The sequence below is a fragment of the Rhinolophus sinicus genome, chromosome 4 (assembly GCF_057876585.1).
Source record: "Rhinolophus sinicus isolate RSI-liver-muscle chromosome 4, RSI-T2T, whole genome shotgun sequence".
Taxonomy (NCBI): Eukaryota; Metazoa; Chordata; class Mammalia; order Chiroptera; family Rhinolophidae; genus Rhinolophus; species Rhinolophus sinicus.
In genome coordinates, this window is record NC_142504.1 from 99,469,610 (window position 1) to 99,688,012 (window position 218,403).

General features: G+C 44.8%; 2 protein-coding genes across 8 annotated transcripts; one reads left to right on the forward strand and one right to left on the reverse strand.

The window, feature by feature from the left end:
- Positions 1 to 778: 778 nt before the first annotated feature.
- Positions 779 to 137,414, forward strand: MAPK4 (mitogen-activated protein kinase 4). 3 transcript variants are annotated; one of them, XM_019721748.3, is made up of 6 exons: positions 779 to 1,191; positions 92,325 to 93,954; positions 127,792 to 127,936; positions 129,398 to 129,559; positions 131,973 to 132,174; positions 134,559 to 137,414. In XM_019721748.3, exons 2-6 carry the CDS (start codon positions 93,409 to 93,411, stop codon positions 135,259 to 135,261), a joined length of 1,758 nt encoding a protein of 585 aa, XP_019577307.2. In that variant the 5' UTR covers positions 779 to 1,191; positions 92,325 to 93,408; the 3' UTR covers positions 135,262 to 137,414. The 3 variants fall into 3 exon arrangements, with proteins under 3 accessions (XP_019577307.2, XP_019577301.2, XP_074196073.2); XM_019721742.3 differs by lacking the exon at positions 779 to 1,191 and adding an exon at positions 1,369 to 1,619; XM_074339972.2 differs by lacking the exon at positions 779 to 1,191 and adding an exon at positions 1,369 to 1,619 and having other exon boundaries at positions 92,507 to 93,954.
- A 25,273-nt stretch (positions 137,415 to 162,687) lies between these two features.
- On the reverse strand, positions 162,688 to 182,368 carry MRO (maestro). 5 transcript variants are annotated; one of them, XM_074339968.2, is made up of 9 exons: positions 182,197 to 182,365; positions 181,787 to 181,924; positions 177,838 to 178,067; positions 172,831 to 172,933; positions 171,568 to 171,714; positions 170,309 to 170,491; positions 165,026 to 165,181; positions 164,017 to 164,124; positions 162,688 to 163,655 (listed from the first exon to the last, which is right to left on the reverse strand). In XM_074339968.2, exons 4-9 carry the CDS (start codon positions 172,927 to 172,929, stop codon positions 163,602 to 163,604), a joined length of 747 nt encoding a protein of 248 aa, XP_074196069.2. In that variant the 5' UTR covers positions 172,930 to 172,933; positions 177,838 to 178,067; positions 181,787 to 181,924; positions 182,197 to 182,365; the 3' UTR covers positions 162,688 to 163,601. The 5 variants fall into 5 exon arrangements, with proteins under 5 accessions (XP_074196069.2, XP_019576630.2, XP_074196068.2 ...); XM_019721071.3 differs by lacking the exon at positions 177,838 to 178,067 and having other exon boundaries at positions 182,197 to 182,364; XM_074339967.2 differs by lacking the exon at positions 177,838 to 178,067 and having other exon boundaries at positions 182,193 to 182,364.
- Positions 182,369 to 218,403: the final 36,035 nt, after the last annotated feature.

Genomic DNA, 218,403 nt, shown 5'->3' on the forward strand with positions numbered 1-218,403 from the left:
ATAATACTTATTTGTAATGAAAATAAGAGAAGCAAAATGTTAAAATGTTCTCTTTGGGGAAGATACATCAGGACGCCTTAACCACAGATGTACAGACATTTGCTGTCTCTAATTTAGCATGTAATCCTTAACCCACTACCTACATACATATGATTAATAGCAATTGTATCTATATCATAATTACAGCTAACATTTAATCACCATCACTGTCCTACCCACTTGATGCATTTTCCAATATGATCCCCCAGTTTAAAATGTTTATGTTTTTCCCACACCACATTTGGCACAGTAACAGGATTCACACGGTAATTTTTTTCAACAGTTATTGAGCACCTATTATGTACCTGGAACTGTACTAGGCCCTGGAGTTGGAGATGGGGGATGAAGCACAAATAACCATCGTATACAGCAGACCCTGTGAAGTGTCAAAGTGAGGTTCTCTCTCTGAATGTTTTGGGAATTGGGAGAAGGGAGTGCTAATGGGCAGCTAAACCCACCAGTGACCTCATTATACAATATTGAGGTTATCATGGTTTTCTCTGCCTAGAGAAGCGTCTCCTCAACCATTGCACTGAGGTGCACACACCTAATCAGTGTGGGCCACTTTGGATTTGCTAGAAGGCACCACCTAAACAGCAGGTATCGCCAGTGTTTCGGGGCTGGTGGCTTCTGTTCCCTTTTCTCTGGCTTCCAAAGTGTTGATCCCCTTCCGTCAGTTTTATCCCGGCAGCGGTGCAAACGAGCACAGATTCACAGCCCGGGTGGCGGTGTCTGAATCCAGGGCGCGCTCTGGCCCCGTGCACGTGCACTCTGCGTCCGCTCACCCCTCGGGTTGGTTCCTGCCTCCCGCCCAGCCGGGTCTCCCCCGGCCCGGCGCCGGCCCGCGACCACTAGGCTCCAAATCAGCGACCCGATCCCCGCCAGCTCCTTCTTCTCCCTGCGCCCCGGCGCTGCAGCAGCGTGGGGCTGACCTGGCAGGGAGGCCGGATTTCGGCCGGGGCTGAGGAGGACCCCGCTTCCCGCCACCCCCTCCCTCTCGGGCAGAGCCGGAGGGGTCCCCTCCCCGGGGGAGGAGAGAGGACGGGTTTCTAAGGTGACGGAGGGCTCTGGAGAGTGTGCGCCCAGGTGGGAAGACCAGGCTACCCCGAGCCTGGGGCTCGAATCAGAAAATGCGGGCGCGCGGCCCCTCAGGTGAGACCGATTCTGAGGGTCTAGGTCTGGGGAAGGCTGGTCTACACTGTGCGCGCCCCGCCCCGGAACCGCGCGGTCCCGCGGCCGGGAGGCTGTGGGAGGAGGGAGAGGGGCGCACGGGGAAAGCGGCAGCCCTGGGTCGGGCTCCCCTTCGCTGGCCGCCGCAGCAGGTGGGGGCCCAGCGGGCCGGAGGCGGGGCCCGGCTCGAGGCGGAGCCGCGGCCGCAGCAGCGAGCGCTGGGCGGTGCGGGCGGGGGTCACAGCCGCTGCCGCAGCCGGAGCGGGAGCCGCGAGCGGTGTTGCCCGGGTGCCCGCGGGAGCTCGCGGAGCTCCGGGGCTGGGACCCGCCTGGCGGAGCGGGCCGGTGCCGCGACCGCAGACAAAGGCGCTGCTCGCGCCTGGCCGCCGCACTCTCGGGCTCTGCCGTAGGTAAGTGGCTCCCCCTTCGCTTTCTTTCTTCTCCCGGCTGCCTGCTCCCCTCGGACTTCAACCGGCTCCGGAGAAGCCGAGGAGAAGGGAAGAAATGGTACTTTCCCTCCTTCTGCACCCTCCACCTCTGCTTAAAAAAATAAACCCCCAAACAAGAAACCAAGTGAATACCAAACTAGCGAGTTTCCGAGCAGTGGGATGTCTCCCGCGGGACCGCCCGGGACGCCCTCGGTGACCCCTTACTCCTCGGACCGCGCACGGGTGCTGTCCCCGGGTGGGTGGTTGGATGGGAAGGTTGCCGCTGGACTCCCCGGGGAAGTGTTTCATGGAGATGATAGGAACCTGGTGCGCGAGGGGACCCCCACCTCCGGGGACTGCTCAGCGCGTTTTGGGGAACCGAGGGGCGCTTCGCACTGCGAGTTCAGATTTGTTTCCCGGTTGTGGGGTCTATGCCGTCCTCCCCTCCAGCCTTCTTCCCGTCTCCTTCAAGGGTTAATGCGGCGTCCTCCACGCCCCACGCGACGGAGGCGCCCACTCTGCTCCTCGGAGGACCCGGGCGGGGGCCGAGAGAGTGGGGAGGAGGGAAGCCCCGCCGCTTTCCCCAGCTGGGTAATCCCTAGCCCGAATCTGCTGGGGAGGGCGGGCGACCACCGGCCACGAATAGGGAGGGTTTGACATCACTGCTCGGTCCGCGCTGCCTTGCCCAGCCTGTGCCAGGGCTGCTCTCCACCAGAAAAGCCTTCGGAAGCCCGCTGGCGTTTGCTTTTGTTCTGCCCGCAACTCTCCGGAATCTGAGGAGAAGCCAGGGTGGGCGGTTGCCCCGGGAAGGGACCGTGGCGGGAGCTCCAGGTGCGGCCCCGAACTGACAATTGGAGGCGGCGGCCGTTTCCCGCCCCCGTGTGTGGAAGGGATCCCAATAGCTGATCAATGCCCGGGAGCAGGCAGTGGGTCCGCGGCTCAGGAAGGAGCGCGGTGTCCCCCGGGGCCGCGCACAGTCACGCGCCTCCCCAGCACTCTAGAAAGCGCTAGCTACCTCGAGTCGCGCATTTCCATTCATGGATCTGTGCCTGGGATTTGATTAATGTCACCTCTGCCCGGGTTCTCTAAGGAATGTCTGCTACTATTCGGTTTAATAGTCATTTACAGGGGGGTTTCTATGTGCAAGGCAGCAGTCCTACGGTCGTCTTCATTTAAAAGATATTTATCGAGCACCTACTATGTGCAAAGTAGATGTGTTACACTTTTCAACTTAGAAACTATTTATTGAGTACTTACTATGTTCAAGGTAGCTTTGCTATTCCTTTATTTTTAATTTTTTAAAACTTTCATTGATTTAAGTGTGTCTACCCCATCAGCTCCAAGTCAAGTGGTTGTTTCAATCTAGTTGTGGAGGGCGCAGCTCACAGAGGCCCATGTGGGGATCTAACCAGCGACCTTGGTGTTAAGAGCACTGCGCTCTAACCACCTGAGCTAACCAGCTATTACCTTATTTTCATAGATATTTACTGAGGACCTACAGAGTACAAGTTTTTTGGGGGTTTTTGGGAGGGGGACATAGGGAGACAACGGTGAGAGAATGTCTTTGAACCCTCGAGTCTTCAATTCCTTTAGTAACCTGCATTTTAACCTTTCTAGACTGCTTATGGGGTGTAGGAAGAGCTTCTACACTATAGCTGGAGGGTTTGTCTGAGGGGAGCAGGGTAGAACAATGGAAAGGCCTGCTCTGGGACCTCTTTCCAATTCAGCTTCCTTACACTGGGGGGGGGGGGGGAAGGCAGTTCCTGTGTGCAAAGCACTGTGCTAGTTATTGCAGGAAATCAAAGATTAATAAGGCAAAGCCCTGCCACTCAAAGGGATGGAGAATCTGTGGTGGGGACAGAAAGAGAGGCAAAGGATAATCAACTAAATCAGGAGGGGGCAGGGGAAGCATGAGGGTAAGGTCAACATGGACCCTTCAGCCCCTAGCTCCAAAGTGGTGACAGCAGTTGGGGTGAGAGTATTTTTCAAATCTCATCATTGAGGTGACAAAGGACCTAGAGGCAGAATCAAACGGTCTGAGGGTCCTTCTTGCCGAGAGAGTTGATGGTTATATTACTCTGATAATCTTGAGGTCCTGAGACACCTTGAAATACGCAGACTGGCAAGAAAACTGTGGGTCCTTGGTCTATTGGCAAATATTTGAATGCTTACAATGATATATATTTATCAGGGATATATAGTCTAAGACATGGTCTTTGTCCTAAAGGACCTAACAGAGTTCTTGAGATAAACACATAAAATGACTGCAGCACACATGAAAAGCCCGGAGCAAATTCCTCCTAGAATTTAATGTCAGAAAAAATATTCTGTCTTCATGGAATTGTGGCTTTTCTTTTATCAGAGTTCAAGAACTCGCTATATGTCGAGTTGTGTTTATCTTTTTACCTTGGCCTCCAGCAATTCCTGTAACTGCTTTTTCTAGCTTCTTGGTACAATGATCTTTTTCTTCTGAAATTATTTCTGATCTCCCTTTTACATTCTTGTAAAACTACATATTATTTTTTTGTGATGAACTTGAAAGCCCCCCTGAAATCTTTTCTGGAAATAGGTCTTTCTGAAAGGTACATAGGAAATATGGTAGGCACTAGATGAATGACTTGGGGACCCTTTACTTATAAGAAGAGGGAGGAAAAGCCAGGGGAGGCCAAAATCAGGAATGTGCAGAGAAAAACTGGATTTGTAAGATGCAATAGGATTCAGATAGGCAAAGAGGATGAAAAAAGACTTCTCTCCCTAAGCTAAGGAAATGGCATAAGCAAGGGAGTGAAGGAAGAAACAAAACATCTTCAGAGCACTTCATTTGGAATAGTTGCCATTCAGTCAACAAAGCGGCCCTGCCTGAACGTTTCACTGTGTGTCCATGACTTTGCGAGGTGTGTGTGCGTGTCTGTCGGGGTCACCGGCAGTTTGGGGTACACTGTGATCCCACTGCTGGTGAGTCTCCAGTTCCAACTGCAATGATAGCGCTGCATCCCCACCATTCTTGCAAGCATTCTTGGAGTGTTTTCACCTGAGCTGAACTTGATTGTAATCTTCTTGAAGGACAAGAATGTGACTTTTTTTTTTTCCCTCTGCATCTTTCCTTCCCTGCAGGCTCAGCGTCGTCTGTGCTATAGGTGATATTTATTTCCAAACCCTGTATTGCCCATTTCTTCACCCTTCCCCTACCTCACTGGGACCTTGAAACTCTTTTCCTCTTTACCACTTTCAGCTGCTCAGAGCCTTTTACTGTATGAAAACTCAGGGGAAAAACAATCTGTCGTCAGCCACTTCCCCTTGAATACAAATGTAGGTCACTGTTCTCTTTTGCGTGTGTGTGGGGAGGGCGGGGGGTGGGGGGGAGATCTTTGCACTTTAGGCTTCATTATGGAAGGAAAGGGTCTGTGCACCATGCGAGGATTTCAAGCACAGAGAAGTGCGTGTTGGAGGTATTTGGGGAGGCAAAGTGCCTTCCTGGGGCTCTTGAAATTGTGCTACCATCTCCTCATGTAGCCACGGTTGGCAAGGGTCCTTGCAGTTCCATGAGCCATGAAAGTCTGCAGACTTCACTGCTTTTTACCATGGTGTGGTAGTTGAAGTGAGGGAGCAGCTCTGTATGAGCTACCTGTTAGTCGTTTTCCAGACGGAATCCTAGCTTCTTTACCTACATGTGCCCATTATTTTAAGGCAAGGATTCTCAGCATGGGCACTATTTTGATGTTGTGGGCTAGATAATTCTTTGTCATGGGGGACTGTCCTGTGCACTGTAGCATGTCCCTCCGTGAGTTGTGACAGCCAAAACTGTCTCCAGTCATTGCCAAATGTTCCCCAAAGGAGCAAAATCACCACTGATTGAGAACCACCATTCTCAGGGACATGGGTTATTATGTATTACGCAATATAACTATTCCTACTTTCCTGGGAGAGGTCTTATTTAATATATCTGACTTCTTTTTTAATATAGGTGACTTAGTAAATGTGTAATTAACATTGAAGAACTTTCCATATGATTAATTTCATAAATCAGAATAAACATCCTTTTTTTTAGGCCGCATATTCTAAATCTGGTCATATTAAGTCAAACTTTTGCAGCCAAGAAATAAATAAAATCTCCGATTCTTCCCCTAGCATGTAGCTGCTACCAGAAGTGTGGGTAGCAGAACTACTGTTGGCAGTCACCATTGCCCACAGGTTCATGCCAGTCCGCTGGTTGGGCTGTGGCTGGTGGGCAGCAGTGGGTGAGGGAAGTGGCAGGGGAGGATCCAGTTCTGGTGGGACAGGATGCTATGTCACTAAGGGGTCCTCTTTTAGAAGAAAACAAAACGACCCAATGAACACATTGCTGGGGCCCCTCCCAGGCCTGTAGGGGTCCTGTGCCAAAGAAGGGCTCTGAGGTGTCCCTTGCATTAGCTTCAAGTAAAGCTGGCTCTCGAAAAGGCTTTGAGGAGTGAGGGGACAGCTGTGGCGGCAGGAAAAGGAAAGCAGGGACTTTCTTCTACCCAGACTGGCAAATGCTTAGAGCAGTTCCTCAACGACTTGACTTAAATAGAGAGCATGGATCAAAATAGAATCGTTAAATTCAGGGGTAACCGGTACTCCTGTGACTGTCCGCTATCAAAAGTAAGAACGTCCAAATCTTCAGCGACTCCAGGTCAACGTCACAGCATCAGCAGCCTCTTTGTAGGAGGGAACAAGGGGCCAGGTTAGTTCAAGTTTTACAGGGGGACCTGTGAGTTCTACCAGTGGATAGAAGGAACTTAATGCGTGCTGTCGGTGAGGTTGGTCCTGAGCCCAAGTATTGCTTCAGAAAGTGAATGAAAACTCTTTTTTTCAGGTCACTATAAAGGTATTTGAAAAATTCCCAATAAGATTTCATTGGTTCACACTTCTGTTTTGGAAAACCCACGCCTGGGATGAGATTTTTCCTTGCGTTGAAATAGGCCAGATAGGAAATACCTTTTGTGGGTAGGGATGAGCAAGTAATTAAAATAATAAAACTTCCTTTTTTTTTTTTTTTAAACCTCTATTTGTCAGGCATTTTATTCATTCGGTTTTTTTCCTTAATCTAAATTGGCCTATCTTCAATGAAGAAGAGAAAGTGCTATGAGTATTGCTTTAGTATCTAAATGTTCCTGACTATAGGTGAAACTGACCTGTCAGTATGTCCGTCTGTAGACTTAACAAAAATAAAAAAGACTCTCTACAGAAAGATTTGTGTAGGCAGGGTTTTTTTTTTTTTTTTTTTAAAGCTAGTTTTCCATTTATGTTTAAACCGATTTGATTTTTATAAAAGAGTCAAGATCTGTTTGGAGATTTTGGGTCAAATCTATACAGTCACAGAAATTAGACCTGCAGGGATCTCGGGGATCAGTGAGCAGCTCTCCTTGTCCCATAGTATAAATGGGGAAACTGAAGCTGAGAGAAGTTAGCTGGCTTGCCGAGGTTACACAAAGGTCAGTGCCAAGGCTGGGTTTTAGGAGTCAGGAGGTTGTCCCAATCCCTGTAACACTCTGTGCGACTAGGGTACCTTTCCATCTTCCTAGTTGTCAGAGCATTTTGGTGGAGGGCAGTCCAGGAAGGAAAAGGGTTTGATAAAGTGTCTCATTTCCAGGTCATCTAGACCTGATAGAACTAACCAATTCAAACTGATTACATCTATGCCAGAAGTGTGTGTGCATACGGGTAGCACTGGAAAGAACCATGGGAAAACTGAAAAAGTTGCATCAGTGGAATGAGAGTATTCACATAAAACTTCCTATGTACGGCATGGTGACTGTAATTAATAATACTGTATTGTACATTTGAAAGTTGCTAAGAAAGCAGATCTTAAAACTTCTCAAGAAAAAAAATTTGTAACTATGTATAGTGATGGATATTAAATAGGCTTATTGTGGGGATCATTTTGCAATATATACAAATATTGACTCATGTTGTACACCTGAAACTAATATAATGTTAAATGTCAATTATATCTCAATGAAAAAATTGAAAAATTAAAGAAACCCTTTCTTTAATGTTCTTTTATATTATCTTTATAGTAAATAATTAGAATGAAAACATTTGTTTCCCTATCTGGGAAAGTAATACATATTCATTATGGAAAATACAAAGAAAAATTTAAAAATCCTATCTGTGATTGATTGACCCAATCATATTTTGCTATATTTACTTTTAGTGTTTTTTTCTCAGCTCATTTTAAAACACAACTTAGATCATGCCATATTAATTTTTATCTTGCCTTTTCCAGTTAATATTATAACAAGCAATTTCCATGTTATTGCAAACTCTTTATATGCATTTTTAATGACTACATAATTCAATACCTTGGAAGTCTGTTAACTTATGCCAATATTCTGGTATTAGGGGACATTGTTTCCTCCCAGTTTCTCATTGCTGTGTGTCATTGCAATGAGAAACTTTGTGTCCATAATTTTTCTATAATTTTAATTGTTTTCTTAATATACATTCCCAGATAGTGAAATTACTCACCTAAGGGTGGAATGCACCATGTTAACAAATTGCTTCCCAAGCCGGAAATGATTTCACCACATCCTTCATAGCACAGGGCATTATTTTTTAAAAATTATTTATTTGATAAGGTGAAAAATGTATTATTGTTGCGTTCATTTGCATTTTCGTTATAAGTATGGCTAAACATTTTTCTATAGGATTGTTACCTGCTTATATTTTTAGTTAATTACCTATTTTTCTATTTGGGTTTAGTGTTTTCAGAAAATTGATCTCCATGTAGAAAACCCTTTTTTTTTTTTAAAGAAAAAGCAATAAACCTCTGATCTCATGGAGATTTTATGAAGAGTTCTATCTAATCCTAATGTTCCAGAATTCCAACACTTTAAGTGCTATGTTTCCGGCTAAATTTTTTCATTCATAGTAGTGAAACTGCCTGTTCAGTTGCTGAGGCAAGTTTAGATGGATAGTGAGCACTTATTCAGTGCTTTACAGCTTATAAAGTGGGTACTGTTTTGCTATATCCATTTATATTTGAGGAGAGTGATGCACAGAAACATAAAATAACCATAGTCACATAAACATTTTAAAGGATTCTGATCACCAATTCCAATGTGTGGGTTTTTTACCCCCATACAGCCAAGTAATTCTCGGACACCAGCGGGGAGTTCTACAATTCTGATACTGGTATTTACCCAGAGATAGCATCAAATTCCACAGGTAAAAGGCTCAGTCCCACAAGACTGGCCTCTATTTCAGATACCCGTCCCAAGCCCAGGTTGTTACCTGTGATTCTGACCAACTGGCTGTAAATCAGAGGTTCCTACAACCCCCGCTGTGGGTTTGATTAATTTGCTAGAATTGCTCACAGAACTCGGGAAACACATTTACTCACTAGATTACCTTTTCATTGCAAACAGTAGTAAAGGATACAAATCAACAACCAGATGAAGGGATTCTTAGTCCTGAGCAAAGTAGCTTCTGTCCCCATGGAGTTTGGGGCTCGACATGTGGAAGTGTTCTTGTCCCCCAACCTGGAAGCTCTCTGAACCCCATCCTTTTGGGTTTTTAGGTAGGCTTCATCACATAGGCATGATTAATTAATTCATTGGCCATCAGACGATTGATTGTAACATCAGTCCCTCTTCCCTCCCCAGAAATCAGGATGGGGTTGAATGTTCTATCACCTTTCATATTTGGTTGAGCTTTCCAAAAGTCACCTTCATTAACATAAACCCAGTTGTGATGGCGTGGAGCCTGTTTTGAATAATAAGACACCCATTTTACCTTCTTGGCTGTGAAGCGATTTCAGGAACTAAGGACAAGAGACTAAATATGTTGACAAAAGATGTCCCCATTGCCTTTACCACTCAGGAAATTCCAAGGATTTCAGGAGCTGCAAACCAGGAACCAAACCGACAACATGGATAAAGACCAAATGCATATGAAAAATATATTTTGTTCATCTGAATGGCCAAATGCATATTTCTGATAAATCACACATTTTACAACTTTTAACCACTGTAATACTACCTCTGGATGTTCACTAAAGTGACCTACCTCAGTTGTGTCGTTGGACTTTGAGGGAGCTCGGCTTAGAAATATTAGTAACTTCCTCCTAACTCTGCTGCCTATTTGTGGGAGAACTTTGTGCTGAAAGGTAATTTTACTATCTTAAACTTCCTTACTGTAACCTTCTGTTTCTCTTACCCTCTCCTCTGGATTTTCCATCCTTCTTCCCTCACCTCGCTACATTCTGATAGTTTCTTCTGACCTGTCTTCTAAGTCATACTGTGTCTCTTTAGCTGTATCTAATCTGCAGTTAAATTCGTCTGTTATATTTTTAATTTCCATTGTAGAATTTCTGGTTCTTTTTTAAATCTTTAATGTTGCTTTATGTGGTTCCTGGGTCCTTGTTTTGAAATTTTAAGCCCAACTTTTATCTTCTGGAGTATAATAAGTATAGTTTTACATTTTGTGTCTGGTAATTTTTCCATCTGGAATAATTATGTGTCTGTTTCTTCTGTTGTTTGTTCTTATTCTCATGCTGGGTCATGTTTATGGTGTCATAGCTCCTTGTATGCCTAGTTATCTTTGAATGTATGCTAGATATTGTTTTGAAAAATATTTGCATAACTATCACGACTGATCAATTTTAAGATGTACATTTTTTCACATTTTAATCTCTGAAATTCAGATATGGTTTACAATTGCTGGAGACTTACATTTATAGTACCTAAAATAATAATGCATCATATAATTAGTGATTTTTAAGATTGATAAAGTGCAATAATTTGAGGCTTTGAATGATGATAAAAATGACAAGATTTAAGACACAAAGAAATGGAAAGACATTCTGTGCTCATGAATTGGAAGAATCAACATAGTTAAAATGGCCATATTACCCAAAGCAATATACAGATTTAATGCAATCCCTATCAAAATCCCAATGGCATTTTTTAAAGAAATAGAACAAAAAATCAAATTTGTTTGGAACCACAAAAGACCCCGAATAGCCAAAGCAATCTTAAGAAAAAAGAACAATGCTGGATGTATCACACTCCCTGACTTTAGCTTGTACTACAGGGCTACAATAATCAAAACAGCATGGTATTGGCAGAAAAACAGACACATAGACCAATAGAATAGAATTGAGAACCCAGAAATAAAACCACATAAATATGGACAGATAATTTTTTTAATTAGATTTATTGGGGTGACAATTGTTAGTAAAATTACATAGATTTCAGGTGTACAATTCTGTATTACATCATCTATAAATTCCATTGTGTGTTCATCACCCAGAGTCAATTCTCCTTCCATCACCATATATTTGATCCCCCTTACCCTCATCTCCCACCCCCACCCCCCTTACCCTCTGGTAACCACTAAACTATTTGGACAGATAATTTTTTACAAAGAAGCTAAAAACATACAATGGAGGAAAGACAGCCTCTTCAATAAATGGTGCTGGGAGAATTGGATAGCCACGTGCAAAAGAATGAAACTGGACTGCTATCTGTCACCATGTACCAAAGTTAATTCAAAATGGATCAAAGACTTAAGCATAAGACCTGACACAATAAACTGCATAGAAGAAAACATAGGTACTAAACTTATGGACCTTGGGTTCAAAGAGCATTTTATGAATTTGACTCCAAAGGCAATGGAAGTAAAAGCTAAAATAAACGAATGGGACTATATGAAACTTAAAAGCTTCTGCACAGCAAAAGAAACCATCAACAAAATAAAGAGGCAACCAACTGAATGGGAGATTTTTGCAAACAGTGCCTCTGATAAGGGGCTAATATCCAAAATATACAAGGAACTCATGAAACTCAACAACAAAAAAACAAACAACCCAATTGAAAAATGGGCAGAGGACCTGAAGAGACATTTCTCCAAAGAGGACATACAAATGGCAAATAGACATATGAAAAAATGCTCAACATCACTAATCATCAGAGAAATGCAAATAGAAACCACAATGAGATATCACCTCACCCCAGTCAGAATGGCTATCATTAACAAGACAAATAACAACAAGTGTTGGAGAGGCTGTGGTGAAAAAGGAACCCTCATACACTATTGGTGGGAATGCAGACTGGTGCAGCCGTTATGGAAGGCAGTGTGGAGGTTCCTCAAAAAATTACGAATAGAATTACCATATGACCCAGCAATCCCTCTCCTGGGTATCTACCCAAAAAATCTGAAAACATTTATACATAAAGACACGTGTCCTCCAATGTTCATTGCAGCTTTGTTTACGGTGGCCAAGACATGGAAACAACCAAAATGTCCTTCGATAGATGAATGGATAAAGAAGTTGTGGTATATATACACCATGGAATACTATTCGGCGGTAAGAAATGATATAGGAACATTTGTGACAACATGGATGGATCTTGAGAGTATAATGCTAAGCGAAATAAGTCAGACAGAAAAAGCAGAGAACCATATGATTTCACTGATATGTGGTATATAAACCCAAAACAACAAAAGAACAAGACAGATAAATAAGAAACAAAAACTCATAGACACAGACAATAGTTTAGTGGTTACCAGAGGGTAAGGGGGGTGGGGTGGGGTGGGAGATGAGGGTAAGGGGATCAAATATATGGTGATGGAAGGAGAACTGACTCTGGGTGGTGAACACACAATGGGATTTACAGATGATGTAATACAGAATTGTACACCTGAAATTATGTAATTTTACTAACAATTGTTACCCAATAAATTTTTTAAAAAATGACAAGATTTCTAGAGAGGATTTTAAATAGCCATTGTAGGCTGTTTGGGGGTTTGGGATTTTCTAGGCTACCTAGATGACATGAAGCCAGGCTAGTTTACTTTTTTGTTTTCTCTTACTCCTAGGGTCTAAGTTTTTGGGGTCCCAACCATAAGTGTGAAGTGGTTGCCCTGGCTCCCTGGCCTTGGGAGGTTGCCAAGAGTGTAGCTCAACTTCCCCTTTTGGATTGACAGTCCCCACGAGTGGGTAAAAGTGGCCCCTAATACCCAGGCCCACTTCTGTGGATCTCCTGTGTTGCAAAAACATCCAGCCTAAGAGAAAGCTTGTAAGAGCTTATTTGAGCGAAACTGACAACAATGGCCAGGAAGCAAAGTCTCAACAGACTGGGAAAGTGGCAGTTTTGCAACTTATTTTATACATTAGAATCAAAGGAGGAAGGTTACATGAAATCTATTGGTGGTTGTTTAAGGGGGTGGGAGAAAGCAAGTGAGGAAATCTCTGGGATTGGATAAAACTAAATTGGAGAGACAGGTACTTCTTTCACATAGGTGGGTACAGAATAGTTAACAGTTCACTTTTTGCAGCACATAGAGATGGTAATCGGGACAAGAATAATAATGAGGGATTCTGTAGTTTCCTGCTGTGGCCTGGAAAAAGGGATTACTGACATTCCAAGGATGTGATCTTAGATGTAAAAAGACAATAGACAGGCTCACTTAAGGTAAAGATTGACCTTTGTCAAGGAAGCTACAGGCCAAGGATGTGACCACCCTCCATGACCGCTTTTAGTTAGAAATTTTTATGTTCACACCATTCTATGTGATTATTTTCAGTCTCCTGAGCTTGTCAGATTTAACCTGTGGCCCCTTTTCCATGCACACCTGCCCTCAGATCTTAAGCCTGAAGTCTCTCCCTATCTTGTTAGTTCTTTGGTGCTTTCAGGAAGAATTTTTTAAAAATATTTCATCTGGTTATCTTTGTTGTATTCATTGGGAAGGCTGGTTTGAATTACCCAGTTCACTGGAAGGAGGCAGAAGTAAGTCTGATTTATCTTAGAGACTGACAGGAGAGGAGCATGAAACACCAGCTGCTCTGTCTGTCCAGGACTAGAGAATTTTCTCCCTCCATTCGCAATATAGCATCCTGGTCACAGCTGGAAAGTGGAGGTTGGGATGAACAAGTTCTCATAAGCTGGGCACAGCTAAATGTAGATAGCTTTCCTTACATAGACGGGAGTAATTCCTTAGGCTTTTCCTAATAAGGCAGGTGCTCTTACAGGATTGGCATGTGGAGCCCCGTCAGTCATCAGTATCCAGTTGGTTTCTTCTCATCCATACTGTCCTGCAGAAAGGCAGGACTTGAGGACCCAGGGACAGGATGAGGTTAGGAAGATGCTTTTCATTCCAGCAAATGTTAAAAAGTAAAACAAGCAGGCTGTACTTTAGCGAGGTAAGGTTTCTTCCATTCAGTGTGGTCCCCACCATATCCATATGGAGAGCAACATTTCTCATCCATGGCCAAGGCTGGGCCTGTGGAGACAGAACTATCGTGTCCAGGCTCAGGAGGCAGGGTGGCCTTTCGAGGGGACTCTTCTTGAATCTAATGTTTCAAAGGAAGCTTTCTCATCCTTTTCTTTAGAAGGCACATGCTTATCCATGTATTTTCAGAATCAGTAGCCAAATGTATTTTCCTCTACTTTGCTCCAACTCTCGTAGATGCTTTTCCCCAGTTTTCATGAAGCCAGAGACATTTACAATGAGAAAAATGTATTTGCTGAGTTTGTAGAGGTTGGGCAGGGGTATAGAGTGGTGGGAAGTGCTCCCCCACCTTACCAGAGCTCCCACTGGCTTTTCTGAGGGGAGCTCTTATTTTTATTTTGGGGTATCTTCCCCCCTGGAAACCTCAGAACTGTTCTCTCAGAAAATTGCTACCATGTTTCCCCCAAAATAAGACCTAGCCGGACAATCAGCTCTAATGTGTCATTTGGAGCAAAAATTAATATAAGACCCAGTCTTATTTTACTATAAGACTGGGTCTATAATAATTATAATATAATATATATAATATAATATAATATATATAATATAATACCAGGTCACATTAATTTTTGCTTCAAAATAAGCATTAGAGCTGATTGTCTGGCTAGATCTCATTTTCCGGGAAACACGGTATCTACACAGGGAACCATAGGTTTTCTCTCACCTTTCAGGTGTGTGGCCACTGGGTAAGGTGAAGGAAGGCATGGGCAGCAGGAATTTGCTGGCATGGCCCCACTGGAAAAGGTTTGTTTGGGGAGTGGGCCTCCCCACCAACTTTTTAGAGACCAGCTCATACCATGTAGCCTTTTGTGTATTCCACGATGATTTATCCCGCTTATTCTTATTTTAATTTTACAATATTTCACACATAGGAAAGACTATATATACCTTAGTCCACCTATTGCTAGAAGTAGAAATCCTCCAGTTAGGTTTTAATAACTGTCCTGAAAGGAACAAATCTGTCCTTCCACTCCCAGGTAGTTCTAGATTGTGACTGATTCCTTTGGAAGAAATGATAAATAATTAATTCTGAAGAAGCAAATTTTCTATTCTCCAAGAAAATGTAACCTTCCATGAGTATTTTTGGAGGCAGAATTACTAGAAAGCCCCACTAACCACAAGAATTTATGGACCATGATGTCTGAAAATTCTTCAGCCTGAAACAAATTAATTCCTCCAGCATGATTCACTTTAGGTACAAGCCAAATTTCTTTATCAGTGACTTAGGCTCTTAAGCTGATTTTTCTAAAAAGGTATAGTTATTTTGAAATCAAGGCCATTTTTATATTTCTACTGTGAAATTTTCCATTCATTTGAAGTTTTTCTTCCAGCCCTTTTGAGACCCTCCCTTTTCTCTGCTAATAAGTGATAAATCACTGCAACTTCAGTAACATATGAGGTCTGACAATTAAGTCCTGTGAACTCATTGCAACAATGTTGCTAACCTTTTTTCAATAACGGAGGGATTATTCATTATGAATTTGTACCAACTGGACAAACAGTTAACCAAGTTTATGATTTGGAAGTACGGAAAAGGCTACGTGAAAAAGTTAGACGACCTGAACTTTTCACCAACCATTCATGGCTCTTGCATCACGACAATGCACCAGCTCACACGGCACTGTCTGTGAGGGAGTTTTTAGCCAGGAAACAAATCACTGTATTGGAACACCCTCCCTACTCACCTGATCTGGCCCCCAATGACTTCTTCGTTTACCTGAAGATGAAGGAAATATTGAAAGGAAGACATTTTGATGACATTCAGAACATCAAGGGTAATACGATGACAACTCTGATGGCCATTCCAGAAAAAGAGTTCCAAAGTTGCTTTGATGGGTGGATTAGGCGCTGGAATCAGTGCATAGCTTCCCAAGGGGAGTTCTTTGAAGGTGACTATAGTAACATTTAGCAATGAGGTATGTAGCACTTTTTCTAGGATGAGTTCATGAACTTAATTGTTAGACCTTGTATGTGAGAGCCACAGGGAGTTCAAAGTTAGCCAAGCAAATTCCTGTACTTGTCATAGAGACCAGGGTATTGCCTTCAGGATGTGGTGGTAATGGTACTTTTTACCAAGTATGCAGAACTTTTTAGAGGACTGAGTAAAGTATTGTAGCTCTTTCAACAGAAAGAAAAGGGATGGAGAAGTTCAGAAATCTGAATTGATTGTATTTGTAAGAGGAAAATAGGAAGGTAACTGCAGAAAAGCACTTAAGAGGAGGTTAGAAGTATATCACAATGGAGTAACTACAATGAACTACTTTGAGCTTTCCAGATGCGAGGATGGAATGTGAAAAAATTTTGACCCATTATAGAGTTCCAATACCTGCTGTATAGGACTCAAAGAGGGCTTTAACCACTCACCCCTCTGCTATGTAATAAAGCCAGTGAAATCTGTACCATCAAAATGACAGAGAGAACTTTAGGACATGCGGAGTAATGAGAAAGTAATTCTCACTGTGAGTGAGAATATGGCGGGCAAATCGTTCTGGGCATGCCTGACCTAAATAACTGTTCATTTTTCTGTACCATTTTCTTCAGCTAAATGGAGACTAAAGACAAATAAAAGACTTAGGTCCTTATTAATTTTGTAGGGTCTCTGGATGAAGGATGATGTGGAGCTTGAGTTCAACATGAAAATGGTCTTAGTTTATTAAAGTCTTTGAGTTAAAAGGTTAAATCTTTCCAAATTTTTGTGCATGCTTTCATTCTTCAGAAGTTATTCAGTGAATTTGTTAATCCTGAAAACCACCTTTTTTATGAGCCGTCTTTGAAAGTGAACCAGAAATGCATTTATGGAACAAGAGGCAGTAAAAAAATCCTTTGGTTTCTCCCTTCAATTTATTCAGAAGCAGATCCCCAGAACCAAACATCTATGAGTCCTTTAACAGCTGACTTTTCTCTTATTTAACCAACAAACAATACAGTGTTTTGCTCTACACTTCTGAATTCAGGATTTGGCGTCCATAATATATTAAATAACCTTCCTGTCTTCTGTTCCACCTTTCCCATTGGTAAGAAATAGAGCATTATTATTTAATTATCACCACTAAAAGCAAAGTCATATTTCAGTAATCTAAAACTATATTGCCTTAAACTGAGATTATTTTAAATAAGACCTTTCCAGTAATGGATACCTCAAAAAGAAGGTGTATAGCTGTAGATACAGGAGCATATACATATACAGTTATGACTATGGGACAATCATAAGCTGTTTTCTGGAAGGACGCCTAAGACATTTTTAGTAATGGTAAAGTAAGAGGTAGCTGGTTATTGAGGTGAGGGAAAGGGTTTTTTATTTTATACCGTTCTACACTATTTCATTTAAAAAATAAACATGTTTTTATTTAGTAAGTAAATAAGGGGGGAAATTAAGAAGATGGAAAAAAAAGAAGCCACCGCGTCTGAGATCCTGCAGCTCTGAATTTAACCTCTGGATGCCTTTCTCAGTGGAAATTATGGTTTTTATGTCATCGGATCAAAATCTATAGAGACACATGTTTAGCATACGTTATGTATATCCTCCGTGGTTTTATGTAACTTACATTATCCAGCATTTCATAATGTCCTCTCTTGTCAGTGTCTTCTTTTTTTTTTAATTAAAGTTTATTGGGGTGAAAAACTCATAGACACAGGCTAGTGTCTTCTTTGAGCTTCCCAGTGGCACTGTCCAGTACGTTGGGTCAGTATTAGATGATTCCTATTTTATGGGGGGCAGGAAGGGGAAACTTAAGCTTGGGGAAGGTGGGTGGCTTATCTGAGATGACATAGCCACTAACTAACTACCTGGGAAATCCAGAACTATAACCCAAGTTTGATTCCAAGTTCAGTGTTCCTTTAACCCTGATAGAAAGAACTTTACTGTTCATTCTGGACCTTCCTTTTTAAACACTCCAAGATGCCTCCTCTCTGGTCTCATGGCATATCTATTTCATTTGGTCTTAAATCATGGTTAGCTATATATAATTATTTTCCTCATTAATCTTATCAGCATAGGCTGCCTCTCTTTTTGTAGCCTATGTCTAATATATCATGGTGCATATAGTAGTTATTTAATCTTTGTCTTATGAAATTGGATTCTCAAGTGACTTTCTCCCAAGTAATTATCCATTTTTAGGAAAACAAGCTAATAAACTTGGCTATTTCCACAAGACTAATGTCATTGTCCACAGAAGAATTAGAACCACATGATGTTTGAGCTGGAAGAAAACCATCTTTGCAAGTGTTTATTTTCCTATTTTATAAATGAGGAACGTGAAGATCAAATAACTTGCTCAAGATCACACAGGGAATTCGAGTTGACGTGATGCAAAAAGCCCAGTTCTCTTCCAGCCCAGCCCTCCTCCTGCAGTAATAATCATTACAGAAGATAATTCTCTTGGTTGTCAGGCATTTAGATGAATGGTCAATGCTGGCAAAAAAAAAAATAGGTCAGAGTGAATTAAAACGCCCACTGTGAAGAGGTAATCTCAAAAAGAAGAAGAGGTATTGAACTTATTTTTCCAAGTTTTGATGAATAGATTTTGCAGGTGTCCCTCTTTTAAAAGCAAACTTGCTATATAAACATCAGCATTTCCACAAAAGGATTCACAGTAGAAATCCTTTAGATGAGAAATAGCCCATCCACGTGCTTTTGTTATGGAATAAAATCATCCTCACTTGTAGGGCAAATCAAGGTGCACAGCATCAAACTTGTCAAATGAGGAATTAATAGCATTTCTCTCTTACCTGCTGGCCTTAAAACGTGAGCCATGTCTGGCTTAGTGAAGGAGCCCGCTGTCCCCCTCTTCAGCAGGGAGTGGCAAGCCCTCCAATTCCTAAATTCACCTCTGGGCACCTAAGTGCCCAAGAGTCATTTCCAGTTTTCAGATGTGCTGAGAAGGGAGCTGGACAGATATTTTTGTCTGAAGCCACCCAAAGGAGCAACAGAGAAATTTCAAAGAGGGAGATAGTTTCCAAATTGTGGGGATTGGGGGAGTCTGGATAGCTTCCACTAGCGACGAGGCAGAACGCAGTTTCATGAAATATGTACCTTTTAAGCCAACCCCTGTTGAATCATAGAGTCCTAGAAGGCGCTAGCTACACTGCGCATGGTTTGTAAAGGACATTGTGATAACGAATGTCTAAAAATTTAATTTGGTTTAATAAATATGTAAGGTAGGTGCTATAGGACAGTTGCAGTAAAAGAGCAGAAGACAGCCCCTGCTCTCCTGGAGCTTGGTGTCTGTGCTATACTTTGCAAACTTGTCTGCACGTCAGAATCATCTAGAGAGCCTCAAAAAACACTGATGTCTGTGCCCAGCCGACCAGCCCGGAGCTTATGATCTGATTGGTCTGGTGTATGGCCGGAGCTTTGGAAGTTTTAGAGGTGGTTCTAAAGTGCAGACGAGTTTGGAAACCAGTAGACTGTGCAATGGTTCTCAACTTTGGCTGTATTAGAGTCACCTGGAGACTATGTATATATGTCTGTGTATACGCACATGTATATGTAGGCACGTGCAGAGGTAAATGTGTGTATATGCATGTATGCATGTGTGTGCATATGCAGTGCACACATGGATCCATATACATACGCATACACACATGTATACATATGCAGACATGCATTATGCATACAGTCCCAGGCTACAGCCCTAGAAGTTGATTTATGTCATTTGGGGTGGAGTCCAGACATCAATATTATTTAAAGCCATGGTGCCCCAAATTGGCTGCACATTGGAATCATCTGGAAAGTTTAAAAATACTGAGGCCTGCGTCCCACTCCAGAGATTCTGGTTTAATTAGCCTGGAGTCTGGTCTGGGCATCAGAATTTTTTTCAATTTTTTTTCAAAGCTCATGTGGTTCTAGTATGCAGCCAAGGTTGCAATCCATCGGGTTAGTGAGCGAAACGTGCTTCTCTTGTGCATAATAGGAGCTCAATAAAAATGATTAACTATGAAATGAGAGATATACAGAAGAGTTTATAGGAAATGTCAGTGCTAAAAAGTTTTATGCTTCCGGTTCTTTGGTCATTTCCGTGATCTGAATATATTGTGCTGTGATTTGGGGTGGGGTGGGCTGCAAAACCTCAGGAATTCAGCTCATGGCCATTGCCCTGTTCTGTTGTCTCTACCTGTGGTAAGAGTGGCAGGTCTGCCTGCTACACTTCTGATATGTCCAACATTGTTCTTTGGGGAAAAATAACGAGCAACTGGCTTCTATAAGATGGAGTTTGGCCCGAGGTGAACTCTATCCAGTGCAGCAAGGCTCTGCGAGAGCCCGCCCACTACCCCGGGTTAGTGAGAACTCTTTAGAGCACGGAGCACACGTGTTGCCTAGTTTCCTTTGTTCCCTAGGTGATTCTTGTTTATTCCAGGGGTACCGGGAGGGGAAGTATTTCCGCCTCTGGTCCCAGTGAACGCAGCTGCTTTCAGCTATGGCAGAGGCTCTACCAGCCTGGAGAAGGGGAAATTGCCAGGCAGAGAGTTCACTGCAGCTGCTTGCAGAGCAGAATCCAAACTGCTTCTAATGGTCTTCGAAGGCTCTAGGGCACTGGTTCTCAGAATTGAGAGTGCATCATAACCCCCTGCAAACATGTTAAACGACAGCTTGCTGGGACAGTCCCCAGAGTTTCTCCTTCAGTAGGACTTGGTGGGGCCCAAGAATTTGCATGTCTAACATCTTCCTGGGTGACGATAATGGAGATGGCCCGGGACTGTCCTTTGAGAACCACTGCTCAAGGAGGAAGGACACAGATGGCAAATGTGCTGTTGAGGGAAAGGACAGTACTGATTGCTGCAGATCTACCTGCTCACAGCACCAGGAATTGAAATAACATCCCAGTCAACTGTAGGACTGATTGATTAATTGATCTTTTTAAAAAAAATTATGCACCACCAAGTACATGCTAGGTGTTGTGCAAACTTTGTAGCTGGAAGGAAGAAGACACAGTTCCTGAGCAGCTCGTCTGGGGGTGGGTGGTGGACGGACCAGTAAAGGGGCAGCCACAGGGCCTGTCCCTTAGGGCTCTGTAGAGGGAGTGTGGGGGGCTTCCAGGGGACACACGAGAGGGAGTGAGGCTCAGAGGTGTCCAGGAGCAAGGGCCAGGGAAGAATCTTGGAGTATGACTCGGGGTTTGCCAGGTGAAAAAGGTGGGCAGGTCCACCCAGGAGCAGCATAGGCAAAGGTGATAGACAACATGAGCCAGACTGGCATGGGGAGCCACACGTGGTTTAGGGTGACGGGTAAAGAGTGTGATGGGACAAAGAGCTTAGTCCCGGGGGCCTGTCATCCACGAACGGAAAGGAAAGTCGTTGAGGGGTTGTCAGCAGGTGAGTAATATGATCAGATTTGCCTGCAAATTAACAAATGGACTGGAGGGAGTGTGCCCGGCAGGACACACAGGAGACTGTCACTAGAATCCCCCTGGGAAGTGATGAGGCCACGGGGGGACATGACCTTTACATCATCTTGTCCTTGCAGCACCCTCTGTCTCTGCTCAGTGTTTCAGACTCTTCAAAACCATTTCTAGTGGGTGCATTAACGGGCTTTTGGAGCATTTACTGTGTGTGCTTTTCGAGTGCAACCGGCAATCATTCTTACGCTCCCCCTGCACAGACACTGTTCTTCAAGGAAAATCAAGCTAAAGTGAACCTCAAGGGCAACTGTGGAGCAGGTAAGACTCAAAAATGAAACCACAAGAGGGGCCTGGTGTGGCAGGCTCAGCATGGATGAGGTCGGTGAGGGCTGTTCTCTCTCTGCCTGTGGTGTAGCTCTGAATTTTTTTTCAGTTTTTTGTTGTTGATGTTGTTCTAACTGGAAGTCATGTTGCCCTCTCCTGCTCCTACCTTGAGAACAGATTACAGACCCTGAGTTGTAGTCCAGACACACTTCCCCACCTCCCAGCCCTTCAATTTGGGGGGTAGTCTTACCCAGGGCAGTCTCCTACATTCATAGCACCCTCAAGATGGCTCTGGTGCTGGGCATTAAGGAGGGACAGGATGTCCAAGGCAGATAAGACCCTCTCCATGTCCACTGGTGCTGGGGGTGAGTTGTGCATGAAGAAAATTGTGAAGAGGGCTGCAGTGAGCTCACTGTGCAATAGGGACAAGTGCAAAAGGAGTTGGGGGGAATGAGTTCTCCTCTGTCCCTGGCCCATCTTAAAAAGAAAAAACGTCCACAGTGATGGATATCATGTGTGATACCTGTCACTTCAGCTGATAATGAAACTTTGATTTGGGGCTTCCCTTCCTAGAGCGCTTGCTCACACCGTACTTGATACATCCCAAAAGGGGCTCGTGAGGAAATTGATTCCAACGGTCTCATCAGCACGCAGTGAGCCTCCCAGGGATTTCTGCTGGTTCCGTCTCCTCTTCGGGCTGTGGGGTTTCAGCACTGACTGAGGTAGGGGCCCCTCGGAAGCCTGAGGGGTGCTGTTTGGGAGGCAGGGATCACACTGAAGAGACTGAGACCAGCGTCAGCGAGCAGTCTGTGCTCTGAGGTAATGGCAGCAAGACTCCTAGGTCACCTACGTCAAGGTGGCTTTGCTGCTTCACACCAGCACAGAAGATGTGAGAGGAAGGTGCAGGATGGGGAGCTGGCCGCCTGCTTTAGATCGGAAGCGTGAGTAAGAGCAGAAAGCAATGGGCATGATCCATGGTCAGTGTTTGTCCTTGTCATTGCTCAGGGAAAGAGAGATGCTGTCCAAAAAGATACAACCTGAAAACCTGGACGCCTCCCTGAGGGCCATCCAGGCATATTGCTAATGACATGGCCCGACTGGGATTCTCTTGCTAGAGGGTTGCTGACAATGTTTGGCCAAATGTCCAAGGGGATTTTTATTAACTTCTGGCTGGCCATGGCAGAGCTGCTTTTCTCCTGATTTCATTTGCTGTTTGTGTTTGTCTCTGAATGAAGTGTGCCATGTAGTGGGTACCAAATTGGAAGTCTGTTCTTGGGTCATTTGAGGAGACCTTTACCTTGTCTCTCCCTCTCTCTTTCTCCCTCCCCTCCCCCTCCCCCCCCTACTGTCGACCCTGCTCAATGGACCAGCACTAGAAGATAAACTATCTTATTCTCTAATGACGTTGATTGTGCTACTTTCATCTCCTCAGATACACAGTAAACCTTAAGGGCAGAAATGCACACTGATTACAGGACTTATACCACCCTCCTTCTTTCCGTTTTGCTTACTGTCATGCAGTAGCTGTCGTGTAACTGGATGCTTGATTGAGGTGCCTGAATTTCCCTTGGCTCTGAATCAACTCATCATCCGCACCCATCCACCTTTCCAGTATTCATCAAATATTGCTCGTGAGTCCCTTCACCTCAACTTCCCCCAATATTGCTGGATCCATCCTCCATTTCATGAGCAATAAGTGTTACAGTTTGCATATTCATTCAGGGTCTTCTCAGTGTTCCAAAAATGCACTGGTGTTTTTACTTAAAAAATGAGGAAACAAGAGGTATGAATTAGCTATTGCTGTGTAACAAACTATTCCACAATTTCAAAGCTTAAAATAGCAAATATTTGTTGTCTTGCAGTTTCTATGGTCAGGAATTTGGAAGCAGCTTGGCTGGGCAGTTCTAGCTTAAGGTCTCTCATGAATTTGCAGTTAAGATGCTGGCGAAGACTGCAGACCTCTGAAGGCTGACCTTGGGTGGGAGGGTCTGTTTCCAAGTTCATTCATGTGGCTGTTGGCTAGAGGCCTTAGTTCTTCTATTTGTGGCCCCCTCCAGAGGGCTACACAACATGGCAGCTGGCTTCCGCCGGAGCAAGAAATCCAAGAGACAGCAGCCAGGAAGTCGCAGTGCCTTTTATGACCTAGACTCGGAAATTGCATGTTGTCAGTCCCATTTTCTTTCTGTTCATTAGGAGTGAGTCATGAGGGCCAGCCTACACTCAAAGGGAAGGGGAATTATGCTCTACCTTTTGAAGGGAGTGTCAGATAAATTTTGAACATGTTTTAAACCATCACATGAATTATAACTCCTGGGTCTGACCAAATGGATGAGCAGAGATGGCTGAGGCCATTCTCTGCTGAAGACCTCCTTCCATGTGGGTGGCTTGGGGCCTGCTCTGGGGAACTCCCGGAGCCTGTGGGCTGAGGGTGGAAAAGGGTTGGGATCCCCCGGTAACAGAATTTAGTCTGACAACTGTTATTGACTAGGATATTATAAAGTCTTCGAAATGTTCAGTACAGGTACTCCAGGAACGTTACTTCTACATATTCTTGGGAATATGAAACTCATCCTTCATTTAAAAAAAAATTTTTTTTTTTTTCAGTTACAGTTGACAGTATTATTTTGTATTAGTTTCAGATGTACAGCATAGTGGTTAGATATTTATATAACTTATGCAGACATTTATATAATTTATCCCCCTCTTCTTCATTTTTGATTTAATCTTTAGTGGGATTTTCAGTGGGCTCTGTTTATATACCATTGCCATCTGGAGGTGATACCCTCAAATTGCAGTTTTTTGTTTTTGTTTTTTGCGAGATAAATCTTTTTTAAAAATTCAACATGAAAAAATAAAGTTATGAAATGACAACTTGATAGAATAAATGCATCATACCTTTCCAAGCTCATGAGCATAATCTACCTCATTTGGTTACTTCAAGGAGTCTCTAGAGTAATAGGGCAGGTGTTATTATCTCCATATTATAGATGGGAAACAGCCAGAAGAGATTGAATGCCTTCCCCAAAGTTTGGAGTAAGCCAAAAGGGCAAGAATGAGAGCTGGAGCTTAGACTTCCAAGCCTACACCACCAGAGCTTTCCTGGCATCCCGTTAGGTACAGCCCCTGCGCAAAGGTGTGGTGGAGGCTTCCAAAGAATGTTTGTCAAGTGCAGTAGGAAGTAGGAGCACATTAAAGACTATTGACCTTCTCAAGACAATTGCTGAATGCAAGATTTTGACTATTTGCTTCACAGAAGGGTTTGGAATTCTTTGTCTAAATGGCTGATGATGTCGTTTATATCAGTATTTCTGAGTGCTCTTTTTGTGATAGAATTGAAGAGACATTGCTGTTTTAGTCACTTAGTGCTACATAGCAAACCACCCCAAAATTTGGTATCTTAACACAACAATTACTTCTTATTTCTCATAATTGTGTACTTTTATGAGTGCTTGGCTGAGTGAGTCTTCTGCTGCATGTGGCATCAGATGAGATTACTCATTTCACTGCTCTCAGCTAATGACTGGATTGGGCTGGGTCGGAAGTTTCAAGAAAGCTTTGCTCCCATGTCTCACACCTCCATGCTTCTCTGCGTCTTGCTTGGGCTTGGTGGTCACAGCATGGTAGTCGCAGGGTAGCTGGACTACTTATGTAGACACTGGCTTCTGAGGAAGTAAGCAGAGTTGCCAGTTCTTTTAAGACCGAGGCTCAAAAGTCCCAGAGTGACATCATTTCCACCACCTTCTATTGGTCAAAGTAAGTCGCAAGTCCCAGACTCACAGGGAGGAGGTATAGACTCCCCACCTCTTGCTATGTTGGGTGGCATGTACATACAGTGATGGGAGGAGTTGTTGGTGGCCAAATTCAGAGTCTATCTACCATATTAACATTCATGTGTGCACTTGCTAAGAGAAACTCAGACTTTTTCACAATTATGTATCATCCATAGATACAAAGAAGACTGTCTGTTAAATCCACCAAGTGTGCATGAGGCATTTGTGAAAATTCAGAACAGCAAGTTGAGCCCAATGTGAAAATAAAGTGGAGGAACAGCCCTGGGACATGGGTTCTCTGCCTGTTGGCAGTCCAGGTCCCCATCTGGGCTCCTCTCTGGGACATGCCCACAGCTCCAGGAATCATGGCCTTGCTCCTAAATATTCCTTTATGCATTGAACCCAAACTCTATTCAGACAGACATTTATGGCTAGAGAAATGGCCAAGACGTTAGCCCATGAGATAGTAGACGAATAGGAACCCTAAATGTCATGATAATGGTGTGTCCAGAGCCTGTTGGAGCTGAATGATGGTTCAGATACAAATAATATGGTCAATTATGCAATCCTTCAATTTCTTGTGGCTAGCAAATGGTCATCTCATTTAGTTTCAGTCCATCCATCCAACCACATTCTTACTTCCCAAGCAAGCTTTTGTTAGCTCCTAATTGCATTGAGAGATTTGGGTACAGGAATTCAGATTGCAATTAACAGAGAACTCACAGCTGGAGCTTTTATTCTGTAAATCGGCATTGCCAATATATTTGTAGAGCTCTTTGTTTTTTCAGAGCTTTCAGATGCATTATTACATTTCATTTTCATGGCAACTCCATAAGATAACACTGAGTAAGACTGCTCCCTGTAGGAAGAAGAAAAAGGAGATCCAGGAATGTTAAGAATTTGGTCCAGGAGTGGCAAAGCCAGACTCCATCCATCCTCTGTTTCAGTGTTTTCCACTGTATTGCAGACTTCCAGCTTGTATGCCTATCCTGATGCCCAGGGAAGGGTGGCCAGCCGTGATGAGGAAGGAGCAATTCTTGGTACTAGAGTACCTGTTAATAGCTAAATACTGGCTGTGGTCATGAAATTAAGATGAAAAGATGAATTTTTAGCGTAAATTTCAGCTAGTGGTGTAAAAACTTGCTATTTGTAGCCAGTAGAGGGACCACCAGGAAACATGTGTTTGCCCAGCCCTGATAGTGGCTTTCTCTTTGGAGAGGATCTGAGCTCATTCACTCTTGGACCTGAGCATCATGTAGGAGAGGATAAGGGCAGCACCTGCCTCAGCTGCTGAAGCTCTTCCGTGATGCCCACTCGGATGGGAGCTGATCAGGAGGGGGACAGTTTAGGGCCACATTAGCAGTCCTGTGGACCCGTCTGTCCAGCTCAGAGCACCTCACACAAGTTAATGAGGAAACATTCTCAATAGCACCTAATAGACTTTCTTGCTGTGCTGAAATTAGATCTGAAAGGTAAACGCAGGTATATATCATTGGAGTGGAATAATGTAATACCACATGGGAAATTTCTAGTGCGGATTAGCGATTCTGTTATTCCTGGAGTTCTTCAAAGCTTTGCTATGAGCTGTGCAGAGATAGGAAGACGATGCATTGTTTGCCAGGGACAGTCTCAGTACCGTCTGTGGCCCTTGCAGAATGATTACTGTGCTCCTTTTACTCTGATAAGTGATCAGTTTTGGATGGTAAGTTTGGTCCTCCAAAGTCGGGGGCTCGGTACGGAGTAGGCAGTCAGGAAAGGTTGTTCCCTTCCTGTAGCATCTGCAGGGGACTAACTACACAAACTTGTTTTTTTGTGCTGTTTTCTTTTTTTGGTTCAAACAGATTTTATTATAGTTTAAATCAGAATTTCTCACTCATTTCCTATACATTCCAGGTAATTAAAATATCATGAAAGATTTCCCAATAGCCTTCCAATTTTGTCAATGAAAAAACATCCAGACTAAGAGAAAACTTATAAGAGTTTATTTGAGTCAAACTGACGACAATTGCCAGGAAGCAAAGTCTCAATGGATTGAGAAAGTGCTTTAGAAAAGGGTTGTTTTGCAACTTATTTTTATACATTAGAATAAAAGGAGGAAGGTTACATGAAATCCATTGATTGTACATTAAGGGGGTGGGAGAAAGCAAAGTGGGGAAATCTCTGGGATGGATAAAAAGCAAAATGGAGAGACACACTTCTTTTACATTGGTCGGTACCGGATAGTTAATAACATTTGACAGCACATAGAGATGGTATTTGGGGAACAAGATAACAATGAGAGATTTTGTAGTTTCCTGCTCTGGTGTGGTGGGTTGTGCCCCCTGGGGGCGAGTTCTGGAAAAAAGGATTATCTGACATTCCAATGATATGTTGTCTTAGATGCAAAAAGATGACAGATAGGCTCGCTTAAGGTAAAGATTAACCTTTGTCAAGGAAGCTACAGGCCAAGGATGTGACTACCCACCACGACCCACTCTTAGTTAGGAATTTTTATGTTCACACCATCCTATGTGGTTATTTTCAGTCTGCTGAGCTTGTCAGGTGTAACATGTGGACCCTTTTCCGTTTACAATTTTCATTACTACCATGTTTCCCCGAAAATAAGACCTAACTGGAAAATAAGCTCTACCATGATTTTTTCAGGATGATATCCCCTAAACATAAGCCCTAATGCATCTTTTGGAGCAAAAATTAATACAAGAGCCAGTCTTATTTTCAGGGAAACACAGTATTTAAAGTCAAGATGCCAATTTTATCTTTGAAAATTTGAAAAGCAGATTCTGTAATCTCTAATATGATCTCTAAATAACAGTCTTCTGTCATTATAATAAAATGTAGTTTATTGAAGGTACAATTATTATTTATAATAGTACATTTTTTAAAGGAGGTATTCTGATATTGTTCAACAATTGGTTTTATAAATATGTATTTTATTGTGATTTACTTTGTATAATGTAGTTTTGTTTAATTTCATTAAATTTTAAAAAAATTTTCGGTTACAGTTGACATACAATATTATATTAGTTTCAGGTGGGCAACATAGTGACTGATATTTTTTGTGCTTTTAACAAACGTGGTCTTCTTGACACTAGAGGTCAAAATCAGGGCTTTCTCCTTGATTACTCTCTTCTTTTTAAAAGTGATAATGCTTATTTGAATTTATATTGGTACAATGATGGGCCTGAATTCTGCTGCTATGGATTTGGTTGAGCACATAGGGAAAGGAGTATGTGGTTCTTCCTGGATCAATCAGTGAAATTATCACAATAATATTGTCCACTGTATTTATCACTTAGTAAATCATTTCTCATATAGGACTTTATCTCACAGCAACCCTGTTCCCTGGGAGAGTCTGGGGAACTAGCGATTCAGAGAAGATCCCACCACTAGTTAATAATGCCACAAACACGGGAATCTGGGCTTCCTATCTTTTGATTCTATCCACTTCCTTTGATCCTGCTCCCTGTAGACGGATGTTCCCAACAGTGATAGTGATACCTGGCCATAGCCATGTTGATTGAAGATGTCTTTTTTAACACCCAGTAAAATTTAGGACCCAGTGAGACTGATGAAGGTGTAGCATGCTGACCTAGGTGACAATGTAGAATTTGGTTACGCTGGAACATGCACTGTTAATTACTAGTTTACTCATCCAGTGCGGCCAAGGGGCACCCTCGTTAAATGAGCCTTATATTTGTTTAGTGCTTTGATGGTTTACAAAGCATTTTTATCTGCCTTGTCAGTTTGCAGCATCTGTTTGACCCATCAGAAGCGTGAGTATAAGGCACAGGTAACTGGCAGAGGTCTTGCTGTTACCATGTTTCCCTAACAGAGGAGGAAAGAAGCTCAGAAAGATTCAGTGGACTGCTCAAGGTGACACATCTAGTAAATGGCAGCGTGTGACTCAGAGCTCAAGTATTTCTGATATTTGGCCTTCTATTGGCGCCCTCTTTCCTGATCTCAAAGAGCTTCCCCAGGATATTCTCAGACTTGGGAGATGGTCTGATTCTATGGCACGGAGTTCATAAGTAGAACCTCATGAAATGCTGAGTCCCCTCTATGAGGAGGGAAAAGTACAGTCTCTGAGCACCACAGTGGTGAGAAATGCAGCCTCTTACAGGGCATGGATGATTGTAATCGACCCAAAAGTCCTGGGAAGTTAATTAAGCAGCTCATTTTCAAATGGAGCCTAGTGGACAGAGGCGGTCAGAGAAGGGCAAATGATTTAAGAGTGAAAGTGTGTTTAAGGCTTGCAGACCCTGCCTGTCATGAGTAAGAAATGCTGTTGGGAAAACTCTGGAGACCCATAAGATTAGAAAGGCCCAGAAAAGGGTTCAAACAGACATGCCACGTGACTCTCCTTCTCTAGGGAAACTGTGTTTCATTCTTTATTGGAAGCAGGGAGTATTTGAAGGGCAAGAAGTTTTAGACAAATACAAATCTATGAAGACCAGCATTGGAGAAGAAACAGCCCCCAGTGTGGAACTGAGGACAAAAATACCCATTTTCTCTGAGTTAGAATCATGCCGTTCCCCCTCACCATGGATTTTGATAGGTCTCCAGGGAGTCAGACACTGGTTCACATAGACAGGAGAAGCAACCAACTCATGTGAACAAATTAATTCTAACTCCTCCTCCTCTGGGTGTCTTTTCTTCCTTCCCTTCCCTTCCCTTCCCTTCCCTTCCCTTCCCTTCCCTTCCCTTCCCTTCCCTTCCCTTCCCTTCCCTTCCCTGTCCTGTCCTGTCCTGTCCTGTCCTGTCCTGTCCTGTTTATTTTCAATCACCCTTGTGTGCCTGAGGGCACAGACTGACTTAGATTTCCTTATACCAGTTCAAGGCTTTTGTTTCCAAGCAAGTTGGGAATTTATTGATTGAATGAAGTGAGAGTATATATTGATTGACTGAGGCGAGAAGGCCGTCATGCCTGTTTTTTGTTTTGTTTTGTTTTTCCGTAACTTCTGAAGGACTTAGAATCATTGGAACTTGGAATTGAAAAAAGGAACTTAGAGACTGTGCAGTCCCACTTTTCATCTGATGCAGGAGTCTTTTCTGTAGCTACATGAATAGATGGCAATTCAGACATTTTTGAACACTTTTAGAGAATTAGAATTTACTGTCTCAAGATTGCTCATTCCATTTCTAAATTTTTAACCTATTAACCCTTACAGAGCACCTACCATGTACCAGACATACATTGTGTGAGTCATTTACAGTTCCTAAATCATGGGTCCAACACGACTTTTATCCCTATTCTACAGATGAAGATGTCGAGACACAGAGAGGTTAAGTGACTTGCCTAAAGCCACACAGCTAGTAAGTGACAGAGATGGGATTGCCCAGGCAGCCTGACTCCATAGTCTGTGCACTTAACCACCAGAGTTGCTGCCTCTCTGATAACACATCTCTAGTAATTATTGTTTTTTTCTTATTTTGCATCAAAATTGGCCACTTGTAATTTCTACCCCAGGGTCTTCCATGTGATGATTCATGAAGTATTTTCAGACAAACCATCATGTCTTCCTATCACCTTTTCTTCTCCAGGGTGGCAATCTTTTCAGTTCTCCCCCAAATTTCTCACACGGCATGATTTCCATGTCCCTGATGCTGCCTCTGGTTACATGGCAATTTCAGATAGACCGGTGAAAAGCACCTGAGATTTAAGGTAGTCCCACCTGGGCTGGAATCTCAGCCTCCCTACTTACGAGCTGTATATACTTGAGCAGATAGGACCCTTTTGTTAAATGGGACTAATTCTAAGCTCCCAGGATCATTGCAAAGATGAGCCATGGGCAGGATTCATAGTGTGAGCTTTATGAAGGTTAACTATTGTTCTTGTTGTCACTAGGTAGCTAGCTACAACGACAACTATATTCATTCCCCTCAAATTGATCTGTAGATTCATAAATCCCAATCAAAACCTTAGCAGGTTAATTTGAAGAAACTGATAAAGTGATCTAAAATTTATATGATAATGTAGAAGATGTGAAATAGCAAAACAGTACTGAAAATGAAAAACTAAGTTGCAGGACTCACACTACGCAATTTCAAGATTTACGGTAAAGCTATGGGAACAAAGATAGTATGATACTGGCGTAAAATAGACACACAGATCAATGAAACAGAATAGTCTAGAAGTAGACCCACACATGTACAATTCATTGATTTGTTTTTTACAAAATGCAAAGTCAATTCAACAAGAAAGGCTTTTTAACAGATGGTGCTGGAAAAAGAATGGATATCTATTTGCAAATAAGATAAACTTGACCTCAACTCCACTGTACACATCAAAACAAATTTGAGTTAGATCATAGACTTAATGTGAAAGCTAAACATAAAGCTTCAAAAAGAAAACAGGAGATTCGGGATTAGTCATAGATCAGGACACAAAAAAGCACTAACCAAAGAAGAAAAAAAGGATAGACTTGACGTTATTAAAATTAGATCTTTCTATTTATGAAGAGAGGCTGTTCATGAAGAAAATAAATAGGCAATCACAGATTGGGAGAAAATGTTTATAACACATAAGTAAGATATCAAATGAAGTAGTTAAGTCCTAAAAATCAATAATAAAAAGACAACCCAATGGAAAACATGGGCAGAAGACTTAAACAAGTATTTGATAAAAGAAGATATGCAAATGGTCAGTAAGGGGTTTGCATTATTTGTCATAAGGGAAATGCAAATTAAAGCCACAATGAGATACTCTTCACAATGGCTAGAATAACTAAAATCAGAAAGACTGGCAATACCAGATGTTGGCGAGAGTATGGAGTAACTGGGATGCATGTATAATACTGGTGCAAGTGTAACACGATACGACCATTATGGAGAACTGTTTGGCAGTCGTTAGAAAACTAAACATGCGTCTGCTGTATGACCCAGCTCTTCCACTCTTAGATCCTTACACAAGAGAAGTGAAAACACATGCCCATATAAAGACTCATATGAGAATATTCGTAACAGTTTTATTCACAATAGTCCCAAATGGAAATCAACGGAATGGATAAGGAAATGGTGGTATGGTCGTGGAAGACAGAATAATACTCAGCAATAAAAAGGAATGAAATACTGATCCATGCAACCCAATCTCAAAAACATAATAGTAAAACAGCCAGAAAAAAAGAGGACTTCCTAAGAGACTCTATTTACATGAAGTTCAAAAATAGACAAAACTAACATATGGTGATAGAAATCGGAACAGTGGTTGCCTTTGTCGGGAGTGGATGGGAAATGACGGGAAGGGGCCATGAGCAAACTTTCTGGGGTAAGAGAAACACCCTGTATCTTGATTGGAGTGAGGTTATATGGGTGGACATAGTCTTCAAAACTTGTGACACTAAATACGTAAGATCTGGGTAAATTCTACCTGTTAAAAAATAACAAAGATGAGATCTGAACTTGAGCATGCTATGATTTACTCTAAACAGTAACAAGTGCAGTCGGTGTTTTTCCCACAATTGAACATTCTGCTATTAGTGTGGCTTGAGATTGAGTTAGTAGGGTTTTGTTTGTTTTTAGCAACTTCATCGCATTTTTGCCATTTATAGCATTTGTGGCTAATGAAACCTGCCAAGTCTTTCTTCCTTTTAGCCATGAAATGCTATTAAGCAGTACTCCTTTCTAAAATACCTCCTTGTTTCTCTAAGTGGGTCTATATGATGCCCTTAGAGCAGGGGTGTCCAAACTTTTTTCAATGGTTTTCACCAAGGGCCATATGCGGTAAAATACACAAACAGCCGGGCCACTCACTCGTGGTGAAGTACGTATTGCCTCACCTGGTTTATTTAAGTAAACTAAATATATTTTTGGAATTTGCTGCGGGCCAATTAACAATGGATGCGGGCTGGCCGCAGTTTGGACACCCCTGCCCTGGAGGCATGAATGAAAGTTAGATAAACGAAGGAGGTGTTTCAGAAAAGAGTAATGCTGTAAATAATGTTAGCTTAATTAAATAGAACTTAGTGCCAGGCACTCTTCTGCGGCTTTACACACACTCACCAATTAATTCTCAGAAAAACCTCATGGGATAGGTGCGAGTCACATCCCCATTTTATAGATGGGCTGATTTGAGGCACAGTAAGGTTAAATGACTTGTCCAAGTTCCTTTGGCCAGAATGCGAATCCTGGGAAGTCTGATGCCAAAGGCTAAGCCCTAAGCCTGGTCCCTGGTTGGCTTCTTCTGCTTGATGCTTTGATTGGCATTGACTTCATCTGTCTCCTGTTAATCCTCTTACAGTCGTTCAACCCCAGCTGCCTTAAACAACATCATACCCAGAGCACTTTGTGAATTCCTGATGGGGACTCTTGTGGGAGAACCTGTTTATGAAAGAGCCGCTGGGCACAGTAAGGGAATGGCTCTCTTGATCTCCAGACCTCATTCCAAGTCCAGCCTTCGTGATCTCTCTCTACACAGAGAAGTTCAAAGAGTTTCTCAGATAGCATCCTTTATCCATGAGGTGCTTGCGGCTATTCTGTGTATCCACCAAAAGGGACATCGATGGTATAAAGTTAGTCAGAGGAAGCACTGCTTGGTAGCAATTCACGCCTAAAAGGAAGAGAGACTTGGCAGTTCTCATTAGCCACAGATTCAGTAAATGGCAAGAGTGTGATGCTGCTGTTAAACAAACAAACAAACAAACAAAATCTGACTCAGTCTCACGCCACACTAATAGAAGTGGAATGTTCAGATGGTGGGAAGAACAGCCCCACTGCAGGTGGTACTTGTAGAGTAAATCATAGCATGTTCAATTTCAGCTATCATCTTTATTATTTTTAACATTTAGGTAGAACTTGGACAGATCTTAATTATTTAATTTAATGCGTATTGATGACTGGGTCCACCCATATAACCATTACCCCAGCCAAGGTACAGGATGTTTCCCTTACCCTAGAAATTTTCCTCATGCCCCTTCCAGTCAATTCCCATCCATTCCTGACAAAGGTGTGTTCTGGTCCAGAGAGACGAGGTCTTCTGTACCAGGTTGAGATTTTTCTTTACTAATCTTTACCAAGCACTTTGTATATGTCACAAGCCTAGAGGAAGAGTCCCTTGGAAGTGGGTCGGCTGAAGACAGCTTGTTGCAGAGGGATATCTGTAGATCTTACCAACTGGAAACACTAAAAGCCCATGTCAACACCTAACAGCCGGTCCTGACACTATGCATCTGCCACTAAAATCAAGACTCATCCTGCTGCTTTCCTTTCTAGACCAGTGGCCCCAGGGAGACTTTCTAGACCAATGCATAGGTTTCTGGTTTTGCATCCCCAAGGAAGCCATCATGGAGCACTTAAGTCACTAGAAAGTCCTAGGTGATGTGTTGTGTCATTTAGACTTTTAATGATCTACTTTCTTAAGAGTTGATGCCAAATTGGCCTTAAAGTCGGACAGAAAGAGGACATGAGAACACGTTGGACCGTGAGGCCCCCACAGGAAATAGGGTGTGGTATGAGACAGGGGAGAAGAAGCCCAATACATGTGCTTGTTTGAGAAGCCATACCTAGGTTTTCCCTGGGCCTCCATCATAGTTCAGCTCTGTACAGACACTTCTTTGGGCTGCAAAGTCCTCATCTGAAAATGTAGATTAATGCTGTTTCTATACCTCAAGATTATTTATAAGCTTAAATGAGATATTAAGTAGTCAGAGCTCTGAAAATGCATAAAAGTGGCATTGACATTAGACAGCATCGCTAGTTAAAGCCATCACTATGGCTTCTTGAAGAAGCTGAGCTGGTGAGAACAAAACCGCAGTGGGGATTGGGACCATAAAACAACTACTGCAGTCCCTCTCTGTTTGAAAATTTACCTTTAGTCATTCATCCTTCAAGGTCCCCTCCCCTCCTGGCTGAAGCTTCCTGAGAAATGTTAGACCTTGAAGTTGGGTCTTCTAAATCAAGTCAATGACTTTAATATTAAACATCTCCTGTGTGCCAAGCACTGTGAAGGTTATAAAAATGAGTAAGAAATAGCTACTGTCCTCCAGGAATTTACAACTTGGTCACCTCGTTTTCATTAGAAGAACCCCAAATTGTGCCCTTCTGTTTCATCCACGAACCAACACTGCTGGTCTTCTTACTAGTTTATCTGTTCTTTTTCACACATTAAATAATTCATTCCTGAGTTTCCTCTCTACCGTGAGAATTGGCCTAACCAAGAAAGAATCCTTTCCTGAACTCCTGACACACACACACACAAAATCAATTAATTACTGTACCTTTTGAGAGATCCTAAGTAAACGTGATGTTGTGTTCTCAATATGTGGATGTCTTTTGCTTAAAAAACTTCCACACACCCTTATCTTCCTAATTCATGTTTGAAGCTAACTTTTTTGTTGTTCTTAAATAATTGCCACACTTTATTTGGATTTTACTTACTGTCCTTTTTCTGTTCCAGGATTCAGTCCTGGGTATGGCATTGTACTTAGTTGTCACGTCTCCCCAGTCTCCCCTTGCCTGTGACAGTTTCTTGGTCTTTCCTTGTTTTTTTTCATGACCTTAGTAGTCAAGAGGAGTGCCGCCGGCCTTGTATCCTGTAGCATGTGCCCTAGTCTGGGTTTATCGGATGTTTTTCTAACGATCAGACTGGGGTTACGGGTTGTGGAAAGAACATCACAGAGGGGAAGGCCCTTGTCATCACGTCATCTCAGGGGGTACATGACGTCCATAGACGTCCTTGATCACTTGGTTAAGGAGGTGTTTCCTAGATTTTTCCACTATATAGCTCCCATTTTTCTCTTTTCCATTCTCCTTTGGAAGTGGGCCACTAAGGCTAGCACACCCTAAGCTTCAGCTCCTGGAGTAGAGATTATCTACCTGTTTTATTTGGATGGAAGATTTTTGAATAGAATTAATGTTCAGTCTTTCTACTACAGTACAATTCAACTGCATTTCATCCTCGCTCTGTGCTTTGCAATCATTACCTAATTAATCCTAATGAGATACTACAGCAGAATCTTACTAATTCTCACTTCACTGATCTGTAAATAGAACAGTTTTTATAAAAATCCATCAGTCTTCACGTCACCCCTAAGGCGAGGCTTACATAGCTAAAAGTGGAGGTATCAATGGAATCCATTATCTATGCATGTGTTTCTCAAGAGCTTATCTACAGAGCCTCAGCTTGAGTAACTTTCCACAGATATTTTACTTGGTATTTTCTGCTTTCCCGTGGGGCATTATCCTGTCATTTCAAAAGAATATGTTTGATGAAAATAGCTTTGGATTTTAATCTATTTATTATATCACAACCTCTAAATGGAACAAGTTTCTCTAAGGGGAGTGCAAAGCCGATTACAATATATAATTAGGTAATATCTACATTCTCTAAAACTTTCAGTGTCCTTATGGCTTCGTTTCCAACAGAACAGAGTATGGTTTAAGATGAATCTGTCTTGGATTCTGTCCAGTGGAATGCATTGCATTTGGGACTTAACGTATATTGACTTGTGTATTATAATTATTTTCCATTCATATGCACCTATGCTTTTCCCCCAACCACACTCTAAATTCTTTGAGAGAATAGTCTGTGACTTAACAGTTTTGTCTCTAACTTGTGGCATTTGTAGTGGATGTGAGTTGTGGATCCCACATCCATTTGCATCTTTCTTTCTATTCAACAGAATCCCAGTTTATTTCAGGCACCTTATTTTCCCCTCTGCAACTGGTATCTCAGGAGAAATTGACCCATCTTTAGCGGCAAGGGTGGATCTGATTGGTTTAAAGGCATTCGTCCTCCTCGTTCAAAGAGCCCACCTGAGAGGGGCTTGCGAGAAAAGTTTCCTTCATCTTAAGAAACAATTAATGTACTTAACGGTTTAAGTCGGTTTGAGATAAGTGTCTCGTTACTTGCAGCCAAAAACATCCCAAATGATACAGAATTGTCAATAAATAGTTTTATTTGAGTGATTTTAGTGCCAAAGGACCTCTTTGGAAGAAGAGATTAAAATTGAGTTAAAAGTACTAGTTCACTTTGATTCAGAAAGTAATTTCATACCAGTTAGAAAACTTTAAAGAATATGTAGTTTTTTATTCCTTTTTGTTCCTTATTCAGAAACTTAATGATTAAATGTTATTTTAAACTTTGGTATTGTTCATGGTTCGAGGATAGAAAATAAAAAAGTTGGGGTGTGGTCTAGTGTGCAATAGCATGGATTCTGGGGTCACGAAATGGTCTAGATTGTAGCCTCTGAAACACATGCAACTCTTTCCTCCAAAAGTTTTGTTTCAGTCTCTTCCACCCTTCCACTGCTGCGTCCCTTCTCTTTCACTTTCTTCTGGGTATCCTCGTGCCCAGAAGAGGTGTCCACTGAGCTTTCTTCCCAGATGCGGGGTTAGCCTCCTCTTCAGCCATCCTGGGTCTTCAGAACAGGACGAAGCCCTTCACTGCTAGAGTCTGTCCTTGAGCTCCCCCCACTACTGTGTTTCCCCGAAAATAAGGCTGGGTCTTATATTAAGGTTTGCTCCAAAAGATGCATTAGGGCTTATGTTCAGGAGGTGTCATCCTGAAAAATCATGCTAGGGCTTATTTTCCATTAGGTCTTATTTGTAGGGAAACACCGTACTTCTCGGAGATCCTATTTGCTGCTTTATGATATTCGCATATGAAGATTTTATTTCTTATCGAGACTCTACCTGCCGACACCTGTAGGAACTCAAGCCCAGGAATACTGCTTCGCACCTTTTCCCATCATTTGCTCGATCAGTGGTCACGTTCTACACTCTAACATCTCCTTGCTGCCCCTGAAGTATCTCATTGTGAGGGGTTTATGAGGAATGTTCTCTCTATCTCCAGGAACACCTTGGTGGGTTTTCCCTTCCTCTTAACGAAGATACCATTAATGGGGTATCTTCCACCTTAGCCTAGTAAGAAAAAGTTTTTTGTCTCCAGCCAACAGCCCAAAGTTTCCTAGCTAGTACGACCCAGCTTTATCCCCTGTATTTTTAAATACTGTTTCTTCAATTGTTTTTCTTGGAATAGAATCCCTTAAGGTGCTCGGTAGAAACATGATTCCACAAACGGAGTAATTTGAGACATGCCACAGACCTTCCCATTGAGTCCTCATGCATATTAGCACATAATATGTCCCGATCACCGTGTATAAAGACAAAAGTCAACTGCTTACCTTATTTGATCGTAACTCCCCACGCGTCTGCTCCCCACCCCCGCCCCCCAAGGTCTATTCCATAGCCTATGGAACCCACTGAGTAGAACTTACAATTCTCTGAACCCATGTCTGGACCTTGCCACCTCTAAGCCTCCACTTTCGGTGGGGGGGTCCTCACCTGGAACCTCACTCGCTGTCTTTGTATCTGGATGGCCAGCCCTGCCCCTGAGACTAGCACACAGGAGTGTCTGTATCCTAATTTCCATGCCAAAGTTGTGGCAGGTGTGTGGGCACAACTTAACTCCAATTCACAGCCTGGCTAAGTGCTTAGCATTTGTTACAGCCTAATTCAGGACTCAACATTCCAGAGATAGTTACTCAGCCTTCCAGGTAGCCTTGAAATCTACACCTGAAGGTTAATTAGCAAAAGGTATGTGAGAAATGAATTTTCGTGGCTTAATGAGTGGCAATGAGCGATTAGTTAGGAAGATTATCCAGGCCATACTTCCTGCATGAAGGAGATAGAAGCATCTGCAAGCGCAGGGGTTGGGTGCCCTGGGGGTCCTGAGGACCTCTGCTGCTGTGTCCCAAACAGGCCTGGAAAGAATTTTATCGATGCTTCCTTAGAAGGTCCTGGCTGAGATGTCAAAGGGCCAAGGTGGGATCTTTCCTGAGCTATAGGAACTACTCGTGTGACTGTGTTTGCAGGTTTGCTGGTGAACATTAAACGATTGGCTGAATCATTTCACATCACCTGTCAGGGAGGTGGTGGGGAGGGGCTTAGCCCTTAACTGAACCAGACGCTGCTGGTAGTTTCCAGAACCTGGCAGACAATTTGGCCAATCAGCAGAGGGCTCAGGCCCCCCCAGGCAGGGACAGCAGGCTCAATCCCCACCGCAATCCTCCAGTTCTCAAGGTGATGCTGACCAGGGCAGGGGGTCATCAGCCAGCCCAGAACTCTGCCAGCTCGATGGGCTTTCCAAATTTCTGCTGCATTAGGGAACTCCGAGCCAGTAACTCCGCAGGTTAAGGGACACCCACACCTCCTCTCCCCCTGCAGCCACTGCAAAGAGGGGACCTTTCCACTAGGCAACCACATGCCCGTTTTCTGCTAGAGTCCTGCCTCCTCATCCTCCTACCCCCTCCACCCTTTAACCCCCCCACCCCCCAGTCTAGGGGTTCTCGCAGGAGCCATGCCTTTACCAGCAAATGCCACAGTCACTCCTCCAGAACCCAGTCTTCCATTCCAGCCCCTTGTGGTCAGTCTTAACCTCTCTGTACCTCAGAGCCAGACCTGCCAAGTGGGTATAATAACAGTATCCTCTTCATGGGCCTGTTGCGGGGGGAACTATTCTATACATGCAAAGGCCCTAGAACACTGCTCGGCATCGTATAAGCACTAATAAGTGTTCGATATGCCTCTCTCTGTCTCTCTTTCTGACCTTTTCTCAGGATCAAAGCTTTGTCTTAACAGGCAGGTTCACTACACTGGTGCTTTACTCAATTTTTTACTCATAAAAGAATCCCTTCGTCCCTTAGAGTTTATTTGCTGTTGGTTTACATGGAGTTCTAATAAGCTTGATTTGCTTTCCTACTTCACAGAAGATTAGAAACAGCAAATTAAAAAGAATTTGTGGCAGGCATACTCAGAGCAGTAAGAAGTGACTGCTGACAGTGAAGGAAGTCATAAAAGTATAAAAATCAGGCAAGAGAACTTCTAAATTCTGGGGTCATTCGGGTAGAATAAAAGGCAAACTAGTCCCATACCTCGGTAGTTTTTGAATAGTGTCATTGTTCTAAAACCCAGCGTGATGGTTGATATTTACAATAATGGCCCTGAGTTGTTGAGAGATGATGAAATGATTTTTAGCATGCTTTGTTTAATGAGACAGGAAAGTATGTGATAAGCTTTAGAATTTCCAACAAAGTGGTAAATGTTAACACTGTGATGCTGAGAGTGATAAATCATCCTTCTGTTACTTGTTAAGGCAATTTATCTAATACATACCCAGTACCCTGAGATCGTACTGAATAAAAGAGGCATCACTCCACACAATTACAGCAGTTAATGTTTATAAAATACCCCCAACCCGTGAGATGCAAGCTTGCTTACACTGTCAGAAACAGCTCCCAAATCTGACCCCTGTTGGAGCCGAAGGAGTTTTACAGACACACGTGAGCCCACGCGGAGCGTGGAGGATAATGAAGCTGGAAGAGACTGGTGCCTGTAAATAAAGCAGCCTTTTCTAACTTCTGTTTTTAACTTCTGCTTCTGGTCTCACCCTAGACGGCCTTATTCACTGTTTTGTTTTGCTCAGTTGGGAGCAGATGTATTTTAGAGGTACCAGGGAAAGGCTGGTGGAATATTTCACTTTCGGCTACAAAGACTCACCAGATGTCTGCGCTTAAGTTTGCCTTTTCAGCAGCTGCTGGTTTGAGGGTAGAGTCTTCTGGAGCAGGGTTTTGCCTTATGGGTGATGCGGGCGTGACCCAGTCTGGATTTGGGTTTGTGTTTTCCACAGAGATATATAGTTGGTAAATAGATAACGGATTTCATGGTCTGTGACAAATAATACAGCAAGAGACAGAGCCTTAAATCCTGCACATGTTTCCCTGTTAAGGACGAGGATGGTAATTACAACCAGGCATGACTGCCATAGCTACTGCCATTTATTAAGCTCTTACTGTATACCAGGTGCTATGCCCACATTAACACTTAAGCTCAGATGCTATCAATCCTACCAGGTAGATATTTAATATAATGAGAAGATCGAGGCTCAGAAAGGTTAAGTGACTTATCCAGAGCCACACAGATAACTAGAGAAGGAGCTGAAGTTGAAACCCAGATCTGTCTGCCTCCAAGGTCCATGCTTTTAACCACCTGAGCACTGGGTGACATCTCCTTCCCCCCGGGACCAGCCTAACCTCCGTCTTTGTGTGGAGAAAGGAACCAAGAGAGGGCTCCCAGGAGGATGCAGGTACTGCTTGGAGAGAAAAACGCCAGAGACAAAAATATGGATCTGTTTGGATGGGCCCCCTGCTCTGGCAGCCAGAACAAAACACGGCAGCAGCAGGGACACCCCGCCACTGTGGGGACACAGAGGAAACGCTGTGTGCCCCCCGCTCTCAGTGGCTGATGTGTCCTTACTCGGGGGCTTCTTTGAGGTCACGTCTACCTGGGTAGTTGATTGCTGATCTCCTTAGATACTCAGTTGAGGCTTGAGGTTGTGTTTGTTTGGGATGTCTGTTGGGGGCAGCTGAGCTGCCACTCCACCCAGGAGGTGGAGAAGAGGAGGCCCCGCCGCCCAAGCTTCCTTCCGGAGGCCAGGCCATCCATAGCAGGGAGCCCGCTCTCCTGGGAGGACCTTGGCCTCTGTTCATCTTCTTTCAGCTGACTTGGCTACCACCCTGCTTACCCCGGGAACGTGGCAGCCTCTGTCCATTGCCTCAGCCTGGTCCTAGGTCTTCCAGATCTTCCTGAACCTCAGGTCAGCGGCAGTCAGAGGGAAAGATCAGAAGTGGCTTGGGTCATTATCTCAAAGGGGAATTGAGATGTGGGCAGATTATTGCTTAGTCCCAATGCTGTGTAAGGCATCCTGAGACGTGGAATTCTGGGCTTATGTTCCTCACAGGGTCCAAGATTTAAAAAAAAAAAAAAAAAAAAAAGAGAGAAGGAGAAGAAGAAGGAAAAGGAAGAAGAGTCCACTATGTGGCCATGAACAATTTCTTAGTTTTTGATGGAGTTTAGACAGATAGAAGCAAAGGGATCCTGGCAAGATATAGTGGGCAAATAATATAGGATGGGTAAAAGAGGGCAGCTTTTTTGAAGATCTTGAGTGTCAAGCCGAGGGGTTGGAATTTTTTATCTTTCACACACCAGGGACCCATTCAAGCTTCCCAAGCAGCGATGTCACCCAATGAAATGGTGCTCGAGTGAGATTCGCCTGGCAATGTCACGTTCCGCTCAAACCCACGCTTGCTCTTGGGAAAAGAGCGTGTAAAAATGCTGCCCTCTTCCGAGCCTGCTCTGCCTCACTGTGGAGGTCTTTAGAGCTGTCCACACGTATTTCTAGTTCTCTGTCTTCCAAGAGCACAGGGTTGCATTTTCCTGTCTGTGTCCAAGTTAGGTGTGACTGTATGACTTGTTTAGACCAAGGAAGGGCCCAGTAGCGTTTTTTTTGTTTTTTTTTTGAAAGGAATAGATAGTAAATAGTGTCATCTCAGGGTCCTACAGTCTCTCCTGCAATCACTCGGCTCTGCTGTGGTAGAGTGGAAGCAGCCACAGACCATACGCAAAGGAGTACGTGCAGCCGTGTTCCAATAAAAGTTTATTTAGAAAAACAGGCAGCTGGCCTGCATTGTGAGGAAGTGACACTTTCGGACAGAAGCTCTGATCGTGGTGAGTGGTGATCATGGTGAGCGATGATTGTGGAGTAGCCTATGGAAGTGAAGCCTCTGCCAGCCTGAGACCCAAGTGAGCACATAGCGTGAAGAAGTAAACTTGGCAGTGTTAAGCCACTGGCATGTTGATGCCGCTTCTTGGTGCAGCACAGCCTACCTCTGCTGAATGATGCTGTATCATCTTTGATACAAAGTATCACCATCCGCATTCTGCGTCTTATCACAGCTAACATTTGCTGAGCACTTACTATGTGCGGAGCCCTACATGGTAAGGCTCTTTACCAACTTTGTTTCACTAATTCCTTCCCACAACCATGGGCCATGAGTAGTGTTATTATACCCATTTTTACAGACACAGGAAAGGGAAATTTACAGAGGTGAGAGAATTTGCCCACGATCTCACAAATGGTTAAGTTGAGCCCAAGTCTTCTAATTCTGAATCCTAAGTTCTTAACCTTTGTGTACCTTGCCTTAAATTCAGGTCTTTGGATTATTATTATTATTTTTGTATCCCTTTGCCTCTTTGATCGCTGTTCTTGGCTGTGTGTGCTGTTTTGACAACGCGCCCCAATGGCCCTGTCAGCGGGGTGAGAATGAAGCACTTCGCTTCCAGGAAAAGTGCTGATCTGCCCAGTGGAGGGGGTAGATGGAAAGAGCCAGAAGGATGAACCGGGTTGGCAGTTCAGACACACACAGGAAGATGAGCGCCTTGGAGACTGGCAGATTTTAGGAATTGCGCTTAGTCATGTGTTTGTATGTTTCCATCAATCATCTCCAAGGCTTGTTGTCGTCTTTCCATCCTCAGCTATGTTCTTGTCTTCCTTTGAAGGGAAGAAAATTATTTATATTCTGGAACTGTCTTGAGAAATTTTGTTACTCCCCGGTCTGGCAAAGCACTGAGAAAGCTATGACTGTCATCTTTGATGGTTTTGCAGATAATTCTCCAGTCTTGTGTTGCAATGACCTAACTCTATTTGATCAAATCGGAGGAAGCCACACAATGAGTTCTTGTGACTTGTGAAGAACTACCACTGAAGATACTATCCATTGTGTTATTCGGAATTGCCTATTTTAAATCCCACTTAGTTAAATTTCTCTATTTAGTCTCATGGAAAATTTCCTCTCATTGAAACGATACCTTTCTCTACTCAAAAATGAGAATTACGTAAGTGATCATGTTTCCCGTTTCACCTAAGCTTTCCAGTCGGAGTTCAGGGAAGGGAGAGAGATCCACATGGCTTAGAGGAGGAGGTTTTCAAGAGGAAGTGCTTTCTTACCAATCTCCCGTGTACCAAGTTGGAGACATAATTTCTTCAACAATGTGTGCTTGGGAGAAGCTATTTATTCTGCCGTCTGTGGCCCCTGGAATCTCTAATATTCTGCTTTTCCCAACATCATTTTCCCACAGTGAGTGCAATAATGTGCAACTTCCTACACTTTTAAAATGACTGTGCAGATGTCAAGAGAACATCCAGCAGTGAGCTGTTCGCAGTTGCAGCAAATCTGGGCTTACGCTCCTTATAGGGTCCCCCGTGGGAGCAGCACTGGGCACCTCCTCACCTACCTCCCCCAGGTGAGTGCGCAGAGCAGACCTTTTGCTGGATGGTGTCACGAGCTCCTTGTCTGGGCCTGGGCTAGAGTGTAACCTTGCAGATGTCACCCCAGGAAGAGCTGCACATCTCTCTGGTGCTGGGACATTGTTCCCTGCCCTCAAGGAAGGCTCTAGGGTACCATTTAATGAAGCAGCACTTGATCTACAGGGTCTACAGAGAAGGATAAAGAGGCCCAGAGAAAAGGGTACTGTTCCTCCAATGGAACCTGGCCACATCAGCAAGATGTTGGAACACTGGACTAAACAAGGGAGGAGGACGCTGATGCTGGGTCCCTTCAAGGTGATCACACTGTGAACACTTCCCCCCCCCGCCCCATAAGAATACCGACTCCTTATGCAGGAATGGGGCTGTGCGCTTTACACAAGAGCCCTGGGGTACTCTCCCCTCCTTCTCGCTTTTTAATTTAGATTTTTAAACATTGAAGTATGTTACAGAAAGTAAAGCTCATGAATCTTAAATGTACCTCTTGGTGAATTTTTGACATGTGTGTACACTGTATGACCAGATAAGACTACCAACTGTTTCTAGTGCCCTACCAGGCTTCTTCATGTCCCCGCCCAGGCAGTTCTCTCCACCCTCCCATTCTGATTAAAGACGAATTTTGTCTCATTTTGAACTTCATATAAATGGAATGATAGAAATAAATATTCACTTATGTCCGGTTCTTTTGCTGAATAGTGTACAGTTCCAATTTTTCGCAGTGGGAGGACTGGAAACAAGTTCAGAGAAGTGGCACGGCTTGACTGAGAGCTCACCCCTGCCGTCCTGTTGACCATTACACAGCTCCTTCGTCACCTGTCCACCCATCCAATCCCACACGGAGAGATGGCTCTATGTCAGGGATGGTTTCAGCTGCTGGACATGTAGATATGAATAAGTTACCCTGCCCACAAAGATCTCCCAGTATAACGGGAGAGGAAGATTTTAGGAGGATAATCAAGGCATCGAGGGTATAGAACTCTGTACAAGAAGCTGTGTATTTATGTGGGTACCCAGACGGGGAGGAGGAGAAGGGAGAGGCTATTACTGGAGGGCTCAGAGAGAAGGAGATGACCTTAGAACAGAATTTCATTCTCGGACGTTCTTCTTGTCTTCTCTTATTAACAAGGCTGTAAACTCTAAGAAGACAGATAGAGTTGGGGTCATCTTCTGTGTGTATCCTATAGGACCTTGCAGTCATGCAGCCAGGCAGGAACTTGTTGCTGAATTCATGACCCACAGTCTCCAAACATAAAATGTCTTCTCTAAGAGCATGAGTAGCCCACCTAGAACTTTTTAACTAGGAGAGAGTAGGAAGTGGCAGGTTATCATCTTGAATTGATTAGATGCCTAGAAAAATCTATGGGAAACAACCATGACAGTTTCAGCAGAGTTCCCAGTCTGGAACCTTCAAGCTAGGGTAAACGGTGGGCTGTGTATGAATTTCTGAAAATTGTGTCCATCAACTTGCTTCTCTAGGTAGGTGGGGATTTTTTCAGGAGCTCTCCATTCTGCCAGCGCATAAGAATACACAGCGTGGCAGATATATCCAAAGGCGAACCCGCAGTGAGTATAACTCCTTTATAAAATCCTGTATAACCCCCTCCTCTTGAGCATGGCAGGACCTGTGACTTGCTCCTAACCAATAGAATATGGCAAAGATGATAGGATGTCACTCTCATAATTATGTTTATATGACTCTGCCTTAGCAGACTGGAGACAGAGAGTCTCCTGTTGGCCTTGAAAAAGCTTACAGCCATGTTGTGAGATGGCCTGCAAGGAGGGCCACATGGCAAGAGAGTATGGGTGGCCAACAGCCAGCCAGCAAGACGCTGGGGCCAGAAGTCCTAACATACAAATTATAAATAAGTATCAAAATTTAAATAAGGCTGAATTTTCATTTAATTTCTCGAACATTTAGTTTAAGATCTTATGTAGTAAACACTTTTATAAAAAGTAAAAACTACTTGTAATTGTAGTTTTGAAGTCCATGTAGTTGCCAGGGTAACAAATGAGGATTAGATTTCACATGTGTTACCTGTAGACCTCCATAGAGATGTGTAAATGTAAGAGTTCTATGAACTGTTTCATATTGCAAACTGTTGCTGCACTCCCATACGCAACTCTCGTGAGTACCACACTAATCCAGCGGTACGGCTGGAACCAAGAATTGGAAGATGAAGAGAAGCGGAAAAAACAGATATTCTGCCCTCTGGGAAACAATCCTTCTTCATTATGCAGAAATCTGTTGCATTGATGCATTCTGAGATGAAGGATTTGATGAGTTAATACCCAAGTGCTGGCACTGCTCTAATCCTCCCTACACTCTGAAGCTGCATCTGTCCCTGATCCTGGCAATGGCAAAGTCCCCAATCTTTCACAACACTTGGGCACAGTGGCCTTTTGTTTTGAGAACAAAGGGGAGAGATGTGGAGAAGTGTTGCCCTAGGGCTTGAATGATGTTACCCCTGCAAAGGGGATGTTCAAGGTGGCGCTGTGGTGGTGCTCAGCAGACCCAGGTGTTCTTTATAGTGTGTGTGTGTGTGTGTGTGTGTGTGTGAGAGAGAGAGAGAGAGAGAGAGAGAGAGAGAGAGAACCCAGGGCTTTCTGAAGTGGAGCTCCACACACACGCCCTTCTTGCCTAAGTCCAAAGGGGTGGTCACTGCCCCAAATATTAATGGTTGAAACAATATAGAACTTTATTTCCTTCTCACATAACCTTGCAAGCAGAAGAAGTCCATGAAAGATGGCAGCTCCCCGTCTCAAGGACCCAGGCTCCCTCTATCTTGTTGCTCCCATTTCCCTAAGAAGTTGCCCTCATCTGAATGGCGCAAGATGGCTCCCACCCCGTCTGCAATTCAGCCCGAAAGAAGGAAAAAAGATGCAAAGCAGGGCGTGCCTCTCTTCCTAAGAGTCTGACCCTGAAGTCACATCAATTCTGCGCACTTGCCACTGTCCACACACGGCTGAGAAATGTAGTCTTCCACGGGGCATCCTCGTGTCCAACTGAAAACTGTTTCTGTGAGAAAAGGGGAGAAGAGAACTTGGGTGATAACCAGTACTCTCTGCCACAAGTGTATATTTTTTTAATCTAAGTTTGGAAAGAAGGATGATAATTTAGATTCAAGGATACAAGTTTGCCCAAGTTCAGTTGTAATTTGTCAAAAAACAAAAACAACAACAACAAAAAACCAGAAATATAGGAAAGAGCTTTGGATGGTTTTAAGTACATTGCAGAGCAGATGTGTGTGAAATGTTATGCTGAGGTTCTTAACTCTTTCAAGACACCTGGTGGTGGGGGGTGGGGAACTGAATTGAGTTCAGATCCACAACCAGCCACAAACTAGTAAAGTGACCTTGAGCCAGTTATATTGTGCCTCTTGGCCTTGCTTTTCAGTAAAATGAGGGCTTTGGACTAGACTGCTGATTTACAAACTGAAGTCCAAGGAAACTGAGGGTTCCTCAGGGTCACGTGAGGGACAAGGGCTTGGCTCTGAACTCTTCCCTATGTGTTAGCCACAGCAACTCCACTTTTATTGGTTGTGGGGGGGGGGGGGGGCGGGAGGGGAGGGAGGAGGGCTTCTATAGCAGAAAGTTTGAATGTGGTGCCTAATGGAGGTCGCATGGTATGGAGTCAGATCGCCTGGATTTAAATCCCAGCTCTGCCGCTTACCCTCTTGGTGACACCTCAGACTAAGGTGCTTACCTTTCCCGAGCCTCGTCCCTAAAATATTGTTTCCTCGTCCATAAAACCTTGTTACTATCATTTACCTCGTGGGATTGTCTTGATGCTTCAATGAGATAATATAGTTGAGAGGGCTTATATTGGAGAGTCTGGCATGAAGCGTATGTTTAATAAATGGGAACGATTATTATCATTGTCACCACCATCAGTCTTATCGCTAAGGTTTCCACTTTGCTCTCTAAGGCTGTGTGTTTCTGTGAATTGTTGTGCCAAATGAAGGACCCTTTTATAAAGTGAATAATTATCCGTGGATTTTCTCTTTTCTCTTGGATTTTTGCAGGTGTCCTCAAAATGAGGCACACTAGATTTAGCCCATTCTGGGTAAAACAATTTACACCTAAGTAATATGTTGGTTTCTGTAATGTCAGAGGCAATATTGAAAGAATTTAAAAAAAAACAAACAACAACAACAGAAAACGACGTCAATCTTTTAAATCAAAGAGAAAAAGGATTCAATTTTTTTAATGCTGTGCATGGCAGTAAATAACATGCAGATTTGAAAGCACTTTAAACAGTTAAAGAGAAGGATAAGCCCATGGAAAACCCCATGATATTACTTTTTGTCAAACTTGACTTTCCGGGGATTAAACTGCCTTTGATTTTAGACCCCTGCTTATTCCAGTTTGTTAAACCCTTGACAAACTCCAGTCTGTTCTACTCACTAGTTCCACATAAGGGGGTCATATTACAGATGTTGTTGCTGAGCCCGTGAAGCTATTTTGCCAAACTGTGTGCTCCTGGAAATGAGAGGCTTGGGGATCACTGATTATAACTATTCTTGTCAGTCATTTAGGTGTTATACCAAGAATCAAATGGAAGAAATGTGACAGGACTTCTGATCTGCTCATCTTATGATTTAAAAATCCTCTCTAGAACATTCTCATTAAATCTTTACTCCAACTGGTGGCCATCAGGTCTTGGACCTCTCCTCATCCGTCTTGTTTACTAGCTCGGTAACTATTCTTATTTATGGAATCCTCCAATCTTAGCACTTAGCACAAGGGATGCTCAGAGTTTAGCCAGTGGAAGTCTTCATATCATCCTGGACAGATTGTCCCTGTTCCTTCTCAAACACGTCCCATGCTGGGGAGCTCACTGCTTTATTAGGAGTTAGCCATTCCTTTGGAGGAGAGTGCCAGCATACCTGAAGACGTTCTTTAGCCCTGAATCTTGCTTTTCTGATATATTGTGTCATATATGTATGTTTATACCTGACAGCCCTTTTTCCTCCTTCAGATCAACCCCATGTAAATTTGATCCCTCTTCCATGAGCAGTCATTCCGATATTGAAAGCCAACCCACCTCCGTCTCCAGCCTTAACATGCTCAGTTCTCTCGTCATCTCTCATGTCATGATGCTCCTGACTGCGTGGCCGTCACTCTCTAGGCCTCCTTGGTTTTGATGACAGTGCACTGATTAAAGTGAGTTAAGCAAACTGGTGGCACCCGGCACCTACTCTCAGTGTTCTTTTTCTTTCATTTCTCCCCATGTTACTTTTAAAGCTGTGCAAGTTACCCCAAATAATGGCTTGATTCATGTTGGGAAAGATGAGAGGAGGAATATATATAGGTTCCTAAGTTCCTTTTCTCTTCCTTCTCGTATCAAGATGGCTTTTTAAAAGAGTCGTAACAATTCAGATATTCATCTGGGATCCTCTAAGACCCTCAGGACTTTGCCAGTGGTCATTGTTGGTATTTTAGCTATTTATAATAAAACTGGGGGTAAATGCTGCATCTTCTATTTGTCCCTACTAAATTTCCCTGAGTTTTGAGGATGCTTGTGTTTTTAGTTTTTTTGAATTATCTCTAAAAAATGTATTGGAGTACTTTTAAGCTCTATTGCTTTCTTAAGAAGCAATTAGGCACCATCTACAAGCCAGAGGAGAAGGCGTTTGCTCCATTGGTAAGAAAGTCATTATCATAATGTAGCTAGCCTGCGTGGGACAGGTGTTTGAATGGATGCATCAGGACAAATAAGACCATCCCAAACCTCAAGAGAAAATGCCAAGACTGTGCCCTACAGAGTACCGTCTGAAAGTCCGTGTCCTGGGCTTTGGACCCTCCGCAAGACTCAGGCACCTGACTCGGCTAACAGCCTTTCTATAGCTTGTCTTTCTGTGAGACCCAAATGGGTTAAAGTCTCATTACATTACATGTTACTTATGCAAGAAGGTGAATGTAATGCTAGAAGCTCAAACCATATCATTTTAATTAGGACATCTCCCTGCAAAAAGAAGGAACTATTTGAAGGGTCTGTTGTAAAAACTCAAATTTCTATAAAGCTGGATGAACATGATCCAGCCAGAGATTCCTAGCTGAAGGGGTTTGAAAACTTACGTATATGCCAGTTACTGTGCATTTATGATATCTGTCACTCCTGCATCAGAAAAAAATGACCAGCCATGATTGTTTTTCTGTGACTCATTATATTTACCCAGCACATGAACTGCCTCATCAAAATTTAGGAGTTTACATTAAACTGGACCGAGAATCCTTGGCTCACCCAATGAGACACGCAAATCTCAATTATCATTGAAGACAGCCCTTCTCCTGGGTCTTTTTGATAATCCTTCCTCTCCCAAGGCAGTGAACCTACTCATACCCATGGAAACCTCCTTTGGGCATTATTTTTAACCACTTCATCTTGTACCAAAGCTGAGAACCATACGCTAGATTGATGTTTCTCTTCCTTTCCCCTCTGCAGCCCTTTCTCCCTGCATTGTTGGTGAGAGAGGGATCACAGCCTCCAGTCGGACCACAGGGAGCTTGGCGTGAGTAGGGAGGCTGGACCGTGCTGCCAAGTTGCCAGGCACAAAACAGAACTAGGGTATTGACTCTCCCAAGGAAATGCAGGCCGTGCAACTTCTTTATTTGGGTTGGCAACAGTAGTCATGCCCTTCACTTTTGCTGAGGCCTGATCACTTGCTGAATATTTATTTGTCCCAAAGATTATTTAGTTATCCTTAGGAATCCAGGCTCTCCGGCCAACTTTTCTCCTTTGGCATGGGTTCCCAGTGGGGAATGTGACTGACCCCTTCTCCTTTTAGAAGGGGCCTTAACGATCATCCAGTTGGAAGTGTTATAGTAGAAAAGCAAAAGGGGACCCATGGACACATGACTTGCTAAAAGACAGCAGCAGAGCTAAGACTAGAACTTGGGTTTTCTGGTTCCAAATCCAGAGTTCTTTCTAGAGTCTCTCAAACTTTGGGGAGCATATAATTACCTGAGGAACTTATTAATAAAATGCAGATTCTTAGGTCCCCTCTCCAGAAAGTCTGACATGAAATCTGCATGTCGAACTTGCACCTGTTAAACCTACACCTCCCGATGTCTCAGGATCTGCGATACCCTGTGTGTGCTAGAACACTCTGGCTTATCAACGTCCGATCCACTTGCATTCACCTAGGGAAGGAGGTGAGGCTACACAGTTAAATATGCAGATCATTGTATATCCTTATTAAAATTATTGCACAAAGAACATAATAATAACATACAATAACAAACGGAAAGAAAAAATTCCACCCATAGCCCAGTCCCCTATCAAACCATTTATCTAGCTTCTCTTTCATCTTTGGAGAGGTTACCCACTGTATTTAGGTAACTATCAATCTCATAGTTATTTGACCTTATTTTTACTTCTTTTGAGCCAAGTAGCCTCTTTATCATTTGACTTTCTAGGAAACAGGGCCCTCAAAAACTATGAAAGAGGAAAAGTAGTGTTTAATAGTATTTTCTCAAGCATTTTCTCAAGCATTTGTTATATTACTGGGTACTGTGCTCAGTGTTTTACACACATTCACTCACTGAGTCACATCAACCTTGTGAAGAAGGTCCTATTATCCCCCATTTTCCAGATGAGGAAACTGAGGCTTGGAAAGGCTACGTGGCTTGAACCAAGTTTCCTGGTTAGTAAGCAACAAAGCTGAGAGTCAAACCCTCCAACTTTAAAGCTTACATTCTTCCTCACCACACTGCCTTTCAGACATGGAGACAAAAGACAGAAGAGGCCTGATCTTTGGGTTCTCAGCCCCATGAAGAAAGGAGACCTAAACAGGAAACCTCTAGGGCCCAAAAATACCAAGAGTCCTTAAGTTTTAAAATGTGTGTTAGCGCTACCTGGTGCTATAGGGAATAAAAATAGGGAAATGTTAATGTGAGCTAGAAACCTTTAACGCAAGGGAGAAAAATGGGACTTTATCCCAATATCCTAATGGCAGAGGCTGCTATTACAGGTTTAGGGGCAAGCGAGGAACTCTGAAATGAAAAGTCACAGAGAACCCAGGTCTGCCATGAAGCCATCAATTTTGGCAAACTCCTCAGGTCTCCTTTCTTCATGGAGGCGAGGACCTGAAAACCCCAAACAGACCTTTGGCCAGAGCCACTCAGTCTTGAAATTTGACTCTCTCTCCCGAGCTGTTCATCAGTGTAGACAGGAGCCCAAATGGTAAGACAGAGGGTGATGAGCTGGAGAGTTAAGCTCTTAATAATGCAGAGTAGAGGTGCTACCAGGAGCAGAATTTTTCCCAGAAATGAAATCTCTGGGAAAAATTGTTGTCCTTGGTGAGTTAGTCGTTATAATAGTTTTTCTTATGATTTCCCTGGGGTTTCTTCAATCTCTCCCTGCTCCAGATATTCACGGTACTTTCTGTCTGTACCATTCATTTGGCACTTAGCATGAACACATGCCATCGTTTCGTGTGCTACTCGTCACCACCAACGATGTCAACTGACATTTATGATCTTGTGCCCTGTGCTGTCTAGGCATGGAAGATACTTAAGTTCCTGCCATTGGAGTCTTTACAGCCTGTCTGAGTGGTGGGGCAGGCCGAGTCCGTAATATTAATTAACAGCCCTTATAGTTCACTGTGATCTCAGCAGACTTCATTATAAGGGGAAGCAGGATGTAGGCCACAGATTAAGTGGACATATCAAAAGTGAGCCCAAAAGTAGGAGGAGAGAGAGGCCATGAGGCCTGAGCGTGGCCTGGGGTGTGAAGGACTTGTCTTCTAGAGAAGGAGGATTTTTGAGGACTGGACTTATGTAAGAAGCGGTAGCATGGGTGCTGCAAGCGGGTCTCTTCCTGCCTACACCATGTTCTCTGGGAGGGGCCCAGGGTCCAACTACGCCTCCCCTGGAGACCTGCCCCTTGCATTACACAGCGGAGGCAGTGGCCAGTGGGGATCCCTGGGAAGCAGGCTCTGTGACGAGATAGTGCAAAGGGCATATGGTAGGGAGAGGTGTTGGGAAAGAAGAAAGTGGGAAGCAGGACTGATGGTAAGTTTGGGCTGTGAGCGGTCCCAGTGATAGCCTCGGCTGACCCTCTGAGGACTTCTGCAATTGAAATGGTCCTGCAGAGTTGCCCCAAGTTGCAGGCTCATGTACACTCATGCCAATTTGTCCTTGGATGTGGGCCGCCCTGCGAAAGCAAACATGACCTCGGCTCTACTCGGCCAAGGCAGTTCAGCCAAGGCAGTTCTTAGTGGGGGCAGCACCCCCTGCGGCCATGGCAATGAGTCCTTCATTCCTGAAGGGGTACCTGGGTGGCACACACACAGTTGACACGTTACTGAGAACAGCTCACTCTAGGATGATACGGGGTCTCTGACTTGCGGCTGCGACATAGGCAGAGTAGGTTTGGAATGACGGCATTTGTTTAAAAGACAATAATTTACCATGCCAAGAAAGACCATTTTGTGAATGGTTGAGTAGCAGCCACCACAAACTGCCAAGTATATGGATTTCAGGCTTTACAATACGATCATTGTTCGTAAGGAGCATGTATGCCTGTGTTCCCAAACCCATTAATGATCATTATGGAGGAATCGGTGACTTTGTACAGTCAGATAAATGGAACCATTTCAGATACTGTCCACCAAAGTTTTCTGTGTCCGAAACAGAGCCTTTGGAGTAAGATAAATATCTCCAGTGTACACAACTGTTAGTTCATTCAGGAGACAGCTTAGGAATCAAAATAATTTATAGTGTGTCTCCTTTTTAGGAGCTGAAATAGCTCTGTGGGCATTTTTTCTCAGCCCTTAGGAGAGTGATAGGAATTAAGAAGGGGACATTTATCCTATTTTTTTTTTTTTGCTGAGAGATAAATGACATCTCTTTGGAGTGAGGTCACTTCCCCGAAGTCTCAGGTCAGGAAGTGGCTAATCCCAAGGCAGAACCTGGACCAGCAGGTCTCAGTGCCTGAAGCACCAAGATCCGTGGAGCCAGGGGGAAAATGGACCTCAAAAGAATTACAGGCAGAGGGCAGCTGGTTAGCTCAGTTGGTTAGAGCGTGGTGGCGGTGCTCTTAATAACAAGGTTGCTGGTTCGATCCCCACATGGGCCACTGTGAGCTGCACCCTCCACAACTAGATTGAAACAACTATTTGACTTGGAGCTGATGGGTCCTGGAAAAAACACACTTAAAATAAACAAAAGTTAAACAAAAAAAAGAATTATAGACCTTGTGCAACATTGTAGTAGTCTACAAACTCGTTTAGACTCCTCCCAAATCTGCTTATCTGCCAGATTTTCCCATCTGTGTACATGGGACCGTAAACACCCAGTCAGTCAAGCTAAATAATTAGGAGCCTTTCTTTAGTTGTTCCTGTCCTTGTTCCTTACAGCTGATCTGTCAGCAAATCTTATCAGTTCTACGTCCAGAAGGCACCACACGCCTCTCTCCACCCCTCGACCCTGACGTCCAAGTTCACGTCACCCACCTGGATCACGTCAGTGGCTCCTTATTGATCTCCCCGTTTTCACTCTTGCTTCCCCCCAGTACATCCTTCACGTTTCAGGAATCAGCCAGGGAGAACTTGTAACATGCACATTAGATCCCATCAGTCCTCTACTACTTGGAACACGTCGTGGCTCCTTAGGACACCGGAATAAAGCTGAAACTCCTTCCTGGGACACACTGGGCTCAGTGATCTGCTCTTCCACCATGTTCCTCACTGCTCTTCTGGCTTCAGCCCCATTAGTCTCTTTCCTGAACACGCCAAGCTCTTTCCTGCCCCAGGGCCTTAGCACTTACTATTTTCTCTGCCTGGATTACTCCTAACTCCAACTGTTTACATGAATGGCTTCTTCTTACCTTTCAGGTCCCAGCCCAAATGACACCTTTTTGAAGAGGGTTTCTAGCTAAAATAATCCTCTTCCCTGAGAGATGCTGTTACATCACTTGTTTATTTCCTTCCTGGCCCTTACCGAAATCTGATTTTATTTCGTTTATCTCTGTTTTCTTATGTATTTTTCTGTCTTCTCTCACTGCAGCGTTCCACCAGCTCAGGGACCTGTCTGTTCACTGGTTTACTCTTGTCTCTCAGTGCTAACACAATGATGGGAACACAGTAGGCATGTTGTCAGCATGTGGTGAATAAAACGAACGACTGTATGAGTATATGGGATTTTTAGGGCCTGTTGTACAAATGGAAGCAGAATACAAGAGGACCAGCCAAGTTGTGATTTCCTAATTGCTCATTCTTAGAGACTTGTACATTGTTTTAATTTGCAAATATTTTATTTAAGGTTCTAAAAGAGTACACTGTTTAAAGGACATCAACACATGAGAAAATTGTGATGACACTGGAACTACTAAATGAGGTAGCAGTCTCCTCATTCCCAGAATTTTTTTATAGTATAGTGCTTATCCTACAGTACTGTATGATCGTATTTTTCCTATTTAAAAATGTTATATATATACAGCAAAAGCTAGAAAGATGTTACTGAACAGTTAGCCAGGATGATCTGGGGTGTTAGGGGTATTCTTTCTGTTTCGTTTTTCTTATCTTTACCATCTGATTTGTATATGGTGAATTTGTAATTTTTTTGAAAAGCAGCAATTGTTCTCGTTTTTCTTTTCAAACATACCAATGGTGAATCCTTTTGTGGAGTAAAGAATGGGTACCATATTTGTCTTTTGCCTTGATCCAACTTTTCATACCTTGGTTTGCTTGCTTTTTATAAATAAGCTCTGAGTTGGGAGTTTTGTGGAAGTGGTGGTGGTGTTATTGGTGATAATATTGTTTTAAGACAAATCTCTGCTAAGATAGGCAGGTGTCCTTCCCCGAGGGCCCTGCCTGGTACGCCCTCCTGGTGCCACCTCCTGGGAAAGCTTGTCTGCCTCTAGGTCTTCAGAGAACTTGATGAGTTCAGAAAAAATGACACCTAAGAGCAGCAATGGCCTACTTAAAGAGTATTGAGTCGGCTCTAAGTTTTGTCAAGGCATGTGGCCGGGCCAGAGAGTCCCATCTTCTCTCTCGGCCTGTGGCACTGAATTCCATTCGCATTCACTCCTGGGGGTACCTGGAAGATGAAGAATATCTGGAAACAAAACTCACATCCTGGACGACTTGCACTTGCCCGGCACCACCAGGCTTGGATGCTGAAGCTCAGGCTGCCCGGAAAACTCAGCCAGCTTGTGCTGCCCTGAGCCGAGTTGGGGCACAGGGGAAGGGGCTGAAGAGGGAGCATGTTCTCTGCGTCGGGGGGCTGGCCTTCACGACCTTAGGAGACCGAGCCTCAGGTGTCCAGAATCCTGGGATAAGGGAGAGCAAAGGTGCTGGGCATGAAGGATAGCTAGATGTTTCTCCTTCCTCCCTTCAACCTCACCTTGGATCTCCCCCCTTTCCTGGGCCCCAGCATTGTTCTTTAGGAGCCCCTATCTAGCCTCAGTGATGTTTAGAAGGAGGCTTTGTCTCCTTCTAATCCCTTCCTGTATTCCCCTACCGGTGCCCAAGTGTCTCTTTGCTAGTATTAATCGGTGTATGATGTCATTCATCATGTAGGTATAATTTATAATTTAAGAGAGCGTCTCTGCTCTCCCTGAACAGGGAAAGCAGCTTCCTGGCTCTTCCCAGCCCCCCATCAATCTGTAAGACAAATAGGTGTTTTCATTGGACCCCATAACTAAGGGAGGGCGGGAAAGCATTACCAACCCAGCTCAGCACTTATGCATTTTCCCTACTAGTCTTGGCCAAGTGGCCTCCATTATAACTCCTGTTCTGTTTCCTTGGCTAGAGCCTCCCTGGAACTTCTTCTGAGGGGAGGTTCTGAAAGCAAGCTGACAAAAATTATCTGAAGGGGGTACAATAGATAGCAATGGCCCAGTCAGGTCACAGGCACTCCCTTCTGGAACATTCCTTCCTGCTCCCCATCACTAGCTTTAGAGTCGGCCTGGGCCCCAGAGGAAGGAGAAGTTTCAGCCATGTTTTCTACTTCATACCAAAACCCAGCCATGAGATCCTTTTGATTTGAAAATGGAGCCAAAACACACCACTAGGGTGTATTCACACCAAAGTTGTCTGCTTGTCATGGTCCCTTGAACCAAAGTCCTCTGCTTATCACGGTTCCTTGCTTGCATTGAGCACTTGGAGCATTCAGTACTCTTCCTCACAGTAACCTGACGAGAAGGACAACATGTCATCATCCCCATCCTAGAGAGGTAACGCAAGGCCTGTGAGTGCGAGGATTGAACCAGATCCCTTTCCCGGTACTGCTTGCCCAGAAATGACACAAAGGGCGGAAGCTCACTTGGCCATGAGTTTGCATGGTTTACAGGCCACACCAGAGACCTGGCTGCCCAGGGTGCTCTCTCCCAAGTTCTTGGGGCCCAATGGAAGAATCTTCATGAGGTTAGTGAACCAAGTCTGGTGACAGCAGCCTTCTCTCTGAGGTGTTAGATTCTGAGTGTGAGTGGCAGGGGTGGGAGTATGTGTGGTGTCCGCATCAGACGGTGGAAGAAATGATCCAGGGTATTCTCCCAAAGCAGAGCAAATAGATATTTAGTCACTGGGGAATAAGCTCCCACCAGGCCACCCCCACCCATCTGTCCCCCCGCCCCGTGGTGATTTCTGAGTCTCACTCTGAGGTAAGGTCCCAAATGGGAGGGGTTGGGGAGGAGGGAGGGCTGGCTCTCATTGTAGCTCTCGCCCCAGATGCCAGGTTGCAGCTAGCTCAGCTAATTGGCAAGAAAAGGAGAAGCAGAAAAAAGTGAAAATGTGTGAATTAATAAAACAGCCTTGAAGCAACCGCCAAAATGTGTACAAATCATGAAGTAATTAGAAGTGTGAAGAATTCGATCGGGTTGGCTGTTTCCAAATCCAGCGTCTGATCGCTTTAGGAGGCCAAGGGGTTGGCAGGCCACAGAGAGTAGACATTCTTTCCATTGCATTCTGATCTTGCCTCCCTAGCGCCTGGGTTCCTTGAAATCCTTTCAAGGTCCTGGCAGTTTCCCTGGGAGCTGGTAGAATCCAGTGTGGACCTTCTGAAGGCCCATTAAGTATGTGCAACATCTTGTCCCAATAGCATCTTAGATTTTTAGAAGAAAACTTTAAGGTTTCACAGAGTAGTTTTTGGATCCACGGTCTTATTTAATCTCGCTGTCACCAAATATTTTTGTAACTGTTTTTCAGAGGAGGAAACCAAGACCCAGAGACTGAAGTGATATAAACCCAACTCCAAGAGTTAATCCGTAACAGAACTAGGGCCAGATTCAGGGTCTCCTGACCCACCCCTCCAACCTCTCTCCTGTCCACATTGTCCTTTGGGCTGTATTTCTCAGCAGTGCTAGACATTTGTTATCTCACAATTCACATGGCTAACTGCCAACTGCTGTTCTGTTTGGTCATGGTATTCAATTTAGATAAGTCTTTCAACCCATTTGTTTGATGAACAAACTAAGGCTCGGGGACAGTTGGCTATTTGTTTATTTTAATTTCATTTTATATCCAGATTAGACTGGGGAGGAGAAAAGGATCCATTTTCCTTGTCTTTTTGGAAACACTTTATGGAAAGAGATTTTAGGAGTTAAGTCTTGTCATATACCTAGGGTGGAAGGATAGAAACAATTTGCGATTAGAGTTTCATTTTTGGTTTTGTTCTTTCTAATCTGTGGGGATTTTTTTTTTAAGAGTGGGTGCTTACATTCAGTAATTCTAGGGAGGGCGTTGCTCAGGGCTTGAAATGCAGCAAGCTCAGGGTTAGAAATTCTGAGAGCAGAAATTGGAGCAGAGAACCCTGAGAGAGTCATGAAACGAGCTTGACGTGTGTTGTTAATTCCCCTACCGGCAGCTAAAGCTCCTGGGAGGATGGAGTTGACACAGTTTACAGCCAGATTGAGCAAACAACGGTGTGATTAAGTTACACGCGTTAGTTGGCTCCATAACCAGAATAGAAATGTATGTGTTCATTTGGGATGGAAAGTTTTCAACGCAGCAGTGGCTGCTTGCACAGACCTGCCTCTGCTCCTCAGGTTTGGCCAACAGCACGGCACTCTGTGGGAGACAAGATTGGGGAGTGGGGAGCAGGACTGGCTAACGATGTTAAGCGGCCCAATGCAAAATAAAGATTCGGGCCCCTTGATTGAAAAGTATTCAGGATGGCCACAGCACAGCGTTAAACCAAGTGCAGGGTCCTTAGTGTGGATGGGGAGAGGTGGGACTGCATAGGTCATACGCCCTTGAAGTTGGCCCTGGTTGAAGCCACTAGAGAAAGGAAGATATGAACCCAGGTCTGCAGAGTTCTGTGTGCACCAAATGCCACTCCCCTGGAATATCAGAGGTACAATTCATTCAGCTTTTATTTCTGGAGTCACTCAGATGCCCCCACTCTGTTCCAAGCTGCGGGGATCCAGCAGTGAGCAAGCGAGAGCTGCCAGGTCCATGGTTGTGGCTGAGGGCTGAGTGTTATGGCTGAGAGATTTAAGAGCTCCCCCTAATCTTGTCTGTTTCCTATCTGTCAATGGGCTGAATAATAATAACACCCCCTTCATCGTGAGGACTAAGCACGCTATTGGGCCTGTGCAAGTGTCTAGTGAATGTTAGCAAAGGAGACAGGCAGGTAAACGGCCGTGATGTGTGATGGGGAGCGGTGGTGCACAGGGAGAGCTGGAGCACAGCTGGGGAAGTCCTCCCCTTGGGGCCTTGGTTCTGCCTGGTCCCTCGCTCCATCATTTTGATGGATAGTGCTACTTGGGGGTCTTACACAACAAAGCCGTTTCCTTCTCTCTCTCCCGTTACACCAGCCTCTCATTTCCATCTGGGGAACACAGGTGCCCTAGATGTAGGGGCCGCTGTGTTCACAGAGCCCTCTCCTGACCCATCCTTCAAGGTCCTGAAATTCTGCTCTCCTCGGGTTCTGCACTTGCCAGGTTCTCAGTGAGCTGGGGGTAAAGCTCATACTTCTTATCCTGATATTCACAGCCCCCCCACAGCCCCCCCCATCCGACCACACTTGCTTTGCTGGCCGTACCTCCCATCACTCCATTACACTGAACCGGCTTCTCACCTTTCGCTCATCAGCCTCCACATTCATTTTCTCCACCAATCTTTGAGTTCCAAATCAATGCCCCAGACAGGACTGAGTGCCTCTCCTTATACCCCTTCTAGAACAAAGTACAGTCAATCCTCATTATTCATAGATTCTATGTTTGTTGATTTGCCCACCCACTGATATTTGTTTTTAACCCCACAGTCAGTACTGACATGTGCAGAGCAGAATGGCCAATATTTTGCATCGCCCCACGTGCACGTTCCCATCTGAGGTCCAAGCCACGCTCTGCCTTCTTGTTTCAGCTCTCATGCTGTAAATTAGCATCCTTTCTGTGGTCTATTTAATGCCACTTTTGTGCATTTGTGTGTGTGTGTGTGTGTGTGTGTGTGTTTTATTGATGATTTTGCTGTTGAAAGTGCCACTAAGCATATTGCCGAAGTGCTGTGGAGTGTTCCTGAGCGCAGGGAGACTGTGATATGCCTTGTGGGGGAAACACGTGTGTTAGATAAGCTTCACTGAGGCATGAATCAACAATATGGTACATTCAGAAAAAGGAAGAGGAAAGTCACCACAGTGGATGTGAAGCTGCTCCATTGTTTTCACCAGCGGCTCAAAGGAACCTAACCCTCTATTTCCCCTGGGAGCCATTGGTTTGGTAGTCACTAATTCAGTGTGCATGGAGAGTTTATAGAACAAAACTACCACAAATAAGAAGGATCAACTGTACCAAAATTTTGTTTTGCATTTCTACTAAGTGTCAGACATCATTCAAACCCTCTGGGACCTTGTGGCTCCCTGCTCGGTCCTGGCCAGTATTTTATCCTGTGAGCTCATTTTGCATCAGTGTCTTGTCCATTTTATTTGACACTCACTCAAATGCTGCTTACTGATGCCCCTTAATTGTTATTTTAACTCTCCCAGGTGTGGCCCCCAGATGGACCATGCGTCCTTTTAGGGCAAAAACACACAAACAAAACAATAGCCCCCACTGGTCCTCACAGTGTCCTCCCTGGGGAGGTGGGCAATGAAGATGTGCAGAAGCCAAAGGTGGAGAAATTGTTGTTTGAGTGGAATGTGCTCGTGGATAGACACAGACACAGTAGGAAATGATACAACAGAGCCTTCATCAGCAAGAAAAATTTCAGAGCGCCTACCCCTCAGGGATGTTGTGAGAATCAGAGATGTTTGTAAAAGCATCAAGAGCCACGTTGAGTGTTAGCTGTTCTCTGCTGTTGACATCTGTGGGTGGCCCTGAGGAAGGGAGCACCAGGGAGGCTGCCAGGGCTTTCCAGGCCGATGGGGCCCCAGTGTGGCTTGGAGAGGCTTACTCGGCACTTTTCCAGCCAGGACCCCACAGCATCCAACCTGCCAAGTATTTCATGCTGCTGAGGGGAGAATGTGCTATCTCAGGTGGCTCTGAGTTAGACGTCCTCTGGCAGCTGCCTGCTGGGACTGCCTCCTCCTCTCTGACAGAGGCCATGTATTTTCCTGGCAACCTTCATGTGGCCCAGAGTGGTGAGGGGTGGGGGCTCCGCTGCCCAGTTCCTGCAAAGATTCTTGAGACCCAGTGGGTGGCCGTGGTCGGCTGCACAGCACGTGTGCCTGTTTCTTCTCTATTCCTTTGGGAGAAGTCCATTTTTCTTGTTGTCGTTTCATTTCTGAGTGATTCGCTTTGCAAGGTTTTTCTTTGTGTTTTGTCGGAATCTACTGTCCCTCATCTTTCCCTTTGGAATGAGTCGCTTCGGCATCCCTTCAGCCTACGGCATTTCCCGCAGCCGTTTCTCTTAGAGTCTTTCACGTTCTGTCATATTCTGTCTCTCATTATGGAGAGACATGTTATTACTCTTGCGAATGATATTAGCGTCTTCTGAACTGTAATCCTTCCTTGAGGACAGAAACTGTGTCTGGTTTGTTTTTTCTATGTACTTCTGTGCCTAGTACAATGCCTAGAATGTCATAGATTTATTATTATTTATTGAACTGATGGAATAATTTAATGAAGGCCTTCACAAAGGTGAAGACCCCACGTCGGGGTCCCAGGGGCAATAGGAGATGAGCATGTCTTACTCACACCCCTCATCTGTCCCAGATGTCCGTGTGGCAGGGAACAATCGCTCAGCCCTTCTCCACTCTATGGTGAGGGAAGAAGCTGGTTGTGGCATTGGATGGGTGGAGAGAACACAAGAACGACCTTCTCGCGTCTAGAATTTCCTCGAGGGCACTGGGGAATCCCTTTCACTGGAATCTTTAGGAAAAATGTCATCCATCTGTCTGAAATGATTGCCTGGAAACAGGGGCCTGCCTGGGAAGGGACAGCCGTTCTCATGCAGCCATGACTGGGCTTGGTCAGAGGAGGCTGGGCCCGAGCTGTGGTGACAGAAGGGTCCGAGGAGGGCCTGCTTCCTGCAGCAGTGAGCAGGTACCCTCGTACTGTCTCAGAGAATGTTCTGGTGCGTCTCCAGTATATTTGACAATACGGTGGGCTTCTGAGGGTTTCATTCTTGTCAGCGGCCTCCTTTGGTTTCGTGGCTTTCCAATACTGCCAGATTAATCTCACTAAAACATTTTGATCCTATCACTCTGAAATCCTAAGCAGCTTCACACTGACTAAGGGACAAAATCTAAACTCCTGACATCTTATTCTGAAGTCCTTGAGACCAGGAGCTCCGTCTGATACTCCTTACCTGTCTTCTCAGGACAGTTGGTATGGCCGGTGATGAAATGCTAAGTGTTGGTTTGATTGTATCTATGGTCACTTCTGGAGAATTGGGAGACGACAGCAGTCACTTCTGGAGAATTGGGAGACGACAGCATTGTCTCAGCCAGTCCTCCATTGTAAGGTAGAAAGCACAGGCCACCACATTCAGGGGGCTGCTTTGCTTAAAATCAGTTGTGGGTGTTCGGAAAAATTCAGGGAGTATTGGACAGGAAACATACAGTTTGCATTTGGGGCTGGCGGTGGGAGAACAGCAGTTTTGTTGGAGGTTGAAGTTCAGGGTTTGCTTTTTCCAGGTCCCTACCATTCCCAGACAGGTACACCTTTTCATATCTCCCAGGCGCATCATTTCTCTCCTTTCCAAATAGGCTGAGTGAAAACCAGCGCCTCCCTTCCCATCAGCCTGCAGCGAAGCTGAGCTGGAAGGTTCTGAGCAGCACTGACCGCTGCTCCTTGAAGAGGGCGTGATGGGAGCATCTGGCACAGTAGTGGAAGTGTTGTTCACCTGGCACATGCAGCTGTTTTTCAGCCTGGCTGTCAGGTTTTTTTCTTTCCAGGAAAATTGAGGAATGTGTTTTCTGAGAGTGAGTTCAAGGGTGAGGTGAGTTCAGTTCCAGGAGTGAGAAACCTGAGTGGTCTGTTGTAGAGACTTGGAAAGAAAAGTAGATACGAGTAGAACACAAGAAGTCTCTTGCTCCTCTGACACTCCTGGGCATTGATTTTGTTCCTTGATCGTTGGCATGGATCACATCCTGCTTGTGTCATATTTGACTTACACCTTGTATTAGAGCATCAACTCTTTTGCAGAAGGGATCAGCTGTCATCCATTCCCCCATAGGCCTAAGAGATGCTTCTGTGTGTCACGGGAGAAACTCTACCATCCAAGACAGCTAGGCTCTACTTTTCATATGCGAGCCAGCGACAACTAGGAACTAGGAATTACTAAGGATGAAAATATATTGGTTTAATATCCAAATAATATTATTCCCATTACACCCATGTGCTGTAGTATTTCTGTTCTAAATCCTTAAGGCCTGAGCTCATGGGTCGTTTTTCTCCTTCCCTTTTCTGTGTGATTAGATGCAGGCCACGCTGGGTCTTGCATGCTCCAGAGCTGTGGTTCTCCACCCTGACTGCACTTAGAATCTCCAGGGGAGCTCTTAAACACCCTGACACCCAATTAACTGAGACTCCCTGCGGGCGGGATTCAGGCATCAGTAGTTGTCAGACTTCCCAGGTGATTTCAGTGTGCAGCCACAGCTGAGCATGAGCTATTTGAGGGCAGGGGATCTGTTTTATGAATCATTTTATCTCCAGGGCCTCGTAGAGTACTTGGCACAGAGTGAACATTCAGCAAACATCAGTGCCTCCAATATCCTTGTGGATGTCACATAACTTCACACACCATGTTTCTAAGACCAAGCCCAGAGCCTGTCTCTTCCAGGGCTCCTGGTCTCAGTATTTGCATCCGAGGATTCATCTTTCATTCGCTCTCTCCCCCACATTCCAGGCCTTCACTATGCTTAGTGGTTTTACATATAAATATCTCTCCTATCTGTTTGCGTACGTTTGCGTACTCCACCAGCACCATCCTTACGCAAGCTACTCTCGTCAATCCCCTGGACTTCCTCAGATGCCCTAGACAGGCTGTCTACGTACAGCCCAACCCCACCATTCCATTCTCCACACCATAGTCAGAATCATCTTTATAAAATACAAACGTGATCTTGCGATTTTATTGATGAAGATCCTTCAGTGACTCCCCATTTCTGTTAGGAGACCAATTCCTTAATCTGGTCTACAAGGCCAGACCATGGTCTGACCTACTTTCTCGGTCTTAATTCACTCCACTCTCTGCCACATTCTTTGCACTCTGGCTCCCCTAGTTTGCTTTCATTTCCTTGAATTCCATGCTCCCTCCAGCCTCAGGGCCTTTGCACCTGCATTTCCTCCATCAGGACCACTCCCCCTGTCTCCCTCTCCCTCTTTGCCCAGCTCATTGCTGCTGCTGTTTCATTTCTCAGCTTAAGAGCTCTTATCTTGGTGAAGGCTTCTCATGCCGCAGCTAAAACCTTTGTCCTGTGATCTTGTAGCACCAGGCTTGCTTCTCTGTAAGTGGTTACCTCAGTTTGTAGACCCCCTTCCATCTGGGTGATTAGTTGCCCCATGTCTCTCTGCCTGTCTGACTAAAGCCCAGGACGGCAGCGGCTCTGTCTGATTTGCTCTTTGTATCCCCAGTGCTGAGCAAAGGGCAGAACACCCAAAAAGTACTCAGTAAATACTTGCTGACTGAATGCCTGGCTGTTTTTGCCTAGCAGCTGCAGACCCCTTTGGTCCTGGAGCTCTGTGACCTAGTGTAGCTTCTCTCTGGTCCCCTCTTCTCTTAGGCAGGGACTGTCTCTCTTGCCTGAGGCCCCTGCGGTGGTTCTAACAGCACAGTTACAGGAAACATTTCACATGGCGTGTCTGCTTTGTCCTATTTTCATCAACCTCCTAAAGATCTATTAATATCCACGTCCATCAATTGTTTTCCTATGGGACTCTTTTGATGTTTCTTAATCTCTTTAGAACTTTCTCAAATCTTCATTTTTAGGGTCTTGACCTGAGATGTATCCTCTGTTCTGCCCTTTGGCCCATGAGGATTTTTCAGGAGTTGCTCTTTTTTGTTCTGAATCCCATGCCACTGTGTCCCGTGTCATCGAGATGCTTTCACTATTAGTGCCTGTGGCCTTACAGTGATGCTTGGGGGTGGCTGGGTGGAGTGTGTGCGAGTGTCTCTGTTTATAGATGAGAACACGAGGCCCAGAATCATTGTCCCAACTCCCAACTCCCTCCTGGTGCTTTTGCTCCACTGCACACCTTCTGCTCATCTTAAAAGCCACTGGAAACAACACCCCGCATGCAAACCTTTGTTTCTTTGAGCCTCCCCTTTGGACCAGACCTCAATTACCTGGTGTTCTGACCTTCTAAGACGTTTCCCTTCTCTGGGTCTCAATTTATTGATTTTGTAAAATGAGATGTTTGGACCAGAGTCTTAAGGATCCTCAGTCATGATAATGATAATAACACTAGATACCATTTATTGGGCACCTACTGTGTGTCAAGCACGTAGTAGTTTACATTGTCCAGGGAAAATACAGTGTTTCCCTTTACTCTCATTCTCAATACTTCAGACATCAGATACGTAGGGGCTTTTTCTCCCACACCAACCCATTCTCTGACCCCAGCTGGGTGTCCTGCAATTCAGCTCTGACACTATCTACCTGGAGTTAGCATCAGAGCCCACAGGCTAAGGGCTCAGTCTCACAAAACTGCCACTCATCTCCACTTCAGGTGCCAAGCACAAATCCAGGTTGTCACTTGTGCTTCTGACTGGCTATAAATCCGAGGTTTGCACAACCCCTACTTGGGTTCAATTAATTTGCTGGAGCGGCTCACAGAACTCAGGGAAACCGTTTTCTCACCAGATTACCGGTCGATTACAAAGGATAGTAAAGGATATGAATGAACAGCCAGATGAAGAGTACATATGGTGAGGTCCAGAAGGGTCCTGAGCACAGGAACTTCTGTCCCTATAGACTCTTTCGGGGTGTGACACCCTCCCAGCACATGAATGCGTTCTTGTTCACCACCGTGGAAGCTCTCTGAACCCCATCCGTACTTTTGGGATTTTTTATGGAGGCCTCATCATATAGCCATGATCAATCATTAACTCCACTTCTAGCCCCTCTCCCTTCTTTGGAGAATGAGAGGTGGAGCTGAAAGTTCCAAGCTTCCAACCACGTCTTGGTCTTGCTGGTGACAGCCCCCATCCAGGATCCCACCGAGAGTCCCCTTATTAGAACAAAAGCTACTCCTATCACCCAGGTCGTCCCAAAGGATTTAGGAGCTCTGTGTCAGACACACTTATCATTCAGGAAATCACAAGGGTTCTAGGAACTTTGAACCTGGATCACAGACCAAATGTTAGCAGGAACTGGGGTGCAGATAGATAGCTAGATAGATAATTATTTCGTATAGTATTTTCAATTCCTGGTTGGGAATCTGCCTGTACAGAGGGCCATCTTAAGTTGTACCTGGATTTTCGACTGTGTGGGGGTCGGTTCCCCTAACCCCCACATTGTTCAAGGGTCAACTGTACATTTCATATACATGATTAGCTAATTTTTAAATTCATTAATCCCCTTTAGAAGCGTACAAAGTGGGAATTTCGGTGGCTCTATTTTGCAGATGTTGAAGCTTGGGCACTGTGAAACTAAGCAACTTGCTCAAAACTACAGAGCTAGGAAGTGGCAGAGCTAGGATTCAAACCCAGGAACACTGGCTCCAAAGCCCCCACTCTGCCCCAGCTAGTGTAGAGGACAGAGACTGGATTTCAGGACTGACTCTGCCACTTACCAGCTACATGACCCCAGCCAGGCTACTTCTGTGCCCTGGATTTCCCAGATGTAAAATGGGAATAACACCAGTATCAGGGTGTATCAAATTCCTAGGACTGCCGTAACAAAATGCCACAGCCTGGGGCCTTAAACAACAGATACTTATTTTCTCACAGTTCTGGAGGCTAGAAGTCCGAGATCAAAAAATGTCAGCAGATTTGGTTTGTCCCCTTGGCTTGCCGATGGCCACTTCTCGCTGTGTCCTCACAGGTCTTTCCCCTGTGTTCGTACATGTCTGTGTCCTGATCTCTTCTTTTAAGGACGCCAGTCATATTGGATTAGGGCCCACCCAGAGGACCTCACTTCACCTTAATCAACTCTTTAAAGACTTACCAATCTTTAACTCTATCTCCACATGTAGCCAGTCTGAGGTACTGGGGGTTAGGATTTCAACGTATCAACTAGAGGGGAGGCGGGATACGATTCAGCCCATAACGAGAGTTTTGTGCGCTTTCAAGGACATCGTGTTGTGTGAAATGCCTGACACAGTGTAGACACTCAGTTAATGCCAGGTGCTCCCCCATCCCCCCCACCCCCCCGGCGGTTCTGACCTCATATCCATCCCTTTATTCCTGGGCAATGATGAGGTCTGAATGCTCTGCTGGCACCATGAGAGTGAGCATTGGGTGGGATCTGTCTGTTTGGCAGCTATTTCTGGAGTGGAAAAAAAATCTCTCCTTCATTTTACATCCCTTATGGCATGGTTTACAGTCCTAGAGTTAACGTGGCAGGCCTTGAAGTCTTAGAAAAATATTATGATAAATCACAGTCCTCCCAACTTGCATGACATATTTTATCCAAGGACGTTAGCTTGCCTTTCAAATATGAATTTCTCCTCCTGCCCCAAGTAAGGCAGCATCTCCTTCCCCTGGCAGCCAAATAGCTGAGGCGTTAGCACTTTTCATACCAACAACAACAGGCATCTTGGAGCTGCCAAATGCGGCTGTGCCCTGAAGCTTCCTGTGTTTACTTCTGGCCTCACTTTCCCTCCTGGGAGCCCACCTTTCCAAAGTCACAGCAGGTTAGAGGTGAACTTCCCTAGACAAGCCAGGAAAGTGGAAACGTAAATTAGCATTGTGGAGTTAATGAGGATGCCCCAGCATGCTGAAATGAACATGAAAAAAAAAAGTGGCAGCCTTGTTAGAGAAAGACTGAGTTCTGGAAGGGAGACCCTGAGAATCAGCTGCGGGAGCATAACGCCAAGGGCAGCCACTGTTGACTGACTGTGTGCCTGTTACATGCCAGACACCAAGCAGAGCTCCTTAGGTATACTCTCTCCAATTTTTATATCGCCCTGAGGGTAGGTTTAATGATCCCCATTTTTCAGAGAGGAACTGAGGCTCAGTGATGCCACACAACTGGGTTGAGGTGCCACAGCTTGTCACCAGCAGAGCCACAGCCCAGCCGCTTCCCTGCAGACCTCTGCAGAGGGGGAAGTCCACTCAGGAGCTCCCTTGAGCACGACCCGGGAATGTCATGTAGGTGACCAGATGGATGGGGGAGAAGAGCTGCTGCCTAAGTCAGAAGGGAGCGCCTTGGTGCCCGGACCTGACATGCCCCTGCCCTTCAGATATCCAGGAAATGGAGAAAAACACACCCCAACCGCCGCCTGCGGGTAGAAGTAAGCAGCCTTGAAGAAACTAAAGTGATTCCCTCAGGGCTGGTGCCAAACTTGATGACTGGAAAGGGGAGCGACTCTGGGAAGCAGAAATCTTACACCTGAGCCAAATTAGCCAAGTTCTAAGACAGAAATGTGTCATCTGCCTTTTCTGTGTGTGGTTTGCACCCTGAAAGGACTCTCTTCCACAGCTGCTCATCCGAGTGGGCTCTGCGAGTTGTGTTCTATTAAGGGAGGTTGGGAGGGAATGGGAAAAAGCTGGTAACTTAAAAGTCAAGTCACGTTTCCTTTATTCAATTGTTTTTCTTGTTGCAAAATTATGGTCATTGCATAAAATTAAGGAGATTGCAAAGGAAAAATTAGAAAGGAAAAAAATTTTTGTAATCTACTACTTGCAGATACCCATCAAAATTTTAAAAGACTATCCTTCCCGTCTCTTTTCTATATAATTTTAAAACAAGAAAAAAGGATCATACTTTGCATCATTTCATAACCTTTCATCACTTAGTGCTATATCATGAACATTTTCCAGTATCTTTAAATGTCCTTTTTGAATAGAACGCTCTCCCCAATTGAGTAATGTACCATAATCAAATTAGTCCTTCCTTGATGGGCATTGGGATAGTTAAGTGTTCCCTCCGTTGATTAGTCTACCCCATGGGAGGTTCCTACCAGGAGAACAGCATGTCTATTTTGGGAAATCTATGCTATTTATACATAATTCTCTGTTAATAATTATCTCTAATATCAACTAACAGAGGTCTGGACTAGTGTTCATATCTGGTATTTAGAGCCACTTCACATTCTTTCTTCCTCCTAACAGAAACAGATTAAATTGACACAGACCTCTTATTCTGTGTATTAGAGAAAAATAATTCACCTCAGGAAATGTGGGCACAGCCCAATGTTATTTATATACATCCATGCACATCCATGATCTTCACATACGCACATACGTAAGAACAAAAGGGCAAGTGACAAAACCACCACACTGAGAATGGAAAAGTTCCTGTAGCAAGAAACTGTTTTGAAGGAAATTGACAATTAGAGACTTACTACAGAATGGGTTTTTACCCCTTTGGGGTCCACATCAGCAGTGCTGCCATTCAGGGGTCATGCTCTGCTACCTGGGGTGTTGCACCAAGAAAAGTTGGGTTTATACCCCAATCTCAATTGGTTCTGGTTCCCAGGACATTTTTCTTTTTTGTTTTTAAACAGTCCTATCAATGACCTTGTCATAGGAGCAGGAATTGTGACTGCTTTCATGCCTTCCCTTGTCCTGAACACTCCCATGTAGAGAAAGAGAGACAGAGAGAGAGACAGAGAGAGACAGAGAGAGAGACAGAGAGGAAGTGTTAGTGGTTGAGCAGCCAGGGGAGAAGAGGGGAGAAGTTACAGACTGATGATGGAACAGCCTTCTAGGAATGCATCTAAAAAACACACAAAAAAGCTCATGTCCTGTAGCAAACAAAATTTTTTTGCAAATTCACAAATCAATGTTGTTTTTTAACTTCGCAATTGCCCAAGGCCATTATTTGTCAATTTCAAGACAATCACAGGAGATGCCACCTGAAAAATAATGTTGATTGAGTGAGAAGTCTAGTTTGTGACACACAAAATCTGTCTCCATTCTCTCACTCTGTCTTTTCACTAGCTCACTGAAGACCTGGAAGAGCCACTTTTCATTTAAAAAATCCCCTTAAAGTGTAAAAAGTGGCCTGGACGTATTATCAGAAGTTGGTTCTAATCTCACCCTGTCACTAAATTCCCACTAAATGTGGGATTTAGACAAGCCTCCCAACCTTTCTTGGTCCTCGATTTCCTCATCTATTATATTAAAAAAAAAATTGTATAGATTTGTAGTAGTTTTTAACTTGTGTTTCAAAGGTGTTCCATAGATGTTTGATTTGATCTTTTTCAAAGTATATATTTTAAATTTCTTTTAAGAATTATAACCAAAAAAAAACCCCACTCAAATATATTTATCAAATTTTAACATACTGAAACCCTCAATGTGTTAATTTTAGTTTTAACCCACGTCAGAGTTGATTCTGCCATCTCTTTTTAACTTAAAAATAATGAGATTGTCAGTGTGAACTACTGACCAAAAAAAAGCTGTTACACATTTGCCATAACTTATCTCTGAATCAGGACTTGCTCAATAATAAGCAATTAAACAAAATTTAAAAATAAACTGGGTAAGTATTACATAAGAATAGGTTTAATGTTCTCATTGTCTATAATTAAATGGTTACAATTTATGCTAAAATTAAATAGCATAGTTCAGTGTGTATCCTGTAATAAGTGCTCAATCGCTGTCAGCAGTTCTCCATTGTACGTATATTTGGTTACCTGTAGTAAAATTTTTTTTTCCCGGCCCTTTCTTCTACCTCCCCTGATTCAAGCCCTTGTTTCTCAGTCTAGTTGTGTAGGACACAGCTCCCAGGCCCATGCTGGTGTTATGAGCCTGGCACTCCCCCTGGCTGAGGCAGTCGGTTGCTGGTCATTGGTAGGCCGCTCAAAGCAGCTCTCGCCGGGTGCCGGCCACTCACGGCAGCACACTAGCCACTCACGGCAGCACACTGGCCACTCACGGCAGCACACTGGCCACTCACGCAGCACGCACCAAACTCTGGCTGCTCATGGCAGCCCAGCTCCAGGGAGAGCTGCTGTAGAGGACGCAGCTCACTGGCCCCTATGGGAATTGAACCAGTGACCTCGGCGTTAGGCTCATGGCTGCTCCAACCACCTGAGCCACCAGGCTGGCCCAAGATTTTGTTTTTCAAGAAAGATGTTTCGCAACATTACCTCTGAGAACACTTCAGACCTGATATTCTATATCAATTACATTTTTACATGTAAAACAAAATATGTTTGTGCCTCCCCCAAACATAATCATATATACTAATGACCATTAGTGGTTTTAAAAGAAGGTAGGGGATTAAAATAATTAAAATGAGTAAATGACAATCATTATAAAAGAAGTGTAAGCAGTATCCTAATTAATGAAGTTGCTAATTATTTTTCCCACTGTTTGGCTGCTGTTTGGCTGTCAGCTGAAACACAGTATTACATATTTGGGAAGAGGAAATTTACTTGGAGACTGCAATGCTAGCCTACGCACCAGAGCTCAAGAATTCCACTCAGGGGATTTTTAGGGAATAGGTTTGGGGCGATTGCTCAATTGATCATTTAAAATTAAATTACTAAATACTGACTCCAAATTTGGTTTAGATCGAGTTTGCTGGTATATGCATTTTGCCTTCTGTCCTTTATCTTAAAACAACACCCAACATGTTTAGTTAAGAAAAACTTCAAGAAATTGCCTAAACCCAAGCAGTCAAGACTATCAGGAAATTATTTTCAAGAGCAGCTTTGTCCTATAAATATAAATACAGCGAAGCATTACGTAGAATTCCTTTTGAAGGCTTGTGTCCCAGGACAGAACACATGCCACTCATTTGGTTACCTTTATTTTCTTTTAGGAGTCAAATGATACCGAGCTTGTGTTCTAATGTCGCATATCTGAACAGAGAACATTATAACTGGGTTCAACTACTGTGTTCAAAGCCCAGTGGCCCCTCTGTGATTAACACCCTGCCGGGGGGTGTTGGGAATCACCCTCAGTGAAGCTAGAAGGGCTGTTGTGCCATCATCCTCTTGATGGCTGCCCTTCGGCCTTGGGCAAATGGCTGTCTGCACCCACCCCGCCCCCTCCAAGTCTCTCCAGGTCAGTGGTTCTCAGAGTCCGGTGTCAGAACCAGTAGCTGCAGCAGCGCCTGGGGAATTATCAGAAATCAGATTTCAAGTCTCCCCCCAGGCCACCTGAATCAGGCCCTCCAGGTGGGGCCCATCATCTGTGTTTGAAGAGCCTTTCAGGTAATTCTGATGCTCACTCAAGTTTGAGCACCGAGGCTCTGGGTAATGACTCACATGGGCAGAGTGACCATCCAGGGCCCTGTCTGGGGACTTGTGTTGATGCCATGCTAACTGACTGAGGACACTTGGGCTTGAAGCCTGACTTCATTTGGCTCTGGTTCCAGACGATCCTCTTCTTGATTACGAAAGCCGGTATAGATGTTGCCAAAGGAGGCTGAATACACACACGTGCATGCTCTCTCATACACACACACACACAGGTGCACCAACCAGGGCATTCTGTGATTGTCTGTAACAGTGGAAGACTAGCTCCCCTCGGCTGTGTGCTGTTTGGGAGAGCAATCATGTTGCAAGTCCGTCTTCACCTTCTGCTGTGGTCCTCAAACATGGCTGCACATTGGAATTACTTGGACCTACCCCCTTCCTGAAATTCTGATTTCATGGTCAGGGGGCAATCTGAGCATTGGGATTTATTTTTTCCTATTAAGATTTTATCTTTTTAGAACAGTTTTAGGTACAGAGCAAAGTTGAGAGGAAGGTACAGAGATTTCCTATCTACCTCCAGCGTCCCCACATGCACAGCGTCCTTCATTACCAAATCCCCCATCAGAGTGGAACATCTGTTACAACTGAGGAACCTCCACTGACATAATCACCCAAAGCCCATAGTTAACATTATAGTAATGTGTGTATTTCCCTGATGACATGATGTGGGGCATCTCGTCATGTGCTTATTTGCCATCTGTATACCTTCTTTGGGGAGATGTCTGTTAAGGTCTTTGGCCCATTTTTTAATCAGGTTGTTTGTTTTCTTACTGGGTTTTAAGAGTTCGAGTATTTTGGATAACAGTCCTTTTTCAGATAAGTCTTTTGCAAATATTTTCTCCCTGTCTGTGGCTATACATGCAAACCGCATTCCCTTGAAGCATCGGATTTTAAAAGTTTTGGTTCTAATATGCCTCTGAGCTTGAGAATCAGTGGGTTAAAATATCAAGGGCACCTGAAGGAGATAAGGATGGGTTAGGCCGTGAGGGAAAAGCCCAGTTGCTGACAGAGGCACAGGCTCTCCAAAGCTCGTCCCCAGGCTGCTGTCATCAAGTGCCCCCTCTCCTCCTCAACAGCAAGACTTGAACTGGGTCCTTCCAGACATCTTGTCCCATGGGACACAGACAGCGTCCCGTCCCTGGGATGTTCTTCCCCCTTTGCCGTGGTAACCATGAGATTGACAGTAAGTGGATGACTTGCAGGGCTTTCTAATTTTAATCAATGCAAGCCATGATTTTTTTTTTTTAGTTTCAAAAGCCTTGTAATGAAAAGCTGTCGTCCCCTGTCCTATCCCTGACCCCAAACTTCCAAGCATTTCTTTTAGTTGTTTTGTTGGTTAGTTCCATTATCTCTAAGTAATATTCTTCACCTGCTGTTTTAGTGTTTTCTTGTGGCTTGTTTTTGTTGTCTTTTAAGAAAAGAATGAGAGAGAGTGGAGTCATTTAGAGGAGGCAAATAGAAAACACAAATCTGCCTGCCTGCCTGTAGGGGCGGAGCCCCAGAGAGTAGTTTCCAGGCTCTCGGCCTCACATAGACAGGTGCTGGCTCAGGTAGTAAATGGCCAACTGTGATTGCATGGCCATCAGCTGTGGCTAGTTGGCCGTCAGCTGTAACCAGTGAGCCATTGGCCACAATATAACTGCTGTGGCTACACTAGGAGAAGGAGAAGAGAGAAAGAATGGGGGCTAGCAAGAAGATGGCGGCTAGGCTGGCAAGTGTGGATGGCGGTTTGCGGACAGTGTGGATCCAGCCTCCAGTGAGAGTATAGTGCCGCCAGAGAGAATATAGTGGTATGACTCCCCTACCTATGGCTCCGTGGGTGTTCCTTTTTGGCCTCACCATATCCTGCGTTCTTGTATGGGGAGCGGGAGCAGAGACCCCGCCGGGAGCCCTGCACGACACTGCCCATTAAATAATCTGATATTATGTCGTGTCTTTTTTTTTTTTTATGACTATTTAATACTTCACTTCCGTCACTAGAATGTAAGCATCGTGGTCAGCGTCTTCATTTAATTTTGACAATAATTATCACTTTTTAAAGAGCTGGTAGCTACTGTTCTTAACATCAAGTGCTTACATTCATTCTTTAACGTCCTTTCTCTTTCCTTCAGTTTTCAGCAGTAGCTCTCAATTCAGTATGAGCTTTCTGTCTTTTCTTTCTTTCTTTCTTCCCGTCCACCTCCCCAACAGTTTTTCTACTGAATCTTTTCTTCTACATGTCAAAGTGGATGACATTTACTTTCTGTTTGTGACATATTTATCTAGAGATTGATTCTAAAAGTTGAAAACTAACAAAGTGTTTGCTTTATGAATTTGTAAGAGAAAACAGAAAAACACCCCCCTCTTCACTAACTTTCATCCTGTGACTTATTCTTCATTGCAACTCTCAACAACGTCCCTTCAGAACTTGGCGTTTAAGAAGAGATTTGACGGTTTAAGGACTGAGGGTTAAAAGAAGAGGATAGGAAGGGGAGGGAGGCAGGAACTGCCTGCTTTTATATGCGCAGGAGTTGGGGTAGGAGGGAAAGGCTCTCCGGTGGGTCCACGTGCAAACCTTCCAGTAATTCCAGCTTCAGGCCCAGCTTGTTGACCTCATCCTGGGGCTTCTCCAGGTGTCAATGAAGGCATGAGCATCGTCAGCTGCTCCCCACCCGACCCCCACTTTCACCGTGGGTTCTGGGCTGAGACTCCAAATTCTCAAACTTCCAGAATTTGTCGAAATCCCCTCCTGTTCTCTTCATTGTTATGGGTTTATATTGATGTAAACCTCCCCCACCCCCACTATCATTTTAATGCCATCTAAGTGGAAGGGGAGAGGAATGACTGCTTGGTCCATACCTTAGTAGAGCATGTGAGTTGCCTTCCCGTCTCCCGGCAGCTGCCTCCCAGTAGGACTTGAGTTCAGGAAGATTGAGGATTTCTACATTGGAGAGGAGACCTTGAAGTTTAGCTAACTTCCTTTGGGTAAGGGGGAAGTGGGAAGGGAAGACCAGAATATGATAGTGTAAAATAATGTCCACGTTTGGTTGCTCTGGTTACAGCCTCCCTATGTAAATAACACCTGGGGAGGTTGAGGGAGCTGAGGAGATCTGTTGGCAGGGGGTTGATGGGAGACGGGAAGGTAATCACCAGATTGGAACCACTCGGTGGCTAGGATCAGCTAGATGGCTGGGAACAAAGTCACACCTGTCGTTGGTATCCGGAGGGCCCCAAGCCTGTTCAGTCATGCAAGCAAAAGACTCAAGCAGGAAAAACAGACAGCAAGCAGTGCTTTGGGGGGCGGGGCACTGCTTTAGTTACATGATCCTTTACCTCCATGCTCAGATGGGGCTCCTTGGCACTCTTCTCATTCTCACAGCATCCCAGGAAATAACCTCCATGATGTCAATTTACAATTCCCTCAAATAGCCAAGGTGATGCCTAATCTTTTCTAACCAGGACATAGGTTTTCGTTCCGCGGTTAGAGACAAAGCTTAAATCCAGATCCCCTGGGAGAGGGAGCCTGGTGTCTTAGTCACACAGAAGTATAGACAGCTGGGCTCAAGTCCTTATATAGGCCAGGAAGAATGGAGTTCTCGAGAAGGCAGTAGAGAGAAAGGAAAGGAACAGAAAATGACCTTGGAACCATCCAGATAGATGTTTCTTCTCCAATGTCTATGATTGGCTGTTCCCCCATCCTCCCACCCACTCTCACCTGACCCCGTTCTCTAAACTCCCAAGTGGCTGTTCTGAGGGGAAACTACTATTCAGGGTCACAGTGGAGAAGAAGGGATGTTTTGAAAGTGATCAGGGAGAACCGTCTGGAAAGGGAAGATGGGGGCAGCAGGAGAGAAGGGTGCTGAATCAGGTGTCTGGGAAAGTGGGAGAGAGAGATGATGAAAGGTGGGATATGGAAAAAAAAAAAGCTGGAAGGTGAGGGGGCTTTCTGCAGAACATTTAAAGCTATGGGATTAATGATGAGGGATGAGGTGTGGCCAGGTGGCTCAGTTGGTTAGAGCGCAAGCCCTCAAGAACAAGGTTGTCAGTTCAATTCCCACATGGGATGGTGGGCTGCGCCCCCTGTAACTAAAGATTGAAAAACGGCGACTGGTCTTGGAGCTGAGCTGCGCCCTCTACAACTAGATTGAAGGATGACTTGGAGCTGATGGGCCCTGGAAAAAACTGTTCCCCAATATTCCCCAATTTAAAAAAAAAAAAAAAGGAGTCAGAGAGCTGGGTTACATGTTAAAAAAAAAAAGTGTACCAGGATTCTACTGGAAAAATCCCATCTCTGATCCTAGTTTCTTTCCGTTCTACTGGACTCTCTCCAACACTCGTACTAAATTGATTGTTTCCACACCTCCGCTCAGCTCCCACCTGGCCTCACCATCACCCACACTTTGCCACAATTCCTGGGTGCTGTCCCACTTCCGTCTGTAAGCCCAGCCTGGTCTTCAGTGCTCACCCATGCAGCTGCCCCCTTGTGTCGTTCCACCTAAACATTCTGTTCTTGTCCTAGAGAGCTGACCATGCTGCCACTGGCAGGTCACCCCTCGAGGGGAAGGCATCTTTATGAATCACTTCCCCTGAGCACTTCTTCCAAATATTTTCCCCAAGCCCCATTTCTACTCGTCTCTTTATTCGTTCATCAGCTTTTTATTGAGCACCTACTGTATGCCAGAAACTATACGAGCCTGAGGATATAGGATGAACCAGCCACTGTGCTTTTCCTCTCAGGTTTCCCAGGGAAGGTCCAGCTCCATGAGATTACTGCCGTAGGCACATGCACTGTGCTCCATGAGCTTGGAGAAGAGTTTGCTCTGAAGATGGCAGGGTGACATTTGGGCACAGCATGCGTGGGGTTGCTCCAGGAACACAAAGAGGACAGTATCACTAGCAGATGGGCCGCGTCGACTGGGGACGTGGTGAATCAGGGGCGATCACCCCAATCTGGCAGGGTGCGGTCTGGGGCGTGGTTGGACAGGAGGCAGGAATACAGATGCAGGTCTGAGGTGGGGGCTGTGTGAGGAGCTTGAACTTTAATTTCTGGGCAGTGGAGAGCTATTCAAAATGTTTTTAAGACAGGAGAATGAAATGATCAGATGTGCTTTAGATATACTGGAAGAAGAAAGGAGGATAGATTGGAGGGGATGCAGGAAGGTGGCAGAGAGAGCGTTTGGGGGCTGATGGACTTCGTTCATTCATTCTAAATATTTTTATTGAGGGTTGCCACAGCTGCCACGGCACTCTCAGCTGCAGGAAAGCAAAAGCGGACGGTTCCCTTCCCCTGCAGTGGGGCAAAAGTGAGACGCAGCAGGATGCAGACTCTGGTCACGAAGGGATATCCAGGACCTACACGAAGCCAGTGTGCATGAAGAAAAGGGGACAGATGGCAGTATTTCTAGGGCCGAGTCTTACCTCCCTCCTGTGTCACCACCTTAACCCTGTTCACTGTGGTCCCAGCCCTCACCACACTTTCCCTGGGACCTGACCTCATGGTGAGGCCTTGGAAGGGAGTGGAAGAGAAGGAGCAAGTCCAGCCTAAGAAAACAGCCTGAGCACAGGCACAGGAGGTAAAAGAGCCCCCAATTTTTCCAGTCACCTTTTTTGGCAATACAAAAGAAATCAGAGCAAAACTTTGATCTTCGGAGCCTGGGTGAACATGTGTTGAAACTGGCACTCCACCCATTTCTGCAGTTGTGTCAAAGCAAGACAGAACAAATTGATCCACAGGGTCAGAAGAGATCCCTCTCAAAGCCAGTGTATTATTGTTTTGCTTTTTGTTTTATTTCAAAGAAATACTTGCCTTATAAAACTAAACGGAAGGTTTGGAGTGGGGAGGTAGGTTCTGGGTCCCAGACCCTCCACTCAGTTCTGGTTGATTGGAACTCTTGGCTCAGTCCCAATGAGACGCCCATTGTCTTTCCAAGGCCAGGCCCCTTACGTTGTGCCAAGGCTCTATAGCTGCCTGCACTTGGGATTCTCATTTGCAACTTAGGTGGTTGAAACAGATACAGAACGAAAAACAATTTACATGGCTACTTGGAAAAAGAAAATGGTTTTGTCATTGGCAATATAAAGCCTTACTCTAAAAGCAAACTTCTTAAAAAAAAAATAAGTAAGTAAAAATAAAAAAATAAAAGCAACCTTCTTTTTACCAAGATGGTTCTCACTGGAGGGGTTCTATCCTGTCCCACCGCCTAGGTGAGCAGTAATCACTCAGTTTACTCTCCAAGTGAGACGTGACCAGAGCAGAAGGAGGCAGCTCCTTCCAGCCACCCCTTCTTACTATCCAGCTTTTATCTCATGCCCTCTTCCCACATGTTCTAGGAGGCAGCTTTGTCCCTGATGCATAGCCAGTCAACTACCTTAGCTGCCCCTGTGAGCCCCCGTTTGCCCTGGCCCCATGGCATTGATAGATATGGAGGGCAATATCTATACTATCAAATAGCCTTCCTCCCAAAGGGTGGCTTGGAGGCTGGGTCTGCATAGAAGCCTGGGGGCGGCCGAGACCTTCCCCAGGCAGCCCTCTGCCCAGATGCATGGACATCCTTCATGTTCCAGTCACGTGAGAACTCTAGGTCACAACAAGGAGACAGAGACTGGTTTGGGCTGGTTTTTCAGAACTCATTAAACCCTGAGGTTCATTTATCTGGAGTGTGTAAAGAAAGGGAGAGGCAAAGGAATGCTTTACTATGTCACTGTCCAGCCCAAACACTCTCACTGCCTTGGCTGGGGTGCCAGCCCCGGTGCGGGTTCCAGCTAACTGCACTGTGCAGGTAAAATCCAGTTCCTGGCCCGGATCTCCCTGTGCCTCGGAAAACTGTGGAATTCTTGGCTGCCAGCACGATTACATTTGTCAAGCTAATGCACTGTATTGTGTTGGTCATGCTGCTGCTGCTGCAGTTGTCAAGGTTCCGGCATTTTCTGCAATGAGGACTTTATCGGTGTGTGTGGCTCAGGCTTCTAGGCATTGAGGATGGTCTGTGTGTGCCAAGTGCTAACAGCAGGTGAGCAGCTCAAGAAGAAGGCAGGCAGCCACCTGGGAATGAAGGTGGGGTCCCTCTTTCTTCCCATTACTCCCCCTTTCTCTTCATCCTTCCTCTCGGATCCCCTTCTTTCTCTCTCTCCCTACTTCCTCCTTTCTAACCCTGCTCTCCCAACGTGGACCCAGACCTTATCTTGTATCATCAGAATTCTGAGTGTTAGATGTCTCACTGATGCAGAAGCATAAGCGTGTCTGCATCCCTGTGAGTCATTTCCTGTCTTAGTTACACCTGAATAGCCAGCGGTGTCTCTTGCTCCTGGCCTTATGGGGTCCAGCTCTCCTTAAACAAAATGAAACTGGAGCTTTTCTTAGGCCGCAAACACTGGCTCGGCCCCTAAGAGGCTGGACACTGCACTTGGCACCAGACCTGCACGTTCTCATTGGGGACAGGGACCCAGTCATGGTCCCCTCCTTCCTCCACCCCCAGAGGCAGCCTGGCTCCCAGCTCTGCTCTCAGTGAAGGGACAGGATTCCACTTGGGAAGGCTGGTAGCTGCTGCCTCATGGTCCGTGTGTCACTTTTATTATTATTTTTTCCTGATACAGAATAATTAATTATTGGAGGAGGAAGAGCTGCTCCTTTGCAGCTAGCCAGTCTTGGCCATGCCCAGCTCTCTGCCAGCTGGGCCAGGATCCCCTTGCTCATTTGATGGAAGGAGGCTGAGTGATCAATCCACAAGGTCATCCCGAGGCCCAAGAAACGCCTGGAAGGGCCTGTTCCAAAACAAACAAACAAACAAAAACAGCAGCCTGGGCACTCTGCAAAGCCTGGTTTCTGACTCTCTGAATGACCTTGGAAGAGTCATTTTTCTTGGCTTCCGTTTCCTCATCGGGCAGTAGAAGGAGGGTTGCTTCCTACTGCAGTTAATATGGACTGACCTGAAGGCCAGGATGGTCATCTTTCTCCAAATGGACTCAAAACTAGCTAAGAATGCACATGCCAGCTGGCAGGAAACCAGCATCACCATGTAGGTTTCGGTTCTTTGCGTCATCTAAGAACCCCCAGGTTGGGGATGGGCAGGTTTATCCGTCCATTGCCCACCTCCCTGGTTCCTCTTCCTCGATTGCTTACTTTTCCAACCTTCTCCCACTCCCCTCGTAGGCAGTGGGGCCATCTGTCTTCTTCAAGGAGCTCATAGTCTGAAGGCTGATCACTTCCTTCCTCCCGCTTCCGTGTCCAGTGAGATTTGATGCCTCCCACGGAGCCCTGACCATCAAGACGTAAGAGGCTTACTTGTATGTGGAATCCCTCACAGGCTTGCCTGGGATTCATTATTTCTAAGAGCCATTCCCTGGATCTCTCCGGCTAGCGCGAGGAGGAAAGTGAAAAAGCAAGAACCGAACAGTACACGTTGCCTCTCCAATGGGTCATGTTCCTATGATGCAATCTCTGTAGCATTTGGTTCCGGCTCTCAGGGTCTAAAAACCTTTCAGTGAAGAAGGCGCTCACACGGAGAGAGGCGAGAGGGCTTTGCCTCATGGTGGCAGAGTTCAGTAAGTGAGAGGAGCAATGGCCTCGCCGTAATGCATTTGGTTGGCGTCTTAGTCAGTTTGGGCTGCTGTAGAAAAGTGCCATCGACTGGGTGGCATATAAATAACAGAAATGTATTTTGTACGGTTCTGGAAGTTGGGAAGTCCGAGATCAGAGCGCCAGCATGGTCAGGTTCTGGTGAGCGCCCTCCTCTGGTTTGCTGATGGCTGACTTCTCATGTATCCTCACAGCAGAGAGAGGAAAGAGCTCTCAAGGCCCCCTAGGATCAGGGCACTAATCCCACTCAGGAGGGCTCCATCCTCATTACCTAATTAGATAGGAATCATTTAGCCTAAGTTCCCCCAATCCTACCCCCCACCAAGAAAGAAAAGGGGGCCTCCGTGGATGTGTGTAATGGCTGGTGGAGCCAATACTCACCTCTTCGCATGTGGAGGAGTGTGAAGGTCCGAGCCTGAGGGATGAGACAGGGCAGCGCTCCCAACCCCTTAGAAGGCCAGCTACCATTGCCATGGAAATTGTGAATTTAGTATAATTGGATAGTGGTCATGACTTAGCTCTAATTTGTACTTTCTACTTTGGAAAGTACTTCCATATTGTCAGCCTCTGTTCTTAACCCCATGGGTAAGTTGGGGCAGTGTGGTTATTCCCACTTCACAGATTTGAAACTCCTTGTCTGAGAGCTCCCAGTGGCAGAACTAGAACCCAGGCCTCCTGGCTCCTAGCCCATAGCTTCCTTCTTCAGCTGTGACAGCCCTATGGGGTCCAGGGATTGTTGCTGTCACCTGAGCTGTTGAAATACCACTTCTGTCATTGGCGAACGGGGAGGTGCAGTGGCCGGGACGGGGACATTTTTTCGGCCCTACGAATGATTTCTTTATACCTCTGAGCACAACCCCTGTCAATGATTAGCCCCCATGGGAATAATAGGAGGTAGCCGTGCGCACACTTGCTGGATAATGCGCCAGGCAACTGGCTGAGAAGCGGGGATGGTGAACGGAAGTCAAGGACTCGATGAAATTTAAGGGGACTGAATGCAGAATTAAACTCAGACAAGACCTGTGAAATTCTCACATCTTGTTGGCATCTCTCACAGGGAGGAAAGAAGCAAGTACAATGTATTACAAATTGGAGTTTTTGCACAATGCTCTGGAGCGTGGTGCTTCCCAGAATGGGTTTGTTCTGCCAACATTCTCCCCATTCAGGGAATTTATTATTGAGTAGGTTAGGAATTAGACACTGGGGCGGTAGTGACGCAGACGATGGAGTCCCTCCCCTCACGGGGGTCCTTTCCAGCCAAACACTGAAGACAAGCCATTAAAACTGAAACAAAGAGGGAGAAAAGTGACATGAGATGGCGAGGACAGGGGGACACAGCCTGACAGGTAAGCTAGTTTGGGGCAAGAAAGGAGCATCCAGGGGGGCTTCTTGGATGAAAGGACATTTAAACGTAGACCTAAAGGATGAGTGAGAATTAGCAGGGGAAGAGGAGGGCGAACAACGTATGTGGAGGCTCAGAGGCAGGGGAGAACAGGACATTTTCAGTGACAGAAAGACATTTTGTATGGGTGGTGCAGAGAGTCGAGGAAACCATGAGATCTGAGGCTGGAGAAGTTCAGAAGGGCAGTCAGTTCCCAAAATGAACTCAGGGAGCAAAGTACATCCTTTTCCAAGGAACTGGGAAAATCAGAAAAACAAAAGCAGGTACTCAAGTGTGAGGGGGATGGGGTGGTGGGGGGCCTCCGAAACAGGAAGCTCCTGCAGGAGATGACAGATGCCCTCTTCCTGGAACCAAGGCGGGATTGGGAGCTGTGCGCATATTTGCTGGATAATGTCTAGTGTGTCATCTTGAGGAAGTCACTCCAAGTCGGCAAAATGGAAGGGCGAGGAGGAGACAGGTTTCTCCTGTGCACGAGGCATGTGCTGTGTTTATTCACTTAGGGGAACAGCTAAACCCACCTGTCAGTGCTGTGAAACTTAATCATTGCTGTGTGCGTGACCATGCCCAGCACACAGCAGGCCCTCAGTAAATGCCAGCTGAGTTAGACTGTGCCTGGGGGACAAGGCAAGAGCCCTGTTGTAGCAATGGGAGTGAGAGGTCAGAGAGAGCCATGCCGTGGATACCAGTAGGCTCCACCCTGAGTGTCAGCGCCAGGCGATGGGCAGAGGCTCTGGGGGTGCTGTTTGAGATGAGTTCTGGTTTCCCTGTTCATCAGGAAAGAGGGTGCAAAACAGGTCCCTAGTCATACATCCCTAGTGATACAAATTTGCCACTTCTGGTCTAAAAGCAAGATAACTCAATACTGTATCCTTCAGCTCTAAACCTGGGATCTTTCCGTGTCCCTGCCATGGGCTGACCCTGCAAGGAGGAAGTAAGTGGTTCCATGGACGGGCCCCAAAGTTCGGCAGCGAAGCTCAGGTCTGAACACTGATCACTTTGTGCTTTCCCATGACCGGCTCACCGAAAGGAACCTCCCCATTCAGGGAAGGCACAGGGGCCTGTGGGCACCGGGGAGTGGGTACTAAAGCAAGTGAAGGAGAAATTAAAGATGCGGGCTCTGCCTGAGACACTGAGCCCCTGGCTGGGATTCTGCCTTTTAGAGCACAACACAAACAAAGCAGGCCCCAAAGGGGGCTTCACCTTACTTAGCCACTGAAGTCATAACTGTCCTGATCTACCTTTTGAAAGTGGCCAACAGCTTCTGCAATCAATCCCAGGCTTCCTTCCTTAAAAAGGGGAGAATGAGAAGTTTCTCCTTGAATCCACAAAGGTCAAATATACAAGTCTTCTAAAATCCAAAAGATTTAACTACTGGTATGCACACATCCCCTCACACACTTGTGATCCGGAAGTCGGACACCCAGGCCCCAACCTCGGCAGGTGCAGCCTGTGCAGCCCTGTCTGTTCCCATGGCGACCAGCATCCACTCTTCACACGCAGGGACCCACACTGCTCTGTCTCCCCAGTTTTGCTGCGACGCGGGCATGGAGCTCCAGTGAGGCCGCCGGAATTTCTCTCTGTGCTATTTCGGTGTTGATGGGAGGCCTGGAAGTCTTTGTTCTCCCTGGCTGGTTATGTAATTTTCAAGAGAAAAGGCAGAGCAAAGACTCAACTGAACTCTCCCAGAGTTTGCTTTTCGGGGAGGAGGTAACACCCCGTCCCCACCCCAGGGCCGGACGTTCCTTCTGCTCACTTTTTCTTTCAGCCCTCAGTATCTCTCCTCTCACCCCCTCACGGTGAGATCAAAACAACTGGGTTCCCTTCCTGTTTCTTACTGGGCAGCGTCCCCACCAGCATGTTCTGGAGGAAACCGTATAAGGAAAACAAGCCAGAGCGGGTGGCATCACTGCCTCGGAGGGACGTTTCGACCTTTGCACATCCCCGGGGAGGATGCTTGCTGGGGCCTGGGGATCTGTGGCTCCCTGCTGGAGACATATTTATTTTAGACTAAGCAGTCTTTTGGCTTGGCTCAGTTGCTGTCCTGCCAGCTGGTGTGTGAAGGGTTACCAGGACCTCGGCTGGGAGCGGTACTGGGCAGGAGAGGCACGGGGCATAGGAAGTGCAGCCTGAGCACATTAGGTGCAGCCATCTGCCCACGCACCTGGGCTTCCGCAAAGAGAAAGGGCTTCCTGGCACGGGCAGGTTGCTTCACATGAACTCCTTCCTTCAGCTCACTTCCTGGGTGGAGGGAGCTGTACTTCATTTCAAAATCTGAAAGACCAGAGTTGTTTCTTCTAATCCCTGGGAGCACTGCTGCTGCCTCCGAGGGTAAACACAGCTGAGTCTCAAGGCTGACAGTCAAAGGTAACACAATGATAACGGCCTCGGGACCAACACTTCCTTCCTTGGCGAGGAAATGCCTTCCAGTCAGTGCGTTCTTTTTGAGCCTGCCTGTGTGGCATCTTCGCGGGGACCCTCTCCCTCACCCCCCACCCACTCTGGGAGATTCCAAAGCTTTCTTTTCTAGACCTCAGGGACACATTTTTCATTTCTCTTTCCATTTGGGTCATACTTTGTCACAATTAAAATCTTATGCAAACATGTAGCCATTCCTGTCTCCAGTGGTATTTATTTATTGAGTCCGTCCTATATGCCAAACACTGGGCTAGGCCCTGGGGCTACATCAGTGAAAAAAAGAGGGATAAGGTACCTCTCCTCCCTGAGGTTCTGTCTGGCTCTAGAATCTGATGAGATCCAAGCTAGGTAAGACCCAGGACCCGGCCCAAGGACTTTCCAAGGTCTCAGGCCAAGTTTGCCTCTTTGCCATCTTGGAAACATCAAGAACAGCAGGTCTCCAAGCCCCTCCTCTCCATTAGTTATCTTCTGCTATGTAAAAAATACACCCCCCAATTTAGTGGCTTAAACAGTGTCTATTGCCACATAGTTTCTGTGGGTCAGGAATCCGGGCATGGCTTAGCCAGATGCCTGTGACGCAGAGTCTCTGGTAAGACTTCAGTTGGGCTGTAACCTCGGGGAAGATCTGCTTCCAGGAACTCACATGGGTCTCCCCACAGGGCTGCCCCATGACATGGCGTCTGGCTTCCCCAGGAGTGAGCACCCAACACGGAAGCCACAGTCTTTTAATAACCCAATCTCAGAAGTGACATCCCATTATTTCTGCCATCTTCTGTTCCTTAGACGTGAGTCAGTAAGTCCAGCACACTCTTAAGGAGAGTGGCTTATGAGTGGGGAACCAGGAGGGGAGAATCTTTGGTAGCTATCTTAGGAGCTGCCTTCCACAGCATCCAGGAGCCTTCTCTGATTTGCCTGGTGCTAACGCCTGCTCCACGTGTGGTGGGAATCATGTCGTTAGCTCCTGACTATTCTTGCTTCTGTAATTATTATTCCCTATAGGAGTGGAAGCTCCTTGAGGTCAGGAGCTATGTGTTTTACATCTCTTTATTTCCCACTTAGACCAACCATGCACCTAGCTAGTTACTATCATTAGACAATCAGGTTCAAGTTAAAAAAAAAAAATAAGACCCAGTAAAAATGTCTTAACCATTGGGCTTGACCATCTCACTTGGCGAGAAAGCTGGAGGTAGGCATTTCCAGGCTTGGCTCAGCTACTCAACAAGGCCCTCGCCTCATCTGCCATCTACAAGGAGCTGGCCTTTGTCCCCAGGCTTGTCCCCATGTGGTCTCAAGGTGCCTGCTGCAGCACCAACCCCACTTCCTCCCACAACTACATTCAAACACAGGGAGCAGAGGAGGAAAACATTTTCCCTAAAGCCCCCGGTGGACTTTCCTTTCAAGCTTATTGTCCAGAAGTGGATCAAATGACTACCCTCAAACCAACCACTGCCAAAGGGGAATTGAATTACCATAATTGCTTTAGACTCATGGCCCTCAATAGCAATAGGTGTGGGCGATACCACTGGCACCTAGGATTCTGGAAATACGTAAGGCTGTCACACAACCAGGAAGTGCTGTTGGCATTGAGCGAGTTGGGACCAGGGCTGCTAGACTTTAAACAATAGTACACTGTACAACTCCACGAAATAAATAACTCTTTTTCTCAGATGCCGGTTCTGTCTCTGCTGGAAACTGCTGGTTTAGATCAGTGATTATCAACCAAGGATAATTGTTGCCTCCTCTACTGGTGATCGTTTTCAATGTTTAGAGACATTTTGGTTGTCACAATGGGGGGTGCTATGGGCATCTAGTAGGTAGAGGCCAGGGAGTCTGCTGAATATTCTACAATGTACAGAACAGCCATGCAGCTAAGAAAGATCTGGCTCAAAATATCAATCGTGCCGAGGTTCAGAAACCCTTGGTTTCGACCCACATGACTCATCCCTGAGTTGAGCTCAACAGCTCGATGACTGACCCAGACCTGGTTTCAGTTTGTCCAGAGGAAGTGGGAATGGTTCCTGGGTCGGTAACCAGTGTCAGCTTATAGGGCCTTTGCGAGTTAGCCAGCTGGGCAAATGGTCAGCTCAGCTCACTTCTAGGATGGCCAGTCCCTGCAGCCACAGACTCTGGTATATTTGAGGTTTACAGTTGGATAGCAGTGTTATGGTTGTTTGAACTTGGTGGGGTTTTTCCCTCCACTCTTAATCTCATTTAGACATTCTTGTTCTCAGTTTCTCTTTTCATGAAGTGAGCTTATTAACCGTGGCCTCCACACCGGGGCTGAACACCGGCTGAAAAGTGGGTACTTCTTACTTGATTTAAGTACAAAGTGTGCCTACCCCAAACTTGTCCTTCACTAGGCTCAGGAAGTCACACTGAGCCGATGGTGAGAACCACCTATGTCTGCTCAGATCATGTGTTTCGGTGATGAGAAGTGTGGGCTTTGGAGTTAGACAGACCTGAGTTTACATCCCAGATTCATCACTAACTAGTGGTGTGACTTTTGGCAAGTCACTTCCTTCTAAAGGCTTCATGGGAGAACGCTGATGACCTCATAGGGTTCTTCTGAGACCCAACGGAAATAATTAGGAACAGCCCTTGGCCCACGGTAAACCTTCAGTTAGAATACTTACCCCATCTTCATCATGTCGTCTTTGCCACCTCTCCAGAAAGCTGTTAAAATGCAAGTGGGATTTAGGAGTGAGGGACGTCAACAGTGCCACAGAATCACAGAACCGAAAGGAGGTAGCTTGTGGAAATCATTGAGCCTGAGCCCTGAGCCCAGGAAACCTACAGGTGAGCTTAACTAAGCCTGAGGTGGGGTTCCAAACTCAGGGTGCCTCCCTGGGTGTGTCAGGGGGCAGACCTGGGATAGTGCGACCGTGAGGGGCAACAGGAGGACTGAGTCTGGGAGGAAGGAGATGGGGACAAGAGCTGGCAACGGGCTTGGGTCACAACGCTCTTCAGTGCTTCCTCTGGAACGAGCTAGAGGATGTTCCTACACAACCTAGAGCAGGAATTGGCAAGCTACAGCCCCCTGGCCAAATCCAGCCCTCCGTCTATTTTTGTAAGGAAAGTTTGATTGAAATGCAGCCATGCCCTTTGTTTGGGTATTGTCTATGGCTGCTTTTGTGCTACAAAGGCAGGGTTGAGTAGTTGCCACAGAGACTGTCTGCCCTGCAAAGTCTAAGATATTTATTCTCTGTCCCTTTATAGAAAAAATGTGCCGATCTCTGGTCTACATAGCCTCTAGTGACTAGGATCCCGAGCCTTAGTGTCAGACGGACTGGACTGTGACGGGAATGTTGCCCCTGGAATCATGCACTGGACAGCCTGTTCCACTGGAAACACCAGCCCTGCCTGAGAAGGATTTCCTACAAGTTTTGGGGTACTCAGGAGAGGGAAGAAAGCAGCATCTGTGAAATGTCAGCACCTCACTGGGGGGTCCATAATTCCTGCTGAAAGTCAACAGCATGAGGTTTGGGAGGATCTGATCAGGGGAGGAGGTGGGTCTAAATTTAGACTTTCCAAAGCTTCTTTGTAAACCAGAGGCCCAGGAATCCGAGAAAGGGACCGTTGGCACACTCCATCTCGTCTCTGGTTTGCCTCCACATATTAAAAGGTTGGATGTGTGAGAGGATAATTGATTGGATTCAAATAAGATAATGCTGGCGAGTCAGTGAGAAATCAGTGGAGAGATGAAGCTCCACTGTTCGGAGCCCTGGGGTAGATATTTCTACTTCTGTGGTGTTTTTTACGATGTTTACTATGGAATTGTGGGAGCCTGAGCTTCCCTTGCAAGAGTGATGTGCGTTCTTCTTGCTGGATGTTACTCAAGCACAGCTGAACTGATGACTTTTCCTTCTCAAGGCGAATGCCAATTCCCTGGTTTGAAATCCCACTTGTCATTCAGAGTAGCTCTGAGCCCCAGCTCCAAATGGAGAATGTTTGGGCTTCATGCCAAGAGCTGCTGTACTTACTTCTCTGCCCAGGTGCGTATACCCAGATGCCAAGTCTGCCCGTCCCCGGGACCAAGGGGCCCATGCCTCTGGGTATATGACACAACAAGTGAACCACTAATCTGAAACTTCTTAGGTGCACAGAAGGCTTTTTAGGTGTTTTGTAATCAGTCCATCTGTGGAGAAAGACAAAGGGTTGACAGTAGAGATTATAGAGAAATTATGGAAAGAAACTTAGAAAATAAAGAGTTTTGAGAAGAAATTAAAACAGTAACATCAAATGGGAACAGAGAAATGGTCAGACGAGGGCTGCCTGGTTAGTGTTGAACTTCTAAGAGAGGCAGCATCTAAGCAGATGATACTAAGAGGGTTGAAGTTCAGAAATTTGGTTTGTCCGAGTGGTTGGGGCTTGTTGTGAGAAGAGTCCTGTTGAACAAGCAGCAAGCATAGGACGGGGGCGCTGAGTGTCTAGGAGATGTGGGCATCACAGTTATGGAGACGTCACTCGTGTTCCTCGGGTACTTCCAGTCTACAATTATTTTCTAAGTGCTCCTTTGTGCCCTGGACTTACACTTAAAGTCTAGTTGGGAGATGCACATGCATAAAAAGATCAACAGCAGCCCAGATTGTTATATGGTAAGTGTCAAAATACGGTATACACACGAACGCTCCAGGAGTTTAGTAAAGGGGACATGTCACTAAGGACTGGAATGGATACATCAGAGAGGAAGTGAGACGTCATTTGGATTCTGAATGATGGGTAGGATTTCAACAAGTGGGGAGGAAAGAGGAGAACATTTCAGGAACTGGGAAAGTGCAAGCAAAGAGGCAAGGCAGGAGTTGAAAGAGCATATTTAGAGGTCCTTGAGGAAGGGGCAGTGGCTGGAATCGGGACTTCACAAGGTGCCGTGGTACCTGCCCACTGAACCTGACAGCGTGTTAAGGAAGATCCCTGAGACACACACACACACACACACGCAGGGGAGAGAGTCCCTCCCCTCTGTGAGAGGGAAAGGGAAGAGTTTTAAAAATAAATCAAGCACCTCTTAATTATTCACAGATTATCTGCATTGCAGCTGATGTCAAACAAATCCTGCTTTCGCCTTCGGGTGATATCATCTCCTCTCTGCTTAGGCGCTCATTCCCGGCTCTGTTTACAACCCTGTGAGAGCTGGAAAGGAAAGAAGGCTTAAGCCTCTCCTCATAAAGCAAAATATATAATTGCCTCTGTTTGCTGTGCCCTTGGGAACCAGAGCAGGCCTATGGTAGAAAGTGAAAGAAGCTCCAGTTTCTGTACCTGACCTGAGCAGGAGTCAGAGGAGGGATGGCATGGGGCATTGGGATGGCTCTTTTGTTCTCCTGAATTAGGGATCCAGGAGTGGGTGGTCCCAGCACTGTCTCTAACTGGCTAGGACTCCTCAAACAGAGGGAAAAGATATTCATTTATCATCTCATCAAATGTTTATTGACCTTGTCTATGCTAGAAGCACTGAGCTGGTGTTCTCTGAACCCTAGTACCCTCATGTGCAAAGTGAGAACTTGGACTAGAATCATTGTGTCTCAGTAGGGGTGCTGGCATTTGAGGGCGAGTGTCGGTTATTCACTGATGGGGATGGTTAGCAAATCTGACCCTGCCCATTAAAATCCAGTAGTGACACCTCCTCAAATGAGCCAGGGGAGCAGGACCGTCCCCATGAGGACCATTGGTCTTGTTTGTTGTGATTGCTTCCCAGTCTGAGATTCTGCAAGTTGATGATTATTTTGCTGCTGGGCCCAATAAAAACACACAGATTTTTGAAAACACACAGCTGAAGATTTGATGAAACACCAGAATAGTAGATGCATCTTATTCAAGTGTAAGGGAATTTTCAGCAACGGCAACGATAGGTAACATCTGTTAAGCCATTACTAAGTTCCGGACCCTTGGCAAATTTCTTGCATTAGAAGTTTTTAGAGAGGATCTGATTATTTACTATTTTGGATCATCTGTGTCCTCTAATTTGCCTTTCTAATTTCAGAGCATTGACTTTTGTTTTGTTTTATTTATCATTTGCTGAGTTGTAGCGTTCAGATATGAAAGTATCCCCACTGGGGACCCTACACAGTATGATGAGAATTAAGAAGCAGCCCTGGCTAGATTCACTCCTTTGTGTTGGATGTAGTGTTTGTTCTCTGTGTGTCCATGGACTTAATAAACTTATAAAACTTGCCACTTCCTTAGAAGCTATGATATTAGTGCATTTACTTCAGAGGTCTGAATTTACATTGTGAATTTTGCAGATTTTTCTTCCCATTTATGTCCTATGCCTGTAATTTGCATCAGCAGCCACCAGGGGGCAGTCAGGATTGGCTTTGACCCATTGCTTTGAAGAGCTAGTTCCCATCATCAAAAAGAATACACTTCACCATGCCAGTCCTGGTGTTGCACTAAGAAGTCTGTGCCCTGTTTTGCTGGGCAGAGAGTCCCTTTATTAGGGTAGCAATATAATTTCCTTGTAATTTGGTATGTGTGTTTATGCCACCTCTGTGGAAAGCAAGAGATGCAATTGTAATTAAATCTCAGTGCATGTCAAATTCCCTATTAAAGTATTCAAAGACATTTGCAAAAGAAGGAAGAAAAGGGATCCAAGTGGAAAAACAAGATTGTTGATCCTTTATTTTCTGTGTGCAACTAGGTACATTTTACTTTCACCCTTCCCAGCTAGTGATGTGTGTATTTGGAGAGCATTAGGAATAAGTTTCACAAAGGTCAGAGCTGATCATTCCCACCCACAATTTGTGAATGTTAACCTTTCGGGGAACAGGCATTTACATAAAAGGCACACCATTTGATGATCTTATCAAATCAATCCATCTTCTCTGTCTTCCAGGGGAGCGCTGCACACAGCAGGAGGGGTGGCTGGGCCATGCGAGGCCTGGAATCCCCTGAGCAAGCAGTGTTTCAGCTGGCTGGACAGATCAAATAACACTTGGGCTGGTTAACAAAAGACACGCAAGTGGGAAGGTGTTGGAAGCCGGAGTGTGGAAATTTACCCAACGTTTTCTTTGACAGAGAAGGAGACTCGGTCTGCAAGATGCCACATTTCTGCAGCCTTTCTGAGTCTAGCAAAATACAGTCTCTTTCACGGTGGTGTGGATGAGAGGGTGACAGGATGTTGCCCCCATCTGAAGCCTCCAGAGGATCCCAGCCTGGCAGCTGAGCTCCCCTCGGACTTGGGACTTCAAGTGTTACTTTATGGAGAGCTCATGGAAGGTGCTTGGGTTGCTCCAGCTTTCTTCACCGATGCTCACCAGCCTGGTTTTGTGTTGCAGAATCTAAGGTGAGCTGATAAAAAGGGGGGTTAGCAGAGGTCGAAAGAAGCCCCTAGAAGCCTCCAGAATCCATTATTGGGATCCCTTCCTTCTGCTCAGGACACAGAGAGCAGCTACCAAGCTGTCAGAGGCTGTGATACAACTGAGCTTTGGAGCATCATCAGTAAGGGAACACAGCTCAGTAGCAGCTCCTCATTTCAGCCAGAAGGAACTTCTTTTAACAAAAGGATTTAAAGGGGAGCGTTTCTGCGCCTTTTCTTTGTAGTCCATTATGATGGAAAACTTCATGCTCACGTAGATAATGAGACTGGGTTTTTCTTTCCAAGATGCTATATTTGAAAGAAGCATGAGCTATTCTAAGTGTGGAGGAGGACTTGGGATATGCAAGAGTTGGTGGACAGCCCTCTCCATGCAGGTTAAGAAAACAGTGTGAGCTCCAACTTCTGCAGCTCAGCAAGCATGGATGTGTGCCACTCTTGTCTCCAGAGAGCTGGTGGCAGTGACATCACCACGAGAAAAAGCATCCCTCCACTTTGGGACTTGACAGAATGAGGTGTGCTGGGGAGACCACTCACCGGGACTTGGCCTTTCCTGACTGCCCCTCTGTCCCACGGGCAGCCCCTGAGCACCCCTGAGCCAACCATGGCCGAAAAGGGCGACTGCATCGCCAGTGTCTACGGGTATGACCTCGGTGGGCGCTTTGTTGACTTTCAACCCTTGGGCTTCGGTGTCAACGGGCTTGTGCTGTCAGCCGTGGACAGCAGAGCCTGCCGCAAGGTGGCTGTGAAGAAGGTCACCCTGAGTGACTCCCGCAGCATGAAGCATGCACTCCGGGAGGTCAAGATCATCCGGCGTCTGGACCATGACAACATCGTGAAGGTGTACGAGGTGTTGGGGCCCCAGGGTGCCGACCTGCAGGGCGAGCTGTTCAAGTTCAGCGTGGCCTACATCGTCCAGGAGTACATGGAGACCGACCTGGCCCGCCTGCTGGAGCAGGGCACGCTGACGGAGGAGCACGCCAAGCTGTTCATGTACCAGCTGCTCCGCGGCCTCAAGTACATCCACTCGGCCAATGTGCTACACAGAGACCTGAAGCCGGCCAACATCTTCATCAGCACGGAGGACCTTGTGCTCAAGATCGGGGACTTCGGGTTGGCGAGGATCGTGGACCAGCATTATTCGCACAAGGTATGTGTGGCCGGAATGGCTGACGGGACGGCCCATGGAATCCTCAAGAATGCTCAGTGTACAAGAGGGAATTCCTAGCTCCTTGGGAATCAGGAGACTGGGGTCAGTCTCTTGGGGAGGCTGGAGGGTGCTGGAAAGGTCACGCTTCTGAAAAGTTGTTGTTGGCAGGAAGGAGGTATCTGGTTCTTAGTCTTGGCCCTGGTTACACGTGGCCATGACCTGTAACCCTAGGCTAGATAAGAGAGAGTTGGCCTAGATGAGCTCTAAGATTTCTTCCAGCTTTAAACGCTATGGCTTTCAAATTGTGTGCTTGGTGAATTTCCCTCTGGCATCCTCTCACCCCTGCTGTCCACCTAACCACCTCCTCTCCCTGCTTCCTGCTCAGGACTCCTGATGAAGCTTCCCACCGTACCAGCCTTACCCGCCAGTCCCTCTTGCCCCCTCCTCCCATCAAAGCTGACCAACTTTGTCCCGTTCTCTCTGTCAGTGAGTGGACAAGGGACACGATCAGCTAATCTGATCAACTCATCCTCCATATCCATTATCCAGAGAAGGGCTCAGCTCTCCAGAGACCCGGTCCCCTGGCTCTTCAGTATGATACTAAAGCTATGGGTGTCTGGGTGGTGCTATTGGGACACCATGTGGTAGGTGGCTAAATGCTCCACCCTCAGCAGAGATCAGAGATGACCCGGCCACGCTGGTGGAGATACTGACACTCCTTCTCCAGGCCCTAGACCTCTTCTTACCTAATCCACTGTTCCCTTCCAGGGCTGGGAGGTTCTTAAATTCTATCCCTCATCCCCCATCCCCCGGTCCCTGCCACTTCAGCAGAGCCTGTAAGCACCTCAGCCTGAGCACATATCACCAGGCACCCCTCAGCAGAGCTGGGCTCGAGTGTCATTTCCAACCTCCTGCCAAACCCTTTACGCCATGAATTTTTATTAGACTAACAACATTCCCTAGGTGCACCATAAACTGTTGTCAGCCAAGGGGCTGGGGTGGTTAATGAAAGGGGAGGGTAGCTGACCTTGAACATGCTTCAGCGCCCTTTTTGCTGCAGTCAGAAGGTCACAGATGCACAGACAGTCACTGACCTGTCTGGTGCAGCGGCAGTGGGACAGTGTCTAGGGCAGGGAGAGGCAGGGCTCCCTGTCCCCCCCTCACTGGCTGGAACTTGGACTCTGGCCCAGATTTCAAAGCCCAAATCAGCTCAGCTGGCTCCAGCTCCTTGGTGCCACCTTAACCATGAGTTTGCCCTCTGCCCGCCTCCTGCAGCCAGGCCATCTGTCAAAACTGACAGCCAACTCTGTAGGCAGGAATGTCCATGTAAAACAAAACCAACAAACAAACAAAAACAATGTCGTCCTGTCTTCCTATTGCCCTGTGCTGGTTTTTATGTTCTCTTCTAAGGAGCAATGACTCCAAACAATTGAACCAAAGGTTTTAACTCAGATCAGTTTTTATTTGGTAATAAGAGAATCCATGATACCCTTATTTCTGGGATGCATAAAACCACCTTCTGAATTGGAATAAACCAGTACATCGGGAGTAAAGGTAAGACCTTCTTTGCTGACAGGGTCTGACTAAGAACAGCACCTAGAAAGCCTCCAGGAAAGTCAGGGAAGGCGGTTTGTTGGGGAAAAGATTGGCTGTAGTCATAATTCCTAGGAGGTGCGCGGTGTGAGGAAGTGACGCTGTGTGAAGAGGCAGGGGTCTGGGCTCCCATCTGACGGGGCTAGCTTGGGACATGGACGCTCCCCCTCTGGGAGGCTCAGTCTCCCCATCTTTGACAAGGATGAAATACGTGCCCTGTCTGCCCCACTGGTCTGAAGTGCAGCATGAATGTGAAGCCCCTTGGAAAGTAGTAAGGACCGCATCCTTTCATTTCACGAGTGTCTGCTGAGCACACGCCGGGTATAGGCCCAGTGCTGGGAGCCGGGGAGGGGACCCAGGTTCACCAGGCAGGAAGCCACTTCTCTGATTGGGACTTTCATTTTCCTGCTGCAGAGACATTTAGATGCTCTGACTTACTCTTCTTGGGCTCTCTTCAATAAAATCAGCTGTTGGAGGTTTTTTAAAAACCATTGGAGCCAGTTATGAACCCAGTAGGTGTTCACATCAGCTCTGTGTTTGGCAGGCACCCCCTGCCCCCACCTGCGTCCTCCCTCATATACCTTGTGCTTCTAACTTCCTCCCTTCTCTTCCCTGAGTGATGATGAAGAGTTTTGTATTTGGTGCTTTTATTTATGCCATGTGCATTTAAATCAGTTCTTGTTTAATCCTCACAATGCTGGGAGGCATCTAGGGTAAACGGTCCATTTTAAAACAGAGAGAACTGGTTTTCTCGAGATTGGCTGATGGTGGCAGAAAGGGTACTAGAACTTGGGCCGTCTTGCATCTTGATGTATGGTTGTTCTGTATGCCATCTCTTTCATGAAGGCCTTCTGGGTCCCCAGTGGGAAGTAATCTTTCCTTCCTCCGAATTTCCGTGTCGCTTTTTCCCCATCTCATAGCCCAGATCTTCTAGCACCAACCATTATGTCTTATGGGTGTTGGTGTCTGTGTCTTTTGTACTCTCCTAGGTTGGGCGCCCCTTGGTTCCTTGTGGGCCATCTTATGTTCATCGTGGTTCCCCCAGGGCATCTAATCACTGTGCCTGAGACATGGCCCAGTTGATTTTGCTGGCTGTCTAGTGATTCACCACTACATTAAAGGCAGGGAGCCAGTTGAGTTCTTGACTCCATGTGGTTAGAAGGTTTGCCTCTCAGAAAGAGACCACACAATTCTTCCAGCCAATGGACTGGTTGGAGTAAGACATATGCATGTACTCTCCCTGGTGTGCATGGAAAGACGATACCTACATGCAAACTGCTCTAAACTTGACCCCTCCTAAAATGTTATGGATGCTGCGTTCACCTTGAAAAGGTCATGCTCACCTGGACTGCAGCTCGCCCCCGTGTGTAAGTTACATAAAAGGTACCCCTTTCTTCAGGTTGATTCGGCTCAGTGTGGGAACAGATGTCGTGATCCATCTGGGTGCTGGACCAGCAGCTTCAGCGTTGTGATAATACCAGACAGACACCCCGACGTCAGTTTCTCTTCCACTGAGATGGAACCAACTCCTGATGTGATGACCAAAGTCCTGAGGCCCTACCTAAAAGATGCTTCCCAGCCTGTGGTCCTATTAGGGACCCTTTTCTGCCTGCCTTCTTGGCAGGCCTGCTAATTAGTTCCTTATTGTTCGTGTTGAGAAGAGGCAGATGAAGGGTCAGAGCGTGTTTTCCTTTGAATTTATCCTATTAGGAAGTAGGTGATCTCAAAAGAGAAAAAAAGCATTGTTGAAGACTTCACAGAGTTCTGTGTAAATTCCAAGAAATGTCAGGGGCCCTCAGGAAACTGTGCAGAGGTCTGAGTAGCATGTTGACAGCCTGATTAGCTGTGGGAACACTCCCCTCCAGGAAGGGGCTGCCGGTGGCCAGGGAAAGGAACTGCCTTTCATCCTGGCTCGGGCTGCCACAAGACTGCCAGGAGACGTGCCTTTCCTGGGGGCAGTAGGCAGAAAATACCCAGGAATGAAAGCAAGGATAAGAGACCCATCAGAATTTGGGCAACAAAGGCTCTTGTGTTTTGTTGGATCATTCGAAAAAGTCTAACTTTCCTGCTGAGCCGGCCGCCTTTGGGTCCTGATCCTCTCTACTTTACAGTCCTCTGTCTTCTTACGTCCTTCAGTCTCAGAATGCTTTCACACGTGGCCTCCATATCTCATGAAGTTCCCTTAGAAATCAATGAATACAGCGATTCTCAAAGTGGGTGCTGGACCAGCAGCTTCAGCGTCACCTGGAAACTTGTTGCAGATGTCAATTCTCAGGTCCCATCGCAGACCTACTGAGTCAGGAACTCAGGGTGGGGCCCAGCAAGCTGTGTCTTAAGAAGCTTCTGGGTGGTTGTGCTGCTTCACTTTTCAGAACTACTGGTCTGGATAGATGTGGGATGGCTTGTGTGTGGACAGACGGCCAATGCTCGTGATGTGTGTGCTGATGCTCCCAGCCGGGATTCTCACGCTTCAGCCCAGTGAAGAAGGCTCGGGACTCCTCCCAGATAACACAGGTGTATTTGAAGCAGGTGCCTGAACTAACAAGGGTGGTTAATGGGGAGGGTGTCGGGCACTGTGACGGGAAACTGTGAAGGTGGCTTTAGGCAGGATGACGTTTAGGGCCTCGGTCACACTGGAAACTGTCTGGTTGGTCAACCATCACTCAAGTTTGGCAGAAAGCTGCACACACCAGGGACCTAAACCAAAAGGACTATTGGTTCTGTTTAGGTTTGATTTTAACAATAGTTAGGTGATGTGAACAATGATTTTAGGAAACATATACTCGTGCTGGGGTAAACGACTTCACTAGGTGTTATTTAAAAATAGACATTGGTTTTCACAGTTCATGGAGACTGAGTGTTTTATGCAAGGCTCAGCAAATTACTGTAGTTTGTTAAAGCTAGCGGTTCAATTCAAGGTCCCAACACAGGCAAAGAGGTACATGACGTTGAACATTTGCAGCTGGCTACGAAATGCTTTGTGCAGGGTTTTGGTCGGCAGTGTTTATGCCGATTTTCATGTCGACCCACCTCACTTCCTTCCTCCCTCTCCTGACCACTCTGTCTTCCTTTGATGCCCTCTTGTCTGTCTAGGTCATGATAACCTCCACCTGTCTGCCTGGGAGGACACACAGAACGCTTCCCTAAAGCACACATTCCCTTGAAACTGAAACTAGGAAGAGGAAAGCTCTTTTCAGTGGCAGAAATAGGGTCTTTGCTGGTAAACAAGAGAGTGTCCATTTGGTGTTTTATGTGCTTCTATTTTGGATGGTCTCCACACTGCAGATGGAAAACCTTTCCGGATCCCAGAATAAGACGGGCGTCCACAGTGCTGGCACTGGAAGAGGCCCAGCCATCCTCAGAGCCTGGGGTTTCATGAGAAAATGTGGAACGATAACTTGCTGAGGGCCCAGCCAGAAGTTCTTAAGCCACTAAGCATATTATTCCAAGTCGATGGAGCTGAAAAGATGTATTTAAAAGGCTATGAAATCTCCCTTTTTAAAAGGGAAAATATGACCTAGGGAATTAGAACAGGGGTTGTACTAGAGAGTCAAGTGTCCCTGAACACTCAGGCCGATGTGGCAGGCTAATTTTGCTGGTTCAGTGCTCCCCTTCTCCTTCTAACGATAGCCCTGCCCCTAGGAGCAAGGTCTTCATGCTGTCCCTGGGCCTCCTGGGGTCCTCTTCTACCCATTCCCAGAACACCACACCCAGGCCTCCCTTTCTTGGAAGCAACCTCACTTAGCTCCAGGGGCAATATTGTAATATTTAATAACTAGCATGGCCCAGGCACCAACCAATCAGAAAGGAATCCAGCCAGAGTCCTAAGGCAGGGTCCTAGAGGTGCCCTCCTTGCAAGGAGTTGATTCTTTATTGCCTGATCACAGGGAGGTCCAGGAGTATCTGGGAATGAGGCCAATGAGATGAGTGAGAAAATCAGGGGCCTGGAACAGTGTTTTTTTTCCAACCAGTTTATAGGTATTTCATTATTCTAACAACAAGCCTAGCTGTACCAGTGCATACCAGCCATGCTTTGCTGCCTTTCTCTTCATATCAAAATTCACTCTTTTGTATGTGCCTGTGGGTCTGGTTCTCTGCTGGGGGTGAGTGTTTGACTGGTTGATTAAATAGATCTTTAACTTTCGGAAGTTTGACTATGCTGTACCCAGGTATGGTTTTCTTTGTATTTATCCAACTTGGGATTCATTCAATTACTTGGATGTGGTGCAAACTACTTCACTAGATGGATCTGTAAGTTGATTCTTTTTTTCTTCACCAAATTGGATTGTAAACACAGGAATATCTGTCTATAGAATGAGATGGTGTCATGTTTGTGGGATATTTACAACTTGGGAGTACTGCTTCAGAGACTGGAGCAAGGACAATTATTTTTTTCTGCCCCATTTTCTCTTTTTTCTCTTCTGGGCTCCGATAACATGGATGCTTACTCAGCTTTGTATTGTCACAAAAGGTTGTCTAATTTTTTTTCACTCCTTTTTTCAGAATGAGTAATTTCTATGGCTCTGTCTTCAGTTTACTGACCCTTTCTTCAGCCACCTCCAATTTTCTGTCATTGGTTGAATTTTTTTCATTTTGGATGAATATCCCTCCTGGAATTTCCATTTGGTTCTTTTTCAGTTTTCATTTATGTGATGAGATTCCCCATCTCTTCACTCATTGAGACTATATTTTCCTTTAAGTCCTTGAACATATTTAGAATAGCTGCTTTAAAATCTTTGATAATTCCAACACCTGAGGCATCTCAGGGTTTGTTTTTCTATTGAGTACACTTTTTTTCTTGAATTTAGGTTACATTTTCCTGCTCCTCCACATTTCTAGTAAGGTTTGGTTGTTTACTGCAGTTCATACTCTAAAAGAAGCCTGAATTATATTGTCTTCCTTTAATGAGTGGTGAATTTTATTCCAACAAGCAGTTAATTTACTGATTGTTCTCCTTAATCCTGTTAAGTCTTGGTTTTAGGCTTTGATAGGGCAGGCCTAGAATAGCTGTTACTCTAGAACATGGTCCTTACTCCTATGACATGGCCTTTCTATTGTCTCACCTGAATGCCTGGAATGTTAACAAGGTTTTTCCCATCTGGCTGGGCTGGAACTCCTGTGGATCCAATCTCTCCGCAACCTCTAATATCCCTGTTCTGCTCTTAGTTCCAAAGTAACTGTTCTCTGCTAGATCTTGCTAGAGTCTCTATGAATGTGCAGCACAGCCCTCAACCAAAGATCTATGGGGGAACTGCCTCCCACAACAAAATTCTTTCTACCCTACGAAGCTTCTTTCTTTCCAGTATCTTCTCCCACCAGCTCCAGATGCTCCAGCAGCCCTAGACTCCAGTCTTTACTTTCTTAGCTCAGTAGACAGTCATGTTCTGCTTTGTTCCAGCTCTTTGTGCTGTGGTTGGGAAAGCCACCCAGCCAGAGTGCCAGGGTGAACATGAAATTCACCTTATGGATTCCTTCCCTTCTCTTAGGGATCCTGAATAGCCCACTGTCCAATGCCTAAAAACATCTGCTATGGATGAGTGTCCAGTTTTACAGTTACTTACAACAGGAGGGCAAATCCAGTACCAGTTACTCCATCATGACCAGAAGTGGCCAGCTGTATTATCTAATGATGTAATGCTCTATGTAGCTAATTATCTTTTAATACTAGATTTTAAGCACCTTGAAGGAAGTGTTGATGACTGACTTATCTCTACATCCCTATTGCATGCTTAATGAATACTACTAAGTGGAATTAAGTGGGAGAGTCTGGGATAGGTGTTGAATAATGTGCTCCTCTTTCCCTTTATACCAGTAGATTTGCTGGTAAGGGAATTTCCTTTTAGATAGTATCTTCAGTCTTCGTGAAAAGGGTCCCAAGTTCTAGTCCTTCTCCACTATCTCTCCACTTGGGTACTCCCAGTTTGTAAATGTCTCAGGAACATGACACTGACTTATTCTACAGACAGATATTCCTGTGTTTATACCATGTTTCCCCAAAAATAAGACCTCGCCGGATCATCAGCTCTAATGTGTCTTTTGGAGCAAAAATTAATATAAGACCCGGTATTAGATTAGATTAATTATATTATATTATATTATATTATATTATATTATATTATATTATATTATTATATTATAAGACTGGGTCTTATAATATAATAAAATAAGACCGGGCCTTATATCAATTTTTGCTCTAAATGACGCATTAGAGCTGATGATCCAACTAGGTCTTATTTTCGGGGAAACATGGTACTAAAGAAGGATGATTATAGAATTGAATCAAATCCTTTTCAATTTTCTCCTGAAATGTGGTTTCCTTGTTCAGCCTTTGCTGTAGTTGCCTGTTGAGGAGACAGTAGGATAAGAGGGGCGCGTCACATTGCTGTGCTTACCCTGACTTTCCTGGCTGCCTCCTGTATGAGGACCACGCTTCTTTGAGCCGGGACACACCGGCTCTTATCTCCAGCTTCACCTGCTGCCACCCCACTCACCTTGTGCTATAAAGTCACTGACTTGCCACCATTCCCTGGAAAACCCCATACTCAGTGACAGCTCTGGTCCCACACACTGTTCTTGCTGCTCCCACATAAACTACTTATCCCTGCAGATCCCGCTCAGAAGTCCCACCTCTGCAAAGCTTTGCCCAGCTCCCAGGGGAGAGGTAATTACATCTTCCTCTGGTTGCCCAAAGCAGTTATCCTTACATTATTGTTATTATCTGTTTACATGCCTCTTCCCCAATAGACAGTGAGGCCCTTAGGAAAGAATATGAATATCATTCATCTCTGTATTCCTAGCACCTAGCACAGTAAATGCTTATTGACTAATGAAGAAGCCAAGACTCTGCCTTTCGACTGAATCGAGTATGGTCCTGAAGAGCCTCTCAGGACAAAGCTTTCAAATATTTGAAGCCATCTATCATGTCCCTTGCAATTTCTGCATCCTAGAACCCCTTCATCTTCATACAATAATATTCGGACACTGTTCTAAGTGCTCAATATGTTTTAACCTACCTAATCCTCATAACAACCCAACATAATAGGTACTGTTATTGTCCCCATTTTATAGATGAAGACACTGAGGCACAGAGAGTAACTTGTGCAAGGTCACTCAGCTAGTAAATGGCAGAGTTGGGTTTCAAAGCCCAGCAGGGCTTTCAGAGGCCATGCTTTTAGCCATTGAGTCACATTGCCTTGTTGGCTATTCAGATGACAGTGTTTCCAGAACTGACACTATCCTGAATCTTCTTTCATTGACCATCTCCTACTTGTCAGACACTTTCTTAAAATGTGTCTTCCAGAACAGGTGCTGTGTGATTTAACTGGCAGAGTCGATGGGAATGTGATATCTCTGCTCTGTAAATGAATCGCCATTCATGCTGCAGGTGGTTTTTTGGCAACCATGTCACACTCTTAGCTCCTATTGAGCTTGTAGCCAACTAGTGTCAAGCTCAGTATTCTCTATTTTACATGGCTGATGTTTTTAGCCCACGTACAAGGCTTTATGCTTATCCCTGATAGATTCATCTAATAGGCTTCAGGCAAATATTCTTTTTTTTTTTTTTTTTAACTTTTATTTATTTTAAGTGTGTTTTTCCAGGACCCATCAGCTCCAGGTCAAGTAGTAGTTTCAATCTAGTTGTGGAGGGCGCAGCTCACAGTGGCCCATGTGGGAATCTAACCGGCAACCTTGGTGTTAAGAGCACCGTGCTCTAACCAACTGAGCTAACCGGCCGCCCCCTTCTTCAGGCTAATATTCTAACCTGATGAGATCTTTGTTCTATCACATAATCTTATCCTTTAGAGCTTTATAATTTGAAGCCTGTCTGGTAGGACTTCACCCATATCGCTGATTTAAAAATGTGTAAAGAGAGTAGGTGAAAGGCTTAGGTGACACTGACCCGAAGCTAGCATTCCTCAGGTTTAGTTGTCTAACCAGTGGTGAATTCACATAATTATATAGTTGTCTGGTTCACGTTTCTTCATTGTCTACAAGGATGCCCTAACAGATTTAAACAATGGCCTTGAGAGTCAGGGACATTGTCTATAGAATCCTCTCATTCTACTTCAGTACAATTTTAAACTCATCCTGAAGTAAAAAAAAGATCCCGATTCAAACTGGGTGACCGGCGGTGACTCTTTAATTCCTAGACACACAGAACTCAGATGTTGGCAAACATTACCAATTTCCTTAGAGAAAACCTGATCTGTGAAAACCTGAACTTAGCAAATTCATGTTGCATAGTTAAGTAAACTATGGCTCATCTACTAAATAGAATGGTATACCAGTATTTCGATGGTGTTTTTGAAGAGTTTACAATAACAGAAAATGTTTACGTAATGAGTAGGTTTAAAAAGCAAGAGACAGAGTGGTATAGATGCTATGATCGTAAGTTTAAAATAAGGAGAAAAAAATATCATATAAAAAAATAGACTAGAAGTAAAAACTCGAAAATGTTAACAATGGTTGGACAATGCATGGCTTTTCCTCCCTTCTTTTTATTTTTCTACAATTCCCCAATATGTGCAACATGAATACGCATGGTTTTATCACAATGAGCTTCTCAGGTGAGAGGTCAGGGAAAGAGCTGCAAGAGTGAGTTTACCAAGAACATGCCTAATACAAAAATGGTGGTAAAGCTGAATTATTCAGCTCCTGAGAGAAAAGGGTGAAACACCCTGATATCTGGACCAGGAGCATGTGTGTGCTGACCCTTGATGGCATTCTACTCTGCCATGTCTACTGTGTCATAGACATACGTCTTACCTGCCCTCCCAGTGTGGCAGCCCAGCCTTGGCGGCTGCTTCCGCTGCAACTGTGGGACAGGCTGGCTGTGCCATGTGACCCTCCTCATAGGTGGGCTGGACAGGTGCTGACTGGTGACTTGTGCCCCTGAGGAAGTTCCTTACCCTGCCTTGGGCTGGCTCCGTCTTTTCATAACAATAGAGCCTACTTCATCGGGCTGTGTGAGGAGTAGATGAAGTGTGTGTGAGATGCTTAGCACTGTGTCAGGCATCGGGGAAGCAGTCAGGAAATATTAGCTCTTCTTTTTACACTATGACTATTAATCACGATTTGGGGGGACTGTCCCTATTCTCAGATGCCTGAAATTGCACCACTAACAGTAAATGTTATTGAGGCAGTTGACCATGCTTTAGTATCTCTTCTAAGGTGTAAATTGAAGGCACGAAGAGAAGAGGGAAAACATTAGAAAACCTTCATTTGAATGAATTTTGTCAAAATGGATTGGTTAGGAAGCACTGGGCTTGGCAGAGTGTTTTTAACCCAAAGGAAACCGGAATAGGGTGCCCCCCCCTAAATTTCAACACTTTTGCAATTTGGCCAAAGACTAGCTCTAGTACTGAAGTTACTCACTAGGGGTGATATTCGAAATATTTAACAATTGGGAATCTTTGGGACCAACCTGTCAGAATAGGTATCGGCGGTGACCAATCAGAATGGGTCCCTGCTGTGAGCACCCATCACCCCTCTCTCTCCCCACTTCACCCTGCAAAGACTGGAGAGCAGGACCTGGCCTCCCCACAGGTGCTCACTTAGACATCCGTCAGCGACTTCCATATGCAGGCACGAAGAGCAGCTGGCACAGCTGGTTTGGGAAGAGCAGGCCCTTGTCCCACCGCTGCCCCCACACTCTTCTCCTTGCTTCCTTCTCCTCTTTTCCATGCTGGCATATTTGCCCGCTACTGTCCACACACCGACCAGATCCCCTTGTTGGCTGAGGCAGCAGGAAAAGAGGAGCCATCCTTATTCTCCCTACTGCACCACGCCGGCCCCTCCTCTGTCCCCAGATGACCTGGACAGCAGGTTTCTGAGGTTTGAGGGACTCTAGGGTATGGTCATGAAGACTTGATTGCAGTATCATCTCTGCAGAACTGCTACCATCCGCAGAAACCACGTGTCCTCCCGGCCGCGAGCTCAGTTAAGCACTTGTGATCTGCGGGACTCATCTTCTTGGGATGGATTTTTCCTATTTTGATTCCCTACACCTTTTGTTTTGGAATTGGAGTCGCAGTTCCCTGTGCAAGAGGACAAACCCGAAAGCACGGAATGACCTGCCTGGCCTGGCTTCACAGGCCTGAGGAATCAGTGCCGGAGGAGTTGTCAGTAGATCATAAGCTGAGCTCAGAGGAGACGAACACATGAGGGCTGAGTTGTGCATGGTCACCAGTTGCCCCCAACCCAGACCCCAAACAATTTGCAAATGCTGTGTGGGGTCAGAAGCTAATGAGAGAGCATGAACAGCCGATGGCTTCTAGAGCTGGGGAGCAACATCAGTATATCTGCCATGACATTTTTCCTCCAATTCACAGTAACGCACCCTGGGAGTTCTCACCATGCCAACTCCAGACCCTCACACCGACCGCCTAAAGGAGGCAGGGCAGGTCTCACTTGATAGCTGAGGACTAGGGAGTCCCTAGGCTTAAAGAGTTCATCTAAGGCCCCACTGCTAATGAGAGAGGCAGAGCTGGGACCAGAGCTGCCTCTGGGGACCTGGAGCAGCTGAAGCAACTGGGCTCAGCTCCAGGACTGGAGAACTCCCCTGGTACGTTCTGTGATGAAAAGAGGGAAGTCATGAAACAGGGGTCTGGGGACAGAGCCAGGAGTGCAGTTTCCAGGCTCTCGGCCTCACGTGGAAAGGTACTTACTCAGGTAGTAAATCGCCGTCAACTGTGATTGGATGGCCATCAGCTGTGGCTAGTTGGCCGTCAGCTGTAACTAGTGAGCCATTGGCCACTAATATAACTGCCGTGGTTATGCTAGCAGTGAATGGGGGCTAGCAAGAAGATGGTGGCTGAGCTAGCAAGAGCGGATTGCAGTTAGAATGGCGGAGTGCAGGTTGTGGATTGCAGAGAAGTGGATGGCAGGTTGCAGATAGTGTGGCTCCTGCTTCCTGTGTCTCCAACCCAGCCTCCAGCGAGAATATAGTGTTATGACTCCCCTATCTATAGCTCTCTGGGTGTTTCTTTTTGGCCTCACCATGTCCTGCATTCTTATGTGGGGAGTGGGAGCTGAGACCCCACATGCCATCCTGCATGACACTGTGAGAAGGAGATAATGGTGTCTACGTTATAGGGTTGTTCTAAGGACGAAATGATATAAAGAATGCAGAGTGCTTGGCACAGTACTTAGCAGGGAGGAAGCACTCAGTAGACAGGGGCTCTTCTTACTGGTGGAACGGAAACTGGCAGGTGGGAGGAAAGAAAACAGAAGGACCAAAGCCAGCTAGAACCAGGGGTAGGAGAACTTGGGGTAGAGACCTGTTTCTATCAACTCTGCTTTGATCCAGTGTCTCCTCTGCTGTCCCATGGTGGGAGAGCACTGCGTAGGGCTGGCTGGTGGCGCCCAAGTGAAGTACACATTTTGAACTCGTGAGTAAGGACAGCAATCCCTCATCCATCTGAGCCACAGGCAAGACGGAAGTTAAAAAGATCCTGTGCTGCTAGACAGATGGTGCAGAGCCCAAGCACACAGTGTCTATGTTTCACCTGAACCAGTGTTCCCTCACTTTACACATGAGTCTAATAAACTTCATTATCTGGTTGTCATATCCACAACAGGACGAGACAGGCACCCTTAGAGCCGAGAGAAGTGACAGCCGATAGTCTGACAAGTAAGGAGACAGAGAAAACATAAAAGTAGACAGCAGCATTAACGAAGAGTCACAGCCATCAGGCTCTTTGGGGGAGTTTCTGCCTCCCTTTGGCTTCTGAGAACTACGTGTGTGATGACTCAGAATCAGGATGGTCAAAATCTTGACCCTGCAGAGGGATGTTAAATCACATTCAGTATATTTTAAGAAGCCAGTTGTGGTGTAACGTGAACAACAATAGAACCTTGGGTGGGGAGCATTTTCAAATGTGTCTATACTTCCCACGAGTTTGATGGCCATGAATTTAATTGTTTGATTATCGTTTGAGTCCCCCGATAATGCTGTGGTATAGCTAGGGCTTGTATTATTGTCTCCCATTTTACAGATGAGAAAACTAAGGCTTAGAGAGTCTTGCCTAGGCTTCTATAACTAGTTAGTGGTAAATCTGGGCTTTACGCCAGGACGTGCGGTCTAGTGCGCTTTCTACCGCACATGTTTTCAAAGTGTCTTGGTGCTCCCCCTACCCCCATGCACCCAGGGTCCTCAGGCCACCCAGGACCATCGATGTCCTTTACAATCCCTACCCCATGGGCCAAGCTTGTCCCTCCTCCTCACCTCTGGTGTCCTGTTTCCTCAAAGTCCTGCTAAGAGACAACTGGCAAACTCCTAAATGATACGCAACTGAAAAGCATACTTATTTCACGTGGTGTCCTCTCTATCCAACAAAGTACTGTTGTAAACTCTTTAAATTAGGCTTATGTCTCTGTGTATCCCCCAATATTAAGTGAACACTTGATACTCATTGAATGAATGAGTGTTGACGTAACAGTGGCCTCCTGCACACCCTGAATATTACCCTGTATAATTTATCCTGAACATGGGAATAGCAGGCCCCACAACAGACTCCCAGGAAGAGCTATTTGCATAGAGATGGCATCAGTGACACCGTATAGATGGCCACTAATTCAGCCGGGAAGATCTAGCCCCCACTCGCCTCATTGTCAACCTCTGGCTCCACTCCCTCCTTCACTAGAGGAGGACTGAGTGTGAAAGCGACATCCAGCTGTTAGTCATTAAGATGTCGCCACTTTCATCACTTAATGAAGGTGAAAAGTCTGTGCTGAGTATTGTAAGCGGGAAAATCTACTCCTCCTCCTGGTCACTCAGAGAAATCCATCTGAACCCAACCTGTTTGCCAAATGGCAGTGTTTACTATTCTGCTGCTCCCTGCCTATTGGGAGCTGATGACCACACTGGAAAGACTAAAATCTTAGCAAATCAGACAAGCTGGCATATACCTAGTGTGGAATGAATGATACAGATGGGGTCTTTTGTCAAACACTTTCCTTTCCTCCCTTTCTGGCCCCATTTTCCCTCTAAATTAGAGGTCATTTGGAAAGAGGACATCCTAACGAGGTGGGATGTGAAGCGAGCCTGGTGGGATGTTGGGATGTAGACAGGAAAAAAGGGACGAGGCATTCCAGGTGAGGGCAAAGGTGGTGGACACCTCATACACAGTAGTGTGACCCCAGGAGAGAAGAGAGTGAGACGTCTGGGAGAGAGAGGAAAACCGGAAGCACATGAGAGATTAGGCTGGCGAGTTTGGACATACTATAGCAAGCCAAAGGGAACCACTCAAGTCTCCATGAAAACGGAGATTGAGAAAGGGGAGGGCAGAGTAGCATCTATTCAGGGTGGGGTACTTCTTGTCCGTTTTCTCTTTAATCCTGACAGCAACTTTATGAAATATGTCTGTTTTGCTGATGAGGAACCTGAGGCTCAGAGAGGTTAGGAAAGTAGCTTTAAGTCACCAGTAAGTTGATTGGACCTTAGGTCCAAAACTCATGTTCTCAACACAGATACACAGCCTTCGAGCGATCTTTGTTGCACTGGGTGAGACCAGGGCCAGGTCCTCCTGCTAAAAACCCAAAAGTGTTTCGGTGCACTGGGTACCCCAGTGCTGGAGCACCCAAAAGTCGGGGCACCTGCAGAGTAGGGACACCCACAAGTTTTGTAAAGAATTTGATTTTTGCTATAAAAAAAAATCAAAGTGATCACGGTGGGCAGAAAATTAGAGCTCTGTTGGTCTTTGTACCGTGTTTCCCCGAAAATAAGACCTAGCCGGACCATCAGCTCTAGTGCATCTTTTGGAACAAAAATTAATATAAGACCCGGTCTTATATAAGACCGGGTCTTGTATTATAGTAAAATAAGACCTTGTCTTATGTTAATTTTTGCTTCAAAAGACTCATTAGAGCTGATGGTCCGGCTAGGTTTTATTTTTGGAGAAACGCAGTGGTAGTTTGCTAGGACTGCACCACAAACTGAGTGGCTTAAAGAACAGAAACTTATTACAAACCTACTGTCTCACAGTCTGTAGGCTGGAAGTCCAAGATCAAGGTGTCACCAGGTTTGGTTTCTTCTGAGGCTGTGAGGGAGAGTCTGTCCCAGGCCTCTCCCCTAGCCTTTTTGGGTTTGCTGGCCATCTTTGGTGTGCATTGGCTTGTAGAAGCATCACCCCCATCTGTGCCTTCATCTTCACGTGGTGTTCTCCCCGTGTGCGTGTCCATGTGCAAATCTCCTCTTTTTAAAAGGACACCAGTCATACTGGATTAGGGACCACCCTAATGACCTCATCTTATTAGGTTGGTGCAAAAGTAATTGCAGTTTTTTGCAATTATTTTTAACCTTTTAAACTGCAATTACTTTTGCACCAACCTAATAACTTTTTATATCCGCAACAACCCTATTTCCAAATAAGGAACATTCTGAGGTACTGGGGGTTAGGACTTCAACAGAAGAAATTTGGAGGACACAATTCAACCCCAAACAGATGTCCTTGCTCTTATAGTTTGTATGGGTTTTATTTGAATTACATACAGGAGAGGACCAACGTGATGGCGTCAGTCCTAAGGGCCTCTAAAGATCCTCGCCTGTCCCCGTGGGCCCACCAAGCAAAGGGTGGGGAATCCAGACAGTGAGGTCCCGACCGCCAGGTGGGATGAGGCTCATACACCTGAGAGCCAAGGGAGCATTATGGGACGATGTTCCCTGACCTTGAATCCCTCTATCCAACCAGAGGGGCTGCTCAGGAACAGTAGTTTGGGCTTCCCTGGGGAGACGCAGGAGTCATTCAGCAGAAACTGCAGATCACCTGAAGGGCCGTGGGTGTGGTTCCAAGCTGGATCTTTTCTGGATCCGGAGAACCTTCTCGTCATCGAGCTGAGAGCCAAGGCAGCCAGCCTCAGCTGCTGTGAGTTCTGTGTGTTGTTCACAACACAGCCTGAGAAACCAGGTGCAGGAACACCCTTCCCAGCAGTGCAACTTGTTTACATGGATTGTAAGTGAGAACCTATATAATGAGGGTAATTATACCCATGGACACAGATGGTGATGGCAGCACACACCAGTGCTGGCTGGTGGGGGTGGGGAGTCTTGGGATCATGCAGGAAGTCGGCCTGGGATGGGGTCCCCTGCACACGCATGGGGGACAGCCCTGGTAAGGAGAGAAGGAAGTGGATGTGAAAGAAGCAGTCACTTTACTCAAGGCTCAGACACTTGGTTCTGTACACAAAGCAGTGGCTCTCAAAGTGTGGTCCCAGAACTGCACTGTCTCCTGGGAACTTATTAGACATGCAAGTTCTCTGGCCCCACCCCAGACTTACTGAATGAGAAACTCTGAGGGTGGGGCTCAGCCATCTGTGTTTTAACAAGCTCCCCAGGTGATTCTGATGTGAGAATTGCTGATGGAGAGAGTAGCATAACTTCAGAACAAGACCTGGGTTTATGCACAATGTTAGCTGGGTCTCTGTATCTTTTTCTACGCCTTACTTTACTCATCTGTAAAACATGAAGAAAACTGCCTGCACTACAGAAGTAACATGTGGACACCACAGGGTTGGCGCTCACCTGCTTTGTTCCCTGCTCTGTCCCAGCACTCAGAAAAGTGGCTGGAACATAGTAGAAGCTCAGTAGATATTCGCTATAGTAATAATTGAATGGGGCTATTGTGAAGTATTCATTGAAGTTCTTTATGTAAAGTATTAATACAGAGCTTGGCAGGACTAGAGTGAGTGCTCAGTAATCACTGCTGTAATTGATAATGATGATGATGGTAAAGAGTTTCTCTTCTGTGAAAGAGAGACTTGATCGAAATGACTTATGATGTCTCTTTTAGAGGAGGAAACAGATCAGTTCCACAGCCTCTGCGGATATGTCTAAATGGGGAGAGAAAGGGGAGTAGGTTGTCATCTGGTCCACAGAGAGGAACAGAAGGAAGCAGGATGGCATGGATCACCTCTCGGCCTTGGACCCTCCAAGTACAGAGCCATTCTCAGTCATCTCGAGTTCCTAAGGGTACCCTGAGCAGCTGGGCTGCTTCACAGGCTTGAGTAGTTCATATCATCTCAGTCCTAAACCCTCGGCTCGAGGCCCAGTAGGGCCAGACAACCTGCAGTTACAGGGGCTGATGGTCCTGCCCAGGGGCAGTTTCCAGAGCTGCTTGTGGAAGGAGCTTGTCACATCCTCTTTACTCACTTCAAGTAAAGGAGATCACGCACATTCCTTTGTCACTCTAAACAATACTAAACTGTAGTAATAGTGCAAAAATCAGCTCCTAAACTTCAATAATACCCTCTACCCTGGGACTCAAAATGACTGTTGATCATGGTTTTCATTCCCCTGAAGAAATGAAAGAAGAAACCCAGTCATGGTCTAGATTACATTTCTTGGACCCCACCCCAAACATTCCTATTGTGATATATCTTTGATCAACATGAAATCAAATCAAATCAGGCAACGACTTATTAAGCTTCAGAGTATCACCTTCCACACAGAGGCCAGTTGGCCTCTAGGACCAGACCATTCACACAGTCCTAAATTATCAAGGAACGTAAGCACAGATGCAGCAGAGATTTAAAACTAAGAGGATACGATGAACCGTATGACCATAAATGTTCATTAGTAAAAAATATATATATTAATATGCAAAATAAATATGTACTCCCATTTTGCTTGTTAAATAATTATATGAAATTAATCAATTCTTAGAAAAATATAATTTTAGCAAATGTGACTCAAAAAGAAATGGGACACCTGAATAAAGTAATAACTATTGAAGAAACAGAATCAGTAATTTAAAATCTTGCAAAGAAAACCTCAAATCCAATAGTTTTACAGACAAGTTCAACCAAACTTTTAATAGCAAATAATTGTGATCTCATCAAACTTACATAGAATAGAAAAAGAATACCCCCTTACATTATCATCTTCCTACCAAAACCAGACAAGTATAATATAGGAAATTATAGGCCCATTTCACTTATGAACATAGTTACAAAAACCCTAAATAAACCGAATTCAGCAATATATAAAAAAATATATCATGTAAAAGCTGAATTCAGCCTAAAATGTAAAGTTGGTTTAACATTAGAAAGTCTATTGTTTTGACTTACCAGAAACACATTGAAGAAAAAAAAAAAGACCACATGATCATCTCAATAGATGCCAAAAAACATTCTAGAAAATTCAATACCTGTGAATGATAAAAACTCATATTAACTAGGAATAAATGAACTTCCTTCATCTTCCAAAAATCTTTAACAGTGTTATATATTTCCTAACAATGAAATGTTAAAAGCTTTTTCTTTAAAACTAGGAAAACGCTCAGGTTGCCCACCACTGTCATACTTGTTCATTACTGCACTAGTCCTAGCAACCAAAATAACACAAAATTGTTATTATTCACAGATGATTTGATTGTCTAAATAAAACCTCAATCTACCGTGTTTCCCCAAAAATAAGACCTAGCCAGACAATCAGCTCTAATGCTTCTTTTGGAGCAAAAATTAATGTAAGACCAGATATTATATTATGTTACGTTATGTTATATTATATTATATTATATTATATTATATTATATTATATTATATTATATTAATTATATTATATAAGACCTGGTCTTATATTTTAGTAAAATAAGGCCGGATCTTTTATTAATTTTTGCTCCAAAAGATGCATTAGAGTTGATTGTCCAAATAGGTCTTATTTTCGGGGAAATACAGTATAGGCAAATTCATATATTTAATAGAAAGTCTTTAGCAGTGTTGCCAAATATACGAACGATATACAAAAATCAGTTTCATTTCTGTACACTGGATGAAAACATAATTTTAAATAACACATCATTTATGGTAGCAACCAAACAATATTTGTTAATTTGGCAATACAGTTCTGATTGGGAGTTAGCACAAACTTCACAGGTTAAGGGTATTCCCCTCACAGGACTGCCCTCCCTGTGGTCATCAGCCACAAACTCAAGAGTTCCCAGGCCACCTGCATGTTTGACCAACTGGCTACAAATTTGGGGGTTCCCATACCCCCCTCACTTGAACAATTCATAGAACTCAGGAAAGGCTCATCCTCAAGACTGCAGTGTTCTTACAAAGGATACCGATTGTGACTAGCCAAAAGAAAAGACCCATAGGACAAGGTCTTGGAGGGTCCCAAATGTGAGGTTTCTCCACTATACTCTCAGCACACTGATGTGTATCACCAACCAGGGACACTCACTCAACCTTCAGTGTCCAGAGTTTTTATTGGGGTTTCATTTTATAGGCATGCTTACTTTAATAATTGACCACTCCAATGAACTCAATTTCTGGCTCCCCAATGCTCTAACCACATGTTTGGCTTTTGGGGCTATCTAGGAGCCCATAGTGAATAGTAAACACACTCCTATTACTCAGGAAATTCCAAGGGTTTCCAGGCGCCCTCCCAGGAATTAGGAATAAAGACCAGGCAAATTCTTTATTACATAACAGATAGCTAGAAATAAATCTAACAAAAGAATGTCCAGTGCCTCTTCACAAACCACCGCTACAAATACACTGGAATACTAGACATCAATTGTTTCATGTATTATAGTTTTAAAAAACACATTCAAAAAGTTTGCTTTGTCATAAACAGTGAAGCAAAGATCACTACTCTTCTGTGGAACCATCTGCCAAATGTGAGCAGGACCCACCAAGTGGGGTGGTGGAAAATTGTGAAGAAGGCAGACATTATTTTGGGGGCCCACTCCACCACTTGTGATTCTTTTCCTCCTCCCTCTAAGGGTCCGGGGCTCTTGAATTCTCCTGCCTCCATTTACTCTCCTATAACCTTCCAGATACATTGATGAGTGTGGAGAATAAAATCACTGCATATTCCCTTGAGGGAGACAAGGAATTTGCTTTTCTAGCTGTTCCTCTAAAAGTGAAAACAAGGGTTTTGGCCCTTGGTAAAGGAATGTAAGGGAGCAAAGTAGCAAAGGGAGATCAGAGAGTCCATTTTTGGTGGTCAAAAATTATACCAGCTTGTTGGTGTGAAGAAGGAAAGAAACGTCCTTCAGAACCATGCTGCCTTCCTCTGTTTTCATCTCCTACGTGCACTTTCCTCCTGGGGCCTCTTCACAAACTCTACAGGGTGACCAGTTCTGTAGGCAATTTACTTCACCCTGTGACAAGACAGGCCCTACGATGTTATACTTCAAGGAAGGTTCCTAGAATATGTACCCGCTTTCCTATCTTGAAAAATCCTGACAAGATGCCACCCTGTCCTCCTTGGCCTCTCACCTCTTCTTGGGCTGGTTTTACTCCTGGAGAGAGCTGAATTTACCATGGAGCTTCACTCAGGGCCTCTCATTTGCATAACCCCTCCCAAGGCTTCGGGAGGGACTCTAACAATGTGTTCACAACGCCACATATTTTTGTAGTATTTGCAAAGTAAGATCATTTGGGTGGCCGTTTGTTAGGAAGTGGTCTATTGCCATTCTGACTTACCCTCCACCATACTTCTCCTTATGGTGGGTGGGGCTGGGGTGGCTGGGCCTTTGGGGGGTTGGGCTAAGGATACATTTAATTTGGGTATAATGGGATATATTTATAAGGTTTGCAGTTACTTCTACATAGTTATTGCCAGCTGTCTTGGTGTAGGAATAACTCCTAGAAATCCTTCTGTGGCCCAGCCTATAATTCACGGGACTACAACTAGGACATCATGGCCATCCTGGTTAATGAGTGTTATCCATTGCAAGAGTAAAAGCATAGTCATCACGTAAGAAAACTGGAAATGCCCTCAACTCTTAAAACTCATATTCAAAAGAATGCTTAATAGGGTTTTCCCCAAATTTGGCAATAATCCTGCAGATTTATATGACATTACTGATAACTAGTTTTTAAGGTAAGAGGAACTTCTAAAATATCAGCCGTGCTAAAGTATCAACCATATTAGAGGAAAGACTGAGTTATCTTTTCGGTTCTCTTTCAAAGACTGAATTAGCTTTAAATTCTGTGAAAATTCTATTACAGAATTGTCACAGAAGAGATGATCAGAGATTATGCAATACATTCACGTGTTTGCTACCTGCAGTTTGCCAAGCAGCTAATTAATCAAAATTTTTTTTATGACTTTTGTGATTGTGGTGTTTGCCAGCTTTTAAAAATTTGCTCCAATTTTCTGATTCAAAAATAAATATTCCCTTTCATGCCTAATTTTGTGTTTGTAATTTTATAATTTTTAAGAGCTCCCCCACCCCAAACCTGGAGCCACCCTGGCCCCCTTTTTGCTTCGCCATCCTCCCTCCCTAGTTTAAGGATTGACTTTGCAGTTGAACCAGCAAACTCACTGCCCAGAACTAGGTGGTAAGCTCCATGACGACAGTCCCTTGACTCAGCGCCATACACAGGTCCAGACCTGCTGGAAACACTTAATAAACACCTGCCCACAAAGCCTCTGTAGTGGGACCCAATTCCCTGTAGCAGGGCTCCTGGGCAGCCTTTCAGTATGGGGGGGTCGGGGAGGAGCAACTTCAAAAGTGGGACACGCATCAGGGTTTGCAGTTTTCCTCGAAGGAACTGTTTCCACTGAAAGAAGATGTGGTCCCTGATTGGTAATGTGATCCTGGAGGCTGCCGGGTCACCTAGGAGAGATGACCCTTCCTGAGGTCAGGGTGGGACAGTGACTGAGCAAGAACCGGGTAGGACCCTGACAGAAGCAACCTTGGAGAGGGGGCTGGAGGGGGTCTCGGGGCCTTGCACCCTACCTTTCAGATCCCAGAAGGCACAGCAAGTGCCATCAGCCCCTGCCCTCAGGGATTCAGAGATGGGGGGGCGGGGCAGTGTGCGCTTCCACTCACATGGAACCCTCCAGCAGGAGCCGTAACCACATACAGTGTTTGCTGATGTCATAGAAGACAGGGGGCTAACCAGTCAATGTGTTTCCTCTCCCAGGTAAATGTGTTAACTAGGACCTTAGTCAGTATTCCCATGGCATCCTGGGAAAGGTTGGTCCCCACAAGTCACCTAGAAAACAACGGTTTTGTGGACAAGGAGGTGTGGCGAGTCTTGCACCCTAAGTCCCGTCTCAGAGACCCTGAGACTCCACAAATACACTTGTTCGTTGTCACCGACCTGTCCCACCAGTGTTTGGACACACACGCTTATCTCCCCCCATTAGCTTCTTTGGGATGTAAACCCATTTCAGGAAACACTGTTCTAATAAATGTAGTGTCGTGCAGGGTATCATGCGGGGTCTCAGCTCCCGCTCCCCACATAAGAACGCAGGATATGGTGAGGCCAAAAAGGAACATCCACGGAGCCATAGATAGGGGAGTCACATCACTGTAGTCTCGCTGGCGGCTGGGTTGGAGACACAGGAAGCAGGAGCCACACTATCTGCAACCTGCCATCCACTTCTCTGCAATCTGCAACCCCATCCACTTCTCTGCAATCTGCAACCCGCACTCCGCCATTCTAACTGCAATCCGCACTTGCAGGCTCAGCCACCATCTTCTTGCTAGCCCCCATTTTTTCCTAGCGTAGCCATGGCAGTTATATTAGTGACCAATGGCTCACTGGTTACAGCTGACGGCCAACTAGTCACAGCTGATGGCCATCCAATCACAGTTGATGGCCATTTACTACCTGAGTGAGCACCTTTCCACATGAGACTGAGAGCCTGGAAACTGCTCTCTGGGACTCTGTCCCCACAAGCAGTGACTTTGTAGGTGAGACTTTCTGACACCAGGATAGGCAAGTAGCCACATTCAGAGGTAGCAGCGCTTTCTGGCTCCTACCGTCTTCTGCAGGCAGCTACTTCCTATATACAGGCTGGGCCCTGGTCAGGGGTCTTTCTCCAGCCGGAGCCCCGCACTGACCTGGCCCCTTCCCCTGGCAGGACTCTGTGAGAGTGGAACTTCTAACACCTTTAGGTAAGCAATTTGGGGCCCAATGCCAGACCCCTCCCACAGCCATCTGTATACTTAAGCCACCTGGGGGCTCTAAAGTCTGCCACACCTTTCTGAGTTCCCCCTGATCCTTCATCCATGGAAACAAGCAAGACCATGAAGACATTCTCCGCTTATTTTTCTTAGTCAGTTGATTCCATCTTAGTTACCTTCAACAAAGGTGGTGGTTTAGACCCAGAGCCTTCGGAGAAAGGAGCCCAAGGGACTTCCTTTTATTTTGAGCATGCTTTTGCAAGCTGAACGGGGAGAATTCTCATCTCTGGTGAGGGGAGAGTGTGTGAGCAGCCGGAAGGGGAACAGCAGAAATGGGGTGGTAAGACCGGAACTTTGGGGACTGAACTGTCTGCTGGGGGACTTGGTGACCTTGGTACTGTGTCTTTGACCTCCCCCACGGCCTCCCGTAGAGCAGGGCCAGTAACAGTGCCCACCTTGTGAGAGTGACATGATAATCAAATAAAAGAATACGGACAGGGCTCAGGGTGGTGCCTACCTAGCACGCAGCGAGCACCTGGCAAATATTCATTATTGTTACACCCATTACTCAGAAGTGCTTTGGGATTAATATTCTCTTTCTTTTCGAGAGTGGAAGTGGAAGGGATGTAGTAAAGCGCTGAGTCTGACTGCCAGGCTGGCCTCCGGCGAGATTAGTAGCCCAAGGGGCCCAGCTACCACACATCAAGATAATGTCAAATAGAAATCCACAGCCACACTTCACACCTGAGGAAGCCCCTAGATTGCTGAGGACTGAACTTGAACATGGTGGCAACCTTCATGACCGACAAACTTCAAAATAATCTCCTTTTGACTGGCGGTGAATTCCTGAAATGCCACCATGGGCATATCAATCATTTCCTTTAGCTTAAGGTTTTTATCCCGTTTGTGCACCACATTTAAAGGGAGCACCTACCCTGCGCACCGCAGATAGAGATAAAACAGCTGGTCCCTGCCTTCAGGGCCTCCCCTACTATGTGCTGTGAATTTGGAGATAAAGGGGTCCAGGGACGCAAAGCCTTGCCTGCTAAGCCAGGCAGAGGGGATGGGCCTGCAATAATTCCCCCAGATTTAAAATGCAAAAAATAAGTACTTACCTTACGAGGTTGTTTTCATGAGGTCAGCTGAGCTAAGGCTGGCAAACTCTTGTGCATAATGCTCAACAAATATTAGTTTCCTCCCCACCCCCAAGCTGTTCTCAGTTACTTATACCTGGATATTAATGAGAGATCTGAGGGGAAGGGTTGCCAGGTGGCAGGAGAAAGATGAAGAATGTTGCCTTCGTATGGGGGTGGGGGGGAACAGAAAGGGAAGACTTGGGGCTCAGAGGTCAACTTCTCGGATGTTCTCCCCCACATGGCCACAGGGGTCACTCCCTTGATTGCCTCTGCTCACATGTCCCCTTGTCATAGAGGCCTTCCTGGACCACCCACGCCCTCCATCACTCTGTCTCCTTACCCTGCTTTGTTTTTATTCCTAGTGCTACCTCCACCAGACATAGTATACATTCATATGTTCAGCTGTCTCTCCTACTAAAATGGATGCTGGATGATCACAGCGACTTTGTTTTGTTCACTGCCGGGATCAAACCTCAGCACTGCCAATTATTACCTTATTTGGCCTTGGTCAAGTTATTCACCTCTCTCCTTTTTTCATCGGGTCATTTTGATCATTAAATGCCCTTATAATAAAGCAGCACCTTGGCACAGTGCCTGGCATATTGTAAGTGCTCAGTAAATGGCAGCTATTATTATTGGTTATTTTCCAGTAAATTTTTACTTCCCATTCGTCAGTGGTCTGGGAGAGACTTCTGGCTACTCAGGGATTCATCTCCTCTTCAACGGAGCTGGAAATAGAAGCTGGCACTAATTGGGGAACTGAAAATATGGCTTACCTTTCCAAAGCAGGTGAACTAAAGATCTCTAAGACAGTGGTTCTCAAATATGGCCGCACATTGGGATCGCCTGGGGAGTTTTAAAAACTACTGATGCTTGGGTCTGCCCCCCAGAGATTCTGATGTAATTAGTACAGCAGGTGGCCTGAGCACCAGGATTTTCTTCAGTCCCCAGGTGCTTCTAAACTGGAGCAGGTTTGAGAGCCTCTGCTCTAGGGTGCCACCAGATTTCCCCTTGAAAGTCAGTGAGACAAATATCTATTTATGGCCTGGCGGTTTATGCATCTTCCTAAAAGGAGCCCTTTGCTCACAGACTGACTGGGCCCATTAAAAATTCATCTCTTCAGCCCAGCAGGGCCCATCACTTAAAGAGGGCCGTTGATTGTGATGCAGCATCCTAGTATTCTAGTGCCCCACAGAGGAAAACTTGGAGTCCAGCAGCACGAGCAGATGGGGAAACTGAGGCTGAAGCAGCTGAACCAAGCCTTCCCTCCACCCACCTCTGTAATTAACCCAGCCGCTGGTCTTGGCGAGGATGGTGGGATTAAAGCTGGTGATCTTGGTACATCTCCGAACAAACAAAACATTTTGTCATGTCTTTGAACTGTAATAGAATTCAGAGTTCACGCATGATTTGGGCGCCCTGAGGATAATGTCCGAAGCTTCTATCTGTGACGGCAAGCTCTAGTTGAATTAAAAGACAACGGCATTTCAAGAAAGTGCTTTTTAAAAAGAAGCCCAAGTTCATTGCTCTCATTTCCCTGGCGTTTAAAAGTAAGGAGAAGTACATTATGCTGAGTGAAATAAACCTGTCAGCAAAGGACAAATGCTGTTTGATTCCACTTATATGAGGTAAGTAGAGTAATCAAATTCATAAGGACAGAACGTAGAAGGGCGGTTGCCAAGGGCCGGGGAGAAAGGAGTATGGGGAGTTGTTTCATAGGTACAGACTGAGTTTTGCCAGATGAAAAGAGTCTGGAGACGGATGGTCGTGATGGTTGCACAACCTGAAAGTACTTAATGCCACTGACCTGAGTGAACACTTCAAAAACAGTTAAGATGGTGAATTTTATATTATGTGTATTTTATCACAATTAAATGTAATTTTTCTAAAGCAATTCTATCAAATTTTTTTTTAAGTAAAAGGAACACATGTGGGCTACAGGCCTACAGGAACTTAACTGGGCTTTTGGTTGATTTCCATGGAAACCTGGGAAGAGCTGGTAAATTTCAGTGGACAGGACCCCCAGGCCATGGAGTGAGAAAGGGGTGGGGTGGGAGCAGCAGCTCAGCATTGAGAGCACCTTAGAAGTTAATGAAAAGTCAGTGCAGCTGATTTAACTGTGCTATTTCTTCACCCATGTGTATTTAAGCTGCATAAACAGAATGTACCAAATGACTGTGCTGGGCTTTTAAGATTGTGTGTTCCTTCTCTCAGCTTGAGAGAGTCCCTGCTGCATATTTTCGTAGAAATCAGTTGAATAGAATGAGTTTGGAGTCCGCAATAAGAAAGACGATTTGGCTGTGGTGTTTGCTTTTTCAACAGGCTGCTAACATGCCTGTTACGGACATTGGCACAAATAAGAGTTATACCTTCAGAGGGAGAAGACTGTGGAGAGGGAAGCTGTATATTTCTGCTTAAACTGGGCCTCTGGGATGGTGGTGTTTTTCTACATGATCTTTTGATGAGTGTCTATAACACAAAGAATTATCCCCTGTTGTAGGTCAGGCTGCTGCTGGGTTGGAGAAACCTGCCTGGCCCGTGGGCAAGGCAACCATAAATCCTTAGGGCAGGCATTAAAGATCATCTTAGGCCTTGCTAGTCCCAGTGCATCACCTTGCTCGCCAGAGGAAATGATACCTACATTTAATACAAGTCCAAGTCCCTGAGTAGTCGAGGGCACCCCAAATTTTGAGAAGCTGTGCTCTGGCATCCACCAAGAGAGTGGGTGTTGGCACTCCCCCAGCCCACGAGGTTGTCCATTCTGTGCTCCACGCCTCTGCCTGTCTAGGACCCAGTGCCCCCTTGGACAGCCCTGATGGCTTTAGAGAGCCCTCTTATGTGAAAGGCAATAGAGCCCCATATTCAGATCAAAGGTGCTACATCCACACAGCCCGGGGTTGGATCCCAGCTGTGCCACTTACAACCTGTGTGACGGTGGGTAGGTTGCTTACCCTCTCTGTGCCTCCATTTCCTCACTGTAAAATGACTATAATGCGAGTCCCTACCTCATGGGGTTGTTTTAAGGATGAAATAAGTTAATCCATATAGAGCAGTGTGAGGAGCTCAATACATGTTAGCTGTTAGCATCGTATACTGCATAGGTTTCCATCTCACACTTAGCCTCTTCTCTGTCCCCAGAGACTTCAAGAACAAGCTTAACTCCTTGTCAGTATGATAGCCTTGCAAATGTATAAAGGCAGCTCTCATGCTCCGCAACCATGTTCTCCAGCATGAAAGTGCCCAGTCTTCACCATTCTATGTGTGACATGCCTTTGATTTCCACAGCACACCTACCAGTTCTCCACAAGAATTACAGCATCCAAGCGAAATAAGTCAGACAGAAAAAGCAGAGAACCATATGATCTCACTGATATGTGGTATATAAACCAAAAACAGTAAAAGATCAAGACAAACAAATGAGAAACAAACTCATAGACACAGACAATAGTTTAGTGGTTACCAGAGGGTAAGGGGGGTGGGGGTGGGAGATGATGGTAAGGGGGATCAAATATATGGTGATAGAAGGAGAACTGACTCTGGGTGATGAACACACAATGGGATTTATAGGTGATGTAATACAGAATTGTACACCTGAAATCTATGTAATTTTACTAACAATTGTCACCCCAATAAATTGGAAAAAAAAAGAATTACAGCATCCATGCAACAGCATCCACTTGCCCCCTAAGGCTAAAAGTTTTACTTCTCCATAGCCTGATCTCTTTTTCACTTGACCTAATTTCTTCTAGATCAGACAAGGGTGCGTATGTGTATTCATACCCCCTTCCAAGGAAATGTGCTGCCCAGGGCCTTCCTGAGCCCATTAATCCCCTGCTATCAGGAGGCAGCATCTTTTCTATTTATTTTATTTTTTATTAGTTTCAGGTGCACAAAACAATGTAATAGTTACACATTTACACCCCTCACAAAGTGGTTACCCCCCTCCCCCAATCTACTACCCCTCTGACATCGTATATAGCTACTACAATTCCATTGACTCTATTCCATATTTTGTACTCCACATCCTGTGAATATATATATATATATATATATATATATATATATATATATAGTCAATATTAAATTATAGTCAATATTCTGAGGGGATTAGAAAGCAGAGAGCAGTATCTTTGCTGCCAGCTCCGCTGCAAGCCTCTCCAGGTTGCGAGTGACAGGGAGTGCAGAGCCTGCAACCTCCTTGCTCCACGAAAGCCTCTCCCACTTGCAATACTCAGCTGGGGCCCTACCACAGGGTGGTGCAGGTCTGCCCAGGGCTAAGGAGAAAAACAGAGACACGTGGCCCCTCCACAGCCTGCACTGAAACTCCTATCCTGCCCATGACCCCTCCTTTACCACTCTGAGACCTTCCATGCCTCCCTTTGTTCTTCCTGGGGTTCTCACACTGGGAGGGAGCTTACGGGTTCCCTGCGGAGCCCGTTCAAGATGGAGGACTCTGGAGTCAGTAGCTTTGGTCCACGTGCACATCTCACAAGCACTTCCCGATTCTGATGCAGTGGATCCTTGGGGACCATTGACTCTTGGCCCCTACCCCATGTCCCATTTGTCCACAGGTCCAGATGTCTTTGTCCCCTGAGCATATTCTAGGTCTTCCTACCCCCTCAGCTGTACTTACATTGGCTCTATATCACCACCTCGAAAGTTCCTCAGCACAGCTATCTAAGATGTCCTCATCCATCAAGACGAACTCAAACCTCCCTCCCATGAAGCCTTCACTGACTCACCTCAGGGCAGCACGCACCCCACCCCACCCCCGCACTCCAGCACGCCTCTCCTTGCTGCTTCCGGTTGACCTTATCCAGTATGCAAGGCAGTGGAGGTCCAGCAGCGTACAGGTCGGAGTATGGGCTCTGCAGCCAGACACCGGGGCCACCCCCCAGTCACCTGACCTTGGGCAGGTTGCGTCCTACCCCGTGAAGGGCCCTCGTCGAGCGAGAGGCTGACGGAAGGATTGCCGAGTGAATTCATGTAAAATGCGAACGCAGTACCCGGCCAAGAACAAGTCCTACATAAATGTGGGCTGAGATCATTTCCTAGGCCTGCTGATCGTCTTTTCATACGGAGTTTTTCGTCTCTTTAACTACATTATACACGCTTTGAAATCAGGGATGATCTTAATCATCTTCATTTCTACCATACAGGGAGGACACGTGGCTCCCAGGACACATGCCGTAGGCATCTAGTTGGGAAGGTGAGGCTGTCATAGCCCCCGACCGTCCTGGCCTGGAAGCATCCATTCCGTAGGAGGGGAGGACAAGTCTTCCCACCCTGTCACCCCCACCACCATGTGCAGAGAAAGAGAGAGAGAGAGAGAGAGAGAGAGAGAGAGAGAGAGAGAGAGAGGAGAGAGAGCTACAGTTGACTAGGCTTTTACTCTGGGGAGAATGTCCCCTTTTAAGTTTGTCCCATCCCTGCGAGGGGCCAGGAGGTACATTATCATTAACAGGTGAAGTAGGAGTTTATTGGGTCATGCCTTCCCCCCTAGCCTTCTAACCCCCAGACCTAGGAGATCAGGCTCAGGGTGGAGGCATAGAGAGGGCAAGCTACACAGAGCGGGAGCCAGCTGAGTGCCCACCCTTCTGGGGGTGAGTTTGAGCGAGGCTTCCTGAATTCCCTGGCAGGCAGCTGGGACTGACTCTGCACTCCCCTGCTCCCTCTGCAAAGAGAATGCTCAGAGCTTTAATGACACCTTCCCTCTAGATCTATTAAGGGCCCCTAATTATCCTCTTCCCAGGGCAGCTGCTGCTAGATCATTTCCCGTTGAAGTTTTCAAAGTCCAAGCCTCCCCTTGGCTGTACTGGACTCCAGAAGTACAGCAAGATGGGCTGGTTGGTGGAAATGCTGAGAAACCCTTAAAGGCCGCTGTAACAGGGTCTGGATAAGAAACGCTATCCAACTGCCTCCCAGTGGCACCTCCAGAGCCAGCTTCTCACTGGGAACACCAAGGGACAGGGTGGAAGGAGGAAAGGGACACCTGGGAAAGGGAAATTCCAGTCTTGCCTCTTGCATGCTGAGAGAAGGCCACAGAGAATGACAGAATGCTGGCATCGTGTCTCCTCAGAGCAGTGATGCCTTGCGGCCCACAAGACGATGTACCACGCATGTGTCCTGTCCCACCCAGTTCTTCCTCTGTCAGCCTGCGGATGGGTACACCCCCTGGAGACCAGGTCTGATCACTGAGGACAGGGTCCTCCACATACAAATGGATCTGAAACTATCCTCTCTGCAGTCTCAGGCAGGAAAGCCATGTGAGGACTTCTGTGTAGTCAACATACTTACTGATGTATGAGCCCTTCTGATAAAATTGAGTCTCCACTCCGGGGTATTCTTTAAAGAATTTTTTTATTCTAGAAAATTCTGACTTTCGCCCCATCCACTCGACGGAAACTCCTCTCTTGAATTTAAATCACCAGTATCATGTTTTGTGCCCCCGTGCCTCTTCCACCCAGACACCCAGGGCTCCTCTCAGCAGAGAGTAGGACCCTGGGCTCCCGTGTCTGCCCCACCCATCCACGAAGGGAGCCACCCCTGTGTTCCTGTCCCCTCTCCCCCAGGGCTCCTCTTGCTTCAGAGCCTGGCAGAAGACATTTCCCAGATTCTCTGTCCTGTGGCTTCTGAAACACATCAGTAAATCCCGTTTATGTGTCCAAAGGGCTTGAGAGACAAGTAAGCATAGGGAAGCGGCTAGTAGTTCACAAAAATCCAGCAGATTCTTGGTTTTCATTTAAAGGTAAGAAAGCGCCAGGGGTTAACTTTCTCAGCTGCCATCATGGCCGGGCTCATCGTTCTGGCCCAGATGCAGCCTTGCCCAAACAAACATCTTTCTTTCACTTTCAGGGCAGGTGTTTCAGAAGGCAGCCCCCCACTTGTTTTCAGCTCTCAGATGCTGCAGATAGGCAGGTCCCTAAAGGACTGCTCATTTACATATCAAGGAAAACTTACCTTAAGTCACCTCCCCTCTGGGTGATCTCGGCTTTAGTCTTCCTCCGACTGTCTCAGCTTCTGACTGGAAAAGAAATCATACCATTCTTTATTTATAACCCACCCACCCAGAAGTGATGTTCTACAGTTTGGCTTCTCTCTGTAATTTTTAGAATTAAACTTCAACCCCTAACAAACTTCTGTATATACAACACTGTGGATGAGTTCTAGATGCATTATGCTAAGTGGAGGAATTTAGACTCGAAAGGCTACATACTGTGATTCCATTTACATGATATTCTGAACCTGGCAAAATGAGAGAGACAGAAAACAGTGGTTCCTAGGGAGCAGGGCTGGGGGTGGGTGACAAGAAGGGGACACGGAATTGTTCGCGATGATGAAATTGTTATATTATCTTGATCGTGCCCGTGGTTACGCTTTTGTCAAAACTCATAGAACTGTACACTAAAAAGGGTGAATTTTACTATATGTAAATTATACCTCAATTTCTTATTCATTCATTCAACAGCGTTTATGGAACACTTCCTAGGAGACAGACTTGGGGCTAAGCAATGAGGAAAATGGGCATTAGGGGCATGTAGTCTAATGGTCCGGAAAGTGGGAGACTTCAGTGAAGTAAAGAAACAGTAACAAAACGGGGACTCTGGAGCTCCTGGGAGGGGCACCCAATCTCATCCCAAGGAGTCAGGAAGCTGCTGAGAGGAAGCATCCTGAGTGACTCAGCCAGGTAGGGGAGTACGGGTGAGGACTTCCATCCATGGAATAGACACATGCAGAGGCTCACAAGAGAGAGAAGGAGGGGTACATTTAAAACATTGTAAGGAGTTCATTTTGGTGGGAGCATTGAGGCTGGAGAATAGTCATTTCTGGCTAAGAGGTGTTTTTCTCTTTTCCTCCTTCCAGTTTGAGGCCCTACGCTGAAGAAATATGTGGTACGGAAGAGAGAAAATTGCTGTCATAATTTAGGGCTCTCAAAAGGTTTTAACCACTTAATAAATCTTTGATCAACAAAGGGAGAGATTTCGGATTAATTGATCAAAAACTCCTGAGTATTTGGGCTTCCTAACTTTTCATCTGTTCTAACCTGGGTCTGTGATGCTTTACACATCAGTAAAAAGGAAAATTCGAATGCTAAAGGGGGAATGACATCAGCAGATCACAAGACCATCCCTAGAACCTCACATTGGATCCCCTCTGTCTGAATTGTTTCTTTGAATCCCAAATGGGTCTATTTTCTCACTTTAGAGAGACGGTGCAGGTATTCCAAATGGACATTTCCCAGGTTTCACTCTGGGGCCAGCTTTCTGAATTAGGTAGAGAACTATTTCCAAATTGCCTTGTTGACCCTTGAACAACGTGGGTTTGAATTGTGTGGGTCCACTTACACGCCGAGTTTTCAATTGACTCTCACTGTCGCAGTTCAAACCTGCGTTGTTCAAGGGTCAACTATATGCAAAGGGCCAACTTAAGTCATACGTGAATTTTCAATTGTGTGGTGGTCAGCACCGCTAATCGCCACATTGTTCAAGGGTCAACTGTAGTTTCCTATCTGTGCTAAAATACCTCTATGTCATCACTGTATCTCTTAGAGGGAATTCCATCCCAGACCACAAATCTTTGAGCAGTGGCTGAAATCAGCTAGAACATCTATCCCCCAAAAGACATTCTGTACAACTCCCAGAACCCTCTGGGCCAACCAAAGCTGTGTGCACCCTGCCATTTAGGGCTGCTTTCCTATGCCCTTCATCTGTATCCATCATGAAGCTGGCCTTATCCATTCTCAGCAGAGGCTTGGCATCCGGTATTGTAGCCCCATTAATTCTAACCATCAGCACCAAAGCAACTGTCTTGATTTCACATCTCTGTTTCTGAGATTCAGTCACTGGATTAAAAAAATTCCAGTGTCTGAGCATTACTCTGTTGGTGGTGATAATAAACTAGAGTACGGTTCCCATTTATGTGTTTTACTAGATGAGGGCAGATTTGTTTTGCGTAGTTACATCAAGTTGGATGGGAAATTACTCCTTCTAAAATATTGGTATCCTGCATCCCTTTCTACACAGGAGAATCTCACCAAGGTTTTGAACCCCACAAACAAGCCTGAGCCCCCTTAACCAGGCCTCTGTTCCCTAATACTCCTTCCAGATCAACAGGAAAGGATCAAGGTGAAAGGATCCTAAAAGGGGTCCTGTGTCCAGGTGAAGAGAAAGGAGAAGAGACGTGGGAGGGAGGGAATGTGCGCCTGACTAATCGATGGAACCGGGAATTTCACCTTCCAGGGTTATCTGTCAGAAGGCTTGGTAACGAAGTGGTACCGCTCACCGCGTCTGCTCCTGTCGCCTAACAACTACACCAAAGCCATCGACATGTGGGCTGCCGGCTGCATCCTGGCCGAGATGCTCACAGGAAGAATGCTCTTTGCAGGTAAGTCACTAACCATGCCACCTTCCTTCTCCGCTGACATCGTTCCAGAAAAAGAGAGGACCGAGTGCAAAAAACCACACTAATCACAAAATATGCTAGCCTTTCTCTTTGAAATAACCTTGGCACTACTTGGGAGGCACCTTACTGGCATTTTAAGCAAAATGTTAGAGAGGCTAAAAATAACATTTTGAGGACAGAACTTTCAAAATCGAGTAACCACTTGTATTCAAACACATTGAGATTTGAAAACACCCACCCTACACTTTTCAGCCCCTTTCTTTCTCCGCTGTCCCTGCCACTGTGAGCAGTCTATCTGGAGTGTTCATTTGGAGAGGGGACCCCCCCAAGGGGCACCCAGAGTTCCTGAAATGACCCTCCAAGAGCCCACGATAGAGAGAGATCGGAGGAACTCCTTGAGAGCAGACCGTGATGCTGTAGGCACTCTCTGGGTTGGTCTTCACAGCATTTGCATATGCTTAGTGCCACAAAGGGCATCGTGAGGGGTGGGGATACAGAACAGCCCCCTCCTGGGCCACCGGCTTCTGGCAGACTGGAATCTCGTGAGAATCAGGGGTAAGGGCTGGGCCCTCTGTGCAGCGGGATGAGTCAGGGGGACTCCTTGAGGAAGGAGAGGCTGGGGTGAGGATTCAACCTGGTAGAGCTGGGTGGAAAGTCTACTCATACAAGAGGAAAAATGGAAGTAATTAAAGTACGAGTGGCCTGGCGGTCAGAGCGGCACAGCAAGGAGACAGCCCTGACCACACCGGCAGTGCCAAAGCTCTGACACAGAGCTCAGTGGTTGGCTGGGTGTAGAAGACGAGATGAGTTTCTGACATGCTTCAAGTCTGATGCTTCTTCCAGATGAGCGTGGTATTCATTCCCAGCATCCAGCACGATGCCTGGCAGGGAGAAAGTGCTCAATAGATAATTATTTGTTGAATGAATAATTCTTGACTCCATCCTAGTCCACGGACCCAGCATAGCCTGTCTTCCTTGTGCCCGAAGGAGCCCAGAGGCACTGTGCTCAAGACACATCCCAAACCCAATTTGTTATTCCTGACTCTTTTTTTTGGAATCCTAATTGGAAACCAAAAGATAAGACTCATTCCTAACCTTAAAATCACTTCCTTCCCCAACCTAGTAAGGTAGCAGAGAGGCATATGGGAAAGAGCATTTAGAAAGCCTTGGACCAAGCTGTTCCTGTCACTTTGGTGCTGACTGACTTGGTGTATAACAGACTACTCCATTCCAGAGGCAGAGACAATTGACAAAGCCAAGCCCCAGAGATGGCAAGCAACTTGCCCATAGTCACACAGCAAATTAGTGGCAGAGTGAAGGCCAGAGTTAGGGCCCCTGGCTCCCAGCCCAGTGCTGCTCCCAGGCCACCTGGAGCTGCTTTGGGGCTTCCACACATCCAGTCACATGGGCAGCACAGTGACCCTCCGGTGTTTGCGTCCCCAGGAGCTCACGAGCTGGAGCAGATGCAGCTCATCCTGGAGACCATCCCTGTGATCCGGGAGGAGGACAAGGACGAGCTGCTCAAGGTGATGCCTTCCTTCGTCAACAGCACCTGGGAGGTGAAGAGGCCACTGCGCAAGCTGCTCCCCGAGGTGAACAGTGAAGGTACCTGAGCCTGACCGCCAGGCCAGCATCTGGAGGCTGCTCTCTGGCATCACCGTGGGGACGGGAGCAGGTGGTCTCCTTCCAAAGGACCAAACATAGTCCCTAGACAATAAGTGTTTATGACTTAAGGTAAAGCCAGTGCCATGGCAGGTCAACCTGAAATCTCCAGGCCTACCCAGCTAGCAGTGTATTCACTGCTGACCTTAAGTCCCGACTAAGTGGGGGAGTCTGGGGGCGGGCTCTGCCCAGGACCCAGGCTGTCAGAAGGGCTGCCATCTTCAACACATCGCTCTCAGATTCCCCCAGACACCAGCTTCCAGCTGACGCCAGGGGAAGAGATTGCAGAGACTCTTGCAGGAGGTTTTCATGGGTCAGGCCTGGAAATGGGTGGTGTGCTCATCACTTCCACCCCCGTTCCATTGGCCCCAGTCACACAGCCACACACATCTAACTGCAGGGGAGGCTGGGAGACGTATGCCTGTTGTGTGCCAGGTGGAGAGGGGGCTTGCGTGGGACATGACTTTTGCCTTGAAGCATGAGAGGGGCAGTCATGGAGAAGAAAGGACAACACCCTGATGTGGGGGGACGACAGAGGGCAGAGCAAGGCTAGGGTAGAAGTTAAAGGGGGCAGATTTAGGTTTGATGTAAGGAAGGGCTTTCTAATATTTGGGCTTCCCAGAAGCATCTGGGCACCTGCTAGGGGACCAGCTGTCAGGGGGATGAAAGAGAAGACTCACATTCTTGTTAGCCTCAGTGCAATGCCCGTTGGGATTGGCACGTTCCCACTTCAGGGTTTGCTGGGTCGTTTTTTAATCTTGATGCTAATGGTGATGATGCCTGCCGTTTAACGCTTTAACTCTCCATTTCCTTGTCAAAAGATCTAGGGTCATAGACAGGGCTGACGGAGGGGCCGGAGGCCCAAAGAGGCCAAGCCTTGGCTCGCCCAGCCTGGAGCTGGGCTGTGCACTGCAGCGCCTGGTCCTTCCCCGTCCCGGGAGTCTGCGAGGCTGATCCCCTCTCAGGTCTGCAGCCCTGGCTCAGAAGCATCCCCCTGAGCCCCAGAACGTTTGGGGCGATCAGAGCTAATGCTGCTGAACTGATCTTTCGGTCTAGTGTTACAAAGCAGCCACGTGTCCTCCAGGGAGGCCAGTGACCTTCAGATTCCTTCGATTTCCTGAATCATTGATGGATTTTCCTGCAAAGACATCCAGGGCAGGTGTGAGGGGCAGGGGAATAGTAGAGGCCGAGGCCCACCCAGGAGCCCCTCCCAGGGGACAGCAGCCTGGGCCTGGAGCTGCGTTCCTGTCTTTGCACGTGGGCTGTAACGTGATTAGCCAACTCATGATTTAAGTGGATCCTCCAGCGCTGAGGAGTAATACAAACCTCCAGGCTAGACCTTGCCCTGAGATAACCCAGGGCTGAGCTCATAAGGCAGCTGGGTACCCCTACCCTGCTCAGGAAAACGGGCACCAGTAGCTGTGCCCAGGGCATACCCATAACACCCTAGTGAAATTTTAATATACGTTCGTGCTGGTTGGCAAATACCTACTGTACAAGTTTCTGAGTGCCCCTCCGTGTCCCCAGGTTCCAGATGCTAGGACCTCCCCTTGGTCTAACCCTAAAGGGTTACTGCCTGGCACAGTAAGCGCGGTATCAGCCTGGTGGTGAAATATTTTGAAGCTTAAGCCTGCCTTTATTTGTCAGACCTCCAGGGACAACATATGGTAGAAAGAGTCCTGGTCTCAAAGTGGGAGCGCTGAGCTGTCAGACCCTATCCCCCCTGCCCCACCTCCACTGACCCTTCCCACAGAGGCTTTTTACTGCTGGCCCTGAGGGGAGCAGGCTCCCCTGCCCACCCCAGCCGGACTCACTGGAGACAAATGGTAGTAGGTATAGAGAGACCTCAGCTCCTTCCACAAGCGGGGCCAGCTCTGCGGCGTGTCCCATGCTGACTCCTGGAGGACCCCAGTGGAACTGAGCCCCAGGTGCCCTCAGGAGACACCTGCTCATTGGCACAGTCTCTACTGGCTTCGTCCCCCTTCCCTCCCAATGTGCTTCCCGGAATCGCTACCACATAGCTACCTACACTCCATTCCTTGTCTCTGGAGAAATCCAGCCTGAGGCAAAGTTCTAGATCTGGACCTCCTGCCACCAACCATGACTTTGAGCAAGTCCCTTCCCCCTTTCTACCCCACCCCGAGCATCTGTTACTTCATTGGTGACTGCAAAAAATCAGCATCTGCTCTGGATTTGTCACTGGGTGATGGTGAGGATCATAAGAAAGAAAATGGCTAAAAACCTTTTCACAAACAGAAAAGTACAAACAGCAGGGAACATCACCATGTTAAGGGGTCTCTTTCTCAGCGTGGCAGGGGCAACAAATGACCATCATGTGCCGCTCTGCTCCCCACAGCCATCGACTTTCTGGAGAAGATCTTGACCTTTAACCCCATGGATCGCCTAACAGCCGAGATGGGGCTGCAGCACCCCTACATGAGCCCGTACTCGTGCCCCGAGGATGAGCCCACCTCGCAGCACCCCTTCCGCATCGAGGATGAGATTGATGACATCCTGCTGATGGCCGCCAACCAGAGCCAGCTCTCCAACTGGGACAGGTGCAGTTCCAGAAAGTTCCAGCGCCCACATTCCCATCCTCCCATTTCTATTTTGCTTCTGATCTTCCATGACCTTTCCCTCTGTCTCCCACATTGTATAGGCCAGGAGCGCTTTCCCCAACTTACCTTTCTGCCTTTCTCCTGTCCCGATACTCCCAGTAGAAGACGAGCCGTGTCTTGTGTGGGGGGGTCAGGGGCCTTCCCCTATGTAACAGCTACCATCAGCTTTCCTCCCCACCCTGCATTTACTGAACACAGGGCTCACTACACTATTCAGCAAGCATTTCATGAGCACCCACTGTTGGAGCTGACTTCTAGTAGGCTGGGAATTGGCCCTAGAAAAGTAAATTGCAGCAATACAAGACAAGGAAGCAATGCGAAATTACCACTACACAACACATCCGTGTGGTTCATGCTAGGAGATTCATACTTCCTAAGACTGTCATTAGGGGAGGTGGCATTATTGTTATTGCCTGTTGGCACACAAGGAAGCCACAGCTCAGAGAGGTTAGAGATGGGTACTGTGTCACACAGCTGATACCTGGCCCACGTGGGGTCCTCCCCAATCTGCATCCATGTCAGACACTGCTAAGCCATCACAGGACTGTTTCCTGCTAAACTGGGCTGGGCCTCAGAATCCTTCTCAACACAGTGTGCCCAGGTGTCACCACCAATGATTCAGAGTTGGGCAGAAGATACTTTTTTAGCCAATCTCCACATAGGCACGTAATGATCTCTTAGGTCCCTTCCTAGTCTGATGTGCTTAGATCAGGCAGCTAAACATTTAGGTATCACCATTGCCATTCCTGGGAGGGACAGCTAGCTAATAGCGCCTCCATTTAGAAATAAAGTCAGGTGCTTACCAGCTAGGACTCCAAGGGGCTTAAGTGGGAACCCCACTGTTGTGTGAATGTGACAGCTAGTTACATAAGTGACAGATGAGCAATTTCTCCTTTTCTGTCATTTGACATTTGATGGCTTTCAGATTAAGGAGGCGCTCAGGGAGGGTCAGGGCAAAACGTTGCTATTTTTGGACAGGCTCATTGGTGTGTCATTGTTGATTGTTGTTATCAAGAGTTGCCAGCAAATGGAGATGAATGAAAACTCACTCTTCTGCCGCCCCCACCCCTTGTGCTTGGCCTGCCCTTGACTGTGGTCCCTGCATCCCCTCCCTCTCCACGCCACAGTATTTGGGGACTCAGTGAGGTTCATCCCACGCTTATCGTGGCTGCGGCATGGAGTTGGTGCAGGGTTTCTTTGGCGACTGCCCGTTTACTCTGACCACTTCTAAACCTGATGCACCTCTGCTCCCGACCTTTCCCATCACACCTGCATGCGGGAGGGGGACAACAAAGGCGAGGGCACACCCTGTCCTGCCGGAAGGGTCAAACTGCTTAACCTCTGGATACAAGTGGCCCCCTGTTACGTAAACAGTTGGTTGCTGGTTGATGCCTCTTCTGGGCTCCCTGCCTTCCCCTGCACCTCCCCCCTGCCCCGAAAGGTTCTTCGTAGAACACCTGGCCCAGGGAAGGGAGGGCTCAGCCTGAGCTGACGGCTGGCCCTCCTGCCCTCCTGCCTGTCATTTGCTCTTAGCTGGGTGACTTCGCTCTCTACTAACAGTGGAGGAAAGTTGACAGAGGACAGAATTCCAAGGATCTTCTGAGGTGTCTGCAATCTTTCCACGGGCCCCCTGCTCTGCATCTCTGTGCGAGCTGCAGGCATCCAGCCAGACCCACTAGGGCAGCAGTTCTCAGCCCTGTCAGTATCTTAGAACCACCTGAGGAGGTTTTAAAACCATGCTGATGGGGGCCCCATCCTAGATCTACTGACTCGGAACTAGGGGTGAAGGGCAGGCATAGAATTTTATTTTTAATCCCCTCAGGTGATTCTACTCTGAGCCAGGGCTAAGAAGCACTCATTGGAGCCCTGCAGCTCAAAGTGTGGTCCCTGGGCCAGCGGCATGGACATTGTGTGGGTGCCTGTTAGAACGGCAGACCCCAGCTCAGATCTACTACTAGCTCAAGATCTGCATTTGAACAAGGTGCCCCGGTGATTTACGGGCACATCAGAGTTTGAGGAGCACTGCATAGGTGCAGCCACTAGAAAGTAAATTCCATGAAAACAGGGATTTTGTTTTGTCCACTGCTGTGCCTGGTAATGCCTAGAACAGCGCCTGGCACATAGTAGGTATTCAAGGACTATTTGGAAGGTGTTGACTGAATATAAAAGAATATAAGGGTTAAGCGAATCAGCCCCTCTACCTGAGCGCTGGAGGCGAGCCATTATCTTGTCTCATCACCCACCCTCCCACCTTGGGGGGTGATGGCAGGAGCTGGAGGGACTGGGCCAGGGGTCCAACTACCATTCTGTCTGTACCATCGCAGGTACCCTGTGAGCCTGTCATCAGACCTAGAGTGGCGGCCAGACCGGTGCCAGGACCCGAACGAGGTGCAGCGCGACCCGCGCGCGGGCTCGGCGCCGCTGGCGGAGGACGTGCAGGTGGACCCGCGCAAGGACTCACACAGCAGCTCCGAGCGCTTCTTGGAGCAGTCGCACTCGTCCATGGAGCGTGCCTTCGAGGCGGACTACGGACACTCCTGCGACTACAAGGTGGGGTCTCCGTCCTACCTGGACAAGCTGCTGTGGCGCGACAATAAGCCGCACCACTACTCAGAGCCCAAGCTCATCCTGGACCTGTCGCACTGGAAGCAGGCTGCTGGCGCGGCCCCCACCGCTGCCGTGGCGACGGACGCCGGAGCCCGGGAGGACGAGCCCGCCAGCCTCTTCCTGGAGATCGCGCAGTGGGTCAAGAGCACGCAGGGCGGCCTGGAGCGCACCAGCCCGCCTCCCCAGGGTCCTGAACGCGGCCTGTCTGCCTCTCCGCCCCGCTGTCCAGCCCCCCGCGACGGCGACAGAGGCGCTAGCCCCCAGTTCGACCTGGATGTGTTCATCTCCCGCGCCCTGAAGCTCTGCACCAAGCCTGAGGATCTGCCAGAAAATAAACTGGGCGACCTCAATGGCACGTGCATCTCCGAGCACCCTGGGGATCTCGTGCAGACGGAGGCCTTCTCCAAAGAAAGGTGGTGAGGGTGTAGGGGGCACTCCAACAACCCCCCCACCGCGCCCCAGCGGGAGGCCACCCGAGAAAGCCAGGCCTGGCAGGAGGAGGCCACCGGCCTGGCACCTCCACCACCCCATCCACCCCTCTCTGCTCCATGGGGGTTAGCAGAACGCAGGAAGGATCCGAGGAGAGGAACGGCCATTTCTTAAACTGCCTTAATAACTAGCCTTTAATCTCTGGGAGCGGGTTTGAACAGGAGCCTAATTTGGGGGTTGATCACTTTCCCAGCGAAGAGGAGGTCCTTGCGTTTTATGAGTGGTGGCCTGCAGGAAAGAAACGTGTCTCAGACAGCAGTCTGCAGGCCCTGCCTGTGTGGCTGGGCGCTGAGGAATCTTGCAGGCATGGTGTTGAAATCAGTATGGCTCAACTAACCTCAGCTGACAGATGACGAAGGACAGCGAGACTCAGAGAAGCAGAATCTAGCCAGTGTCAGGGCAAGCCTTGAACCCTAGTCTCCCTGCCCCCGGCTGTCTGTCTACTCTATACCGTGTGTCCCCTAAAATAAGAGGGAGCGGGACCATCAGCTCTAATGCATCTTTTGGAGCACAACTTAATATAAGACTGGGTCTTATATAATACAATATAATTTAAGACCAGGTCTTTAATATAATGTAATGTAATATAATATAATCTAATATCGGGTCTTATATAAGACTGGGTCTTATATTAATTTTTGCTCCAAAAGACGCATTAGAGCTGATGGTCCGGCTAGGTCTTATTTTCGGGGAAACATGGTAATGTCTTCCTCTGCTGGGATCATACTGGTTTTTCAGTCAGAAAACAGTCCAAGAGGTGTCTTCCGTGTCCATCACTATCTGACCCATTCGACGATGTTCCTTTATTCAGAGCAATGTTTCTTGTTTTCCCAAATTGGAAACTGAGCCAGTTTCTTTCCCCTAGTCACCAAGCATATTTTTTTCTGGCTCCTCAAGTACATAAGTATTCTCATTTGCCATGACCCTGTATTTGCCTCACGCCTGCCTGGTCTGAAATCTTTGTTGCAGATCAGATCAATTTGAGGTCTGTGGGTAAAAGAACTCATTCGCCCAGGCTTGTGTCCACACCGCCTCCAGAACTCCCTATGCACTTTTCCTGACACATGCGCAGACACAGACACAACCCTAGTTCCCAAGGGGATGTCATACACGGGTAAGTTTGAATACAGCCATTCCGTGAATCCCTCCAGCCCCTCCTCCTCCCCACCCAATGAGGGACCCACCATATAGCACGTGGGACCCATCAGGCTTTATTAATCTGTCCTTGATTTTGGTCATCTTCTTGGCCCTGGCAAAGAGCAGGCCCTACAGAAATGCATTAGAGAGCAAGTGGCTTAGGGAATAAGGAATCCAGAAAGGTAGAAGATGTGAAAGGTGGGGTGTCAATATCAAGGGCCCTTAGGGGTCAGGCAGCAGCATGGGGACCCCACAGCAAAGGAAGGGACTCAAGGCAACCATGCCCCTCCTAGTTTAGGCCAGGATGTGTTTGGAGCATACACAGAGATGTGCTCACACAGAGCCTAGGGTACTGGTGTGTGGGTACAGCAGCCCCTCGGCAAAAGTATGGTCCAGGCCCCTGGAATGCTGTGCCATTTCCACCACTGGTGTGCAGCTCCACCCCCGCCCCTAGCACGCCCAAAGATACCCACAGGAAGTCTAGCCACTCTGAGCAGAGGTCCCCCCAGTGTTCGTCTTGGCTATGTTCACCCTCACCTTGACAGCACCTTAAATCTAATCAGCTAACTAGAACTTGTACATTGGAAGCTGCAACACATTAGAAACTTATATTTAAAAACAGAATTAATCACACTGACCAATTTTTAAATGGAACGTATGTAAATATGAAGTATTTGGTTTGGGTTGTTTTCTTTTTCTTTCTTTCTTTCTTTTCTTTTTTTTTTTTTTTTAAGAAAAGGAAATGTACACCACTCTTCATGTGCCATTTGTCCTCAGAGGGCAGCTTCCCTTTTTTGGTAAAGGAACAAGCTGCTGACCTTGATCAGAAGTTCATATGTAATTATTATTACAGAGGAATTGTTATTACTACTCATGTTTTAAAAAATCTGTTAAGCATTATTAAACTTGATCAGGACCGGCCAAATAAAGTTTTATTGGAACATGGACTCATTTTTTCATTTATATATTATCTGATCCTGTCTGGCAATGGTTGATTCATCAGATCCTGCCTGGCTTCCCCCTGTACCCATAAAAGCCAGTGTTTGAGGGTGGCAGTTGGAGGGGAGGGAAGAGGAGAATCTACACAGATTGGTAATCAGGAAAGTGATTCCAGAATCATTTAGGTCAGGCTTAGTGTTTATCCTATAGATTTCAAACCGTATCTAAGAGCCAATGCTAAACCTTCTGACCAAGTTTCAACTGTTCCTCCAGTCACTATAAAAGGTGCCAATATCACGAGAGTTGGGGTAGCCAGCCACCCAAAAATACCTACCTGAGCCATACTTCAGACGCCTGAGATTTCACCCATCTGAAGTTCACCCTTTTGTAACACCTGTATCAAAGCATTAGCCTAAGCTTCATTCATTATTCAACAAATATAGACAATAGAGAGGGTTTAATTTTTTTTTCTTCTTATTTTGACTTCTCTGAAAGGCCCTTTGATTAAAGGAATCTTCTGTTGAAATGCATCTGAGCCAAGAAGAACACCCTGTTAAGCCAATTGTGGGATTCTCTCCAAAGTGTCAGCTGAGAGTAACAACCTCACAGCTGGGCAGACATGAATGAAGAAATGGCCCAGGGGTGGGTGGATGGCTCAGTTCGTTAGAGCGCAAACTCTCAACAACAAGGTTGCTGGTTCAATTCCCGCATGGGATGGTGGGCTGCGCCCCTCCCCCCGCCCCCCTCCCCACCCCCAACCGCAACTAAAGATTGAAAACAGTGACTGGACTTGGAGCTGAGCTGCACCCTCCACAACTAGATTGAAGGACAATGACTTGGATCTGATGGGCCCTGGAAAAACACACTGTTCCCCAATATTTCCCCAATAAAAAAAAAGAATATTATTTGAGAGAGAAAGAGAGAGAGAGAGAGGAAGGAAGGAAGGAAGGAAGGAAGGAAGGAAGGAAGGAAGGAAAAAAGGAAGAAGGAAAGAAATGGCCCAGAGCCATGGCAGAATCCTGGCTGAAATTTTATATTTGAGAAGCCTTGAGGCCTGGGCTGCTAGAATGTAGAAAAAGGAATTTGAGGCAGAGGAGTTGAGAACCCCCAACAGCAAACCAAAGGTGTCCCCTTCCAAAGGAGTTGCATGGGGACAGGCTTAATTCTCCCAGCAGCAATGTGTGACAACACGTGTCCATTATTGTCAACCAGTGAAGCTCACCCGAGCCTTGGTGTCCAGGGTTTTTCTGGGGATCAGTCATGTAGGACTCTGCCTGATCTGAGTTCCTCAGTCTTCAGCTCCTCAGAGATCAAACTCACACAGCATGACCCAAGGTTTCATACGTAGAAAAACACTCTTTGCTTACCCTTCAAGTTGTTCTCGATGCCATTAGCCAAAGTTGGGTTTACCATCCACCCCCTCGAATGGTAAATCTTGTGCTATTCCCTGCTCTCCTCCCTACCATTTAGGTGTCTGGGGAAATCAATCTCACACAATTAGTATAAAATGTCTTCAGAGAATGCCAGACAACTGGAGAGAAGATAGGAAACAAAACAGAGAACTTAAAGATTTTTTTCAAACCAAATGTTTCATATAGGATGCAAAATGTTGGCACGTCATAAAAATACGGATGTGTAAACAGCTGTAGTTGTGCTCAGTTTGTAGTGATGGAAAGTGTATTTTTACTTTGAAAGAAATTTAAAATAAAAAAGAAACACTCTTACCAGGCAGCATATTCCAAGGGCACTGAGGAGCCAGTCAAGGGGCCAGTCCTTCTGAAGATAGGCCGTCCTTTGGGATGTACAAGGTTTGAGAAAGTGGGGCCTGCTGAGCTAACTCTATACTACTCGGTGACTTTGAATATAGTTGCATCTCCTGCGACTCTAAAGTTGTGTGAGAGCTTGTCTCATGTGAACATTACAGCAAAGCTGAGGCAAGGCAGCTATTTATAACAGCGATCTCATTTGGTAAAATATGCCCACATATTTTTAAGACTATGCAGCATTATTAAAGTAGAATAATAATAAAAACATGCATGCTGAGGCAGGTGTTAGGCAATCTAACACCTGAGACGCCTTTTCTTATTGAATCATGGTCTGCCTATGAAAGCCAAGCCTGTGGACAGATTTGCCAGCTCGCTCACTGCTCATTCTATCAGTGTGATTATCACCACAGGGACACTTGTGGTACATGCATGAGGAGTCCTGTAGGAAACGATCATTTCCAGCTACCCCAGGGCTGTACTGAAAGGCCGAGCTGAGGGCTTCAGGGTTCTGTGGCTGAGGGATACTCTGGTTGCGTAGCTTCCTCAGCGATGGCCACGTGAACCAAGCGGCAAGATTGAGAACTGAGGATGTCGACCATCAGGCTGAGCCACACCCAGCTCCAAGCCTCAGAAGATGGCTCTCTGGAGACTCCAGAGGTGAGAAGGAAGAGCTCAGACTCCTCACATGGGATCCTCCCAATTATGATCAGAAGGTGTGATGCTTAACTTTAGGTGCCAATTTGATTGGGCCAGGGTGCCTGGATATTTGGTCAAACATTATTCTGGATGTTTCTGTGAGTGTCTTTGGATGCGATTAACATTTAAATCAGTGGGCTCTGAGGAAACAGATTACTTTCCATAATATGGGTGGGCCTCATCCAATCAGCTGAAGTCCTGAATAGAACAAAAGATTGACCTCCCCTGAGCAAGAAGGAATTCTGCCAGCAGATGGCTTTGAACTTCAATTGCAACATTGGCTTTTCCCTGGGTCTCCAGTCTGCTGCTGACCCACCCACCCTGCAAATTTCAGGTTTGTCAGCCTCCATAACTGTGTGAACCAATTCTTTAAAATAAGTCTCGTTCTCTCTCCACACACACACACACACACACACACACACACACACACACACACCTTATTGGTTTTGTTTCTCTGGAGAACCCTGACTAATACAGAGGGGCAGGGTTTTACAAGTATTATGTGTCATCTATTTTAATCCTCACAACTGAGAAGGCAGATGTCATTAAACCCATTTCCCAAATGAGAAAACTGAAGCACAGAAATTAAATAATGTATCTAAGAGCAGCATAACATGAGGATTCAGGGCAAGAATAATAGAGCCAGACAGCCTGGGCTGAAATTCTAGTTCTCCCACTTACTAGCTGTGTGACCTGGAACAAGTTCCTTTAAGTTCGTGATGCCTCAGTTGCTTCATCTGTAAAATGGGGATGATAATAATAATAATACCACCTATCTCATAGAATCATTATGAGGATTAACTAAGTTAAAATATGTAAAGCACTGAATCAACTACAGTGTTTGGCATGTAGAAAATGGTATAAGGTTTAATAAATATTTTAAATAATCAAGATTATAGCAATAGTAAATGATGGATCCAGAATTCAGACCCACTAACACTGTCAATATTATGTGTTCTCTGGGGTTTTTACATTATTCTACATCAAACAATGTGGAAATTCCACTTCCCAAATCAACAACAAAAACACCAGCCTTTGGAGTATTTGCCTCACCCGCACCCTCCCTTCTCTGAGAAGTATGCTCTCTCACCCACAGGAAAGGCCTCTGCACCCAGGTACTGTACCGGGGGGAACTTCCTCCCTCACCCCTCTCACCACCCCCATAGTGCCTGGACTACAGCAGACACCTGACCCAAGTTGGGCAAACATATTCTCTCTCCTGGGAATTTAGATTGAAGATGCATAGATGCTTGTCAGGCAGGCTTTGCTGTTGCTTGAACTGACAAGCCACCTTTGGAACTACAGAGTGAACAAATTCATCATGTGTCCTTAATCACAGAGAGAGAAGAATAAAGCAGGGAGAGAGAGAGAGAGAGAGAGAGAGAGAGAGAGAGAGAGAGAGAGAGAAGAAACTGCTGCTGCTGGTCAGGTTTCTTTCTGTTTCACTCCCTTGCGGGAACCTAACTGCACCCCCCACGCCTAGTTCCTACCAGCTACCACATGACCTTAGTATAAAGCCCTTTTCTGTGCATCTCCTTTGAGTGGATTCTGCTACTTGCAACCTAGAAGAGCCCTAACTGCCTTCATTTGGCCTAGCCTGGCCTGGCCATAAGGAGCCATGCATTGAGCACCCATACCTGACCTGGATGTGGGGGCAGCTTTATCCCCACCATCATCCATTCACACTTTGGCATAGGAAGCTCATCACAGCAGCCCCCTGTGAACGGTGCTTTGAGAAAAGGGAGGAAGCTGAGTGGTTCCTTGAGGTGAAGGGCTCTGGGAAGGATTTGCACAAAGCCCACATCTGGGTGAACCGAACCACGGGAGAATAATGAACACCCAGTGGGAGGGGAAAATATGGAGGGACATCATGGGGCCAACTTCATCTCTGCCACAGTCCTGCCTGGGGCTGACCTGACCTGGACAGACAGAGGTCAGTCAATGCCAAGAAAAGTCCTTTTGGCTTAGCACATACACAGTGTCTGACATTCTCACTGGGAACAGAGACCAAGGACACCAGGTTATTGGTGTAATTAAACTTCCCGTCAAAATCTGTGAGCATGAGAGTTTATCCAGCCAACAACTGTCCCCTGACCATAGGAAGGAGAAGAGCCACAGCTGTTTTTACCAAATGGATTGCATTAAATTAATTACGTTACCACTGGACAGCTCATTCAATACCCTCAAGGAGTTTAAATAAAATCAGAGGCGTTAGAACAGAAAGAGACAATCTAATACATCCAACACTTCACCCTAGAAATGAGGGTTGTAGGTTCAGAGAGGCCAGGTGACGGGACACAGTCCCAGAGCGAGCTGGTGGTTCCTGGCTCATAATCTACTATTCTTCCTTCTCCAGCAGGATGCCGTAGGGACCTGAAACATTCACTGTGATTGGCTCTTCAAAAGCCCTTTCCTTTCCCATTTCTCTTTCCTCTTGCCTATCTCCTTCTCCAGAGGCTGAAAACCTGAACACTTGAAAGATGGCCAATCAGAATTGAGATGTCTTGTAAGTGTCAAATACACACCGGATTGCAAAAAATGTAAAATATTTCATTCGTAATTATTTATATTGATTACATATTGAAATTATAACATTTCTGATACCTTGTATTAAATAAAATACATTTAACTTCACCCACTTTGTTTTACTTTTTTTGGTGTGGCTGGCTAATACAAAAGTTTTACATTATATAGGTGACTCACATTATACTTCTGTTTGACAGCACAGTTCTGGAATGCTATGAGCTGCTTACAGCCTTAATCCTTTTACTATCATATTTCATTTCAGTGAGGTCTTCATCTTCTCAAACTAAAAGAGTGACCCTCACAGGAGACCTCCAGGCCCCATGCAGTCTCTGTGGCGGAGGTCTCTTTCAAATCAAATCAAATCAAAATAGTGTTGGCCTCTTGTCTTAAAGATGGTTTGCAAACCCACTTAAACTGCCCTAAACAAAAAAAGACGTGTTTATTAAACAGATACAATAGTATTTCTTGAAATCTGAAGGCAAGAAGCAGAATCAAGCCTCATGAGGGACTGACTACACATAAGCCCTTGAGAAGCCAAGAATCAAGGTTCTTCTCTTCACCTCCCTTTGCAAAGAGTTTTATTAGCTCTACTTGGTCCAACCACTTTCATTTCAGTTGAAGTCCTGAACCTAAAGAGCCTGTGTATCATCCGAGTTTAGCAAAAGCAATCACCGAAGTCACCAGAACAGAGTGAAGAAACAAGATGACCTGCTTACCAGATTCCAGGTAACCTATTTTTCCTCCAGTGGTGCCAGACACTGCATTTTACATTTGGGTCCCATGGCACTGAGCTGTGATTTATTTATTAGACATGACAATGAGCTGAGTCTGCCTGGTGCATGCAGAGGAAAATTCAGTCTGGATCTGAAAGTGGAAGGAGCTGCTGCCAAGAATTGCCATTGATTTAACGGGGGCAGCGAGGGGAGGGTTAGCCACCTCAGTCTCAGGAAGCTCAGCTTTGCAAATTTAGGTCAAAAGGGATGGAATACACTTATGATAACTCATAATTAGAGATCTGCCTATATGGAGGATTATAGAAACAAAACTTCATCTCTTAAAAACCTGATAGGATTTGGTCAGATAAGAAAGCTAGACCTCTCATCACAGCGGCAGATATCCCCCAAAAGGAGTGAACAAAGCTCTGCAGAGAAGACCCCCTCACCCACTCTCTTACTCCAGTCTTCCCAGACTGCCAACATCTCTTGCATGACAGTCATTCCAATATTGCACGCAACCTGAAAGAAACAACATGTTGCACCAGCATGAGCTCTCTCACTAGCTTAGCTAGATTCAGAGCCCTGAGAGAAAAGGACAGAGTCATAGCAGTTTGGATGGGATGGGCAGGAAAAGTGTGGGCCCACCGCAGAATGAAGGGGAAGCAGAACATGCCACCTCAAAATATGCCACTTTGGCATGAAAATTATTTTGAGCTGAAGGCAATTAAGAAGTAGCAAATGTGGGGGAACCGGTTAGCTCAGTTGGTTAGAGCGCGGTGCTCTTAACAACAAGGTTGCCGGTTCGATCTCCACATGGGCCACTGTGAGCTGTGCCCTCCACAACTAGATTGAAACAACTACTTGACTTGGCGCTGATGGGTCCTGGAAAAACACACTTAAAATAAATTAAAAAGTTAAAAAAAAACACAAAACTAAGTTTTGCTTTGTCTTGTGCACCTGAAACTAATTAAAAAAATAAATAAATAAATAAAAATAAAAAAAATAAAAAACCACACAAAAGAAGTAGCAAATGCAGGAAGCGCTCTTTCTACCTTTTCTCTTTTCTGCCTTAAAACAGGATACAAGTCTTCCTCTTATTGGAGACAGACACTTATCATCCCAGACAGGGCGCCAGAGGAATCTGCGAACAAATCATACTCCTTAGTGTCTCCCCCCCTACATTTACCTTCCCACAGGTTGCCTGAACCTGCTTTCCTTTGTCCTGTCATTTCTCCACAGACGTACTGTCCTTTGTTGAAATTCAGTCAGAGTCCTAAGCCACCACTTTGAGTTACTCTTTGTGTTAGGTTTCTCCTACGTGATGTGCTGCACACATTAACCGACTGTTTTTCTCTTGTTGATCTGCCTTTTTGTTACTCCCAACTGAAAATCTAAGATGGGTCAAGGCAAAATTTTGCCTCCCCTATGAGAACCTTCAAAGGAAGAGAGATGAAAGCCAAGTAGAAGACTCACTGACCACTTGGTGAAGGAGCTAGAGGTTGAACTGGACTGAGAATGAATGGGGGGAATTCCATAGGGAAAGGCGGAGAAGGGCCCTCTGGGGTGAAGAGAGAGGAGCGCTCAGATCAGAAACCCCAGGAACTGTGGGACCCCAGAGCTTGATCTTGACTTCTTTTGCGGTGGGAACATTTAGTATTTCAGAGGCTGCCTCCCTGGGGTGGCCTGGTTAGTAATCTGAAGCCCTGTCATGGATCTTTCCTTGGTAGTGAAGCCTGAGTTGGTCGTTTCTCCTTCTGAGAACTGTATTGCCACATTTCCCAGGCAGGGCAGCCTGAGCACTAAGCCAGCCCTGTGGCAAGGAGAACAACGGGGAAGATGTTACTTTGTCTCTTCTCTAGCCTGATATACAGGACTTCTAGCCTTGGTCAATGCCTTCTACCCGTGTGCACCAAAGAAACCATTTTGAGCACCTGTGACACTTACCATGTCCTCTGTCTTCACCTCAGGCTCTGAAAGGCCATGTTTGAGGCCAAACTGTTGAGGCCGAAGGGACCCACTGTCCCATTGGCAACTGCTGAGGTGGCAGTTGCTGCAGGGAAATTATGATGAAGCCCTACTCAGAGCCCCTTCCTGTGCTGCCAGAGGCACTTACAAATCCTATAAATACAGCCATTTTACCTTTTCCTGACTCTTCCTACTGCTTCAAGGCTCCCTTCCCTTACAGGGAGGCAGGGGGATGGGCTTGGTCCCCTGAAGCAAATGGACTCTTACCAGGACCCTCCCCACCAGCCTCTGAGCAGGTGCAGACCTGCCTTCCTCCCTGGGGCTTAAACCAGTCTCTGCTGCGGCAAGTGATAAACAGGTCACTCTGTGGTTCCTCTCTTCTAAAAAGAAAGTCTATTGACTTATAAGAGGGTGGGAGGAAAGCGTGTTAGAGTTATAGGATTAGGCTCTGTGAAGCCACTATTAAAGTTTTATTAAGCACCTGGCCTGGCTGTGAGGGTGAGTATTCCTCAGCCTACCAGCTGTTCCCCATCCCTCCCCCCACCCTCTCTGCTTGGGAAAGTCAAAGCAGGACTCTGGCCTCCATGCCCAGAGCGGTGGCCAGCAGAGAACTCTCACTGGTAACACCTCTGGCTGCTTGCAGGGAACATCTAAGTTGCTTTGTGTCATTTTTGTTTTTCCTTCTCTTTTCACACCCTCTGTGGGGCCACTGGCCCGAATGAATCACCTTAGTGCCTTCCCATCACTTCTTCTCTCATCTGCTTCAACCCAGTCTGGGGGAGATGTTTGGTTTGTACAAACCAGGGGAATGGCAGAAGCTGTCAGTATTTTTGGTCTAAAATCCCAAGAAGTGACTCTTCTAGTGGGAGGGTTCCTGGGTAGGCTCGGCTGACTGAGAATCAAGTTCAGAAGTGCCGACTGAGTCCTGTCTTTTGTCCAACAGGTCTCACCTGAAAATCCTGGCTGGTGCCCAGCTGTGGCTGACTAGCCAGAGTGCCAGGGCTTCCACCACTGACTTGGTAACAGGTTAGCAGCAAAGTAAAGGACCGAGGAGGACTCCCATAGGTCTGCTCGTGTGTGGCAAGATCAGAATCCAGGCACACCTGGAAAGGATTTCCATCTGAGAGACTATGCGTATTAGGTAACTAGCCCTATAGTAACCCCACTCCACATTTCCACCTCCCGGGCCTTTGATTTGCACTATGGATGGTCTTTCTTGAGCCACAGGCAAGAGTGATGGTGTGGGGACAGAGTCCCAGAGAGCAGTTTCCAGGCTCTCGGCCTCATGTGGAAAGGTGCTGGCTCGGGTAGTAGATGGCCATCAGCTATAACCAGTTAGCCATTAGCCACTAATATAACTGCTGTGGCTAAGCTAGCAAGCGCGAATTGCAGCTAGCAAGTGGGGTTGGTTTGTTGGTTGGTTGGCAGGCAGGCAGGCAGGCAGAGGAGTGGACGGCAGATTACGAATCGTGTTGCTCCTGCTTCCTGTGTCTCCAACCCAGCCGCCAGCGAGACTATAGTGATATGACTCCCCCATCTATGGCTCCGTGGGTGCTCCTTTTTGGCCTCACCGTATCCTGCGTTCTTGTGCAGGGAGCGGGAGCTGAGACCCTGCATGACAGACGGCAACAGAGGAAAGAACTGGAAGCCAAAGATCAGCTGGTAGCCTAGCCCAGCATCTCACCCTCCCCAAGGTGAGTTCCACAATGGTGAGTTCAGCTGTTGACCTTCCCCACAAATTGCAATGTTTCCGTTTTTTAAAAACTGTCTCGTTACATGACTCACAGCACCACAGAGATTTCATGAGAACCAAGTAAGTGATGGGTTAAAAACTATCAGAGTGGGATTTAGTGACAAACTCTTACTTATCAGAGGCCTTGATTTTCCCCCCCTCCTTTCGCTGCCCCCTCCCCCACTCCGGTTCAAGCCGTTGTTTCTCAGTCTTGTTGTGCAGGACACAGCTCCCTGGCCCATGCTGGTGTTATGAGCCTTGTGCTCCTCCCGGCTGTATGTAGCCCACCACAGCAGCCCACGGCAGCACTGTTGTTCACAATCTTAGCTGTAGAGAGTGCAGCTCACTGGCCTATGTGGGAATCGAACCAGCAACCTCGGCGTTAGAGGCACGGTAATCCAACCACCTGAGCCACCGGGCTGGCCCCTCAGAGGCCTTGATTTTAATAGCTGTACTTCCAGGTTGGGGATGCTGTGAAAAATAATGATTGGGAGTATGGATTGTTGCGTGTGAAGATTATAAAGAAGAAAGATTTTTTTTTTTTTTGGTCTTATACATAAATCTACCTCTGTAAACCACCTAAGATGAAAGGTAAATACATTCACTTTGGGAGCTGAGCTATTTGGCAGAGGAAAATTGTGCTCTTCTAAGTTAAAAGCATCTGTCATAGTTCAGAAAATGCGTGTGTGGCAGGGGCGAGGGGTGTTTCTACAGGAAGGTGGGGACCTGGGAAAGGACTCTCACTGCAGACCAAAGCTGTGACAGCTGGGACCAGAGTCCAGGCTGCAGGCTCTCACTCTCCACATGATGACATGCAAGTATTGGGGAGGGAAATCTTTCTCTCTCCTCTCTTTGGTTCTGTAATGGGAAGCCTGTGAATTAAACTGACAACGACAGATTAACAGGAGAAAAAAGGTTATTTGTATACACATGGGAGCCAACAAAAGAAATAGCTGTCTTGTTAAATAGTTGAAGTTAGAAGATTATATATCTAAGTTGGTAGAGGAAAGGGAAGGAAAGGCTATCATGTGCTTTAGGAAAAATAAATGGGCTTTTAAGAGAACAGCCAAGAGATAAAGTCTGTGATAATGTTAGTCTCCACAAGTATGAGGGAACTTTTTATCTCCTTCAGAGCCCGGAGAAGGGACTTGGGGTTGGTTTCATTCACATTCCCCCTTCTGGGGGTAAATCTTCTGTGAAGAAGGAATTTATTTCCCTTATTTCCCAGAACTTGCTTTTAATCAGATAAGGGAAGCCCTAAGAAGGTTTCTTTTTGCATCATTCTCGGTTGCCTTCAGCTCAAAATAATCTTTATGCCAAAGTGGCATGTTTTACTGTGGCATATTCTGGTCTCCTTCACAAATAAGAAATTTGTCAACAAACAGCTTCAGAATAAAGCAGCCCCACAGAGCAGTCCATCCAGATTTCTACCAAGAACACCTTGCCCCCACCGTGCACTCACCTGCGCCAAGTATCCTTGACCTTCGTGGAAGACTCCCAACTCCCTTCTGCTGGGTGTGGGAGGAAGGGAGGGGGAGTGGAAGAAACATGACAACTATTAAAGGAACCACAAGCCTCTACCTTTGCTGCTGTTCTGTTCCCAACCAGCCTGGCGAGGGTGGTAAGAAGACCTCGAGGCCAGGAGACAGCAGTTCTGAGTCTGCTCATCTGCAGCAGGGGTGTGTGGCCCCTGGCCTGTCTATATCACACAATTGAGGTAATCCTATGAGATGGTGGTTCTGAAAATGCAATAGAACAAGTCCTGCACACACATGTAATATGGAGGATTACTTAAAAAGAAGGAGTTAATGTGGACACACACCTGGATGGATGGCTCGAGTGCCCGCAAGCAGTTTCCTTTGGGCAAGTCTCCATGGCAACGAGACCCCACAACAGGATTGGACAGGGTGAGCATAACAGCACCACTGATGAAGTGTCTGCTCTGGGCCAGGCACCGTACTTAGATCTGGGGATGCAGCATGAACAAAACCGACCCACTCCTGCCCTAAAGGACCTCACAGCCAGGCAAGGGGAGTTGGAAATGTATCAACCGTGGCTACTCCTACTTATTTCTCTGAAAAGAAGACCTAGCCAGACCATCAGCTCTAATGCATATTTTGGAGCAAAAATTAATAAAAGGCCTGGTCTTATATCAAAATAAGACCGGGTATAATGTAATGTAATATAATATAATATAATATAATACCAGGTATAATATAATATAATGTAATACTGGGTCTTGTATTAGTTTTTGCTCCAAAAGACTCATTAAAGCTGATGGTCCGGCTAGGTCTTATTTTCGGGAAAACAGTATACTTCGAGCATCGCCTGACTCAGGCAAAGTCCCAAGACAGCTCTTCATGTGGGGACTCATACCATCCATCTGCCACTCCTCCTGGGAAGCTGTGGACCCAAAATTGGATCAAATGCCTGGTGATGGAATTATCAGGAAGTGCAAAGACTATTGGAGGGTGTTGAGAAGGGGAGGAACGTGGGCAGCAGGCAGGGAATAGAAAGAGCTGAGGAAAAAGCAGTGGGCAGCAGCTGTAAAGGCCTGGAGGAGAAGATAATGAGATCTGGCGGGACTGCATGGAGACAAAGGAACGGGCAGGAGGGGCAGCCTGTCTGTGTCTGTTGACCACCTGCTCCAGGCTGGAAGGGGAAGTGAGCAGTCCCACCAGCCAGGCTTGCTTCTGGGCTGAATTAACATTGTCCCTTCCTTTCTCACCTCCCCAGTGCTTCTGCTCAGCTGATTTCTGAATTTGCCAGCCTTGTAGGTCTATGATATGATTTCAAGGGCTCCAAAATAGGCCCAAACACAAAAATCACCCAGTGAGGGCGGGTAGGAAGTTTCACTATTAGAAACCCCTTCCCCTTTGGGGAGGGGGTTTTGAGATGCTTGTCACCTGTCACAAGGCCAACATTGTGCCTTTGCAAACCAACAGATTTCATGCTTTATCAGTTGTTTGCACCTCACTGTTAATGAGTTTATCTTAAAGGAGGGGAGACACCCTGCTTGGGTCTTGACAGAAGAGCATTGGGGAAGGAGAGAAGATGCCCTGCTCCCAAGTGTTGGAGAGAGAGCAAGGAGGGGAGCTTACGCTGAGATTAAAGACTTGGGGAGAGGGAGGGAGGCAAGAAGGGGTGATAGAGAGCGGAGACTCGAGAAGAGGGGAGAGAGGAAGAGAGGGAGGTTGCAGGAGGGATAGAGACTCCTGCCTGAATGATGACATCATGTTTTTCCACTTACCTCATCTGGCACAAGCTACCCAGGGGCTTGTTTTCATATGGATTAGAATGTTACTTAATTTGGTTTCTGTGTGTTTACCCCTACGAGCTATTTGTCCTAGTAAGTGTCTCTAACAGCTCACTCCCTGCCAGCTCCCCTGATTCACAACCTGCCCTTCTGGAGGCCCGAGCACACGTATCTCTGGACACATGCAGAACGCACCCACCAAATGGGAAAACTAGAGGTCATGAGAGAGATGAGGCGTGAACCTTTCATAACCTTGGAATAGGCCCGTGCAGAAGTCTGCGCCAATCGTCTCCCACGTCAGCACTTTCTCCAGCAAACTGGTCTCTGCTCTTCCTTGTGCGATTAGGCCACAAGTATCCACTGTGCTTCCAAGACCCTGACTTACAGACCCAGAACCTGGAGCCAAACTTCCATCAGATACAGGGAAGAAATTAAATGAGCAGGAACCCACTGAGTTTAGGAGAGAGAGATGCTGAGTGTATAAAGGCTGCGCTCTGTTGCACCACAGTCTGAATGTGATGCTTGGGCCTCATTGTTCCAGCTGACACGGACAATAAGACATGAGGACATTGGGAGGCCAAGAGACCATGGGCGATTCAGCAGCGAGTGTCGGTCTGAAACTTTTCCTGTCACTCAGCAAGAGCTCAGGTCAGGCCTCTCATCCTCCTGTACCTCCATTTCTTGACCTGCAAAACCAGGACAATTATACATCACTTCAGGTATTCCCTCACTGAACAAATATGGGATATAGGATTACTATATCCCAGGGACTGGGCCAGGGCTGGGGAAACAGATAAATAAATACAACAGCCTTTGAACAAGTAAAGGCTGAGCTAGTTGGTTCATCCACCTCCAAATCCAGGATCTCTGAGTGATGAGCTCCCCTGAGAAGCCTTTTTGGAGCAGGTCAAGGACCAAAGGCTAAAGCATAAGCTATCTGCCCCAGTACGCCCAGAAGACAATGGTGAAGAGAATAGGAAAACTGCCATACAAAAGCCAATTGGGAAAAAGGGAGAATGGGAACCACACATGGGGGTCACTGGAATAAAAAGAGTAAGGACTCCCTATGTTGGTGGCAGCCCAGTCTGGCTGCCCACGGTTCTGCTCCTGCTCCCTAAAGGGATTTCCCATGATTCTTACCTACCACAGCCACTTCTCAGGTGAGCATGGGAAAGCATGTCCTTTCTGGGGATCGTAAGGTTAGCAGCCCATAGTCTGATCTAAGGACTGTCTGCTAGCTCTGGGATTTCTTTGGCAATAAAACTTCCTTAAAATATAATAGACTTCTGGTCAACCCCACATGCTAGTAACTCAAACCCGGAATTCTTGGCTAGTTTTAATATTGCTGTCTAGAATTGGGCCTTGGAGTTCTGTCCCCCCCACCCATCCCTTGTAAGTCAAACGTGTAAACTGGAATGACCAAGCTAGATAGATTACGATTCTCCCATCTCAGTTATAGCTCCATGATAAAGGAGACCTTACTCTGTGGAGCGAAGGGCCCATTAACAGAAATTGCTTAGTGAGGTCTGTGTAGTTAGAGTATAGAAGTCCCTATTTTAGAAAAAGAAATATAAAATCAGGTGCATGGGTCTTTTTAAAAATGGGATAAGCTTTTCATTAAAAGAGAAACTATGAAGCAAATCATTTGGACCTGAAAGGACTTTGTTATTTAACATCATAAATCCCTTCTGATAAAAAAGGACTTAGAAGACAGAGAATATTTACAACCCAGGGAGCCAAAAGGAAAAATACTTTCCTTGCTAATCAGATTGACACAAGGTCTCAAGAAAGACAATTTAATTATGCTCTGCTCAAACCACACATCACTTTTGTGTTTTCCTGCAATTCAAAGCAAAAAGATAACTCTTGCTAGCAAATTGGTTCATGCCAGAATCATTGTTTATCCCTCTGAAACCTAAGTCTAAATATGTAGCAACGTCAAGAGTTGTAAAACACATTTAGATAATTGTAGAGAATCAAAATATGGCTCATGCAGGGCATAGTATATTAGTTTTCTATTGCTGTATAACAAATTACCACAAACTTAATAGCTTCCAACGGTATCCATTTATTATCTCATAATTTCTGAGGGTCAGGAATCCAGGCACAGCCTAGCGGGGTGCACTGTTTAGTGTCACGAAGCCGTAATCAATGTATTTACTGGGCTGCATTCTCACAGAGGCTTGAGTGAGGAAGGGTTTGTTTCCAAGCTCATTTGGTTGTGGGCAGAATTCATTCCCTTGAGCTATATGACTGAAGTCCCGGATTTTTGCTTGCTATCCACTGGAGGCCAGCCTTGGGTCCTATAGACACCCTACAGCTCCTTGCTTCTCCAACATGGGCACTTCCTTCATCAAACCAAAAATGAGAGTCTCTCTAACACCTGTGCCATATTCTATTGGTTAGAAGCAAATCACACGCCCCAGCCACACTCCAGAGAAGCACACATTAGACTGAGAGAACGTGGAGCATCAGGAATGAGAAAAACCAGTTGAATCACAGCCATACCACTTTCTAGCAGTGTGATCTTGGACAAGTAGCTGAATCTCTCTTAACCTCAGTTTACTTGTGTATGAAATGGGCTGGTTATCCTCATAAGTGATTTAGGATGTTTTTAACCTCAGGCAATTGAATACCAATTAAAAGTAATAAACATTAAGAGAGATATATATTCTTACAACAAGCAATCTGGAGATGGGGCAGTTTCAGGTTTAGTTAATTTTACCCTTCCGTATCTTTAAAGACAGGATTTGATTTGATTTGATGTTTTATTCTGTTCACTTCAGGGTGCTGGATGTTGTTAACACCTTCATTGTTCCAAGGCCAATACAGTAGCTCTCAGCCTTCTACACACACATAAACAGCATTCAAATAAAGATAAAGGGAACTATGCTTCAGCCACCTTTTTCTCTTTTGGGGGGTGGCTGATGAGGTTTCAATTTTTTTTTTTTAATCAATAGACTATTTCTTAGAGCCATTTGAAGTTTACAGAGGACTTGAAGTTCCCATGTATTCCCTCTCCCCCCTGCAGTTTCCCTTATTATTAATATCTCGCATGAGTGTGGCGCATTTGTTAAAATTGATGAACCAGTATTCTTATCAGCTAAAACCCATAGTGGGCATTAGGCTCACTCTTTGGTTTGTACAGTTCTCTGGGTTTTGACAAATGCAGGATGACACATATCCACCTTGACAATATCATGCAGAATAGCTTCAGTGCTTTACAAATCCCCTATGCTCCACCTATTTATCTCTCCCACCCTCCCCTTGAGCCCCTGATCTTATCATTACCTCCTTAGGTGGCTTTGCTTTTCCAGAATGTCAAAAAGTTGGACTCAGGCAATATGCGGCTTTCCGAATTGGCCTCTTTCACTTAGTAATATGCATTTAAGTTTCCTCCAGGTCTTTTTGAGGCTGGATAGCTCATTTCTTTCTAGTGCTGAACAATATTCCATTGTCTAGATGTGCCACAGCTTGTTTCTTCATTCATTTTCTTGGGGGATGATGAAGGTCTAGAACTGGATAGTTGTGAATGTACTAAATGCCACAGATAGGGAAGAGGGTTTGGCACGGAGTCTGGAAGCGTGAGGAGGAATGAGCCAGCCCCAGACAACAGGGAGAGGTGTTTCCCTTGGGGCAGCCCCAGTCAAGGTGAGTGGGCAGGGCAGGGGTACCTGACAGCCCAGGAGTGCTCCTGTAGTTCTCACACCACAAGGCAAGATGACCTTTAGGCGATTACCAGCTAAGCACAGAAAAGACCAACAAATACCTATGGAAAGGCTGGAGAAAAAAATGAGACATTTCCTGCCTTTGCTGTTAGGATACCTTCCACTTCCCCACTGCAGAAGAACAAAGACTTTCTCTCTGTGAGAATTCCAAGTGTGGCCCAGAAATCTTAAACATCCTTCCTTCCTTCCTTCCTTCCTTCCTTCCTTCCTTCCTTCCTTCCTTCCTTCCTTCCTTCTTTCCTTCCTTTCTGTCTTTCTTTCTTAAATGTATTGGGTGAGATGGTAGAAGAGGGAAAAAGAGATCAAATATATGGTGACAGAAGGAGGACTGCCTCTGGGTGTTGCACACACAACGCGATATATAGATGACGTTTGATATAAATGTACACTTAAACCATTCTTTAAGCAGACGAGAATGGCTCCTAGGAGGTGAAAGACAGGACGCTGTCGCCCTCCTCTGGTCACTGAGCAGCTTTGGTTTTCTCCCTCTGGCCAAGGTGCGTAACACCAGCTTGCTCGCTGGAGTGGGGCTGGCTGGGCAGTCTCCCCTTGCTTCACGCAGGAACGGGGCTTGAGATGCTCGGGAGCTGAGGTAGCAGGAGTCCTGAAGGCAGCACACCTTTTGCTACCCCACTTCACACCCGCACTGGTGCCCTCCGTCCTCCTTCCTCCCATGGCGCTGCCTTCTGGGTCCCAGCCTGCCTTCTCTCCCACGTGGGCCTGCAGACCCCCACACCCCTCTGCTCATCGCTTGAAAGACAAGTTCACTCCCTTTCCATGTAAGAAGTTCACTGCGAATCCCTACCGGGAACCTGCAGAAATTACAAAGATATAATGTGCCCCATTTACAGTGCCTGACTCCTTCCTTTTCAAGGTGATAAATTGGGCTTTTACCCCAGCTTTTCTTCCTGGGGAGGGAAATCTCCAACAACCTCTCCTACAACCTTCCTAGATATAGTGAGGGCCAGAGCAACTCCTTACCTCTTCCCAGGCCAGTGATAAAGATCCAGCTGAAGAACAGGTGTCCCCTTTGTCTCAGGGAGCCTAATTTCATTTATGAAGACTTATTGGGGTGCTGCCGAGTCCCCCAGCACTTCCACCCTACCTCCTGGATCTGAGATGGCCTGGCCTTTTATGTAAAGAGCTGCCTGCTCAGGGTGGCTGGAGAGATTTTGAATAGCTTGCCCACGCAAAAGTCTTTCCCTTACAGCTGATAATTTTACCCTGATGTATCCTTAAGCCATCAAAATGACATTCAGTCTCACAACTGCTAAGAGAAATGCAAACTCAAACTGCCAGGAGATGCTATTTTTTACTATCAGATTGGCAGAGATCAAAAAGTCTGATAATTCACCATGTTGGTGAGCAACTAGGCAAGCACAGGCACTTTCCTATTTATTGCACATGGGGGTGCAAACTGGCACAGCCTCTGTGGAGAGCAACTTGGCAATATCTGTCAAAATTTTGAATGCACACTTTCACTCAACAATTCAATTTCTAAGTATTTACCCTGTAGATGTACTTCTGCGTGAATGAAATGACAAGGATGTTTATTGCAACACAATTTGTAAAAACAAAAGATGGTAGGAAATCCTCCACATTCAGTAGGAGACTGGTTAAGTAAATCACAATAGAACCACTCAATGGAACACCATGAATTTCTTTTCAATGAGGCTGTTTTGTATGCTCTAATAGGAAAATATCTCCAAGGTTTATTGTTAAGTTTAAAAAAAAAAAAAAAAGGTAGCATGTAGAACAGTGTAATTTTTTCACTTGAATGAAAAAAATGCATATATTCATAAGTGTTTGTAAATGCATAGAATATATCTGGAAGGAGACTCAATAAACTGGTAATATGACTTTCATGGGAAGGAGAACTAGGGGATAAGCAAGAGAAAGGCACATTTTATTTGATATCCCCATTTTTATTGTGGTAAAATACACATACTATAAAATTTACCATTTTAACCATTTTTAAATGTACAGTTCGGTAGCGTTAAGTACATTCACATTGTTGAATAACCATCACTATCCATCTCCAGTACTTTTTTATCTTCCCAAATTGAAACTCTGTACCCATTAAACACTAACTCCCCATTTCCCCCTAGACCCTGATAACACCTCTGAGTATACTAGGTACCGCATATAAATGAAATCATACACTATTTGTCCTTTTGTTTCTGGCTTATATCACTTTGAACAATGTCTTCATCAATACCCCTTTATAGCTTTTAAAAGCACCTGGGGAGCTTTTCTTAAAATACTGATGCCTGGGTCTTACCCCTAGGAAGTCTGATTGCATAGGTCTACAGAGAATAGGCATCTGAGTTTTTAAGACCCTTTAGATGATTCTAATGTTCAGTCAGGCTGAGTGTGCCCCCAAACCAAGATGTGTAACAGACTCACGTGAGATGCTCCCAGACTCCCAGACCTCTGACCTGAGCATTCAGAATGTCAGGAATATGCCATCTTAACCAACACTGTGAGTGACTCCTAAGCAGCCAGTCTGGCCCTGACAAGCCTTTGGGAAGCCCTTCCCAGGTCACACTCTGGCCTGACGGGGGGACACCACGTGCAGCCTATACCCGGCTGCAGAAATTGACATGTGTGACGGGCTGTCCCCACTGGGGACTGTGGAAACAGCATAGGGAAAATTTGCTATTTGAGAAGAGAAGATTGAGAGGAGATATTCCTATGTTTGTTTGTTTGTTTGTTTGTTGTTTTATAGTGATAATGATCATTTCCACACTTACCTGAGATAGTTTAGATTCTAGAATGAGCCTATGGAGGGAGGGAGGGAGGTTACAGGAGCAGATTTTCAGTTTCTTGTAATCTCCTCACAGGAAATGAGTGGGAGGGCTGGGAAGCTCTGACAGATCTAAGCAGCCCCTGAGGACCTTCCCCTGGGCTCCGCTAGGAAAGGTGTGTGCCTGTATGCACTGCCAGAGCACTGACCTGTACAGCCCCCCACCCCACCCCCAGGGCTGTGCCCCGCAGTCCTTCCAGGGACAGCTGCTGCTCCCGGGCAGGCTGAGAGAAGACCAAGAGGCTCTCTTGCTAATCCTCTCCCATGCAGCCGCCTTTATGCATAACACACACACACACACACACACACACACACACACACGTGCGTGCTGCTCAGTAGCTACTTGGCTTCTAGTCCCAGCTACATGGCTTCTAGCTCCTCCAGGCAAGGTGACCAACCACCCCATTTTGCCTCGGACTGTCACAGTGTGTCCCTCAAAATCCTGTGACCCAGGAAACCCCTTAGTCCAAGCAAACTGAGGTGATTGGTCACTCTGCCTGGAGGGGACTATGATCAGGAGTGTTCAGCTTTGTGAAAGGTGAGGGGATAGTGGATGCAAAGTCAGAGGGGATCCCGCATTAACACCTGTATTAACACCACCGTCGATTTAAGATGAGCAAACTGAGGCTCAGTGACTCGTCCAGGCACTAGTTCCTCAGCCTGGTTCTGTCACCCCAGATGCCACAATGACATAGCTGGTATTTTCCCTGAGGCAGAGGGACAGCCGGTGAGGGTCATGATGAGCCAGGGCCATGACAATCTCATCCAGGTTTGGGAATGTTTGCCCTGCCAATGGCTAGGTCTCTCTCTTACCTCCTCCCTCTTGCTCACCTCTATTCTAGAGACTGCAGAGTTAGCTCAAACCCACTCGCACCCATCGGAGCAACCCTTGTTCTTAAAAGAGAGCAAGTGAGCATCGCAAACATGTGCTTTCTGCGGGACCCCGGCTCAAAACCCTTCCCCACGTGCCTGGCTTTTAAGCATATATCAGAGCAGCACTGTCCACGAGAAACAGAATATGAGCCTCACCCATTGTTTTACATTTCCTGGGAACCAGATTAAGAAACAGTAAAAAGAAGCTGATGAAATTTATTTTGAATAATACCTTCTTTTATTTCAGACATCTAATTCAAGATGTCTGAAATATTGTCATTTCAAAAGGTAATCAATATATCATCTCAACATGATTGAGATGAGATGGTTTACATCCTTTTTTTCGTACTAGGTGTGCAAAACCTAGTGTATATTTTGCACCGATGGCACATCTCAGCTCGGACTAGCCATCTTTCAAGTCTTCAACTGTCACGTGTGGTCGGTGGCTGCCATACTGGGCAGCTTATCCTGGAGGCACCACAAATAGCCCTGAGAAAGGCACAATCTTGGCTCGTGTGTGATCACCCAACAGCCCTGCCTCCCATGAGGCCAGGGGAAAGGGCTCTTAGGAAACAGGATATAGAATTATTGATTGTAGCAGAGAAAAGTCAAGAGCAAGCCAAGAAGAGCAGGGTCACATGGAGCTGTTGTCACCACATGACGCTGAGCAAGGGTCCCACACTGGAAATTCTCTGCCGGGATCCTTGGTCTAAGCCTGGCAGGCTAAGGGGCTGCAAGGGGTGTTCACCCTCAGGGCTGAGTGAGAAGGGCCATACAGTGTCACAGGCCATACAGAGACGTGAGGAGTGCCTCACACATGCCTCGGTCCCCAACCAGCGGGGGCTGCCTCTGGCTGACCATTAACGGCAATCACATACAGAACACCTCTCTTCCAGGACACATTCCACAGCAGCCGAGGAAGCAGAGACATTAGCTCATGCCGGCCAGCCACGTCAGCAGGATTCTTCAGGCAGCACTTCCTAATGGGGGTCCCAGGAAAAGATCAGCAGTTCTTAATATAGAACTGGAAGAGATCAAAAGAATTCAAAGGCCCTGGTTAGTCTCTAAGGGCCCTGAATTCTTAAGAATGTAATGATGGATCAGAGAAGGGATTTATCCCTAGAGCCCACAAATTAGTTGTCAAATCTTAAGTGCCTCAGGGGAGAGAGAGAGAGAGAGAGAGAGAGAGAGAGAGAGAGAGAGAGAGAGAGAGAGAGAGAGAGAGAGAGAGAGAGGAGAGAGAAGGAACCCTGGCTAGATTGGGCTATTTGCTGCAGTGGATGGAGGTGGGTTAAAAGACGCTCCACTGAATTTTCGAGCACTCTTTGAAATATGGGTGCCTTGATAAGTTGTGTACATCTGTAAGAGTTTCTCTATGCAGTTACCCAATCATACCTGCACACACACACACACACACACACACACACACCACAAATTTTTGGAATCAGTGGTACTCAACAGTGTCGAAGAAATCAATCAAAGAAATGTGCTTAAATTTGGTAAGAAATGACATTCTGATGGCAGGAGGGGGCGTACAGCAATATTAATTGATCATGTTGCCTTTCTTGAAGATTCTGGGCCTATGTTAATACAACTCACGCTGTTAAATAGTTCTGGAAAGGGCAGGGCAGCATGCAGTAACTGGGAGTTCTTCAGGCAACCATCAAACCTGCTGTAACAGCCTGAAGACGAAACTGAATAATAAACGTCCACTTATATGAGTAGAGCTTACATCAGGTGAAACGGTTTATTCAAAAGATCAAGGAAATATGCCTGATGGGCCCCTGGGGTGGCTATTTCATAACTTGGAGGAAGGGGTTAAGTTTTGAGGGCAGAAGTAATTTCCACCACCTCACCACACATATCCAGCTAAACCCTCCCTTACAATAAACCACCTGTGATGTGTTGCCCACCATCTCTGTGCAACACATCACATATCACGTGAACCGTATTTATTCCTCCCAGTGGAGCCAGGGCAGGGTCAGAAAGAGGAGAGTAGAGGCATGAGCTGAAAAAGAGGCAAGGGGTTTTCCAGTTGTTTGTTGTTTGTTTATTTTTAATGGTTGTTTTATGGCCACCCATGAAAAAAAATCTATTGACTGTTGCTTTCATTAGTTGATATCTAAAGAATTTTGAAAATGGAAGAAGCTTGAAGGTCAACCCTCTGCCATGGACTGCCCGCCATTTGCGACACCCCAGGTTTCCAGCTGTAGAAACAGTTAGAATTATAGAGGGTGTCAAGAACCAAACTGCATGCTGAATGAAACAAAGCAGAAAGATGAGTTTATTGCAAGGCTTTCAAACTGCCAGTTGGGAAACTCAAGGCTACGGGAGCAATGAGTTCCAAATTGCTCACAGACTAAGGGATTTTTATGGGATAAATAAAAAAGCAATTTGGCTTTTCAGCTGATGGGTTGCCCAGTGGCCTTCTTTCTTACTTGGATCAGGGTAGTTATGTCAGGAGGACACGGAAGTCCAGAGATGGTATGAACAGACTCGGCAGTGGGGGGTTGGTGTCCTCTGCTGATTTCTGAGGATAGTTGTAAATTTCTACAAGGTTAGGTGAAGTTTCCTATATGTACCTGTGTTGACCATTTCCATTTTGTCCTTGACATAAGTGACTCCATTTTAGTTTGGTTCTACAAGGGTAAGATTTGGATGCCTCCTAAAGAGGGTCTAACCCCACCTCCCCCCTCAGATACCTCCCCAGTCTACAGGCTGAGAAGGGAAATGTGTTCCCTGGAGCCAGTTGGGGACAGTCTTGCAACAATGTTGGGGAAACCAGAAGTTCAGGCTTTGATTTCTTAGGCAAACTTCATTTATTGACATGTAAATTTAAATCATAGTTAATGAAAAGGCTTGTGAAATCCAAAATGCTGGGCCAGCAATTCCTTTTCTTGGGAAAGGTAAGAACAAGGAGGTAGATCCATACATAGGTGGGTCCAGGTATAAACACAGATCCAGGTAGGGCAAAGGTCTTTTAAGGCTAAACAGATTTAATTGTGCATATGTCATTATTTTCAGGATAAAATCCTTTCTTTGTTTACGGATAGTTAATAGGAAGCAATACTTACCAATAAAATAGATTGACCATCGAGTAAACCACGTTTAGTGCAATAGATTGGTTGGTTCCTTTAAGTCATAAAATTTGTGTTTAGGAAATTGAATTCGCTTGCTAAAGTTGTAAAATGAGCTCACTAGTTTTGAATTAATTTAATCCAGCATTCTGCCCATTGTCGATTCCCAGGGTTACTCTTCTCAGGCTTATAAAGCTCTAGTAAATAAACTGTCACTCTAGCAGTTTTAAATCCAGTTCGAAACATTCATTCTTCCATAACAAAGACATACATATTTTGAGTTAAATATTGATGCCAATATTAAAACAATCCAAAGGGAGCATGTCAGGTTTTCCACAATTTCTGAATGTTACTCTTCCTATCATACTGAAAAAGTTTGAGTGTCACTAAATTTTACAGAATAGATATGTGTTAAACTTGTAGACTGAATCCTATTACTCATAGCAGTAACAGGGTATTTGTTGTCTGGAGAAGTATCCTGAGATAAAACAATGTAGTAAGCCTAATTTTACTGTTTTTTTATTTTTAAGATTTTACATGTCAATAGTTTGTTGCTTTTCAATTGGGGTCTATGCCAGTCTTGTATTTCATTCTTTCCACCCTTTCCCTTGTATAAATGGGCTCCAATAATGAACAGCCACCACGTTAAGTAACACTGACCTCATTTCTTGGGGTAACATTTTACAGTTTTCACGGACTACCTCCTTTAATCCTCCGAATATCTTGTGTGGTGGGTTTTATTACAGGTGCAAGAACGGAGGCTCTGAGAGGTTATAACCAGATCATTCAGTGACCAAGTCAGGGTGCACAGCAAGGTTTTCCAGGCCAAATCGTGTGTCCTTCTGGCACACATGTTGTCACATTTGGGAATTGAGCTCCTCTCCCCCACAGACGCTCTATCTGCTGGTGCAGCCAATGCAAGATGTTCGAAAGCTTTGCATGTCTGACCACATTTTTGTTCTGGCAGAGGCATGTGCCACCAGCAGCATAGTGCACGGAGTGACATTGTAACTCTCTGATCTCCATTTCTCAAAAACATTTTCTTCTTGCAAGGTGACGCTTTGGCCATTACCTAGTCAACATTTGCACATTGCTGCAGGAAATTCATTAGCTTGAAAGGAACAAGATGACACTTGGACACATAAAGTGGGTGTTAATTATTAATGAGAGATCACCCAAAAGATGCAACACAGATTATTAGCGGAGCTGTTGGGATGGTCCGGACAGAAAGAACAGAGCTCATCTGGCCATCTTGAGAGCAAGAAAGGCACTGTTCCTGCCCTGAGCGTTCACAACACCCTGACAGGCGCCCAGTGGGAAAGAACAACCTGCTATTCTCATTCAGTTACAAATCTCCTTACTTTAATGTTTTAAGCCATTCCAAAACCTATGAGGTGACAGATTCATGCTTGGTCAAGGCACCAGCATTTGCAATTCAATAAATTCAACCAATCTTTGTTGAACACCCATGGTGGGTAAGGTACAAAGCTATACTCTACGAGTTGGGTTATTATGTCCATTTCACAGATCAGCAAACTGAGGCTTGCTGGGTTACCTTACCCAGGGTCACATCAGTAAGTGGCAGATCCAGATTCAAATCTGAGGGCCCCTAGATTCAAAATAGGAAGGAAGAAAACACATTCATGCCTGGCTCCTGCTGCCCCTCCTGCCATTTCCCACATTTTTGTCTCTCCTAGGACATACCTCACCCCCTCAACTGTGTTGCATGAGCCTGTCTCTGGAGAGCTGGGGCAGAAAACTGAGTTCCTGATTCTCAGAATGACATTAAGACCTTTCTGTAGCATTTATAATCCTCTTGTGTTTTCCATTTTCAAAATGGACATAGTTGGTCCAGGGTCTGACCTGAATACCAGGTTCAGTGGCAATATCAGAATTTCTATAGAAGAAGCTCTAGAAGCAATCTGGTTGGAGGGAAGGTGGGAGGGACTAAGAGATTTTTTTGAAACCTTATGAGTGCTGTGACCTACCTCATATAACTAAGATTGATCACCAAAAAACTGACATAATAGCCAATAGCTGATTAATAAAAATATGTACTTAGCTCACAAATTAAAAAAAACGTGTACGGTGCATTAAAAAAAGCAAAATTGACTGAGTTAAATAAAAGAGCAGAAACTGAGACGTTTTTTAATTAATTTATTTGTTTTACATTTCTAACCATCAATCATTCCATGACAAGGCAGTACTGCACAGTGGTTGAATGTAGGCTCCAGAAGTCAGACCATATGGGTTTGAATTCTGGCTCCATCATTTACTGGGTCATCTTGAGCAAGTTACTTAATTTCCCTGTGTCTTCATTTTCTCATCTATAAGATGAGAATGATAATGGTACCTTTCTCCTGGAGTTCTTGTGAATATTAAATAATACTTGCACAGCTCTCAGTGCCCAATAAATTATAAATATTTTCAGTAAAGTTTACTTATTATTATCCCATATGTTACCACCAGACTGGGGTTTTTCTACACACGCTTTACAGCTTATTTTCCTTTATTAATTCTTGTTTGGAATGATCTTTGATGCAATGACTATTGGAGTTTATGAGAAGCTAAACATACCCCTCCAAGTCACCATTTGGGCACCTGACCAACTATAAATAGGTCTTGCTGAGAAAAGGTATCAATAGCAAACAGCAAAGCATCAAAAGCAGATTAAAAAATAAAATATTTAAGGTAGTAGCTATTCTCCTAAGCCTCAGAAATTAAAAATAAAAGATAGATGACAGCACTGAAGAAGGAAAAAGCTGAGAAATAAGCACTGAATCCACATGTACTTTAAATGTCTTAAAGAAAGTGTGTGCCTTCGCATCCACTTTGTATAAGGAGAGAATGACGTATGTGAAAGCAATTTAAATTTACTTTGGACATGGTTATACAACTCCACGGTATTAGTTTTGCCGTCAATTGCTCTCCCAACATCCCCTTTTCTATTACAATCACAAGAGGTGAGCAGAAGCATCTGAAGAGTTAAAAGGGGGGGTTATTAGCCCTCCTGCAAAACGCTCCTGTGGAACCATTTTTCTGTGTCTCTGTTGTTTACAGAATTTTATTTGCGTAGAGGTACTGCAGGAGCTCTGGATGATAGTGGCTCTGAAAGAATTAGCAAAGGTGCATGTGAGGGAGAGAGTCAATAAACCTCCTCGACTACACAATAAGTGGACAGTGGCCAAATGCAGAGCATGGAGACAAGGCATCTTCAGATTCTCAGAGTTGAAGGCCTCATTGCCTGTGTCCATCAAATGACCTGTACTGGAAGTGCCAATACACTTTGTGCATAGTCCTCCAGGCGTTTTGCCATTTACATTTCATTATGGGTCAAATGCAATTGAAACATAATTGGCCTGAGTGGATTTAGGGGCGATAACTCCCCGGGGTGCCCGGCCACCTTTTGCATTCACACCAGGAGTGCGGGGACCTCTGGGAGGATTCTCTCCTTCCCTCACTCACTCACCAGCTGCCGGCAGAGTTTGGGGTTCCTTTGATCTTCTTCACTCTGGAAGCTGCATTCCTTCCTTTGTCTCAGATATGGGGAACAGGCTCGAAACGTTGTTTTGCAAGCCTGAGAAAAATGATATTACCATCTTATTGTCAAAAATATTAGAGAAATCTATAATCCCAAGCAAAGAAGAGGATTGCACCTCATCTGTGGTCTGGGGAGCCACTGAAAGTATGAAAGCGACATCCAGGAAATTTGAAAACTTGAACCTTAAAGAATTTATGCTTATAAAACGATAATGTCTATAATTTGGGGCTGGTGGTAAGGGCATAGCTTTATAGTTTACCACAGCCTCTGTTACTGTCCCATCAAAAGTGGCGTTGGAGTCTTTACTCTCTCTCTTTCTCTCTCTCTCTCTCTCTCTCTCTCTCTCTCTCTCTCTCTCTCTCTCTCTCTCTCTCTCTCTCTCTTTCACACACACACCCCACTTAAAAAAGGAAAAGTGGTTGGGTAGAACACTTTGACACCAATGGTTTTGAAACACTCACCCAGTCCCACTCCAAAGCAGCCCTGTGATCGATCCAACCCTGTTAGGAAACACTTTCTCCAAGAATAAAACAAAAGCTCCATAAGCCACTGAGAAGCCAGGGGTGGGAAATCTATACTAGGTGCAGTGGAAAAAGCTAACTGGGCATGAATAAATAGCCTCATTATGTGGGCTGCTGGCCTATGGATTAGACCTGAGCCTCTCTGCCCCACCCTCCATTAACCTGAGCTCATCTAGCAGTGAAAGGTGCAGGCATTGGGCAGGTGGGGCAGGAGCAAATGGAAAATAACACTCTTGCTCCGAGAGAGATTACACATTAAAGAGGCACTTTTTCCAGGATTCATTTGGATATGCCACTAAGTGTTTATAACTGAACTGGCACGAACTAAGAGTCTGGCATCTCAACTCAACAGGGCTACAACACAGCTTCTTCTATGAATGACAGAGATTTCATGCAATTGTTAGTCATTGACTTACCTTGGCAACCTGGGGGTTTCTATCCTGTAAATGGATCAGGAAGGAATCTTGAGTCTGCTTAACCTGACTGGTGAAAAACTTCTTCCATTTCCGCCCAGCAAAGGCAGCCAATTGCCCAAACAAGACAAAGGCTGAGTATCTCAGGCTGTCATTCTCCTGTGGATCCCCAGTGAACAAAACAACAAAATGCAAGTCATTACCAAAAGGCAACTGCATCAGAGAAAAATCACAGCCATCACTCTGTCTTGCATGTTACAGGGTGGACTATCAGATCCAGTCTAAAGCACTTAGCTGGCTGGGCAGGGATGAGCTGAGTCTTCAAGGAACCTCTTTCTCTGGCAGATGATAGGATTAAACTTGGCGATCATTAATGCTTCTCCCAGCTTCCCAGCTTTTTTCTTCATTATTTAATGTTTTGGAAATAGAATATGTTTCTATGGTTCAAAATTTAAAATAACCACATTTCTGGTCAAGATGGCAGAGGAGGTAAATGCTGTGCTTGTCTCCTATCACAACCACATCAGAATTACAACTAAACTACAGGACAACTATCACTGAGAATCACCTGAAGTCTAGTTGAATAGAAATCCTATAACAAAGGCCAGACAGAAGAAGCCACCTTGAGACTGGCAGGAGGGGCAAAGACACAGAATGGGCTGGTCTCACACCCACGTGTGACCATTAAAAATCAGGAGGTATATCTTGGCTGATGAGGCACCCCCCTAAGGAGCAAGAGGCCTTAACCCCATATGGGGCTCCCCAGCCCAGGGTTCCAGTGTCGGGAAGCAAAGTCCCCATAACTTCTGGCTGTGAAAACCAGGGGAGATTGTGGCTGAGTGAAATGAGGTTGGCTAGATTCCCAGGCGCTCCTCTTAAAGGGCCCATATATGGACTGATTCACTCACTCTGAGCTACAGCTCTGGGGCAGCAGCTTGAAAGGTGCCAGGGACATAAGGGAAGGAACTGAGTTGTCTGGCTTCAGGGCAAGGGCTAGAAGAGCAGCTTTCTCCCAGACAGAAGTGCTGGCAGAATCCATTGTTCCTTTGTTGAGCCCTTCACTCTCCCAACATACAGATGCAGGGAGCCACCATATCTGAGTCTCCATTAACCTGGCTAACACCGTTGGCCCCACCCTCGTGATTTCCTGAGACCCCACCACGCTCAATTTGCTGGCTCACCCAAGCCGCTTCCAGTGGCTTTTCCATACAAATTAACTGTCTTGGCAAATGCTGCAGATTTTTCTAAAATCTCTTAAAGGTTCACAAACCCCAAAAAAGCAGCATCTGGCCCTACAACGCCCAGTACCTCTTGCTGAGGCTGGCACTAGCAGCAGCCAGCCTTAGTTCATGGCTTGGTCTCTCCCTGGCACCTCCAAGCCCAGCATGGGTGGCAGCCATCTGCAAATTGCTTTGTGGCTGATGCCAGGTGGCCCCAGGCAGGGCACAGGCCCAGCTGACCTTGGCCTGTGGTGGGGCCCCTCCCAAGAAGACCCATGGGCAGTATGCCCAGTGGCCGGCTTCAGACTGTACGAGAGCACCACCTGGCCCCCTCTGAGGACAGTACATCCAAAGGGCAGACTGGGCAGGTACCAGAGCCCTTCTAAAGTGAATCCTGCTCCACAGGGTCAGCCCAGCACAACAGCTCCTCCACTGTAGTCATGGCCAGTCCTCAACCAATCAGCCTGAGGGTCAACCCCTCCTACTGATGACTGATGTGCAAAGAGCACAAAGGTTCACAGCTCAACTATAACATGATCCACACAAGGGACACACCTGGAGCACTGGCTCAGGTGACCAGGGAGACTGTGCCACTGGGCCCCACAGGACACCTGCTACATACGGCCACTCTGTTAAGACTGGGAGACATAGTAGCTCTACCTAATACATAGAAACAAACACAGAGAAGGAGCCAAAATGAGGAGATAAAGAAATATGTACCAAGTGAAAGAACAGAACAAAGCTCCAGAAAAAGAACTACACAAAATGGAGGCAAGCAATCTACCAGATGCAGCGTTCAAAACACTGATTATAAGGATGCTCAATGATCTCAGGGAGAACTTTAACAAAGAGAATGGAAATGTAAAAATGGAAATAGAAAACATTAAAAAGAACCAGTCAGAAATGAAGAATATGCTAACTGAAATAAAGAATACATTCAAGGGAATCAACAGTAGGTTACATGAAGCAGAGGATTGAATCAGCGATTTAGAAGATAAGGTAGCAGAAAACACCCAATTAGTACAGCAAAAAGAAAAAAGAATCCAAAAAAATCTGGAGTGTTCAAGGGGCCTTTGGGACAACATTAAGCATAAAAACATTCACATCATAGGGGTACCAGAAGGAGAAGAGAGAGAGCAAGGGATTGAAAACCTATTTGAAGAAACATGATGGAAAACTTCCCTAACCTGGTGAAAGAAATAGACATATCAGCACAAGAAGCACAGAAAGCCTCAAACAAGATCAACCTAAACAGTCCCACACCAAGACACATCATAGTTAAAATGCCAAAGGTTAAAAACAAAGAGAGAATCTTAAAAGCAGCAAGAGAAAAGCAGTTTTTTACCTACAAAGGAGCCCCCATAAGACTGTCAGCTGATTTCTTAACAGACCAGAAGGGATTAGCACAAAATATTCAAAGTGATGAAAAGCAAGGACATACAACCAAGATTACTTCACCCAGCAAAGCTATCATTTAGAATTTAAGGGCAGGTAAAGAGCTTCCCAGACAAGAAAAAGCTAAAGGAGTTCATCACCACCAAAACCATATTACAAGTAATGTTAGAGGGACTACTTTAAGGAGACAACAACAAAGAAGATAAAAAATATGAATATTAAAATGGCAATAACTGCATATCTACAAAAATTACTTCAAATGTAAATGGATTAAATGCTCCAATCAAAAGATATAGGACGGCTGAATGGATAAGAAAATAAGACCTTTACATATGCTGCCCACAAAAGACTCACTTCACACTGAAAAACACACACAGACTGAAAGTAAAAGGATAGAAAAAGATATTTCATAAAAATGGAAACAAACAAACAAACAAAAAATCTGGAGTAGCAATACTAATAACAGACAAAATGGATATTAAAATAAAGGCTATAACAAGAGACAAATAAGAACTCAGTAATTCTACTTCTGGGTATTTATCTGAAGAAACCCAAAACATTAATTCAAAAAGACATATGCAATCATATGTTCATTGCAGAATTACAATAGCCAAGATATACAAGCAACCTAAGTTTCCATCAATAGATAAATGGATAAAGAAGTGGTACATATATACAGTGGAATGTTACTCAGCCATAAAAAAGAATGAAATCTTGCCATCTGCAACAATATGGATGGACCTAGAGGGTGTTAAACTAAGTGAAATAAGTTGGACAGAGAAAGACATATACTATATTATTTCACTTATATGTGGAATCTGAAAAGAACAAAATAAATGAACAAGCAAAACAGAAACAAACTCATAGATACAGAGAACATTTTGATGTTGCCAGATGGGAAGGGTGTTTGGGGGGCTGGGTGAAAACGAGGAAGGGATTAAGAAGTACAAATTGGTTGTTACACAGTAGTCATGGGGATGTAGAGTATAGCATAAGGAAAATAGTCAATAATATTGTAATAACGATTATGGTGTCCGATAGGTACTAGATTTATCGGAGTGATCACTTCATAAGTTATATATATGTCTAATCACTGTGTTGTACCCCTGAAACTAATATAATATAGTATTGCAACTGTAATTGAAAAATAAAAATATTATTTTTAAAAATAACAAAAAACAATTATTAAAAAAGTCTCTTTCCTACCCCCTTCCACCTGCTACCAAATTTCCCTACCTACAAGCTAGCCATTATAAATTTTGTGTGTATCCCTCCAGAAAATTAAGAAGAAGAAAAAATACATATTATATAGTCCTTTCTCAAATTTTACACAAATGGAAGCATACCATTCCACTGTTCTGCACCTTGATTTTTCCATCAAACAATATATCTGGGAGCTCTTTCTATGTCAATGCATAAAGGAATTTTTTTTTGGCTGTATCATAATTCATTTGACCCATTCCCTGTTTATTACTTCCAGCGTTTTTGCCAGGTCATGTCTCTTTACCTTTGATTTGAATTTCTCCCATCTGTAGTAGAAATAACAGTTATGTTTCTTCTCTGACACCCTGCCAACTCTTGCTGTTCTTAGTCTGACTGGCCGGTTTGTCCCTGAGTGTGTGTCTGTGGGTTTAACCCTTTCTTCCTCTCCAAGGTGCGCTGTCTGGTCCAAGTATCTTCCTTCCCAGGTGAGGAGACTCAGGGCCTTTCTGTGACTTGCCACCACATCATCAGGTAACAGAGAACCAGGATAGTAACGCCGTGTCCTGACTCTTGATGCAGGGACTTTTCTGTCAGTGTTTCTTGGTCCTGTGCAGCTCCAGGTGAACCAGAGAAAACAGGGCTGGGATAGATCTCCTTGGGGGCAAGGAGTACCAGAACCGGGCATCACAGAGACAGCAAGACTGAAGACCACTGATCATTTGGTGGCATATTTAAAAATACTGTTTTAGCACATGTGACATGCACAGAAATTAGTGTTGCATTTTCTTCACTGCTGTGTGTGTGTGTGTGTGTGTGTGTGTGTGTGTGTGTGTGTGTATGTCTACAGTAGGCTTACTGGTTAACTTGCACAGAAGGGATCTCAGAGTGTTCACAGTTTCAGACTAAACAACACATCAGTACATTTTTTCGTTAGCCTGGATTGGCACCTGGCAGTTAAGAGTGCAAGCCCTGTAGTCAAAAAGTCTGGTTTCATATCCACTTACTGGCTCTGTGAACTAACTTGTCTGTGCCTTGGTTTCCTCAACTATAAAGTGAAGATAATAATAGTGATAACCTCACAGGGTTATTGTGAAGATTATATGAGCTAATCCATGTAAATTGCCTAGTACTGTGCCTGGCACACACTAAATGCTCACTAGATGCTATTGTTATCGTTACATTTATGAAAGAGCATTGAACACTTACTGGTATTGTCACCATCATCACCATCGTTATACACATATTCACTTCTCTATTACAATGAAAACTTAAGGGGTAGTTTTGGAATCCTATTCTTCTTTACATCTTCCATAACACTCAGTACAGTGCTAGTCTCTCAATAAGATTTGATAATAAATAAGTGAATAATAGAGATCTTGTTCCCTGAGCAATATACTACCCAAGGCTCACGTTTCTAACCCCACTTTGACTTTCATCACCCAGAATGTTTCTGAGTCGTCTCACTTACATCATCTAACAGGGTCCTGGTCTGAAGAGTGATGTCTATGAAGAAAGAGCCCAGACCTTTCGCCTGGGTCTTGCCCAGGATGATGGTCAGAGTCTTCACACTCTCGTGGATGACTTCAGAACTCATGGGGTCATACAATCCATGTACCAGCAGGTCGAGGACAATTCTCTTATACTTTCTCACCTGTTTTCAAGGTTTGAAAAGTATTAGTAGTAGCACAGGGATTGCTCTCCTGAGTTGAAAAGCAACTCCACTTCTAATCGTCCAATAACCTAGGACTTGAACTGAGAGATTATGGCTTTCGTTAGGACCTGCCACAACAACTCTCATTAAAATACAAACACTTCCATTAAGCTGACCCAAGTCAGTCTTAGAAAGAGAACAGGAAGAGTGATCTGGAGCCTGACCAATGGGTGGCCAAGGCTGGACAGGCCATGCCAAGGAGGGCGGTACACCTGGGTGATCTAGGTTTTTAGGGCATTCTGGGTACCTTTATAGGGGACAAGAGGAAACACTCACTGAAATTGACAGATGCTAAAGGAGGAGGTGGGGAAAACATCTTTTTACTAAGCAAGCGTAAATTATTAGAAAATAAATTCACCAAAGAGGGTGATGTCCAGCTCTGTGTGAATCCTGCCAGCAGCTGTTTCCCAAGGCTGATAATACTGAGGTGTGATGACCCTAAAATACCCCCAAATGAGTCATGCCCTTGTACAGCTTCCTTCCCTTGAGTGTGGGAGGGACCAGTGACTTGCTTCTGGCCCATTGAATAGGACAATGGTCATGGGATGTCGTTCCCATGGTTACTTATGTTATATAAGACTCCATCTTAGCAGAGAGGAGTGGGTGACATGCTCCTGCTGGCCTTAAAGAAGGAAGCTACCACGTTGTGAGTCGGTGTCCTCTAGGACCTCAAGGTGGCCCCTGGCTGACAGCCAGCAAGGACACCTTGGTCCTACAACTGGGAGGAACTGAATTCTTCCAACAGCCACTTAAGCTTGGAAGGGACCCTAAGCTTCAGAAAGGAAGGCAGTCTGACCCACACCTTGACTGCAGCCTTGCGAGACCCTGAACAGAGGACCCCGCTAAGCTGTAGCTGGCCTCCTGACCCAAGGAAACTGCGAGCTAATACATGCTAGGTATGTGGTGATCTGTTACACAGCAATAGATAACTAGTACATGAGGTCATGAGGTACCATATCCCTGTCCTGGGGCCTCCAGGCCATGAGGGCTGGCCGAGCACCGCCTTTCCTTCCTACCTTGTCTGGAGTCTCACAAGCCATGGTTCCCAGGTTCCTCATTGCCATATAACGCTTTTTAGCACTGGGGTCCCGGGCTCTTTCGGCCAAGACGAAAAACACATTCTTCAGAGGCTCCGACTTCTGGAACCTCAGTTTCCAAGAGACCTGGGTGGTGAGTCAAAATGTATTGATTTGGGAGTGTTCCGAGTCATACAGAACTCCAACCCCAATCTCAATCCCTCCTGTGTCGCCTGCTGAATTTCACCCCTTCTTTCTCCATCTAAAGACACCTGATTTTTTGCTGGAAATATATTAGTTTGGTCTACATAATGAAATAATTGGTGGAGGAAGAGGAAAGGGGTAAAGAAAAATAAGGCAGAGCTGGCGCTGAGGTAGGTTTGGGGGGATTATGGAGAGAGCTGCTCTTAGGCAGCTGAGGGTGTGATAGAGCTGAGAAGAAAGGGGGCGTTAGAAGAGGACGTGAGCTGAGACTAGGGAGTCCTTTTACAGGACAAAGTTCACTGTATTCCTCCCATCTCAAAGAAAAGATCTTCCTGGATCCTTCTTCCTCCTTCAACTCTTCTCCATTTTTCTGCTCTACTTTGTAGCTAAACACCTTGAAAGACATTAGCAATACACATCTGCAAACATCTCGGGACACCAGAAGGATGCCCCATCTCAGCACTTAAGATTAGGAAAAGAAATGCATGAATAATGCAGATTGGGAAATGCTGTGTGGCTAATGCAGAAAGGTGCATGTCAGTGACTGAACTCTCAGTGCAGCGCTAGCGATGGGCTACCTTCTGTGGTGAGCATAGGAGCCCTGAAACCAGGAAGGCTCTGGTGTTGTGCACAACACGGGATGTGGCAACATGTCCTGGAGTCAGAACCAAGACGATGCAAGAGGCAGTCAAGATCCGAGAAAAAGCCATGTCTCCACCATCCTGAGTAATGTGGTTGGATGGGGCACTGGAGACTGGATTCACGGCCCTGTTGGTGTTTAGGTGACTACCACGTCTTCTCATTATTTCAGAATATTCATTGCAGTTCAGTCTATATTTTTATTATAATTTCACAGCAACCTAAATTTGTCTTAACTTGTTATTGTTATGATCTTCTTGTTATTCTATACATATTCTATCCATATTATAAGAACTGTCATCAAACTTTTTTCAGAAGAAGGAACCTCACAAGAATGAGCCTACTGCAGAACAGGCAAGCACGCATGTTATAAAGCAGCTGCTGGCAAGGGACATCCGTTCATAATATTTTGTGTCAGACCTTGGAAAAGAAAGACATCACTGATATCCTTTTCTTCTTGGGCTGGGTGGTGAGGATGGAAAGGGGCTGGCCCAGCATTCTTCTCTGTGTTTGGTCCATGGAACTAGAAAAACAAAGTCATCAAATGAGCCACAAACACGCTTGGAAGCCTCATCATTGACAAGCGTCAAGTATCATTATACAAAGTACTGTGCTGGGGAAGAATATAAAGAAGCACCATCCCTGAAGCCTCTCCTTAGGAACCTGTCACCTTGGTGACAAGATGGGACAGTCACATAAAAAGATAAAGAGCAATTCCAGGCAGCCCGGGGAGGAATCATAGCACCAGGGTCAAGAGTGCTGTGGTTCCTGTTTCATACTGCAGTCTTCTATCAGAATCACCAAAGAAATAAAATACAGATTCTGGGCCCCACCCACAGAGCGCTGACGTAAAAAGCAGCCTGAAATTTTGGATTTTTTTAAATGCTCCCCAAGAACGTAAATTGGTACTGCATGTTAGAGGGGATTTTGATATTATCTCCTACAATTTTAAAATGAGTCTATCGGGGTGGCCGGTTAGCTCAGTTGGTTAGAGCGTGGTGCTAATAACACCAAGGTTGTCAGTTCGATCCCCACATTGGGCCACTGTGAGCTGTGCCCTCCTTAAAATAAAAAAAATGCACATATCTTTCAGCAATTTTTCACCCCACAGCTACACTGGCACATCACATGCTCAAGGACATACACAAAGGACAGGCACTGTAGTTTTGTACTGAACAGTGTCATGTCCTTTAGTAACTGCAATGTAATAAATAACACATATACATTACAACTATGCAACTATCAGATGACTCCTATGCAGTCATTGAAAAGAATATTGGGCAGATCTACATGTGCTAAAATGAGCTCCAAAACGTTCTGTTGAATGAAAAGTGCAAATCAGTGTGTAAGAGTGCTACTACTGTTCGTGTAAAAGCAAAATGAGGGAGGGAAATCTAATATATGTACATACCGTGTTTCCCCGGAAATAAGACCGGCTCTTACATTAATTTTTGCTCCAAAAGACGCATTAGGGCATATTTTCAGGGATGTCTTATTTTTTCATGTACAACAATCTACATTTATTCAAATAGTTATGTCATCTTCTTCTGGAACATTATCATAATGTACTAAATGTATCCATTTGGCTGACGATCTTAACTGGGGCTTATTTTCAGGGTATGTCTTATTTTCTGGGAAACACAGTATGTGCTTGTATATTCATAGAACAGGGAAGAATACCCAAGAAACTTTAACAAAAATTGCCTCTGGGGTGGAAATGTGAGCAACTGAGGTAGGAGAAAGACTTACTTTTTTCACACTTTGTTTTTACATATACAGTTTATAATTTTACCATGTGCATATATTATTTAAAATATATAGTATAAATAAATAAATACAGGGCCGACCCAGTGGCTCAGGTGGTTGGAGTTCTGTGCTCCTAGCGCCGAGGTCACCGGTTCGATTCCCACATGGGCCAGTGAGCTGCGCCCTCTACAGCTAAGACTGTGAACAACAGCTATCCCCGCGGGCTGCCATGGCCTACCATGAGCGGTCAGCGGCCAGCAGCTGGCAAGAGCTGCCCTGAGCTGCTGTGAGCAGCCAACCGGCCGACTGGCAGCCGACTGCCTCAGCTGGGGGGAGCGCAAGGCTCATAATACCAGCATGGGCCAGGGAGCTGTGTCCTACACTAGACAGAAACAATGGCTTGAACCGGAGTGGGGGGGCAAGGAGGAAATAAATAAATAAACAAACAAACAAATACAGCTCACAAAGTGATTCTGATCTATAGCCTGTTTGAGGTCAAGTAGTACAAACCAGTGCTTCTTAGACTTTAATGTGCTCTCCAGTCATCGGAGGACTTGTTAAAAATGCAGATTCAGACTCAGTAGGTCTAGGGTGGGGACTCCAGAGTGTGCCTTTCTGATAAGCTCCCAGGGGACACCAATGCTGCTGGTCCCAGGACCACACTTTGAGTGTGAGGGTGTAAAGTTAAGATCTACAAGAATCAAGAGAAGATGATGGCTGGAACAGACGGTGGAGACCTCCCACAGCATGTGGGTGAGCTTGAAAGGAGAGTCAGAAGTGTATTTGATACACTGGACTTCCAATGGGATTCTGTGGACAGGTAGTTAGTGTCATGGTCTTGGTAGTGAAAATAATTAATACAGGAGAGTGGTAAAAGATAAGGCTACAGGAAGTAAAGGCCAACTGGAGGACTTTGACCGTAAAGACTTCAGTTTCAATTGTATTTTGTAGATAAGAGTGAACCATTCATTCTTTTTTTTTTCAATTGAGGTGAAATCCACATAACATACAATTAATTGTTTTAAATGTTTAGGTGTTTAAACCACCACCTAAAAATTTTCGTCACCTCACAAGGAAACCTTACACCCATTAAGAAGTCATTCCCCATTCTGCCCTCCTCCCAACCCCTGGCAACCATTCATCTGCTTTCTGTCTCTATGAATTTACCTATTTTTTATATTCTGTATAAATGGAATCATTCAACATTGTGATCTTTTGTGTCTGGCTTCTTTCTCTTCTCATAATGTTTTTGAGGTTCATTCAATTTCGAGCATGTATTGCTACTTCATTCCTTTTTATGTCTGGATAATATTCCCTTACATGGATACACCACATTTCTTTACCTGTCATCTGCTGATACACACTTGGGTTGCTTTCACCTTCTGGGTATTGTGAGTAGTGCTGCTACAAACACTGGGGTACAGGTATTCGTGTGAGTATCTACTTTCAATTTTTCTGGGTATATACCCAGGAATTGCTGAGTCACATGGTAACTGTGTGTATCTTTTTGAGGAACCACCAAACTGTTTTCCACAGTGGCTGCACCATTTTACATTTCCACCAGCAGTGTGCAAGAATTCCAATCTCTCCACATCACCAACAGTTGTTATTTTCCAGTTTTTTAAATTATTACTATATCCATCCTAATAGGTGTTAAGTGGTATATCATTGTGTGTTTGATTAGCACTTCCCTAATGGCATCTTTTTGTGTGCTTGCTGGTAATTTGCATATCTTTTTTGAAGAAATGTCTATTCAAATCCTTTGCCCATTTTATACTTGGGTTGTTTATCTTCTTGAGTTGTAGAGTTCTTTATATATTCTGGATACTAAACCCTTATCAGATATATGATTAACAAACATTTTTCCCATTCTGTACGTTGTCTTTTCACTTCCTTAATAATGACTTTGATGAACAATAGTTTTCAATTTTGACGGTCTAATTTATCTCTTTTTGGTATTGTTGCTCGTGCTTTTACTGTTATATCTAAGAATCCATTACCAAATTTAGGTCATGAAAATTTACCCTCATGTTTTCTTCTAAGATGTTTATAGTTTTAATTATATTTAGGTTATCGGTCCATTTTGAGTCCATTTTTATATATGGTATGTGGTATGGGTCCAAGTTCATCTGAACCATTAACTTTTGTTTGTTTGGGTTCTTAAATTGTTTTTAGTAGGAGAAGTGACAGGCAAGGAGCTGCAGTAGTTCTCAATCGTGGCTGCTTTAGGGTCACCCGAGGAACTTTTAAACCTCCTAGGGCCCAACTGCACCTCAGAACAAGTCAGTCATCTCTCTGGAGGTGGGCCCAGGCAGCAGTCATTTTTAAAGCTCACCAAGTAATTCCAATGGGTAGTTGGTCCAATGACCAACCAGTATGGTTAGCTTGGGCCAGAGGGGTTTTCTGGGACAAGGGATTTTCAGTTCTAAGACCAGGAAAGTCCTGGGCAACCCAGGACAAGCTGGCCACACTACTGATTGTGCTTGAGTATTGAACTTATTTCAATGCAGGCAGTTGATAGAATCCAGCCTTGTTAAACAGCTGTGCTTTGAAACATTTGACTGACCTGGAAATGCATGGGGATTTGGCCTCTTCACTATCTTTGTTTTGTCCCCCTGGTGGTTTCAGTAATGCTGTCTTGGTCAGAAGTCATTGGAGAAGTGCATGGAAACACCTCTTCACCTATAACTCCTGAGGGCAGTTTCCAGGCTCTCGGCCTCATGTGAAAAGGTGCTGGCTCGGGTAGTAGATGGCCATCAGCTGTGACTAGTTGGCCATCAGCTATTACCAGTCAGCCATTAGCCACTGATATAACTGACGTGGCTAAGCTAGCAAGAGCGGATTGCAGTTAGCAAGGGGTTGGTTGGTTGGCAGAGAAGCAGATGACAGTTTGTGGATCATGTGGCTCCTGCTCCCTGTGTCTCCAACCCAGCTGCCAGTGAGAATATGGTGGTATGACTCCCCTATCTATGGCTCTGTGGGTGCTCCTTTTTGGCTTCACCATGTCCTGTGTTCTTGTGCGGGTGGCGGGAGCTGAGACCCTGCATCACAGCCCCCAGTCTCTATTTCTTCTTCACCTCTGACAAGCAGACGTCCCCCACCACTGCAATGAGGGACCCAAATCAAAACCCAGAAAATCGCACCCCTACCAATTAGCAAGATTTTCTTTGCTTGAGTAAAGGCATTCCTATACGCTTTACGTTAAGCCAGTGGTTCTCACACCTGAGCATGAATTAGAATCCCCTGGAGGACTTGTTAAAACACAGATCCCCAGACCTAACTCCCAGAGTTTTGGCTTCTGTACATCTGAAGCAGGGCCCATCATTTGCATTTCTAACAAGCGCCCAAGTGATACTGGGATGCTGCTGGTCTGAACACTTTGGGAACCACTACCTAAAGAGAATGAAACCACAGTATTACTATGCCATTCCTCTCCAGGATAAAGGGATTTAAAAACTCACACTGAGGCAAACAATAACAACAACAACAAAAATCCCAACACACACCACTGTGCTTAAAGGTTAGAGGTTTCCTTCTGGAGGTTTTCTGCACACGACCTTCTGTTTCAGTAGAACCTGCCACTCCTCAGGTTGAATGCTCCGTATCTGGCTGACAGGTGCCTAACCACTGGGGCGGGGAGTTGAAAAGAAGCAAAGATCCCTCAAGCTGAGGGCCACTCACCAAGGAGGGCACAGGCCTCGTCATAAAACAGCTGGTGTCTCTGTTGCAAGGCATAAGAAAGGCATGCTTGAAGCTCCTCTCCATTGGGAGGAAAGCAACCCTGGCTCCCTTTCTTTACACTTGACTTCTCAGGCAGGGTCTGCACAGCCGACGAGGGCTGCAGCCATCCAAGGCAGCCTTCCAGGCTTCAGAAGGCAACTAGCCAGACTTGTCACTTCTTAATGGCACATCTAGAATGTAAGGTGACGGAAGGCTCTTGAGCAGGGCAAAGTAAATGAGAGCTGAGCGCTCTGCATGGAAGAGAGAGCATGTGGTGAGAAACACACACTCATACAGGGCTTCACCTCTAGCTCACCACCTGTGCTAGCAAACCCTTCCCCACCTCCCCACCTGCCCATCACAAGATAAAACCTGTGACCTAGTTCAGTTTCACAGGTTGTCAGGCTCATCTCAGTCTTTGGTGCAACAAAAGCATTTCTCACAATTGGCTGGACCTCCCACATCTGAAACCCCTGGAGTGCTTGTTATAAACTCCAGGCTTACCCCATAATTATTGGAACTGAATGGGAGGAAGCATAGTTTTTACAAGGTGGCGGGTGATGCTATACACACGCTGGTATATAAAAACCTCTGCACTGGAAATGAGATAACCCCAGAATTGACATACTGCATTAACCTGAGGCCACGCGTCAGGAGAGGCCCCGAAGTCAGAGGAGCAACTGGGGCTCAGGGTAAGTGTCAGTGTCTTTGCAGAGAACAAGGGATTGAAGGCAGATGTTTGTGAAGCACCTTGAATTTCACTTTCAAAATAAAATGCAAATCACATCGAGCTGTACAGGCTATGATTTGTGCACTCTTCTTGGATGCTATTCTTAAACTAAGTTTCCTTAAGAAACAAAACAAAATAAGTTAGGTAAGTCAGGGTCCCAAAGCCCCTCATCTGGAGCTTTTTGTGTCTCGTGAGCTTGCAGCTTCTTAAAGAACTCTCACCACCCACCTGCCCTCCCTCTTGCCTGCAGTGTCCTCCCCTCTCCTTTCCGACAAATTAACTTCTTTAGACCCAGTCCAATCAAACAAAAAGATAATTTTCATCTGTCACAATACAGGATGTCAGAGAGGAACGTTTAAAAGAAACTACGAAAAAACATAGTACGTGGATTCAAAGATTTCTTAGGTAATCTAACTGCACCTACAAGACCACTCACCCACAAACAGCTGTTCTTTGCTTTGAGAACTAGGTTTTTTCTGGTGGATTTTTCTGGTCATCACAAGTGCCTAGTCTACTGCGACCGAGGCTGGGAGGCCACCTGGCCACCTTGAAGCCATGGGCTTGGCTCTGCTTGTAGTTTCATGCATCCCCACTTGTTCTTCAATGAATTCTTCTTCCTCTGGGAAGTGCTTCCTGGGCCAATGCCCTGCCCCCTGTTTTAACCATCACCCAGACCCTGCAGCTTGGTTTCATTGCCACATTGTGGTTGTACCTGGTCTCCCTGAACACACATGGATTTGGGGTGGCTTAGAAGACTGTTTGGGGCTTTTTTTTTATATTAGTTGTAATTTATTTTGAAATATGTACAAAGTTGCAAGATAAGAGATTTGGATAATTTGATATGTGTTTAAGAATCTGATTACTTTTGTAATCACTGTTCAGACTTTTTTAAAAAAAAGATTTTATTGAGGAAGGGGAACAGGACTTTATTGGGGAACAATGTGTACTTCCAAGATTTTTTCCAAGTCAAGTTGTTGTCCTTTCAATCGTAGTTGTGGAGGGCGCAGCTCAGCTTCAGGTCCAGTTGACTTTGTTAGTTACAGGGGGAACAGCCCACCACCCTTTGCGGGAATTGAGGAGTTGAACTGGCAACCTTGTGGTTGAGAGCCCACTGGCCCATGTGGGAATCGAACCGGCAGCCTTCGGCATTAGGAGCACAGAGCTCCAACCACCTGAGCCACTGGGCCAACCCAGATTTTTATTTTTATTTAAAATTGATTGGGGTGAATTGTTAGTAAAATTACATAGGTTTCAAGTGTACAATTCTGTAATACATCATCTATATATCACATTATGTGTTCACCATGTTTGGGGCTTTATGCTGACTCCTAGGTGCCTTTGCAAATTTAAATCCTTCTGACTCAAAATAGTAGGTTTATGGTCAATAATCCTTTTATTTATTGAAGCCAAAAGGTATATTATAAAGGCCAGAATTGTAAAACACTTTGATCTTATCTGTAAAATGAGGAGAAGAAACTATTTGATTTCTAATAATCCTTTCAACCCTGAACTTATCAATGATAATAATATAATATTAATAGCACCATTTATTGGACACTTGTATATACTAGGCACTTTATTTTGCACTTTGTATACACTGCAGGAGAAGCTGTTGTACCTGACGTCTGCCTAACCAACTTGCCAGGTTAACCGTATACTCCAGGCCCTCTGTGAACTGTACCAACCAATGCTTTTGGTGCATAGTACTAACTCCCAACTTCCGCTCCACTAGTCCTTATATGCTTACCAAGAATCACTTTATAGCAGCTGTACTTGTTATTGTAACTGTGAAATTTGAATATTATAGAAACTGATTAAATATGCATATACAAAGAAAGTTGTTTCCATGAAAGCAAGGTTGAGTGTTTTGGAAAGTTTCAACAATGGGAAACTGTTAAAACAAACAAACAAACAAACAAAAAACCCTGCTATCTAATGAGGTGTGGACAGTAAAAGTTTGGGGAAAAGTTTAATAATTTGGAATGATTATTGGAATTAGAATGATTCTGCAGAGAGTGACTTTATAAATGTCTTTCTAGATGTCATTACGTTCTCACTACATTGAAAGAAACCAAAAGTAGAATTCATAGATGAGGTATTCTGTGCTCGGCTTATGCAAGTAAGACAACTCAAACAACAGCAACTAGGGGGAAAATCCATTCAAAGGAAAGGCCATGGCCCAACATTAAAGATTGGGAAATTCAAGCCCGCCTGATGGTTGGAGCGCCGTGCTCCTAACGCCCAGGTTGCCTGTTCAATTCCCACGTGGGCCAGGGAGCTGCGCCCTCTACAGCCAAGATTATGAACAACAGCTCTCCCTGGAGCTGGGATGCTATGAGTAGCTGGAAGTCAGTGTAGGCTGCTGTGAGTGGCCAATGGGCCACTGCCTCAGCTGGCGGAACCAGGGAGCTGTGTCCTGCACAACTAGACTGAGAAACAATGGCTTGAACCGGAGTGTGTGTGTGTGTGTGTGGGGGGGGGGGGGTAGGCAGAAGAAGGGGAGAAAAAGATTGGGAAATTCTATATTTTAAGGTAAAATAAAATATTTAAGGTATGTATCATCCTCTATAATTGTCTGCTTTAACCAACTTCTTCCATTAACTCTCTAAACTCTAAAATCTAGTCCCAGTCTCTCAAATGAGAGGCCTTTTCTGTATTTCATTTAATCTTTACAATAATCTTGAGAGGTAGGTTTAATTACACCCATTTTAGAGAAGGGGAAATCAGGGTTAAGAGTAACAAACAACTCACACAAAGTCAAATAGCTAATAGTGGCAGAGTGGAGTTGCAGACTCCAAAATCTATACTTCCTATCACTATGTTCTAAGATACAGCCAGCTCCCAAGCAGTGTCCTCCTGTGTGCTGACACACTGGGTAGACACTTCAGTTTGAAGCATCACTATCTTCCCTTCAGTCCCCTGTCATCCTAAAGCTGTTTGCTGATTTAATACAATGGTCTCTAATCCATCTATTGCTTATAGATGGATCGATATAGATTGAATTGACATAGTTTATGAAAAGAAAAAAGAATTGACTTCACGGTCAACATTGCCCATTTCAGTTTTACAAAGAGAACGTCAACTCCCTCTGATACCAGTGACCCGAGTGACAGTCCAGAAAGGACTAGGGAGTCCCAGGGGACCTGGCCTTCTACCACTGCAGCCCGGGCTGGCCCTTACCTGCGGCCGTCAAGTGATGAGGTGCTGCTGCGCCTGCGGCTGGAGCGCTGGTCCAGGGCGACTCGGAGGGAGGGGCTGCTGCTCTTGGCGTGGTTGCCAGATGGGATGACTCGGCTCAATTTTCCCAGCCCTGAATTCCTAACACAGAAGAAGGTAATGAAAAGGTGAAGCAGGGTCTGTTCTGGATAACGAGTCAGTACAGAGTTTTGGAAAGTGAAGGGGAAAAAAGTCAAAGTTTCGACGGTATTAGGGTGGGGGTAGGGATTTGTCCTGTGCTACCGACAAGGTTGTTCCAGGTGGGCACAAGCATCACTTTTGCCCTTTACCTCCTCAAACTGTGCTGAGGTGTTGTTCCTCCTCCCCCTTGCTGTATTTCCCCGTATTCTCCCCTCACTTCGAGTCTCACCCACTTTTCTAAAGAAAGGACTGCGATTCTGAGGCTCTTCTGCACCAAATGGAAACGGCTCTGCCCAGTACCGTTCCCCCGTGGCGCCACTAGATGGCAGCATCACTCAATGGACGGGTTCCAGGCAGCCTCCGCACCAAACCGCAGCTGTAGCGCTCCCTTCCATAATCCTGTTAGAGCAGCATTTAATCTAAGGCCGGGACACTGTGTTCCAGGCCAAGCAGCTTCACTGTGACTGATTGGTGCAGCAACAACTAAAGCTTTAACTGTTGATGCCCCTTCCAGCTCAACAAGCACCACAGGTCCTGAAAGGACTGATTTAAACTCTCAACAATTTAAGTGATTTATTGGTAACACAAAACAAACCAAAAACCTGGGTGTAATGGTACTTGCAGGATTTGGGTCCTCCCTCCCCTCATCCTTCCTCCTTCCCTGGACTCTTCAACCACGTGCATAAATCTATTTATCAATAATTATTTATTGTCTGGTTCTGTGTTGGGTATGGATAATATATCCAATGTGGATAATATGTCCAAAAAGGGGGGAAAAAGGTTATATTTTCAAAGCTCTAGGAGCATATTGTTATGCTAATAGGTAATAGTTATTGACTGTTTCTTCTATGTGCCAAACTTTGGGGTAAATAAATACTTCAAATACTTCATAGACTATCTTGTGCGATTCTTACAGCAAACCTAAGGTAAGTACTCTTACCATCTCCATTTTAAGAATGGGGAAATTGAGGCACAGAGAGATGACCTTGCCAAAGGCCATGCATTTACTTAGTGGCAGAATTAGAATTCAACCACAGGCAGGTTAATTAATATCAGAGCTTAGACTCTTAGCCACAATGCTATGCAGTGGGCAAGTCTGGGCAATCTAACTAGGAGAGATAGGCAAACAAATACAAACCGGAGAAGTATATCAGAATGGAAGGTTGAAAGAAAAAAGTGGAGGGGGAAAAAACGATGCCCCTGAGAAAGTAAGACTGAGGCTAAAACAATACTGTTTTCGGACTGGGCCCAGAAGGGCACCCCTGGTGACTTCTGTGAATGCAATTTCAACAGCAACGGAGAAAGGAAGCTAGCAAATCTAAGGGGTGATGTGGAAAGAGGAAATTGAGATATCTTGCTGCAAAAGGAAGGCAATAAATAGACTAGAAAACACAACAAGGTCAAGCAAAGGCATTTCGATTCTTTAGTGTGCTTTTAAAAATGGAATAAAGCTTGGGCACGTTAGAAAACCATTGCAAAGGAGACCTAAGATATGGGAGTGCAAGTAAGTAGTAAAAGGTGGAATAGGAAGAGGCAGAGGGTGGGACCAAAGTGACGAGGACAGGGTTAGCTCTGGAGAGGAGGAAGAGAGATGCCCCCCCCCCACACACTTTGTGTCTGAAACTGGGAGATAACCACAGAGATGGAGATATGTCCACAGGAAATGAGAAGGACGAGAAAGTCCAAGTCATCAAATTAGCCTTGATCTTTTCAGTAAAACCAGAGGTGGGTTAACTGCCAAGAGTGGGAATACGATTGGGGGAGACATACTGGCACTGAACTAATCCATAGAGTGCTTAGGATGACCAAAACGCAGATAAAATTAAACCAGGCCACAGAGGAAACTGAGGAAGAGAAATTGGCACTGCAAGAATCGGGATTACCTGCCAGATCTCACTGGTGAACCAGGCCTGACATTTATCTCGACGGCCTGGACAGAAACACAACAGATACACTATTAGTGACCCCTTATTCTGAAGTATCTGTGTATTAAGGTGTTGAGACATTTGACAGAGAAATAGCATCTTCCTTATTTGCCTAATGGGAAAACTAAAGTGCGGACAAGTTTTCCTGTTTGGCTTAAAGCCACAGGAAAAAAACAAAAAAAAAAAAAAAAAAACAGGAGCCGACCCAGAATTAGTATGCAGAAGCCTTTCTGATCCAACTTGACATCTATTAAACACATCTCACAAAGGACCTGGCCGTGGCTATTGGCCCCAGAGAGTCCTAGACGCCGCACAAACTTGGGAAGCATCCAAACCAGGGCATGAGGCCCAAGAGAACTAAGATTCTCATAACGTGGCCTTAGGGAACTTTTCGGGGAATAAGAGGGAAGTTTCTTTGGTAATTCGATTGCAACATACTGATATAATGATGACATGATGTCCTCACACCATAATTATTTAATTTTATTGTTTAATGATTCCTTTCATTCTCAGTTAATACGTCCTTATCATCAGAAGTACACTAGGGCTGATGCAACTGAAAAAGTCAGAGGGTAATTATTTAGTCTGCACTCCTGAAAAGAGCAGCAGGCAGAAGTCAACTAATCAATGATTCACTTTTGATTTAGACAAATGACAGGTAATCATCAAAATACTTTCTCTTCATCATCAAGATTTTCAGAACACCTTCTTTCTGTGCATTGCCTAATCAGGAAACTTGTCTAAAAGGGATGGTTTTTAGTTTCCTCCCTCTCATCTTGTTTCAGGAAATACCCACAGCCAGACCAAGCCCTCTCTTGATTTTCACTTCTAAAAAGAAATGACATCAGCGGCCTCCTCAGCCACAAATCAGGAATACCAACTTCTCATTCATTCACTCTTCCTTCTTCAAATGTGTTCTGAGATCCTGCTTTCGACAAGGCAGACTGCTCGTCAGGTGGCACAACACTCAAACTGTGCCCTCCAGGAGAACTGGCTGCGAGAGGAGTTGAGACGCTGTGTCCATAGGAATCAGTGAGTGCCATAGAGGGGAGCTGACAAAGAACATGGGGTCAACGGGCAGTCCAGCAGGAGAGCCTCTGTAAAGGAAGGCACATGTGTACCTGGGCTTACCGGAAACAGAGTTTAGCAGGCAGAGTCAGAGAAGAAAGGCCTTGTAGAAGACAGGCACAGCACAGGTGTAGGCACCCGGCCAGATGACCCCAGATGAGCCAGGGAACCTCATGTTCCCCAAACTCTTCCACAAGCCACCTGCAACGATGGCAGAGCCGGCCTGCAGCAAGCGGACATTCCCTGGGAGGTTCATCTCAAACTTCAGGCCCTGTTTGCTTCCCACTCTGCTACGCATCTGGTTTGTTTTAATATAAGAGCAACAATCTTTTCGTCTCAAATCTTTGAAAAAAGTAGATGTCTCAGGGAGAAGCACCGGTTTATCCCTTGGCTTCAAACACCCTCTGGCAAAGGGAAGCACGGTCTAAGCCTTCTGCTACTCGGATGGGGAGGTGGCCCGAAGCCTCCCAGTTCTGCAGACTCTGAACAGAAAGCTGCTCTCAGCCGTGTCCTGTCCGACCCACCGTCTGGCTGTCCTGCCTTCTATTGTCCTAACTTTATTACTTGACAGTTCTTAGTAGTACCAGGATGGAGGTTCAAGCCCTTCAGTAAGAAGACTGAGATCATCTCTGAAAATGGTTCATTACTCGTTTTACCAAGAAAACCCTGTGAAATCATGCAAGTCAAGAGGTTCAAATCTCCGTGTTCACATTATGAACACTCGTGAAACTGACCAGACCAAAGGTATGCATCTCTGAAAAGCCGCCAAGTCTCTGAAAGATGTTACTTGACAGAAGCAATGCATGCCACTCCATTATTACAATAAATAATGGGGTGCCCAAGCCAGACAGTGGGGAAGGACACAAGGTCCATGAGCCCAAAAGAGTGTCGACATTTTGCTGCACATGCAAAGAGTAACGCAGAGAGTAATGCTGCCCTTAAGAGTTTAGAAGTCAATTCCCTGCTCATTGAGCTCATCCAGATGAACAAAGACCGCGAGATACATCTCTGGGCTTACAGCGCTCATGGCCGGACCATCCTACCTGAACCCCTCCTGCTACATTGAGATGATCCTTACTGAAAAAAAGAGTAGATTGCTGCCCAGAAGGAAAAGATATCCCAGAAGAAACTGAAGCAACTAAAACTTATGGCCCAGGAATACATTCAGCATAAAATAAATGCAAATAAAGTTCAAACCAACAAACAGAAGTTCCAGCGTAAACACCTTTCCTATCTGAGACATTAATTACCCCACACCATCACCAATACCCTACTTCCACACAAGAATCATGAACATCTATAAACATTTTCAGCCCAACTGCTTACATCTATAGCAACCTGTAAACTGCGCTGGACTACAATGTTTAATAGAATCGGTTGAATCCAGAAAATGCGGGGTGCTGCCGTACCTGACCTAGGCAATGAGGACGGCGTCTGCCTCAGAATCCACCCTGGCGAAAGGCGAATGTAACTAATCCCAGGGACATTGCTGCCCTTTAAACAAGCTTGGGACCTGCTGTAAACTGCGTTTTGTCCTTGAAGAAGAAACAGAACAGATTAGCGTTTCATCACAAGAGGGAAACACATAATAAGTCCTTTTTAGGCTGTCTGCCCCTGATAATTGCTAGAAATACATTACAGGCCGTGCCGTTTTGCCAACTTTCAAGATTCTCACATTAGTTTCCTATTTCTGCAAGGGTCCAGTGAGAAAATGACACGTGCTTTATTGTTGACAAGAACTGGATCAATAGACAGCACATGAGAGGCCTAGTCAAACCCACAGACATGGCCCTGTGTCATTGTGTCCCTGCTTTTAATATCCCAAAGCATTCTCCTGCTGTTTGGTGATTTTGTTCTCCCAATCTGGGGGTGGGGAGAGGGAAGGTGGGGGAAAGGTCACTCTCATGCCTCTTTGACAAGTAGGGAACCTGAGGGGCAGAGTGAGTGGGGGACTTGCCTGAGTCTCAAAGTGAGGTGCTAGGACTGGGTTCTGCTTCCTCTCCTGCTTTGACCAGCCAGAGTGCTTCTGTGGATTCTGTCACTTACCTCTAAAGGCCATTCTTATTCTCCATGGCCTTCCTTTCTCCCATCCCTTTTATCTCTTCTCACCTTGTTTTCCTCTCTGCCCCTCCCCCCACCTTCCTCGGCTCTGTTTTAAGTTTGTTGTGGACGTTGCTTAACACGTTCCTTCCTCTCGATCTAACCACAGTCTCAGGATTGCATCTGCTTTTCCTGACCAACGTGCAGGCATTTTTATGACAATGGGAACAATGTCAGGCATAAATTGACCAATTAAAAGAAATACACTCATGTCCAAAAGTGCTTTATTATGTGTGCTGCTGTCATCAAAAACCCAGACTATTACTGGGATAGCTGACTCTCCCATGAGTGATTGGAGAAGACTATAATATTAATAATAGGGTATTCTTTTACATAACCCACAACAGATGTATTTTAGCAATCCCATCTTCAGTCCCATCTTCAATCCCATAATACCAGCCTCCCACCATAGCTCCAGCACAGCATTACTGCACCTTTCCGAATATTGCTCATTTAATTCTTCCAGAAAAGAACAAAAGAAGATGATTTTATCAATGCATATATGTTCAGGAATCAACTCTGTAAACTTCAGGTGCTCTCGCTACAACAGCTTCTTTTCTCTCCTGCTGGTCTCTGCTCCTTTAAGGGACTGTGCATTAGGTCGAAAGAAAGGGAAACAAGCAAGTCACTCCATTTTAACAATTGGGAATTTTGTTTTTCATAGCTTTTAAGTATTCCTGTTCTTGTTCTTTCTTATAACCTCAGGTAAATGAAAGTTGACCATGGCTTAAAACAATATAGCAAGTTTTAGATCTTAGAGTCAACCACTGTCTCTGTTAAAACTGATATCTATTGGTATAACTGTTTTGGAGGGAGAGTTGACAATATTTATCAAAAGTCCATGTATACATACCCTTTAACTCAGTAGTTCTGTTGATAGGCATTTACCCAGGGCTTTGATGATTTTATGCAGATTAGGAAAAGGAACTCCTTCCTCAAGACATTGTAAGTCTAGCTGCCAGAAAATTATCATAATAACTATTTAAAGTAATGATGTCTACAGAGTTACTGGTGTCCACACAGATGAGGCACGTTGTGCAGTGTACAACCTATGCAACTGTATGCGTTGGCCCCAGTTAACTTATGAATACATATAAAGTACAGTATCAAGATATATGTAAAAAGGTGTCCATTGAAACATTCCTTGTAATAGCAAAAAGTTGTTGCAAATGTCCAGCAACAGGGGACAGGATAAATAAATAAATTAGAGTACATTCTAAACCAAGGTATAGAGCAGAATTTGTTATAATTCAATGTGTATAGATTTTTTAAAAAGAAATACATGCTGAAATAACCTTTTTTGTTTTTTTGAAAAGACACTCAAGAAATCATTAACAGGAGTTTCCCATGAGGAGAGTAATTGGATGAGGAAGGAAGTTTTTAGTTCAAATGTATACTTTTATGTATTGTTTGAATTTTCTTACCGAAAGCATTTATTGCTGTCAATTTAAAAAATTGATAGGGATTATCAGAATAGAAAGTTATAGGTCTTTTTATTCCTTGCACTTTAAAGTATAAAAAAAAAATCTCAGAAACATTTTTTAATTGCTGTGCCCATCCCCCCACAGACTACATTAAAAAATAGACTGCAAGGTTTGTTTGCTTTGGTTTTTTTTTTTCCCCTGATTTCATGACTTATTTTATTTTTTTAATTATTTATTTTCAGTTACAGTTGACATTCAGTATTATTTTATATTAGTTTCAGGTGAACAGCATAGTGGTTAGACGTTTTGTTTTTTCATAGCAGGGGCGCCAAGGAGGAGAAAGGCCGCTGGTGAATCGGAGAAGCAGAGCCCTCTCTGTGCCTCTGTTCTCTTTGGGCATATTCACCTCTCAGTTCTTGAATTGAAGTCAAATACTAAATTCATTTATCTATTATACAATTAATATATTTAATTGTAAAACAAGAATGTCATTAATTTCACTTTCTTTTATTAATTCAGTTCTAGTTGAGTATAAACTCAGTGTTTCTAGAGTTGCCCATCGTTTAAAAAACCCAGGGACCTGTTAGAGAGCTACTACTGACTGGTGTTTCCTTCATTGTACAGTTCTAAGTGGAAGAATGATATTAGATATCTTTCTCACTTTGATTTTGGTCCCTAAAGAAAAGAGGATTCTAGCTTTCTATATGTTCCTGAAATTTAAGCGTTTGCTAGAATTAAAGTAAAGCTGAATTCATTACTACAAATTTTGTGCTAAGAATTCACTCCCCCAAATGAATATGTATTTAGGCTATACATAATTTATTCCAAAAAATGATGAAAATAAAGATTTTCTTTGGAGAATCACAAATACATTTAATATAATTAAGTAACATAGCAGCCCCAAATCTAACAATAGAGTGACATTATATCTTAAGAAAAAAATAGAACTATTGTGTTTCTTTAAAAAAAAAAAAGAAATTCCTTTCAGGAACAGATGTAGGAGGAGAGTATTCTGAATGTTATACATGTTACAGAACATTTTTCTACTTTGGAGTTTTACCGTTTTGAATTATTTGTCCCAGGGTCAAGGGTATCAGGCCTTGATTTTGATTACAAGTTATACACATTTTGATTATGTTACAGGCATTCCATTCTGCTACACATTGGGAAATAGATTTTAAATACTGAACTCATTCCAGGGCAAGGTCTTCTCTCAACACATTAATGCAACAAATGCTCTTTCATACCTGGCTGAGTTTCTGTTTGCAGACTGATTATTGTAGAGCCCTAGTATTTATTTGCTTACCACACTTGCCTTGGTTAACTTAATTGTGTCATTAAACATATTTATTAATTCAATAAACATTTATTGAGTCTTCTCAGTCCAGGCTCTCTGCCCAACATGAGGGCGTAGGGAATATAAAGATAAATATACAGATAAAAAAATATATGATCCCTGTCCCCAGAGAGGTCACCAGCTGGCAGCCCGTGGGCTCTTCCATCCAATGTCCTTTATGTTTTCTCTGCACAATCAAGGCCAGGGCCTATCGTAAGACAAGAGAGACACCTAGAACAAAATTTTAGGAGATACTCTCAGGGGTATGCAAATGTAGGGGAGCGCCCGCGAGTGAGGGTCTCAGGAAATTTTGAACTCGAAGGTTCTCCTACCTTCACTCTCCCCCTGACCCTGAATGCGATAGTTTTCTTTGGCAGGAAAAGCAAGATCGTTTCATGTCATTTTTACATGTGACAAGAGACTCTGACTTAACTAGGACTATATAGATATTAACTGGCTACCAGCTTCCTTAGTGATGGTGTATATATATTAGTCAAGGTTCCCCAGAGAATCAGAGCAAACAGGGTGTGTATGTGTGTGTGTGTGTGTGTGTGTGTGTGTGTGTGTGTGCGCACATAGAGAGAGGTTTATTTTAAGGAATTGGTTCGCAATGGAGGAGGCTGGCAAATTCAAAATCTGCTGGGATCGGCTGGCAGACTGCAGACCCAGAGGAGTTGCAGCCCGTAAGTAGTCTTCCGGCAGGATTCCTTCCTGCTCAGAAGAAGTCAGTCCCTGTTCTATTACAGCCTTCAACTGATTGGATGAGGCCCACCCATATTTTGGAGGGTAATCAGCCTTATTCAAAGTCCACCGATTTAAAATCTAATCTCATCCCAAAAACATCTTCACAGAAACACCCAGGATGTCTGACTAAATATCTGGGCACTGTGGCCCAGCCAAGTTGACACATAACATTAACCGTTGCAGCATATAATGCATTAGCATCTCCATCATGTGTATTTGAGGACAATTGTTCTTAACTGTTCATCTTTGCATGTCAATTTTTAAGTTTTCCTTTCCCATCATGATTTGAGCCTGTTCTCCTCCCTACATCTGCTCCAGTGCTGGCACTTCTGTGGCCCCCGCTGAAGCGTCCTAACTGAGCTCTTGTCCCGAGCCACCCAATATGGTACTTCTGGAGCCTTCTTTCAAGAGTACCAAGACCATTGTGCCACTCCCAGGGCTCCTCGTTACTAAGTCTCCTCTAGGCGGAGGCTTAGTCTCAGTCTTGTGCTCAGGCAGGGTAGACACCTAAGCATGCAGCCTCCGTAAGTGCTGAGCTCTACGACTCCTACTTTCCCCCTAGGCCTGGCCTGCCAGTATCCTAACCCAGCCACCTTGCTGCCCAACCTCTCCACATGGCCTCCTTGTCCCATCCCTTCTCCCAACTCACAAACATACGCAGGCTCATCTCAAATACTTCCCCCAAAATGTCTACTTTCTGTCTATTTTTCATGCCTAGGGGTTTGCAACCCTCCCTGTTAGCACTTCTTCAGGCCTTGCTCAAACCCCACACCGAAAGGCCTCCGTAGACCTAAGAGCTTAATCGAGTTCTCCCTGTGTACTTTGCACTCTTATGATGGCCTTTTATCACAGCCAATTTGTATTCAAATTATTACATAGGAAGCTATCTCCTCCACCTTGGGTTGTGAGCCTGTGGAAACCAAGGCCTGTGTTCCAGTCTCTCTGGGACCTCCCTCCAAACCCGTGGCACCCAGCACGGGTGCTTTGCACATGGTAGGTATCTTAGTCTGGTCAGGCTGCTATAACAAATGACCATAGACTGCGTGGCTTAACAACAAACATTTATTTCTCACAGTTCTAGAGGCTGGGAAGTCCAAGATCAAGGTGCCAACAGATGCAGTGTCTGGAGAGAGCCAAATTCCTGGTTTGCAGACGGCCACCTTCTCGCTGTGTCCTCACATGGCAGACAGTGGGAATGGGAAGCAGCTGTCTCTTCTTATAAGGGCACTAATCCCGTCCCTGCGGGCTCCGTCCTCGTGGCCTAATCACCTCCCAAAGGCCCCACCTCCTAATACCGTCTCATTCAGGAGATGTGCCTTAAAATGTAGCAAGGTTGCAGCGTGAGGGTAAATAAAGAGAAACTCCCACTGTTCAGTAGACATGCTCCTGGAAAGGTGTGTAAAGACTGAAATTCTGTAAAATCAGTGAGATTTTAAAATTAGTTCATTGGGAGTTGATTATTTTAAAGGAAATGTGAATGAAGAATCATCAATTTTATCTGCTTCCAAGTTTTGACTTTAGGGCTTTCTAAAAGTATGGGGGTTCCTCAAAAAAATTAAAAATAGAACTACCGTATGATCCAGCAAGTCCAGTTCTGGAATTTATCAGAAGGAAACAAAATCACTCTCTTGAAGAAATACCTGCACCCTCATGTTTATTGCAGCATTATTCACAATAGCCAAGACATGGAAACAACTGTGTCCACCAGTGGATGAATAAAGATAATGTGGTACATATATATGACATATTATTTGGCCATAAAAAATAAGGAAATCCTGTCATTTGCAATGACATGGATGGACCCTGAGGCCATTGTGCTAAGTTAAATAAGTCAGACAGAGAAAGACAAATTCTGCATAATCTCACTTATATATGGAATGTAAAGACAATGAATTCAAAACACAGAACAGATTGGTGGTTGCCAGAGGCAGGGAATGGAGAATGGAGTAAGCAGGAGAAGATAGTTAAATATATATATATTTTATAACTCATGGAAATTACATGAAATTCAAATTGATGTGTCCATAAACAAAGTTTAGTTGGGACATACATACATACATACATACATAAAAGTAGCCTGCCAGTTCTTTGAGGCTCAGGTTCCATGACTACACACCTGACCCATAGAGAAAATGCTGAAGGGGAATCTATACATATGTCACTCAGTACCCGGTCCTCTGGGATCATACTCTTCATTTGAATTACTAATGGGGGGGGGAGGAAGAGAATGTCTTGCCCTCTGTCTTGGATGTTGTCTCTGCCACCACACATCTTGCTACTCTGCCTTAGTGGATTTGCCAAATTTAGTGTTTTCATGAAATCACCAGATTGAGAGTGACTGCTAGCACAAATACTACCAAGTAACTCATCCTAATTGTTGTTCATTCGTTCTTTGAGATCGCCTAGAAAGAACTACAAAAGTTCCAGCGTCTCATTGCTTCAACCTTGAGCATGTGTTTCTTGGTAATGTTGTCACTTCATTGGTTTGAGGGTAAACAATTATGAGGAATATTGTTTGGAAGCATATCGTGGACATAAAGTGGCTTATATGCACCAAGGATACCAAATAGATTAAATCTCTGCCCTTTAAGAAGTTTATAGATGAATTAAAGAAACCAAACAATTTCCCTGACTTCCTTCTCTGTGCGGTTCAGACGGTCCCACAATCTTCTGAACTAAGATCCCACAATCTTCTAATCTTCCAACTAATCTTCTAATACCTTCAAGAACTTTGTAGGATCAAGCTGAGGCTCCTCATACCACTCCTCAAAGCTTTCCAGGCTCTGCCACATTTTACCTCTCCAACCTTACCTCCCTGGGTCCGTTATCCACATACATTCCGTCTCCCCCTAGACCCACCCAGCTCCACGCAGCCCAAAGGTCCTCCAATCCCTCCAGTATCCATTGTTTGGTTCAGTCTTCCTGTCATTGCTCATAAAAGATCACCACAATGGCACTCATCAACAAAGGCTGTTTTTGAAGAGATCACGCTAGAGAATGAAAACCTATTTTAAAGATCTCCTATGGTGGCCGGAGCTAATTAGCTTCCATTTCTCCCCTTTAGACATACCCATTATTATCCAAATGATAAACTTTTATATGTAGTGTGGACAAAACAAGAAGTTATACAGAAAATAACCCCTCTCAGGGGGATCTGATCATAAATTCCTAACTGGACAGGTCATGGTTGGTAGTCAGGGCCCAGGCATATAATTAATTTCTTTAGTAAAAGGTTTATCTTTGCATTAAGCAAGCCCTGCCCATTGTTTTTATGCATCTAGGTTAACACACTTTTGAAATATACTCCCTTTCAGACCCCTCAAAATCTTAACTATCCTGTAATCCAATCAGCACCTTGCTTTTCCCAACGCCGTATAATCTTCCTTACAGTCCGTCCTTAATCGCAAATACATAAAAGAAGCTGCAAAACTGTTATTCTCCAGAGCATTTGAGATCTTGCTCCCCAGCATATGTTGTCAGTTTAGCTCAAATAAACTCTTACAAATTCTCTACAGGTTTGGACGTTTCTTAGGTCAATGGTAGTGAAACTACATTGATTTTTATAATTTGGAACTTATACAGACAAGGGTTAATTTGAAGTTTGATTTTTACAACTGACAAATAGCAAATAATATACAAGCAAATTTGTTTGGGGAAAGGTTGAACTATCTGAAAAAATAAAATATTTTTTGAGCATCTTCAAGTATTTTAGGAATATCTTTTCCAAAAACAAACAAACAAACAAACAAACAAAAAAACTGGTGTACATCAAATATATGGTGATGAAAGGAGAACTGACTCTGGGTGGTGAACACACAAGGTGATTTATAGATGATGTAATACAGAATTGTACACCTGAAATCTATGTAACTTTACTAACAATTGTCACCCCAATAAACTTTAATTAAAAAAAAACAAAACAAAACATATCAAACATCAGGTTGATTGCATCCAGGTGAAATAAAAATGAGATTTTTGGTTAAAAACAAACAAAAAAACAAAAAAACTGGTGTACTAATTAGAAACAAATCTTAAGAATTTATTAAAGCATGATTTATAAGGTAATCTACCAAGGTTTTTATTAACTTAATTGAGATACCGTACATACTTCAAAGTAATCAAAATCCATTTCCTTCACATATTATGTAATTTAACTTTTTCTCTAATTTAGATCCCTTTCATTTATTGCAAATGAATGAAACATTATTCATTTGAAGACTTTATTCATGTAAAGATCATTAAAATAATTCTTTATGCCTAACTCCTGGCTCTAAGGTTTATTGTGTGACTATTGGCAAGTTATTTTAACATCTGTAAGGCTCAGGAATGTCATCTATAAAATGGAAAAAAATAACACCTCTTGTGAGATTTGTTGAGAATTAAATGTGAAGGTATCTGGTATAGAGACGGGCCAGTGGTAAGACACTCAATAAACATCAGTTTCCTTATCTTCTTCCTCAGTGATTCTTAAGGGATGTCATTAGCTTGATCTTTTGGTACTATAGTTTTATTTTGGGTATGACTTAATCACTTTTGTAAGACCAAAACCCCTTTATTGGCATTCTATTAAAATAAATCCAATTGTTTTCCATTAGTTCTAGTAAGTTTTTCTGATAGACCTGAGAAGAGCTGGTCACTGATATATCCCATATCAACTAGGAATGCATTTAGCTGCAAGTAACAGGATAGTCAGCCCAGTGTCTGAAAAAAAAAGAAGAGTTGTTTTTGTTTCATTTTGCTTTGTTATGTAACACAAAAATCCAGAGATAAAGTTTACTAGCATTGGTTCATCCCTTCAGGGGTGCCCCAAGGATTTCCGTTCTTTTCATCGTTTTACTTCCTCTGCTATTGTCATTATATCAGTGCTTCATCCTAATTCTTGGCTGAGATTGTTATCATACCTCCAAGTATTGTTTAACATTCAAGATTAGATGAACAGGAAAGGGTTATCAGAATTCCCCCAGCACACTTTCTCGTATATACAGAGGGTGCCAAAAAAAAAAAATGTATACACATTTTAAGAAAGGAAAATATTGTATTAAAATTACACTGATGGTAACCACTTTGAGCACCTCTTTGATGGCAGAAGTCAAACATGACTTGTATTCATCTTTTGTTATCGGTATATATTGAGTCTTATAACTTTAATACAGTATTTTCCTTTCTTAAAATCTGTATACATTTCTTTGGCCCCCTTTGTATTCTTGGCCCAAAATAGCCACATGGACGCCTCCAATTGCAAGAGAGGCAAGACAATCAAGTATCTGTCAAAGGAAATTCTTTAAAGGCAGAAAGGTGGATCAGATAATTTCTTAAGATTTGTCACAGATCCGAGATATGATTCAAAATTCAATATAAGAACCATAAGTGTACTATGTACACTTCTTAAATAAGTATGAGAATAGCTTGTATTATGCTCTTATCTGGACCTTATTCAAATTATGATCAGTTAGAGTGTCAAGACCTTTTTCAGAAAGTCAAATCTTTTTCTTTTTATTATATTTCCTCTATAGATTTACTAATCCGTACTTTTCTCTATTAATACCTTTCCAACCGATTTGAATCAGTATCATTCAGTCATTCTACAAACATTTACAAAGTTCTTTGTGCCTCACTCTGGGAATATAAAGATGGAGAAAAAAACCTTTTTTTTTTTTTTTGGTCTACAGTTTACAATCTGGGAGAGAGAAAGGTTTCTAAAGTAAGGAATAGGATGTCATAGGTGCTATGAGAGAAATTACAGAAGTGAAGGGGAGAGAAGGGCAAGGAATGGGTAGTTCTTGATCAAGTAAAGTAAGAATTCTAAGAATCTGAGTCATTAACATCAGAGACCTTCTCCAGAACTAATTTTTCCTGGACTGACTGTGTGTTTTCCCTTAGTTAAAAGCTTCACTTTAATTAAACTCTTTCAATGAAAGATTTGTTAGTAGGGAAAGTCTTTGTGTTTTCAGTGATGACAGCGGTCATCACTGCCTATCAGGATGACCTCTAATTTGTGGGAAGATAGCCAAAGAGAACACATTGATTTCCCAGTTTCCTTCAAGATCGATGGGAAATCACTCATTTTTTTGCCTTTTGGCCACTTGGCGCCTCTGACCCACATTTGTGCATGACACTAGGAAGTAAGTAAACATCTATTTGTGATCACCAGCTTCTGAATTCATTCCGTCAACTTTCAGCTAAATGAAGATGCAATAACAAATTCAGTAACTTCATGGGTCAACTAGTATTTTCCAAACTGCAGACTGTGACGCGTTAACAGGTCATGAAATCAATTCAGTGAGTCTTAATCAGTTTTTTTTAATTTAAAAAGTTAGAATAGAAAAAGAATAGAATAGAAAATACCAGAATGCATTTCACCTACTAAGATAAAAATTGTTTGATGAAAGTTTTTTTGCAGCTGTGTGTGTATATGTGTGTGTGTGTATTGAGCCACATGTAAAATGTGTTTCTTACTGTGTCACAGTGAGAAAGTCAAGCTACTGAGCTAGACTCTAATCCCCATGAAGGCACTTATTAGCCTCCTGGCAAATATTTGTTGAATCGAACGGATTTGATGTGTGTTTGTGGATTTACTCAACAAATATTTAAATTTTGTGAAAACGCAGGCCACCAGAAGGCTCTCCAGATCTTAAATCAGATTCAGTAAATGCTCCTTTTTAGAAATAAATCATCCCATTTACCAGGACAGCTTCACAATCTTTAACCTAGCTTAATCCCCACCTACTGTATAAAATAGACCCTAAGGTCTCTAAACGGTGTCCAGAAAAGGGTTTTATGAAAGTGTGAGGAGCAGTGGGTCAGCAAACAGAGCCTTCAGATTCGTGTTAGTCCTTTTCTGGCCCAAACACATCCCTCACAGTCAATCAGAGCAGATCTGCAGTGTCCTTGACCCCAGCATCGATGATGATATCACAGGTCCCTGTCCATGGTGTTCCTTTTTTAGGACTTGGGTACTGAGCGCTTATCGTTTCTGGCTATCATGACTTCCCCATCACCACTACACTGCCACCAGAGACTTTGCTCTTCCTGGAAGCCACATACATTCTTACTGTCCCTCAGTGGGCAGAGCCCCCCACTATCCAGAGCCATCACAGTTCTCAGTGCCAAAGATGTGCCCCCGAGGGTCCTGTGCTATGCCCGGGGGACTGCAGCTTGCCAGCTCTGGGCCAAGCCCGAAGTTGCTTGCACCATCTGCTCTTCCATCTCCCTGCCTGCCTTGGACAAGAAGGCCAAGCTGTGGCTGGGGCATCAGGTTAAAAGTGCAGTGACGGCTAAGGCAGCCTCCGACCTGCTCGCTGCCTGATGGAGGACATGACACTGTGATGAGTGGCAGATAAGTGAGCAACCAACCAGGAGTTTGGGCAAGACTCTCAGAGGCCCCTCCTCTTCCAACCTCCCTACTGCAAAAGAGAACGCACACCTGTGCCCCATTAGCAGGGGCCAGGACTCTAAGTGTTTTCACAGCCTTGACGACAGTGTGGGTACCAGTGCGTCCTGGAGCAGGGTCTTATCACGTCCGTGTCCCCATCCTTGAAGGTGAGGCATGTTTCTAGCATAGTATAAGCTCTGAAGCTCAGGTGACCCTTGTGAAAGTCCAGCCTGGGTCAGTTAGGCTCCAGACCACATCGGCTGCATTCCTCTGAGATTTCTGAACTCCAAACAGGCAGCAGGTGAACAGGCAAAGGGTGTGAGCACTTGCCATCCAAAAGTCATCTTCTCCTCTGTCCTGAACTGGATCTAACTTATGCTGAAGGTGAGTGGATTGGCCGGTGTTTCTCAGCCCCATTTCCAATTTAGCCTTTGACTGTGGGCTGGTTCTCCTTCCTCCTCTGCCTAGACTTCCTCAGGCCCCGGGAGCCCCAGGGACTGTTGTTTTTGCCGACGCTTGCCTCTCCTGTGAGCTCCTTCCCATCCTGAGTCAGGAAAAGAGTGTCCCAGTCAACAGGCAGCCGGGGCTGAAGTGTTGAAGGAAGCACAATTCGTCCTTTCTTCTACCCGTTACAAATCCCCTTCAGTAGCTCATCACTGCGGACGCTGCCTGGTTTGTTTTGTGGAGAGTCCAGCTGTGGGGACAGAGTCCCGGAGAGCAGTTTCCAGGCTCTCAGCCTCACGTGGAAAGGTGCTGGCTCGGGTAGTAGATGGCCATCAGCTGTTACCGGTTAGCCATTAGTCACTGATATAACTGCTGTGGCTAAACTAGCAAGCGCGGATTGCAGTTAGCACAGTACATTGCAGTTAGCATGGAACATTGCAGTTAACAAGTGAGGTTGGTTGGCAGAGAAGCAGATGGCAGGTTGCGGATTGTGTGGTTCCTGCTTCCTGTGTCTCCAACCCAGCCACTAGCGAGAATATAGTGGTATGACTCCCCTATCTATAGCTCCGTGGGTGTTCTTTTTTGGCCTCACCATATCTTGCGTTCTTGTGCAGGGAGCAGGACCACAGACCCTGCATGACACCAGCGCTTCAAGGGGCCTGTAGATTCCTGTGGGGAGAGCGGGAAAGGAGAGCAGAAGTGGTTTGGTGGGATGGAACCCCAGAGCCCGCTACCCAGACAGAAAATGCAAAGGGGTCCATTTTGGTCTCCTTGGTCCCAAATCAAAATATCCCATTGGTTTGATGTCTGTCTCAGAGCACACAAGAGTTCCAGAACCTCAGTGTGGATAACTCATGAATGGAGCACCACAAAAATATTCTAAATGAAATAGAATTCGCTGAAACTCCCCTAGGAGCCCCACTTCAGAAACTGAGATACTTGGTCATTCCTATGTGATCTGGAAGATCAACTAACATTCCAGAATTTTCTTCTAATTACAAAAATCCAGCAACCAACAGGAGTTTTTAGGCTGTCAGTTGTCTGGTTTTGGGCACTGCAGCAAAATGGTTAAAAACTTATCTTTGGAGTCAGATCTGGAATCTAGTCCCAACATTGCCACTTAACTCTCTAAGCCTCAGTTTCTCTGTCAATAAAACGGGGATAATTCCACAGCCAACCCAGTAGGTTGCTATGAGGATTGATTGAGAGAACCTATGTTAAGCACCGAATACAGTATCTGGCACAAAAGAAACTATAAATGTTAACTTGTTACTATTATTATTTTGAGCAGTTATGAGAATTGGTGAAAGTAGGCTACGGTAATTAAGATAAAAACAAGTGATATAGCATTTATAGCGCTGGGTCCTTACTTCAAAGTAAAAATTAAACTGATTCTATTTCCATGTATTCCCCTTGTTTGCTTATCCACCTGCCAATGCACTAGAGACACAGAACATAGTATAGTGGAAAGAAAATGGACTTCAGAGACAAACTGTGCTCACGTCCCTCTCTTCCACTTCCTGAGAGATTTGGGCAAATGACTTATTCTCTCTAAGCCTCAGTTTACTCATCTACAAAATGAAATAATAATTTGCAGGATTGTGCTGAGGATTTGACAAGCCTCTTCTCACCCTCATCTCCCTGGGGGCAGGCAGCGCTTCCCATGTGCACAACTATCTCAGGTACCCCAATGAGAGCCCCTGTCACGTGGCACTGTATAGGCTCCCCTGCAACAGTTTAAATGTCTTGATTGAAGTGAGTTTATTTTGGGTGTTTTGGGTCAATTTATGGTATTTAGTGCAGACTTTGGACATAGGCAGTGCTCAGTATAAGCTTATTAACTGACGGAATGAAAGAATAACTGAAAATGGCAGAAAAATCAAGTTGGTAGGAAAAATGAAGTTTCTTTGTTACTCCTGTTCCAGGGGGCCATCTTAGCAGCTATAGCATAAGCGAACTGTGTGGTACGCTGAGAGTTTCTCACTGTAGTAGATGTGATTTGATTTGTGTTCCATCCTAGTAAGGGGTATCACAATGTACCCCACCATATCCCTATGTCCTCTGGGTTCTGTGTTCTCTAACCTTGCTTCTGAACCGTCCTCTCCATGGAAATCTTTTCTTCAATTATGACACAAATCACACATGGTCACCAAAAACACAAGTCTGGATAAGCTAAACTAAAAACAAACCTAAAACACTGCAAATCCTACCACCGAATAATTAATGTTAACTTTTCGGATTTAGCCTTCTAAGTTTTTTTTAACAGTCTTATTAAGATATAATTCACATATTGTATTAGTTTTCTAAGGCAAAATATATTACTCAGGGTTTTCCAGAGAAACTGAACCAATAGGGTGTGTGTGTGTGTGTGTGTGTGTGTGTGTGTGTGTGTGTGTGTGTTTGTGTGCATACAGTACTAAGAGAGAGAGAGAGAGAGAGAGAGAGAGAGAGAGAGAGAGAGAGAGAGAGAGAGAGATTAATTTTAAGGAATTGGCTCACGCGATATTGGAGGTGCAACTCCAAAACCTGCAGGGTAGGCAAACAGGCTGGAAACCCAGAGTATATTGCAGGCCAGAGACAGTCTTCTGGCAGAATTGCCTCTTTCTCAGGGGATGTCAGTCTTTGTTCTATTCAAGCCTTATATTGATTGGATGAGGCCCACCCACATTAGGGAGGATAAACAGCTTTACTCAAAGTCTAGGGGTTTAAATATTTAATCTCATCCAAAAAACACCTTCCTAGAAACTCCAAAATAATATTAACCAAATATCTGGGCACTGTGGTCCAACCAAATTGACACATAAAAATATAAATAGCAGGTTGCCATGACAAAGTACCACAGACTGAGGGCCTTAAACAGAAACGTATTCTCTCACAATTCTGGAGGCTAGAAGTCCAAGGTCAACGTGCTGGCAGGGTTGGTTTCTTCTGAGGCCTCTCTCCTTGGCTTGTAGATGGCCGTTTTCTCTCTGTGTCTTTACATGGTCTTTCCTCTGTGTGTCTGTGTCTTAATCTCCTTTTCTTATAAGGACACCAGTGTATTGGATTAGGGCCCACTCTACTAACCTCATTTCAACTTAATTTCTTCTTTAAAGGCCCTGTCTCCAAATGCAGTCCCATTCTGGGGTACTGGTGGTTTTAAAACTCAACATATGAATTTGGGGAGGGTGGGGAGAAGACACAATTCAGCCAATAACACATACCATACCGTTCACTCATTTAAAGTGTGCAATTCAATGTTCTTAACATATTCACAGAGTTGTACGGCCATCATCAAAATCAAATTTAGAACATTTTCGTCACTCCCAAAAGAAATCCCGTTCCCCATTCGTCACTCCCCATCCCAACAGCAGAGGGAAGACCTAAAGCTCTGTTCATAATTGAGGCCCAGAGATTGGTCCAGGGCTAGAATCCAGCTGAGGAAAACAGGGCTTCCATCAGAGAGGAATTTGAGATACTGCTAGACAGTCACTTACTCAGTTATGCTAATTTTTTTCAAGTGTCAAAATGAAAATATCCCCAGGAATTTCCCTATCTGTCAGTAAATCCCATGGCTCGCCCAACCCAACCGTTTGATCATGTTGCTAAATACGCGTATTTTATTCTCTGATTCATCAGCATGTCATAGCTATATAGTTCAACATACTGTTTATTAACCTTGGTAGTAGGTACAAAGCGCCCTTCTCGGGGAGTGAAGAGCCATCCAAATAAAAAACATTAGCTATTTACCACACACCTAAGGTTTAGCTCGTCACATGAATGTCAGCAAAGAACCATGATGTTAATTTAGAAACGTTTCCACAACATCCCCACTTGGAAAGGACAAACCACTTAGTTTTATTTACATTACCTTAGGAAGGGCAATGTGAAATGTCAAGGTAAATTATGTCATGGGTTATGTGGTTCTTGGGTTGAGCAACAAAACCAAACGCAAGGAGAGGAATTCCTTTCTAGTTATGTGTGTCCCTAAGGTACTGGTTCCTTTTGACTTTGAGTTACGTTTGCTTACTAAAGTGACTTCTAGCACGACATTTAGCAGCTACCTTCAAACTTCTAGCCCCATAAATTTCAAGTATTATCACTGTGCAGTTTGAAGATTTTTCACCCAGGATACTACTGTTTTATAAAACAAGTAAGTAAAATGATTCTGGGGAGGTAGGGTTTCCCATAAAAGAAAGGATTGTAAGTGACAAAAGTTACAAGTGATTGAAAACACTGTTCACAGCTCATTATGGTGGGCTAGATGGTGGTAAGAGGGAAAGCCAGGCACCTTTCAACAGGGCTAATGTGTTTTTTGTGGAATCCAGTTAACTAAATTTAAAAGCCTCAAAAATTAGGAACACCATTTTCTGCAATGTTATAAATGCAGCTGTGTACTTTTGTCCTCTCTTTATATCAGAACATTCAAGACACATCAAAGAATTGCAGAATTATCTAGTAAACTCAGAATCCCCTGTGGTTTGAAGGCTGTATTCAAACTTTTAGCCTGCTTACCAGAGTCAGATACTTACCTGTAAGATAGGCTTATAGTCACACTTTGCTTTATTTTGCAGTATGAGGATATTCCAGGCCTGAAATCTGGGAACAAACCCAATACTTCTTGAGTCGAAAGTCAGAGCACAGCCCAAGTTGTTATAATTCTGTTCCAATTCCCCTTCTGGCTTGATAAGCCAGTCCACACCCAAATTTCCAGCTCTTTTTGTCCAAGAATAGAACCAGAGATGTGAACCACCCTCATTCTAGAAAAAGACAGGGATGCTACAAAGGTGCACGCTTCTGCCCAGATTGTGTACCTCTCCCACCAGCTAGAACAAACACAGACCTTATCTATTGCTGGCATAAGTAGTCAAAAAGCATAATCCAGAATTTACATACAGACTGGTTTTTTGCTTCTCTGTGATGCAAGTACATATTAATAATAAAAGAAGAAGCTACCGTTGACAGCATTAATTGACTTTCAGATTAACTCATGGTGATATAGAATCCTGACCTGAAAGTACAGATAGATTCATATCAACAAGGAGAAGAAGCAAGAAGTCCTAGGACCAAAACAGTATCTTCCCCTCAACTTAGGGTAGAGGCTTCCTTCTCAACCCCCGCCCCTCCCCCCAGCTTTGTCTAATGCCATCACCAATTTCTCAATCACTTAAGATTCCAAAATTTGGAGGAGCATCTGTGACCCACTCTTATTTTTTGTCTCCCTTATCCCCCTAGTCATCAATTGTCAGGCATTATTTCCTTGAAAAGTCTTAGGTCCTTCCTTCTTCTGTTCTCAGCTGAGGCAGGTCCTCAGTAACCACACATTGGTTATTACAACTCTTAGTCTAGGCTTCTCTCTATCCCATCTGCTTGGCACATCTTTACCAGATATCCCTGAAATGCCATCTCCATTGAGTCATTCCTCAGTGCAAATACATAGAATGGAAGCCCCCCGGCACCTCCAACATCAGTCTATAATCCACTGCCAGGTTTTCAAGGTCCTTCATAACTGAGATTCCTTCATTAGATTTTCACCTTCTGGATGGCAAGGCTGGTCTTGCTGATCCCCCATTGTAAGCCGGCACAGCATATAACACAGAGTGGGCAGGGAGTGAATCCCAACCAAATGAACCAGCAAATCTTGAAGCCCATGGAACAGGTCATATCACCACTTGATTATAATTACGGAACAGAGTAGTTAATGAGTAGTAGGGATGTTTTGCATTTGTACAGGTAAGAAAGCACAAGAAGGGCATTTTGACGGGTCAATGCTTTGCCTGATCTTGTAAGTTCTTGAGATCCTTCTTGAGTGCAGAACAATAAAGCACAGTTATTTTATAAGTACTTATAAATTGTAACACAGACTCAGACGCATTGATGTAAAAATTTGCTTAAAGTTTGCTAAACACAAGTCGAGGTTATGAGGAATAAATACCCTGTCTTGTAAGAGCTCATTGATTTTTTGGAAGGGGGGAGGGCGCGGGGAATCATGTATGCTTACACACAAATCAGAAACACTATAAATAAGATCACTTGAAAATGTGAAAATGAAAGGACAATTGACTTTGAGTAAGCCACTTGACATTTCTGGGCCTGAAATTCCTCATCTGTAAAATGAGGAAGTTTGTAAAGCCATATGGTTTCTGTGTGCCTTTCAATTCTGACGTTATTTTATTCCGTATGCAAAAATTCACCCTCTGCGCCTTAAATCAACAAGTTTATTAGTTTGAACATTTACGATTTCATAGGCCAGTATAGTCAATGGTATAGTAATAGCTATGTACAGTGTCAGAAGGGTAGTAGACTTGTTGGGGTGATCATTTTGTGAGGGGTGTGAATGTCTAATCATTATGTTGTTTTGTACACCTGACACTAATAATAACGTGTGTGTGTGTGTGTGTATTAAAAAGACAAGATTTCATAGGCCAGTAAAATTCCCTTATCTTCAGTGTTCTTCTGTGGACTCTTCATAGGGTTAGAAACCTTTTATTTTAACAAGAAAATAATTATTTATTTTTTTAAATTTTTATTGAGGAACAGTGTATTTTTCCAGGACCCATCAGCTCCAAGTCAATTCGCTGTCCTTCAATCTGGTTGTGAAGGGCGCAGCTCAATTCCAAGTCCAGTTGCCATTTTCAATCTTAGTTGCAGGGAGCGCAGCCCACCATCCCATGCGGGAATTGAACCGGCAACTCTGTTGTTAAGAGCTCGCACTCCAACCAACTGAGCCATCTGGCCACCTAGAATCTTTTATTTTTAATACCACCATCCTACAAAACACTACCATGATGTATTTTTAACAAGCCATTTTAAGACCAGAAATTTAATCTTTGGATAAAAGATAATCCTCCTGTTTAATACAGTTAGGGTTTTTTGTTAAAAGTTATTGCAACCTCCTCATTTTTCTCATTCCACCACAGACTAGTGAAAACTTTGCTACAGATTCATATCTGCTGTCACTCTGACTTACTACTTTAGCTTCCCCATCTGCAACACAGGGATACGAGTAAATCCATCATTTTATCACCTATAAATATTACAAAATCTAACTTTTTAGCATTAGAAGGTACATTAAATAGAAGTAAGGATAATTTGGTACATCCATCCATCAGAAAGATGTTTGCATCTTTCTACCAAACCACCCCCAGCTCTCCAAACTGACAGTTGACACCCGGCAGTCCTTTGATTCTGAAGGTGGAGGTTGGAACAATACCAGGTGACATGCTTAAAAATGCTTATTTACCACCAGCTTCCCTCTTAACAAATCCCACATCAGCCTTTCTGCTCTCTGAAATTAGACTGTGAAACATGAAGGCAGACAAGTGTATACATTTAACGTAATACCGAAAAAATGACCCATTTCTGTATGTTTAAATAGTCTCCATATTCAAGGGTCAATGGAAATGTCTCCTCCTCCAGGAAGTCTTCCCCACCTCTCTAGCCAGAAGAAATCTAGCAGATTGTTTGACCTTATCTTTTGGCACTTTCCAGTTTCTTCCACCTTTGTGTTATGGTAAAATATATAAAGGGTTTATTTCCTCTACTTGATTGTAAAGTCCTTGGTGTCAGGAACTGTCTTCGGACAGTATATGTAGCCAGACATATTTAGCGGGGTATATCTTACAGGAAATGGATTCTCAGTAAATAGAGAAGAGAATGAAGCATTCCTTGCTTCATTCATTAAAGAAAAAAAAAGCCTGTTACAAAAAGGAGAGCTCTTACTACAGGGAAAAGGTGTATTTAAGAGAAAGTGAGGAGGTGGAAGAGGAAAGTGGACTGGGTTAAAAGCCAAGGGATTGTGTCTAAACAAATAAGGAGAAGATAGAGGAGGAAGAAGATGGGCCTGGGATCGTGTTATCTTAATGGGTGATACTTCACAGCCTGACTTTCCTTCTTCTCTCACCGGTTGCTTTTCAAGTCCACTTGTTGAATGGGTTTACTTGCTATCCTTAAAGAAGTTGGAGCGAGGCATATGCAATAACCACAGGCAGGCTTAAACTCTCAGAAGCCAAGTTAATTCTTTTCCTAGAATGCAAGCACTATCTCTCTGACAGCAACCAGCTGACGAAGTTATAAACTTCACTGCAAAGGAGCAGATTTGTTCCTGCAACTAAATCATTGGACCGTCTTGGTCAGCCACATTATGTCTTCTTCAAGGAAACCTACACCTGTGCTCACAACGCCAGATGTTGCTTCCTAACCCAGGACTGTCTTGACAAATCAACGTAGCCTGAGTCAGCAGGGGCATTGGGCAGAACCTTCTGTCTCTGGTTGGATGAAAGGTCACATCACCCACACGTTGCCTATCAGATCGCCCTTCCCAACTTTGATCTTATTTTCAAAGGATGTTAGGTTAGTTTTGACCATTGAACCCCATCAGTCCAGAGCTGGCTCCCCACGACTGAACTGTCTTCACAGAGCCAAGCACCTCAAACTCAAGTTGTACAAAATGGAACTCTTCATCTTTCTATTCACACCAAGGCTGCTTTTCTTTCTGGTTTCTTAATCCTTGATAAACATATTTATCTCCCAGGTCAGGAAGCCATATAGGCCTTTCTGCTACCCAGCCCCAAGCGCTCTTGCTTTCCTAGGCCAATTCAGATGCTGGAATTTCCTGTCACCTTTGCTGCAAACTCCAGGGATGAAGCCATAGTTCCCCTCCTCGTCCAAGGGATGCCACCAATGCCAAAATTAAGTCTAAGAAAACGTAATCACTTTTCTAAGAAATCCATGAATACGCTAATGGTGAGTTTAGTCAACAACTTTTGTCTATAGGTAAAGAGCTTCAACCTCAACCTATACATTTTTTGAAATTGAGTCTTTTCCCAGGAAATTATGTTAATCATTTATTATATAATTATACTCTCAGCCCAGAGGTAATCTATACAGGGATAAATCCAAGTGAGTTCTATTCCAGACAACTGTGCCTACCTGGCACTTTACATAAGAACCAACACTTTTGTAATCTCTGTGAGTCAGGGCAGGGAGGAAATGAAACCAGATGAGTAAGGAACATATTCAAGGTCCCCAGCAAATAAAGGCAGAGATTAGATTTACAATGTTGCAAAGTTGAGGGAAAGGTTTGTGCTGAGATCCTGGTTTTCTGAGTTTTCGATTAGTCATCCACAAAGGTACTGATTAACAAACAATAGATTTGAACAGAATTGGGACTCGGTGATAAATGCATTACAGGGGATGAAGTAAAAAATCACATTCAGATTCCATTGATATCTATTGAACATTTATTATTTTCCTGGTTACACACCTGGGTGCTTTCACATGCCCATTTAATTTGGTCTCCAGAACAACCCTGCAGAGATAAGTTTTGTAAGAGGTGTTGAGAGAATCACCACAATTCATGGCTAGGAAATAGTCGAACAGAACTGGAATCCAGGTGTCCTAACTCCCGGTCCCATGTCCTCTTCGTGACATTATGGATCTAGAGAAGTGACATTTACAGAAATGGCAGAGTTGGGAGGAGTGGCCCACAGAGGGGAAATATGCTGAGTTTGATTTTGATCCCATGAATATGAGCAGTGGTGGGACATTCAACTGGGGACATTCTGCACTGACCTGGCTCAGTCTTCTTTCCATCCCAATTCACATAAATGCCGCCCCTCCACTGAACCTGTGACCTCCACTGCATGTCTCCTCTTGGATCACACTGAGTCCTGCAAGCTCAGGCAACTGCTTCACCCAGTTCCCTATTTTCTCTCTATGTCTCCCCAGGCTTTCGGGTTTCCAATTCTCTGATTCCCCTTGAAATGCCTTCGAGTTTTTGGAAACATCAGCCCCTCGATCTTTTTATTTTCTTCCGAGTTTTTTTTTATTAGTTCTTCCAGGTTTCTCCATCTCCCCAAATGACCCTAGACTCCTTGGCTGATTTATCTAAATCCTGCTCTTAAACCAGCATCTTTGATTCCCTCACACCCCATCCTTCTGTAGCATCTCTCAAACAACACCCCAAGGCTGGCTCACTGTTATAATCCACCTTCACATTTACTTAGTTGTCAGAGAAAAATTTCTCAGTCTTGCTGAGAACACTTACAAATCCATGATCTCCAACCTTGCCTAACCGCCCAGCAACCCCCTCAATCCTTTCTTTTTGGGGTCTCTTTCTATTGCCTCCTGTATCGTGGAGAAAACCTTGAGATGGTCATGCATGCTCTCCCCATCACCCTTCTATCGATAAACGTGGCAACACCCACCCCCTTCCTTACTGCTTTTCCTCCCACAATGCACAATCAGCAGTCCCTTCTGCCCAAAGCCAGGCCCCACCCACCTCTCCTTCTTCAGGACTCCGCTACTTCATAGCACTTAATGTCCGCTCTCTTCCCCTGCCGGCCCCTTTCAGCTTCTAAACATGCTCCAACCTCTCCTCCTTGACCTCCCTTCACCTCATAGTCGCCTAGCCCTTGCCCAACTTCTCCCCTGCTTAGCCAAACTTTTCAAAACAGAGTCAGTCTCTGCTTCCTCATCTCCCACTTGCTCCTCAACCCACTGCAGTCTGACTTCCAACTAGCTAATGAAACTGCATTGCTAAGATCTTAAATGCCCTCCTAAGTGACATACAATTTTTGTCTTCCTAGACTTCTCATCTCTACTTTTTTTAAATTATGGTAAAATATAGATAATGTAAAAGTTACTGTCTTAACCATTTTTAAGTGTGTAGTTCAATAGTGTTAAGTATATTCACATTGTTGTGCATCCATCTTACAAAACCGAAAGTCAGTGCTCATTAAACAACTCCCCGCCCCCCTCAGACGCTGGCAACCAGCATTCCACTTTCTAAGTCTACAAATTTGACTACTCTAGAAACCTTACATAAGTGAAATTATACAGTATTTGTCTTTTTTGTGACTGGCTTATCTCACTTAACATGTCTACAAGGTTCATCCATGCCAAAGCATGGCTGAATTTCCTTTTTAAGGCTGTATAATATTCCATTTTATGTATATGCTACATTTTGTTTATCCATTCATCTGTTGATGGCCATTTGGGTTGCTTTTACCTTTGGCTATTGTGAAAAATGCTGCTGTAACATAGGTATATAGATGTCTCTTTGAGACCCTGCTTTCAATTCTTTTGGATGTATACCAGAAGAAGTACTGCTGGATAATATCATCTGCTCCATTTTTAAAAGTCTCTCATTTCCTCATTCTCTGTTCTCTGCTACACTGTTTCATGAGACACTGGCCTCATTCTCACTCCCGGTTCTCTTTGTACCCTTCCTTCTCTGTCTCCTTTGCAGACTCACCCTCCTCTGTCTGCCCTATAGGTCTGCGTCAGTCAAGGTCCCATCAGAAAAAACAGAAATTGCCTTTTAAATAGAGGGTGTTTGATGCAGAGAGTTGGTTATACCAACATTGGAAAGGTGAACAATATGAAGGGGAATGTTGAGGTAGCCCAGATCAATAACTGCAGGAAACCACTCCCACCCATAAGGCTGGGGAACAAAGGAAGAGGTGAAGTTACCCCTCACCTTTAGGGGGTGACTAGAAGTTCTCCGAGAGTCCCCACCCCCACTGCACAGCTGGAACTTGGACCTTTGCCCTTGGTGCTCAGCTGGCCTATGCTGACAGCTGAGGGAGGTACCTCAGCTGGTGCTGGGAGTGAGTGAAGAAGCTTGAGAATGGAACTGTGGCATCCTCAGTGCCTTGAGTAACAATCCTAACAATTAAAAGCAGGAAGAAAGCCTATTCTGCCCTTTTCATGCCATCCCATCTCCCTGTAGTGGCTCTAATTGGCAGAAGCCAGTAGGAATCCAGCTGGTAAGAGAAATAGGAAAACAGTTTGCAAACCCTGGCCAAAGACTCAAAGGGCAGAGTCTAGAAGGGTGGACTTGGAGCTGAGACAACGCCCAAATGACCAGCCCAGGGCTCCATCCTGGGTCCACTGTTCTCACTAAATACACTTTCTAGGAGTGGTCTTAGTTTCCTAGGAGCAAACCCTCATGGCTCCTGGTTCCGACCACTACCTACATACAGTGACTTCTGAATGCACCCATCCAGTGCAGACTCCTCTACTGAAGTTCAAGTGCATCTTTTCTTCAGGTGCCTGCTAGAAATCTCCACCCTGATGGCCCTGGAATTAAACCCGCTTCAAATTGGACTTGTTTTCATTCTTCTTCAAGTTGCATCTACTCCGTTTTCTGTCTCAGCTGGTGGCATCACCTGTGCCACTTAGCTAATCCAGAAGCCTTGGAGGTCCTTCTCACTTTATTGGCTCCTTCGTCTCCCAAATATTTTTCCAGTCCCCCCTCCCCTCTGCTCCATCACTGACCTCTGTCCCAGTTCAGGCCTTTGGTTAGTTCCTCCTGTACACTCCTCAGGGTTCTGTTGAGCTTTCTTCTTGGCCCCCCCCCCCTTAAACTCACACAGTTGCCCAAGTGATCTCTTCACAATCCAGAAATGGCCATGTCTCTCCTTTGCTTAAATAAAACCCTTTAGTAGCTCCCCATTCTTCTGTCGTCTGTTCCTGCCTCCTCTCCAGTATCATTTCTTTCCCCTCCCCACACTGTCCCCTGCTTCAGCAATTCTGAATTTCTTGAACTATGCTATTTCTCACATTCTCTTCCCTCTGACTAGAAAATCTTTCCTCCTCCACACCCCCTCTGAGTGAACGCCATTCATCCTTTAAAACTCAGGTCAGATGCCACCCCCCCAAATCTTCCTCAACACTTAGATGAAACATACTCAAATCATGCAGCATGGGAAGTGGTGAGGTGTGTAGAGCGGTGTCTCCAACCCTGCAGCCACTGGTCTCCAGGCTGCTCCACTGCCATGGTCATAGCCAAGCCACCACTGGACTCCCGAATGGCCCAGTCCTGCTGCCTGACCACACACCACTCTGCCCCCCAACTTTAAGACCACTGTTCCTCTACCTTATTGTAAAAGCAGCTCCTCCTGTGAGGTTTTCTATCTACACCTCGTTCTCACCACCCACATCCAATCACCAAGCCCTATAGTTTCTCCCTCCTACACATTTCTCAACTCTGTCCACTTCTCCCCATCTTTACTGCCCCCCAAGACCAAGCTATCCTTAACTTTCATCTAGAAGATTGCAATGGACTCTTCTCATTAGCTTCTGCCCCCTGCCTAATCTGTTATCTCCCTGTAGCCAAACTGACCTTTTCTGAACGGAAATTTGATCTTGTCAACTACCTGTTTACAAATTGTTGGATGGTTGGTCTTTGTTTTTAAGATAAAGCCTAATTATTTAACTACAAACCCCTTCAAATCAATCACCTTTGCCTGTCCGCCTCACCTCTTTATCTTAGTATCAATGAAGAAGTCCTTTGTCAAATAAATTCTCCTTCCTTTGAGTCTTGATATACTTGGATTACTCTTTCCTCACTTTGCCTGTTTTCAACTTAGCTTCAGGCCTTGGCTTAAATGTTATTTCCTCAGGAAAGCCTTCCCTGATTCCTAGGCCCCATTAGATCTCCCTATTAAACACTCTCTGACTCTTTGTGATTCTCTCTTTGTAGCACTTATTATAATTATAAAATTGTATGACTCATTGCATGTCTGTTTCTCCCACTTATTAAGGGCAAGGCCTGTCTGGTCACTCTTATAGTCTAGTGCCTGGCTTGATAACTGGCACATAGTAGGTCCTTGCTACTGTTTGTTGAATGAATGTTAATCAATATTTGTTGAGTTAAAATTAGTTAAGAGTTCCCCCACTCCCATTAGTTAGGTGGCCCTTCTCTATGTCCCCATTATACATTATAATACTCATTTCTATCATTGGACTGACATAATTATTTGTATATGTGTCTGCTTCCCACCTCTCTTCACTCTTCAATCCTTCACCTATGGCCCCTTCTACCACCTGGACACTCTTTGAGGGCAGAATTTTATGCCAGTCTCCTCCTATCAAGAGCTAGTGTTGTGGTTGGTTGGTTCTTATTAGGATTGCAAGATGCCCTTCAGCAATAGACATAAGGAAGTTTGAACAAATAAAGGCTTCTTACTTAAAGAACCTGGAAATTACATAGCACACCTGGGGTCATACATCAAGGTTGTGGGGTGGGGTAGGAGGCAGGCGCACACAGGCCTGGGGGTCCGCTTTCATTGGGGTTGAGTGTGAGGGCCTAAGGTTTCCTGGGGTCACTATTGGGGAATTTAAAACATAACAGTGGCAATGTAAAGTGCAGGAAGAAAAGAAGAAACAAGTGGCCCAATTGGTCAGTTATTGAAATCAACCAAGATTTCGAAAACAAAGGAACCTCAATGGTGGATGCATCCTAGATCTTTATCTAGTTGTGTGGCTGACATGTATTTATTCAAAACAGCCATCCTTGAAGTGGATGACTCTTGATTCCTTGGCAAGCAAAGCTCTAGTGAAGTGGGTGGCTTGGCAATCAAAGCTCTAGTGAAGCACCTGCATTACAGAAAAGAGAAAAGAACAACTGGCAGGGCTTGCACGGCAGGCAAGGACAACCAGATGTTCATTTGAAATCAAGTAAATACTCAAAAAAGTGTTGACTGAATGAATGGAGCCTTTGTGGGGGTAAAGGACAGGATCGAAGGTGAAAACTCACAATGGAGGACCCAGATTTGTGAGTCATCTCACTGGATTATGTTTAGGATTGAACCTTGGGGATCACCCTTCATTATGGGGCAAGAGGAACAGGAGCTGTCAAAGGCAGGGCCAGCAATCCAGAGGAGTGTTGTCAGGGAAACCGAAGGAAGCATCCCACGGAGGGAAAGGTCAGTTGGGTCAAATTTTGCTGAAAAAGTAAGGAAGCTGGGGACTGAAAAAAGGTTGGAATTCCACCAATAAAGAGAAAGTTTTGCACAGTTTTAGTAAAGTTGTGGAAATGGAAGCCAGATAGTATGAGATGAAGAAGGTGCTAGTTTAAGGAGAGCAGAGCTGCAGGCTGTTTGTTGAAAAGGCTGAACAACACGGAGGTGAGTGAAGCTGTCCCACTGGACAGAGTAAAAAGAGCTCCAGAAGGTTTCTTCTCATGTTTTCATCTCACTTCTCCTTTCTGTCCTAATAAGTGCAGAATGGGCTGAATTCATGACAGGAAATTTCAATTTCCCTTTTGTCACTATTGGCATGATGTTTTTTGAATGTTACTTTCACAGCTGCATGAAATAAAATTCTATTCCTTCCCCAAACTTACACGAAGATTACTGTTGTTTTTCATGCCTACTCAGAGAATGTGAATGATATATAAAAACACATTTTTCTTTACAAAAGGAGCTAAAATACATTTTTCTACCAATAAAAAATTATAAAATGCTTTAAAAAAAAATCCTCGTAGTAGGCTTTCAAAAAAGTATTCTAGAGCAGTTACTCCAAGAATAAGAACATCAGTAATAAATTACTTTTTTTTTTTTTAATTTATTGGGGTGACAATTGTTAGTAAAATTACATAGATTTCAGGTGTACAATTCTGTATTACATCATCTATAAATCCCATTGTGTGTTCACCACCCAGAGTCAGTTCTCCTTCCATCACCATATATTTGATCCCCCTTACCCTCATCTCCCACCCCCCTTACCCTCTGGTAGCCACTAAAATTACTTTCTTAATGTGTCTAACAATATGTGCCCCTGGCACAAGGTGAGTCCTAAACAAATTCCTCTTAATAACGAACAGGATGACGAAGAGGTTTTCTAAATTACAATAAACCTTAGAGGTTGGGAAATTTGGCCAGTTTTCAACTTGAAAGCAACTTCTGTGATGCTAATCAGGTAAGCCTGCATTTGTGTCAGAATGCTGAGTCCTCCTGCGACCGGAAAGCCCAGGTAACATTGTGCCAAGCAAAGCTGAATACATTTAAATGGAGTAGAATTTACTGAGAGTCACAAATGACCTGTTGACAGAGAATGTCTCCAAATAACCTTGAAATTAGAGACAAAATTGCTACAGGAAACTATTTTGCAGTATCACAAGTTAAACTCATAAATTGCTCATAGGTAGAATAAGGTCCTTACTGGAACTTAGATAAAAACAGATAACCTAGTACAGGGAGCTTGTGAACTTGGACTGAAAAAAATAGATTATTTTCACTAATCTCTAACTGGATTTTAGCATTTTCTTCAATTATGAATATAGACAACAAACAACTAGGATTAACTGCAATCACAGATCTTTTATATTACCGGTATCTTATAGTTGTTGCAAATACTGTGAAATAGCTTTTTTTTTAGAAGGGCGCAGCTCACAGTGGCCCTTGCGGGGATGTTATTAGCACCCCGCTCTAATCAACTGAGCTAAACAGCCACCCCGTGAAATAGCATTTATACTCATCACTACTGGTTATTAGACCCTCCATTAGATTTTGATTTAATGCATTATAAAGTAGCACATGTATTATTATATCAGAAATTTGGGGTTTAAAAATATTTGGATAACTTTTTCATTATAATTGGATTCTTCAGTTATTCTATGTGTTTTGCTTAAGGCACTTAAAAAACTATTCTGCAGGCTTTAATAGACTGTCAATGGTGTCCATTATACGAAAATGATTAAGAACCGGATCTGGTATTCTATGAACGAAGCTTATGGTTCATCATTTCTACTTGCAGGCATAAAGAGAAAAACAACAGATTCTGTTTGCACTACTCGGTGCACTTAATAAGTTGGAATCTAGATATAATTTTTGCAAGGTTGTGTTGTTTAGGATGAATCATTTATTCCATGTTTTTCTATGCAATGGAATGTTGGTTCAAGTGTAAGGAAAGATAGTCTACCTCCTTTGGATGCCTGTTAAAACAGGATGATCCTGATTAATTGCTATGCCTGGAGCAGACCCCAAGATGGTCAAGTCTCAATGTGAACCACTGGAATTGAGTCAAACCGTCCCCAGACATTCCTAAGGTAACCAATGGCCGTGGAAGGAACAGCTGGAAAAATTCTCAGCCCAGGAGTGCAGCTTGGTGTGGGAGGTGATTCACTTTGCAAAACACTTCAGAATGGCAGCAAGTCTAAAGTTAAACAGTATTGGAAGGAAAGGTACATCTGGGAGATTTCTTTGTGGTTAGACCGTATCTTGTTGACATAAAAGATGAAATATTCAACTTAACAATTTCAAAGCTTTTTTTAGCGTTCTGATATCTTGTGTACCAAAGAACCCACCATTTATTACTCAGTAGGAAAACATATTGGATAATCAAAGCCATTTTTTCAATTTAGTTTCCCTTAAATTACTATACCTATTATAGTTACTCTCTTGGCCAGAGAAATCTTGAACCCTTTATAGAAAAAAAAGTCCCTGTACTGCTCTCAAGAGATAGAATCTCAGAGATACCTTTCACAGTCTTAGAACTATGAATTCTGCAGGATTTAGTAAGGACCCACATGCAGAATTATGCTCAGGATACCAGGAAACACTATGTGAATGATCAAGGCAAACTCCTGGGCTTTTTTTCCCCTGGCATCAGCCAGAGATTTTGCATCCATCCTATTTGGTGCAAACGTTCTATCTAGCTGGCGCCTAGTTCATAACTACACATCTGATGAATGAACAATACAATTGTATTGCTCACAGTTTAAGCATAACGTAGTCTCAATATGGGAAGGAAAGAACATCTGTGTTTGCTTTGGTACAGGAACTTTCTGAAGGTAAAGGAAGTATCATGGGCTTCTTACTATCTCATATCTAGAAATAGAAATCCATTCACAGCAGCATGAATTCACAGAATCTAGAACTTCAGGGTTCCTCCATGCTTCTCAAATTTAATGTGCATGGAACTACCTGGGCATATTGAAACTGCCTGGGCATGTTGGATTCTGATGCAGCAGGTCTGAGGTGGGAATCCAGATTTCATTTTTTTAACTCGCTCCCAGGTAATGCCAATGTTGCTGCTCCTCGAGTCTTTTCTTAAGGGCTTACAGAAAATGATGGGGCCAGGACTACAGTTTAGAATAAGTAACACCAAGCATCCTATGATTCAGGAAGATTTTAGGAGCATCCTTATCAAGACTGAGTCACTTTCATAAATGAAAGTTGTTATTTCCACAGTGACATGGTGCTAGTAAATTTCTGCCTTACTCTTTCTAGGTTACCTAAAAGTCCTAGAAAAAAATCAGATGTGGTACAATATTATCCATAAATATCAAAGTGCTATTTTTCCTTGAGGAGTAAAAGTTCTTCTATTGTGAATAAGCCTATGATAGTAACTTCTTTGTTCTTCACAAAAATTTCTAGAACTTTCCTTAAAATATTTTGGTAATGAAGACACTGCTTATCATAAAGTTATATTTATTTATTTATTTACATAAATTTTATTGGGGAATATTGGGGGACAGTGTGTTTCTCCAGGGCCCATCAGCTCCAAGTCATTGTGCTTCAATCTAGTTGTAGAGGGCAAAGCTCAGCTCCAAGTCCAGTCGATGTTTTTCAATCTTTAGTTGCAGGGGTGCAGCCCACCATCCCATGTGGGAATTGAACCGGCAACCAACTGAGCCATCTGGCTGCCCACTATATTTATTTTAATTATATAAAGAATTGTTAGTACTTTTGGGGGAGATAATTATCATCATTAGCACTTCATTGTATTTTGGGAATAACAAAAACATTATTGTTTCTTAATGATAGTACTTACCTACACAAAATGCTTTTATGTCTCACTTCCACAGTAGGCTGACAGGAGGTTTGTTTCTGCAGTGCTTAGCACAAATGCTTTTAGATATACTATTTACTTTCTCTTGTATTTTTAAAGAGTTTGCATTTTTAATGACCCTAATTTATTGGAGGATAATTCCCAGCGGCACAGTCAGCATTCATTATTAATGTTTTCTGTTCTAAGGCAGATGGGCTTGTGTAAATCTAAACATGTGATTAGCACAGTCGATCTGCTTTTGCTATAGATGATGTGTCAACCTAAAACCAACAATCCCACTTACATATGCTCTCTTTACAAAGAGAATTACTTTCCATAATTCTCTGAAACTCAGCGATATGGATTTTCCTTAAGGAAATACATTGTGGTGTTTGGATGAAATAAAGCTGCTCTATTTTCATGGCAATCGATACGGAAGTTTTTCCAAGCATTTTCCTATGAGTTTGAGAAAGATGGGTGAATATGTGTCCATCTTGAGATAACTGGTATACTCATATATATCACTTTAAACTGCCTACTGAAGAAATTTATGGGAAAGTCATGTGGCTAGGTGTGCCCCTAAAGCCGCTCCCATGTCACAGGGGAACCACCCAAACTGAAGACAAAGCCTCAACTCCCAATAACGCAGATTCACACAAAGTGATCCTCACCCACATCCCTCCCCCAGAGCTACCAGCATCAGTCAGTAAAGTGGTTAGATTTAAGGGGGGTGGGAAGGGGGTGGCTGGAAAGAGGCACAAGGGAATGTTCTATATCTCAGTCTGGATGACAACTACACAGATGTGTACAGATATAAAAATTCATCAAGCCTGAGTGAGATACTTTACACACCTCACTGCATGAATTTTATAACCATCCCAACTCACATATAAAATAAACCATTTGCATTGTGCATTGCTGTTTCTTTGGAGTACATGCCCCTGAAACACTTGTCGATCCAGTGCCTTCCTTATAGGTTTCTTCCTTGGTGTACTGCTCTGGACCCAATCAGAAAAAGGAGGGGACGGTTCTTGGCTGCCCAGAATGTAGCCGATAAGGCTTTGTAGAGTTGTCAAAAGGGGCATGCCAACAATACAAACAATGCTGAGCTCAGAAAGAAGACACAAGCTCTTTTTGGAAGGATGAATTACAAAGCAGGGGATCATGTAAAACAAGGTGCCAAGGTCCAAATCAACAGGAAACTGGGAGGAGGAAATAGGTATCGGGGCTTGGTCACTGAACAAACCAGACCAGCAACCAAATTGACTAAGAATAACAAGTGAATGGAGTGGACCAGCCATATCACAATGTCTGCCTCCTCCTTGTCATTAACAGGTATTTCATTCAAGGAATGAATTGACCTCAATTTAACCAAAATAAATCCCATCCATCATAGCTCTCTGCAACCCTTCAACCTGGGATTCTTCTAATATAGGACAAACTGGGTTTCAGACAAAATAATTTTACCTCTATTAATGAAGCATTTA

What these genes read in the sequence shown, in the direction of transcription:
- MAPK4 (XM_019721748.3), top strand. Translation starts at nt 93,409, where the DNA reads ATGGCCGAAAAGGGCGACTGCATCGCCAGTGTCTACGGGTATGACCTC. An exon ending in AGGAAGAATGCTCTTTGCAG is followed by an intron (nt 127,937 to 129,397) that starts GTAAGTCACTAA and finishes TTGCGTCCCCAG; the next exon opens with GAGCTCACGAGCTGGAGCAG. An exon ending in CAGCTCTCCAACTGGGACAG is followed by an intron (nt 132,175 to 134,558) that starts GTGCAGTTCCAG and finishes GTACCATCGCAG; the next exon opens with GTACCCTGTGAGCCTGTCAT.
- MRO (XM_074339968.2), bottom strand. Translation starts at nt 172,929, where the DNA reads ATGGACCAAACACAGAGAAGAATGCTGGGCCAGCCCCTTTCCATCCTC. An exon ending in CCAGGACCCTGTTAGATGAT is followed by an intron (nt 165,182 to 170,308) that starts GTAAGTGAGACG and finishes GGGGATCCACAG; the next exon opens with GAGAATGACAGCCTGAGATA. An exon ending in CCAAACTCTGCCGGCAGCTG is followed by an intron (nt 163,656 to 164,016) that starts GTGAGTGAGTGA and finishes TAATTCTTTCAG; the next exon opens with AGCCACTATCATCCAGAGCT.